At 40.1% G+C, this 288,358-nt stretch overlaps 1 protein-coding gene, 3 long non-coding RNA genes and 1 other non-coding gene across 19 annotated transcripts; 2 read left to right on the top strand and 3 right to left on the bottom strand.

The window, feature by feature from the left end:
* The first annotated feature begins 16,775 nt into the window (after positions 1-16,775).
* On the top strand, positions 16,776-29,757 carry LOC108582420. Its single transcript, XR_002517618.2, has 3 exons — positions 16,776-17,941; positions 24,577-24,663; positions 27,943-29,757. It is a non-coding gene; the product is annotated as an uncharacterized LOC108582420 (long non-coding RNA).
* A 16,019-nt stretch (positions 29,758-45,776) lies between these two features.
* Positions 45,777-52,495, bottom strand: LOC116270009. Of its 2 annotated transcripts, XR_004177852.1 has the most exons (4): positions 52,168-52,495; positions 50,014-50,148; positions 48,086-48,460; positions 45,777-46,599 (listed from the first exon to the last, which is right to left on the bottom strand). It is a non-coding gene; the product is annotated as an uncharacterized LOC116270009 (long non-coding RNA). The 2 variants fall into 2 exon arrangements; XR_004177851.1 differs by lacking the exon at positions 45,777-46,599 and having other exon boundaries at positions 47,875-48,460.
* Positions 50,158-232,371, top strand: SMARCA2 (SWI/SNF related, matrix associated, actin dependent regulator of chromatin, subfamily a, member 2). 14 transcript variants are annotated; one of them, XM_031654174.1, is made up of 35 exons: positions 50,158-51,284; positions 51,821-52,023; positions 65,514-65,774; positions 69,728-69,857; positions 76,592-77,011; positions 84,482-84,737; positions 91,859-91,985; positions 93,926-94,099; positions 95,552-95,725; positions 98,058-98,228; positions 107,423-107,476; positions 110,205-110,335; positions 110,560-110,617; positions 113,293-113,393; positions 114,706-114,853; positions 119,208-119,371; positions 120,679-120,745; positions 121,409-121,519; positions 124,148-124,390; positions 125,808-125,921; positions 135,043-135,150; positions 135,759-135,845; positions 139,946-139,992; positions 142,364-142,530; positions 148,600-148,763; positions 154,164-154,391; positions 157,861-157,938; positions 162,498-162,716; positions 200,704-200,921; positions 209,407-209,460; positions 220,634-220,739; positions 221,200-221,301; positions 224,744-224,876; positions 229,993-230,135; positions 231,454-232,371. In XM_031654174.1, exons 3-35 carry the CDS (start codon positions 65,550-65,552, stop codon positions 231,487-231,489), a joined length of 4,758 nt encoding a protein of 1,585 aa, XP_031510034.1. In that variant the 5' UTR covers positions 50,158-51,284; positions 51,821-52,023; positions 65,514-65,549; the 3' UTR covers positions 231,490-232,371. The 14 variants fall into 14 exon arrangements, with proteins under 14 accessions (XP_031510034.1, XP_031510041.1, XP_031510036.1 ...); XM_031654181.1 differs by lacking the exon at positions 229,993-230,135; XM_031654176.1 differs by lacking the exon at positions 51,821-52,023.
* LOC116270186 lies at positions 201,788-201,978 on the bottom strand. Its single transcript, XR_004178111.1, has one exon. It is a non-coding gene; the product is annotated as a U2 spliceosomal RNA (small nuclear RNA).
* On the bottom strand, positions 217,989-228,055 carry LOC116270010. The gene is made up of 4 exons (XR_004177853.1): positions 227,987-228,055; positions 227,410-227,551; positions 219,928-220,015; positions 217,989-218,446 (listed from the first exon to the last, which is right to left on the bottom strand). It is a non-coding gene; the product is annotated as an uncharacterized LOC116270010 (long non-coding RNA).
* Positions 232,372-288,358: the final 55,987 nt, after the last annotated feature.

Consider the following 288,358-nt stretch of genomic DNA (forward strand, 5'->3'; position numbering starts at 1 on the left):
ATATATCAATAATATATGTTAAACATAATCTTTGCTTCAAGTTTCTTCTCCTGACATTACTTACTCTCTGCAAACTGACAATGAACCAAATGAAAGCAAATGGCAAGTTGTGCATTGTATGTTGGACATTGTTGCTCACCTCCCCAAGGGCCATCCACCCCCTTCTGCCTCCCTTGTTAACAGCACCCAGATTTTATTCATATATCTGTATCTAGACTCACATCTTTACTCCCCATTTCAAGGATAACTATTGATTCATCAAAGCCAATCATTAACCTCATTCTTTGCCAGTGACCAACTAAGAGGTGGACACGTAACTCAGAACTATTGAATGCATAATGATAACACTTACTGAGCACTTACTATAGGCCAGGCACTTTTCCAAGTACTTTGCATGTATTAATGCTAATCTTAACGACAACCCTTTCAGGTAGGTTATATGACTATCTTAGTTATACAGTTGAGGAAATTAAGAGCTGGAGAGACAAAAATACTTACCCAAGGAAGGAATTGAGCCAGGATACAAACCTAGGCAGCATAGTTTCAGAGCCCATGGGTATTCCATACTGATGGGAAAATCTCCTTACGGTTTCTGGGAAAGGTCTCTTCACCGACAAAAAAGAGTTATACAGGAGATGGCCTGTTTCCTGCTGGATGTCTGAAGATTGCATGTGATGCCTGGAATAATGGCAGCCATCTTGTGATGAGGGGAGCTTAGCTCATACACTGAGGATAACTGAGTAGAAAGATAAAAAACATTGTGTTGAAACACTGAACTTGCAATCTCTGTAGCTTGCCTACTTCAGTACTTCTTCTTAAATGAAGTAATACATTTTTATCTGTGTTTAAACAATTTTGATTTGGAGGTTTCTATTACTTGCAGTCAATCCCATCCCAGCTGACCTAATACAGGCATGCAAAGAGGTATGGTTATGCTATATTCCACAGAATGATTGCCCTCCTTCTAAAGTAGCAATGTAGCATCACTAGAAATATGTCAGAGATGCTAAAAAGAAATTTCAACTTTGAGAGAGTAGATTAGACAAAATGATGCAAAATCGTTTCCAATTCTAGGTTGTCTACTTCAGTGAAATTCTGGTTTTCCCTATGGAGTAGGATAATTAAGATGGAAAGTATTAAAATACAATTGAACAACTTTTTGGAGGGAAATGTAAATATTTAGAAGATAAATGAAGAACAAGATAAATTCACAGAACTTTAGGCAAATCCTTTGGTTCAATCAAGGAACGGAGACTAAAAGTAAATTGGACATTAAGAATAAGCCAGCTGACTTTGGGAATTTTCTTCCTCAGTTCCATCCACAAAAATCAAGCAAACAAAATTCCTAGCCTCTATATTAACTGTCTACATAGTTCTTTTTTCCATTTACCTCCTTAGAAGAAAAGCTTTTAACTTTTCCCTGGGAGACATGCCTTTGCTTCTTCTTTGCCTTCCACCATAATTGTGAGCCCTCCCCAACCATGTGGAACTGTGAGTCTATTAAACCTCATTCCTTTATAAATTACAAAGTCTTGGGTAGTTCTTTATAGCAGCATGAGAACAGACTAATCCAGAAAATTGGTACCACAGAGAGTGAGGCACTGCTGTAAAGATACTGGAAAAGGTGGAAGTGAATTTGGAACTGGGTAACAGGCAGAGGTTGGAACCATCTGGAGGGCTCAGAACAAGATAGGAAAATGTGGGAAAGTCTGGAACTTCCTAGAGACTTACTGAATGGCTTTGACCAAAATGCTGATAGTGATATGGACAGTAAGGTTCAGTCTGAGGTGGTCTCAGATGGAGATGAGGAACTTGTTGGGAACTAGAAAAAAGATCACTCTTGCTATACAAAGAGACTGGCAGCGTTTTGCTCCTGCCCTAGAGATCTGTGAAACTTTGAACTTGATAGAGATGATTTAGGCTATCTGGTGAAGGAAATTTCTGAGCAGCAAAGCATTCAGGTGGAAGCAGAGCATAAAAGTTTGGAAAATTTGCAGTCTGACAATGCAATAGAAAAGAAAAAAACATTTTCTGGGGAGAAATTCAAGCCTGCTGCAGAAATTTGCATAAGTAACAAGGACCCCAGTGTTAATCACCAAGACAATGGGGAAAATGTCTCCAGGGTATGCCAGAGATCTTGTAGGCAGCCCCTCTCATCATGGGCCAGAGGCCTAGGAGGAAAAAAATGGTTTCATGGGCTGAGCATAGGGTAGGGCCCCCCTGCTATGTGCAGTCTAGGGACTTGGTGCTCTGCTCCCAGCTGTGCCAGCCATGGCTAAAAGGGGCCAAGGTACAGCTCAGGCCATGGCTTCAGAGCATGCAAGCCCCAAGCCTTGGCAGCTTCCACATACTCTTGAGTCTGTGTGTGCACAGAAGTCAAGAATTGAGGTTTGGGAACCTCCACCTAGATTTCAGAGGATGCATGGAAATGCCTGGATGTCCAGGCAGAAATTTGCTACAGAAGTGGGGCCTTCCTGGAGAACCTTTGTTAGGGCAGTGCAGAACGGAAATGTGGGGTCAGAGTCCCCATACAGAGTTCCCACCGAGGCACTGCCTAATAGAGCTATGAGAAGAGGGCCGCTGTCCTCCAGACCCTAGAATGGTAGATCCACTGACAGCTTGCACCATGTACCTGGAAAAGCCACAGACAACACAAGCCCATGAAAGCAGCTGGGAGGGGGACTGTACCCTGCAAAGCTATAGGGGAAGAGCTACCCAAGGCTGTGGGAATCCACCTCTTGCATCAGCATGATCTGAATGTGAGACATAGAGTCAAAGGAGATTATTTCAGAACTTTAAGGTTTAGCTACTGCCTTGTTGGATTTTGTACTTGCATGGGGCCTGCAGCTCCTTCATTTTGGCCAATTTCTCTCATTTGGAATAAGTGTATTTACCCAATGCCTGTACTCCCATTGTATTTAGGAAGTAACTAACTTGCTTTTGATTTTAAAGGCTCATAGGTGGAAGTGGCTTGCCTTGTTTCAGATGAGACTTTGGACTGTGGACTTTTAAGTTAATGCTGAAATGAGTTAAGACTGGGGAACTGTTGGGAAGGCATGATTGGTTTTGAAATATGAGGACATGAGATTTGGGAGGGGCCAGGGGCAGAATGATATGGTTTGGCTATGTTCCCACCCAAATCTCATCTTGAACTGTAGCTCCCATAATTCCCACATGATGTGAAAGGGACCGAGTGGGAGGTAATTAAATCATAGGGGCAGGTCTTTCCTATGCTGTTCTCATGAAAATGAACAAGTCTCATGAGATCTGATGGTTTTATAAAGGGGAGTTCCCCTGCCCACGCTCTCTTGCCTGCTGCCATGTAAAACATGCATTTGCTTCTCCTTTGCCTTCCACCATGGTTGTGACGCTTCCCCAGCCATGTATAACTGTGAGTCCATTAAACCTCTTTCCTTTATAAATTACCCAGTCTTGAGTATGTCTTTATTAGTAGTGTGAGAACAGACTAATACACATAACAGCAGGAAGATGTAATATTAGAGAAATATCAAAGCTTCTTCAAATAGTCCCTAAATTTAATTAAATCCAATCAATCTCAATGTATTTTTTTGAAACTTGTTGATGACCTAGGGTTCACATGAAATCAAAACAAAATGACAAAGAAAAAAGCAGAAAAGTTTGAGAGATTAGAGTAATGAGAGGGCCTTTTCATTAAGATACTAAAGTGTGCTACAAATCTATAATTATCAGAATAATATGGCACTGATGCCATCTTCTAAATGTGAATTATTTTTCTCTCCTTCTTTGCCTACCATAATCCTAACCTGCTGAAAAGTATCCTTTTCCAGGAGACTTTCTCATAGCTCCCAATCTGGAAGTCACTACCCATAATATGTTTGCTCTTCTTTCTGGCCATTAATTTCATACTCTTGGCTATATATAAAAAAAAAATCTACTTGCCTTTTCTGCCACAGAGTTTTAATTCCTTTGGTTTCATCATCTTTACTTGAATATGTTTATACCTACGAGATAACAACGGTTGTTTTCAATATCATCTGTGGCAGAGGACAGTATGAGATTTAATAACATAATGATGCCAAAGCATCAAAGTTAGGTCTGAGGACCACCAGCAGCAGCAGTACCTGGAAGCTTAGACATGCAGAATTGAGGGCCCCATCCCAGACACACTGAATCAGTAGGTGCATTTTAACATGATCTTCAGATGATTTGTATGCACATTAAATTTTGAGAGGCACTTCCCTAAAGAATTACATGGAATGAAAATATTTCGTAACTCTCCTAAAGCAATCAGACATAGTTGGATATCTTCCTGTGTTATAAGCAAATAGAATTATTCACATTTTATGTTTCCTTGATCGGCAAAAATTTAGTGACATTAAAAAAAGTGCACTAAAGAAATCTGGGTTCAGGCGATGGGATAAGTCTAATGAGAAAGGCAGATGGAGAGGGCATGTACAGGGGATTGTGAAGGCAGCAGTTTATAACTTGGGAATGATTTGATACTTGGTTTACTCCCTCTACAGGGCTTTCTAATTTATTTTCCCAACCTGATCTTTTTACTAAGATATTTTTCTTTTCCATCACCCACCTAATCTACATTTTAACCTGAGCTACTCTGATCTCACCTCCAACTCATTATCTTCTTGACAAAACCAGTCATTCCTCATGAGGTCCCCATTTCTACCATCCTAAGCCTCAGTCCCCAGATCATCCACTACAATGTAAGTTCCGTAAAAGCACACAGTGGCTGTCTGGTTCACTTGCTCTGTATCTGGAGAACAGAATAGCACCGGGTATATAGTAAGTGTTAAACAATAGAATTCAATGCATGAATCCAAGCATAACAATTTGGAAAACTTTTAATCCCCCGGACCCTTCCATTAATTTACAATCAATTCCCACATCTCCTGGGAACAGTGCTTATTTTGCCCTGAAAGTTCCTTTAAGTTTATTTTTATTGTATTGCCACCATCGCTATGACCACTTCATGCCTGGACTATCATAGTAAAATCTGAGACACTCTCTCTGTCTCCTTTCTCTGATTCTTTTCTAATTTATATCCAAGTAGCATGTTACAGTCCATTATTGCCAGACTCTTTACTCTGGCATTCAATTCTTCAGAGTCCAAATCCAAGTTTCCTTCCTGGTCTTGTTTTATGACTTCCCAAAGGGAACCTTTCTTTTTAACTAAGATGATGTACTCATGCATCTTTACTTTGCACTCCCTGATATAGTCTATTTCCTCAAAGTAAAATATTCCTCCCTATTACATTTTCCTATTAAATCCTACCCATTCCTTAAGACTTGGCTCTTCACACATTTTCAGCAAAACATAATACTTGACCACTCTAATCTGGCATGAGTTATCATTGACTCATTCCCAGGGATATCAAGTGATATCTCCTTGGAGCTCTCATGACAGGCATTATCTATAATGCCCAACACTTACTATGTATATTTCTTTGAACATATATCCTTCTGCATATGTATTGTACATATGGGTAAATGAAGAGGTCAAGTTAGGCAAACCTGGGATTAAAGTTTCTCTCTACCATGTAGTAATAATGTAATGTTTGGCATTGTACTACCCCTCTCTGGGTCTGTTTATTCTTTAAAAAAGTACCTAACTTATAGGATTTAGATAATTAAAATCAACTGCATTTTTTTTTTAGATGGAGTCTTGCTCTGTTGCCCAGGCTGGAGTGCAGTGGCACAATCTCAGTTTACTGCAACTTCCGCCTCCCAGGTTCAAGAGACTCTCCTGCCTCAGCTTCCCAAGTAGCGGGGATTACAGGTGCTGGCCACCATGCCTGGCTAATTTTCATATTTTTAATAGAGACGGGGTTTCACTATGTTGTCTAGGCTGGTCTTGAACTCCTGATCTCAGGTGATCAGCACCCCTTCTTGGCCTCCCAAAGCCCTGGAATTACAGGTGTAAGCCACCGTGCCTGGCCTCAACTGCATATTTTAAAAAGCTCTTAGCAAAGTGTCTGGCATACTCAACAATATTGGCATCTTTTCCCCAGAGCCCCTTCCTATGGTTGAAGCTACTGTTTATCCTTGTATATTTCAGCAGATCAAAATATTTACTTATTCACTGGTGAATTGATAAAGATTAATATTGGATATCAATATAGACTTTCCACTGAAGGATTTTGAAAGAAAAATTTTCTACTTTTTGGACAGCAGTAGACACTCTTCTCTTTGCTAAAGGTACTGGCAGGGGGAGTATGTAAAAGAGAGACAAAAGGTAGACACTGTATTAGAGTCCTATCTTAATTACTTACTATGTCTTTGATAGCATGTCTTATAAGAGGGTGTAGTTTTATCATTAAACTACCCTGAGAAATAGAATATGTTGCAGAGCAATTTCACTGTGTAATCTTAGACAAGCAGGTTAGCCTCTCTAAGACTATCTTCCCTATTTAACAATAAGATTACAGCAGGTGACCCCTAAAGTCCCCTTGGAATGCTACAAGGATATCGTTACTTTGCTGTGCAATACCAAGATTGCATTATCTCCTTTATCATTCATCTATGTAGCAGCCCTAAGAAATATTCTTTCTCTAACTAATGAATTATTATGAGACTCATTTCAGATTATAGAGTAATAATTCTAATGATTATAAGATACTAGGTTGTAATTCAATTATTATTAAACCCCAGCATTTTCACATTAACTCTGAAAAAAGTATGATGTCTTATAACAGTAAGTGATAACAATACTGAGTTTTACTTTACTTTGGAAAAAGGCAGATTATTACACAGAGGTTGAGCAACTCACTCAAAATTAACTACTAGCCTCTTGACCAAAATAAAGATAACCCATGGGTTTCCTAATTTCTACTTCTTAATTTTACTAAACACAACACATGTCTTTGAAGCATGAGAATCAGAATATTTTAATATGGTAATTGTCAAATATGCCAAAGTTCACATAAGATACTATTGCTTTTTATTCAGCAATACAAAAAAAAAAAAGATTTGCTGTTGGGTCTCATGCATGTCCTGACTTGACAGGTGATATTGTGTTTAAAATGCATGTATTTCTAGAAAATCAACATCCATGCTCTAGGTGACACAGATGAAGCGGCATGTCTACACTTGCCTTTTGACACAGATCTGTTGGAGTGAGTGTGTGTGTGTCTAAAACATTAAATTGATATTTTTTTCCCATCAACCTTATTTCAGTATTCTCTTTAAGGACTGATAAGGTCAGGCGTGGTGGTTCATGCCTGTAATCCCAGCACTTTGGGAGGCCGAGGCGGGCGGATCACCTGAGCTCGGCACTTTGAGACCAGCCTGACCAACATGGAGAAACCCTCTCTCTACTAAAATTACAAAATTAGCTGGGTGTGGTGGCGCATGCCTGCATAATCCCTGCTACTCAGGAGGCTAAGGCAGGAGAATAGCTTGAACCTGGGAGGCGGAGGTTGCGGTGAGCCGAGATCACACCATTGCACTCCAGCCTGGGCAACAATAGTGAAACTCTGTATCCAAAAAAAAAAAAAAAAAAAAAAAAAAGAACTGATAAAAGGCCAGTTTAAGGTCATTTTGTGTCGTGGCTGTGGCTGTGACTATTCACTCCGTGTCCCATGACCCCAGAAAATCTTCAGCAGCAGCCTGAGTCCTCAGGCTTCAGTAAGAGACTGCTGAACAAGCTGCATGAAATATGTGGGCCTTTAGACCAATCTGCAACCCCAAGTTCAGCAACAATGGATTTGGGAGCTGGGCAGTTCATTTCCTGTGAAACCCCAGTCACTATCTTTTCAGCAGAAGTTTGGCCTTTCCCATCTCATCTGTATCTGTATTGAAGCAGAGTCTAGATATGGCTTCCCCTGGGAGTTTGTGGAAGATATACTCTGCACATGCAGAACTTCCTGGGTCAGTATTCCTCCCATTGCAGACACACTGGGAGCTCCCTTACTTTACACAAGATTACAGTATCTGTATAACACAGGCACATAGGTGACCACCTGTGCCACAGAAACACAGGTCCACAGAAGATGCCCCTGTGAGAGGCCAGTGATCAGCCCTGGGGTTGATAACCACCAAAACTGAGGCTTCTTGAAAGCTCTTTGGATCTGGTTAAACAGGGTTCAGTATTTAATTGCTCAGCAATGGATGAGTCTCTGCTGGCAACAGCAACCTCAGAACAGCACTTTGACTGGCATTCATGGAGGACAAGTCATGACATCAGTTCTGTTTTCAATGACAACAAAGGCCCAAGCTGCCATCAGAAGCATCTCCCAGCTTCTTTGAGTGGTCTGAAGCTTTATTCTATAGATACAGGGTTTCATCTAAAAGTCAAGCCAGGTACCAACCAAGTAGCTTCTGCAGCAAGGAAGTGGAGGACAATCTCCTTCTTCATCTGCAGGACAAGGGCTCTTGATATTGTGATGATTTCCCTTTAAGTTTATTCAGGAATCAAGGACCACACCACACGAGCCCTTCAGGCAGTGTGGAAAGGCTTTGATTTGTTTTCGTTCACTTAACTTGTACAGTGCTCCCAGCAGGTTTGAGCGAAACCTGAGATTCTTACTGAGGTAGAGGACCAGACAAATCAGTTTGACCTTGGATCATGCACCCTTAGCTTTAATGGTAGAATCTGGTGATAGAGACTAGAAACACCATCACATTCATAAGACCCTATCAGGATTTAACTGTATCTTAGAACCAACCAGAAAAAATGTTTAATAGAGAATTCTTGCACTGTCCTTAGAGATCCTTGGACCAGAATGCAGAAAGGAGGGCACCATTCTGTGATTTTCCTCTGCAACTGGGGATCAGATCATGTATTTGCTGGAGGAAACAATAACTTGGCAAACTCTCTCTCCTCTCTTTCCATGTGCTAGGCAAGTGATGAAAGAGGAGTGAGGCTGACTTCAGCTCTGTCACAGATGTTGACTCACCACTGGTCTGCCTTCTCTCTCCCTTGCCACTCCCTTCTGCCAAAGTTAGCATGCTGGATCAGTAGGATGCAAAGCTGCGCATGACCCTTTTTGGGGCTGGACACTGTCATCTGGCCAGATAAACTAACAGGCTAGCAAATCCAGCTGGGGCTGGTTGTACTTTGCCCACGTCTGTTGCAGCATATGGTGCGTTCACTTGAAGTGACTGACAGAGCTATTTAACTTTGCAGTTTGTTTGTCTGATGCCCCTACCCAAATACCACACATACTGTCACATATTGGTGAACAGTCTTCAGTGTGGTTGCAATTCATGGCTATCATAAGGGGAATACTTTAAAATTGGATTTGAGCTCCATAGTTCCTAAGATGGCAGAGCTGGACAGAAACATTTGGAGACATACCCTTTAATTGGCCCCATACATTTATACAGAAAGAAATTGAAGCAGAAAGATTGAGTGACTCCCGCAAGGACTCACACAGCCAGTTAGTATTAGGACTAGAGCTAGAACCTTCGACCCTGACTTCCAACTCAGTGCTTTTTCCAGCTCAGGCTGTTCACATGTTGCCTTTCATTTTATTTTCAAAATTTGGCCCCTTGGAACCTTTCCTGGAATTGGACTTCTGAGCCTAAAGTGGCTTAATGCACACTTTTGGGAAAGGATAGCCAGGAGGCCTCTAAGTGGTTTTGATCAAGTTTGCCAGTATTTACACCCTAGGATGATCTGCATAAACTTCATAAATAATGTAAATTCCTACAAAGTGAGTTAACAGTGAGCTACATGGTCTTTTGAAAAATCCGTGTTATGCAATCACCCTGGCAAAGTTAACAACGCAATAGAGTACTGAAGGTAACCACTGATTGCAGTCACTGCTATTGACCATTTTAAGTGTGACTATTTTTAAAATACTGTATGCCTCATTAAGCTGGGCTCTGAAAATGAGGAATTTGCTTTAACTGCATTGTTTTGAATTGCTGAGAGAAGAATCTATCAACCACAAGGTGCCCTGCTGCTGAACTCAGCCAAAAAGCTGTTAATAACTCCAGCAGATGTTTCAGCTTTTTAGGCCAATAGACTCCCTCTCTCCCTGCCCTCCCCTTTCCAGAATCTGATGCCAATATGACTGAACTCCAGTTTTTGTGGTGGTTGTCGCCACCGCCGCCGCTGCTAGGGCCGGTGATACAATGCCGCTGAGGAATGATCCTTTAAACAACTGGTGGCCACAGAACCTCAGCCCTTTAAGGTCAGAATATTATTGCTTTTACCATCAGAAGTTTAAATCTTCAGGGGGGAAATGAAGGTAAGGGCACAAATTCAGTATCTTTGTTTTGTTGTCTGCCTTCATTGCTAGTCATTTTGTTTAGCTTTTTGTGGCTTCTCCCAATGCTAAAAGTCCATTTCTCAGACTCATCAGAGTGCTGGGCTTGCTAAGGTTAAGGGTCATTCATACACTGGAGGCTCCACTGATCCGGGAGAGAGGTTCTTGGGTTAGCAGCTTTACAAAGGGGGCCTCTGCGTGATGCACAGTTTTGTGTGGTTGTATGCCTGATACCGTGTGGCTCAGATGCCCTGACCTTAGCACTTCTGCAATATTAGATGTGTGTTTTATAAACACAGCTACATCCCTGTGAGATAGGTAGAGTATGAGGGCACACAGGGTCACCGCAGTCCCATACCAGGATTTATCAACATCTCTGAACTGGGATAAACCTGACATTGTCACCTGAAATTAAATCTACATTCCAATCTTTCCAAATGAGAAGACGTTAGAAATAAAGGCGGAGGAGAGATCCTGCCCCCTTCCCTGACACTTCCTGCCCTGCCTCCTACTCAATTATTTTGGAGAGGGTGCTTTAACACACCCTGGTGACAACAGGGTGACCAAGAAAACACAGGTGCACCGCATTATGAAATGCTGTGTTGGCTAGGAACACATCTGAACTGCACATCTATACACATCATCATGCAGAGAATTGCCATTTCAAGGGGGGAAAAAATGAGAGGCAGAATTAAGTTCATAAATATTTTGTTTCCTTATTTTGATGCAACACAAAGCCAGAATATCCAGGACTCTGTGGACCTCTATTGTCAGCTTCAACATTTGCCAACCATAGTAATTCAACCCCCAAATCTCTGCTGTATGCCATACCGGCTGTAAAAAGTAAGCGCCGAAATTTTCCCTGGTGTCACTGCCACCATACTGTTTGCATGCTGTCAGCCCTGTATCATTCTAATTCTCAAGAAAAGCTCAGGAATACAATGCAAGCCCTGCCGCCCCATCACTTTTTTAACCTGGATAAAGAAATAGATTACATTGTGACTTGGTCCACATTCTCTTAAGTACATGTGCAGAGAACTCATTAATGCTAATGGAATTTGCGCATATGCATTGAAGGGAGAATATAGTTGCCCATGCCTGTGTATTCTTTATTTTCTTACTGTACACTTGAGGGTTCTGTGGCACCTATAGCTTCTAATTCTGAAACATGAGTAATTCAGATTAAAAAGTATACCATTCATTTTGAAATATAGTGTTCCCACTAGCAAATGGGATGGACATTTCTGCTTAGATCACTATGATTCCAAGAAGCCAATACCAGATGATGATTCTTTAGTAAAATAAGCAACCAATGTTATAATAATAAAATACGGTTAAAAATAAAAACAGCAAAAACTCCCTACTGAATCAGTAGAAAATAAATTCTCATTATTTAAAAAATACCTACAAAATAACCCACATGCATGTCTAGGGGAGTAAAAACACAAGATGATGGGGCAAAAAAGAACTGAAAATAATCATAGGTAATCTGAGACTCCAAGCCTGCCAGCAGTGAATATTGGTGACAGGCATTAACAAACTATGTGGGGATGTCTGAGGCCCAACTAAATCCAGACCATGTACTTCATTAGGTCTTGAACTTTACCTGGAATCTTGTACTGCAAATGATGATTTCCAAACTGTTTTGTTCTTGATTATTTCCAGTCCAAGTAAAATGGACAATAAAGAAAAGATGCTTCCATGCTGTTTCCATGATGGATGTTCACAACCAAAATAACTTCACCATCTGATGTATTTCACAGTTTTAAGTTAAAACAGACATACTATAATATGCTTGTACATCTGGCTCAGGTGCTTCATTTGCCATATGTTTGTGAAATAATCCAAGGAGATGTTACAATTGTACGTTCCCCTTGGGACTTGAAGAAAATGTGCCCACAAAGAGTTACCTAATTATTCATTCCTGCCAACAACATCCTCTCCTAATAAGAAGGTGGTTCTTAAAATGAGACAATAGTGCTTTCAGTCTTGAGAGATGTCAGTACCACTTATTGTTTCAGAAACAGAAAATCTTATGCATTTTTTAAAATAAGAAAAAGATCTTTGGCCTTTAAAGCAAATAAAATACTCTGCAGGCGGTATATTTGGTATTCTTGTGGGGGCAAATTCTGCAGCGCTGATCAAGGCCTATTGTTTCCTGAAACTCACTGAATTAAAGCCCATGAAGCCACATAGAAACTAGTGACCCAAAGTTGATAGTCTCTAAGGAACGGCTGCTCTGGCAATACTATACATTTATGGAGAACTTTGTAATCGGCAAATTGCTTTCATATATGTTACCACATTTAATTCTTATAATAATTTTGTGAAGCAGGTAAAAAAGGGCATCCCTTGTTTAATCATGCCAGTTGTAGTACTGATTCTTCACAGCACTAATAAGCAAAATATGAACATCTTTTTTTTAAAAAATTGTAAATTACTTTGGTCTTTACTAATAAATACCACTTGCCATAGCACACATTTCTCTCTTTAAGAGTCATTGACAATCTGCTTTTTTCCCTCTTTTCCTGTTATTTGCATCCTTCTAAACTATGACTTTTTCTGATTCTATTTTAATTAAAAATTTGATTTTCTTTTGAGGATTAAAAAGTAGAGGGAGAATTCGTTTATTGGTTAAAATACAAGCTAACCATCAAAATTCAGATTTTAATGAGGCCCTAAGCCAGGACAGAAGTCAAATGAGTAAAGCATCTTCTAGGCCTAGCTTCATCCATTAATAAATCAATTTGGAAAAATGTGGCAATGATGAAATTATCAGCCAATAAACCTCCAATAGTGTGTTAATTGTATATTACTGAAGTAACAAATTACATGGGGGTTGAATTTTCACAGGGACTGGAATAAAAGACCCTAAGTAGGCAGATTAAGTTACAGTTTCTTTTCCCCCTGAAACACAAACCTCAGTGTCAAACAGGAAACAAAGGATGAGCGACAGAGGGTAAGAGATTTGCCTCAGGTTACCCAGCTTGCAAATGGGAGTCCATGCCAGATCATCTCCCTCCACAGCGCTGGGAAACAACAGCAACTATTAAATACAAACGATCTCTTAGCTTTTCTAGTAAATCCTAACATTTTCTCATTACTCAATGTATAATACTTCCAATTTGTGTATAATATTTCCATTGAGAGGGAGACAGAGTTACTATGAGGAAATAATTAATTTTGGTCTCTTGTTGGGGTGAGTGAAATTCAAGAGAAAGTTCAGAGAACAAGTGTAAAAAACATCTCTCTAAAAAAGAGAATGCCGCCGGTCTTCCCTGATCCTACACACAGGCCAGTGGTGACAGCTATAATCATGGAAAGGGGCTTGTGTATCTTCAGCCTCATCATCTGATGGACTCAGATGTCTGAAAAATCTGTGGGAGCTGAGGGGTCTATTGTTAGAAATACTGAAACTGGTCTCCTTGAAGAAGAGAGTCTCAGCAGAGTATTACACAGACCTCACCTAATCTCTTTTCCAATGTATACTGCAGCTAATTCATGGGGATCATTGGAGACTATTGGTCAAAAGCATGAAACACAATCACCACCATAATACAGAACTCTTAAAAGTGTGTGCATGTCCCAGTGGTGGAACACGTTCTTACTATGGCATAAATTGTAGTCAGGATACATCCCTAAGTGCGTCTCAAAAGTTATATGTGTAATCAAGTAGGCATTCTGATTTTAATTTTGGCAGGGCATGCTTTGAGATTCCCCAGGCAATGTTTTTTGCCAGTCATTGCAATTATGTACTTAAAAATACACATGCACACACACACATGCACACACACACACACAAACACACACATTTTCTTCATTCACTAAAAGTATACTACACGCCATGGATACAAAGTTAAGAAGGCAAGGACTTGCTCTCAAGTCATTTAAACAACCGGAGAATCAGACTTGCAAACATGAAAATACGAGAATTGGATGATCCACAAAGTTGAGTGGCAGATTAGGATAACATGTCTAAATCTGTCCTGGAAAACTTCCCAGAGGAAGAAGAAACTTGAATAGGTGTTTTCCAGGTAGACGAAAAGTTTTAAATTGTGTGCTGAGTTAGAAGATGCTAAAGATCAAAGCAGGGAGTAACATCAATTTTTGTCTTTGAGTCCTAGGGCCACAGGGAAAGGAGAACTGGAGAAGGAAATTCTTGGAGGCCAGGCAAATGTCATGCATTGTATTGCAGTAGTTAAGGAAGTCCACGGACTTCATCAAGTGACCTCATAACCCATAAAATGTAAGAGAGATGCAAGAAGAATAAATAGGGTATATTGTTTAGAAGGTGAGAAAGGAATCAAAGGTTCCCAAATGTTTGGCTTGGGAAACTGGGTAGAGGGTCGAAACCTTCACTAATATAAAGAGTATAAATATAATGTAAAAAGATGACATATGCCTGTAGTCCTAGTTACTCAGGAGGCTGAGGCATCAGAATCTCTTGAACCTGGGAGGCAGAGGTTACAGTGAGCTGAGATCATGCCACTACACTCCAGTCTGGGCAACAGAGCGAGACTCCATCTCAAAAAAATAAAATAAATAAATAAATAAATAAATAAATATAATGCAAAGAATACAGAAAGAAGAATAGATTTTGTAGAATAACTGGGAATAGACATGTAAGCAGAGATTAACGTGTTCAATTCTGGACATACTGAGTTTGCAACGCCTGTAGGATATCAAAATGGAACTATTCAGAAAACAGTTGGTATGGAAGGGACTAGAACTTAGGAAAGAGATTTATTTATTTTACTATACTCTGTTTTTTCTTCCTATTTTTTCTTTGTAATTTTAATTTTTGTGGGTATATAGTAGGTATATATATTTCTGGGGTATATAAAATAAAATATTTTGATATAGGTATATGATGCATAATAATCACATCATGGTCAATGGAGTATCCATCACCTCAAGCATTTATCCTTTGTGTTACAAACAATCCAATTATACTCTTTTAGTTATTTTTAAATGTACAATTCAATTAGTATTGACTATGGTCAATAGTGCTATCAAGTACTAGATCTTACTCTTTCTTCTACTTTTTCATACCCATCAACTATCCCACTCCCCCACTACCTTTCCCAGTCTCTAGTAAATCATCATTCTACTCTCTATCTCTGTAAATTGAATTATTTTAATTTTTAGCTCCCACAAATAAGTGAGAACATGTGATGTTTGTCTTTCTGTGCCTGGTTTATTTCACTTAACATAACGATCTCTGGTTCCATCCATGCTGTTGCAAATGACAATATTTCATTCTTTTTTATGGCTCAATAGTGCTCTATTGTGTATATGTACCACATTTTCTTTATCTATTTGCCTGTTGATGGACACTTAGGTTGCTTCTGAATTTTGGCTATTGTGAATAGTGCTGCTATACATGTGGGAATGCAGATATCCCTCCAATATACTGATTTATTTTCTTTTGGGGTATATACCTAGCAATGGGATTGCTGGATCATATGGTAGCTCTATTTTTAGATTTTTGAAGAACCTCCAAAACTGTTCTCCATAATGATTGTACTAATTTACATTTTCATCAACGGTATACAAGGGTTTGCCTTTCTCCACATCCTTACTAGCATTTCTTATTGTCTGACTTTTGGATAAAAGCCATTTGAACTGGAAGGAGATGATAGCTCACTGTAGTTTTGATTTGTTGTGGGTTGTCTCTTCACTTTGTTGGTTGTATCCTTTGCAGTGCAGAAGCTTTTTAACGTGATGTGATCCTATTTGTCCATTTTTGCTTTGGTTTCCTATGCCCATGAGGAGTTACTCAAGAAATCTTTGCCTAGACCAATGTCCAGGAGAGTTTCCCCAATGTTTTCTTTCATTAGATTCATAGTTTGAGGTCTCAGATTTAAGTCTTTAGTGGATTTTGATTTGATTTTTTAATATGGTAAGACATAGGGGTCTAGTTTTATTCTTCTGCTTATGGATATCCAGTTTTCCCAGCATCATTTATTGAAGAGACTGTCCTTTCCCCAATGTATGTTCTGCCACCTTTGTCAAAAAGAAGTTCCCTGTAGATATATGAATTTGTTTCTGAGTTCTCTAGTCTGTTCTACTGATCTAGGTGACTGTTTTCATGCCAGTGCCATGCTGTTTTGGTTACTATAGCTCTGTAGTGTAATTTGAAGTCAGGTAATGTTATTCCTCCAATCTTGCTCTTTTTGCTGAAGATAGCTTTGGCTATTCTGGGTCTTTTGTGCTTCCATATAAATTTTAAGATTGTTTTCTCTATTTCTGTGAAGAATGTCATGGGTATTTTGACAGGAATTGCATTGAATCTATAGATTCTTTGGACAGTATGGACATTTTGACAATATTGATTCTTCCAATTCATGAATATGGAGTATCTTTCCATTTTTTGTGTGTCCTCTTTAATTTCTTTCATTGGTGTTTTATAGTTTTCATTGTAGAGATCTTTCACTTCTTTGGTTAATTCCTAGGAATTCCAAGGAATTTAATTTTATTTGTAGCTATTGTAAATGCTAAAAATACTTTCTTGATTTACTTTTTCTTTCTTGATTTTTTTTCAGATTGTTTGCTGTTGGCATATAGAAATGTTACTGATTTTTGTATGCTGATTTTGTATACTGCAACTTTACTGAATTTATCAGCTCTAATATTTCTTCAATAGAATGTTTAGATTTTTCCAAATATAAGATCACATTATCTGCAAACAAAGATAATTTGACTTCTCCTTTAGGGTAGAGTTTTAGATGTCAAACAGTGGTAGGGACAAGATCCCCTGAAAAGTGAATAAAGACGGACAGTAAGACACTGACATTTAAAAGGAGGGCAAAGAAACAGAAACCAACCAAGGCACTGGATAAGGAGCACCCCGTACGGAAGGAGGTAAGCCAGGTGACAGAGAAAATAGACAAAGCCAGAGCTCCAAGAATGGAAGAAGAATCAGAATAATAATACTTATTCCATTGGGTTAGAGGGTGAAGCAAGACTATCTCTGCAGTGATATGGGTAGAGCCAGGTTAGAATGGATCAGAGTGAGTGGATGATGTGGAATCACACATAGTAAATTTAGGTTGCACTTTCTAAAAAAATAAGTTATCAAAGGAAGAGGCATGAGGGTGCTAAATAAATGGGTCACTAAAAGGATTTTGTCTGCTTTTTTTTTTTTTTTAATGAAAAGGATGATGAACAGATTCTTAGCTAATGGAGAATAACCAATGGGACATAGAAGTTAAGAAAAGAACACTGATAATGCAAATTTCCTAAGGAGACAAGGTAGAATAATTTCCATAGCACCAGTGAATGGCTGGTCTTTGATAGGAAAATTGTGTTTTGCTAGAAATGAGGACAAAGAAAAAGTGGATGCAGATATAGGTGGGCTTATGGGTGAATGGGCAGGGAAATGAAAGAAGCCGCTCCTGATAGCTGCTAGTCCCTAAATTAGAAGCAAGGTCATCCCAAAAAAGAGAAGATTGAGAGTTTTGAAGAGTGGAGAAAGTTTAGAACAGCAGCTGAGGGAAATGGGAGAGGCACATGTAATAGGACTGCTGAGTAACATTGACGGCACAACTGAGATTAGTTTCACTCCAGATTTATGATCTCCATTCTATATGGTTATGATTTTTCTTTTTCCTTCAGCAGAGCAGTGCTCAAGGAATGTTTACAGCTAAGGAGGCTCCATGGAGGATTGCCTGAAGGACATGAAGTCCATCCATCTCTCCAGATAGTTTAGATTATATCTCAAGATCAAGGTAAACCATCAAACTAAATACTTGAGCCATATTGTTTTGGCCCCTTTTACTATTACTCACTTTTACTGAATTGTATTTTGGCATGGGGCCTTGGCTTACATTGAGGGGCCCAACAAGAAACAGACATAGGCCTCTCAGCCTGGTTAGCATCGTGGAGGCTGTTCAAAAGGACAGGCACCAGCCTCGGTACCATTTATGTTCCATTCATGAGGCCACAGAGAGCCATTTTTTTTTTTCCTTTTTTCATTTTTTTTTTTTTTTTTTGAGACAGAGTCTTGCTCTGTCGTGCAGGCTGGAGTGCAGTGGTGGGCTCTCGGCTCGCTGCAACCTCTGCCTCCTGGGTTCAAGTGATTCTCCTGCCTCAGCCTCCTGAGTAGCTGGGACTACAGATGCGTGCCACCATGCCTGGCTAATTTTTTGTATTTTTAGTAAAGACGGGTTTTCACCACATTAGCCAGGATGGTCTCGATCTCCTGACCTCGTGATCCACCCTCCTTGGCCTCCCAAAGTGCTGGGATTAAGGTGTGAGCCACTGTGCCCGGCCCAGAGTCATTTATTTTAGACCCAAATGCCAGGAAACAATTGGTTTTTCATGAGTAATGGCAATGTGTTTCCATGTTTGTATGGTCTTGAAACCAGAATGCATGATTTCAAATTCAGAATCCATCATCTATTAGTTGGTTGATCTTGAGCCTATTAACTTCTCTATGCTTCAGTTTCTTCATCTATAAATTAGCAAAAATAACAGTACCTGCTCCATAGGGATGCAGTGAGAATTAAATGAGACAATCAATGTAAAAATGTTTAGCATATCTGGCAAATCATAAGTCCTTAATGCATATTAGTTATTATTATCATCTTACGACTGATATTTTTTGTTTTATTTGTGTGTTTTGCCTTCATCTTCAGTGTGGTGTGCCTTTGCATGCATTAGTTTCCCTCTGGTTTCCACTTAATATTATTTTCCATTTGTTCTTTAACTACACTTCACTTATTTTTCATCTGATATTCACTCAGCATGGTTTGGGAATGAGGCTGAATATAACAAAGTAAACAAAAGATCTTAAACCAGTCAATAACTATAAAGATTATTCTGTCTATTTTTCTCCTAGAAATAGTTTCAAAGATAGTAAAATGAACGTTCTTATACCACATTTGTATATGGAAATGAAAGTTTCCTTGAAGTCCATTTCACTTGATATTGACATTTCTTACAATCACTCTTGATCAGGCCCCTACAGGGACTTGGCCCTGACTCAGTATTTGCTCAAATACTTCTCACTGTGAATAAATAACATGTTATTTTAATTGCAGAGAGGGACAGATTATTGTAGCTTGAGAAGTAGCTAAATTTTGCAGTGGAATGAGGGCTGGATTTGAGGGTCAAAGAACCTAGGTGTAGACACCAACTCTGCCACCAGCTCTTTGCCATTGGAACTCACTGGCCTCATTTCTTTCATGTGCTAAGTAGGGTTAACAATCTTGATCTCACAGTGCGATTGTGAGAAATAAAGAAGAGGTTCTGCAAAAATTAGTTGAATCTTCATCCAGTGCGGGCAGTAGCATTCAAGCAATCATTCACACTTGTACTTGAAAAATAGGGCCAAATGACCAGGCATGGTGGCTCACGCCTGACGCCTGTAATCCCAGCAATTTGGGAGGCCAAGGCAGGCAGATCACAAGGTCAAGAGTTCGAGACCATCCTGGCCAACATGGTGAAAACCTGTCTCTACTAAAAATACAAAAATTAACTGGGCATGGTGGTGCGTGCCTGTAGTCCCAGCTACTTGGGAAGCTGAGGCAGGAGAACCACTTGGACCTGGGAGGTGGTGTCTACAGTAAGCTGAGATTGCGCTACTGCACTCCTGCCTGGGCGACAGAGCAAAACTCTGGCTCAAAAAAAAGAAAAAGAAAAAAGAAAGAAAAACAGGGCCAAATGATTCAGTCTTTTTAATTATGTTTAAAGGCAACTTGAACATTCTTATCTTATTGAACTATTTGAAATATAGATACCAGGCATTTAGGAATATTTAGTCAAAAGTCAATTTAAAAAAAAGCTTAAATTCCCTTTTAAGAATATTCAGGAAATTTCATCTTGGTATCAGATTATCAACTTAGCCTGCAATGTCACAGGAGAAACATGAAAAATATCCCAGATTGTGTTCTCTGCTTTTAACTAAATAAATAATTGGAAAAAGCCCTGATATACAAATAAGTCTGCTTTATTTCCTGGCAGACTTGTTTTGTTTTTCTTATTGTTATTGTTGCTGGTTTTGTTGCTGCATAAACCAGTAAGCACACGCAGATGAAAGGAAGCCTTTGTTTTGTTTTAACTGAAGGTACGTGGGCATGGGATGGCTTATCCCAGGAGTTAATAGCAAAAGGGTTTAGGCCAATTCTTCAAGGAAATAGAAGCACTTAGTTTCCTAAACCCCTCCCACCTTTCAGGACCAAAGTTGAAAACCAGAGAATGTTGTGTTGGTAGGCCACTCCCCACTGCCCCACAGAACACCCAGAGAAATCAGTGCTGGATAGCACAAAAAGAGCCCAGCTACAATGGTTGGTCTTCAAAGGGGTTCATTTATTATATTGCTCAGTGCCCCACAGAGTTGCTCCAAGCTCATAACTGCCACTGATTTCAAAGAGAGCTCTGAACTTGCATACGCTCCACAAGGCACAGCGCAGGATGAGAAATAGGCTGAGTGGCTTTAAGCCATGTTCAGACATTTTTTAATGTTCATAAATGTCTTTGGCACCATCACTTTCACATAGAAACCCACTTACCTCCTACTGCAAAGTGTGAAATAAAGCCATTTTCAAGCCTGGGTAGGGGATGGTCTGCAAATTGGGCTAAATCTTAAAACTGCATGAAGACTGAAAATAGGATTCACAAGCTAGAGCTCAGCTCTAACCAAACTGTTTCCAAGGTCGGGTCACTGTGACACTCTGCTCTGTTAGATACCATCAGTTCTATCCTGCAAGGGTTAACACAGTGAACCGTGGTCACCTCAGTAGCTTCCAAATGACCCTGGAGTTAAACTAAAGGCCCATAGCTCTAAGGCATCAAAAACAGGTGGTCTACTGAAGGAGGGAAGCACTGTCTCAATTGAGGCTTGATTGGGATTCACCTGACACAGCCCTGGGAAACCTTGAGTTAGGGACTGGCATTTTTTACCACACTTCTCTGCCTTTGGAGATGCGAAGTTTATTCAGGGTGTTCATGGGAGATAAGGACCCATCAGAGGTGCTCTCTCTCCCTGAATGCCTGCAGAAAGATTAGCCATCTTCCCCAATTTTATTCCCGTAGTTGCCTGGTCACCAAGACAAGAGAAAGAGAGATCCCTTAGACACTCAGCAGTCACTTTGTCTACTCCAGGAAGCTCTCTGGTAAGTAATTCTCCAGGGAGCCCCTGCATGCTTCCATGAGCACCTTGCTTTTGGAAGGGGCACAGAAAAAAAATGTGTCCTATTCACGTTCACTATTAAGTAAACATTAATTAAGTCTTGGGCAATATGTTATATTTGTTCCCATGTTTATTGAAAACAGAAAGTTATTTGGGAGAAAAGGAGTTAAGTAATGATTTCCAGAATTCCAGGGATGTGCTCTGGAAAAATGAAACCACACAGTCTCTTCTCTAAAGGTCATTAAGAAAATGTTGCTAAAGCATTTATCTACTATAAGTCCTATTTATTTATTCCCTTAACAAATATTTACTGAGCACCTGCTATGTGCAGATGCAGTTCCAATTGCTGGGATACAGTGGTGAACAGGGCAAAAAAAAAAAAAAAAAAAAATCCCTTCTCTCTGAGTTGGTGTCTAACTGGGGAAGACAGATGATAACAAAATAAGTAAGAAGACTCCAGAGTGTTTGATGAGTGCTAGGGAGACCATGAGCAGGAGTGAGGGCTCATGTCAGGACAGGGTGAGAGAGCGTGCACTTTGAGATTGGGTGATGCGGTGAGGGATCATTTGAATAAAGGATCCTGAGGGGAATTTACCTTTAAATGCTTGTCTTTTTTCAGTTAGTCCAAATTTCAGTAGAAAGTGACTGAGGATTACCTCTGAAGTCTTTTTAAAACTTAGAAGGTAAAGCCAGCTTGCCAAAAATGATGAGAAGACAGTGCAGCCCTGCTCTTGGGTCCTGGTACCACCTGGCTGTGCAGTGGCACAATCACAAAGTTGAGTTCCATGGAAAAAGGAAGTGTACTTGGTATCGTGTTGTGCACACAGTGAGTGCTCAATAAATGCTGTTCACTCATAGCTAAGATCCATGGTCTTGGATTCAGATCTCAAAGTAATGTTTTTGACAAAAATATTTTCTCCATGTTTTTGTATCTCTTCCAGCAACCTTTGAGTAGACATAGTATACCAGCAGTCCTCAACCTGTTTGACACCAGAGATCAACCAGTTTTGTGGAAGACAGTTTTTCCATGGACCAGGATGGCAGGGTGGGGATGGTTTCGGGATGAAACTGTTCTACTGGCCGGGCGCGGTGGCTCAAGCCTGTAATCCCAGCACTTTGGGAGGCCGAGACGGGAGGATCACGAGGTCAGGAGATCAAGACCATCCTGGCTAACACGGTGAAACCCCCTCTCTACTAAAAAAAATACAAAAAACTAGCCGGGCGAGGTGGCGGGCGCCTGTAGTCCCAGCTACTCGGGAGGCTGAGGCAGGAGAATGGCGTAAACCTGGGAGGCGGAGCTTGCAGTGAGCGGAGATCCGGCCACTGCACTCCAGCCTGGGCGACACAGCGAGACTCCATCTCAAAAAAAAAAAAAAAAAAAAGAAACTGTTCTACTTCAGATCATACAGCATTGGTTAGATTCTCATAAGGCGTGAACAACCTAGATCCCTCACATGCGCAGTTCACAACAGGGTTTGCACTCCTATGGGAATCGAATGCCGCTGCTGATCCTACAGGAGGTGGCGCTCAGGTGGTAATGCTCGCTCACCTGCAGCTCACCTCCTGATGCGTGGCCTGGTTCCTAACAGGCCACCCACCAGTACTTGTTGGTGACCTGGGGACCGGGGACCCCTGATATAGACAGATGAGACATCACAGATAGTTTCCGGAAATTTATCAAGCCATATCTATTCACAATACCATCCCTAAATTCCCCCATCATCAATGTAAATATCTTTAATCTGTCTTTACTTATGACTGCCCTCAAATATTCAATGTAATATGTTAATGGGCTGTCTTCATTTCTTCTATCACATTCCCTTTACTCTAAGAAGAGACATCAATGTGTACCATTAAACACCATGTATTTTTATCCTTTCACCCTTCCTCCTTCCCTTTATCCCTCCTTTTCTTCTTTCCAATATCTATGTTGTGCAAAGCATGGTATATTCCGTAGACCCCATCTTAACTACACTAAAAAAATTAATTATTGAACAGGTACTGCTAGAAGCACTGGAAAGAAGAGTGTGGAAAGTGACTCAAGGTGAAGGGAGGATATATCATTTTCTTCTGTCTTTTGTCACCAATGTTGAGATGGCAGCTACTGCCCATCATATTTCCTAAAGGGGAATAGTGACTCCCAAACTCCTCCTGGTTTTAAGGGTGAAGTTAAAGTAACTGGGATAAAGTGAAATAAATTAATTATTGAACAGGTACTGCTAGAAGCACTGAAAAGAAGAATAAAAGGATGTGAAAGTCAATAGCGTTATATATTAGAGAAAATACATATTAGAGAAAATATGTAACACTACTGACTTTCACATCCTTTCATTCTAAATTGAATACCGCATGTGAATACTGCTATTAATGACATTCCCTTCTACCTGTTGTGCCCAAGAGTCTACAAGTCCTTTTTACATGTATAATATCTCATACAATCCTCTAAACCTTTGCTTCTCAAATGTGGTCCTCAAACCAGCAGCACTGGCATCTCCTGGGAGTTACTGGAAATGCAGAATGTCAGGCTCCGCTGCAAGCCTCCTGAACCAGACTGCATTACAACAAGGTCTTTGGGTGCTTTGTGCACACATAGAAGTTTGAGAATCCCTGCTTCAAATCATCCTGAAAGGCAATTAAAAATTCCCTTTCGCATTTTACAGATTAAACACACACACACAAAACTCAGTTTCAGAGATGTTTAATTAGCAAGTAGGCAGCAGGACGTGCAAAGGCCAATATTCTTTCCACTACACTATGCCCCCTCTTTGGATGCTACTGGAAAAAAACTACCGCATACCTCTTTTGGGGTCTGACGTCACCAAGGCCAGTATTTCATAAGGAGCACTTACACAATAATTATAGCCTGATATTGTCCCCTGGTGGTAAGTAGGCCGATGCTAATCTCTTGCTGGATCATACATTCCTTATATAGGCTATTCTTCCCTCCTGTTGCCTAAAAGGCCTCAGGTTAATTACATGAAACAAGTTCATATTTAGAACGCTATCCAATTTTCTGTAATTACTTACCAAAGAACTGTTTCACTGGTTAACAATTTTTGAGGTTTCCATTGCAAATTTTCTTTCCAAAGCAGACTTTTAAGTGATATATCTGACCACCTTAAAATGAAAGGGAAAGGCAACTAACGTGTAGCAAGCATTTCCTTGTGTACCAAGCTTGGTGCTTTGTGTGTGTTATCTCTTGATCTTTACAGAGACTTATCCATTTTACAGATGTGGAAGTCGAGATTCAAAGATGACACAGGTAGCAATGCTGGGCATCAAGCTAAAGTGTCATACCGCGCTGGCCTCTTCCTAAAAGTAAGTCTTGCCTGAATTAGCATGGAAAATGACTCAAGGTGAAGGGAGGATATATCATTTCCTTCTGTCTTTTGTCACCATTGTTGAGATGGCAGCTACTACCCATCATATTTGCTAAAGAGGAAAAGTGACTTTTTAAAACCTCCTGGTTTTAAGGGTGAAGTTAAGTAACTGAAATAAAGTAAAAACAGAGAAGAATCAACTAGAAGGACACAAACTGAATATGCAGAATCACCCAAAAAAGATTAATCAGCAGAGGAATGTTGCTGGGTAATATACTTTGAAAATGCCATATCAACACCATATACATTGGCTAAAATCTAGACATATAATCTAAGCAAGACCCTCTAAACTGGTGAGTTTTAAATTCTTTATGTTTAACAGAGAAGCAGCAGGAGGCCGCCTTATTCTTTAAGAAAGAGGAGGAATGAATAGATTTCTCGCTGATAGAGCTGAGAAAGGCATCTCCTAGGCTCTTGCATCACTTGTGTTAATATGCAGGTCCTCAGAGCTGCAGCTTTCTCATGAACATTGTACTGGAACGTTCTCCTCTGTTACTCTCTGGGAATCTGCAGACAGTTCATGTGGAAGTCTCTCTCCCAGTCTGAAAGAATTAAATAGAATATTATAATTACTCAGAGTTTAATATATGCTACAACTGTTTTTGCTGGCTTGGCGTTTAAAGATGCAAATGTTCCAATCGCTTCTAGAAACATGACATTATAAAAGGGACTACTGTAATTAGGAATAAAACTGTTCAGTCCTCATTAACCAGAAAAGCAGTTTCTAAACCCAGGGAGGCTCTACTTTTATTCCAAGAAAAGTCAGGAAGATGGTGCCGCAAGAGCCTAATAAAGATTTTGGGTCAACTTGTGTTCACTGCAATTGACTAGGATCCATGTGAAATGATTTTTAAAAGGCAATGAACAACAAATACTTCTAACAGAAGAAAACTAATCAGAGAAAAGCCTGAAGAATCATCTTAAGCACACTCTTCTTTAAAGTTTCACTATTATTTTATTCTTGATTGCCCAGATTCATTCAGCCTTAATGCACTGTTAAAGAGTCTGTCTTATTAGACAAGGATGTTATGGTAACTGGTTGTAAGGCTACTGTTCTCCTGGTTACAACATGTGACTAGAAAAATGCTTTCTTAATTGAGGCTTAGAGTGATAAGTCCCTGGTGACTCAAAACGGTTAAGGAGTGTGTATAAAACTGAGCACAGGCTAACCTTGAAGATGATGGCAGCCTTTACTTTGGTTCTTTAATCTCCACATCCATTTCTGTCCTGCCGGAACTGTCTACACTGACGACTCACTGTGGCATTAGTCATGGTAAGAGCCAAATGTGTTCTAAGCCTGTGCCTTTTTATACCTGTCAAAGGGAATTTGGTCACTGAAATCACAAGTGAGCCATGTTATAAGGTGTTTAACTGTGAGGTAGTCTCCCACATAGGACGAAGGCAAGAACATTTGGAAGGAATGTGATTTATTTATGTTCTCTGCATAGGTACTTGCAACGTGTCTGCTTCTGAGAAAAGCAACGTCCATAGATTGCAGATAGCGCATTATCTAGCCCTCGTTCTTTCTTTTAGCTGAAGTTCTTATCACCCATGTTTCAAAACCTAATTAAGCGATGGTTCATTCATAACTAAAGGACACTGGACAGGAATTAGGCTCCAGTCTCTTCTTTGTCACTAACCAGCTCTGTGGCTCTCAGCAAATTAGCTCTCCAGTGGGACTCTGTTGCTTTGTCTTGTAATAATAACAGCTCTATTTATTAAACACTTTTTCTGCAGTAGGGCTTTAATAAGCACTTTAATTGGATTATTTCATTTAAACCTCATAATAACCCAATGGGTAGGTTCTATTTTAACCTACATTCTGCAGATGAGGGAGTTGAGGCATAGAAAGCCGAAGAGTTTGTCTAAGGTGACACAACTTCGATGTGAAAGAGCCAGGATTTGGTTACGTTTCTGCTGAACCTACAGACTACACCCAAGAATTGATGGAGCAGGGAGATTTTCCTGCTCCACAAATTCTTAATTGTACTTAGAAATGAGTTGGCTTAGGCCGGGCGCGGTGGCTCAAGCCTGTAATCCCAGCACTTTGGGAGGCCGAGACGGGCGGATCACGAGGTCAGGAGATCGAGACCATCCTGGCTAACATCCCATCTCTACTCAAAAATACAAAAAACTAGCCGGGTGAGGTGGCGGGCACCTGTAGTCCCAGCTACTCGGGAGGCTGAGGCAGGAGAACGGCATAAACCCGGGAGGTGGAGCTTGCAGTGAGCCGAGATCGGGCCACTGCACTCCAGCCTGGGCGATAGAGCAAGACTCCGTCTCAAAAAAAAAAAAAAAACAAAAAAGAAAAGAAAGAAATGGGTCGGCTTAACTCATGTAGCATGTCTGTGCTGCTATATGTAATTTGATTTTTTAATTTTTTAAATGTTTTCGTCTTGTTTTCCCAGCCAGAGTAAAATGTCCAGATGAGTTAGTGGAAAGACTGCTTTCTATAGGATAACGAGTGAGGTTATCTGCCCTTATAAATTCCTTCCTTTATTAATAGAGATAATAATGCCTGGCTTATAATGTTTCGATACTTTAAGTACAAAATGGCTATAAGGTGGATAGCAGCACTATATAAAGAGAATTCGTTTCTAGTATTTTAAAATATTAGCTCTCTCAGGAAAGACTCCTTCTTAAACAATGTATTTGCCAGGTCATGTCATGTTGTGAGATGCTAAAGTAGACGCATTGATCATTACTTTGTGGTTTTTTCGATTTAGAAAAGAATTCTTAAACACACTGTTATTTATCTTCGCACTATTAATTAACGTAACAGGGAGAAGAGTTTAATGGTGAATGTGAAACCTTTATTGAGTACCTGAATTTGTCCTAAATGTTATCTCACTGAATTCTCACCATTGCTCTATGAGAAAAATGTGAGAAAACCGAGACTCAGAGATGTTAGGTAACTTCCCTAGGACATACAGCCTTTTGTTGAGAACTGGCACTGAATCAGAGCTTTAGCTCTCTCCAGAGACCAGAGTTTCCACCATGTCATACTGAAGATATGAATATTCATTAAGATTTTTGTGCTTAAATATCTGTGTGTGTATTGTTCATGTACCATTTTATTAAAATATCCAACTGAATAGCCAACATTTTCATAATAAATATTATGGTGATAGAACATTACAACTTAAAATCATGAAAGTACATATTGGAAAAGACCTTAAAATCTGCAAGCTCAACAAGTGATTCATTGCTTTTCCAGCTGCTGCTTGAACATTGCCTGCAATGTGGAACTCACTGCCTCAAGGGCAAACAATTTCGTCTTTAATGTGTAGAAAGTGTTACCACTAGACTGTCCATCAGGCATCTCAAATTTAACATGTCCAATACTTAATTCATAAAGTTGTTTCATAATTTTGTTTATAGTCAATTGAGGAGCGGGGCTTACCAGAGAAGAGCGGGCACTAATGAGGATAACATTATTCCATCAATAATTAACCACAGATGATATGTTAAGCATTCATTTTTATTTTATTACTAAGGCCAAAGAAAGAGGTCAGTAAAAACTGTTACCTTATCTCCTTGGGATTTTCCAAGATCACCTTGTTAGAGCTTAATGCTCCATTTATGTTAGAAGACAATTGCGTCAGAGTTCCAAGCAAAAAGCAGCCGGTACATTCAAAAGGGTTTGAGGCATGTTAATGAAGGGACATTTACAAAGGTATAGGCAAAGTTCAAGGAAATCAACAGAGTAGTCCTTCACCACTGCAAGCATTTCAAGGATAGCAATAGTAAAGAACCATTCGCAGCTGTAGGCATGAAAGAGTGAGGAAGGAGCAGGTTTCACAGGGCAAGTGACGATACAAGATGACAACCCCTCCCCTACCTCCAGAGAAACTGTGGCCTCAGGTGGAGGCATGCTGCCTGGAAGCTCAACCAGGAGAACCGATACCCTGACCCCACTGTCTCTACCACCCGCAGAGCTCCTGTTGGTGGCTGAGTTCTCGCTCCTACTAATTGGAAGACAGAAGACAAGATTCCTTACTAACACGGCCCAGGACACAATATTACATGTCGTCCAATACATTACCTGAGTCTTTTCTCTTCCTACTCCTCTCTGGACACTTATCCTTACCATATTCTCCCATTTCTATCTCCTAAATCAGCAACAGGAAGGCCAACTAGTAGATCATGAAGGGAAATAATAATCCTATAGCTCTAGGAGGTTTTGCCATGTGACACTGTTAGCATGTATCTCTTGGATTGTACAAATTAATTCTAAAAGAAATTTTATGACCTCTCTTCCATATTTTTGTATCATAATTAGCAGACCAAACTGGCTGATAGGCATGTATAAATTTTATACGCATACCAATGTATATTTAGAGACTATTTAGTGTTCACATATCAAATAAACTTTTTTCTTTTGCTCTGATTCCTTTCTGAGACTTATCTAACTGTTCTTTGTTAAAGCCTTTATTAAGCTTTAGACACTGGTAATGTAAGTTCTAATCTCTGAATTACTATTCTAATTGCTTTAACCCTATCCCCAATATCTTCAAAGCCTTGCCTTTCGGGAATTATGTCTTAGCTAAAAGTTTTCTGAGACCAAAATTTTCTGAGCAAGCAGTCTCAGAACCAGATTTTCCAATGGGATCTGCTTACATCATTGAAGATAGGAGGTCTGATAAATATAATTTATATCAGACAAGCCAGGTACATTGCGAGAAAAAAGGCCATCCTTTATTTTATTGTAGAACTCTTGAGCTGGAGTTGACACACTTGAAAGACAAGTTCAAATAAACTTTTGGACCCATTTTTCTTGAATATTGATGTGACAGTCTCTTCATAGGTATTTTGAGCTTGAGATAGCTTTTTAAATTCATTTAAATCACATATTGGTTTACCCCACTGTGCACATTACAACAGATCTGACAGTGGAACATCAGTCAAAACCGACACATCTTGGTGATAAGAATGACAGATTTTTGGCTGGGCGCGGTGACTCATGCCTGTAATCCCAGCACTTTGAGAGGCTGAGGCAGGCGGATCACGAGGTCGGGGGATTGACACCATCCTCGCTAACACGGTGAAACCCCGTCTCTACTAAAAATACAAAAAAAAAAAAAAAATTAGCTGGGCATGGTGGCGGGCACTTATAGTCCCAGCTACTCAGGAGGCTGAGGCAGGAGAATGGCGAGAACCCGGGAGGCGGAGCTTGCAGTCAGCCGAGATCGTGCCACTGCACTCTAGCCTGTGCAACAGAGCAAGACTCCATCTCAAAAAAAAAAAAAAAAAAAAAAAAAAAAAGAATGACAGATTTTTATGCGCATGAGCAGAATGAGGGCAATATTTTGTCTTAAAAAATAGCTAAGACATCAGCAAGTTAGGCAGTGAGGTCTTCAGAGTTCCATAATTCTGTACCATGTGTTTATTTTTACCCCTTGATGTTAGTAGTGTGGCGGGTACACTGAGAAGTAAGCCTTTTAAAGTCATATACTTTATTCAAGTATTTATTGAACCTCTTCTTTGAGGTAAACATGGCAACAGAGGTGGGACATGAAATAAGAAATAAAACATCATCCCTCTCCTTAAAGAACTGGTAGTTTAGATGGGTGACAGTGTCACAACAAAATGAGGGGAACTTCTGGAAGCAGAATGTTGTCAGAGGCTCTGTTCCAAAGGTGTCTTTTCATTTGTTTAGTGCCATAGTCACTAAGCAGGCAAGTACCCATGAGACATTCGGTAAGAAGATACTGGGGTTATACATGTACCATGGGCTTAATAAATCACGACTATTGTGATTACCAATTGGTCCTGTCTCAAAAGTAGTATCACATGCATCTCATTCTCCCATCCTCATGACACTGTGTTGTCCAGATCCTCATTAGTTCTCAGGTTGAGCAGTTGCAACCGACCCCTATCCAGCTTCCTGGTTTAATAGTCAAGATTACTTTCTATTTACTCTTCTTAAATCTATTCTCTGCCACCTTTGTAAAATGTGAATCTGGTAGTTACATTTCCCTTCTTAAATGGCTTTACAATTTCCCACGTCCACGAAGATAAGGTCCAAACTTGCCAATGAGCTCCACGGTGATCTGATTCCTGTCGATTGCTCCAACACCTTCTCATGGCCTTTCCATGGATCCTGCTGTAGTGACCTAAGGGTTCGCCAAACTCAACTTCTGCTTCATGCTCTAATGCCTCCATGTCTCTGTGCATGGTGTTGGTTTGCCTGGGCCAGTCTTCCCCTTTCCTTTTTTAACTCTACTCCTGTTCTAGAGGTCTAGCTCAATTTCTCCCCATCTCTATCACCACCTCTCAAACACCATCATTTATTTCTGCAAAAGCTTCCTAACTTCTACTTCACTTCACAACCACTCTTGCCCCTTCCAGTCCATTCTTGACTGCTAGGATAAAGATAACCATTATCCATCCCTAATCCTATCATCCATAGGATAAAGAGCAATATTCTTATCAGGGCCTATGTAGGGGGCCCTACCAGGCCCTGCTTGTCTCTCCAGTCTCATCTCCTCTTTATGCAGCTTGCTCCAACCACAACTACCTTATTGCATGTGCTTGAATGCCGTTGAATGTCATGTTTCCTCTGCCATAGGCTTTGCACACGCTGGTCTCTCTTCTTAGATTGCTTGCCCACTTCTCCTACCCATTCCACAGATCTCAGCTCAAAAATTGCTCCGAGAAGCAAGCCTTCTCTGAACCTTAGTCTAGATTAAGTTTCTTTATTCTGCGTTTTCATAGAAAAGTGTTTCTTTACTTCATAGAATTCACCTCAGTCTGCAGTTGGGTGATGACTTGGTTAGTGTCTATCTCCATCCCAAAGTCAAGTTTCACGAAAGACGAATGGCATCTGTTTTTGTCTGTCATTGAATTCCTAGCCTAGCACAGTGCCAGTCACAAAAGGGGCACTCAAAAAAAATTTAAACAGTGAATCAATCAATCCACTAAGGCTCTTCCTCAGTTGCTTCATTTGAAAAGCCTTGATACCATCATCACCACTATTATCTTATATATCTTCTTTGGAAAATTGTCTATTCAATTTCTTTACATATTTTTTAAGTGGATTGTTTTTATCTTTTTGCTGTTGAGTAGTAAGAGTTCTTTTATATTCTGGATACTGGGCTCTTACCAGATAAATGATTTGCAAATATTATCTCCTATTCCATGGACTGTCTTTTCACTTTCTTGATAATATCCTTTGAAGCATAAAAATGTTTAATTTTGATGAAGTCCCACTTACTCCTTTTTTCTTTTCTTGCTTGTGTTTTTTGCGTCATATCTAAGAAACCATTGCCAAATTCAAGATCATGAAAATTTACCCCAATGTTTTTGATCCATAAAGTTCTTTTGACTTTTAAAATTCTATAAGATAAGTCATTGCTGGTCACCTATTACACACAAAGAACTATTGGGATTTCAGGGGAAACTGGATATTGGAGACTCAAGCATCAGAATGGATAAGGCATCATTTTAGTGTTAGAATTAGGTCCCAAGATTGAAACTTCAGAAGTGCCAGGATGTGACTGAGTTATATGTAGACAGCGATTTGGGATAGAAGTCTTTAAATATAGATTCCAAGGTAACTTAAGAGGACCTCTAATTAAAACAGTTAAAGCAACATTCCAAAATACATAAAGGCAAATAATAAGCTCTGAAGAAAACTGGAAAAAAATCTGACAAATTCCAAGCCTTGCTTGAACTAAAGAACACAATGCTATTTGTGTAGAGGGAAAATGTTAACAAATGCTACATAAAGTTGTGGCCTGAATATAGAAAAAGTCATCCTAGATAGTGCAGGAAAAGGAAAAAACTTAGTTTCTAATTTAGCTCTAAGCAAGATAAGAAAAAGACTTGTCTGATACATAGTAAATGCTAAGTAAAGAGTTTGTTGGATGTAAAATAAAATTGCTGAAAGAATAATGGAATATCCTGTGAAGAGGAAATGCTCAATAATGTATTTGTTGAATTAAAAAAACTACTCATAGAAAATAAGTGAATTTGATGTGACCAATATAAATGCTCTTCCACTGAGAAATGACATTTTAAAGTAAATTGTTAATCAAGAATAAGTAAATAATCACATTTCAGAGAGTAGCATCTCTGAAAAGAAACAAAAAGAAAGGAAGGAAGAAAGCAAGCAAGTAACTAATCTACAGACACGATATTAGCAAAAAAAAAAAAAAAAAAAAAAAGCCAAAAAAAAAACCTGTCTTGTGAAAGATAAATTATTCAGACCACAGGGATATAGCCATTTACTATAGAAGGAGGAAAAAACAAAATCATAATAATAGTCTAGTGTTATTCTTATTTAAATATGTTAACTTAAAATAAACATACTATTTCCTCCTCGCTTCCCTGCTCTCCTGTCCTCTCCTATGGGCTCCTCTCCACACCTTTTCTATCTCCCTTTTGTACTCTAAATAATCTTTTAGCAATAACAGGACAAGGATACAGATATGGGAGTGATATTGTTTATTACCTGTGAACAGTAGTTTATACTACTGTTAATAATAGTGTATATATACCAGGTTTCTGTTTTGTTGAAATTAATTAAGACAGAGAAGTCAAATAATAACCCCTTAAAACATTCTATACCATAACCATGGTGGTGGTTTCAATACTCCATACATTTGTCAGAACTCATCAAATTTTACACTTAAGTACATATTATACCTCAATAAAGCTGACAAAAAGGAAATAGAAAGGTCAACCATAAGCAGTTTAATTGTGCAGGGAGAAGTGGCCTACTGCCCTCCAGCTGGAGAAGTGTTACCAAGACTAGACGGTCCAGCAGGATGACATTTACCATGGAAAAAGTAGAGAGATGTTATTAATAAGCACATCACAGAATTCAAATAGATTTTATAGTCTCTGATTTGGTCTTGGAAACCAAGTCATGTGCCTTAGCACAAAAATGAAAATGGCAGTAACAACCAGAATTCAAGGGATTTTGAAAATTATGAGCATAGGATCAACATGGTAAATGATAGAAATTTGACATTTAGCTTTCTGCTTAAAAACATTCTGGTTTTTAACGAAGATCAGTAATATAAAAATGGTAGATGATACCATCTCATACCCAACAGAATGGCTACTATCAATTAAAAAAATAAAAACCAGAAACCAGAAAATAACAAGTGCTGAAAGGATGTGGAGAAATTGGAGGTAGGAATATATAGTGGTATGACCATTATGAAAAACAGTATGGCAGTTCCTCAAAACATTAAAAACAGAATTATGATACGATCCAGAGATTTCACTTCCAGGTTTACACCCAAAAGAATTGATAGCAGGAAGCAGAACAGATATCTGTATACCTATGTTCATAGCAGCAGTATTATGTGCAATTGCCAAAAAATAAAAGCAACCCAGTATTTATTAACAGATGAAGAGGTAAGCACAAGGGTATATACATAAAATGGAATGTTATTCAGCCTTAAAAAGGAAGAAAATCCTGTCATATGCTACAATATACAAGAAACTTGAAGGGATTATGCTCAAGGAAATAATCCACTCACAGAAAGACAAATACTCTATGATTCCACTTACATGACATACCTAGAGTCGTCAAAATCACAGAGACGTTAAATGGAAAGGTGATTGCCAGTGTTGCTGTAGGGGAGGGGGAGACATGGGAGGGAGAAGATTGGAAGAGACTTCTGTTTTCTCTAGAGAGGGAGGAGTCAAGCAGGTGGCTTGCATGGGATTGTAGACTCAACTTTTCAATGTCTCTTCCATTCCTCCAATGATAAAAGGAGGCGCTTGGTAATTAAAAGACTCCCTAGCTGTTGAACAGAAGTAACAAATAGCAACATGAGGAAAGGAACAATGAAGAAAGTGGCTGAGAACAGCAGAAGTTCACAAAAGCAAAGTTGCAAACGATTTTATAAGTGGGAGAAGGAAATGGTGAATTCAAAAGTTGTAAAACAAAGGAGTGACAAAACACCTGAGCAAGAAAGAGCAAGATCCTCTACAGAAATGTGCTAGGGTCTGGGGTGTTTAGCTGATGAGCAGAGCTATTGACTGGCCAACATTTGGTTGAAAAACACCATGTTTTCCATAGGTATCCAATGTTTATTGCCTAAGTGTTAGTTCTGAGGAAATACCCAGCAAATTATAATATTCATAAGCAGATATTTTATAAGTAGAAGTCATGGATATGCCCACAGAAATCAAAAAGCAGAAAGTCACACTGTTCAGATTAATATATTTTGAGATTCTTTTTAATGAAAATTCTTATTTATTTTGTGTCAGAAGAATACCAGGGAATAAAATTATTTTGAAAAGAGGCTAAGTGGAGTATAATTCATAGTCTCCCTCAAAATGGGGAAAAAAGTAATTGTATCCAAAAAAATTTGTATATCTAGTTATTTGAGGTGGTACTTAAGTCTTTCCTAAAATGATTATTCAGGGAAAATTACTCGGTTGGGATTATCCTTACTTTCTATAACTCCTTTTTTTTTTTTTTTTCCTGGTACGTGGCTTTAAGCCAGTCCTCTGATTCTTAGAATGCTCAAAAAAAAAAAAAAATGAATTAAGGAAAAGGAAAGAAAATTCAAATAAGTCAATGGGGCTGCTTGGCAGTAGTGAACATAAAGCATGTGATGAGGAAGGGGCTGAAATGAACTAAAAGCAAGGCAACTGCTTTTTTCAATAATACTATTTCTATCCTCCATTTCCATAGAAGAAAGCAAGCTAAAATGGTATAACAAAAATAGTGAATATTTATCAGACTGAGTGTATGGTGTGCCAAGGCCAGTCCTAAGTGCTTTGTATGTACAAACTCATGTAATATTCACAGCAACCCTGTAAGGAAGATATCAGTAAGAGCCGATTGTTACACTTTCAGGAATTTGGTGAGCCTGTTGGTAGCTTGAAATCAGCCATTGCGGCAATACTTACATCATGGAAATTAAAAATATGCTACAAATCAGAGACTTCAGGGTGAGAGCCGTTTGTTAAACATTTTCCAGAACAAAACCGCGACTGTCTTTGTTCACAGATGGGTAAACTGGGGCACAGAAAAATGGAGTGATTTGCCCATAATCACGCAACTAGTAGTTGGTAGAGTTGAAATTTTATCCCAGGCAACACCACCTGGGAGCCCAAGCTTTCAGTCATCATGTTATACTGCTTATGATTTGACTAAAATGCATTGGCTGGATTTACAAAGCCTGGGTCCCAATTTGGATTCGTCTGCTACTCACTGTTAAAGCTGTCTGAGTCTGAAGACATTTCATAATAGAATGCTTCACATTTATCTTTGCTATATCATAAATAAAATATATTATGTGAAAATGCAAAATAAGCCTTCTTTTCATTCTTTTCTTTCTTCCCTTTTCCTTTCTTCTTCTTTTTCCTTCCCTTCCCTTCTCTTTCTTTCCCTCCCTCCCTCTCTCCTACCCTCCCTCTTTTCTTTCCTTCTTTCCCTCTTTTCTTTCCTTTTCCCTCCCTCCTTCCCTCCTTCCCTCCCTCCCTTCCTTCCTTCCTTCCTTCCTTCCTTCCTTCCTTCCTTCCTTCCTTCCTTCCTTCCTTCCTCCCTCCCTCCCTCCCTCCCTCCCTCCCTTCCTCCATGGATTATGTCTAAGGTGTTGAGTAGGATGTATGTGAATCTTACGGGACTTTTGGCAGCATTTAAGGAGGACTGGAGTGTTTTTTCTCCCTAATGCTTTCTCATTATCATAGAAAGCAGAACAGCTGTGCTGACAATGGGCACCATCATCATCATTAATAAATATTTATTGAGCACTCCCTTTGTCCTGAACTCTGAGGACATATTAAGGTAGAAGATATGGTCTTGGAGCTTGTCAAATGAGTATCTCAGGTATTAAAACAAGTGGAAATTGTTCAAAAGAGAGAAGAGAGTAACCACAATGGGTGGGGCAGCTGGGGAAGCCTCGGGGAGTGTGAGGGGGAGGAATAGAACAGCACCTGTACTAAAAGAAGCATAAAAGGGGAAGTGGGCGTTATAGGTGGGAGGAATGGTTTGAAGGAAAGCACTAAGGCAATTAACATTTTGGTGTTTGGAATAAATCGGTAGTAGAGTTTGGCCTACATAGAAGAAGAGGCTAAAAAGAATGGATTCCTGTTTGAGGAGGTCCTTTGGTGCTTGACTAAGGAGCCGAGTCTTCATTTTCTGAGCAGTAAAGAATCACCCAAGGTTCTTGGCTGGGTGTGGTGGCTCATGCCTATAATGCCAGCACTTTGGGAGGCTGAGGTGGGTGGATCATTTGAGGTCATGAGTTTGAGACTAGCCTGGCCAACATGGTGAAACCCCATCTCTACTAAAAATACAAAAATTAACTGGGTGTGGTGGCACATGCCTGTAATCCCAGCTACTCAGGAGGCTGAGGTGGGAGGATTGCTTGAACTCGGGAGGCAAGGGCTGCAGTGAGCCAAGACTGTGCCACTGCACTCCAGCCTGGGTGACAGAGATGCCCCTGAAAAAAAAAAATCCCACAAGGTTCTTGAGTACATGAAAGATGCATAAAACAGTGCTGTGAATAAGATTAAAGTTAGTCAGACATGTAGATTGAACTGGGGGACAGAATTACTAGAAACAGAGAGAATAGTCATACAATAATCTATTATGAAGGCTTTAACAATGAAAATCCTTAGGGAATACTTAGAATTATAAGCAAGATACAATGGGAATTGTAAACTGTGATTATGGTACAAAAAATACATGATGAAAAAGATTGGAAAGAACTACAACTAAATTAGCACAGTGATTAGGTTGAGCCTGTGGAATTTAGGATGATTTTTTTCTTTAATCAAATATTTGGTAATATAATTTGTCAGTACCAAAAAATACATGCAAATAATAAGAGTTATTGACAACAAAAGAGATGCTTGCACAAGACACTAAATTTTAGGTAAAATGAGGAATTATGCCTTAGACGTGGTAAAATGAAGGAAAACCATTCAAACATGCATGGCTTCGGGCAGTTGGAGATATTGAACTAAAATTTGGGGGGAGTAGTGAAGATTTGACACCTTGTTTTCTGAGCATGGGAGTGACCAAGAGTTCTGAAAGGGCATTCAAAGGAAGATGGACTGAGCAACAAGGCCTAAAATGTAGGGATTTGGCCAAGAAGGTGCAGAAGGGCAAGTGTAAGTGAAGTCCATGGAAGGAACTGATCATAATTTACCTTAGAAAAAGGAGAAGTATTAAGTTAGGACAAAAAGACCAATGCAATTTAGTAGATTAAAAAGTAATTGACTTCTAAGAGTTAAAAAAAATTAGAACAGATAATAATCATTCTTTGTAACTTCTTAGACAGATGGAACTAAAAAAAAATAGTAGCTTGATTTACTGAGTGTTTCCCCGTGTTGGAAGCGTAATATGTGCATTAAATCTATTGTCTTATGGCCGGGCGCGGTGGCTCAAGCCTGTAATCCCAGCACTTTGGGAGGCCGAGACGGACGGATCACAAGGTCAGGAGATCGAGACCATCCTGGCTAACCCGGTGAAACCCCGTCTCTACTAAAAATACAAAAAACTAGCCGGGCGAGGTGGCGGGCGCCTGTAGTCCCAGCTACTCTGGAGGCTGAGGCAGGAGAATGGCGTAAACCCGGGAGGCAGAGCTTGCAGTGAGCTGAGATCTGGCCACTGCACCCCAGCCTGGGCGACAGAGCAAGACTCCGTCTCAAAAAAAAAAAATCAATTGTCTTTTATAATCCTCATAACAATGCATTGTGTTAGGTGCCATTATAATAACCCCCATCTTCAGATGAGGAAACTGAGACAGAGTTTAAGATAGCCAGGACCTTAGAAATGTTTTGGAGCACATTCTCTCATGTTATGAATGAAGATAAAAGGGTTCACAGGTGATCTGCCATGTCCAAGGTCGCTTGACTTGCCCAAGATGGAACTTCATTTGATGAAATGGAGTTCACATTCTCTTTTGTTGATGGCCAACCCATCTCCTAGTGTTGCTGAGCCCTGCCATCAATAAGCATGTTATGGATTATTTTCAAAATTGATATGGAAAGGACTTCAGCAGTATTTCCTCATACATACTTTCCACATTTTCTCAATATATACGTTGTCAAAGGTGCAAATTTTTTTTTTCTTTAATGAGCTTTTTGAAAACTATTTATTTAAGAGACAAGGCCTTGCTCTGTTGCCTAAGCTGGAGTGCAGTGGTGCAGTCGTAATCTAGACTGAAGCCTAGAACTCATGAACTCAAGCAATCTTCTTGTCTCAGCCTCCCAAAGTGTTAAGATTACAAGCGTGAGCCACTGCACCAGACTTAAATGTGCAAATGTTGATGCTTACATCACTCAGTGTTCTTTGGTTTTTCCAAGTAGCTTTCCTTTTTCATTATTGGCAACATTATTTCAGATGCCACATATGGCAACTCTTTTTAAGCCTAGCAGTGCATCCATCACTAAAGTGAATTTTCTTTTTTCCTGGAGAAAGGGCATGGTGGATGTTATTCAGGAAAGAGGAACAGTTGTGATGACTCAGAACACTGATTAAAAGTTTAATTAAGTCCTAGCTAATGCAATAAGACAAGAAAAAGAAGTAAAAGGTATACAGATTGAGAAGGAAGTAATAAAATGGTCTTTGTTCACAGATGACATAACCATCTATATAGAAAATCTGAAAGAATCACAAAAATCCTCATGGAACTAACAAGCAATTACAGCAAAGTTGCAGGATACAGGTTAATATACAAAAGTTAATTACTTTACTATATACCAGCAATGAATAAGTAAAATTTTAAATTAAAAAGACAATACCATTTACATTAACACACCCCAAAATGAAATACTTAAGTATAAATCTAACAAAATAGGTACAAAATATATGTGAAGAAAATTATAAAATTCTGATGAAAGAAATCAAAAAGGAATTAAATAAATGGAGATATATTCTATGTTCATAAATAGGATGACTCAATATTATCAAGATGTCAGTTCTTCTCAACTTGGTCTATGTATTTAATGTAATGCTAACAAAAAGCTCAGCAAGTTGTTTTGTAGGTAATGACAAACTGATTCTAAGGTTTATGTGAAGAAGCAAAAGACTCAGAATAGCCAACACAATATTGAAGGAGAAGAACACAGTTGGAAGACTGACACTACCTGACCTCAAGATTTACCATAAAGTTATGGTAATCAAGACAGTATGATATTAGTGCAACAGTAAACAAATAGATCAAAGGAACGCAATAAAGAGCCCAGAAGTGAATCCATATAAGTATAGACAACTGATCATAAAAAAAATAAATAAAAATAAAGGAATCTAGGCACAGAGCTTCACAAAAATTAACTCAAAATATACCATACACCTAAATGTAAAACACAAAACTATAAAACTCTTGAAAGATAACATAGGATAAAATCTAGATGATGTTGGGTTTGGCTCTTTAGATATAGAGGTACAATCCATAAAAGAAATAATTGATAAGCTGAATTTATTAAAATTGAAAACTTCTGGTCTGCGAAAAGACAATGTCAAGAGAATGAGAAGACAAGCCACAGACTGGGAGAAAAATTTGCAAAAGCCCTGATAAAGGAGTGTTATCCAAGATATACAGAGAACTCTTTTTTTTTTTTTTTTTTTTCCTGAGACGGAGTCTCGCTCTGTCGCCCAGGCTAGAGTGCAGTGGCCGGATCCCAGCTCACTGCAAGCTCTGCCTCCCAGGTTTACGCCATTCTCCTGCCTCAGCCTCCAGAGTAGCTGGGACTACAGGTGCCCGCCACCACGCCCGGCTAATTTTTTGTATTTTTAGTAGAGACGGGGTTTCACCATGTTAGCCAGGATGGTCTCGATCTCCTGACCTTGTGATCTGCCCGTCTCAGCCTCCCAAAGTCCTGGGATTACAAGGTTGAGCCACCGCGCCCGGCCTACAGAGAACTCTTAAAACTCAACAAGAAGACACAAACAACCCAATTTAAAAATGGCCCAAAGAACTTAACAGACACCTCACTAAAGAAGATATACAGATGACAAATAAACATATGAAAACATATGCCACATCATATGTCACAGGGAAATGCAAATTAAAACAACAGTGAGATACTGCTATATACCTATTAGAATGACCAGAATCCAGAACACTGACAGTAGCAAATGCTGGTGAAGCTGTGGAGCAATGGGAACACCCATTCACTGCTGGTGGAAATGCAAAATGTTACAGCCACTTTGAAACATAGTTGGTGATTTCTAGCAAAACCAAATATATTCTTACCATACAATCCAGCAATCACACTTCCTGGTATTTACTTAAAGGAGTTGAAAACTACTGTTCACACAAAAATGTGCACACCAGAAGTTTATTGGAAACTTATTCGTAACTGTCAAAACTTGGAAGCAACCAAGATGTCCTTCAGTAAGTGAAGGACATCTTGGACATACATAAACCATTGTCTGGATATACATAAACTATGGTATATCCAGACAGTGGAATATTATTCAGCACTAAAAATAAATGAGTTAGGAAGCCATGAAAAAACATGGAGGGAACTTAAATGCATATTACTTAGTAAAAGAAGCCAATCTGAAAAAGCTGCTTTATTTTTTCTGAAATACCTACTGTATTATTCCAACTATATGACATTCTGGAAAAGGCAAAATTATGAAGAAAATAAAAGATCACTGGTTACCAATGGTTGAGGCAAAGGGGATGAATATACAGAGCACAGAGGATTTTTAGGGCAGTGAAAATACTCTGTATGATACTATACTGGTAGATAAATGTAATTATACATTTGTCCAAACCCATAGAATGCATAGCACTAACTGTGAATATTAATTAAACTATGAACTTTGGATGATAATGATGTGTCAATGGAGGTTCATCAGTTGTAAAAAATGTACCACTTTGGTGTGGGATGTTAATAATGGGGGAAGCTAAGCATGTGTTGGGGAACAGACGGTATATAGGAAATCACTGTACCTTCCTTTCCTTTCAATTCCACTGTAAACCTAAAACTGCTCTGAAAAAGTCTTAAAAAGAGTGTCATTAATGTCATGAATTGACAATTCAACCCTACAAAAGAAGCTGTTTAGGTTATAAGTTGCCTAAGTGGTCTTACCTTTCAATGTTTATGCAATACTTTAAGTCTCAGATGGAGACAGTTTCTAGATAATTTTTCCTGGTTTTCAAAAATGCCCTGAATACTATATTGCAAATCAGCAAAGACTAGATACTGTACCTTTGACTATGACCAGAAACTAACAAATCCATCATGACACTACTAAAACATTAGGCCCTATAAGCGTTAAGAGCAAATTTCACAGTCGAAACTCTCATCAAGGTGGGGAATTTTATAAATTTTGCTGTTAGCATATGTGACATAAAAACGAAAATATAATTATTAACAAAAATTTTCACTGTCATTAATTTGAATTAGGTAAGTGTGTCCACTTTACTACATTTCCAAAAGTCTGAAATTATTGCATATGCAATTTTAGATATTCATTGTTAATTTGCTTTCAATTTTTGTTAAGTTGTTACATTTAATATATTTGCATAGTCGTGGGGGCATGTTCACATATGCTAATTGTGGTTTGTATATTACCAGTATCCTTGTAAAAATGACTTACAAAGAATGATTCTATTAGAAAGTCGTAACTACTATTGAATTATTCTGATATCCATGGATTCAAAATAGAAATAATTGATAGATATTCATAATATCTGGCTATTTGTCGATTGTGGAAAAAGAAGAACCAAGACTGACTTGTATGTTTTATTGTCATCCATCATTAACTGTTACTCATTTATCAAAAAAGATAGTTCAAATACAGGAACCCATTAGCAATTTTTATTTGAATAAGAATCATGGAATATAACCCATAAACTCCTGATCATAAGACCCGTGTTTTAATAACCTGCTCTAAAAGCAGAATATTTAGGTGAGGGCAAGAAGTTTCTAACCCGTGTATCCCCTGTTGGCTCAAAGAATGTTTTTTAACTCATTATGAGTTAAAAGCCATGGTGAGTTGTGTCCAACATTTTTTTAAAAAGAAGAAGAAATAGAATAGAAAATATTAACTTCAGAGGGCATTGTATTTAGTCAGGATAAGTACTGTTTTAGAAAACCTCATTTTAGTTACGGCGTGTTGGCTCTCAGATTCATACCTCATTTTTCCTTCGGCTCTGCTCTATAAGGCAGAGAGGGAGGGTAACCCTTGTGGGCTACACTTCCCATCTTCCTGTGTCAGCTGCAGTCAGGGCTGACTTCTAAGAGATGCTTACAAGCAAGAGACGGGACAGCTGGAACACAGGAAGAAGGCAGAAGGCGGAGTGTTCTCCTCTTCTCTTTCTGCCTCTAGCTGCATCTCTACCAACAGTTGTACCTCCATCCCTCTAACTCCGAGAATCATCATGGTTTCAGGTTTCACTAGGCTACTCCAGTCTCTGGGCTTCATTAATTATCTCTTGGTTTCTCAAAGCCTAGAGGGGATAACTGATTTCTTACTGTTGCTACTCAATTCTTTATTTAAGTTCTTAGCTCTTTCATCATCTATGTAACCAATTCCCTGAATTAAATTCCTTCTGTTTTCCTGGTCGACCCTGACTGATACAATTCACTGTGTGAGTATGTTGAGTATGTGTATAACAGGTCATGATACATAATACATTTCTTACTGCGAGCAGTTTTGCACGTTAGCATGCAATGGATGGTGCTGAGGTATTTCTTTAGTTGGTCACTGATGGTTATCACTGAGTTGCAGAACATGATCTTGGAGCATTTTTCCTCTTCTTTTAAGGGTAACTATTGTATAGTAGATGATCTACTGACTGGGAATGTGGACACCACCATTCTAATCTTAGTGGGTGATCCTGGGTAATCCATTCAAACATGTGTTCTAGTGTATTATGTTTACTTTATGCATGGAACCAGAGGTTCTGAGATTGATATGTATTTTTTAAACCAGTGGTTATTATAAGTTTCAATGGTACCATTTTAAGTAAGACTGATACATAGTCTGTCATAGCTTAAAGACCAGTGATGATAGCATTTGAAGACTGTTTAAAAGAATAGTCATTTCTTTAGAACATGAAATTATGCTTTCACTATTATTTTCCTCAATTAGTAAGTAGTTATTTATTATGTTAGCATTAGAAATAATAGCTCAACATTCTGGTCTTAAGTTCTTGGGAACATAATTGACATTGATATGGGCCAAGAGAACTGCAGACTATTAGGTAACTGTGGTTACAGGTAATGTCAGTTGATAAATCATACCATAAAATCCACCCCTGATAAGTGGATATATTTTTAAAGTATTTTAATAAAATATAGGTAAAGGGTGAGATCAACCTCTTTAAGATTCAAATATACCCTCAAACCCTAAGTCCTAAGTATTAACCACCAAACAGTTGTATATTGTGATGTTTTTAATCTGATCAGAGAATTCCTTGTTTTCCCCCATATTTAAGGAAAGTCTGCTATTGAAAGGTACCAAGTAGTCTTCTTACTAGTAAAATTCCAACAGGTATCACAATGTCTCTGGTAAGATGAGCAATTGAATATGCACAGTTCCAGATCAAATGTGAGCTTTTCCTTTAGGCCCAACACTCATGGAAGTCAGTGACTGTTCAGTTGAGTTTATCTGGAGGGGAGATAAAAGCTTCCTGCCCAGCATTAAACTTGCCCCATGCAGAATCCAGATGCTTGCAACTCTTTCCTGAAACTTCTTATATTTGTTTTATATATTCATCACTTTCTGGCTGGTAACACCATTGAAAACTAAAATAAAGTCATACCATTGTGGAATGTATTTTGTCCCTACCTGTGGAGAAACTAACTTTATTTTTCTCCAAAGCAGAATATTTATTTTGGGTTTCTAAAGAGTCATCTAATGTAATTTCAATAGTTGTATCCGCTTTGATATATTCCTGGCTTACTTTCTACTCATCTCTTGAATTTACATAGAACTTCAAGTGTAGAAAACAGGATTGAAAAAAGACAATAGTGAATTGTGCTTTTGTGTACTGAACTTGAAGTAAGAATCTGGTGAGTGACACAACATAAGCCAAGATGGAAAAGGGTCACACACCAACAAAAAGCAATGAATAGTAACCAAAAAGATAAGCCCAATAACAGCTGAAGGTAGTCAAAAAGTAAAATACTGTAATAAAATCTCATATAACAGCATGGGAGAGGAATACATGGATTTAGCTGACGGGCTTAGAGGTAAGCTACAGTGTTACATTGGTACCAAAGCACATTATCAATCAGAGAAGCACAGTACAGAACAAAGGGTAGCAGGTGCAATGGCTGGCCAAACAAAAGTGAAAATAGCTGAACAATTTACAACAGAAAATTTGAGAACCTGAATTCATGTTCTGATTTCCTCATGTACAACTGCCCCCAAAGATGTGTCAAAACCTCAAAGACATATTGATGACAACACAAAAAAATCTTTCTAGTCTAGTCAACAATATATAACGCAGTACTATTGAGAAAATGCTTTAGAATAAACTTATCCTCAGAAAGCCCATCTCTAGAGACAAATGGAGTCCTTCTTTGGGCAGTTAGAGTGCATTTGGTTTATCTAAAAACACTGAGTTAGGATTTTAAAGGGTAGATATGTTTGGATATATAAAATGTGCACACTTAGTTTCATAAAAGTTATGGAGAGGATTAATTTCTTATCAGAAAATTATCCTAGGTTATTGAGGCTGCTGATACCTCTGGGTCAGTGATTCTTACCCCTTTCGGGAAAGATCCCCTTGAGAATCTGATGAAATGTAGAGACTCTGTCTGCAGAAAGCGTACGTTAACATGATCCTAGAATTTTGAACACAGTTTCAGGGAATTCTTAGAAGCCCCAAAGATCATTTGTATTCCACCCCCATCAACCCTCCATCATGGATTAAGAACCCTGTACTGATGACAAATTTTGGGGCAGTTTTTACATGAGCAACACAGATTACTCTGAGTCTTGAGTTCTACCAAGCTTAGTTAAAAACTCTGATTTCATCATTTAGTCATCTCCAAGCTGTTTAATCACATCCCCCTTACAGTTAAAAAGCAAAAAAAAAAAAAAAAAAAAAAGATAGAGCATGATTTATGTATATTTATTCATAACACATGTATTCAATATTAATATATTATATACATTAAAAACGTATACAAAATAGAAATTATAAAAGAATAAGATGAATATAATAGAAAATTTTCAATTATCTTGCTAATCATGCTATCATACAATCAATAGTATCTCATGGAAAAATACATGCTTAGATCAGAATTCATCATTCATGAAAGTTAATATAAATCCAAATTTCAAATAGTCCTGGAAAATTGTGAATGTTTTTGACCTATTTCTTGTTAGATCTAATTAGGCTGTCATTGTTTTACTCCTCAACTTGACTGGAAAAGAGTTCTTAGAGGTTAAATTGGCAAATTTGATCCTGATTTTCACCTGTGCTTATATTACTGGTATTATCTCAATCTTCTATTTCTTCACAGAAATTGTTTTTTAAGCCACTTGCTCTCCAAATAAGAGAGTTGATTGGTTAAAACTAGATGATATAATCTTATGAATTTATTTAACGTGGAACCTGCAAACTTGAGGCAGTACCAATGCTTAAAAAGATGTCAATGACAATGAAAGAACCAGAAGGTGCCAGTATCACCCCTCTGCCTGTGGCGCTTTTTGTTTTTCAGTGCTCTTCAGCTGTACTACATGACACATGACCAGTTTACTTAGGGACCATGTAAAGACTCTAGGGTCAAGGGTCAATGAGTATAATAAATACACATAAAGCTCTTTTTTTTGTCCTGGCATCATTACTTTTTTTAATTATCAAAGAAAAAAAGAAACAATTTCTTCTGCTCTTCCTATATCACAATGAATTGTCTTGGTCACTCCACTTTGGAGATCGCTGCCTTAGGCAAATTACTTCCTGATTCTCAGTTTCCTCACCTGTAAAATGGAGATGAAGTCATAGATCTCATAGGGTTAAATGGATTAAACAACATATGTACAAGTCTCTGCACAACTTCAGGCATGTAATTTAAAACAGAAATGAAAAGGAGCTGCAATTATAATTATTATTACTGTATTAAACAATTGCCATGTATGCATTCATGTTACTCCTATCCTAATTTAAAAACAAACAAACAAAACCACTTGTCAGTGCTCTTTCTATGACTACAAGAGCTGTAGCTTCTCCTCATCTTCCCACATCAGCCCTCCCCAAAACAAAATAAAACAAAAACCAAAAACATTTTCCAAGCCTTTTCAAGCCTTGGCAGAGAATGTAAAGATTCGGAACACTTATTGATGTTGTTCATTAACATGATAATTACTAATAGTGAAGACCTGCTAAATTTTCTATGTCAGGTAATTTTATTATCTATCTCTCATCCTTTCCTTCAACAAAGTTTTTTTTTTTTTTTTTTTTTTAAATACGATGTGCTAGGTATCAGGCTAATTGCTGAGGTTTCAAAGATGAATCGAAACACCCTTCAGGCACTAACCATCTAGAGGACAACACCAAACGAATAATTGCATCCAAGTGATAAGTGCTATAATGGAGGTGCACACTGGTTGCTATGGGAGCAGAGTAGGACAAGCAGCTTCCTCTGCCTGGGGAGAACAGGGAAGACCACTAGAAGGATTCTGGGTCACAGTTGAGTCTTGAGGATGTGAGTTGAGGACCTGCACTTTAGTCAGAGGGGAAAATGTCCAATGTGGTCACTTAGGAACCAAACGGTAGACAGGTTTTCCCAGAGCCCAAGCATTTTGGCAGCGGGGTCTACAACGCTGGTAGAGACCTGTCCATGCACAGCCTAGGATAACATGCCAAGGAGTTTGAAACTTATCGTAAAATGGATTGGGAATAGACAAAGGATTTTAAGCTAAAGAACGATATAATCATAAAGAGAATTGGGGGTGGTATCTTAGGGGAATGATTGTGAAAAACATAATTTATTGAACATGCCCATTAGAAAAAAAGAGATAGTGGGGTGTGGTGGCTCACACCTGTAATCCTAGCACTTTGGGAGGCAGAGGCAGATAGATCACTTGAGGTCAGGAGTTCCAGATCAGCCTGGCCAACATGGTGAAACCCTGTCTCTACAAAAATTACAAAAATTAGCTGGGTGTGGTGGTGGGCACCTGTAATCCTAGCTAATTGGGAAGCTGAGGTTCGAGATTCCCTTGAACCTGAGAGGCGGAGGTTGCAGTGAGCCAAGATCCCCCCACTGCACTCCAGCCTGGGCAACAGAGCGAGACTCTGACTCAAAAAGAAAAAAAAGAAAAATGGAGAGAGAGGAGTGTTGATTTCTGTAATAAATTTACTTGCTAATTCTAAACTATTCTTTAAATTAAATGTCAGCTGATTCAATTTGTCAAAGCTTGGTTTCCATTACTGAAGATGAAATACTCACTGCCTAAATGGTCTTACCTGCTTGTGTTTGAAGCTAGGCAACATTTCAGGCAGCATTAGCAGTTTGTCTGTTGGGACTAGAAGCTTCCTAACGTTGTGCATGGAATTATTCTTTATGAGGGTGTTGTATCCAGATATCAAGTTTGAAATCCAATATCTCCTCTATACAGAATGCCAACCAAAGCAGACTTACATAACAAGTGAACATGGCCATACAGACATGAAAAAGTGACTTCTATCTTTTGATACCAAACTAGAAAGAGAAAAGCAAGTTCAGAGAACACATTATGACTCATCAAAGTCCAAAAAGAAAAGCTTCGTGTGAATGTAGCACTCTGTGCAGCCTCCTGGAGTCCTTTTACCCTCCAACCACATTTGCTTTTGTATGATTTTCTGCAAAACAAAACAAAAAACCCCATCATTTTCCTCCTTAACTTCAATTGTTAAATTTCGTTTTACCTCAGAGGTGAAACTCATGCTATATGTTCTACAATCTTCTTTTTGTACCAAGTGAATGATGCTGCCTTTTCATTTCTCCTGAGTTTAGGCCTTATTTTATAAAATTCCTAACTGCTGGGGTACAAACTATAAACAAGATGAATTTTTAGAGGAAAGACTTGAAGGGTGATGGGGGAAGGTGGTGCTTTCTTAGACTAATGTGAAGGGAGAGGGAGATGCAATATCTATATTTAATCTCTGTTCCCAATGATATATTTTATTTTCAATTCCCATAACTGTGCATATACAATACATGGACACCAACGCCTCCAAGGACAACATCAAAATTTTGTATGAGCTGAAGAATATACACATATAACAAAGGGAATGTTTTCTTCTTTACTTTCCCTCTGACAAAATGCCAGAAGGAATGGACAGTTTCTTTCTCCAGGGACTTACTAATTGATTGGGTTTTGTTTTTGTTTTTTGAGGATTTGCATGGCAAGTGGAGGTAGAATCTTAAGGGGATAAAGGGCATTTATTCACAAGGGAATGAAAGTGAAGTTATCAATTTCTGAAAATTGGCATGTGAGGTTGGCATGCCAGGGAAACAAATTAAGACCCTAAAAAATTAAAACCTAATACTCTCAATGTAATAAGCATTGCTATTAGGTTAAATCTCTTTATTAGAGACGGCTAGGTCATCCGGCTATATTATTAGTTGTGACTTATTAGGCAGTTAGAAGTTAGTATTTATGTTACACTTTTACTACACTACTAATCTTGCTTAAAATTTCTCACTATATATTTCTCAGTTAATAGTTACACCGGCATATCCTCAGGCAGAAAAGCAAGTTCTTACAATGGATCCTTCAGGGTGCACTATATTCTATTTCTCTTAGCCGTATTATCTTTTGTTGTCTTGAGGTTCACTTCAAGATAGACAGAAAATGATGAAGCTAAAGTTAACAAGCAAGTAATAAGACCTTAGAAAGCTATGGGGTGGGTGATCACCAACACTCCTAGCCATCATGAAAATGGTGCCCTGGTGGGCTCTCCTTCAGCCAGCAGTGGACTAGTGATATAAACAATTCTTGCTTCTTAATTACTACATGGCAGCATTTGGCGTTCTTTCCATTACTTCTTGTCTTCAACTTATCCAGCTTGAAGTTTTAAGCATCCTAGAACTGCATTTCAGACCCAGTTGCTCAAATGGAGTCAATTTTGCAACAGTAAAATGGTCTTAAAATAGGATTTTACTCTAGGGGGAAAAATCCTCAACCAGATAGTCACAGTGCACTTTGAATGACTAATTTAAGCCATTACATTACGAAATAAGGGATAAATCATACTTTTCATAACACTACTGCATAGGAACAGTTTTAATTTTAAGAGTCAAGCACCTACATTAATCTGAGTCTAAAATAATAGGGCCCTGATTTAAAATCTCCTAACATTCTTTCACACTTCATAAAACTAAAAATAAAATTGTCTCACCAAACACTGACCTACTGGTCCGGCCAAAGTACTGTATTTCAAGGAAAATTGGAGCAAAGAGGTCTCAAAACCGCGACTTGCCAGCAGATTACAATTTGTAGCCTTAATTGGTCTTAAATGCGGGGTGAGAGGGAAGAGACTACGGTCTGCAGAGAATAAGAGATTTATTCCTCTTTTTAAATCAAAACCAGATTCCATGCTTCAGCCACCCCCTAACCCGCCAGCCCCGCCCCCAGGGATTGTTTTTCCGTAATTTTGTAAATATTTTAGCGAAGATGGCAGGTGAGGGAAGGTTATAGTGCTGTGTCTAGTCCACGAGGTAAACAGAGAGGTTAGGGTGGGTTTACTTATTTATAAGGCGTTCAGCCTCTCAGCTGTTTCTCCCTCGTTGGCATTTGGAAGCTTGCAGTCCTTCAGGGAAGAGACAGATTTGGCAGGAATGTTCTTTGTGCCCGCCTCCTTTTTTTTTTTTTTTTTTTTTTTTTTTTTACGGGGAATAGGGGGCAGATTTATAATGACAGCCTTGGGGAAGGGGGAGAAAAAGTTTCAGCCGGCACGACAATGCCCGTTTTTTCCACAGTCAACACTGTGCCACAAACAGCTTTGGTGCCACTCGGAGCCCTCCCCCCCATCCCCTCCCTTTCTCTCTGCAGGCTCGCACTGGCAGGCGGAGGCACAGTTAAATTCCAGCACCTTCTCCACATACCCCCAAACTACTACGCGCTATTACTACGGCTGCCCTCCCTTTTTGCTTCGCCTCCTCCCCTTCCCCAGTCTCCCTGGAGGAGCCCCGCAGCGCCCGCAGAAGAGGACTCCCAGGGAAGGGATAGCGGGCGCCCAACTCCAGCAGGGCTGGGGGCTTTCTGCATCCTGCGCAGTTTCTCTGCTCCAGGCACAAACACCGCCCGAGAGCCGGCGCCTTGCAGGCACACACGGATCCACGCATACAGTAGAGCTGTCTCGATCCACATTCTTGCACACCGCCCCCTCCTCCCCCCGCGCTCCCGGAGTCGCTGAGCTGGGCGAGTGACAGGCGCGTCCCGCCAACCCGCGCCCGGGCGGGCAGGGAGGAGCGGCGCGCGGGGCCAACTGCGGCGCGTCTTCCGGCGCCCGCGGAGGAGGCGAGGGTGGGACGCTGGGCGGAGCCCGAGTTTAGGAAGAGGAGGGGACGGCTGTCATCAATGAAGTCATATTCATAATCTAGTCTTCTCTCCCTCTGTTTCTGTACTCTGGGTGACTCAGAGAGGGAAGAGATTCAGCCAGCACACTCCTCGCGAGCAAGGTAAATATAACTTACAACTCTTTTCTCCTCTTTCCCCTCCCTTCGGCCGCCCGGCTGCAGCCGCCGCGCAAACCCCTCCAGCACCGCGCCGCCTTCGCCCGGGATTATTCATTATTATCCTAATTATTATTTATTGTGCATGCAAGGAGACCAAAACAAACAGGCGGGCCAACCGCCACAACAAAAAAAGCCCGCCTCCTCCCCGCGGGCCTCAGGTGGAATGCTGTAACGACAGCTCCCAGGCGGCCGTGGAAGAAACGAGAAAGTTTCAACCGAACCTTGCTATTCTAATAATAACAGTAATAATTACTACTTCAAGGGGGCAAAGGAGGAAAAAAATCCCAACAAACCACAGCCTTGATCCTGAGTAGGCAGTCAGATGCGCTGCCAACTCAAGGTTGCAACACACACATTCGGCCAGGTTGCAATACCCCCCCATCCCCTTAAAAGCGAGGCGGGGGGAGGGGGGTGGCAGCTGGAGGGGGAAGGCCTGGGGTACAGGGGAGGAGGATGGAAACGCTTCTGTTCATCCCTAGGTACCCTCCCCGGAAGAGTTGGAAGGGGAACGGGAAAGGAGGGCGAGGAGCCCAGGCTGGCGGCGGGGCGCCAGCGAACACTGCTGCCACCCGCTTCCCAGGGACTTGTTTAAAGGGCTCCGGCTGCGGAGACGTGAGCGGATCGCAGCGGGAGAAGCCCGAGCTGACGCGCAGAGGAGGCGGCGGCCACTGCCGCGGGGCCGGTGCGTGCCTGATCGGAGGTGTCACCTCCACTTTCCGCGTTTCCTCCGGCGTGGATGGGGACGCTGATTGGTAGGCAGGCCTTTAGGCAAAGGGGCTGACAGGGGGCTGCGCCCCGGGCGCTGCGGACGTCCCTGCCCCTGTACCTGGCGGCAGCGCAGGCTCGGGTGTTGAAGTTCGGGATGTCCGGCCCGGGCCGCACTGCTGGAGGGGAGGGAGGATACCCCCAAGGAGGTCGGGCACGGAGGTGCTCGCCAGGCTCCGTTACCCTGCCCTTCCTCTCCCTGGGTCTGTGTTCTTTTGCTTCGCGTCTTCCCCTTGCTAGCGCCGCGGGAGCTGCGGGCGTGGGGCGCCTGCGATCGTCCGGGTGCTAGGGGCGCGCCGGGACCCGGGAGAGCCACGGCGGCTGCGGGCCGGGGAGGCCATGATCCGGATAATCTTCTCTGCCTGACTGTCACAAACAGGACCCGCGCACCATCGGGCAGCGGCGGTGTCATTCGCCCGGGAAGGGGAAGGGCTGCAGTGGGGAGGGAATAGGGGGGTGGCGAGGGCGGGAGGCGGGGAGACCGAGTAGGAGCCTCCTCTTAACGATGACACGCACTCCTTCCTTCTCGCTCCCTGCTCAGGAGTTTGCTTTATTCCCATCCCAATCTGGTTTACCCCTTCCTTTGCTCTCCCCCTCCACCCGGCCGTCCTCCCTCCTCCCGTTTGCGTTGCAAAACACGGCCATGCCATCTGCAAAGGTGTCGCGATGCACTTCCCTAAATAACCGGTCCGGCGCGCCAGCCCCTCGGCGCCCTCCGGTCGCAGGGCTCACACGGAGCACAGTGCTCTCAGTGCCCCGCACCAGGCCTCGCAGCCTGGGCGCAGTTACACCGCGCAGGGCGGGGCGCGGCAGTGCGGGCTCCAGGGGACACCCGCGCCTTGGCCGGGGCACTTGGGCCGGTTTCCGGTACACGCGGGGAAATCGCCTCCTGCCAGTGTCTGATCGCTCGCCTCCGCCTCCGCCGCCTGGATTGCATTATTATTTTTATCCGGGTTGCCGTTTGCTGCGGATGGTGGTGAGCGCGGGGCTGGCTGGGCTGCTTGGGGGGTGGGGTGGAGGGAAGTTGGACGTGGATCAGGCAGGAAAAAAAAAGTTTGGCAGGGCGGCTAAGTAGGGTGGAGGGGTGGGAGGGGGCGGCGAGCTCCCGCGGCTCGAGCCTCCGCGCCCTCCCGGCCGGCGCGAGTGTGTCTGCTCGTGAGTGTGAGTGCGAGTGTGAGTGTGTGTTGTGCGCGCAGGAGCCAGTGCGTCGGGAGCAGCGGCTCGGGCAGCTGCTCCTGCCCGCACCCTCCCCTGGAGCCCGGGAAGGACAAGGCGAGGTTTGGTGGCGAGGGCTGGTGGGGGTGGCGTGTGCGTGTGGTTGTGAATGTGTGTGTGTGCGCGCGCGAGCGGCAGAGAATCAGGAAGTCACAGCAACGAAGCGCACACAGCACACAGACATGTTTGATTGCCGTGACATGACGCGCGCGAGGGAGGAAGCGGCGGCGGCGGGGGCCGGGCCGCGGGCTGTGGCGCGGGCCTAGAGCTGCGGCTCGGAGACCGGTTCCTGTCCGCCGGCCGCGCCGCCACCCCAAGCTCCGCGAACCCCGCGCCCCTTTTTGTTCCGCGTTCTCCAGGTAAGGAGCCTGCGCAGCCCTGCCGCCGGCTGTGTGCGGAGCTTTCCAGTTTTTTCCCTGCCAGCCCCCTCCGGTCTCCCGGCTCGCCTTTCCTGCAAAGTCAGGCAGGCGGGGGAAATGGGCTCCTTGTCCTCGGATCGATTGCGTGGAAAACTTTCCAGCGGGAGGCACCATGAGGGGGAAGAAGGCCTTGCTGGCTGCTGTTGCATGTCAGTTCTTTCTCCTCCGGGTCCGGAGAGTGTGAGTCGCTGCGCCCCGGGGCTGTTGCACATTCAAACTTCGGGCCTAAACGTACCTCCAACTCTCGCAGGATTTACTCCAGCAATAAAATAAATATTCAAAGTCGTCCACTAGCTCTTGCCAGGCGTTTGGATTTTTTAAGGGAATGAGGAAGGCTTGGGAGCCGAGGGAGTGGGGGTGTTGTGCAGAATCCATTCCTTATTCAATGTCTGCACCGGGTGTTATGTAATTTTAGTAGCACATGGGTGTAAAGCCTAGACTGGGCTTCTCCCCTCCTTTGTTTATATAACTTTTGGGTGAGTTTTGCAAGGTTGTCTCTTTTTTTTTTTTCCTCCTCCCTAACCTGATGGAGGTTGGTGCTTTGGAAAAAGCAAAGCGACCTGGGCTAGTAATTTTTTGGAGAGGTGTCATCATTGTCTCCTTTCTGGTCGTCATGTAGGCATGTATGACTTTATATGTGTACTCTTAGAGCACAAGGAAGACATTAAGGATACACAGTTTGTTTACTGCATTGAGTGGTTATTTTTAACATTTCTGCCTTACCAATAGCGAGTTAAATTTCAAACTTCCATTTCAAAAGACTTAAAATTTACACCTGGTTCTGTGCCTTGCTTGTCTGAAGAGAGAATGCTTGCATAAATAATGAGATTGTTGCTTGGGTGTTGAGTAGCAGAAAATTTCTATCTAACCACCAAAGACTCAGAAACCATTGAGAACCCTAATAATAATTTAAAAAGCCATACCCAATGTTATGTATGTGTATACTTACATATTAACCTTCAAATATTTTCAGTAATATTCTCCATCTGCTATCTGGGGGGCCACTACCAGAAGCTTGTTGGCCAGCATTGGCATTTTAGGCTTCCAGGCTACCTCTAGCACATTGGTGAAGTGTTAAGAGGCGTGGCAGATTTGAATCCTAGTTGCTGCATTGTTATGCAAAATGAGACACACTTTTTCTTTTAGGAATCTAATTGCTCTTTTATTCTCCTGGCCTTGCTTTCTTTTTTTCCTCAAATGTTTCTTTACAATGCAAATGTTTGCTATTGTAAAGAGGGGATTTAGAGACACCTGTTAGGTCCAAAAGATACTTATTGCGGTAGACTGAGGGGAAAAAATAAAATAAAAACAACCCAGTAGATCAGAGGTCCATCTACCTTGGGGGCATCAGAGAGATGCCATTTTTGTAAAGAACATTTAAAATGAATGAGGAATGTGGGGTATCAGAACCCTTGAAGAGGGTGTGGGGAGGGAGGGCTTCCTTCAATGCAGCCTTTCTCTTATGACTTATATCAGTTACAGCCCAGCATCAGGACTAGCTGCACTGTGGTGTTTCACAGAAAATATTCACCACAAGAGCATGTTCAAAGCAGCCTTAGATCTTTTCTTTTGTTCGTTTGTAAAGTGGTTTTTGAGCATTTCTCGTCAAGTTTCTTGAAAAGTGCTTTGACCAACACCTGAGGCTTAGAATTGATAAAAAAAAAAAAAAAAAAAAGTGCCTCGGCTTGTATTATATTGTTAATGCTTGAATTCTGTTTAAAGTATTCCTGACATGGTATAACTAGAAAGTAACACTTTTGCAGATAAGTATTTAAAATTTTTTTCTTTGATTAAGTTTAAGATAAATCATTCTACAGGCCAGTATAAAAGCATATCACATCCTTTTCTAAAAGTTAATTGTGATGCTTCTTCTATTACTGTAATATTTTGACATTTATTATTATGCATTACAGCAAGAGCATAAAAAAAGAAGACTTTTATAAATTATAAAAGTGGTGCTGTCCTCCAGTGTTTTCTTGTTTTTTTTTTTCTCCTTTAGAAGTCTTCCTTTGTAAACAAGGCCTTTGTCAAACTCTCTTAGGTCAGCAGCTTTTTGATACCCCAGAGAAATAATAAATCACTATTTATGACATCTTGACATGCTGCCATGAGGGCAACCGAATTGTCACAAATGTAATACTAAGGACTATTTCCCAGCATTTGCAAGTGGAAGGAGTGTTGGTAGGACCTGATTTAACCACTTTAAGATTTGATTCTTATTGTTTCTGGTCAAGACGATTTTAAGGGACAATAGGGACAAATTCTTTGGTTAACATGAGTGACCTTAGAAAACTATATGAGTTACATTTCTCTTCTGCTGTATTTGTTGTGAGCAGATGAGAACATTTCCGTAGTATGAAAACAACATTTGGGGGCTATTTCTGATTTCTCCTTTTTAATGTAAAAGAATTATGTTCTAAATTGTTTTTTTCCCCTTAAATGTTGTGTTTTGGAGATGTTTTTGGCCAATAGAGGATGTGAATTTTCTGTCACTTTTGGAAGAGTTCTTATTAGGGGACTCTGACCTTTAGCCGGTTAATAAAGTCATGGGTCATTCCCTAAGTAGTTGTGGGTAGAAAATACACATGGTGGTAATTTATTTGATAGCATATTTAGGAAGGCCTGGAGTGATTATTTTTTCTATATAGAATCTTACGACTTTATACTTACAAGGGAGTATAGGAGTTTAAAACTATGTTCTGCCAGAGTCATTATGAAAGAGAGCATATTTATTTACATAAGATATTTATCATTAAGTTAAATGGGATCTTGCAACCTGGATTTGTACAACTGCAGCTTTCTTACTGTTTTATTATGACTTTATTATTACCCATGTTAATATAGCACTTTTTCTTGAAAGTGTAGGATATGTGAGAGAGAGAGCTTTTAAGTAGTAAAAGTTGTAAAGATATCGTTAAAGATGCTTGAATAATTATACCTCAGAAAAACATAGACTAGAGTCAGTGAAATTCAGGAACAAAATAGCTGGTCTTTTGAATGTTTGATACAACCACCTCATTAATTTACACATTTGGAATGATGCTTTAGATATGGAATACAAGATTTTGGCCTGAAACTCTGACATAATGTCCTTTTGGATTTCTGGGTTTGTAATACATTATTATATAATTGAAGCCTAGTATGAATTAGGATATTTTGTTAGATAGCTAAGACTTCCAGAATATTTGAACAATTATAATCTGGCTATATACCTGTAAGATTTAAAACATTTTTAAAAATCACAATATTCTATAGTATTTTTAGGTGGATTAGTATCAATTTAAGTATCAATCTTTTTTTTTTTTTTTTTTTTTTGAGACGGAGTCTGGCTCTGTCGCCCAGGCTGGAGTGCAGTGGCCGGATCTCAGCTCACTGCAAGCTCCGCCTCCCGGGTTCACGCCATTCTCCTGCCTCAGCCTCCCACGTAGCTGGGACTACAGGCGCCAGCCACCTGGCCCGGCTAGTTTTTTGTATTTTTAGTAGAGACGGGGTTTCACCGTGTTAGCCAGGATAGTCTTGATCTCCTGACCTCGTGATCCGCCCGCCTCGGCCTCCCAAAGAGCTGGGATTACAGGCTTGAGCCACTGCGCCAGGCCTTAAGTATCAATCTTTTGCCAGTATATCATCTACATCTATGCAAGCACTAATATTTTAGAAACTTTTTAGAAACCGGCCTAATTTAAATATGGGCTGGCCGTTTTGTAAGTTGATGAATGGGGCCCACAGAAGTTGAAATAATATTTAAAGTTTGAAAACCATTAAATATAATTGAAACTCCCTCCTTTAAAAAAAAAAAAACAAAAAAAAACGACTAAATTCAGAATTTGGAATTCAAAATTCTTTAAAAATGGTAAAAATCTCTAACCAAAAAGAAACATCATATATTGGCTTACAGGTTATCCAAGGGAAATTCTATATCAGTTTACACTTAAAATGCGTTTTTCTGGTTCAGGATGATTCTATATTTCTTTACCTACTTGATGTGGTATATTTCAGTTTTTACCATCCCACTGGGAGATGCGTTATCACACATGGAAACTGGATGTCCTGAAGGAAAGCCCTCTCCCATCTTCCCCCTCTGCTTTGTTGAACTGGGCGTGTAATAAATGGCTTCGCAAATATTCACAATTATTTTGTGGCTTGCTGTTGTGCTATACTAAAAGACCATTAAGCAAAGTCCAAAATTCTGTAAAAAACAGATGACCTGTAATTGATAATTTATGTGTTTTGAAGAATGTACCTGAACATTTAATATTGTATTTATAATAGCATATTGAATACAAATAACAAATGGTAAAGTGCATGGGCCATGTGATACACAGAGAGGGAGATCAGGATGAGCTTTCTTGAGTTGATGGGGTAGATAAGGTCTTTGAGATGGGATAAGGTTGCTGTAGGGGGAGGGCAGAGGTGGGGGTGGTGGCATCTGAGCATCCCAGATCAGAAGAAAGCCCTGAGATCACAAGAGACCCGGCCTGAAGGAACGTGGAAAGACCAATGTACCTGTTTTGACCTGGTTGCCTGGAGCAAGAAGTTCCAGTTGGGGAGAATTTTCAGAAGATAAAGTCGGAGATTGTGGAAAGACTTGACTTGCAGGCTAAAGCATGAATCTTTTACCCAATCTGTATTGGAGGCTTGTCTCAGAAGTTTTGAGCAAGGGAATACATGAACAAAGCAATATTTTAGATTAATCTGGCAAATTGTGGATTGAAGTCCGGAGTGGGAATTAAGCTGTTAGAAGGATCCTGGCAATAATGCGAGCATATGATAGCTCACAAGGTATCTTTATATCTCATATTTTATTTGATTCGTATCAAAATTGAAGTTGTAGTCAGCTACTATTATCTCTATTTTATAGGTAAGGAGGTTGAAACTCAAGTTAAATGAACTCATTTGTTGATTTTTTAAAAGGCATATTAACATCATTAATGGCTGTTACCTATTTTAACTGCAATGAACTTGGAGTTCATTGTTGAATTGTTGCTACTATGAAAGTCAGGGCCAGTTGACATTTAATGAGTGCCTATCATATAACTTTATTTCATTCAGCATATGATGGTTGAGTTTTACTCTTCAGTAAAAATGTGCCATTTCAACCAGAGGTTTTTAAAGTATGTGTTTCAGACTCTTCTTTTTATATGTTTAAAGTATAAATAAACTTATCTTGGCAGACAGAAAAGGAAGTGGCTATTGTTGATTCTTATCAACATCCAGAATGAGGTTGCTTTGCAAAAGGGCCTAACCTAGGAGAGAGAGGCATATGTGTAAACGTACATGACCTACTACCTTTCAGAGTGTCAGGATTTGAAACTAACTTTTTTTTTTTAGTTTGTTAGGTTTTGTTTTGACCAGTTTGCCCAGCAGTTTGGGTTCCACTGAATTTTAAAAGTGATAGTCATCTGTGATTACCTTTGTAACAACTAATGGACATGAGTCTTAGAGTAGAGGATGCTTTGCTAAAGGGTTTCTAACACTTTGAGTTTTCTCGTAAATTCCCTTTTTAAAACAATTCTTCCTTTGTGGGACCATTGTCAGTCCTCATGGAAAGACCATGAAATTGCATCACAGGTAGACTCTTTTGAGATGGCAACTCATGGTATCTATAGGGGTGGTAATGTTAAGAGGCAGGATCCTATTAAGGCAGTGTCTGAGGTTCATGGGGGACTAATTAGCTGCTGCCCGAGTTTGTTGTTATCTTCTGTTGTGCACAGAGCTGCCTCACAGCCTTTGCCAGGTCTGACTCTGGGCAAGGACGGTTCCCAAGGCAGTTTATTTAAAGTGAGGGCAGCAGCTCACACACATCCTAATTTGTTTCCCTGATTGAAAGATGAAGGAGAGTTCACAGAAGCCCAAGGAACAGAGGAAAGTTTTAATCCAACAGCTTTTAAAAAACATATTTGACTTTGAAACGAATGGGAAAGTGTCGTGAATAACCACAAGAATGCTGAAGAAATGTTTTCAATGATTTTCTAGGGTCTTGATGGAGCAACTTATAATGTTAACTTTAAAACCAAGTGTGATTTTTATCTGTGGTATAAATCACATTATGCATTGTTTAAAGTTGCACAGCTCAGACCAAGAAGCAGTGTGGGCCTTGGTAATGTTTCACTGCTTATCCCGACAACCTTGGCCTCTAAAAAAGAAACTTCGGGTAGATTTATTTCCTTTATCTGCATTGCTGTTCTCCTTACCCCCGCACTGCTTCCCCATTAAGAATAACAGTGCTTGAGGCCCAGTTCTAAAGATGCTGCTACTTCTTGTGGGTGAATTATCAATTCCTTTATAGAGAAAGCCACATAGAAAACAAGAGGCAGCCCTTCAGGTCAGGGGAGATGTTCTGAATCAGCAAACAGACATAAAAAGAACTCTTATCTTAACTATCTCCTGAACCTTGCAGTTCTCCTGTAACAGCCAGAACGCTAATAAGACTGGGATCTTCTTAGAGATGTGGACTGGGCCTAACTTTTATTTCTGATATTCCACCTTTAACCTGGACCTCAAAGTTTTTCTGTAAAGTGAGCAGTGAAAAAAGACAGGCTGGAGATCCAAGATTTCCTTGTGCTTTCTTATGAAGTTTGGTGAAGAGCAATTTAAGAGATATTGTCAGGGTGGCTGTGCTTCCCTAAACTCTGTGACTAGAAACCAAAAGTTTCTAGGGAACTTTTTTTTTTTAACGTAAAGGCCTTGCTGAAATGCTACCTTCTCCATTACACTTTACCTAATTCCTTTCTCTCCTCTACCCTCTGAGCTAAAAGTAGTGTCTCCCACTCTATGGCTGTGTTGGATAGTTTAGCTGTACCCCTCCGTGTCCTATAGGATCTTTCAATATTTTTCTCTTGTTGCTACTTATACACAAGTCTCATTTCCCTATCAGACTTCCAGAGTTGTGGGGTAAGCCGTCTCTTCATTTTTGTACCCCCTGCATGCCTTGTACCTGGTAGATACTCGGTATAGTAGGGAATAAGTAACTAAAGCATCGTCGACCTTTTCCGTTTATGACATTGTCTTCATTTCACATTTCAGGGCTTCTCTTTACTTCTCTAGCCTGTGATAAGTTAATATATGATCACAGCCAAAGCCTAGTCCTTGCAAGATATCCCTCCCATTGTTTCTGACATTTTTTTCTTTGTCTTCGACTTTCTAACCCTGCACATCGCTCTGGCCTGGTGAAAACTCTGGTGGAAACATTTCTTGCTTCATCCGTGTAGTAGCTCAGTGTTGGACTGGGAGTCAAGAGATAAAAGGTTCTGCCTGAGGTTTCTCTTCTGTTGCAGATGTTACTTTGGGGAAGCTATGTTTTCCCTTTCTGCCTTACTGCTCTCATCTTTTCAATGGGGGTGTGGCGAAATGTCTCTTCAAGTCACCAGAATTATTAGGAAACACACATAGGTGTGTTCAAATATTACTCTACATGTGGGGGTCTTTGGTGTTTCTGTTGATTACAATTAGACTGTAAGACACAAGTTTTGGAGTGGTGACCCTTAAAATTCCATGAAGTCGAACTTTTAATATGCGGATGGCTGTGCTGAGCCTTTCAGCTAAGGGCAGAGGATGGAGATTTGGCCGAGGGAGGATGACTGTGGTGTTTGGAGCTCTGGAAAGTTCCTCTGGGGCCTCTTCTTTTTAAAAACACACAGTCTCTAGTTGTGAATGTGGGAAAGTGGGAAGTAAGGATGAAATCAAGACAGAGTATACTGCTGAGAAATTCTTGCCTAAGAACATAGTGGTTTGGCCCTCGGGGAGTCCTGGTCTAGGGGAAGATGGGGACCAGCAATGCATGTGTATGGGGAGGTTGCTGTGTCCCCCTCTCCCCAGATACATTTTTGTCATTATGTTGTTAGCCACATACAGATACTTGTGGAGCAGGTTGTTCTTTTCTGTGACAATGTGAAACTCCCTCCTTCTCCCAACACAAAATAAAAATAGATTTTGTGTGTTATTATGTGAGCAGACCTACCACTGCCCTGTGAAGTCCATCTGGGCCCTCTCCTCCAGCCTACCCTACTATGCTTACTGCTCTCATCACCACCCTATCTCTATTGTCTCATTAGTGCTTTGGAGAAGAAAGGGGCAGAGAGTCCAGGGGATACCAGCAGGGCTGGTGAGGGAGAAGCGGAGTTGACCAATACTGGACTTTAAACCTTAATCATACTAACTTAGTAATGATGTGCTGCTTGAGACTAGCACCTCTTTCTAATTTATTTCCCCAGGTTTCTTCATACTGTGGGAAAGTTTAATTATATACCTGAACTGTAAAATAAAGTTGCCACCCGAAATGAAGAGGAAGAATAAGAGGCCAGGATTATAGAGCTCATCTTTGAGAGTCCTCCCCTTGGGTATACTTGGGTGATGGTAGCCACAGCAGATCCTAGGGCAGCCCTGATTTTGCCTTGGGAGTCCATTAATGGACTTTCCAACACACAGGTTTGGATGAAGTCTTCAAGATGCTCTGGAGGCAGCAGGCATCACGTCATGAATGGACAGCTGGAAGGGTCCTTTGAGATACTCCTATCCTGAGCCTGGAGGAAGTCAAGACCCCAGAGGAAAGGCACTTTTCCCAGGGACCCAGAGTTGGTGGTGACCCTGAGACCAGAACCCAGGTCTCTCAGCTCCCAGTGGGACATCAGTGAATATCACATCAAGTTCTATGAGAGTCCAGATCTCTGCCATTCATTAGTTATATGGCATAGGCTAAGTTTCTTCATTTGTTAAACTTTACTGTTAGTCTGAGCCACACACATTCATTGAAGTCCAGGCATCTGAGGTTCTCTTCTTACTAGTTTCCTATATAACATGTTCCTATATTAACATTCCAATTATATGCCCGTAATTTTCCACTTCCCTTGTAAGTTGTTTTCCCTCTAAGACATTTTTAATAGTTTCCTTCAACAAAAAAATGAGAAGCATTTTTATGGGACATATATGAGTAATTACAACATTCTCTGAGATTCCCAGGTGGAAATGATAATGCAAGCGGAAAGTAGCGTTATGGGCTAATATATATTAGAATTTCATATTTAATATGCATCAATTATATTAAAAGTAGGAATATCAGCCTAACTAACTTCAGTATTTGTATCTTCATTGTTCAAACTCGTGGTATATTACTGTAATACCTATTGAAGCTGATTTCAGTGTAAACCGTAACAGGAAGTAAGCAATTTCCTTTTATTCACTAAAAAATAAAAGGGTGTATTAGCGTGCTGATATACATGAAAGAACATTATATCTTGTAGTAGCACTGAATTGACGTCAGCTTCCTAAATTTAAAATGCTGACTGAACCTGTGTGAGGTGTGGAAAGAAAAAAAAAAAAAAAAAAAAAAAGTTACTTCCGTCTGCTTTGTTCATCACAAAGAATAAATAATAACATTGGGCTCTCTAGTGAATTCAAGGCTGTAATTCACTGTTGAGGCTCCTCTGTTGTTTAGAAGCCACTTGTACTGGGTTCCCTTCGTCCTGTTTTGATCCCCTGCTTGTGATCACTCTGAAGTAGCCTTTGACTGCTTTGCGTTTTAGCTCTAATTTATTTGTCAAAATGGTCTAAATTCTTGCCTACACTTTAAGGATATCTTTATGGGAACACAACTCAAACACTGACCGCTCTGTGGTTTTTATTTATAAAATTAACTGAAGCCGGCTGCAGTGGCTCACACCTGTAATCCCAGTGGTTTGGGAGGCCAAGGTGGGAGGATCACTTGAGGCCAGGAGTTCAAGACCAGCCTGGGCAATATAGTGAGAGTCTGTCTTTACAAAAGATAAAAAAAAAATTAGCTTGGCATGGTGGTGCCGCCTGTGGTCCTAGCTACTTGGGAGGCTGGTGGGGGAGGATCACTTGAACCTAGGAGTTTTGAGGCTGCAGTGAGCCATGAGCTCTCCACTGTCCTCCAGCCTGGGCAATAGAGAGAAGCCCTGTCTCTTAAAAATATGAAAAATTAAAGTTAAAATTAAAGAGTTGATTTTATTAATAGTTGGACCTTGAAATTTCCTCTGCAGTGGATTCATCAGATAATTTTTGAGCTATGACTATATGCTGGTTGAGGTGCTGGGAACGTGGAAGGGAAACCGAGCATGCCCTGCCTTCATGGCCCTCATACTCTAGAGATTCAGTGCAAGCGATGGGTCGCTAGGAATGGAAAGAATGTGTTTTTTGTACTGCCCTTCCAGTCCGTCATTCCCCTGTGGGTAAAGAGCCCTGCTATGGTGACTAGGCCACCACAGTCTCATTCCATCTCTGCCACTAAATAATGGGTAAGCAAATCACTTAGGGTATGTCAGTCTGTCCTTTGTAAGGTTGACAGCAAGAACTTTCTCCATGTACAGGTGTGTGCCTCCAAGGTAACATCATAATATAGAGCAATTGCTAAAACTGTTGCTAGTGGTATTCAGCTATCTTGCTGGCATCATTGATCTCTATCAGAATGTGAAAAACAGCTTATTTACTCATTCTGGCTCATATCCAAGATGCAGTTGTACCCACTCTATGAGGCATTTCCAATGGGGATGCCAAGAAGCCTTAGAGTGTGGGTGGTGGAATATAATTTTGCTGAAATTGTAGAACCAGAATTTCCACACCTTGTCTGTGGTGAGCTCTGATCCAGTAGTCATGGATGACTTCTCTCAAGATTCTTGACCAGGGCCAGGTCTGGGACAAATCCCTGTTTTTTTTTTTTTTGTTGTTGTTGTTTTGTTTTTGAAATGGAGTCTCACTCTGTTGCCCAGGCTGGAGTGCAGTGGTGTGATCTCAGCTCACTGCATTCTCGCCATTCTCCTGCCTCAGCCTCCCGAGTAACTGGGACTACAGGCGCCCGCCACCACTCCTGGCTAATTTTTTTATATTTTTAGTAGAGACGGGGTTTCACCATGTTAGCCAGGTTGATCTCGATCTCCTGACCTCGTGATCCACCTGCCTCAGCCTCCCAAAGTGCTGGGATTACAGGCGTGAGCCACTACACCCAGCCAAATCCCTGGTTTTAACTGTCCTAGGGGTCTCTGCTTCAATTAATTAGCTGGCAAGAGGATCACATCTTAAACTGTCCCTCCTGATCACTTCTGGTAGAGTGGAGTTGGTGGGGAAAGCAGTGCTAAGTAAGGGTGGCCATTTGTTGTGGTGAGACTACAGCTGGGTTTTTCACACGTGTCATTGCATTGAAATATCAAAAGAAGAACCATTAAATAAAGTAGCTAGTAGTTACATATATGAGTATTTGAACCCATATTTGTCTGATTCCTGTAGCTTTTGCTTTTTTCATGATTGGGACTTCTCTTTCATTCTCAGATTAGAAGATTGTATTTTTCCCCGTTTAACTATCTTGAAGTTTTGAATGCCCACTCACTTATGAAAATGAGTCTTGGTTGGATACTTTTGAGAGGGTTCTGTATTTTAAAGGGTTTGTGGGGGTTAATGACTTGTAAGTTGTCCAAGGCAGTAAGTAATGGAGAGCATCTGTTGACTTAAGTAATAAATTTCAAACTTGTTTAGAATTCTGCTTATGTGTTAAATTTGAGTTTCTCCAGTGAGTCTTTTTGTATCTTAGATGATTTATATTTTTCTGGGGAATCATTTAGTGTGTGTGTTTTTTTAAACAAGTGGTCTTCATAAAGACTAGGGCAGATGGATGTATATCACACTCACTCAAACATCTGGAATAGACAGGGCAGCTCTGTTTGATGTTTGTTACAGAAATGGCACCATCAAATGCTAACAACTGTTTTATTCTGATCTTAACATCATGTTTAAAACATGCCTTCCTTTTTTCTGCTTTTCAACTTAGCATTACTCTACTGACTGGCAGAGACAGGAGAAGTAGATGTCCACGCCCACAGACCCTGGTGCGATGCCCCACCCAGGGCCTTCGCCAGGGCCTGGGCCTTCCCCTGGGCCAATTCTTGGGCCCAGTCCAGGACCCGGCCCTTCCCCAGGTTCCGTCCACAGCATGATGGGGCCAAGTCCTGGACCTCCGAGTGTCTCCCATCCTATGCCGACAATGGGGTCCACAGACTTCCCACAGGAAAGCATGCATCAAATGCATAAGGTAAGAGTTTGTTCTTCCATTCAAACTCGACTTCTGATAAGTGGATGGCTAATATTTCTGATAACCCCATCCCCCTTTCTACTGTTGTTGACAAGAAAATCAAGCAAGATCTTTTTCTTATGTATCTCATATATTATTAAAAACGCATATTGTGAGGTACTTTTGTTGCTACAGATGTTGCACCAGTTACGAAGATCAGATGTTGACTTTTTAAAATACTGAGATAGACTATGCAGTTCTGACAAGTAGATCCTGTGATTTGTGGGTTGAAGGTATTTTTGTCTTGGCGAATTAGTGTATTAGTCTATAAGTCTTATTTTTTCCTATCTGTGTTAAGTAACTTATCCACTAATGAACATACTGAAAATTATTCTTTCCTAAAAAGGTTGACATTTATTAACAAAAATTAGATCCCAAAGAGTAAAAGGAAAAAGTCTTTATCTAAAGGATTTTTGGAAAAGGACTTTATTGAAATTAAATAGTTTCTAGGGAATCCTTAAAATGCACATTGCTGTCTCTCTGGGAAGCAGTTTTATTCTGGTTTTGGAAGAAGGTTCTGATTTTTGCAGAGCTCACGTCCAGCTGTTTGTTTCTGGACTAAGGTTATAATTATCCTTTATTTATGAGGCTTGGATTGTTGCTGTGGGGATGATCATATCTGTACCATTTGGCATTATGCCTTCACAGGAGATGCAAAGAAGAGAGAACAGCCTTTTGAGAAAGTAAACAAGATCCTCTGTGACAGTTTGCTTTGAAAGTAAGCAATAGCCAGGAAAAATCTATGAGGACATTACATACTACCTGAACGTTTTGCCTAATGAGACACATAGAGGTTTTACACTCCTTGGGATGATATCACAGGTGGATAGGGTGGCAGGGCTGCTTCTTGACATTAAGTAGGTGTATTCATTAGGATTCTCCAGAGAAACAGAACCAATAGGAGATAGAGATAAATGTAACAAGAGACTTATTATGAGGAATTGGCTTACACAATTATGGAAGCCGAGAGTCTATTATCTGCAGTCACCAAGCTGGAGACCCAGCAGAACCTGTGGTATAGTTCCAGTCTGAGTGTGCAGGCCTAAGAACCAGGAGAACTGATGATGTGCATTCCAGTCTGAGTCCAAAGAGCCCGAAGAGTCAACGTCGTAAGTTCAAGTCTGAGGGCAGGAGAAGACCCAGCTTAAGCAGTCAGGCAGAGAGAAAGCTTCTCCTTTCCTCTAGCTTTTATTTATTTATTTATTTTTCCTATTCAGGCCCTCCATGGATTTTGGATGAGGCCCACGACATTGCTGGAGGCAATCTGATTTATTCAGTCTAAGAATTCAAATGATAATCTCATCCAGGAATACCCTGACAGACATACCCAGAAATAATGTTTAATCGAATATCTAGGCACCTGAGGCCCCGTCAAGTTGACACATAAAATGAACCATTACAGTAGACAAGCTGTGGAAGATCCTGGCTTAAAAGAAAAAGATTACCACAGAAAAGAGCAAGTCTTTCCTCTAGTTACGTAGGACTTCAGGTCAGTTTTAGGGTAGGGCATCAGAGCCCAAAAGGGAAGATCCTTTTGTTAAATATGTTGTAATTTGATGATTTTTCAAATCAGGAGAGTAATATATGATTATTTTGAAAAGGAAAACAATACTGACATAAACAGATAATCCTACCTTTACTCCAAGTAACAGCTTGTTGTACATGCTTTTTCTATCTTACTTTTCTGTATGTTCATTAAAAATACTGTATAAGCACAGATATGTATATATTGGTGTAATTTTTTTGTTACTTTTACTATTATAGAATCATATTGTCAATGTTACTTACTCTGAAACTTCCTTTTTGTCATTTAACAATGTATTATGGGTATCCCTATAACATTCCCTAGTTTCTGCCTCCTTTTTTAACAGATAAATTTGTTAGCTCGTCAGAGCTCTAGAGAAATAAAGCTGCTTGTTTTCCGTGTCATATTTTTCAGGGAACCTATTGAACGTATTGACATATGCAAGTCCTGAAATTGTTTTGTGTTGAGATTAAATTAATTTGGGAGCTATATTCTAGATCTGATCAATGACTTGTAAACCTTCCTCTAAGTGGCTTACGTAATTTCAGAATAATTTGAAGATATCTCACCTTCAAAATGAAAGATAAAATGTGAGGGAAATACTTAGCTAAACTTTATTGTTCTTTAGCACTTAAAAATTCATTGTGTGAGTGTTGGGTCAGTTTTGTGTTTTTCTCCTGGATCGTTTGTATTTATTTATTTATTTATTTATTTTTGAGATGGAGTCTTGCTCTGTCTCCCAGGCTGGAGTGCAGTGGAGTGATCTCAGCTCACTGCACGCTCCGCCTCCCGGGTTCACGCCATTCTCCTGCCTCAGCCTCCGGAGGAGCTGGGACTACAGGTGCCCGCCACAGCACCCGGCTAATTTTTTGTATTTTTAGTAGAGATGGGGTTTCACCATATTAGCCCGGATGGTCTCGATCTCCTGACCTCGTGATCCGCCGGCCTCGGCCTCCCAAAGTGCTGGGATTACAGGCGTGAGCCACCGCGCCCAGCCTCTCCTGGATCGTTTTTATTGTTATCTCTTTTGATCCCTTCATTTTATGTCCTAGCATTTTTATTACACTTTCTCATATTCTCTCTACCCTCTTAAATACTCCTTTTTTTGTATTGCTTTGCTCGCATTCTGTGAGGTTTGCATTTTTTGCCATCCTGCTTCTTAGCCCCAGCCCCTCAGATAGTTCCCTGCATGAGGATCTGGGTGAGGGTTTAGAGCTCACACCTGCTGACCAGATGCCTTCACTTTTTTCCATTCTTTTTATAGGCAGCTTTATTTCTTGTCTTATTCTTCCTTCTCCCTCTGAGGCTTCAGCTTTTTGCTTTTCAACATTACTGGAAATAAATAAACAAGTGGCCTAAATACATCTGCTGTGTTGCTTTGATTTCCTCTCTATTATTACTATTTAACAGACTCAGTGACACTCTTTATACTAGATTCTTCCCATTTTTCTTCTGAACATCCTCTTTATGATACATTTTTCTTCTTTTCAAGTGCATACTTTTGACTCTGCAGAAATTAACTTTCTTTTCTCCAAAACTGCAAACTCTCATACTTTCTTGCTTGAAGTCATTTGGTTTCTATAAACTCCTGGAAATATTTCTTTCAGGCTGTTTTGAAAATTGCTATTACAGTTTGGGGAGGAATAGACTTTTCCCTTTTCAAACACATGCTCCATTGCCCAATTCTGGATTGGATTAATGTCGATTCAATAGCTGTTTATTGCATGTCTGTCACATATTATGCCTCAAGTTTTGGGTCCAGCCCCTGTGTTCATTATTTATTTCTAAACCGTGCCTTTAACCTTTTCCATTCCTCTTCCCTCTGTAGTATAGCTTTATCTGTTGCACACTCTTTCCCTTTCAGTATTCACCCCCATTCACGGCTCTGTCCTGTCTGTTCCTCTCTTTCCAACTGCCATGGAACTCTGTGGTTTCAACTTTTTAAACTTTCCATCATTCCTTTCCTTCCAATGGAGAAAAATTACCAAAAACTGGATCATCACAGATGTGTCCAACAGCCGTCCTTCAGACTTCAGACTAACTTCAACATATAACAGGTTTCAAGATTACTTACCAGGGTATGGAAAAATAGCCTATATTTGTCTACCTTGTGACCAGGGCTTCATTTTCATTGCCCGTTTCGATATTACCAAAAAAAAAAAAAAAAAAAAAAAAAAAAAGAGAAAAAATCCTCTGTTTAAAGACTTAACATTTGACTTACAGATAGTTTGCTGATCATTTTGGTCTAGTCTCCTTTTTTTTTAACTCTAGAACGGGTAGTAAATGATTGTGCCACACTTTTGAAGAACTTAGGAAGGGGTCTGAAAACTCCAAATAGAAATGTTTTCCCTTATAGAGGTGTCTAACTGATGTCCTTTAAATGTTTCAGCCCATCGATGGGATACATGACAAGGGGATTGTAGAAGACATCCATTGTGGATCCATGAAGGGCACTGGTATGCGACCACCTCACCCAGGCATGGGCCCTCCCCAGAGTCCAATGGATCAACACAGCCAAGGTTTGTGTCAGCTACACACCTGATACTGGTTCCCCAGCATAGTCTTTCAGTCTTTCCTGTTGGATGTTTTAATTATGACTTCCAAAGAATGTATCTAAGGAAGATCAAATCCAGCAGGGTTTCTTTTCCTTATAGAAATCTACCTCCATCCTCACCAATACAATCTGATGATTTGTATGGGAAATTTTATTTCTGAAGTCCTAGTAATTTTACTAGCCATCATGTGTGCAAGCAGTCTGCAGAGTGCTCTGTGTACTTTATCCAGAATCTTTATCGTAATCTTTTAAGGTGAATTATGTTATCCCAGTTTTATAGATGGAGAAGATAAAGCTGGACAATTTACTTTGTTTTGCTAAGTTTACATGTCCAATCGGTGAGAGGGCCAGAAAGAGAATCTAGGCCTGCTTCCCAGCAACAGTGTAGATGTGAAGGTAAGGTGAACTACCTGTGTCCCTTAAATTGCATGCTTATCCATCGTCTATAAGGCAGCTTTATCTGGCAGTGAAATTACATGTCATTTCTGGTGGGTGGCTAGGCCTGTCATAGCAAATTACCACAAACAGAAATGTATTTTCTTATATAATTCTGGAGGCTAAGTCTGAAATCAAAGCATCAGCAGGGCCATGCTCTCTCTGAAGGCTTTGGAGAAGAATCCTTCCTTGCTTCTTCCTGGTTTCTGGTGGTTGCCAACAATCCTTGGCATTCCTGGACTTGCAGATGCATCACTGCAGTCTCTGCCTTAGTATCCACATGATTTTTTTTCCTGTCTGTCTGTCTGTGTCCAGATTTTCTTCTTTTTTTTGAGCCGGAGTCTTGCTCTGTCGCCCGGGCTGGAGTACAGTGGCGCATCTCTGCTCACTGCAAGCTCCGCCTCCTGGGTTCACACCATTCTCCTGCCTCAACCTCCCATGTAGCTGGGACTACTGGCGCCCGCCACCATGCTCGGCTTCTCCTGCCTCAGCCCTCCCATGTAGCTGGGACTACAGGCGCCCGCCACCATGCTTGGGTAATTTTTTGTATTTTTTTTAGTAGAGATGGGGTTTCACCATGTTAGCCAGGATGGTCTTGATCTCCTGACCTCTTCATCTGCCTGCCTCGGCCTCCCAAAGTGCTGGGATTATAGGTGTGAACCACCGTGCCCAACCCAGATTTTCTTCTTTTTATGGGGACTATTCATTGGATTAGGGCCTTCCCTAATGCAGTATGGCCTCATCTTAACATGATTACAGCTACAAAAATACTGTTTCAGGCCGGGCCTGGTGGCTCAAGCTTGTAATCCCAGCGCTTTAGGGGGCTGAGGTGGGCAGATCATGAGATCAAGAGATGGAGACCATCCTAGTCAACATGGTAAAACCCTGTCTCTACTAAACATACAAAAATTAGCTGGGCATGGTGGCGCATGCCTGTAGTCTCAGCTACTCAGGAGGCTCAGGCACGAGAATCGCTTAAACCCGGGGGCAGAGGTTGCAGTGAGCCGATGTTGCACCATTGCGCTCCAGCCTGGCGACAGAGCAAGACTCCGTCTCAAAAAAAAAAAAAAAAAGAAATAAAATACTCTTTCAAAGTAAGGCACATTCCCAGGTACTAGGGGTTAGGACTTCAACATATTTGGAACACAATTCAATTCAACTCACAACAATGGCTAAAAGAAATACGGCATATTTCTTTTCTTCTTCATACGTAACAAGTCCTCTTTCTTTTCCTCACTGTTGAAAACTATTCAGGTACCTCAAAGCCTTTTAATATAATGTAGCCTAATTTCAGAGTCATTATGTGGTCATTTCAACATGTGACGGGCATGAGTTAATCTAGCACTAATTGACATTAATATGTAGATATTCTAATTCAAGGTTTATGGTTTATGTGTTGCTATATATAATCTTGTGTAATTAATGTGTGTGTTTCCTCCATCCATGATCAGATATCCATCTACCCGAGGGAAGACTTTTGGCTGTGAGGATTTAGAGAAGTCTAAGCACAGTTGTTTCCTTTTGAAATATAAATAAGCAAGTCGTGGAGGCATAGGAGTGCCTCCCCACTAATATTTGAACAGGCTTTTGAACATCCCAGACTCTTATCTGAATTTTAGTGGCAGGCAGGCATAATTGTTGCAGATAACTCATAGAATCTTGACCATGTCAGAAGAGCAGCCTAAAGCTCTGGGACTTTTTGCTGTACAAGAAGAAAAAATTTGACTCGTTCACTGTTATGAGTGAAGTAAGACAGTATTTCCAGGCTTATCATTTAAATTTGGAGGGGCCAAGTATATTCATGGAGCTAATTTAAACCTATATATATATATATATATATATATATGTATTTTTTTTTTTTTTTTTTTTTTAGGCACAGTCTCCCTCTGTTGCCCAGGCTGCAGTGCAGTGGCGTGATCTCAGCTCACTGCAACCTCTGCCTCCCAGGTTCAAGCGATTCTTCTGCCTCAGCCTCCTGAGTAGCTGGGACTACAGGCGTGTGCCACCACACCCAGCTAATTTTTGTATTTTTAATAGAGACAGGGTTTCACCATGTTGCCCAGGCTGGTCTTGAACTCCTGACCTCAGGTGATCCACCCTCCTCAGCCTCCCAAAGTGCTGGGATTACAAGCATGAGCCACTATGCCTGGACTTAAACCTTTATTTTTAATACCTGGGAGGTATAGATGAGTGATATTTAGTGATTCTTAAAGCCAGGTGCTTACTTTTTCTGCTCCAGTCATTGCAGTAACTCTAATAGTGGAGTCCTAGGAAAATCTGAAAACTAAAACCACTTCAAATGCACAAATCGTAATTGAGAGCATTTTTACTTTTATTTCTGTGATCACTTGGCTCCTCTCTTCAACGTAAGAATGATGTCTTATTTATCTTGGAATCCACAACACTTGACATGATATCTAGCAATTGGCTATATAGATATTAGTAAATTTTGTTCAATTAGGTGTGGAAGTTTGTGTATTAAAGAGTCAACAGTTTAAAATGATCTCAACTTTTATGTAATTTCAATGAAGTATAATAACTTTAAATGCAAAGGTCTGCATTAAAGGGAATCAGAATTAACATGTAATATTCTCTAAAATAGTAAAGTGCATTGTAGGCTGAGGAATGAGTTATTTTAGGGTGTATTTTTGAATAAAGCAGTATTAGTATAATGCAGTCCTATTTTATATAATGATCTAAAAAGAATTTAGACTTGGTAATAGCACGTGTCTTTAAAAAACTCATTGTGAAAAGCCATTTATTAATATAAAAACACAGGAACAGAGAGATGTGGTATTGATTGGAAGGCTGCGAGCTTTAACTACCTAGCAACCTATTAGGTTATTTTAGGGTGTTGGTCAAGAAGCAAAGCCATTTCCTTCAATAAATACCGAATTGTGTACCTTATGGTCCCAACGATAACATTGTTTATTTTTAGTCCATTGGATAGAAACCCTTCAAAGGCAGGTATATATTTAAGTTTTGTGTGTGTGTGTGTGTGTGTGTGTGTGTGTGTGTGTGTGTGTGTAGAGAAAATTCATATAATATTGGCACTTAGAAGTTCCAGATCGTTAATAGGAGAAAGGTTATTGCATCTCTCTGAGGCAAGGTGAAACTCGGGAGATAATAGCCCTTGAAAACTAGGGAAAGAAAACTGCCACTTTTGACTTCTTTCGAACGAGCAAATCATACAGGATTCCAAAAAGAGCAGAATCTGCATCAACACTGTCATCCTACTGACAAATGTATATTCACTCTCGGGCAATTTCTTCACTCTGTTTTCTCAACTAAAGATAATTACCAAAATATGTGATGTTGTTGTATCACTTAGATTCTGTTTTTCTTCAAGTTTTATGGGATGCTATTCCTGTAGAAATAAAAATCTCTATTTTTAATAACATACTGTGACAGAATGATTCTATTCACATCCCCTACAAATTCTGGGAAATAATTCTCACTTCCGTTTTCTTCTGATCAAATTTGAGGTGAAATTTTGTTGTACTGACTAACTCAAAAATGATTTTTATTTCACTCTCAATTTTTTGGATCAAATTTGAGGTAAGTTTTTTTTTGGTATTGATTTGCCAGTGACCAGGTTCTTTTTTTCAGAGTTTAAATTGTTATGCTTAATGTAACTGTCTCACCTTCATAATGTTGCCTTGTTCATAATTTCAAAGAGTGATGTAAGACATAGTGTTACACATGAATTTAGACTAGATTGCCTAATATTTTGGTTCATTGTATTAGGCATCTTATGATTTGCCATGAGTGAGATTCTAATTGATGACCCTAGGAAATAGGAAAGACCGGAAATCAGGAAATGTATGACTAATTTTAAGCCCTGGTCATGTCTCTTCTACTGTGAAAATGGTAGCAGGTTTGGTGGGAAGATTTTCCTCCTGTGGTAAACTCAGGGCTGGCCAGAAAGACGTCATAATGAATAGACTACCAGTTTGTACTAGAATTACAATTAAGGGGCTAATGTAAGCCTTCTTAAAGAAGCATGTTAATGCTGAAGTTAAGTGTCTGTTATTGATATTCTCTAAGTGTTTATTGTTGTAATAACAACATGTTGGGATTTAAATTTCTGCTAGTCTTGCAGGCTTTCAAGGGAATTTTCTTGGCTATTTTATATAACCAACTCAAACCCTAAACTGCATGGTGTGTGTGCTTCCTCACGGAGTAGGGATTTGTGGAATGAAATTTAGCAATTCTTCTATTTACCTTTAGGGCAGGATTTCCCTGAATAGAGTTCTACTTCTCATCAAATGGTGGAGTAAAACCCATTCTTGGTTTAGGGGATCACGCTAAATTTGCCTCCCTCTCCAAATGACAGTTGGAGATAAAAGTAACTGAATATTTTATTTTCTTTGGGCTTGTGAATTATGAGGGTGAATCCCCAGTTGTGGGCAGTCATATATTCTCGGGCCTCTGTGATTCTGCAGATGCACAGAGCTCTTTCAGTTCAAACTTTTCTTAGGTTTGAGCATGCAGCAGGAATTTAATAAACACTTATGTGATGACCTTTGTGAGAACTGTGACACGATTACATTTATTAAAGGGCAGAGACTTTTCATCCATCTGTGTATGTAATGCTGTGTTCTGGGACACCTTTGACTTGATTAATTGGCACTTTGTTTCAGCTCAAGGACACCTTTTGGATTGCTTTAGGCCACTTTGTTCTCTCCTTCATCTTGGATCTCCCTCCAGCAATGTTCAGTCATGCTTTTCTAGGAATTCTATGGCTAAGCTATGCAGATCATCTCCTGAAATAAGTCCCTTGAGGTTTTTTTGTGCATTTTGATTTTTCTTCCCCAGAAAAGTGTTCTTAAATTTCCCATTTAGATCTCTTAGAAACCAAACAGTTTACTCTCATTTTTATGTTATATCACAAGTGGTTCTAGAAGGTTTTTGAAACTTTCAAGTCCCTGACTTATTTTCATATAACCAAATTTATATGAATCATGGAAAGGGCATACCTTGGTTTAAATCTTGAAGCTGCCAAGAGTTAATTGTGTGACTTTGGGTAACTGGTTTACTCTCTGAGCCTCATTTTCCTCATTTTAAAAAATGTGGTAACAGTATATATCTTTTAGGGTTGTTGTAAGGGTTGAAGAAATAATGTATGCTCTACCCATATCTTCTTGATTCCCATTACCATTTCTACACCCCCACCAGCCTGATTTCCTGTGCCCAGAATCACTGTCTTGGTTCACTTCCATCTACCTTTCCCACATATGGCAAAGTCCCTGGAGAACAATAATCTTTAGAGCATTAGTCATAACCAGTGACTTAACCAGTGACTGCTGATTGCAGGAGTGTAAATACCTCAGCTTCTTTACCCCTTTCCTGGAATAATTTGGAGGCAAGTTATTTACCATATATTCTAAAGTTTCTGCACTGAATTAATCTTCAGATACCCACTGCAGCAGCTGGTTTGATAATACCCCCCCCTTATTGGCTGCCTTCCCTTCCTTATATTACCTTTTCATACCCCTATTAGTGTCCACGCACCTTCCCAGTAAATTGCCAGTACTCAATCCTTAAATAAGGCTCTGCTACTAGGGAGAACCCAACTGTGATAGTTGAGTGCAAGTCAACTCCTTGCATAGTACCCACAACATGTAGGCACTCAATAATTGCAAGTTATTCATAACATGCATAACAATAAACCAAGTGTTCGCTCTCCACCTGAGACATTCTTTATTCCCCATTGAGATATATCAGGTGCCATCAGGTTTTGTTCTCGCAGTTGGAGCTACTTTTACCATTCAGTACTGTCCCTTGGTGCCTTTCCTTTAGGTGAACAACAACCACTAACAGTTTACCTTCTAGGACTATTGATGTGGCTATTGATCACTTGAAGTGTGGTTAGTTCAAATTGAGATGTGCTTTAAGTGTAAAATATTTAGCAGATTTCAAAGTCTTAGTATGAAAAAAAAGAACGTAGAATATCTCACTAACAATTTTTATGTTTTAAAATGATGTTTTGGATATGTTGGTTTAAATAAAATACATTTAAATTAACTTCACCTGCTTTTTTTTTAACATTTTAAAAGTGGCTACCAGAAAATTTTAAATTTTACATATATATAAAGCACATATTACTATATTAAAATCTTAAACTACATGTAATTAATAAATGATATGTCATTTAAATTTCTATCAGACAGTTGCTGCAGACAATTATTAGAGTATTCAGGGATATCTCTCTTTCAGGGTTGTCAGGGGCAGCCTGTGATTTTCTTTTGTGCTTTCTTTTAGGTTATATGTCACCGCACCCATCTCCATTAGGAGCCCCAGAGCACGTCTCCAGCCCTATGTCTGGAGGAGGCCCAACTCCACCTCAGATGCCACCAAGCCAGCCAGGGGCCCTCATCCCAGGTGATCCGCAGGCCATGAGCCAGCCCAACAGAGGTCCCTCACCTTTCAGTCCCGTCCAGCTGCATCAGCTTCGAGCTCAGATTTTAGCTTATAAAATGCTGGCCCGGGGCCAGCCCCTCCCTGAAACGCTGCAGCTTGCAGTCCAGGGGAAAAGGACGTTGCCTGGCATGCAGCAACAACAGCAGCAGCAACAGCAGCCGCAGCAGCAGCAGCAGCAACAGCAGCCGCAGCAGCAGCCACCGCAACCACAGACGCAGCAACAACAGCAGCCGGCCCTTGTTAACTACAACAGACCATCTGGTAGGTTAATACGCAACCAAATGAGTAATGCCATGGTCCAACTCGGATAAGAAAGACTGCTCACACACCAAAACACTGGGTTGGTACAAGCCCAGGGCTGACATAGCCTTTTGTTATACCCCACTGGCTCTCTATCCTTGCTCCACTCAGACGGCCAAGATTCTTGGTCTTCCTCTGCTGTTGAGACCTAGGGCAGTGTTTCTTAACCTTAAGAGGTGCTTGTGCAAGCTGGAGACCCGGGGAAAAAGCACCCGTGATTTTGCATTCTCTTTCAAGAGGTTCAAGGTTTCTTGGAAGCGCATCCACACACCCAAGGTTAAGAACCTCTGGACTTAGTGCCTTTCATCCCCAAAACTCACTGCTCAAATCAGTCCCACTAGAGCCATTTTATAATTTGTTGATTTGTTTATTTCTATCCCTTTTTGTTATGAAGAACATCTGGAGAGGCTTACAAGAAGCATGCCTGTTGTAAAATAATTATGAGTAGAAAAATCAGAAACAAGGGAAAATAGAAAAAAAAGTAAGAAATGGAGGTAAGCAAGTAGGGCTGTAAAAGCTCTCATAGTTGCTGTGTTTGCTTCAAAGATGACTTGAGTTTCTTGACAATCGGAGCCAAAAGGAGACAAAGTCCTGTATCTAAGTCTCGCCATTTCGAAGGAAGTTCTTACCAATTTCTCAGAAAAGGCCATTTTTAGCATGAGAGTATAGAGTTGATTTCCCACATGGGATTATTTTTTAAATTATTATCATAATCATTATTGTAAGAGGCACTGCATGATAGAAACATCAATAGCATTTGTTCATAACAGACTAACAGATTCAACATGGCCTATTTCTTATACACCTTGGGATGAAATCTGAAGCTATGACATTATACAATGGGTAGAAATGATATAATCCTTTGCATGGCCTCTTGGTCCTCAGTCTTGATCCCATTGATAGACTTCAGAGGTGCAGGGGACTGTGGACTGTGGAGTAATCTTCCATGAAGGTTGTTTTCTCTAGGAAGCGTTTTGTTAAAGAACTGGAAAAGCAGAGAGTTTATGGGTCGATTCTAATGAAAGCTTTGGATTCTAGGGAATGAGGTACTTCCTTGACATCGATACCATTTCCTCTGAGTGGTTTCCATTCATTTAGGCAAGTTCTGACACGCAGGTTGTTGCAAACAATTAGTTTGGGATATTGGTACTCTTCCTGGGTTTTGGGCCTTATACCGTGGGAGAGAGTTCAGATTAGTATTTTTTTTAATTAATATTCTGCCTATTGAGTTTGTATATGTTTATTTTCTGGTAGAGGCAGCTCCAAGAGTAGGCTTACCTAAGAGATATACTCATCTTATTAATTGTTATAGCTTTAAGAATGGATGTCTTAGTAAGTCTGAGCTACTGTAATGAAAGGTCATCAACTGGGTGGCTTATAAACAGTGAATTTGTTTCTCACAGTTCTGAATGCTGGGAATTCCAACTTCAAAACACCAGCAGATTCAGTGTCTGGTGAGGGCCTGCTTCCTGATTTATAGATGGCTTCCTTCTCACTGTGTCCTCACATGGCAGAAGAGACAAGGCAGCTCTCTGGAGCCTCTTTTATAAGGGCACGAATCCCAATTATGAGGACTCTTCCCTCATCAAGTACTCACCTCCCAAAGGCCTCACCTTCTAATATCATCTCCCTGGGAATTAGGATTTTAACATATGAATTTTGAGGGGACCATAAACTTTCAGACCATGGCAGTGGGTTTTAAAAGGGCAAGAAAATATTTCATCTCCAGATTTCTGTGTGGCTACCATGGAGGCATTTGGTAGGTGGAGGATCATAGAGGACTGAGCTTTGGGAACTGGAAAAGTTATACAGGAAATTGCAGAAAAGGGCAGTTTGAACCCTAAAAGTATTTAGAGGTTTTAAAACTGCAAAACTCCAGCTCTTGAGAATGCAGCCAGATAGAAGAAAAAAGCACATATGTATATGTGTGTGTGTGGCTTATCCTCACTGAGTGCCTGCTGGCCTACTCGTGCCATTCTCAGTGATAAGTCCTTTGCATGTGTCACACAACTAATGATGGAGAGTCGGGATTCAGACCCCAGCAATTTGACTTGAGAACTAATGTTCTTAACCACTTTCCCATATTGGCTCCTTCGTGGCAAAAAGGCTCATGACAAGGGAAAAAACCTATCACAAAGTCTGGGTACCAAGATGCAAGCATTTTACTTCTGTGTGTAAAGAGACAGTATCTGTACACCTTACTTCGAGCCTGTGAGCCTTTTCCCTCTTACTCTGGGACACAGTATCAACAAAATTTGTAATCTTTTACCGGCCCAAGCACTGGTATTTTAAAGAATGATCTAGACTCAGTAGTAAAAGATTCCAAGATACCATTTAAGAATGTAGGAAGCAGGCCGGAAACAGTGGCTCCTGCCTGTAATCCCAGCACTTTGGGAGGCTGAGGTGGGCGGATCCCGAGGTCAGGAGATCGAGACCATCCTGGCTAACATGGTGAAACCCCATTTCTACTAAAAATACAAAAAAATTAGCCGGGCGTGGTGGCGGATGCCTGTAGTCCCAGCTACTCGGGAGGCTGAGGCAGGAGAATGGTGTGAACCTGGGAGGTGGAACTTGCAGTGAGCCGAGATCTTGCCACTGCACTCCAGCCTGAGTGACAGAGCAAGACTCTGTCTCAAAAAAAAAAAAAAAAAAAAGAATATAGGAAGCAGAATGATTTGTTTGAGAAACTTTTTAAATCCAAGGTTAAAATAATATGACCGAACAAAGTAGTAAAATTTAAAGGATGAAGTTCCATTTATCTGGATACTTATACACAATAAACGCTTCGCGTCCTAATAAACCCAATCCTGAGTTCATTTTCTGGCTCATTTTCAGAAGAGAGGGCTCTATTCCTTTTTTTTTTTTTTTTTTTTTAAACCTGGCTCCAGAACCTACGTCTTCCGTCATCAGGTGCCTGTCATTAAAGGGAATTCATTTTATTACTCACTGCTCATGTCTTTTTAAATTGTCAACAGTCGGGGCTTCGTTAGAAATGACAATATTTGGGCAGGTAGGGTTTTATGGAAGAGTGGAAAGGAGACATGAATGAAGGAGGAAAGAAGATATCTCCTTCAAATAGAATGAGCCCATTCTGTCACTGAGAGGGCACCTCCATTTGACAGCATTGCTGAACTTGTCCCCACATCACAGGTTTCATGAGGGAAACAGATAACCTTACTTGCAAAAAATAATTGTTTTTTTAGATTGGCTTTTAGAAAAGTAAAAATAAGGCATGACTTTCTTTTTAAAGTTAATATTAGTCTATTTATTGTTTATCTCCTTTTTATAAAATAATTACTTTTAAACACCCCTGCTAATATTTCAGGATGTTATTCACTTATGTAGAGGTAGTTGTGTTCCCATTTTGCTTCTGTTCCATTTCCTAGTGTTATTCATGTGTGAAGAGAATCTTTTTGGCCGGGGTGGTCTGCCTCAAATCTACTCCAAAGTTATAATTCACCAAAAGTGACATCATCCTAGCCAACACCAAAGAATTATGGTTGGAGTTGAGGCATTGCACATGGAACACATAACTCTGCAGTGGTTTCTCCTACGAAATGTCAGCCACTCTTATGATGGAATGTGCCCTTGCCTGCTGTGGGCACCACTCAAATCTAACCCATCATTTTTCTTTTCATTTTGATTCACTTTTCCTTTCAGAGATTCAAGTGAAAAGAAAAATGGGAACTGAAAAAATTTGGTGTTTTTGAGGGGTGAGGGAGAGACCTTCTGGTAGAAAATAAAGTGTTTTGTTTTGATATCTGAAATTTTATATGCTCAATTTAAATATGTTTTATTGCATTTGTTTTTTCCAACCTGTGGAAACCACTTAAATTCCTATTGAATGCATAGATCTTTTATTTGCATGAATGTCCTGTATGCTGGAAACCAAGTGGGAGCTCTGAATGCTTAGAAGTTCTGTGCCTGTGAGACTTGGGTATTTTAATACATTTGTTGCCCTATTGCTTCAAATCAGGCATAGGAATGCATTCAGTAAAGACTGTCTCCCTCCCTGCTTAGCTGCCCTGGGACTCCCTTCTGGAGGGCCAGAGTTTCTACTTTGTTTCTACTTTGACTCCTAAAGTGAGGACTGAAGGGAAAGCAGATGGCATTTTGTACTTCTGACAATGAAGCCTAAATTGTTTATGTTGGAGAGGGAGCAAGAGATAAACCAAAGAATGTGATTTGTCTTCCATTTGAAGATACCAGGGAAAAGTCTTGTCAAGTAGCAGACCACCAGTGTCTGGTGTAGAGGAGATAATTTCTGTGGATAGAGAGCAAAGCCAGCCAGGCAAACGAACCCGTAAGCCGCCTGAGGGACAGACAGGCATACAACCTAATGAATAGGTAGTTAGACTTTGGGCAAGGCTAATTGCAGCAAGCTGTGTTAGTTCCCCGGCCTCTGTAAGTAGTCGTTTTTATACAATCTGTCAGAGGGAGGAGAAAATAGACCCACACAGTAAATGGACTTGTGGTGTTTAGCTAGGAAGTGGAGTTTGCTCTAAGTCGCTCTGGTAGCAGACTCCAGGAGCACATGGCAGGCGGACTCATCTGAGTATCTGTGCTGAGGAGTTGTATTAAACTGTTGCAACACTTTGAAATTGCTTTAGAAAAAGAGTACTCCCAAAGTTGCCAGCTAATATGGTATCGAATTTCCTGAAAGACCTTTCTTTTGCCGTGTGGTTTTTCTATAAAGCTGAGTCAATTAGGCTTCTTTACCTCCTTATCCTTGGTGGCAATAAAACGACAAGAGCTGAGGATTGAGGGTTGAGCATGTAGACGCTATTATCTCATTGGATGTTTACCACTGCCCTATGAGGTGGCTGTTGTTACTCTCCGCATTCTATAGATGAGCACACTGAGCCACAGATTGGTTGAGTAACTTGCTCAGGCTCACACAACCAGCAGGTGATACAGCTGAGGTGAAAGAGCATTTTTTCTGGAAAGATTCAGGGTGTTTAAATGTACCTGTTTAGTGCACAGCAAGTTGTAGTACTTTTAAATTGGAGACTGGAATATATAAGTAGATGTTTGAATCTCTCTGTGTCTCTCAGAGTTACGGGTGAATCAACAAAATTAGAATGTTTTTTCTATTTAGTGACTGAAGAAGGCTGTCCATGCATGTATCAGGTCTAGTTTGGAGTCACAGACTAGATTCTGAACCAGAGAAGACACATAAGCTTTGGTTACCTTTCTTTGATTAAATGTAGTTTTAAAAATAATGACTTGACTATATTTCAGGGAGTCTTCATAGTCTTCTGCATGGGTATTTCTAGACAATAATGCTAAAGAGGAGAGTGCCAGTACAAGTGAAATTACAACATGATTGCAGTGTTATGGCTTTTGTTGATGAATTATTTGAACTGGGAAGAAAAACACTTTGAGAACTAAATTTAAAGTAATTCTTCCGATATTATCAGTAAGACCTAAAGGTAGTTGCTTTTAGAGGACCTAAATGTATTAAATTCCTGATTTAGCATGCTTGTACCAAGTCTTCAAATATGTTACATTCTATCAGCTTCTTGAGCTTCTTAAGGAGAGTCATAGAATCATAGGGAATTAAAATAAATGTTAGAAATCTGTATCTATTCTTACTTGACTGGATCACATCTAGAGCAACCCAAATGAAAATGTGCCCTGTTTTAAAGATCTCCAGGGAAAAATATTCTAAAACTTCCCCCAATAATTTATTCCAATGCATAGTAACCCTGAGACTTAATATTTAGAAATTGGTTTCTTATATATGGATGAAAGGAACTCTAAGAAGGTATACATTACATAAAAGACCTTTTATACAGGAAAAAAAAAACTACTTAGATGAAAAAACTTCTTAATTATGGAGGTACAATACCTAAAATTAAAAATAAAACGAAGTGCATTTTCCACCTAAGATTTTTTCATCAACCCCTAGAACCACTGCTGGAAATTACCTCATGAAGAAATCTTACCTAGCTCTGTATCTTTTGGAAGTGTTTTACCTAATTTTAGAAAGAGGGGAAAAGAACAGTAACATCACATACACACACACACACACACACACACGATACGAACACAGACACACACTGTAGTTTCCTAAGCAGTTTGTTCTAATTCTTCACATTCCCCCTGTCAAAATGTTTGCTTATAACTTTCTTTGTATTGTCATTTAAGCCCATTTCTAATTGGTGATTGTTGGAAATTGAATAAATGTGTTCAATTTTTCATAATGTATGTCGTTGTATGGTTAATTATTAAATCGCTCTGAAGTATATAGACTATTATTTTTGTTACCATTTAATAGCTATTTTTTCTTAGAAAGGATATAGAAAAAATTGGAAGAATGCTCTGGACTTTAACATCTGCTTACTGAGATTCTTTTAAAAAAATTTACTAACTCATCTGGTATCATCACTAAAATTATTTATAATAATAAGGCAACTGAAAATTCATCTAGGAGGAGAGGTGGAACATTGAAAAATTTAAGTCTGTACCTAGTAATTAACTTAAACTCCTGAAGTTCAATGTGGAAAATTATTTTAAATTAACTTATTCAATGCACTTTGACAAGCTTGCAGATTACATACTATTTTATTCTGATAACATGGGATAATGATCCCTTGAATCCTAATATTTGCTCATTTTTATGAGGTGGAATGAGCAGATTTTTTTTTTTTTTTGGCTAACAATGAATGTTTTAAGAAATGTTTTCTAATATGTAGTAAGAAAAAATTTAAGTTCCCAAAATTCACTGATTAAACCTGAAATATGCTTTATAGGCCTTAAAAGAAAAAGTGTGTGCAGATTGTAGTTCATATCAGAAGACTGATAAACTCGTTGCTCTGTTTGTAAAGCATAGGTTCTAACAGCAGGGCTATTCCAGACTGGGATAGAGGTCTGTCCTAAAAGGGCTTGAGGTGCAATTTGCAAGATGTGATTTTAGGACCATACCGAAATTGCATCTGACTGTTGGGTGACTCCCTTTCTTTTTTGAACTCTGCATGCACCTGTAATTAAAAAAAGAAAGAAAGGAAAAGAAGGAAAGAAAGAAAGAAAAAAAAGAGAAAGCAAGCAACCCATTGTAGAGTTACATTGAAAGCTGGCGGTAGTTTCCTTAATCAATTGTATTAAGTCGCAGTCATTTTCGGATCATTTGCACCCATGTTCGTTAGTGAATGCCATTTCCCTATGGGGATAGATGCCAGATTCTTTTTTCTTTCTGTGTCTTTTTCCTTCTCCGTTTTCTTTTTCCTTTTACCCCATTCCCTGCCTTGCCCTCCTCTCCCTCCCTCCTCCTCCTCCTCCTTGCCCTCCTTTTTTTTTTCTTCTCTTCCCTTAGGTGTTTAAGACACTTAATGGTCCCCAGCACTGGGCCCCGGGGGGCGGCGGGCAGGCCGGGTGTGGCCCGCGGGGCGCCGTCCCGCCCGAGCTGCCCATGTCGCTCTTGTCCCGCAGGCCCGGGGCCGGAGCTGAGCGGCCCGAGCACCCCGCAGAAGCTGCCGGTGCCCGCGCCCAGCGGCCGGCCCTCGCCCGCGCCCCCCGCAGCCGCGCAGCCGCCCGCGGCCGCAGTGCCCGGGCCCTCGGTGCCGCAGCCGGCCCCGGGGCAGCCCTCGCCCATCCTTCAGCTGCAGCAGAAGCAGAGCCGTATCAGCCCCATCCAGAAACCGCAAGGCCTGGACCCCGTGGAAATTCTGCAGGAGCGGGAATACAGGTAATGCACCCCACCAGAAAGGGGCTCACCGGCTGTGTGTTCTAGCAAGTGCCACCAAGCCTAGGGAGGTGAGGTGCCTGCCCATTGGTTGGCCAAACTGTGATTTTCACCCATTCAGTCAGAAAACTTTTATCCACCCCTGTGGCCTGCCAGGTGCCGAGGTAGGCACTGGGGTTTTGAAGATCAAAAGCCGCCGGGGACTTCCTGTAGACCCAAGAAAGTGATCATCTCACACTTCGATTATGGAATACATTGTCATTGTTTGTACTTGTGTCGTTGAATAATGACTGAGGTGGTGGGATGTTGAGTGTGTTGTGCTGGCCTGACTTGCATGTTAGTTGTACATTTCTACTCAAGCATGCTTTGGTAGCTTTGTATAAACTTTGTTTTAATTCACGTGTGTCTATGGTGTGATCCAGCCTTATGGGTATACCCTGTGCAAGTGTCTCTATACAAGGTCCTTATTTAAATTGTTAGTCCAGGAACTTAATTTTTACCTGATTCAGCCCATTTATCAGAATCAGGGGCTGGCAAACCCTTTCTGTAAAGAGCCAGATAGTCAATATTTTATGCATTGTGGGGCCATATGATCTCTGTCACAACTCACCTCTACCCTTGTAGTGCGAAAACAGGAAAACAGCCGTGGACAATAATGGGCTGGCTGCCTTTCAGTAAACTTTACAAAAACAGGCTGGAGGCAGGATTTGGCCTGCAGGCTGTAGTTAGAAGACCCCTGATGTAAGTGGTTAATGTCAACCCAAAAGGGAGTCCAGCAAGTATTAAGTCAAGATAAAATAAAGCTAAGATTGTGGATTCTGGAGTCTGCCAGAAAGCATACTTGTCATTAGTAACTTCTTACCATGGTCAAGTTATGTCTCTTTTCTGTGACTCAGTTTCCTCCTAGGCTAAAAGAAGGTACCTCTCATAGTGTTGGGAAGATAAAATGATACTGAAACATTCAATAAATAATAGCTATTATTATTTCCCAAATACTTCTTAATTTTAAGGAAAATTAGAGTTTAAAAATTATAGAGAATGTTGGTAAACCATGTCTAGGCTCCCTTTTAAAACATTACCTTAATCTTTATTGAAAAGCACATCACTCATTTGTTGTTAGACTAAAATACTAAGTTACCAGCTTTGAGAGGTACTCTGAAAGAAATCAGGATTACTTGCCATTAGATGTGTTTATTTTTTTGGATGAAGAGTGTAACTTTACTCTCATTACTATTAATAATCATCTGTTAAGATATTTTATCTTGCTATTTCCAACATTTCATGTATTCCCAGAGAACTAGATACTCATTGTCAATTGATATTTCAGTGCTGATAGGCAGATTCTGCTGGGTGAATAATTGCGGTGTGTTATAAAGTCAAATGCTAGCATATTCCTCTGTTCATGTGCAGTAGACTAATGTGCAGTACATTATGTTGCTGAAGTTGAATTTTTAAAAAACTAAAAGTATTGGAAAAAATCAGTAATAGAATGGAGAAATACAATGTGGATGCTCTAAAATTCTGACTTCCTAAGAGCTAATATTTTTTTTCCTACCCTAGTAAAGGAAAAAGCTCTGTACAAGCTCCCTAGTTAAAACATTTAAAACATTTTTTTCCCATTTGAATTACCAGTACCTTTGTTAAACTATGTGAACTACCCTTAGAAGAGAGATGCTTTCTATAGCTAGAAATTTTTACATATGTCTAGACTTTTTGCCTTTTTCAGCCTGGTATGTGTGTGTGCACAAGTGTGTTTTAACTTTTTTTTTGCTAGCTCCTAAATGTTCTTGATCATTTTTTTCTGGAATTTTCATTGCAGGACTTTCTTGTAATAAGTTTATTTTAGAAACTTTTTTTGGAGATTACCTTAATGAATGGTCTTCCAAAGTACACAGTATTAAGTAGTACTATTTCCAATGTATAAAAAGATTTTGTTCTGCACTCCTATGTCAATAAAAAATGCTGTCAGTATCTTTTAACTTATGTGCATTGCAAAATGTGGAGAATGGCTGTTTTTCATAGTATTATTATTGCTTTATAAATGCCTACTCCTTTGTAAAGCCTTGTGGCTTTTGAAATGACTGATCTGGACAACCCTAAATCCGGAAAGGTTGTGGGTCCTTTGGCCTGAATTTTCCCATGGCCACCTGGAGAAGAAGCATCGTTTTGTAGTGACAACATTATGGGGCATGTTTTGTATTCTTTGGTTACAGAGCAGTAACTTGTCTTCTGCCTATATGAAGATAAGTTGTTCAACTGCAGAGATTACATTTATCCCTTAAAAGGGTTAAATTAGGTCCCTTAGGCACTTGCAAAGGACAACAAATAAACTATTTTTTTTTCTTCTTTTGACCCTTTGTGATAGAATGGCTTACCAGCCTTTAGCATTGATAACTGTTAGGATCCAGTGCATCTTTATCATCTGATCAAAGATTAGAGAAAGGTCTAAAAAACCTCTTTTACAATTTGATAAACTTAGTTTGAGCAAAAATCATGTGTCAAATTCTTGAACAGATGTTAATTTCTTTGGGTCTTGTAATATCATTTACCTTGTCTATGAAATTTGACAGGAAATTTTCAGAATCTTAAATTTTTTTAACATTTACGTCAGTTGGCTGCTTTTCCTTGTTCATCATAAAAGCAGAACGTTGACAAATTGACCTTCCTTTTCATTCATAGCATAAATAGATGTCTGCCTATGAGCACTTTGCTGCAGCTTTGTACGAACTCTCTAGTTGAAACATTTTTCCCGCTTAAATTGGATCCTTTCTTTTTGACCATCTTTCTCTTGTAATGGAACTTTATTACTTCCATAGTAAGTGTCAGAGAGATATTTCCCTGGACTGCTTTTTTTTCTTTTTTTCTTTTTGGCACACTTTTGTTGGCTTCTCATTGTGCCTAACTTCACTTTCTTCTATTTAGAATTAGATGTCTGGTCAAAAGTACCTCAGGAATCATCACATTGGCATGTAAACTAATTCCGCAGATGTTTGCATGGAAGATGTATTTCACACTTGAAGGAGTTTATTTGGGAAGAACATCTCTGAATTACATCAGCCCTCTTCGGAATAAAGTCAGAATTTAGTATGAAAAGAGCGGTATATCCTGCTTGTGTCAGGAAGCAGACATAGGCTGCTTACCTGTGATTTTTTTTTTTTTTTTGTCCTGCCCTTGTCGCCATTGCAATCCTGAAAATTCCTTCTCAAAAATTACGAATAGCTGCTTTACTTGCAGAGTTACAAAAAGTCACACACACTCTCTTTTTAAAGTGTCACTCAGTTCCTTGAAGGAACAAAATGTACCAGTGTCATTTTCTGTTCAAATAACTCTCCTACAGGAATCATAAACTTCTCCTCTGGACCTGAACAAATATCTGTTGCCTTTAATGGAACTCTTTTTCTTGCCAGAACAGTAACCCCTCTTGATTTACTGTTCAATCTGTATGAAAAACCTGTGTGACCTAATTCTGCATCAATTTTCTGTACTCGTGAGGACACTAAATGAGTCTCCTGCAGTTATGCAGTATTACATCTTGTTGTTGTTTCGGGAAGTTTAGAATCCTGAATCTCTTTATCGGACTACCTGCTGAATCTCACTGATGGGGAGATGAAATTGTCTGGAGAGGAGCATTATTTAAAATGAAGATTTCTATTAACAACAACAACAACAACAAAGATACAATCTTCTGTGTTAAAGAAGCCCCTCCTATACCTTTGCTACTCACCCCCCCCATGTGCTGAATCAAATGCACATAATTTTACTATGGAATCTCCCTTTCCTCTTCTCCTAGAGTTTGCACTTTGTACTTCTTGCCTCCTTTCCATGGAAGAGGGATTCTTTTGTGCCAGGGAATCAGATTCACTGACAAATACTAGGCTCCTTGGAGAAGTAGTCATTTCAGGGAGAAGTGCAGCCCCCTTGCTCCTACCCTGTCTCTCCAGTGCCTTAGTCACACAGTGCCCCATCTACCCCGGGTTCCCACTGCCCACCTCCTCATTTTCCCTACACTTCCCTACTTTCCACCGTCCAGTTCAGTGTGATGTAATCTCTACCCTATCAACCCAGTTGTCCTACGATTATTTATTTAGTCCTAGTTCCATGGTTGTTTGGAAGATTAAGTAGGAATTCCTCTAATTTAGCATCTGACCCACTTTGTCAAAGAGAGTAAATCAGAATACCAAGGGATAGTTTGAGTTCTAGGATATTCAAATAAGAAAGATCTGCAAGGAATCTAGAACCAAGGAACTGGAATAACCAAATCATTGGCCATGATCTCACGCCACTATAATATTTAAGTTTCCTTTGGTATGACCTTAACCTGTAAAAGCAAAGTTGTCTCAGTTTTATTTTTTCCCTTTAAATTCTATATTTCAAAAAAATCAGTAGTGGATTTTTTTCTTTACATCTTAATTGTTAAGATGCAACATCTGTTGCTGTATCCAGATATTTGGGGGCTATGTAGATGTTTTAGAAAATGAGTAAATGAAGTAGATGTCTGTTTCATATAGTGAAAAGTAATAATCTCATGCGTATCACTAGTAAAAGGAATGTGGAAGAAAGTTGGGAGAATTTGAACAATTTTGCCAAAATAGTAAAATGATGAATTTATTATTGTGCATGAAATATAAAGCTTTCAGTCTTTTGAATGATTAAACCATTTTAAAATGCTGTTGTTTGTGTTGGTATGCACAGTTAAAACAACAGCATGGGCCAGGCATGGTGGCTCACACCTGTAATCCCAGCACTTTGGGAGGCTGATGCCTGCGGATCACCTGAGGTGAGGAATTTGAGACCAGCCTGGCCAACATGGCGAAACCCCATCTCTACTAAAAATACAAAAAGTAGCCAGGCGTGGTGGCATGTGCCTGTAGCCCCAGCTACATGGGAGGCTGAGGCAGGAGAATTGCTTGAACCCAGGAGGCGGAGATTGCAGTGAGCCGAGGTAGTGCCACCGCACTCCAGCCTGGCCGACAGAGTGAGACTCCCTCTCAAACAAACAAATAAACAAAAAATAACAACAGCATGGTAGCAGTGATAATATTAACACATTATGATGACAAATCATTTAATAAATTAGAATGAATAACATGTATCTAGCAAATAAAATAAGAATCAGTCGTAGATATTATTTTTAGTGAAGTCCCTGAAAAATAGTTTTCCTTACCACCATTTTAAAATTTTTAAAAATGATGACATTTTATTTCCCTTCCAAACTAAGCAACTGTAGGTTTTTAAAAAAAATCACTCATTTTGATATTTGGCTATATGAAGTATTAGATCTTCTACAGCATTTAGGTCCAGGAGGTTTTACGTTTTCTTGTTAATGAAAATGATGCCTGTCATCGTCAGCATCGTGGCAAGGAAGACGAATGGCCTGGTTGCCTTAGGACAGAACTAGAAGTTAGAAAGAAAAAAAGTCTGTCCTCTCAGCTCTGTAGTCTGGCAACACCATCATGTTTGGAAAAAACTGTAATATTCATTTTTTAAGATAATTTCGACTTTTATTTGAGATTCAGGGGATGTATGAATAGGTTTCTTAACATGGGTATATTGCATGATGCTGAGGTTTGGGGTGCAATGGATCCCATCATTCAGCTAATGAGCATAGTACCTAAAAGTTTTTCAACCCTTGCTGCCCTCCCTCCCTCCCCCATTTAGTAGTCGCCAGTGTGTATTGTTGCCATCTTTATGTCCATGAATACCCAATGTTTAGCTGCCACTTAAAAGTGAGAACATGCGGTATTTGGTTTTCTGTTCCTGCATTAATTTGCTTAGGATAATGGCCTCCAGCTGCATCCATGTTGCTGCAAAGGACATGATTTGGTTGTTTTTTTTTTTTTTAATGGCTGTGCATAATTTTAAACAGAATTCTTAATTTTCAACTTTTATAGTTGAGATCCAGGAAGGTTCTCAGAAAGTATATTTTAATTATCTACCGTTTCATTGCAGTGGTTTTGGTATCAGGCAAATTGAGGTTCCAGTCTTGGCCCCCTTCTTTACTAGCTCTGTGGTATCTCCAGGTGTCTTCAGTTTTCCTCATCAGTAACATGGGACCATTATAACATTTACCTTATAGAGAGAGGCGTGTCTGTGTGTGTAAGAGAGAGACAATTAAATAAAATTATGCATTAAAGGCACTTAGTGCTGTTAATATTAACCTAGTTTAACTTATTACTCATTTTATCATTATTCTTTCTTTGTTGAAATCTAGTTCAGTACAGTTTGCCTCAAATTTAGGGGATGTAGTTCTAAAAACAGGCTTAAATGGCATATAATTATTTGTCAGAATAGGATTCAGGTGAACTCTAAAACCAGCAGTTTATATATCTAACAGTAATAGTATCCCAAGTGAATGGCTAAAGTGAGAGGTCTTTTATTTTCTACTCTGCCTTTATTATGCGGAAGTACATGCAGTTATATTTTTGATGGTGTGTAAAACGAGAATCCTCAACATCCTTTTCTAGAAACTCTTGGTTTTTGAGTACTATTTACTGCTGGCCCTGATTTTTTAAAAACAGCCTCATTTGTATTTTCTTTTCTCAAGCAAGCTCTGCTCACGGAGGAAGTGGCTGTGGCTGGCAGAGCGCTTTCTGAATGTTTAGGGTTGGCTGATTTCTGTGGCATCAGCACCTAAAACCGTTCTTGCTCTCTCCGCTTTAATGGCTGTTTGTCATCGGCATCTTGGCATAGAAGACAAATGGTCCGGTTGCCTTAGGACAGAACTAGAAGTTAGAAAAAAGTGTGTCCTCTCAGCTCTGCATTCTGTCCGGCTGGGAGTTAGGAAGCGAGTCAATTGTTTCTGTCTCTCATTTCTCTCTCTAAGAGCGAGCAAGGACATTTGACTTCCCCACTAGATACAGGGTGAACCTTCTTTCCCTGGTGTTAGATAGGGGTTATGGAGGAAGCCACATTGTTAAGTTAACATATACCTGTCTGCATTAATACAAAGGTAGCTTTTCTCTGCTTAACATCAAAAATTCTAGTTGGGTGTCAGAAATCAACTATCAGTATCTGGAATATGTTTTGCCCTGAACTTAAACCTGATGTCATTGTTTATCATGTAACATTAAATTGTAATGTGTTTTTCCACTGCCCCCTTTTCCCCGTTTTATTGTTTCCTTCAGACTTCAGGCCCGCATAGCTCATAGGATACAAGAACTGGAAAATCTGCCTGGCTCTTTGCCACCAGATTTACGAACCAAAGCAACCGTGGAACTAAAAGCACTTCGGTTACTCAATTTCCAGCGTCAGGTAATACCTTTTCCCCAGTGAATCTGAGATGTAGGAAATAAATGTAATTGTTCCTAAAGTGTTATCTGTGTTGCCTTTAGTCTATTCGATATTGTTATAAAGATATAAAGATAGAAACATAGTAAAATAGTGAATCTTTTAGACCAACAGCTTACAACTAAAAATAATGAAGATGAACTGCTTATTATTCTGGTTTTCTCTTCTGTATATGGGAAAGAGTTTTTCCTCCTGTACTATGGTTTACAAAGTCAAGAGTTATGGCATTTTGTTACCATGGATGAAAAACCCTGGGAACAAGTGGGGTAGCTCATGTTTGCCTTTATGACTCCAAGGAAAAACCAGAAGGTAGTAGATTGGAGCTTCTTTGTAAGCACAGATGTTAAGTGCTAGCCACGACTGTGAAAAGAATTTTAACAAATATGATAGCCACTCTACTGAATTAGTTCATCATTTATAGAAATACATAAAACAGTGTCTTATGGCTTATTTATTCACCAATATCTAAGTTTGGAGTGTTTGATCACATCAGGCTCATACAGTGACTAATCTGTAAATTATCTTGTCATTACAGTAGTTATTAAAAGCCAGTATAATGACCTATTTTCTGATTTCTAAATTAGTAAGAGACTAGTGGAATGAGTTAGAGCTACTTTTCACTTTGGTGAGTTTTGCCTTGTGGACTCAGAATGTTCAAGTTTGCTAGTCCACAGATTGCCTCACTAAGCCAAAGGGGATAAGGAGCCTTTCATTGTTAGTCAGATGGGTTTGTTTTGTTAAAGCCTGGAACATGCAAAATGAATGATTAATGAGTAAAAGTAGTTTGGAAGTATTGACTTAGTCTGTTGGAGGATGCGAGTAAAATCACAGGCCACTCCCCTTGCTATTGTAGGAATTTGGGTGTATATTTGCCTTACTGGCTATAATATCACAGATGGACATTAGTGGTGAGTAGGTGCTACTTGGCCCTTGGTTTGTGAGAGTAGATTTCAGCTTAAATTTTAAAAAGAAGAGGGAAAATTCTCTGAGTTCTGTTTACTTCTTTCTTATTGGTGACCTCACAAGATGAATTAATAAAGTGCTGGATAAAATCTCACTAAATGAATATTAACCAAGTATATTTTCAGGAATAAGTTTATGTTCAAATTAGCATTGCTGTGCTGGATTCTTATTGGTTTCTGATTTTTGTTTGATATTATTTTAAAAATCTGTTGTTTATGAAGCTTCCCAATTAAATTAACTGTAACTAATGATGATTTCAGATTCAGTGGAATGATTATTTAATGTGTATTCTCCAGTCCCTACCCCCTACCACCACATAGCATGCAATACAGATAAAAGTATTACATTTGTGATGATCTAAAATAAGTTCATGATATGATACAAAATGTAGCTCTCTTGGAAAGAATATTATTATTGGAGTGGGAAGAAGCCAAAACTCATATTTCCCATCCTTTGTATGAGACTATGAATTAACGTTGGTGGAGTACCTGCTGCTACCATACGTGAAAGTAATTCTTTTATTCTTTTTTTGGAGCATCATTAAAATTAATCTTTAAACACAAAAAGAATGTTAACATGACATTTAAAACAAAGTGAAAAATTTAAAAAGCTTATTAGCTAATTAGTATCATTAGAATAATTAGATAAAATGAAGTTATTTAAAAGGCAAGACAACATCTTTTCTTTCTTTTACTGTTACAGTACTATAATTGCTTTTGATTTGAATTATTTGGGGGAAAAAATCTTGTACCATCCTTGAAAATATTGCATACATTTGGCGTGATTTCAGTTCCTTCATTTAATACAAACCAAAGATGATTGAGAAGCTTGTAGAGATTCCCTGCCCCACTCTGTTCCATTAAGTGCAACCTAGAGAAGGCCAGGGTTCGGGAACCTAGCTTCTGTTTGGGAAGGCTCTCTAACTGCTCTCCTCTTGACAGCTGAGACAGGAGGTGGTGGCCTGCATGCGCAGGGACACAACCCTGGAGACGGCTCTCAACTCCAAAGCATACAAACGGAGCAAGCGCCAGACTCTGAGAGAAGCTCGCATGACTGAGAAGCTGGAGAAGCAGCAGAAGATTGAGCAGGAGAGGAAACGCCGTCAGAAACACCAGGTTCTTAGACCCTGGGCTTTGCTCACCCTCACTTTGACAGAGCTGTCCAATGAAGTCATTGAATGGGGTCAGAATGACTGAAAAATGGACCCTTGTAGGTGGTAGGGACATCACAGAACAGAACGGTTCCTTGACATTTACATAATCCAGCCACATCATTTTATAGGCAAGGACGCTTAGGCCAGGACATATAAATGACCTGCTCAAGGTCATACAATTGCTCAGCAGCAGAATGAGGTTTATTACTGTCTTAGTCTGTTTGGGCTGCTATAAAAAAAAATAGCATAAACTGGATGGTTGATGAGCAACAGAAATTTATTTTTCACCGTTCTGGAGCCTGGAAGCCCAAGATCAGGGAACTAGCATGGCCAGGGTCTGGTGAGGGTCTTCTGCTGGGTTGCAAACTGCTAACTTCTTGTTTTCTTATGTAGTGGAAGCAGACCAAGAAAGTTCTCTGGGGTTCCTTTATAAGGGGACTAATCCCATTCATAAGGGCTCCACCCTCATGACCTTATCACCTCCCAAAGGCCCCACCTCCTAATACCATTACATTGGAAGTTAGTATTTCAAGATATACATTTTGGGAGGACACAAACATTCAGTCCATAACAGGTGTCATGTTCATAATCCCATGGAAAGTTTTTGAATGGGTGGGCATAGGTGGGTTTCCTAGTGCAAAATTCTGGGAGCAGGAACTTGGAAAAGGAAAGTAGAGAGCAAAAAGTTATTTTCATAACAAATATAATAGTATCCTGGCCTCTTTGAAGGGACTAGTTGAATATTTCACAGAGGCAAATATTTAAAAACATTCCTTTCTGGGGGTTTGGAAATATTTTGATGTAGGATTTGATTTCCTGTCATAGTCCTATAAATTGTATTTGTTTTCCTGTGCTTAATTTAGTGCTTAGCTTAGTTTCCTTTTGAAAAAAATGTGGGATTTTAGTGTAAATAGAGATATATTTAAAAAGTGGATACAAATTCTGCATGGCAATTTTAACTTTGTATCAGCTTACTTTGGGTCATAATCTAGGGTAGTTAAATTAGAGCAGAAAAACATTACTTTTATGACATACTTTTTGCTGGAACTGCCCATGTTCCTCAGGTTTATTTTGGAGTGAATGAGTGGTTTGCTGCACATTTTATCATTGCCATTTTGTAGGTCTCTTTCAGTCTTTGATCTTTCCCTTCTCATGTGGCCACACCCTCAAGGCTGAGGAGGCTTCTCTGGCAAAAGCTTGCAACAAAAGGAACCTAAAGAGGCCATCTTTCCCACCAGCCCCATGGCCCACACGTCAACTGCAGAGACATACTAGGGCACCTATCCCCAAACAGATTCTAGTCTTCCCATGCTGTTAAACACACACTAAGAGTTTTCTTGGACACATTGATAGCTCAGAGGACATTGGGCAATGGATTTTAAGTATCCTTTTCTTCCCGTTTTGGATCCTCTAGGAATACCTGAACAGTATTTTGCAACATGCAAAAGATTTTAAGGAATATCATCGGTCTGTGGCCGGAAAGATCCAGAAGCTGTCCAAAGCAGTGGCAACTTGGCATGCCAACACTGAAAGAGAGCAGAAGAAGGAGACAGAGCGGATTGAAAAGGAGAGAATGCGGCGACTGATGGTAAAGAACTCCCTGCAGGAGCCCGGGAAACCACTCAACCCACATCTGTCTGCCATGAGACCATTAAATATGGTGGTAGTAGAAGGAAAAAGTGAAAACTGCTTATCAAAAATTTTAATAAATTTATTTGAACCTTAGGCAGATGAAGTAAAAACTTTTTCTCTTTCCTGGACAGCATATGCCAAAAATCTAGGGGGATGACTGATGAGTATAGTATTTCTGTGTCCTGGGGTGGCATTGCAGTACAGATTACAGCTTCTCTCATAAAAGCAGGTACTATATTTTGCATGAGTTTGATAACCAAATCTGGATGGATGGCAAATGCAGTTCTTTAAAAAATATGGCCTCTTTGAGATGAATGACCATGTTTTTTGGAATGAATAACACATTAAGTCGTGTCTTCAAATCTAAGAAGGTCTGTATTTTGAAGCCTCTGGTGCTTATCTTTCTTTTTTAATGGGAGAAATTATTCTGTAACAGTGTAATAAGTGATTTTTAAGTTGATTTTGAAATGTTGCCTTTTTTGTGATAGCCATGTTATGGTCAAAGGCTATTCATGGATCATTACATTTGCACTATTATTTTTTAATGGGTATATAAATATAAGCACGGAAGAGATAGGTTTATATCATTGGCCTGAGTATTTGTTTTTATTGACCATTTATTTTTGGAATTGGACCTCAGAGCACACAGTGGATTTTAGAAAAACATGTGTTGATGTTATAATTATAGGAGACCTGCAGGTTCTATCTAGGACATAATGCCTGCGTAGATGAAGATAAGGTCATTAGTCTTAGCCCATAATTATGTTCCTGAAAAATTCTAAGTGACACTGTCTTCCTTGCTGGTATTGCAGTTTGCATTTTTTTTTATTTTTTGAATTCCAGAGAGTAAACACCATGTTTTAAAAGCCTCTGTGTCCAGGTACTACCACATCTTACTACCCTATCCTGCCTCCCTCTCCATGCTGGGGAGAGAGGGGACTGTCCAAGAGGTTTCTGACTAGACCATTTTTATAGTAATTTGATCACTAAGCAGTCAAATTTGTCTGACTCAACTGAAGTGAAACTATATTAGAACTTCAGTAACAGATTGGTTTGACACTAATGATTAGGCATTTGCAAATCATTAATTTTTGCAATTAAATGATGGAATATACAGATAATAGAGAAACTGAAGTTTTTTATCACTCTTTCTTCAAGTGAGTTCAACCATAACCAAAAGCAATTAGAGTTATAATAGCATTTGAGGCTCTTGCTCATCCACAGGGCAGACGGCAGCTAGACTGAGCGATGAAGCTGCTGTCACTCAGGCAGATGCTAGAGTGACATCCCTGGACAGAAGATCCCAAGTTTTTGTTTTTGTTTTTGCAATGGGGTTGCCGCTTAAAGATTTTGCAGCTTGTTCCTTTTATCGTGGCATTACATGATAAAAATAATTTGGAGTGTCCTTTTATTGGGATACACAAAGACATTTCTCTCAGAATGGCTCAGAGTGCATCAGAATTTTATTCCGTTTAACCTCATCATGTTGCTTAATGGGAGGTGGAAGTGGAAATTACTGTATCTATTTTATTGCTCAGCAGTACCAGACTTCAGGTGCTAAGTGACTTGTCTCCAGTCACCTGGGCCCATTACCCAGTGCAGATCTGTGGGGGAAAAAAAAAAATCCCCCAAATTTGATCTTTCCTATCAACCACAAAGTTTGTAAGGCCAAAAAGAAAGACTTTTTTAAATATAAGACATTATTTGTTAAAAGCCCATTTGATTCATTGCCTTTAGTAGTACTTATTGAAATATTTATGAATGAAAGGATATTATGTCTGGAATTTGCTTCAAGACAATTCAGTTTGGGTTTAGGGGAAGAGTAGCAATGAAACAGGAATCACCACAAGTTACTTTTTGTTGTTTGGAGTTGGTTATAGGAGAAATTATACCATTCTCTCTGCTTTTGATTATATTTGAAAATTTCTGAAATGTAGAGTTAAAGATAAACTTTAGATCATGAGTCATCAAATTCTAAAATCGTTTTGTACAGTTAAAGCAACACAGAAAACAAAGAGCTGGCTCAGAGTGCTTAATCACACCACACGAACAGCGTGGCTTTGTGCCCGGACTTTGCTGTAAACTCCAGTGTCCTGGGATGTAGGCGTCACACTTCTGTGTGTTTGCCCTGCTTCAAACTCTGTGCAATGGCTTGAACAGCCCAACTCATCCAGTTTGCTACACTCCTACCAGTCAAAGTGCAGACAGTCAAGGGGAGGACAGAGTGGAGAGTGGAGTTGTCTGCATGCTTATTTTATGCTCTCATCGTACTCTTCTTTCCTTAATAGGCTGAAGATGAGGAAGGCTATAGAAAACTGATTGATCAAAAGAAAGACAGGCGTTTAGCTTACCTTTTGCAGCAGACTGATGAGTATGTAGCCAATCTGACCAACCTGGTTTGGGAGCACAAGCAAGCCCAAGCAGCCAAAGAGAAGAAGAAGAGAAGGAGGAGGAAGAAGGTGCGTATCCTAGTGGTGGCAACTGAGTCCAGGGTGTATGGGCAGGGATAAGTTTAAGGCGAGTATTGCTCTTTAAGTACTACTTCTTAAACTGGTGAAAGTTTAGATGATTGAATTGTGAAAATTGCGTCAATGGGTATGGCATGAAAGTGTTGATTAGGTATACTAGACAACTATTGGAGGTAAGGGCGTAATAATAGGATGTACTAAACTAAAACAGTGTTCATAAATCATTGTTTAATAGATTTTAAATTAAGTACATACAGTTAATTGGGAAAGGAAAAACAGATACAAATAAGTGTTTGCTTAAGTTTAATGCTAGTATGACAGGGGATTACTCAATTATGAAAGAAATTTAAGAAGAAAATGCAGTGTACAGGTTGGAAGAAGCCAGAGGAAGACATAGGCGACAGTTACTTGGACAGATGGCAGTGCCAAAGTTCTTCATTCAGTTCTGTCCCTGTGTCGCAGTGAGGTGAGTGTGCACATTGGGGTTTTAGGTAATCACATAAAAGAAGAGTCCCTATGTGAAATATTTCCTAATTATCATGAGAAATGAAGGGTAAGATTTAGAATATCTACAGATACTGTATCTCAATTCAAGAGTAACCTGCTGAGGACAGGCCTGTGAATATGATCCTCTTTGAAGCCTAAATCGTCCAGTCATCTAGTTCTTGGTTGATACTGTGTTTTCATGATAAATTCTGTTTAGGCCAGGTACAAACATCAACAGGAAGTCACAATTGTAAAGGTTGAGGATTGGTAGCATTTAATCATTCATTCTGTACACTGAATAACTGAACAAATTGCTTTTCAAAAAATAATTAATTTCATGGCCCCTGAATCCTCATACCTGAGGAAAAATTATGTTTCATAATTAAGGAGGAGGAATAAGTGATTAAGAAGGTGCCTTCTTGCACTGATTTCTTTAGTATAAGATAGCTTACCTCATTGTGAAGATGAACGAGAGATGACTCAGGGCTTGTGTTTAGACATTTTGTTGGTGAGGAATACCTCATTTTCTTGTCAATGTAGCATTATAGACTGTGCAAAACTCCAGCTCCAATTCCTACCTTAAAAAGATGTTTTCAGAATTAGTGAGGAACATATAGGTAAGGGGGAGGGAAGGATGATGGGGAAAGAAATCATATAAATGTAGTTATTACCACCGAACTATAGATTGAAGAATGATAAAGATGGTAAATTTTTTATGTCTATTTGACTTCCATAAAAAATGTTTAAAAATTAAAAAGAAATTACTGACATATTGATAGCAGAGAAAGATGGAATTCTGGAATATTCTGGAAGTGGATCCCATTAAATGGCAGTTTTTAGTTTTTCCTAATTCAGCCGTGTGTTCTGCAGAGGTTATCACTGTTAGCGTTTCTAGTATTAAAATTTGTGTTTTACATTTCTTTATGATTAAAAGCTAATGACCCAGATTTGAGATTATGGCTTACAATTAATAGATTTCTGCCATGGTGTTAGATAGCTGCATCATCATAGGCAGAGAAAGATACACAATTGAGTGTTGATGATTATGCCTATATTTGTGTGTCCATCTGTACAGAACAGGGACCTGTCACAATTATTTTTCAGGTGTTACTCTGCATGATCTGTAAGTTGGCACGCCCCTTTCAAACCCTTGCCTTCAATTTGGTAATAGCACTTATTCTTTGTGTCTTACGCTTTCACTCAACATATGCTAACTGAACACTTACTATGAGCTAGGTCATGTGCTAGAATGCTGGGAGAAGGGGGGTACAATGATGAGGAAAACATCCTGCCTTCTCTCACAATTTAATCAGAGAGAGAAAAAGAGAGGCTAGACAGATACTAATCAGAGAGAGAAAGAGAGGCTAGACAGGTATTAATCCAACATGCACCCAAATATACAATTACAAGCTGGGATGAATGTTGTGGAGGGAAACTGTTTCCAGTTGGAAGTGGGGCCTGATTTCTTGGCAAATGAGTAATAGATGTCAAAGCAACTATTGTCTACCTTACAGATATCTTTGAGTATCTCCCATTGATTATCTCACATGATCAATGTGCAGAATTTTTACTTTATGGTCAGCCATCTGCCCTTCCTTGCATGCTCTTGGGTGCCTAGCATTTGAGCACTCCCTGCCCTCAGCAGGGCTAAGTTGGAGGGGCTCTGTTTCCTTCCAGGGTATCTTACTGGGAGAAGTGGGACAAAGAAAGGGGGGGGAAAAAAAGAAAAGAAACTGAGGCCCTTAGCCCTTCCTGGTACCTGTCTCTTTTGCGGGGCTTTAAGACTTCATTCAGAGTGAATTATCCAGTTCCAGATGCACCTTTATTCAAGTGCAAAGGAAGGGGATACTTTGAAAAGCTGATTTGACATTTTGGATTATCTATAGTTCTTCTTCCCTCCATTAGAGTGAATGATTGGGAGTTGCTTATTCTAGCTTCTCTGTGGTGGAGGAAAACTTCTATGTCCATGAGCATAAAAATCTCTGCTATCCTTTTTAGCACTTTTCTATGGTATTAAATATTATGCTGTACCTATCAATATTTTTTAAATTAACAAATACTTCAATAAACCTTTGTTTTGAGAAAACGTACTTTACTCAGTGAGCTAATAGCTAATAGCACTAAGTTTGAAGGACAACTAAGCTACAGATAACTCTAAGAAATGTGCTATTAAACATGAATATGGTTGACTTTTTCACTTAATTTAATCTGAAAAGGATTACCTTTTATTTTCAGCATTAAACTAGTGTACAATTTTTTTTTTTTTAATTTCGTAGAAGAACAGAGGCCTCAGTCTTTCTTTGGGAGTTTATTGTGTTTACTTGTTGCTCGTGAATAATAGGGTAGGTTTCCTTTAACCCGTTATGACCTTGTTTAATTTTCTCATCATTACAGACATTTTTTGAAGTACACATTTATGCATCATTTTGAAACTTCTCATTCTCAGCCTGGTCTTCCATTAAAGCCCTTGAAATGGAAGAAAAAGAAGTGAACGACATGTATCTCCTTAAGTGTCAGAGGAGGAATAATTTTTAAAGTATTGAAAACCTAGTTATATGAAACTAATTTCTTTGGTGTTCAAGATGAATGTGCTATAATGTGCGTTTTGCATGACCTTGAGGTTTCCTACAGGGTACAAAAGAGAATGGGGCTAGATAAAGGCACCAGGACATGTAAAACTAGGCGTGAACATGGCTAAATTAGTGAATTGAGTCGTGTTAGCAGGTAATCTTTTAAAATCAAAACTACATAAGAAAATATATATACTAATTTGCTGTTATTCTCTTGTAGGCTGTTTCATTAAAAGCTCTATTACCATAGTGCTTCCGTCCCATGATCTGTAAGAAGGCAACAGGAACATTATCTACCCCATAGATATGTAGTGAGGATTACATGGGAAAGTTTATCTAAAGCATGTAGAATATACCCTAACATATAGTAAGTGCTCAGTAAACATTATTTCATCAAGCAATTCTATGATACGAAAGTGGAATCATAATTATAATGTGGTTATGTTTTTCTGAAAATAAATCTTTTTTTAAACCTTTACTGCATATTCTTTGTGGTGTTGAATCAGTAATAATTGGTCACCACTTCTTGTCTAGTTGGAAATCAGTTGAATATTAGTGTGTAGGTTATCTTTGAGGACAATGGCAGATTCTTCAAATATTGAGGCATGCAGAAGAGAAATGAGGATTTATCACAGGTGATAACTTCTGCCTACCACCCTGTTCCCCCAACTCCTACAAAGAGAATTTTCTAATTACATGGCCTCTAATTTACAAGGGTTCCTGGTGATTATGAGGCATCTCTCACAGTACTTTAGGGTACATTTTTCCTTAAGCTGTGGTTAGGAGCCCATACCAGGAGCACCCCTGCCTGTTGCTTAAAAGTCTAGCCATCGGCCAGGTGCGGTGGCTCACGCCTGTAATCCCAGCAGTTTGGGAGGCTGGGGTGGGTGGATCATGAGGTCAGGAGATCGAGACCATCCTGGCTAACACGGTGAAACCCTGTCTCTATTAAAAAATACAAAAAAATTAGCTGGGCATGGTGGCGGGCACATGTAGTCCCATCTACTCAGGAGGCTGAGGTAGGAGAATGGTGTGAACCCGAGAGGCAGAGCTTTCAGTGAGCCGAGATGGCACCACTGCACTCTAGCCTGGGCGACAGAGCGAGACTCTTGTCTCAAAAAAAAAAAAAAAAAAAAAAAAAAAGTCTAGCTATTTCGGGGGTTCAGTTTCCAGAGCTGTTGACATCAGCCAAAACTAAATATTTAATTCTCCCTTCCACATCTTTCAGTGGGATGTATACCAGCAGAACTATTCTTGTGTTATTTATTTGTGACGTTTTTTGGAAACATATGATACTAATGGGCACATACTCAGAATCTCTGAGGCAACACTAGGCCAGATATAGTCTACATTGGAGGGTTCGATTTTCTTTCTAAAAGTTCTTTTATCCTGTCTCTCTCTCTCTCTCTCTTTTTCCTTACCAAACACTTATTATAAGTAAACCTCAGGACTGTGATATTTTGTAGGTCGAACCTTCCTGGCATAATGTATTGGCCAATATAGTGGTAGGAAATGTGTTTTTATCCTGTTTAGATACCAGAATGTCAGAATAGCCTGCTGTTGGCACAATTTTCAGTAAAAAGAGCTTGAAAAGCAAAGCAGTAATATTATTGAGACATTTATTTTAAATTCAAGCTACTCCCTGATTCTTCTCAGTTTTTTTTTATCTCTTATAGTTTCCCCAAAGATTATATACTTTATTACAGCTTTCCTCTACAAGATTTTCATAGATGAAAGAAAGGTTCTAATGTAATTCTGGACATTCAAGTGTAGGAACTATTGTAAGGATAAGAGAACACAATGCCACAGTGATTAGATTTATTTGATTAGTTCAGTGTCAAAATGGGTGAGACTAGAAGTTTAGAGCAAAGTCCTGTTTAACTGGATTGACCAGTTACTTGAGTCAAAATGTTCGAATTAATTTTCTCTGTAAGAAACAACCCAAGTAATTTGCAAATGCCTGTTAATTTGATATTCCTGGGCATTTTTAAAAATTACCCGATTACCTATCTTAAGGTCCGCTTAAATGACAGTAAAAATAACTCAAGTGGTTTTGGAAAGCTTAGGTTTCCAGCGAAACAGAATGAGTCCTTCAGATACCAGCACATTTGAATGTTGTTTCAGTATATTATAATAACACCCACTGGGGGATAAAGTACATTCATTTTATAATAGAGATTGTAAAATATTTGATTTAAAACTGTTTCTTTATGTAATGAGGCTGTTTATAGCCTATGTTATAGTAATCTAAATAAAATGGCCTACTGAAGTCTTCTATTGAGTTCAGCTTACACGGGATTTTCATGTTTAGAGATTTCTTTCCTTCCTCAGCCCTGTTGTTGATTACTTTTTATACCTTCTGCAAGGAAGATGGGTAGCCGTGCACATACCTTTGTTTGTGAACATTGCTAAATGGAAGATACGAATTGACATTGGCCTTGGAAATTGGGAACACACACTGTCTTTAGTTTGAGTAATTTTTAGTTATGAGTAATCTTTAGTTATGAATAATTCCTATCATGTCCCCTTACGTGATTAGGTTAATTATACTCCTCCCTTCCTACATAAGCATAATTAGTTCTAAACTCTTTTTGCATGTAGGAAGAAGCCGGTACAAAGTTTCTTGTTCAGTGTTTTGTTTTGTTTTCAATCAATGGAAATAAGTGCTGGCATCAACCGTTAATATTGATAGCATGCGTTTGCAATTACACGATGCAGATAACTACATATGAAAATTTCTCAGGTGGCAGAAGACACAGTAGCAGCTGCTGCATCCACACCAGGACATTTCCTCAGGTGCTTAGAGACCGTCCGAAGTCAGCTCAAACAGTAGACCGATCACAAGCTTTTGGGTGTTAATTTTGAACCAAAAAAAGGGACAGTTGTGTTTGTTTTGCTTTGTTTTTTCAAGTTTTGAGGCACAGCATGAGGTTGATGTGAGTACATGGGCTTATGAAAGCGCACCAACCAGGAATGTCATCAAACTGAAGAAATCCAAAGTATGATGGGAGAAATTGACATCTTTTGCCATAGAGTAGACTGCCACCTGGCCTCTATCTCTTAGAATAACATGGCAGAATTGGGTTCAAGGACAGGGCATGCTTGCGAGGGAAGTCACACAGAGCACCAATTCAATGGCTGATTGTGTACGTGCTCTTAACTATTTTATGACTCGCAAATGTTTTGGCACCTATTTATGATAATAATAATTTAATGAGCATATGCTAAGTGGAAAGCATTGCTCTTTGTGCTTTCATTCATTCCTTCAATCACCAAATATTTATTTAGTGCCTTTTAAATGCCCTTGTAGGTGTGGGAATGCAACAGTGAACGAAACAGACAAAAATCCCTGACCTCGTAGGCTTATGAAGCAGTTTTCAGGAAATGCTACAGCCAGTCTTAATTATAGACATAAAAGAATAGTCCTTGGACTATCGTTGACCCTTGTACAATGTGGAGATTGAGGCTGGCAGCATATATATTAATTGTGACACTGGATTGTACATGTTGAAACAGTGACCAGTCCTGCAGAAGCCCTAGGATATAGGTACTGTTTGTTACCATTCCTGTTTTATGCAAGAGGGAACTAAGGCACAAAGAGAAAATGATTTGCTCAAGATCATACAACTAAGGTCTCTTGCACTTAATTACGGAGAGCTAAGATTCAAACACAGTTTGTCTAATTCCAGAACTCAACTGTCTTAAATCTAATATTACTCCGTCTCTCAGATTCGATACCTAATAGAATTTTAAAAAATAGTTTGGGGGATTTTAAGTAATGGAAGGGCCTGACTATGAGACAGTTTTTAGATAACAATCTGGCTAGTCTATAGTATATTCATAGGAAAGTATCCTTTAGAATAGTTTTGATTATATTAATATATGATGCTTCAAGCTTTTTAATGTACTATTCATTGAAATGGTGATCCAATTCCACTTGCTAGATATTTGAAATTGGCTTATTCATTGTCTCATTTGATTTTCTTTGTTGGCCAAATTTGTAGCATATTTCTGATTTGTATGGAAAGAATGGTGGGATTAATTGACTTTCCCCCATTAATTAAAATAGTCCCCTGAGTATAGATTCTGAGAATTCCAAAAATGGAACCTTCAGTGACTGGTAGCAGGGATGGTTTCTTTTCTGAATACAGGGGTTCTGTTATTGTTCTCTGTGTCACTAGCATAGATGTAGAGCCTGATGCTCTTCGAAGCTGATCATTTCTTTTGAGCTTATAAGTATTTTCGCTCTGGGGTGACAAAAATAGAAATTTAATTTCTTGGAAAATCATAACCAAAGGGAGTATTTTATTTCCTACTGTTTGGTAGAAGCTGCATTTTTTTAATGCCTTGTGCTTTGGCATACATACATACATGTATTTTTGGTAAGAAAATTGCATTGTAAAAGAACTTCAGAAATTTCAAATGCTGATGGAACTGCCTTTCTTCACTATGAATAAAAGTGGATTTTAAACTTTAAGTGTTTTCTTAAAAGCTATTTTGTCAAAAGACAGTTGAGTTATTTTCTAGAAGGCAAAAACGTATTATATAATCGATATCTTAAGTAAACAAAGTTGAGTTCATATTGATTGTGTATCATCATTTTTTATTTTTAATTAACTAAAGAGCCCAAGGGAGGAAAGCTCATTTTCTCAAGCATCTTGGCAAAGGAAATGACTAAAGTTTTTTTTTTTCTCATTATACTATGCAGAAATAGTACAGCTTTCCAGCAGTAACTTTAAAATAGGGATTCTATAGAGGTGATTTTAAAGATTTCACTTATCACAGAGGTTATCATAAGTGGAAGAAATTTTACATTATTTTACGTATATTACAGATGAGACTTGCTTGGATATGTACAAGATATGACATAATCTTTTTTTTTTCCTTTTTTTTTTTTTTTTTTTTTTTGAGACGGAGTCTCACTATGTCACCCAGACTGGAGTGCAGTGGGAGTGCAGTGGTGCGGTCTTGGCTCACTGCAAGCTCTGCCTCCTGGGTTCATGCTATTCTCCTGCCTCAGCCTCCTGAGTAGCTGGGACTACAGGCGCCCGCCACCACGCCCGGCTAATTTTTTGTATTTTAAGTAGAGATGGGGTTTCACTGTGTTAACCAGGATGGTCTCGATCTCCTGACCTTGTGATCCGCCCACCTTGGCCTCCCAAAGTGCTGGGATTACAGGCATGAGCCACCGTACCTGGCTGATATGACATATTCTTAACTTTTCATTTAGGTTGTTTTTGAGGCACATAGAAGTTAATGGACTAAGATATTGGGATATGTAAGAAATGGTAGATAACAGAATTCTTCATGAGACAACAGTATCTGCATCAAATTTTCCCATATACACATGGTAGAAATACTATATATTATGAAAGAAATTTAGGTGGAATTAAAAACATCCAGGGAACTCATAAGGTTTTATATTATGTTTTTATGCCCATGGAGTGGTTCATAGCTTATTCTTTTTATTGAGAATCCTATTTTATTTTATTTTTATTATTTCAACTTTTATTTTAGATTCAGGGGATACATGTGCAAGTTTATTACCTGGGTATATTGCGTGATGCTGAGGTTTGTGTTACAGTTGATCCTGTCACCCAGGTAGAGATCATCGTACCCAATAATTAGTTTTTCAACTCTTGCCCCACTCCCTCCTTCCCCCCTCTAGCAGTCCCCAGTGTCTATTGTTGCTATCAGAGCTTATTCTTGATGGACAGTTTTAGAATGTTGTTCTTCATTGCTGAAGAAAACTTGCTTAGGGGATAGGAAAGTTGAGCTAATTATGTCAGGATTTGTCTTCACACTCCCAAACATGAGAAGAACATTTCAGATTCTGACCACTGTCTTGATGCTGCCCTATCTTAAGCTCTTTGGGTCCCTGAAGACACAATCTACAAATGTCTAGTGTGCTGGTCTCAGATCATATCTGGCTTTAAGTGACTCTCTACAAGTTGCTCATAAAATACATGTTTTGCCTCAGCAAAGAGAAATGAACATAAAAGGCATTAACACTTAAGCTCTGTTAGATAATAATGGGTAACAATGAAATTCTATTACATACCAGAGAGTTACCAGGAAGTCCTGTACCCCATCGTCTTGGTTACATATAACATTTTTGTTGTTTTGCAGAAGGCTGAAGAGAATGCAGAGGGTGGGGAGTCTGCCCTGGGACCGGATGGAGAGGTAAGGGATTGTCATCCTTTCCATTGTGTTCTGCTGAACAGAGTCCGTGCCAGATACATACTATTTTTTCTTACTCTGCTATTTATTTTAAGTAAAAATAGTAATACATTAGCATAGTAGAACATTAGAATGATACAAAAGGGATACAGTGAAAAATAATCTACTTGCATGTCAGACTGTCAATCAACTGATATTAAATATATTGCATACTGTTTCAGAATTTTTTGTGCACATATAATCATATATTTACAAATATATAGGGTGTGTAAGAATCTTAAATGATTCTCTAATTATCTTGCCCAGTAAATGATACAGAAGCATAACATAGGACCCAGTTTCTCTAGTTTATTATTAGTTTGAAATCATAAAAATACATAAACTAAAGAAGTCACGTATTTGGTTAACTTATTTTTGACATTTTTAATAGGCTTACCGTATAGCTTCTATATGTATATTCATCAGCCTAGTCCTAAAATTCATTTCCTAGTAGTTCTAGTATTCTCCTGAATTATGAGGATACCATTTATTTATTGGATTTTTTTTCTGAAGAATTTAAGGTTCCCTGCCAGCGATTCACAGTGAGGAGGCACACTCCCCGAGCAGGATGGGAAGGGAGTTTGTTTCAAATGATCTTCATTTTGTCTCATAAATTCTGATAAACCTACTTGGCAGATCGGAGTGGGTGGGAGGTTGCCACTTCCCATTCTGGTATCGCTCTGCACACAGTTGTATTGTGAACTCAAACAGCAGAGATGCAGAAAAAAAGATTGAACCACTATTCTATGCAGAAACCTCTTGAACAATAAATGTTACTTAACCACTATAATCCATCACAAGGAAAGAAAGAATCAGGATAAATGTCTGATATGTAAGAAACTCCGTGGGCTGTTATGGGAAAAGAATACTGTATATTAGAGCACTTAGAAACAACTCTAATTTGCAAAAGCCCAGCCTTACCTAAGTATGCCTCCCATTGGTCTACAATTAAGCACACAGGGAGAGATGTAACATGTTAGCTTAGTAGTGTTCTTACATCTTACTGTCTGTTGGGAAAATTAGCTACTGATCTTGGGCTTGTGACATACATCTTTTTTTCTTTTAGTCTTAACACATGTGTCCTGTTTGCTAAGGCTTGCAACGTGGACATCTTGCTCTGTTTTGAAATAATGTTCTTATTATTATGCTCTTCTGTTCTCATTCAGTGCTTTTGCCAAGGTTCTAATTCTATCTACAGCGATTTCCAATTTTCTTAGAGGCATGACATTAGCACAAAAACAAGCTATATTATAATGGTTCATGATAACAGAATATGATTTTTCCAAGGGAAATGATAGCAAATTGTAGATTTTCTTCTTTATCTCTTGAGTATATAGATGACCTTTTACATTAATGAGGAAGAAGTGTCATGTTGGCATGCAAAGTAATGATGTTCAAAACCATTGCTTTAGCACACACAAAAGAGAAAAACGACAACCTAGAGTAAGCCTTTTCTCTTTTTAAGGTTATTTTTGTGGATAATTGCTAATATATTGTTTCTTATGCTGACAGTGCTTTGTTGAGGGTGTAAGGGGGAAGAACCTTTGGCTATGTGTTTTTTGTTTTGTTTTGTTTTTTGGTCATTTCCTATAAGATATGGAAGATAAACTATAGCATACTGTAGGTTATCCTATCATTTCTGCTTAATTCCAATTGAAAGGAATTTAGGAAAAATTTTGGAATTCTTGAATTGTCTAAAAATTCAATTTTATTACTTTTCAGGAGATAGATAACTTGAACCACTCACAAATCAAACATTTCCAAATAAACATTTTACTTAGGGATCTGCTTCTAGAAGTACAGGTCACCCTGTAATCAGGAGCAGTCATTCGCTACTGATTATGTTCAAGTGTGATTCTTGTGTTCCTTAGATATAGTAGTCTAGTAATGAACTTTAGCTTAATCTTGGTCAATTTGCCAGATTTCAGAGGAGCAGAGATTTTTTCTTTGTCACACTCAAAGATACCAATAGTTGGGTTAGATACCTGGGGGGTTAGTTTTGGAAAAAGGACACTGGTTCTGCAGAGACCAAACCAGCCACTCATGAGATGACATGGGTTATAATACCTTTTCTGTTTTTCATTCTCTGTGAAACCATGACTTTGCAGTAGTTGTTATCTGGAAAGTATTAGTTGAGGAATCGGGGGTTGTTAGTTACAAATGACCGAAATCAACTCTGCCTGATTTAAATAAAAAGGGAATATATTGATAGGATACCGGGCAACTCATCAGATCTCCAGGGTTTCTGAAGAACCTGACTCAGGGCTATCCCCAATATTATGCTCTACAACTGGTCCAGTGAGGACAGGCTGTGGTTGGGAGCAGGCAGAAGCTTGACAGAGCCATTACCACTTTCCTGGCATTGTTGCTACTGTGGTCTGCCCTGCACCAGTGTACCTGTTGGTTTCCACACCCTGGCACTTCTAGCTCCTAACTCACAGCCTTGGTGATGTATCTGGTTGCTGGAGCTGAGGTTTGTGCCTGTATCTTAGCTGCCAGGGAGGCAGCATTTTCAGTTTTTTTAGTGGGAGGTAGCCTCTCGCCTCCCACCAAAACTCATTAGGTAGTGAAATTTCCAAACACAGAATAAGGTTTCAGATGCTGGGCAGCAAAAAATGCTGAGAAACATCCAGTAAAGAACTGGGAGAAGGTCTTAACATCAAGCCATGACATGATTTTCTCTCCTTTGTAGCCCATAGATGAGAGCAGCCAGATGAGTGACCTCCCTGTCAAAGTGACTCACACAGAAACCGGCAAGGTTCTGTTCGGACCAGAAGCACCCAAAGCAAGTCAGCTGGACGCCTGGCTGGAAATGAATCCTGGGTAAGGCATGAAAGCAGCATTCGTGGTGTTCTTTTAGCTTTTTAGATTTTGGTAATCTGGTACAATCTCAAAACTAAAACTACACAGCCTTTGCTGAGATGGTTGAAGGTTGTTATTTGGATTTTTCTTTTACACATGGATTGTGCTATTAAGTCATGTGTGTCTTTATTGTTTGAGAATTTAAAAAACTAAGCCCCCTCCTCTTCCTCACTCTTTTTCCTTAGTTATGAAGTTGCCCCTAGATCCGACAGTGAAGAGAGTGATTCTGATTACGAGGAGGAGGTATGTATGTATCTCTGTTTGGGGTTTATTGGTTTGAAAGTTGTCAGAGGAAGAAACTTCTTCCTGCATGTAAGCCCGGGCCTTGTGTCGTTCTATCGATTCTTCCTCCTGGATTGGCCTTTGGGTGACAGCTGGGGCTAAGGATTTACAAATGCTTTGATGGTGTATGCCTAGAGGTACAGTGATCTCTTGGGAGGCCCCGGCTAATGGGGAAACTTGGCACGTTCTAAATTCACTTGTAACCAGGAAAAGAGAAGCTGGCTTTAACTTGGAATGGTGAAGTGGTCTTTTGGGGGAGAATTGGAGATGGATTACTTTGGGAAAGACCATGCCATATCTCTAAGTGGTTCACACTGAGAATTAGCTGCCAAAAAGTTCTGAAGTCCTTCAGACCTTAGAGTCTATTTGCAATTCTGAGTCTGGAAACTTGGACAAAAAAGGGCAACATGGACTTGGTTTAATGAGTTTATTGATCCTCTTGATTTCTCTCCAAATGTGATTCTTGTTTGAATTCCTTAAATATACTTGTTACCCAAAGAGAAGCGCTCAGTCTCTTGGAAGGAATACTTAGTATAACTAGAACCTAAAATGGGAATCTTGGGTACTTTTAATAGAAATTGAGAAATAATAAAATATTCTTTAAGTCAGCTACAAAATGTTTAATGTAATAATTAAAAATAGAAGTATTAAAAGAAGTTTTGATCTCCTTTATTAGGGCATTGTTAATATATATTAGTTAATATATAATAAGTCATTAGATCTGATATTTTTGAGAGTGCCGTAGTATAGGTGCCAAGGACCAGGTAAAGCATCCTTACCTGTAAAAGCTGACCAGGATCTCAAGACTATGGCTGTTTTCCTTCTATTTGTAGACTTGTGTTTTCCCAAATTAGTCTTCCATGAGCACTTAATGCTTTTGTAAAAAGGAAGAATAATAAAAGTTACATTATATTCATATATAATATATACGATGCATATATATTCATATATATATATTATTCATATATAATGTATGATCATTAAAAAGCAAACACAATTGGGCATGGTGACTCATGCCTGTAATCCCAGCATTTTGGGAAGCTGAGGTGGGAGAATTGCTTGAGTCCAGGAGTTCGAGACCAGCTTGGGCAACATAGTGAAACCCTGTTTCTACAAAAAATACAAAAATCAGCAGGGTGTGGTGATGCATGCCTGCAGTTTCAGCTACTCAGGAGGCTGAGGTAGGAGGATGGCTTGAGCCCTGGGCAGAGGCTGCAGTGAGCTGAGGTCACGCAACTGCACTCCAGCCTGGGTGACAGAGCAAGATCCTGTTTTTTTTTTTTTTTAAAAAAAGCAAATACTTTTTGGGGGATGCTATTTTTTCCCCCAGCTACTCTATCTCTAAGATATTTAAAGGTGGTTTGTTTACTTGGATGAATGGGCTTATAAATGACCTACTGAAAGAAACTTCTCTTCGAGTTAAGAGAGCCAGAGAGGGCAGAGATAAGATAAAGTAGGCCACCTAGCCAGCAGGTGTCAACCTGAGAATGACGGGCACAGACAGCCCTTGTCCCTGGGCCCATTGCATGGGTCTGCTGCAGGTGAGCCTGAGTGACATGTGGAGAGTCATGTCCCCTCTCAGCATTTTATTTCCTGGCCTGGAAGATGAAGGAGTTGTGCCAATGCATTAGCTTACTCCCTGCTTCTAAACTGCTATCGTAAGGTTTGATTTTTCTCCTTGGTAGTATGTCAGTTCATACTTTGTCATTTAAGATTTATGGAAAAGCATGGTTCTCTTTAAACCTGCTTTTCAAGGAAATTCTACTGGATTGTTTGGAAAGATTTAGCCTTCTACACCAGGTTAGTAGTGGACAGAATGGACATTTATTTAGTGATGCTTTCAAATGGGTCAGCTGGATGTAGTACTCAGTTGAGAAGGGAGAGGTATTGAATCCTTTGCCAAGTTATTGAGAGTTTTTAATCTCAGTACTCTGTGATGTGTGATGTGAATCAGTCACAGAAAGCAGTGTGCTTGCAAGAACCAGGTCCTCTACAGTGGACATGTATGGGGGCCATCCAAGTCCCATGGGCATTATCAGAGAGAGTGGATTTTTTTGTTTTGTTTTATGTTTTGTTTTGTTTGGAGACAGAGTTTCACTCTTGTTGCCCAGGCTGGAGTGCAGTGGCGTGATCTTGGCTCACTGCAACCTCTGCCTCCTGGGTTCAAGCGATTCTCCTGCCTCAGCCTCCCGAGTAGCTGGGATTACAGGCATGAGCCACTGCGCCCAGCCATCAGTGAGAGTGTTTGTATGAGAAGGACGATCCTAATATCTCTACAATATGGCTTTAGAGAGAATGCTACTGAGTGAGAGCAGACATGCTCTACAGGACTCTGATAACCAAATAATGATAAATATTTATGTTTCTGGTATGATGTTTACATACTCATTCTTGGGGGCAAGGGTTCTAGGGGATTCTCAGATAGTTTCCTTCATTCTCTCATTCATGATTTCAACAGCAATGGAATGGGGGTATTGCCTCACTTAAGTAGATGTTAAATTTACTTCCTCCCTGAATTTTATGATCTTACTTCATTTGTGAAGTTGAATACTAGTTCATGTCTTTTCAGAAAATGTCAATCATAGAGATTTCCTTGTTAAAATATAATTTCCTCCCAATCTTTGTTCCTTCTCCAGGATGAGGAAGAAGAGTCCAGTAGGCAGGAAACCGAAGAGAAAATACTCCTGGATCCAAATAGCGAAGAAGTTTCTGAGAAGGATGCTAAGCAGATCATTGAGTGTGTATTGAGTTTTTCCCTTGGAAATGCATTGCCTGAGGATGATGCTTGATGAATTTTCTTTTAGGAAATTTTGTTTAAGGAAGGCAACTAACTTCACGCCTACACTCTGCTTGAAACTGCTCTTAGAGGTCACCACTGAGTTCTGGGTTCCCAGGTCTTGGGGTTTCATGTTGATTCTCCCTCCTTCCCTCCCTTCCTCCCTTCCTTCCTTCCCTTTCTTCCTCACTTCCTTCCTCTTCTCTCTCCTTAATCCCCTCCTCCAGCTCAGGCTCACTCCTGAGCGTCACACCTGTCGTCTGCACTTCAATCCGAGACTGAACTAATGAGACTTACCTGCCTAACTGGCTGCTTCGCTCCCTTTCCTGCCACCCTTAATGACATCAGCACTCTCCCTGAAACCCAAGTGAGAGACACCATTCCTGTCTTCCTCCTGCTGCCATTGCCAAGTTGACCACCAACTCCCACCCAGTCCCTGAACGCTCTCCAACCTTCCGAGTGTCCTGGCTCTATGTCTCATCCATTTCTGTGGGCCCTCTACGTCAAGGGTTTGCACATTTCTTTGCTTGTATAGCTCGACTATTAAAAGAAAACTGTTGTGAAACAATATACAAAAGAGAAAATTTTAAAAGATGAGATATTTTAAATACCAGAAATAGACATCCTCATACTCCTCCCTTTTATTCGCTGGCTGTGTGCCCTACTTCAGGGACCCTTCCTCTTACCAGTCTGCCCTCATCATTCACTGAAGGTGTTAAGAATCCCCCTCAGTGGTTCCTCATTGCCTGTAGAATAACAGACTAGCTCATGAACAAGGCACAGAAGATAGAAGCCTGCCTTTCCTCCTTCCTACCCCTTTAATGTTGGGTTGCCCTCTCCCCCTGCCCTCCCAGCTTTAGCCACTGTTCTGTGAACAGGATTTATCTTTGTATTTAACAGTCTAGGACGGCTTCGTCAGCAAAATGTTCAACTGCAGGTGTAGGTTTCTGGCTCCTATCTGTCTTTTGGGTCAAGGGGACCTGCATTTGAATCCTGGTTTCACTACCTTTTATGGGATTCAAACAAATGAAGTAACCTCTGTAAGCCTCAGGTTCTCCACCTGCATAAAATGGTGATGATCATCATCATGCCTTTTATGCTTGCTGTTTGTGAGGATTACAGATAGTGTATATTAACTGCATGGCAAGTAGTGGTTGATAAATAAAACACATTTATTGCAGCTATTTTAGGTTCTCAAATCATTTTTGAGTGAAGTAAAACAACACATGCACACACATGTCTGTGTGTGATTCTCCACTTTTTCCTTTCCCAGGACAGCTAAGCAAGACGTGGATGATGAATACAGCATGCAGTACAGTGCCAGGGGCTCCCAGTCCTACTACACCGTGGCTCATGCCATCTCGGAGAGGGTGGAGAAACAGTCCGCCCTCCTCATTAATGGAACCCTAAAGCATTACCAGGTAATTGGCGTGGTTTGTGTTTCCTTGGCAAGTTGTAACCATTTGCCTAATTTTGATTGAAGTATGTCACGCACATGTTAACTAAGGGCTTTTGATGACGAGACATTTTAGGCCACATCACTTACAATACTGAGATTCCTTTCATTGTGCCTATAATTCTTCTTTTAGAGTACTCCATGGTACTATCTTTACTAGGGCATGCCATACCCATTTTCTCTTTTATGCTTTTGGGATGTATTTTAAGTGATCTCTGCAAAATGGGAAACCCAGCCACATTCTATTAAACTGGAGAACATCCACGCCTCATCTTGAAGCAGATGAAGTATTTCTTTAAAATCTGTAGGTGTGGCTGTGGTTTTATGCCATGGATTCAACCCGCCTAGGAGTAGCTGTCTACTACATTTATGATTTTTCTTAAGACACAATAGGCCAGGCGAGGTGGCTCATTCCTGTAATCCCCATCACCTTGGGAGGCTGAGGTGGGTGGATCACTTGAGGTCAGGAGTTCGAGACTAGCCTGGCCAACATGGTGAAACCCTGTCTCTACTAAAAATACAAAAATTAGCCGGGTATGATGGCACACGTCAGTAATCCCGGCTACTCCGGAGGCTGAGGCCGGAGAATCGCTTGAGCCTGGGAGGCGGAGGTTGCAGTGAGCCAAGATCATGCCACCGCACTCCAGCCTGAGTGACAAAGTGGAATTCATCTAAAAAAAGAAAAAAAAAAAAAAGATACAATAAAATTGTGAACATCTGTGCTTTGATTAAAAATTAGGCCAATGTTTTATTTGACCTGTAATTGAGGCTAATTCCTGTGTTCTACCTTCTACCACTTTGTGATGTTTCCCAAAGTGTGTTCCATGAGACATTTGTTCTATGAATTGCTCCTTAAAAATTAAAAAAAAAGAGACCAGGCGTGGTAGCTCACATCTGTAATCCTAGCACTTTGGGAGGCTGAAGCAGGCGGAGTATGAGGTCAGGAGATGGAGACCACCCTGGCTAACACGGTGAAACCCCGTCTCTACTAAAAACAAAAAAAAATTAGCCAGGCGTGGTGGTGGGCGCCTGTAGTCCCAGCTACTCAGCCTCAGCCTCAGGAAGCTGAGGCAGGAGAATGGCATGAGCCTGGGAGCGCAGCTTGCAGTGAGCCAAGATAGCGCCACTGCACTCCAGCCTGGGTGACAGTGAGACTCTGTCTCAAAAAAAAAAAAAAAATTAAAAAAAGAAGTTTATGGCCAAATATTGTAACTAAGATTAACATATAAATTACTATTTCTAAATTGAATACTTGTGAATGAGTCGATAGTCTCATTATTGATAATAGGCATAACCCTGGACTGTCCCTTGACAACAACCAGATATGGTCACTCTGGCAGTGACACCTCCTGTTAATTCACGTGCCCATCAGCACACTTAGGACTCTGTGGAAATCAACGTGTAACCATAATGCACATTAGCATCCTGCAGGAAAATCACTTATTTAACATTGTTTAACTTTGTATTTCCCAAACTTCTTTGACTACCAAGCCCTATTTTTATATCACCAATTAACATCATGTAAGACTAGCATCTTCTAGAATATACTTTAGGAAGTGTACTTGTTGGTATCAGGTCCTCTCCACTCTTAACACTTGGCATTGGCCGGGCGCGGTGGCTCAAGCCTGTAATCCCAGCACTTTGGGAGGCCGAGACGGGCGGATCACGAGGTCAGGAGATCAAGACCATCCTGGCTAACACGGTGAGACCCCGTCTCTACTGAAAAATACAAAAAACTAGCAGGGCGAGGTGGCGGGCGCCTGTAGTCCCAGCTACTCGGGAGGCTGAGGCAGGAGAATGGCGTGAACCCAGGAGGCAGAGCTTGCAGTGAGCTGAGATGGCGCCACTGCACTCCAGCCTGGGTGACAGAGCGAGACTCCGTCTCAAAAAAAAAAAAAAAAAAAAAAAAAAACACTTGGCACTGTGTCCGCTGCCCTTGCATAGGAGTGCAGAATACAATGACTGCAAGTACAGTACTGCCTTGATTTGGGCTAAAGCACTAGCAGTTTTTACCTACCATTGCTTTTACATCATCAGTGCAGATGTCAACACAGTAAAAATGACAAGTGATGCCTTAGTATTGTCATTCAAATCATTTTGACCTTGTAGATCTCCTGCCAAGGTCTTGGGGGCCCCCTGAGAATCCCTGGAGCACATTCTGAGGACCACTGCTCTGGCCTTAGTAAGGTCGTGTGTTCTCCAAAGACCATGTCATAGTCATGAGATCCAAAGCAGGTTTCATCTTATTTGGCCTACCTGACATAGATGTTAACTCACAGCATGCTCTAATAAAACTTTTGTGTATCTGTATATGGGAGATCCATCTTTTGAATTATTTGTAAATAACTTTTAATGCCACATGGATTTTCTTCTGTCATCCAACACCTTTCTAAGCACTCTTCATCACTCTCTTTTCAAAGCCAGCTTCTACTTCCATATGTGAGTTTTATGCCTCTGTGTTGCTGAGCTACTATACATTCCCTGAACATGCCTTGCAGTGTCTCTTTATACCTCATAAAGTGCCTTCTTCCTGGAATCTTGACTAGCCATATCTGCCTGATGAGATCTCACAAACCAGTTCAAGTTGTGGCTCAAAGCCTTCCCTGATCATTCTCTCCATAAGTAAGCTTTCTACCTCCTTGCTTCTTGACAGGTTTTTGTGTCATTAATATTTATTTAACCTTGACATGGCTGAGGTCTTCCTGCTACTCCTAGAGAGCCACATAAGCTTGGTTTAACATGTGATCCTCCCCCTGGCCAATTCTGCCAGTTTCCAGCCTGAGAAAACCTAAATTACTTCCCACAATTTTTGTGAATTTCTGGTCTCCTCTGTTGCTAGTTTCTGCTTCTGTTTTGTATTGAATTAGCGCAAATGCAAAATTCAGCCCTTTATCAATTTTCACTTAAAAAAAAAATTCATCCTACAGAGTATCCAAAATGTTTCTGGTATTTAGTTGACTTTTCTAAAGGTCTAGTGGTTTCAGGGACACATTGCAGGCAGACAGCTTCTCCTGTCTACCACTGTTTGTTTTACAATAATTTCCACTGTTTCCCTCTATCTTTTGCCCATTCTCTTGGAGGTTCTTCCTGTTTCTCTACTTACCTCTTGGTGTTGCTGTATTTCTGCAGAAACCTTTAGGATGACTTTGGAATCTTGCATGGTACAAAGTATCTCAAGTGCCTTATGGAAGTATTGCTTCAAACCAATGTAGTGTCTCCCTAAGAAAAATTCTTGTCAATACAGTTTTATATGTATACATATACATTGGCACTGTCAGCCACTTTTTGGTATATGTGTATATGTGCCTCATTCATTGTTTTCTCTTTGATTTGAGCTTCCGAAGGGAGGCATGCATCTTACAGACCTTCGTATCTATCTGCTACAGCTCCTTGCATGGCCCCTTGCACAGAATAGTTATTTAATAAATATTTTAAATAAACTAATTACTTGCTTTGTTCTTACATAAAAAATTAACATTTCCCTAAGCATAACATCATTAGCAAGCTGAATTGACTTTAGCAAATATATATATAATTGATCCTATCATTTAAATCCAGCATCTGTGGTATGATGGTGGAAGGGATTGTTGATTGGGGGATGGAGGTTTAACAACTTTTTATTTTCACCCAACTTTACTTGTGTACTTAACGTGGGGAATCTCTGGTGCAGTGTTTTTTTACTTCAGAAATACGTCGAGCGTGTTTCCAGTCACCAGCTTCATGTGCAGCCTTTGGGGCGTACTCACATTGCAAAGTTTGCATGTGCTGCCTGGGAGCTTTCTCCCTGCCAGGAAGAGAAATGTCCTCCTGTGGTCCCAGCAGAGTGTTCCTGGCTTCCTGGTCACTCCGCCTTCTCACTGAGGGGACCTCACCCTGGGGGTAGCCTTTTTATTACCAAAAAGGCTGTTTCTAATAATCTGTGATCTGTGTGCCAAATCTACCTTCACATTGGCTTTTTATTCTTGGACTGGTTGGATTAGATTTTGGTTTGGGCTTTTTTCATTTATAGTAATTCTAGAATGTCATATACTGTGAAATACTAAGTATGGATGAGCGGCAAAGCTGCTTTAAAACTCACCAGTATGCTACAGCCCATCATTTCTAAATCTGATTAACACTCAGCACCTGCCAAGCAGCGGGAATGATTACAGGCTCATATTTTACATTCTTTTTGCATTGGTGCTTCCCCCATTTTCCTACTGTGGGAGACCCAACATATAGCACTGAGGAGTTAAGAAGTCACAGCCTCGCTTGAGTTGTATTAGTATTAATTACCTGTGCAGATCTTGGATAATTGAAGCAATTACTCTTCATTTCAGCTCCAGGGCCTGGAATGGATGGTTTCCCTGTATAATAACAATTTGAACGGAATCTTAGCTGATGAAATGGGGCTAGGAAAGACCATACAGACCATTGCACTCATCACTTATCTGATGGAGCACAAAAGACTCAATGGCCCCTATCTCATCATTGTTCCCCTTTCGTAAGTAAAGTCATTTATTCCACAGTCATCGTTCTGTATGTTGATTAGTAGCTTATCCTTGTTTTTTACTTAAGACAGAATTGTAGCATGTAGTCACCTAAATCCAGATTACCAAGAGCATGTAATCTGGATTTAGGTTTTAATTTCCCACCCCTCCCCATCCTAGCCTGTTTGATTGGCCTTTTAAGCAGGGGACCAAGTGATTTTATCAGCCATTAGCATTACAGGTCTATACAGCCTGAACACTGCATAGTGAGTCTTGCTCATCATTATTCCTTAAGTGGCTCACAAAGGGGAAAGTTTGTGTGGGTGTGTGAGGTTTCTTTGATTTTTTCCTTATTCCATTTCCAAAAGATTATATATTCTTAAATCTTCCTTTTAAAGCGGAATATAAATCAAAAGCACAACTATGAATTTTGCATTAAAATAACCTTAGTATGTGCACTGAGGTTATGTTTCAATGAGTTTGCTCCTTAGTAAGGACAGGCCTTTGCTGTTCACCATTACGTTCCCAGTGCCTCACCCACTGGGTATTTCTTAGAAGGTCCTAAGTGGACACTACTGAGTGAGGGCATAATGATTCACACGCACCCTCCCTGGGAGTTCAGTGTGTCTGCCTGTGGGTGTTAGGTTGCAGCTTTATTCACCGAGCTCTTGTTATAGATCTCAATGCTGATAGGAACTTGGACCTTCAGTAAGAAGAAGGATTCTATTAATATTATTGTGTTTTCTTTGAATTTTTTCTAATGAAGACTATTTGCAGTCCTTTTTGTATGAGTTACCTGTATCTATAATATTTAGGCATCTTTTGCATTTAATCTATATTTTGCACGTTCTGAATCATATATACAGTGACACTTTCAGGACTTTAAAAAAAAGTCATTCAATATTTCTTCCCCTGTTCCCTCTTGACAGATTTATTTTATGTTTTCATGTGGTTTTGTAATTTCTTTTTCCTGACTCAACTTTTTTCTGAACTTATATGACTGTTTATGAAGACTCCTAAAATTATTCTGGCAATTGCTCTTTTTAAATATCATATTACAGTTTAGTTTTTTGCTCTCTATATATTCTCTGGTTTTTTTCTTACAAGATTTTTTTTATGAACCACAAACTTGTCATGTTTTGTGACAGTTTATTTTGAACTTATCTCTTATTTCCACACCTTTAAAATATGTTGTTGAGATATGTTATATTCTGTAGCCCCTTTCAAGGTGAGGCCTGAAAATGAATAAGAACATCTTTTTAACCATTGATTTTTATACAAATGTCTTTTTTCTGTGTATTTTTTTTTTGTTGTTCCATAGGACTCTATCTAACTGGACATATGAATTTGACAAATGGGCTCCTTCTGTGGTGAAAATTTCTTACAAGGTTTGGAATGCTGTATTTATATATAAATGTGGAAAAGCAAAAAATAGACCGTATTTTCTTCATTCCATATGCACATCTGTGAACTGTATTTGGTTGTAAAGTTTTGTCATGTACATCATGTACCAAACCGTGAGAGTTAATCATCCCAAGAAGATTACTGTAATAAACCATAATTACTTTCAGATAGTGAAATCCAGAAGAAAATTGTTAATTATCATATTGCAAGGTTTCTGATGAGAGTAATACAAATGACAAATATCACACATTCTGCGTGCTGCTGACTGGCTCGCTGTGGGCTGCTACTGTGCCGACTGTTCCTGCAAAGTCAGGCAGTTACCCGGGTGCCCGGGCTGCCTGCTGTACTTTCTCAAAAGAACTGGAGCCTTTCAGCAGAGCAGTGGGTTCTCTACTACCACAAAGTCACTGTCATTTCTCTTTGCCCTCCCACTGTCTTTGGTGAGAAAACCTTTCTAAAAAAGATCTGAAAAGGGTCAAGACGTGTAATTTAGCCAAAACTTCCTCGTGTATAATAGATCAGTCTATGAGAATGTGTGTCTGTGCATTCTTCAGTCACATGTCTGGGCATCATTAAGCTATGAATAGTGAGAAGTAAACACATATACGTCCATAGGATCATGCATGTACTTTTTTCTTTCCATTCAGGGTACTCCTGCCATGCGTCGCTCCCTTGTCCCCCAGCTACGGAGTGGCAAATTCAACGTCCTCTTGACTACTTATGAGTATATTATAAAAGACAAGCACATTCTTGCAAAGGTATGTTTCTAAAAAATTATTTTCTCTCTAATTATGGACCATCGCACTGGAATGTGAAGTATTGCCCAAATCAATAGTATAATTAGATCCTTAGATGGCTTGTCCCTTTCTTTATTTTTTAAAAATTTTGTCAGAGTTTGATGTATTTAGGTCATGGATTTGATTTCATGCATGCTATTTGTGTGTATGTGTGTGTGTGTGTGTGTGTGTGTGTGTATGGTTGATCCTGGTGTGGCTCTTGACTGTCCTCTCAGAGTTGATGAGTTTACATCTCTTAAAAAAATTCACCTGGTTGCTTCTGCAACTCTTTTCTCTCCAACAGCTTTGAACATTCTCGGGAGAGAAATAATTGTTTTTGTTGCCCTGAGATATTGTCAGTGTAACTTCATTCCTCTTGTGCCTTTGTTTCTCCAAAGATGAGCCAGACACCTCTGCATATGGTCTCCGCCATATGAACGTTTATCCAAGCATTGGCTTTTGTAGTAGTCTTGTTTCAGGTTTTTCCTGGTGAAATAATAGACTATCATTGTTGGAATTACTCAAGGCTGTTTCTGTGACTGTTTATTTGAAACTGAGAAAGAGGTGTTTCTGTGACTTACGTGTCTCCTAATTTGTGTGTCCTAAGTTGTTCCTCAGCCACAAAGTAGAAGTTTTTACCCCCATTTATATCATCTTGTCTTCTAGTACATTCATGTAGAAAGATGGAAGTACTCTCTCTCATGGAACAAATAATGAAAACTCATTTTTTTTCTCTTTAGTAATTTTTTTTTTACCCCATGATGTTTTGAAAGCACTATAATCTGAAACTAAGTTATGTCCAAAATTGAATAGAACCTCTATTTCTGGGGTCTATTCTATCTCTGCATTAAACTCTTGCTCTGGGAACTGAGAGTTCCCTTCATGGCATCATAGGAAATAACAAAAAGGAAATGTGTTCCCAGAGGAGGTTTAATAATTGAGATGGCACTGGCAACAATGTTGTGTTCCACCTCCTCACACTCAGAGATGAATTTGGCAGTGTCAAAAATGATATGTTTTCAATATTACTATGGGAATGTATTTGTACATTTGAGATCCTTTTAAAAAAATTCATATTGTGTCATCTGCATATGTATTTCAAGATTCATTGGAGATGCCTGGTAATGAGATGCATTGCTTTTATTTGTTACTGGAGAAATGGAGCTATAGAAAGGGGTAGTAATTTTGTCCAAGTAGAAGACCTAATTAGTAGTAGACCCAATAGCAAAATCAAAGGCCTCTGATTCTTTATTACTTCATAAGCTAAATTAGGCAAGAAAGTAGATTTAGGATATTTATTTAAATATATTTTTATCTGCTTGCCTCTTTTCATGCTATTGGTAAGTTTGAGGCAGTTGATTGTACAGTTTTAATTATCCTTTAAGCACTTTCCTTAGAGGTGGTGGAGGAAGGAAGAAAAATTGAGGTAGGTTTTTTGTTTGTTTGTTTGTTTACCTATACATCCCAGCCTGACTGATAATTTTATTCCTTTTCCCCCGGCATGTCTGATGCTTCTAATGAGGAAGGCAAGGACTGTATAGAATACTTCCCTCATCTCCCTTCTGTCTCTAGGAGCTTTGCAGCAGGATCTGGGGACATCTGAGCACCAGATGTTTTTCTTGGCCATAGCCACTGTTTTGTAGAGAATGGATAGGCTTAGTGGAACATTCCTCATTGTTCTCACTTTAAGAAACTGAACAGTGCTCTTAAGAGGATTGAAGGGCAAGGCATGAGAGAGGAAAGGGACTGTGTAGACAGGATAGAGGACTGGGCCATTTAAGCATTCTGGACGTTTTACGCAATAGTCATGTTGGGGAAGTATGCTGTATTTAATTCTGCAGTTTTGGCATAAATAGAGGAATGATATTTTTGCACTGCCCTTTCTGCCAGTGAGTATATACTTTTATTTTAGATAAAACAGGGGTCCTAGATCTGGCAGGTAAGGAATGTGCGTGTATTGAGGGAGCTTGGTTGTCAGACCTAATTTTTGAAGAGCTGTATGTACAAATTTAATGTGAAATGGTCCAACTTTTAAATGTTAGCAACCAGTCCAAACAAAACAAAACACACTTCCCAGCCAAGCCCTAAAGGTAGTAACCAGCCAGGCTAATAGAAAAGAAGGTATGGAGCCAGGAATATCTCAGCTGTAGAACCTGCTAGGGCCATCTTGGAAAAATCAGTCATTAACCTCTGCTTCAGGTGGGTACCTATATTCTGCGCCTGTCATGAGCCGAAATAGCATGACAGTTAAATCTGGGATAGCTGTCATGATACAGTATTACTAGAAGGGGCACTGGATGGGGAGATACAGGATCCACATGTAGGAACAACCATGTCATTCTGGACCCAACTTTCTTTCTTTGTAAAAAGTTGATTTGGAATTACGAGGTCTGTAAGGAACATTGTTGCTTTAACATTCTATTATTACAGGATGTCTTATGTGGCCTATCAGGCATGAGACATTGTTGAGATTCTCTTGTCTCAAAGGTAATCACAGCATATCATATACCAAGGATGGGTTCTTTGGTTTCCCGCACCACTACTTGCTTGTTGGAAATAGTTGTATTTTCCCTTGCTTACTACATGTCCGTCCTTCCTCTTATGTTATAGATTCGGTGGAAATACATGATAGTGGATGAAGGCCACCGAATGAAGAATCACCACTGCAAGCTGACTCAGGTCTTGAACACTCACTATGTGGCCCCCAGAAGGATCCTCTTGACTGGGACCCCGCTGCAGAATAAGCTCCCTGAACTCTGGGCCCTCCTCAACTTCCTCCTCCCCACAATTTTTAAGAGCTGCAGCACATTTGAACAATGGTTCAATGCTCCATTTGCCATGACTGGTGAAAGGGTACTGGTCTGACTTTTGTTTTTTCTACTGCATGACAATGACATGAAATGAAAGGCCCTAAAGCTGGGAACATTACTGCCACAGAACACCCGCAGGGTGGTTTACAATGTTGTTTATTTTATGAAACCCGTTGGTGGGTGGACATGGTCTCGTGGTGGGGTTATTTTGCCCTCCTAGGAAAATGGATCTAGTGGTATACGGGGCATCTAACCCCTTTGTCTTTTGCCAGCATGTTTACCAGGCTACCAGAAAAGGGTCCCTACTGGTGGAACCAGTGGGCCACAGGGAGGATGAACATGGAGATATTTTGCTGAATTAATTTAGCCAGACCAAATTAACAACTAAATACAAGCTTTAAACAAATCTTTCCTTCTTATAAACTTGGAGTTCCCTTTGAAATATTTCCACATGAAGAGTTTGTGTGTAAAACAGAACTAGTTTTCACTAATTTTCTGCACACTTTTTTTTTTTTTTCTCTTTAGGTTTTAATGTGAGTTTCAGTTTTGTGTGTACATAAATTGTCTTCCTGGAGTAGCCATTTATTTTCCAGTTTCTTACTGTTCCTTCCACTGTCTTCTCTTAAGACCTCATTTATGAAAGGAAGACAATGGGCCGTTGCAAGAAAAGAAATGGGCACATGTCATTTTCATAGTGGTTCCTCATTCATAGGAATGAAAAGCCACTAAAAATGCTTTAGTAAAATTTCAGTTTGAATTATTTGGCCCTTTGATTTTGAGGCACATGGGCCCCTCCTCAGTGGTTAACTCACTGGCTTGCCCATTTGTAGAAAGTAGTGTCAATCAACTCTGCCCCCTAGAGGTTAATAGGAGAAGGTGAAAGAGAAAGCCGGGAAATTTGTAAGTTTGGCTAAATTTCAACTAGATAGGGCTGAGAAAAGGAAAGGAGTGAAGTTAGAGGGACTTAGAGGTCCACCAGCATAAACTGGATCGACTCTTGTTCCTCTTCTTTATATGTGCAAGCCCCTGTTCCTTTAGTATGTTTCTGTGTCTGAGACAACCAAGACGAAGGGCCTAACTTAAGGCTGCCACTTTAAATAGGGAACATATTAACTATTGCCCCTCTTCTCCCATGCTATCTCAATCTTCAGTCCGTCTTCATTGACAGTCATATTCCATACAATTTGGGGCTGTTGACACTACTGATAAAAACTGGTGGCTTCTGGACTCTTTTCCATAGAACTCAGCATTAAGACAAAGATCTATTTAGAGGTCATTTTGTTACCGCTTGGTAGGCAGGTGGGAAGATAATTCAGAGGTAGATATGATAAGCTTAAACCTGGCTTTAATGCATGTAAAATGTTAATCATGTATTGAACCATATAAGTGTAACATAAAGCTTTATTGTATGAAACATCCTTTTCTTTAAAACATCAAATTCATATAAGCCTCTCTTACAGGTGGATTTAAATGAAGAAGAAACTATATTGATCATCAGACGTCTACATAAGGTGTTAAGACCATTTTTACTAAGGAGACTGAAGAAAGAAGTTGAATCCCAGCTTCCAGAAAAAGTATGTCGCACAGTCAAAAGTTGTGGGGTTTTTTTTCCTCCAGCAAATATATTTGAAGTACCTGCCTCTGAGATCGTGTTTCTGAAACAGCAGACTCATATTGTAGTTATAAGTATCTTGAAAATATCTTAAAGTGCTTTTTTGTTTCATAGGGCTAGAGAGAGAAGGGAAATTATAGCATTTGCAGCCTGTTTTCCAAAAGCGTTCGAGCGGATTTTATAAAATTATCAAATTCATTGAGTCTCATTTACATTTTAATTTTAGATTTTTTTTTTTTTTAAGTGGCCTCATTGAGTTCACTGTTGCAGGCACTGTAGATTTGTTCTGCTTATAAGTGAATGGAATATTTGACTTTGGGGACTTGTGTCGTCATTGAAGGGGATGGGAAACATTTGCAGGTTTTCTAGAAATGTATTTAGTATTTGATGTTTGTGATGTCACCATTCTGACAGTAAGTGAAAAAACAAGAGTTTCTGCAAATTACACACACACCATCTAATTATTTGGGGACATTATTTTTGTTCCGTGCCATAAAAATTAAGTTCCTGTGACCATGTTAAGCCAGTATTTTTCAGACTAACTTTTGGAAACTTAGTTTGTGGTGCTTTAGAACAGCTTCTGAGCCCTTCGCTCTATGTTTTGGGGTTGGATTTGAGTATTAGTTTACTATGTTTCTGATCGTATTTTGGAACCATGCATATTTGAATTCTAAGTTTCATTCTCTTAAAGATAGTTTAGCATTGTATACTATTTGTTGCATGAGGTATTTTGATTGGAGTTTTTTCTTTAGAAGAGCCAATTCTGAGATGTTTTATTTTTTGCATGATTGTGGTTTTTCTGGCTAACGACTCTATTTTTGGACAGATCGGTTCCTCCTGTTCATTTTTAAGTGGGAGTTGTCAAGATGGTGTACAAAGTTGATCACTTTGTTAAGAGAGAATTTTACTCCCTAATCCTTTATGCATTGATAGTCTGAAAAAAAATTAAAAATGATTTTTATACCATGCATGTCTCAGTGAAAGTCTAAGTATTTAAGTATTTTATTCTGCTGGTGAATGCATCTTGGGTGTAGAATGCTGTTGATACTCCCTTGGACTTCCTGTGGTCTTGGCCTCTGGGTAGCACCCTTTCTGTTCAAGATGGAGTTTAGTTACTGAGTAGATAAATTGGTAAATGGGTATAGTGGCCATGTGGGTGCCTTGAATTACTTCCTAGCATACAGTTACAGTGATTCTGCAAGTGATCGAGATGGAATGTTAATTATTTTAATTTATCACATAATTTCTTTTCTTTTCTTTAGAAGAGGTATAAAATAAAAGGCAATTAACTGAAGCCTTTCATTTATTCATTCCATAAAACTTCTTAATCTTGTTCATTCATTTCTAAGACTGGCTAATACAGATAGATTTTTAAAAATATATTGCAGGTTGAAAGTATGTTATGTTTTAAGAAAATCCACTAGAGAAAAATTGAAATTTTTGCAGCTTAAGAATTATGAGGTGATTAATTATATCACAGAGGAATTCTTTGCTTTACAAAAATATTTATTTTATGGTTCTTTCTATAAGAGAAGTTCCTGAGTATACTTGAAGGATGATAAAATTTTTTAAAACTGTGTTTACCCTCAAATTGTCAAGAGTATGTCTCCTGCGTAAAGTATACATGTACTCTTTAGCACCCAGAGTATTATATTTGAGATACGTAAAATAGTGTGTGGTATTATATATGGCCACCTTTAGAGGTATCTGTATCTTTAAAGGCAGCCATGTTATCTTTTCCTGGAGGAACTTGGTGGAGTAGAAATCATGGGCTCTGCTTGTCCGAGTAGGCATGGGTTTCACCACATTCTCCATCTCTTACTATGTGAACTTGGGCAAGTCATCTAAACTAAACGAGTCTTAGTGTTCTTATCAGTGATCTGGAAGATAAATGACTCTACCTTATGGAGTTCTGAGGATTAAAGGGATGTAGGGCTCCTAATACCATGCCAGGCACATGGTAGGCACCCAACCAGTGACAGCTGCTTCGGCGTATTCCTTATTTTCTACTCATGTTGCTGTCTCTGTTATTAACAGGACTTCCATTTTCCTATTCTTCAAGCTCTTTCTCACTGTTTTCTTGTCTTTGCTATCCTTCCAGTAGCCCCCCTGCATCTCTCTCTGTAAACTTTTCAAGTGCTTTGTGTTTGTATGTGGTTGTTGTTGATATGGCTGGGCTGATGTTCATTTTCTACTTTTTCAGCCTTGTTAGGGTTTTTTTTTTTTTTTTAACCTGGGGAAAGTTGGAAATCTCATTGCCATCTTAGGGGGTAAAGAAGTTTCTTTTACCACCACTGCTTACAGCCACAAACAACATGTATGTCTTACTTAGCCTGAATAAAGAATCCAGAAAGGAACTATGGCAGATGGAGGAAAAGGCTAAATACTTTCACAGGAGTAATTCTCAAATGTTTTTATGAAAAAAGAACCATATAGGAAAGAGGCTTTTACTTTGATTTTTTAATTTATGTGTAGTAAAATTTGCTTCTTTTGGTGTATAGTTTTATGAGTTTTTACAAATGAAGAGTTGTGTTAACCATGCCCACAACAAAAATTCAAAATAATGTAATCATCCACCCCTTCAAAAAAAATTCCCTGGTATTCCCCAGTGCTGCTTCTTTTCAGTCAAACCCTCCCTCGGCTCTTAGCCTCATGCAGCCACTAATCTGTTCTCCATCCCTGTCTATAGCTTTGTCTTTTCCAAAATGTCATATGAGTAGAATAAGACAACATATAACCTTTTGCATCTGTTTCTTTTTTTATTTGGCAAAATGTGTTTCAGATTCATCCATGTTGTTGGCATGTATCAATAGTTGGTTCGTTTTTATTGTTGAATAATATCCCATTATATGGATGCAGTGCAGTTTGTTTGACATTTGGGTCATTTCTAGTTTTTGACAATTATGAATAGAGCTGCTATATACCTTCATGTGCAGGTTGTTGTGTGAACATAGGTTTTCATTTCACTTGAGTAAACGCCTTAGGTATATGACTGCTTGATCGAATGGTCAGTGTATACACAGATTTATAAGAAACTTCTGCATTGTTTCTTAGACTGTCTGAACCACTGGGTAGTCCCACCAGAAATATATGACCATTCTGCTTCCTCCACATTCTCATTAGTGCTTGGCATTGTCAGTTTTTCAAGATTTCTAGCCATTCAATAGGTGCATAGTGGCGTCTTGTAACTTTAATTCGCATTCTCTAATGTCTAATATTGTTGAGCATCTTTTCATGTGCTTTCTCAGGTGAAACTAAAGCAGGTATATAAAGGCCACAATTTTGTAAATGCAGGTCAACCACATAGGAAAATTAGCTTTAATATTAGTCTAATGAAACACTTAATGAGCAAGGGAATATACCCACCCCCAAACCACCAACACTGCCCAGCCGTTGGCATAAAATCCATTTCTTATGCGCGGGAAAGAATGCCAAATAGAAAGGGGATTATATAAGAACAACTTAAGCTAAATAAAAATTGATTTTTCTATTTAGCTTCCATTTAAGGTTATCTGTGCTGACTCTTTTGTTAATTCATATTATCAAGAACCAACTATACTTGCAATTGGCTGGGTATTTCTTTATGTCTAAAAATGCTAAAATATGTATTTAATGTCTGAGGTTAACTAGAGGTTGACCTACCTGAAGTCAGTCCTGATTCTGATATAGTTTGTGTAAAACACCAACAAAGCTTTGCTTACATTGGCAATTTGTGTATTCATTATATCAAATTTTGGAATGCTTAGCATAAATAATCATTACTTTGTTCCTCTCTCATGCCATAGAGTTTAGAACTTGAGACTTTCATAAATTGAATCATATTGTTTAAAAATCTCAGTTCACAAAGCAGTGATATATCACATGTAGTTTAGGTTTATTATTCCTATAATACATCCTTTAGGGAGGGGAATTATAAATGAAGAATAGTATTCAGGCAGTAGCTATGAACAAAGTTCAAATACTTCTACAGGGGTATATAAGAAGAAATGCTGGGCCAATATAGTGACCTGACTTGCCTACTTTTAGGGACCATTTAGGCCATCTACTAACATAAGAATGCTTAGGAGATAAGTACCAAATACATGAGGTCAGCACCTCAGTTTTACGTATGATTTAAACGAAAATAGCTCCAGTGGCTCTCACAAGTCTTAACTTACTGGGAGAATCACCCCCGTGAAGAAGTCACAAGTTTCATTTGCTATAGCACCAGTATATTTTGAGGAGCTTTCACATGCATGCTCTAAACAGATGCCATCACATTTTTTTGGGGGGCGAACTCAGACTCAACCGAGTTGGAGTTGGCACGATTATTATAAAAACTTCTTGCGTCACTGTGATTCAGTGTGGTGGCTTTAGAATTGTTCAGCCCATCCCTTTTCTTGATACATACCTGTTGATTGCCTGCTCTGTACATTGTGCTGCACTCAGGCCAGGTAGGAGGCATAATACACCAGAAATGGGAGGCATGATGTGAGAAGTCAACAGACTTGGCTGTGGAGGTGAGGGCTACTCACACTGAATAATGGCGTGGCAATGCAAAGCAACATCATCCCACCAATCAGAATGAATGACTCAGGAATTCAGGTGGTTTAGGACAGGGGTACGCAGTATGTACACATGGGTGTATGTGTTGGGGAATGCTTATTAGTAATCCACTGGGTGGAGAAAGATGTTAGAACAATCATATATATTGATCTTTCTCTTAAAAAAATCTTTACTAATATTTAACATGCAAATTGACACTGGTACCTTTGTGGTACGTGTGTATGTGTGTCTGAAAGCCAGTCATGTGCTGGGAGTACACTGTGTAGGTTATCCCAGGGGAAGTGTGAGAGTGGGTCTCCCCCACCGGGAGCATCTGATAGTCCATTCATCTTTGTTGCCTGGTTCATTTACTTTCTGCCGATGGTAAGGCATTATGGGTCTCCCTGCGCCCAGATAAGGAGATTTAGTATGATCTGAGTTTAACTAAACTACCACCACTGGTCCCCAGAAGGGTTTAAAAGGATTCTGCAAAGGAGTGCAGGTTGAAATCACATAAGCATAGATGAACAACGGGAAAAAGGCCATCCTGTCTCTTCTCCCATTCCTAGTGTTGGTGTTCAACAGCCACATCATGGTACTTGGGCTGGAGTTGACGAAAAATGTTAGATATCATCAAACTGGCAGCTTTAAATAGGGATATAAATCAACTTCCTTTAACATTGACCCATACCCTGAAAGTAACTCATGCCTTGAGACATTAATATTAGTGCATGCATATAGTAATTCATAAATAAATATGTAGATGTGTATTGGGAAAATGAGCTTTAGCATGTCTTCTTGTTTTTCTTCTCCATTATCAAAAAAGCTTACTGACAAACTTCTTTGAGAGAAATGAAAGGGAAATTGGCTTTGGCTGATAGTGTGATTGGGAAAGATCTTAAAAAGGGTCCTCAGGGTAGAGTAGAGTTAGAAAGGAGCCTTAAGACTAAGTAAGGACATCCCAGGCCTGGGAAAAAGTACAAAAACAAACCAAGTGGCATGGAGTTGTTTGAGAAGGCTCTGGGAGCAAACATAAAATACAGTTGTGAAGCTTACGTGATTTTGATCATGTGTATTAAATCCCCTAATTGTGTGAGGAAAGAGACTCTGGCTTCCAAGAGCAGCCATCAGGTCCTGGAGAGCAGCTTGCCTCTCTGCGGACTTGATCTCTTTGAGGATGCTTGCATCCCTGTCTCCATGGCATCACCATGCGTGCCTCCTGCTTTCCAAACTCCTTCACCTCCAGCCCTTAGCAGTGGCTGACTGATAGGAAGGTGCTTGAGTGTTCTTTCCTGAATTCTGGATCTGCCTTCCCCAAATGCATAAGCATCAGCCGTGCCTTCTACATTCAGGAAGGTTTGATCAAGCCAGGAGGGAGGTGCAGGTGAAGGTGAACCTCAGGCAGAGCTAGGAAGCCTGAAAATCTCCTTCGTCATCCTAACATGGAGCTTAAAAGAGTGGATTCTATTTCAAATCCTAACTGTGCCATTGAATAGCTATATCTTTGGGCCTGTAGCTAAACGTCTGTGGTGCTCAGATTCCTAATCTATAAAATGAGAAGGCTAAATGTAGCTATCTCAGTAGAGCTCTTTTGTGTGTTAAATGAGGGAAGGCACAGAAAGCGCTTTGCACTTTGCACAGGGCCTTTTCTATGGAAAGAGCCCAGTAATATTAGTCCTTGATGTCATTTTACCATTATACTTGTTAAAGTCTAACATTGTTCAACATTTTTCTTTACCATTATCAAATGTCATTGTGAGTTAACAGCTCTTGAAAAAGTAGAAGGCTGGCGTAATCACTTCACAATGTATGTGTATATCAAAATATCACAGACATACCTTAAATATATGTAATTTGTGTTTCTATATATTATACCTTTTAAAAATATTATACCTTGATACAATTATACCTCAGTAAAGCTGAAAAAATTAGAATTTTTTTTTATTATACTTTAAGTTCTAGGGTACATGTGCACAGTGTGCAGGTTTGTTACTTATGTATACATGTGCCATGTTGGTGTGCTGCACCCAGTAACTCGTCATTTACATTAGGTATATCTCCTAATGCTATCCCTCCCCGCTCCCCCTACCCCATGACAGGCCCTGGTGTGTGATGTTCCCCACGCTGTGTCCAAGTGTTGTCATTGTTCAATTCCCACCTGTGAGTGAGAACGTGTAGTGTTTGGTTTTCTGTCCTTGCGACAGTTTGTTCAAAATGATGGTTTCCAGCTTCATCCATGTCCCTACAAAAGACATGAACTCATCCTTTTTTATGGCTGCATAGTATTCCACAGTGTATATGTGCCACATTTTCTTAATCCAGTCTATCATTGATGGACATTTGGGTTGGTTCCAAGTCTTTGCTATTGTGAATAGTGCTGCAATAAACATACGTGTGCATGTGTCTTTATAGCAGCATGATTTCTAATCCTTTGGGTATATACCCAGTAATGGGATGGCTGGGTCAAATGGTATTTCTAGTTCTAGATCCTTGAGGAATTACCACACTGTCTTCCACAATGGTTGAACTAGTTTACAGTCCCACCAACAGTGTAAAAGTGTTCCTGTTTCTCCACATCCTCTCCAGCACCTGTTGTTTCCTGACTTTTTTATGATCGCCATTCTAACTGGTGTGAGATGGTATCTCATTGTGGTTTTGATTTGCATTTCTCTGATGGCTAGTGATGATGAGCATTTTTTCATGTGTCTGTTGTCTGCATAAATGTCTTCTTTTGAGAAGTGTCTGTTCATATCCTTCACCCACTTTTTGATGGTGTTGTTTGATTTTTTCTTGTAAATTTTTTTAAGTTATTTTTAGATTCTGGATATTAGCCCTTTGTCAGATGAGTAGATTGCAAAAATTTTCTCCCATCCTGTAGGTTGCCTGTTCACTCTGATGGTAGTTTCTTTTGCTGTGCAGAAGCTCTTTAGTTTGATTAGGTCCCATTTGTCAATTTTGGCTTTTGTTGGCATTGCTTTTGGTGTTTTAGACATGAAGTCCTTGCCCACGCCTATGTCCTGAATGAGTGTCACTCTGTCACTCCAGTGCAGTGGCACGATCTCGGCTCATTGCAACCTCTGCCTCTTGGGTTCCAGTGATTCTCCTGCCTCAGCCTCCTGAATAGCTGGGATTATAGGCACACACCATCACGCCTGGCTAATTTTTGTATTTTTAGTAGAGATGGGGTTTCATCATGTTGGTCAGGCTGGTCTGGAACTCCTGACCTCATGATCTGCCCACCTCGGCCTCCCAAAGTGCTGGGACTGCAGGCATGAGTCACCACACCTGGCCAAATTATAGAAATTTTTTATATTAAAAAAAAAGACAAGTACTTTAAACATATAACATGATCAGTTTTCTAAAACACAAAGCCTGTATTAAATGCATACTTATTTATTAATCTTGGAGATTTTTCTTTCACCTGGCCAAAAAGGTCATTAAAAACTGAAGCATGTTTTTGGAGGGTTACTTACACTTCTCCACTTTTCTGTAAAAGAGCGAGCTTTTCGCTAATCTCCTTTGATGCATCAAAATGTGTGGCCAAAAACTATTAATTGTGGTTCCATTTGGTCTGACAGGTTCCTTCTAAAGCAACAATTGAATGAATATTCAAGTTCTTTGTGACCTGTTCTCCCTGGCCTTCAGAGCTGCAAATAATGTGATCATTTTAAATCAGTTTATTAAACATTAGCTTGCTGATTTGCTTTTAATCACATTCTGCATATTTCTAGGCATTAATCTGATGTTTATTATGAAAATTGCACATTTGTATTCTTGGGATTCTTTTTTAAATAAAGAAAAACAATGCTAGGAAATAAGGCAGATTTTATGTATTAGGAGTATGATAAAGTATGCAGGTGTGTGATAAACCATGAGCATGTGAATTCCCCTTAACTTTGTAAAATTGGATTTTGATGGTATTTCAACTGGAAGCACAGGAGGCCTTGTCCTCCTTTCGATGGCCATAAAGTAGTGTCCAATTGTGGATTAATTTCTCTCTTCCACCTGTTCTCACTAGGTTGCATCCTGCCATTTCTCAAGAGTAGAAGTTAATGGTAGTCACCCTAGGGATGTTATAAATCTCACTTTTAGACTAGTATTAGAGATACCACATGTGACCCTTTAAAAATGTTTCATGAAGAAAATCACAGGATATTTGTCAGTCACTGCTTTTCCTAAAACCGTTCTGTTCATAGGAAAGGAAGTATAATTGGGAAGTGAAGGAAATACTAAAAATACCCCATATTGAACATTTTTGAATTTGAACAGTTTGTAAGCCATTCTCTCTCTCAAATTTAGAACCAAGTCCAGAAATTTCAGAAAACATGACCCCAGCATCAATTACATATAACCTTTGGAAGCCCCCACCATCATAATGGTACCTTTAACAATGATGACTCTGGTCCCTTCTAACACCCCCATCTCACCCCACACTCCATGAATCCAAGAAAGAGAGAGACACCTTTGTGCTTCCAGGAGTGACACTGATTCAGCAGTCTTCTTAGAACAGGCGCCTTCTCCTTCCTGCTCTTGCCTACTTACTGTTCTCTTTTCCGCAGGTGGAATATGTGATCAAGTGTGACATGTCAGCTCTGCAGAAGATTCTGTATCGCCATATGCAGGCTAAGGGGATCCTTCTCACAGATGGTTCTGAGAAAGATAAGAAGGTATGTTGCGGAAGATGATGCAACTCAAGGTGCTGTGATATGTCTTCTCATGGCTGTGACATTGAATATTCACAGGAAGCATCCCTGCTAATGCTGATTTGTTAAAGTAAATCACTGGACCTCCTTTGAGCTATTATAGCTGCCAAAGATAATCTCTTCACCTCTTAGCTGCATTGGGGCAGGAAGAAAGAAGGAATATGTTCACATTACCAAAATAGTTAGCTCTGCTTATGTCAATTTTGCAGCAAATATATTCTGCCTAAATGTGGGGTGGCATTTCAGAAGGTTTTAAAATCCAGTTTCACTCCCTGGGCATCTGTTCTGTGCTTCTGTGTTCTGGAGTCCTACGGAATAGACAGTCATGTCACAAAGCCATTGACTAGACATAATTCTTCAAGGTTCACTTTTTTGGTAGGATAAGTTAATCACAAGAAAGACATTATATCTATCTCAGGAACGGCTATATAATTAAAGAAGCTTTGAACCACAAGGTGTGTAGGTGACTGAGAAAACCTTTGGTCCTTCGTATAAGAAGCCCAGTTTAAAAGATCTGAAATGTCTGACCAGTGAATAATTAGTTTTATTTTTCTCTTTCCACTGATTCTTAGGGGAAAGGAGGTGCTAAGACACTTATGAACACTATCATGCAGTTGAGAAAAATCTGCAACCACCCATACATGTTTCAGCACATTGAGGTAAGTCTGTATTGTGTGTGTAGAGCCTGATTGTGCTAATATACTAATGCTAGTTGTTAAAACGAACAAACAAAACAAAAACAAAAATAGGTTTAAAACATGTTGGTGGAAGTTGAGATGACATGATCTGATAGCTCGACAAGCAGAATTAACAAACACGAGTATTCTGGTTATGGGTTCTCATTGGCACCAAGCATTTGAGCATCTGGAATTTTATAACCAAGAGTTTAAAGTGGAGAGAAAATGTTGTAAGCAGTGGCTCACTTGTGTGGGTTTAGGTAAGTACTGTGAATTACCTTGTTATAGTAGGAGCTCTGAAATTGAAGATAATGATAAATACATTCAGCTTCCTCGGAAGAATGCTGTGAAAAATATTAAAATAACATATTTATGACTGCTAAAGAGAAAGATTTTCTTTAAATATTTTCTTTGTAAAAGACACTGGCTTTAGTCTGTTACTTTGATTTATATTTTTCCTTTCTTGTTTCTGTCGTGATGATGTAAATCCGTGCTTTCATCCTGATGCTCAGGTCTCTAGAAAGCTATTTTGCAGGGAGAGGACATTTTCTGCCATGTTCACTCCATGTGAATAAGTTTCCTAAATTGACAGTGTTTCACCCCAGTCAGAGCAATTGACTGGAGCAGGAATGAAAAGGAGCCACAATTGTATTCCCCATTTGTCATTGCTGCTGCTGAGGCAAATGGTCCTGGTGGCAATTATTTGCCAGGGTAGTGCCTACTTTCTCCTGCAAAATGGGCAGGAGACATAGAGAACATCACTGCAGGGCTCCAGTGTCTGCATCAATTTATTTAAAAAAATCCATAGAAACTTCTGGAGAGTTAAAACTTAATCACGGTATAAAAATTGAGTTGGAGCACTCTTCTTTTCGAATATTCTTTTTTCTCCCTTATTTTTGGCAGTTGTACCTGTCAGGTCAGAGTATTCATTGCACACCATATCCGCATGCCAGAATTCTTTTCTAGCTGTGCTGGATAATTGGAAAGATTTCTGACACTGCTATTGCCTTCACGTCCATAGGAGAAAGTATCCATAGACACTGGGGAGAGTACCCACAGCCATAGGAGAGAGTGTATGGCCGTAGAGGAGAATATCCATAGACATAGGGGAAAGTATCTACACATCGAAGTAAAACGACAACAACAACAACACTTAAAGAATCTCAGGGCTGGGTGCGGTGGCTCACTCCTGTAATCCCAGCACTTTGGTAGGCCGAGGCAGGCAGATCACCTGAGGTCAGGAGTTCGAGACCGGCCTGGCCAACATGGTAAAACCCTGTCTAAAACTACAAAATTACAAAACTACAGAATTGTAAAACTATAAAAATTAGCTGGGCGTCATGTCAGGCGCCTGTAATCCCAGCTACACAGGAGGCTGAGGAAACAGAATTGCTTGAACCTGGGAGGTGGAGGTTGCAGTGAGCCAAGATCATGCCATTGCACTCCAGCCTGAGTGACAAGAGCGAAAGTCGGTCTCAAAAAAAAAAAAAAGTCTCACTAGTAAGTCATAATTATTTACATGTGTTATTGAAGGGGAATGCAATGGCCAATAATGAGTTCATATCCACCAGGTCACTTTGTAACTGTGAACTGGGGTAAGTCACTCAGATTCTCCATGCTATAATGTGCTTGATTTGTAAACAGGGGTAATAATAGATTATAGGACTGGCAGGAGGACCAGCTTTTAAACAATAACATGCGAAGCATCTTGTAAACTGATGTCGTGTTATATCAGATGTAAGGTACCAATGAATTGGTAGTGGGTGTAGGTTGGGTTGAAAGGAGCTGGGAAAAAAGTCTAATGATGAAACTGCCTGGGGTTTTGTTAGTCTAACCTGTTGCCCACCGTCCCATTTTTTTCTGAAAACAATTTTAAGATATGTATGGTAATCTGTGAGGGCCTTGGGGGACTTAGGAATTTTGAAGATTAAGCAGCAATCTTACTTCGTTTTGGTTATTATAAAAGAAATGATCCCTTCAGCCGTGCTGGGCTAAGTAGGGAAGGAAGGGAGATGATGCCTTCTGTCCTCCAGCTTCAGTCTGGAGGGTGGGAAAGGATAGAGGAGGAGTGGGATCATGAAGGAAGCGAAGTTTAAGGTGCATGCCCTTCGGTACCTACATATTGACATCTTAAGTAGCAGTTGGTAGAAAGGCAGACTTTGATTTGCAATTTTTTTCTTTAACAGAAAAACACTCAGGAGTCTATTCCTAGAAACGAGATCCACAGTTATGGCAAATCTAGTGACAACTATGAAACAGAGGTGGTGTGTGAATTTGCCTTTGTTGTATTTCGTTTGCCACACACCCTTTGTTCATACTAAATCCTGCCAGATGCTCAGCCTCAAAATGGGTCTCACTGCCTCCCTGGGGACCTTCAAACTCAAGAAATGAAAACAATATTTTTAACATGATGCTGTTACCTAATCTCCAACAGCATCCATTGACACTCTCTCTTTGGTTTTCACAATCCTGCTTGGACAAGACAGGGATGGGGCCTAATGGAGACTATGGGCTTGGTTCTAGGGGATGGAGGTGAGGTACTGGCTACAGTCTATCCTGTTAATTTTGCCACAGGACTAGAGCTTACCATAGATGATGAGCATATTTGAGAGTACTGTTGAGCCCAGAGGGAAAGATCTGGTGCCATTGGAGGAAACGCTGCAGGGATCCAGGGAGGAGGGAAGGCAGAAAAGGGAGACAGCGGTGGCTGATGTGAAGGTGTAACCTGCTCTCCATTCCCACCAATGGTTGCCATTCCCATAAAGTCAGAATAGAGAAATGCATGGAGAACAGTCATGTATTTCTTCCTGTGAATCAGAAAGGAGGGAGTTAGAGTTATGTGATTACACTTTGTATTCTGAAAACAGAAGCCAGACACCTGAGGGATGCTGTACATCTAGGACTTTATTTGTAACAGAGGAAAGCACAGTATAGAAGAGATGTTAGGATTTCACCAAACTGACCAGGCATGGTGGCTTATGCCAGTAAGCCTAGCACTTTGGGAGGCCAAGGCAGTCAGGTCACTTGCAGTAAGGAGTTCAAGACCAGCATGGCCAATGTGGTGAAACCCTGTCTGTACTAAAAATACAGAAAATTAACCAGGTATAGTGGCACATGCTGCAGTCCCAACTACTCAGGAGTCTGAGGCAGGAGAATTGCTTGAACCTGGGAGGCGGAGGTTTGCAATGAGCTGAGACCGCACCACTGCACTCCAGCCTGGGCAACAGAGTGAGACTCTGTCTCAAAAAAAAAAAAAGAAAAGATTTCACCAAACTAAGAATTAGAATATGTAATCACCATTATTTTTATTGCTAAATTTTTCCACAATGCATATTGTATTAGTCCGTTTTCATGCTGCTGATAAAGGCATACCTGAGACTGGGCAATTTGGAAAGAAAAAAGGTTTAATGAACTCACATATTTCACATGGTTGGGGAGGCCTCACAATCATGGCAGAAGGCGAAAGGAACATCTTACATGGTGGCAGGCAAGAGAGAGTGAGAGCCAAGTGAAAAGGCCACCAGATCTCGTGAGACTTACAACCACGAGAACAGCTTGGGGGAAACCTTCCTGATGATTCAGTTGATTCCCCCAGGGTCCCTCCCACAACACACGGGAATTACGGGAGCTACAATTCAAGATGAGATTTCAGTGGGGACACAGCCAAGCCCTATCACATGTATTTATATATACATAGTAATTCTGATTTGCTTGTATTGTGCTGTTATAGTCTAGACTCTGAACTCCTTGAGTTCAGATCCACCCTAGAGGGTGGATCTCCAAAAACAACTATTGGCTCAGCTATGGGCCAGTGGGTGCTCAGTGACTGTGTGATGGGTAAACTAACTCTGTTATCTGAGAGTCTAGCAACTAGAAGAAACTCACAGGATACATTTCTGGTGGAACAAAAGTCTGCATGCAATATACTGAATTTCTCGTTCATTATATATGTAAGTTTTTTTGCTTATTCCTTAATTATTTTGTTTTAACTATAGAAATAGGTAGGATAACATCACTAAAGGAGTAATCATTAAGTTAATAATTACATTTTTTTAAATCATTTTTTTCTCTCTCTTTTAAAGGAATCCTTTGCTGAACACCTAGGCTATTCAAATGGGGTCATCAATGGGTAAATCTCAAATTTTTTTTTCTTTTAAAAAAAATGTTGTTGGCCTTACATCAACTCCTCCTCTCTACAGTGTTTCCTCTTGTGCAAATACATACTTCCAGCCCTCTAAGTGCTCTTCAGTGGAGAAGTTAACCAAAACGATATCAGCATTCTCTTTTACTTTACTGGCATAAATTATTACTTGCCTTAAGCAAGTGGCTATTCAAAGGACATAGATCTTATTTAATAGACTTAATAGTATCCTAGTGTTCAAAAAATGTTGTTGAAGTTTCAAAGGTTTGTTATTTATAACCAAAAGTATAGCCTGGGCTTGAAGAGAATTTATCTTATTAAATTTCACATTGACATTTGATATTAATGTACATGAGAAGAAATTTCTCATCTGCTGTAAATGTTTACAGTTTTATAGTCATTTGTTAGAGTATGGTCTGTGTAAGAAATGTTTTTCATTAGCAATGGATGTTAAAGAGAATCTTGACTTGCAACAACAAAAATGAACACTGCCTTAACAGAAAGTCTGTGTGTGTGTGTATGTGTGTGTTGCAAATTTGAAAAATTTATTATTAGGATGTAGTCATCATTCTTGGATCCCAAGGGCAGACAGTTTTACTGGGCTAAGAACCAGGAACTATAACCTATCCAGAAGCAGTGCTGCTAAGCTTTCCCTGCCTCTTCTTGCCACTCTTTTCTCTGTGTTCTGTGGTTACTCCTGCTCCCATCAGCTTGGCCAGGGTTGCATGGTGAAAACACGGCTATGGGGTATTTGGAGAACAGTTCTCAGAGTGGGGAATGGACATCAGGAAGACATACATTTGAAAAATGTGTTAGAAATAACATATCCTGTGTCATAAAATCAACTACCAGATGATACATTCCAGTACTATAGTTTACATGTGCACTGGCAAGTTTTCTAAACAGTATCGCCTAGAATTCAGTTTTAATTGTATAACACAGCCCTGTTGATAAAAGAAAAATAAGGATGAACTATAGAGGGAAAAGGCCCTACTTTAGCCTTTCTTCATATCACAGCGTCTTCTCCATCTCATACTCCCATCGTGTTTTTGACTTGTACTTCTACAGTAATCCAAGACTCTTGTCCTCCCCCAGTCCATTCTTACACGATGTCCATAGTGATCTTATAAAAAGGTATGCCAGACCTCATCACTCCCCTGTTTAAAACCCATTGATGGCTTTTCATTGCACTGAAAATGAAAATGTTCAGTGTAGCTCATAGAGCCCTACAGAGTCTATTCCTAATCTCATCCTCCACCTCTCTGTCTTCATCTCCCAGTATTCTGTCCTCACTTCTGTTTAAGCCATGCTTACCGGTTTTTTTGTTTGTTTGTTTGTTTTTCAATTTCTCAAATCCTTCTGTCTCCTTTACCCCTCAGGACCTTTATGCATGCTCTTTCCTCGCCGTGGAATCTCCTCCTCTCCACCCCAGTGCCCCCATTCTTCACCTGGATGCCTTTTTACTCATTATTTCAGGTTTTAGCTAAAATGTTATCTCTTCAGGGAGGTCACCTCCGACACTGTAAACCAGTGGTTGGCAAACTTTTTCTGTAAAGAGCCAGATTGTAAATATTTTCAGTTTTGTGGGCCATAAAGTGTCTGCCACACCTGCTCAGCACAGCCTCTGTAGTGTGAAAGCAGCCAGAAAACAGAGATGAGTGAGTGTGGCTGTGTCTGTTTTTATTTATAAAATAAAAACAGACAGCAGACTGGGGCCAAAGGTTGCCAAACTGCTCTGATCTAAAGAAGGCATCACATGTTGCTGTGGGTTTTCTCATTGGAACTTGTTATTTTTATCGTATTTATTACAATTTGTAATTATCCATTTAGTAAAATGAGACTGTATTTTGCTTATTATTATATACATGGCTAGCACTGTGCTTGGTACATAGTAGGTGATCAATAAGTATTTAGATGAATCTCAAGTGCCCTGAATTAACAATTTAAAAATGTGTATAATTATAAGGAGGGATTTACAGAAACATGGCATATATTCACGCACATGCATGTGTGTGTGAGAGAGAGAGAGAAAGAGAGAGGGCAAGGAGAAAGAGTAAGTTGAGAGAAAGACTGTGAAAGTATTAAGAACATGAAAGTGGTTCCTTTTCTTTCTAGAACCTGTAATCATACCTAGTATATGCAATGCACTTTTGATGGGTTTTATATGAATATATTTTCCTTTTCTGCTAAATATTCTCATTGCTTTGGAGTTCATATTCATTCATTCATTCATTCATTTCACAGTCACTTATTGAATGTTTACTGTGTACAAAGGATTATATGAAAAACAAAGCAATGCTGGATTTTTCAAGAAGACAGAAGTAATACTGTCTTCTTGTTTTGCATTTTTTGGGTTCAGGGCTGAACTGTATCGGGCCTCAGGAAAGTTTGAGCTACTTGATCGTATTCTGCCGAAATTGAGAGCGACTAATCACCGAGTGCTGCTTTTCTGCCAGATGACATCTCTCATGACCATCATGGAGGATTATTTTGCTTTTCGGAACTTCCTTTACCTACGCCTTGATGGTAAGTGCATAAGGCATTAGGCTCAGAAGCCATACTACTGAAAATGAAGGGATAATGGGCACTTAGATCCATTCTCAGCCAAAAAGAAGGGGTAAAATTGAAGAATTGACTAGCAGCATCGGGTGCAGTTTTTCTAGATAGCAGTTTTTTGCATCCTTAAGCTTTAAATAAGCTGACCTCATTTGTGCAGCTGCATAGCCCACATATAAACCAACACAAATGAGTTTAGAGTCACTTATGAGTATCTAAAATAAAATCAAACTAAACTAAAATTTTGAAATCTTCCTTGCTCTTAAAATTGATTATTACCTATGTGCCAAACATATAGAATACGTTGACACACCTTTAACTTTTTCAGTTAAAGGCATATTTTAAGGGGATAAAGGCTATGTCACTTTTCTTTGTAACAATACAATCATTCAGTTAAGATTATATTTACCATTAAAGCACCTCTCTTTCTAAATAAGACATATCCACATATTATGTTATTAAGAGACATGATTTCATTGTTTCCTGGATTTTGCAAGCTATGTAAAATACTTGCCTGGTTTTAAGAGTGAAATTTAAATACCATGTCCTAAAAATTAGTAAGAAAAAATATTAGTGGAAGAAAATATGATGTTAGGGATAATCCCTAAATTATTTTACGATTTGGATATCAGCCATAATATATTAGAGGTTGAAAGTATCAGCATTTATACACAATGGCAGGGCATAAATATGGCATTCAAAGAGTGGTAAGTAGGAATAGAAGTTAATTTACAGTCAGGATGCTATTTAATCCCTGGGTAGAAAAGAGGATACTACTAATACCGGTATTTATCTAATGCAGTATTACTGTTGTTAAATGGGAAATTTAAGGTTTATGTTTCATTAAAAGACTTTATTTTCAATCCAACATTTTGTTTCCCTTTTGCCCTTAATTGAATGTAATTGGATATAAACCAAACTTAGACTTGCTGTATGTTCTCTGACTTAAGGTTTTAGATGAATTCTCTTTATGGTCTGCCTCTTAGGGTATTATTAATTAATTTTCAAATTAATTATACCATTTGACAAACTTGATTATTTTTATTTTATTTTATTTTATTGTTTTTATTGAGACAGAGTCTCACTCTGTCACCCAGGCTGGAATCCAGTAGCATGATCTCAGCTTACTGCAACCTCTGCCACCCGGGTTCAGGTGATTCTCCTGCCTCAGCCTCCTGAGTAGCTGGGATTACAGGCATGTGCCACCATGCCCGGCTAATTTTTTTGTGTGTATTGTTAGTAGAGATGGAGTTTCACCATGTTGCCCAGGCTGGTCTCGAACTCCTGACCTCAAGTGATCCACCTGCCTTGGCCTCCCAAAGTGCTGGGATTACAGGTGTGAAAATTGATTATTTAAACCCCTTTACCTCTCCCCTCCAAATTACTTAACCAATGAATGGTTAAGTAAATGTGAATTCTGAGTTCACAAATACAGTCCTATTAGGCACAGTTTTTCTCTGTTGGCAAATTTCCTTTATTGTCTCTTCTTCTTTGACTGAATCCCTGCCTCTGGAAAGAGGGGAAAATTCAGCACTCTTCCTTCAAGAGATAAACTGTCCTTTACCTGCTGCTCAAGTGAGGGGCTGTGGGGCTCTATTTTCCCCTGAACTGACAGCCCCACACAGGTGTCCTGCATAACTATCACTTGCTACTTTGTGGCATTTCATTTCCAATCTCAGGTCTCTGAGGACTGCTCCTTTGGAATATTTGCATCTATCAGACTGGTAAGAGTGAATTCCTGGAAACAAATTGCTTTCGTGTTTTCTTGTCAGCCTGAGAGGTTCTCTTTAATCATTTGTTGGCTGCTGTCCTTTTGTTATTAATAATAATAGTCACAACAGTTAACATGTATGGAACACCTACTCTGTGTGGGACTCTGGGCCAAGCATTTCATGTGCGTTATTAATTTGATTTTCTCAATAAATAAGCTACTATTATCCCTGTCAACCAGTGTGCCATTATGATGCCCATTTAATAGATGAGAAAACAAAGGTATATGGTGAGACCAGGTTCTAACTTGGATCTCTTTGATTCCAGATTAGCTCAGTTTTAGCAGATCCAGAGAGGTGTACCCCATCTCTGAAAATACAGGCTGCTTCTCTAGCTACAACATTTTAAGAATGATTTTGAACTTATTTAAAATTTTCAGTTGAGTAATTGCAAACCACCATGCACTAGATATACAGGATGGATGAACTATTCACTGTTCCTGCTCTCAGATTCCTTAGCATTAGGTGGAAGGAGACAGACAAGCAAATTGCCTAACATGTTACAGATGGAATTGAAAAGGCATATTTCCGTAAGAAAGAGCAGCCATTCCTTTTAAGGGTGGACAGAACTAATGGACAAACAATCAGTATACACACAGATAAGTTAGTACACACACTTCCAGCTGAACTCCCTTCTGTCCCCCATCCCACCACCCAATTATTAAAATGACTTCAGATTTTCACTGCTGAATTTGATGTCTCAGATTTTGACTTTAGGGGAAAAAAAGTCACTTGACAAGAGCTAAGCAGAAATTTTCTGCAAAGATTATGGTTGCATGAATAGATTTAGCTAATACTCCATTATAGTTTTTGTTTTTACTGGAAATGATTTTTGAGTGAGAGCAAGTGGTGCTCTCACTTGTTTTATCCCAGAAGACAATACTTTCTAAAAGTCACTGAAACTAAGTTAAAATTAGTCATCATGAAAGTCTGACAGTGTGTTCCTTCTGGTAAATTCTGTAATTTTCAACACACTTGCCCTATTAATTGTATTCTTATAATTGGTTATGTATCAAAGTCTGAAAGACCATGAAACTGATGTTAGTTTTGAGCACGTTAAATCTTGTGCCACTTGCAAAGAGTGTCTGCCTTTAGATAGACTCTTACATGGTCGTTTGAATCTCCCTGAACAATATTAAAAAGATTGCTCATGATCAGCAAAGATCTTGACTTGGAAATCTTTGACGGAAGTGGTTTTCTAGCAAATTCCAAACCTTGTGATGAGAAATGCCATTGTTTTGTATGAAAAATGACTTAATCTTTTTTATTGTTTTTTGTAATTTGTCAAGTTCCCAGCTATTTATACAGTCTATTCTATTCTATTCTATTCTATTCTATTCTATTCTATTCTATTCTATTCTATTCTATTTTGTTGAGACGAAGTCTCACTCTGTCACCCAGGCTGGAGTGCATCTCAGCTCACTGCAACCTCCACTTCCTGGGTTCAAGCGATTCTTGTGCCCCACCCTCCCGAGTAGCTGGGATTACAGATATGTGCCACCATGCCCAGCTAATTTTTGTATTTTTAGTAGGGACGGGATTTTATCATATTGGCCAGGCTGGTCTTGAACTCCTGACCTCAGGTAATCCACCCACCTTGGCTTCCCAAACTGCTGGGATTACAGGCATGAGCCACCGTGCCGGGCCTATACAGTTTAAATACACACCAGATACATGGTTGGCCTATTTGCTTGAGGTATCTGGTATAGGGTCTGAAAACTCCTTTGACCAAATAATTTTATTTGGATATTCCTTTTGTTTTTCAGTGCTTTATTTTGCATGTAAGGTTATTTCATCCCAGTAGGCATTGGTTGTATTTATATCTTATGTTACTGACGAGATCCACGTCTGTTCTGCCCACGTGCAGTAAATCAATCAGTGTGACACAGGTTTTGCAAAGGAGAAAAGATTTATTCACAAGGGAACCAAGCAAAAAGATGGAAGAACAGCCCTCAACTCTACGTCCCTGAAGATAAGGCTTAGGGATATTTACGGGGTAAGGAAGTGGGGTGGTGTAAGGCACAGGGAAAGGTGATTGGCAGTGGGGAAAAATGAAGTCACAGGTTAATTCTGCACAAGCATAGCCAGGGTTCATGGCGTTTCCGAGGACATACATGCAGAAAATGACAGTGTTAGCGTGATATGATGGTGGAGTTCTTGGCTCTCCGACATCAAAAGGCCATCTCTTGGGCACTTGCGCTCAGGCCTAGTTTAAGGGTCAGTGGTGTCAACCAGTTTGAAGTGGACAGAGCTGGCTAAAGTTCCTGAAAAGCAACTGAAGTAACAACCATTGCCATGGTGACATATGCATGTTATCTGTAAAGCAGCCAGTGAAGGTCAAGTTTGAGCATTCAGCATCAAGACCTTCAGCTACCGCAGCCTTCAGCTTCACAGAAAAAGAGAAAACAAAAATAACAAAAAGCAAGAAACCAAAAGCATGCAGGGCAGGCAGACCTGATGAGATTAACTGTTTGGTTTCATTAATCCATGTGATTATCAGCTGGTTCATTTTCAGTTAATCAAAAACAGTTGAACTTCTATCCTGAGAGTATAGATGTGTAGTTTTTGTACCCAGTTGTCAGAAACAAAGATGCCATGATCTCTTCTTTCCCCATTTTAGAAGGAATTTTTGGTTTCTGTGGCTTTTCATTCAGTTTAAGGCAGAGGAGAAATATGTGAACCATTAATCCATGTGAGTAATTTTAAAAAAAATTCTTGCAGCTGGAAAGATGATAGAGGTTTCATGGCAGAACAGATCTTCCATTAGCATCGTGAACAGATAGTTCACCATGATCTCAGAAAGCCAATTCTGAAAATAGAAGAAAAAAGAGCCCCACACTTGAAAGCTCACTCATCAAAGCATGTTTAGTGCTCCTCCTCCAAAATCTAAACTCAGACAACTGATTGTGTCGGACCTCACCAGTTCACTAAACTCGAAACCTAACGTAGAAAGTAAATTGGGTCTAAAGAATATGACTCCATTAAATGAGGAAAGCCCCCAAACCCCTCATTCCTAATCCTTGTTTGCTGTATGCAGGGAAGTGATTTGTCTTCTCCCTCCTCAGGAGGGCATTTGTTATTTTTATTAAATGTGAAAAACAGATTGTCCCCAATTTTGAGAACTTGGCCCTCATAGTAACTTGATTCATTAGCTGTAGTCACTTAAATGTTTTAATCCTCTGAAATAAATTGCTGGTATGTTTTCATCCTTAAAAAAAGAACAGCATGTAAGAATAATATTTGAATAGCAGCCGGTCAGGGACTATCATGTAACATGCATACATATTTCCCAACAACCTAAAGCCTTTTTTCAAAATCCAGCGTCTAAGTGTTTCTGTTGAAATATGTTCAGATGGAATACTGGTGTTTTTTTTCTTTTTCTCCCCTTCCACAATGCACTTCATGAAATGGCTGGGTAAATACATTACACATACATAATATGTAATCGAGTGGCTCATCCAAAATGCAAGAATGCCCCAAAAGTGAGCACCAGACTCTAAGGTTTGGTCCTCTCCGCTTATTCACTCTTTTGGAGCCTCCTCAGACCTCATGGGGCAAACCACACCCAGGTGTTTAACATGCTGCTCTGTTTAGTTGGTTTTGATTTAGCATGCTGTGAACGCAACAGAGCGGGATGTTAACGTGAGAAACAGACTAAGAGATTTCTTGTTTTTTGTTGGGGGGGATTATTGTGGCTTTAAGTCTTGCTAAAAAGGATAAAATTATTCCATTTGCAAAAAAAAAAAATTTCATTCATAATTTATGTTTTTACCAAACGGACCATACTTCAATCGAAATGGTAAAGCAGTAGAAAAGAACTTTCCTTTTTTTTCTATTTTCTTGGCATAAAAAAGTCCTTGCTTTAATGCCTATTGGCAAAGTTTCTTTAAGCCATTATTACAGTTTTAAGTGCACGTGTGTGTGTGAGAGAGCGAGAGGGAGAGAGAGGAAGTGTGTGTGTTCTTAAAATTATTTGTTATAAATCACAGAAATAAATCCAAAAAATGTTTTCATTGTTTTAGGTGGAAGTAAGGATTTTGTAAAATGTGTAAAGTTACAAAGATGCCTCGTCAGAAATAAGCTCTATCTTTTTTTTGTAATTGCAAAATGTTCAAAGTTTTTTCCCAGAAGTACAAAGCCCTGGAAATTACCTCATCAGTGTTAGGAGGAGTCTGGGTATATTTCTCGAAGGAAGCAAGCTTTTTTGTCTCGTTCTGTGCCATTTTCAGACAAGAGTTAATTGGCAAATTAATTTTTCTGATCCCCTTAGGCACCACCAAGTCTGAAGATCGTGCTGCTTTGCTGAAGAAATTCAATGAACCTGGATCCCAGTATTTCATTTTCTTGCTGAGCACCAGAGCTGGTGGCCTGGGCTTAAATCTTCAGGCAGCTGATACAGTGGTCATCTTTGACAGCGACTGGAATCCTCATCAGGTCTGTATGTCCCACTCAGGTGTCCAGACCTCCCTCTGGAGAGCAGCTAAAAGATGATCAGTTTCATTATTCACATTTACAGGACAGAGCAAATATCTAGACGAGTGGGCCGCTGCTTTCTTGGAGCCAATTCTGGCTGTTTTCTCACCTCCCTTAGAGCATAGATACGAGGTCCCACATATGCCTTTGAAGAGCTGAAGTTTGAGGTAGAAAAACTTAGTTTCTGCTTAGTTTTAATCCCATCTCTTGGGATTGCCATTGAACAAAGTATATTTAATGAAGGATAAATCAAAAATGTTGTAAAATCATAGCAATAAGAACAATAGCAACCATCATTTATGAGTCCCTGAATCTGTGTCAGCCTCTTGGGCATTTTTTCATTCAGTTTCACAACAACCCTGTCAGACAGTTAATATGATTTGAGTCTTTGCAGTCAAGGAAACTGAATCCTAGGCAGGGTGGGGGTAAGTAACTTCCCCAAGTCCAGTTAGTATTATGGTAGTTAACCTTTTATTTTGTGTTTTGTTTCAAGTCATCATCAAAACATATTCTAATGAGCATTTATTGTTGTAAAGCTCTTTTAGCCAGGTAAGTTCAAGGCTATCCTATTAAAGCAGTACTTTGATTTTTTTTTTTTTTTTCAATTGAGTGGGTCTCTTATGGCACTGGTTTTCTAAATTACTCTGGGAGGTGAGGCATCTGCCTGTAGGATATTGGGTAGGATGATATTGGTCAAGTTTTGATTCATACTGGAGCAAATGTTAAATTCAAAACAGTAAAAATGAAGACCAGGTGAGGTGGCTCACGCCTGTAATCCCAGGACTTTGGGAGGTCGAGGCAGGAGGATTGCTTCAGTCCAGGAATTTGAGACCAGCCTGGGCAACATGGTGAAACCCTGTCTCTACAAAAAAATACAAAAATTAGCTGGGCACAGTGGCACTTATACCTGTAGTCCCAAGTTCCTCAGGAGGTGGGAGGATTGCTTGATCCTGGGAGGCAGAGGCTGTAGTGAGCTGTAATCGGACCACTGCCCTCCAGCCTGGGCGACAAAGCAAGACCGTGTCTCAGAAAAAAGCAGAAAGAAAATGGCAACTCTCACACAGGAGTATGAATTCTACATCAGCTTTTCCTAGGCTCCTCACTGAGCCCTGGTTTTCTCAACAGTCACACTATCTCACTGGGTTGCGAAGATTGAGTGGCAATGCCATATAGCGTCACTTTTGGCAGGAAATAGAGTTCAGGGGTACATTAGGATTCTAAGGGAGCTTTTAAAATATATACATGCCTGCTTTCTGTTCCCTCCCACCCCACCCTAGTTTTCTTATTCAGTGGAGCTAGCTGCTTCCTTTGAGCGCTCCCAGGAGATTCTGAAATAGATTCTCATACAGATGAGAACCACTGATTTAAAGACTCAACTGTGGGTCCAAAGCACCACCACTGGGCCACTGCGTGTACTTACCATTCTCTGTAGGTGAATAAATTAAGGCGACTATTAAAATGTTCTTATCTTGAAAAGGATTGGGAACCACCAGCACAGAATATATTAGTTCTAAGTCTTCAGGAAATATGGTTACATATTTTTATAAATATATAAAAGTGTTTCATTCCAACGCTCAGGTAGAATTTATATTGATGTGAGAGATCTGCAGTTTTCCTTTTTGGCATTTTGGATTCAGTATTTCTTCCATAAACATTTATTGAGTGTCTGTTATGCAGCAGGCACTGAGCTAGGCTGGGTATCTAAGAGGGAGGAAGGAAGATGTGATGTGACTCTTTGACTCCTCTCCTCCTGGTGTGCTCAATGTGATTGGATGTTTAGATTATCCTTCTTGCTGGTACCTAAGTATTGAGGACCATCTATAGGTGAATGGAGAGTTTGCTTGTATTCTGTCTTCAGAGGTAAGCATTTCCACTGACTCTTAGATGTTTACCTTCACTGGCACAGTATAAATTCTAAAAGCCACTGTTCCAGGAAATGCTGATTTAACCTGGAAAATAACTCTGGAACATCTTTATGATGTTCTACCCCACCCCAACTCTCATTTTTTTTTTTCTTTCTTTCTCTCTAGCTCTGTTAAAAACTTTGAGTTCTAGAATCAAATTACAGTAACACGAAATAGTTCCCTCTTAACTACACGTGAACTAAAGCTTCGGCAGCAAAACACAGGATCCCAGATTTTCTCTGGTTGAATTTATCACAGGTCCCTCACACTGGGCCTCTGCAAGTATTTCTAGCTGCCACAGGTAGATTTGCTTCCACCTGATTGAATAAACTGAGCTGACCAGATTTTTCATCTGTCGCTGAACATGACCATTAGTTTGGTCAAATTTTTCTTTTTCAGGAATCAGTGATTTTAGAATGATAAAGATCCATCTGAGTTTTCATTTAAAAGGTACAGAACTCTACTAAATATTGTTAGGCACTTTGCATACCTCACCTCAAGTAATCCTCAGAATATCTTATACATAAGGAAACCAGTCAATGTCAGCTTGCTCATGAGCGCCCCATCAGGATCATTCACACCCATGTCTGTTTAGGTTTCAGTTTGAATCCTGGGTTTGAGCTCTTTCTACCTTGCACCCTTGCATATAGATTGCATAGCCCCCAAAATGAAAACTGTTAATTTATCAGGTTAATTTCGGCATGCATTGAAGAAAATTTTCTGTAAGTATGCATTATCATATTGAATCAAAATTAAGGCACATTGGTGAAAATAGGGGATTAATTTGACATAGGTTGACAGACAGAGGCCTTAATGTTGCTAATTGAGGACCCTACCTAGAAGCAAAAATAGAACTCAGGATTGTGGAATTAACGAAAAAATCACTACAGGTTGCCAAGACTCTCATTTCCAAACTGTTGATTAGAAACATGGGTTGGTGCTTGTGTTTTTTACCCGTGGAGCTGCAACTCTGTTGCTATTACGGAATGGTCAATCACATTTAGCTTGCAGACCCTCTTCTCAGATCAGGCTCTTAGCTTCGAGTATTATCAGACCTAAGTCAGTGTGATGAAGTTTCAGACCACCTAATTGAGATTTCAGAAATATTGAGTAATCCATCCAATAATTACAGCGCTTCTTTGTCACAATATTTCCCCCCACACGTCAGCTTAGAGACTCACAAGCTCACATTGCATTACACTTCTCCACCTAGAAATATTAGCTTTCGTGACCTTCCAATTAGATGGGTGATTTGAAACACACAAACACACATCACTGCCACCACCACCAAACAAAACTAATTGCAGCAAATTCCCAAGGATTCTGTAATGTCTTACTTTGTTCGTATGTTGTCTATGTGCTCTGCTTCCTCATCTACTCTATTCATATTCTGCTGCCCCCTGCAATTAGTATTTTTGTGGTTTTGTCAGCATCTTCTTGGACAAGGGTCAGCCATCTACTCCTCACGGGCTCAGTCTGACCTGCCACTTGTTTTTGCACCCCTGCAGGTGAAGAATGGTCTTCACTTTTTAAAGTATAAATTAGAAAATGGTGGGAAAAAAGAATATCAGCCTTCTGGTAAGAACAGTTGTTCAATTTTTGCTTCTGGGCCAGACAGCCTAGAATGTTTACTAGTGCGCCCATTTTAGAGACTGTTTGTTGGCCTCTGTTCCAGGAGATAGTGAAAAGCCTGATGACCCAGAACTTGTCATCTTGACTGCTGTTAGCAGTTCTGGTGAAGATAGGTTGAGAGGGACGGTTGAACTAAAAGCTTAAAAAGGAACTTTAGGGTGTTTTAGAGTTTTTTGTCCCCTTTGGATTTGAATGATCCATCTCACATTCTTCTCTTTAGAAAATAATCTAATATAGATGGGTCCCAGCTGTTTTCATGGCTTAGCACTATGATATTGATATTAACTTATTCAGATATCTGCCGAGGAAAAGCTTTTGCCTAATTGGCTACTTAATTTTAAAGGTCCCTGCAGCAAAAACGAATCTCCAGGGCAACCTTTTGCCTGCTGCCTTCTTGTGCTACAATAGGTGACCAGGAGACTTGTCTAGTCAAGAAGACGGGTTTACAGCTGTTGAGCATCAGCTCTGTACAAACTATGGTGCCAGGGCTGTGGGATACAGAAAACAGACCTTTGCCCTAAAAATCTATACAGTCTAATGGGAGACATGTGTAAACAACTAATTAGCATCGGCCCAGATAACATCACCTGGACCACAATGAATAAAAGCCATATGCCAAGAAGTTTTTATTATGTAGCTGTAAAATTAGGTAACTCTGCTTCATGGACTCATGAAAGTTTTTATTTAAAGATTTCATTAAAGCTTTTTTCTTATTATTAATATATGAGTAACATTTAAAGCAGAAAAAAACAAAATGTAAGCAAAGTGAAGAAAATGAAATAACACCTATAATCTTATCACCTGGAGATTTATGTTGTTGGCATGTTGGTGTTTGTCCTCCTACCTTTTTCTTGATATAGATAAATTTGCACATGTAAGATCAGAATGCACACGGTTCTTTTTAACTTGTTTTCACTTACTATAGCTTTGTGTCATTAAATCTCCTACAATATAATTTTTATGATACTTTGTTGATACGTACATATAGTAGGATCCTATAATTTATTTAACCAATTCATTATTGTTGAATGTTTAATTCTTTTTTTAAAAAAAAAAACATTAGAGATAACAAATTATTCTGAGAAGGTACATCCTTATTTCTAAATCTTTGTGCATATCTATGATTAGTTGTTTAGGATACATTTCCAGAAGTGATACTTCTGAGTCAGAGACGTAGACAGTTTTAACACTTCTAATAGGTAGTGACAAATTTCTGTCCCCAAAAGTTCACCAGTTGACTACCCAACTAGCAATCCTTTTCATTTCCCAAATTGAAGACTGAGTCTTTGATAAGGTTAGGTTCTAGGAAATTGACTACCTGAGCAATCACTGTGTGTGTATGTGTGTGTGTGTAGTAAGATGTATGTATGTATAATACCTGAATGTACAACAACTCTGATATTTTTAAAATAATCTTCAACACATCACACCAAAGAAAAGGCGTTTCTTACAACTTAAGGTTAGTTGTAGGTGATATGTAAGTCATAATTCTGACATTGGACACTGGTGTCTTGTTTTTTGTTTTAGATAGGGACTAAATCTGATGGGGAACCTAGAGACAGATAAAAACAATATGATAACCTGGATTTCAAAACCTGAGATTTATTTCAGTTGGCTTGGTTAATTTAAACCCAGGTTTCTTCAACTAGGAGTGACATTGAATTTTTCCAAACGTAGCTTGCGTATTTTTAAAATATAAGCAAAATCTTGCTTTAGTAAAGGTGAAATACATAACCCTTCCATATTTCCCTCTGGGGTGGGGTCTGGTTTGGGATTCCTATGCCAGGCATCTCAGTCCTCATAGCATATTGTTCCCCCGAAACAGGATCTGCAGGCCCAAGACCGAGCTCACCGCATCGGGCAGCAGAACGAGGTCCGGGTGCTGAGGCTCTGTACCGTGAACAGCGTGGAGGAAAAGATCCTCGCGGCTGCAAAATACAAGCTGAACGTGGATCAGAAAGTAATCCAGGCAGGCATGTTTGACCAAAAGTCTTCAAGCCACGAGCGGAGGGCATTCTTGCAGGCCATCTTGGAGCATGAAGAGGAAAATGAGGTATTACAGAAAGCCCCAAGTTTATGAAATCAAACAGTGGCCTTTTGTCTCTGAAGGACTAAGAATAATCCCTTTGTTTAAAGAACTTCCTGGGCTAGTGTTAATGAAAATGAATAAATAAACTGCTGTTTTAGATCCCAACCACAGAAAGCCTCTGAAAGTTATCCAAAGTGAGTGTCTTAAGAGCTATTGCTGGAGGAACCTCAAGGCTTGGCCTGTGGGTGCTCCCTCCTTTTTTCCAGGGTGGGAAACCCAGCTGCTTTATTGTACCATCAGTGCTGCCTTCTGTAGGACAGATGCAGAACTGCAGAGAGGATACTTTAGGGACAAAATCAGCCGGACGAGACAAGACATAAATGGAAGGGGCCCTCTTTCTCCCATCCTCCAGAGCCCTCTGTCTCTTTCACCTTTTGATCAGGGATCGCAGAGCTTCAACGTGTTTGTAGGACAAACCTTCACAGCCATCTTCTGCCCATTTAGCTATACTTGCTCTTGGAAAGCATGACCTTAACCTATACTTCAAATTTTTCTTTAAGAGCTATCTGAAGGTTGGGAAAAATACTGGTTAAACAGTCTTTATTTGTCAGGGTTGTATGAAGAATGCATTGATTAGGTTTTTATTAGGGGAATGTTGGGTTGTCATTTGTATTATTTTTAGATTGCCAGCGTTAGTAATTTTATAATATTCATTCCAAAACGGATTTGAAATAGATTTTTAAACATATGTATATAATGTAGCAAACTACAGAATATCAGCAGCAGTCCTTATTATAAAACTGACTGGGGATGAACATATTTTTTTGTGTGTGCCCATACTTATAAATTGAAGAGTAAGTTTACCTTACATATTCATGTGGAATACTGTTTTAATTGCATATATTAGATATAATTTGATTTTTGCCTTAAACAGGGTATGTGTTTTTTGAGTCTTCTGTAAATTATGAACCTGAGTCTTTTAAAAGTCTTATAAACAAATACTCCTCAACTTACAATAGTGTTATATCCCGACAAACCCATCATAATTTGAAAATATCAGAACATGGCCCCATCTTAAGTCTAGTGGAGTACTGAATGTGCATCCCTTCTGCACCATCATAAAGTTGAAAAATCCTAAGTCCAACCATTGTTAAGCCAGAGACTGACTGCATATATATATATATATATATATATATATATATATATATATTCTGAAATGAATCTAAATGTGAAGTAGAGCTTGATATTTAAAGGAATCCTGAAATGAACCCATTTGCAAATTGAAGAGCACTTTTGTATTATGCCTCCTAATTTGTCGGTCTTATATTTTTGATTAGCTATCCACTGAGTTTCATGAAAATGATGAAAAATACATATGCACATGCACTCACAATCCACACACATTTGAAAAATTTTTATCTCAATTTATAATTTCTGATTCTAGAAATTGAATATTTGATACAGATATGGAGTCAGATTGTCAGGTGATTTTTTTTGTTGTTGTTTATACACTTGGACATTTCCAAAAGAACAATATGGCGAATGATCTATACTGTGACCAAGCAGATGTGAGCAGAGCTGACACTCAGCCCGTCGTCTCCACTACATTTTTGCTTATTTGTTTTGTGTAGGCCTTGTGAAAATAGTACCTGATCTGGTTGAGAATCAAGGAAGCCTGGAGTTTTCCAGCCTTCCTAAGCTGCAGGGAGATGCTGATCTCTCCTGGGCCCGAGGGCTGCCAAGTGGGGCCTGAAGTGCACTCCCCTCCCAGTTGTCCTGCCAGCAAGGCTAGCTGTGAGCAGCCTTGCTGAGGCTCCCTGTCCCTTCTTGGCTACCAGTGTGTCAGAAAAATGTTACCATTTTCAGGGGGGCCCGTGTCCTGATGTAAAGATGTTTGAAAACACTGAGAGACTGCCGTCAAAGGCTCTGGTCCTGAAAGATCAGGACAACGTAGGCTGGCATCACCATGGTTGACGTGACCATGAAGTGCTGGGGCACAAAGAACCCAGGAAGATGCATTGTGTACTTCCAGCCATTTGGTTTTCCATGAAGGTCATAAACGGGCAGGCTTCTTGCCACTTTACAAGAGAATCTTTTCATCTTGGGCATGCGGTCATCTAAGCCCCTCATTGTACAGGTGATGAGAGGGTAATGTGTGGTTCTAGGAAGAAAGTAGGCAAAGTGGGACATCTGTTCACCAGAAGAGACATTACCAGATATTTTGTACTGTGAAGTCTGAACCCAGCTAGTCTGTGTCCTTGTCAGATGAAATGTAATATTTAGACAAATTGACTGTACTCAATCTGGAGGTGAACTAGAATAAGTTTTTCAGAAATAATGATTATCTTGAATTGTAGATTTTTTACTTTAGTGGATTGCATTCATTTCTAACACTTATTAAGTTCCTGCAGTGCGAAAGGCGTTACCTTGGGAGCCGACATAGTCATCTCATTTGAGCCGCTAGTACACTCATACTCTTTCTCTAAAACAAGTTGCTTCTTTTTGAACATACAGTTTGTGAAATTGGATGTTTGAAGTTCTGTGTTTTCCCCTTTCTTCCCTCAGCTGATACACTGAAATTCCCCGTTTGATTTTTAACAAGCCCACTCAGCATATTATAAAAATAATTTGGGAAGATAAGTCCTATAGCATATGCCCAACTTTTAGAATCATTTTTTGAAAGTGTGGAAGTCATGCCATAACATTGCTGAAAATCCTGAGAACTGTTGGTTTCTTAGGAATTAGCAGAGAGATAATGTATCTTTGTTTGACATAATATAAAATGAAAGTTTTAACCCATATGTAATTGTTTTCTCTGCTTCATTTAAATTATTTTAATTAAGTATAATTTTGAGGGTTTTTTTTTGCTACTGATACCTTTTTAGTTATCCCATCCATAGCTCCAATCATCAACAATAATAATGCCCAAAGAAATATATTAAACACACTTCGAAGGCTATATATTTGGCACATATATGTGGTTTTTATCGTCTTAGTGCCTAGTAACAAGGTTTCCCATACTTACATTTTTTGTAAGGATTTGAAAATAAGCATTTATATTTGGCATAAGGTAAATGGAGTTAAAAGAATTAATGTCAGGTACTTTTTCATATGGATTTCCTTATTAAAATCTTACATCCCCCTGTGAAGTAGATGTCATACCCATATGACCAATGAGGTCACTGAAGCGGGGAGACATGAAGTAACTTGTTTTAAAAGTAACAGAATCAAGATACACACCCAGGAGAACTCATATTTCTTATAGTGCACCACATTTCCAGCCTGAACAGATTTTGCTCTGGGAAGATGGTTTTAATAGCTCGTAAAATAATAATGGCAAGTACTAAATCCAGCAACCCCTTCCCTTTTCTTTCTGGCTTGAGAAATGGGACCCCTCTGGTCTGGAGGACAGATCACTTACTTGTTTGTACCTTGCCCCAGCTGTCCAGGCTCTCTCCTAAAACCTGTTAAATCACTCTGTTTTTAACCCCAGGAAGAAGATGAAGTACCGGACGATGAGACTCTGAACCAAATGATTGCTCGACGAGAAGAAGAATTTGACCTTTTTATGGTAATGTTACAGAAACTCATGAAAACAAATGCTTTATTCCTCTGCCCTTTTTTCTGTTAAGTAGAATGTTTGGAGCCTGCGTGCCTGGCAGAACTTCATTCGTAAAGCCTATGCCTTTCCTTCAGTTCAGAGGCTGCAAACTGGCTGGAGTTAGCCCGCAGACATATTTTGTTTGGCCCATGCAGCGTTTTTTAAAATTTCCCATTCATTGCCAACATAAAAAAGAATCCTGATTTCTGGCTTCTCTTGAAAAATGAGATCGGGCAGTACCAGGCCCACATCTTTGTGTGGAAACAGTTGGCCAGGGCTGAGTAGCAGCTGCACTCTCTGGACAGGCCTTGTGGTCTACAGCTTACCACAAACCCCCTCCTGCTCCCAGTTCGTTTCTAATCCCAGGCCAATGTCATTCAGGAAGCGTATCTGGCTCCTATAGGCATTGGAACTTACCATGTCCTTATAGGATCAAAGCAAACATGCTCCTTAGGGAGATAGGTGGACAACAACAGCTAAAACAGCACAGGTGTGCCTCTTCAAATTGTTGACGAGAGCCTGCTTAAATGAATGGGAACCTTCAAGGTGTGCATAAAGGTGTAGCCTTCATTTAAGGATCAAAACCAGTTGGATTTCCCTCCAGTATCTTCAATCATTTTTATCTTCACCAAAGACTGATTACAGAGGGAGTAAATAGAAACCATAACTTTGGTGGATGAATGCTGCAGAACCCTAAAGTTAGAGGCCCCAAATTTGAGTCCCATCAGATCTTACATGAGTAATTTGCATGTGTGAAGCAAGTGGGCAGAGGTAGGTGTACTGGAGATGCTTTGTCTATGGGAGCACAGAGCTGCAAGGTAGAAATGTGAGACCTGTGTCGCCAGAAATGACAAATTTTCAAGGGGAGCTGGAAGTATCGTCTTTTATATGTGATCTCTAGATTTTAAAACATTGCAACGAAATTCAACTTTTTAAGTCATTATATAACACTGCATGCCAAACAAAACACAACTGTGGGCCAAATATGATCCACAGGGTTTGCAATCTCCACCTTTTTAGCCAAGACAGAATGGAACTCTAGCTGTTTGGAGAGGCTTATGTTATTTTGGGGTTTTGTGTGTGTGGCTTTTTTTCTGGGAACATTGATTGTATATAATGATCCACAATAAAAAAAATACGTAATTCTTTCTCAGAAAAAGGCAGGTAGCTGTGGGAGTAACTCCTAAACCGGAATATGCACTTCCCTTTCTCCGTCCATCCCCGAAATGAACCACCCTTCCCAAGTAAAGCCATTTCAGAGAGGAATGGCAGTAAGAGAAAGACTTAACAGCATGGTCAATGTAGGGCATTCATAAAATCTAAATTTCTTAACTCACACTGGTCACCATAATCAAAGATGACAAGATTCTCTATTTAGGGAGGTTAAGGATACACATCAGAAATAGACATCCTTTCTCTCCTTGAAGAACTAATTAAAAGGCAGGTTACTGGGGAACACCCAAGCAAGAGGCCCTCAGGTGATCACTCTTAGGCAATAATTCAGCACTGCTAACACCTCAGATACTCTCAAGACACTGGAGAGGACAAGCTGCTTGCCATTATACAAATTAGATTAGGCCCAGAAATGGAGAATTCCATCAGCACCCCTGAAGTAAGGGGGTAAGTGTACTTTTCTGCCTTACTTTGGGCTATTTGTAGAAAGTGAAGACCTCAGAAACAATCTGAATGTCTCGGAAGGCACAGCCTTCTTTTAACTTGGAACTGTTTTACCACTCAAAGAACAGGCTTGTAACACAGGTGAGGCTGGCTAGGGAACACTTTTTGTAGGCACTTTGATTTTGTGAATTTTCTGCTTGTTTCTTAAAGGCTGGCTTCTATTTTGAGGATTAGATAGATTTTAGGTTTGGTTTAGTTTCTTCTAATCCACTGGCCTCCTTTGGCCAATTCACTATTCCTTAGCATCTCTACCTGGGGGCAGGAAATAAAATTTGAATCTGTATCAGCTGCAGATGAAAAAGTTTGGTGAGAAACAAGAATGGAATGTGAGCTAGGATAAATCTATGGATTTTAAATATTTAAACTCTTTATCCTTTATTAGAAAAGAATGAGTTCTCTGTAAAATTAATGCAAACTTATTTGGTTTTATATCATAGATGCTGTGGTTTACGCTTGATAAGCAGACAGTTTCTTTAAAATAAAACCTTTTTTAAAAAGCATGTCTTGCTTTCTCCTTCTCAAAATGTAACTTCAGAAAAAGTTATCTTTTATACCAATTACTTAGGAATTTTACCAAAAAGATCTTTGGCAGCTCAAGATATGTATCTGAAACATTTTGCTAACATACAAACATTAAGCTTGTAGATGCTATGTTCTCTACAAAGGGAAAAAGCACTTTTAAAACTAATTGTACTTGTAAGTATAAGGTTAATAATCAGATCTCAAGCCCAATTATTCACAAAGTAACTACATAGTAAGTTTGACTTTTGCCTTAATGTTGACTTAAGATTCTATATTGGTATTTTGTGGGTAGAAATCTCTAGGGAGAGATGCAGTTATTAAGACTTTAAGCTTATCTTATTTAATCGAATCTACCTTTCCTAAAAGAAAAAAGAAACAAGTGCATAATTTCCTTTTCTGTCAGAAAAGATTTATTTTCTCAATTGTGGACAAATATATTAGTAATAATAATGCCTATAGAAATATATTGATTAAACATACCTCAAAGGCTATTTTTGGGCATAGATAGTAGTAGCAGTAAAACCAAAGACTGAAATGGCAATATTTTGTCATCTCAGTATAGGACATTAACAAAAAAGTTTTTTTCTTACTAGCTATCTAATAACTATTAGGAGGTTGCCCCATGAAGCCCCTCTCTAGATACTGCTGTAAACAAGGCAACCTCTGTGTGCCAATTAGGAAGGTTTGGTGGATCCCATTTCTGATACCAAAGCATTAGAAGACAGGATTAAGCATCGTGAGCTAATTATAGCACATGACAGAGCAGGGTGCCCACATTTATCAACCAATGGGACTTCACCCGTCTCCCAAGCCTACCAGATTCTGGAAATGTAATGACTTCCAAAAATGTGGAAGAAGCATAGTTTAAAGGGCTTTGACCACTAATTTTAAAACAGGTTCTAAGGCTGGGCGCTGTGGCTCAAGCCTGTAATCCCAGCACTTTGGGAGGCCGAGATGGGCGGATCACGAGGTCAGGAGATCGAGACCATCCTGGCTAACATGGTGAAACCCCATCTCTACGAAAAAATACAAAAAAAAAACAAAAACAAAACCAAAAAAAAACCAACTAGTCGGGCGAGGTGGCAGGTGCCTGTAGTCCCAGCTACTCGGGAGGCTGAGGCAGGAGAATGGCGTAAACCCAGGAGGCGGAGTTTGCAGTGAGCCGAGATCGCGCCACTGCACTCCAGCCTGGGTGACAGAGCGAGACTCTGTCTCAAAAAAATAAAAAAATAAATAAAAATAAAATAGGTTCTAGAGGTCATATTTGGGTATGCATAGATATTTATTTACATTTTATCAGTTTTAGCTTTTAAGAAAACATTATATTGAATCCCGATTTCAGTACGGTAGAACCAAAGGAAGAGGGAAAAGGTAAATAGCAATGATTGATGGTCCATTTCATTGTGGAAATGACACATCTAGCTAGTGTTTATACAGAACTAATGTCGATGGAAATGTAGTGGCAGATTATTTTTGTAAAATCCATTGTATTGTTTAGTTATAGATTAAAGCCAAGTGTGTGGCCCTAAGTTTATTTACAAGTGAACTGGATTATTAAAAAGAGAGAAGGTGGGGAAGTAGGCATTTTGAAGGCTCTGAAAGGAAGCCATTTCGCTTACAACTAGACCAGTTGGAACGCGGTTACCTCTGAGCTCTGTCTCTCTGTGGTATAATACTTTTGTAAGAGCACAAAGTTTAAAATGTAAAGAATTCAAGAGCATTCCTCCCATGAGCAGTGCCCACAAGGTATTGAAAATTTAGTATATTCATGGCCAATGGACTAGTGAAACCATTTATGTCTCTTCCACATGTCCAGCTGTGGTTAGCTATTCTGTACTGATACCTTGGGTCACCGTTTTTTTTTATTCCTGATTGTTCAATTCAAAGCACAACCCCTACTGAATAAAAGGAAACTTTCTTAAAGATCTTTCTTTTCCATACTCAAAGAATAAGTTTCTTCCAGGGAAGCAATGAGGTGTATAGCCAAGAGGTCATATTTTTAAAATGCATTCCCAATTTGAGTTTTTCCACTATTACTTGAAAGGGGAAGCTTTGTACACACACAGACTAAGAAAAGGAAATTCTGAAAGAGTACTTTTTAAATGTGTGAATAAGTTTCAAAAGATGGGTACAGAGGAAGGGAAGGGATTTTCCTTAGTGGAATCTCTCCCTAGATATTTAGGGATGAGCTAGAACAAGTCAACCAGGATGAGAGAGGTTGAAAGGGACCCTGCAGCCATAGGGAATGACTTGGGGAAGTTGTATGTACTGTAAAGTCTGTACCATACAGAAGCCCTGACTTTCGGTGACCCTCTTATTAATGTCTTCAGCGGATGGACATGGACCGGCGGAGGGAAGATGCCCGGAACCCGAAACGCAAGCCCCGCTTAATGGAGGAAGATGAGCTGCCCTCCTGGATCATTAAGGATGACGCCGAAGTAGAAAGGCTCACCTGTGAAGAAGAGGAGGAGAAAATATTTGGGAGGGGGTCTCGCCAGCGCCGTGACGTGGACTACAGTGACGCCCTCACAGAGAAGCAGTGGCTAAGGGTGAGTGTGGCTTTTCTAACCTGTTCTCACTAGCTGGAGTGTTTTTGGTGGCTTGGAGAAACTAGGGGCCTAGAGCTGGAATTTTCTGAGGAGGATGAGTTTGCAATCAAATCGAATTTTCTGAGGAGGATGAGTTCGCAATCAAAGGGAAGGAGCTTTTGAACACAGAAGATAAAGTCATTCTACTGTTGCATGAAAAGATAAAGTCATTCTGCATTCCAAGGCAGTGCTTGGAAAAAATACGCAGAATTTTTTTGCTAGGGCAGAACTGGCCATTGGAAGCACAGGATTATGAGAGCTATGAGACCTACTAATGTTTTATGATCAATTGCCTGGTCATGCCTCACTCTCCAACTGAGAATCAAAATGTGGAAGGGCACCTTAGAGATCTTTTTAATTGTTCCCCCTCACTTCATGGTCTTTAATCGAGGTTTTACTTCTGCAGGGTCTGCACAGATCTTTCAGGGATAGCAGAGTTTTTGCTAACTGTGTTGTTATTGTGTAGACGCATAGTACTTTTAGAGCTGGAAGGTGCCTTTGTACTTGCTTGGTTTGATGAAGAAATTGAGGCCCAGAGAGGTGACATGGCTATGCAGGACACACAGATGGTTAGAAAGCACAGAATCGATTCGGTGGGTGCTTATGTATCTGCATGCTTCATTTAGGTTTGATCTGATCTGTCCCTCACAAACACAGACTAGAGCCTGGGACTTGGGTCACCGATGCTTGGAAATGTTATTTGGGAGTTTGGTTATGTTGTTTCCCCTTTGGAAGATGGTGATTTCTCATTTTGACTGAGGACTGAAATCTCAGAATGTTCCCTGGGCAGCACAGAAATATCAAAATGCTCTTAGGAGTCGCATGTGTGAACGCTGAGGCCCGGGTGACTGTTCCGTTTGAAGGGTTAGCTCTACTTCCCATTTTTGGGAGTAGACTTAGTACCTAGAAAGGCACAGCAACCTGGGACATGCAGTCCAGACACAGCCAGTAAATGCATGCTGGAAATAGTAAGTGCAGTTGGGTAAACACCAAACAAAACAAAAGCTTCGGGGAGTTGTTCGTTTTATCCAAAGGGAATACAGTTCCCAAGCTTTGTGAAACATGGATTTTAGGACCCAGGTTTTAAGTAGGTAGGTGGGTAGAAAGGCAGTGGGCAGAATTTTGAGATTATATGTCGATGGTGAACAGGTCTTGTCACCGCTTGAGATGTGATTTACTCAGGATGTTGTTTGATGAGAGGGATGTGACCTGAATTTTGAAAAGATGGGGGAGCCTGTGATTCTGAATAGCACTGCTCATTATTTGTGGTTGAACAATTGTGTATAAAACATAACATTTGTGTGATTAGTTTATTGTCATATCCAGTCAAATATTCCAGTGACCTCAGAATATGATTTTATGAATTTTGTTTCACTATTGAGATTATAGTTATGTAATTAGGATTCATTCTATAATATGAAGAGTTTTTTGGTTCATATATATTTCTGAGCTTGGGAAAACTTTTATTTAAGCAATAAATTGAGTACCTGGAGTATTATTACAGCAGATGGGACAATAATGATCTGGGCCACCTTTTTTTTTTTTTTTTTAAGACAGAGTCTCTCTCTGTCACCCAGGCTATAGTGCAATGGTGCGGTCTCAGCTCACTGCAACCTCTGCTTCCCGGGTTCAAGTGATTCTCCTGCTTCAGCCTCCCCAGTAGCTGAGACTACAGGAGCACGTTACCATGGCTGGCTAATTTTTATATTTTTAGTAGAGATGGGGTTTCACCATGTTGGTCAGGCTGGTCTCAAACTCCTGAGCTCAGGTGATCCACCTGCCTCAGCCTCCCAAAGTGCTGGGATTACAGGCGTGAGCCACCGTGCCTGGCTGGGCAAAATTTTTAAAGCTAAGCTTTGATATGTTTACTCTCCAGACATTAAAAGCAAAATAACCTTGTTTATTGGGCAAGAATGTAGCTGAACTTACTTTTTTAAAATAATCATTGGGAATTGCCCTTAAGAAAAACCACATTATGAATCTCAGAAAGTTTTCCAGTTTAAGACATCTGTTTCTTTTTTTTCTCTTTTTCATTCAGTTTCTACCCCTGATGATTAACACAGTGCCTAGCATAGAGACTCAGTGAGTGTTTGTGAAAATGAAAGTACAAACTTAAGAGGAAAGGGAAAGTGACTAACTTATCAGCAGTGTTAGGAGAGCATTTCTCTTTTTAGTGCATCTAGTAGACTTCTTTTATCTACAGCACACACATTTAAAAATGGAAAATTAGTTTGTTTTACAAAACTACACTGTGAAAATTGGTTTTTATAATTGTAATTCTACAATGCCTTGCAACATACTAAGTCATCCAAGAAGGATGAAACTATTCTCAAAACAGCTTTATTGTAACATATCTTTTTGAATCTAATCCTTTGAAAACTGCATGCCCATATTTGGTATGAAACTGGCAACTTGTTATTAACTAGGACATGCAATGGATGCAACATGCCCCATGGCCTAAACATGCAAAGTAGATGCTTCCTGTCATTGGTGTTCACCAGCAGCAATCCTATTTGATATTAGCCTGTTAAGCTTTTTTGATGATAAAATGATATTGAAGGGGTTCTCATGGGCCTGGATGTGAAGAGATGTTCTCTACTGGCTTATGATTTAACACATTGCGTGAACCTAGCCAACATGGCCTTGAAAGGGAGTTTGGCACGGACCATTGTGTAAGAAATGCTGTAACAGGGCTAAAATAATTCTTCTTTTTCCTGGCAATGTTTTACAAAGCCTGCTTGGCAGAGACATCGAAGATACATAGCATCGCAGAGCTGCAAGGCAGTTGAATGGAACAGCTTCCCATCCCTTGCTTAAATCACATTCTCTGCAATCTCTGTGCCAGGAGGCTGGCCATCCCTAAAAGGAAAAACTACCTTTTTTTTCTGTGTAGCCCTTCCAGTTCATGGTCAGCTCTGATTAATAGTTCTTCCTCCCTTTGCATAGAATCTTCTTTCCTTGTAGCTTCTCCTTACAGGCCTTGATTCTTTTCCCTGGGGTGAACAGAACAATATTTTTTTCTGTCTTTAGCATCACAGCCCCATGGATAAAATGTTTGCAAACTCATGGTACGTCTGGATTGAACTTTTCTACCTTCCTCTTTCTCTTGAACTTTCCTCCTCCTTCAAGGCCCAGTTCAATTGCTACCCACTCTGTGGCGCCTTCACAGATAAATATTCATTGCACTTTTAATTGTCCTCTTAACATTTCTTTGCTTGTCCTTCAGTTACAGTTTCCTAGTATTCTCGGTAGTTGCCAACCTGCCTGCTTTCCTGACTAGTTGATAAGCTGGCTCTGTATCTTGTTAGAATTTAGGACTTCAGTGTACAAATACTAAGTGCCCATCAATTGCCAAATTGAAATAGCGCTGGAGTGACAGATAAGGGTATAGATAGATGTGGGTAATGTTCACTGCCGCAACAGATGGACCTCAACATGCCCTGTCCATGGACCTATCCAGAAAAATAAATAAAAGTTGATTTGTCACTTCCATGAAAGTCCATAGTAGGTGTTCTTGATTGGTGAGGACACCTGTTCTCCATAGGGTCATTCAGGGATCCAGGCTGACAGAGCCTCTGCCAACTTGGTCATCTCCATCCACTTGAGCTGGAAGTGGGGAAAACAACATGAAGTAGTGAGTATGGAAGTCTAATGGGCCCTGCCTAAATGGTTATAATTCCATTGGCCAGAACTTGGTTATGTGGCCACTCCAGCTGCAAAAGAGACGGAAATGTGGTCTGGCTGTGAGCCCAGGAAAACAAACTTTTGGTGAATATTTAGCTATCCCTGCCTCAGCACACTTAGGTTAAATTTAAGTGTTATGGTCACTTTCTTTGCAAATGGTGTTATGGTTTCATTGTAAACAGGTTTTATTTTGTAATCATGGCATGCTAAAAATTCCTACAGTGTCCTTTAGAGAATCTGTTTAGTTGGTGGAATTTAAAATTTTTTCTGCATTCATAATGTTGTTTTTAATCAGGAGGATCACAATTTCAAACACAGTTCAGTTTTTTTTTTTTTTAAGGTATTTTATGTTGTTTTGAAATTCATATTTCCACTGAGGAAACTTAAATGTCTTTAGTGTTAGCTGGTCTCGAGTTAGCGTCATCTTTTTGTGGTAGTCAGTTCAACATTCACTTACACTCTGGGCTGTTTCTCTCTTCCCCTTGGGGCTCCCATCCCATCTTCGTCTCCAAGGTGGCATCTGGATAAAGATGTGGTGTTTTAAGTATGGCATTGGGGGCGAGCATCCTGGTTCTTCTGCTCCCCATGGGTCTCCACTGACCTCAGCATACAGCTGCTGGTCTGCTCCTGTCCTGGGAGGTCTTTACATGCAGCTGGTTTCATCTCATTGTTTTAGAGACCTTGATGACATGTGCTATTGAAATCGGGAGCCTGGCCACAGGCACTAGTTAGAAGCTGTCCTCCATTCTCACATCTCATAAGACCTCTGGCCTCTTTGGCCTCATAGTGCTCTTAGCTCTTTTGTGTTCTGTTTGGAAGTCTGCAAACCCTCCTTGACTGATTTCTCCACACTGTGCCAGAACATGCAAGGTGCAGTGAAACTGGCCCCTTCCTCAACAGTTGCTAAGTCACCATCAGGGGTTGTCAAACCTGAAGCTTCTAGAATCTGATGGTTGGGTGGGTCCTAGAGCTTTTTAAAGAAAGCAATTCAAAAATGCTTTAAGTTTGCAAATTGTATAAAAGTATGTAACTGTATTTGGGATCACATAGTGAGGGGTCCTCCCAGAGCTTTGGAAGGAGCTTGTGAGTGAGAGGCCTAAAGCCCAAGCTTCATTAGCTTTCCAATAAATCCACCTTTAGCAGTTTTAGTGCCTCATTCTCTTCCTCTCCACTCAACCTCTGCCTCCAAACACCCCAGGCTTGGATTCTGAAGGGGGAATATTGCATTTCAACCCAGCTGCAATTCAGTGCTGGCACAAACTAGCCAGACTTAGCACAGACTCCATAAGTTGAAGGGCACAGTCCCCAACAAGACTTCCCTGACTTCAGACACCAGCCACACTTTGGGGGTCCCGAGGCCCCCCACCCTTTTGACTATAAATCCAGGGGCTCATGAACCCTTTGGGTTTGATAATTTGCTAGAATAACTCACAGAACTCAGGAAAGTGCCATTAGCAACCGATTCAGATTCTTTATGAAGTATACAAATCAAGAGAACTAGGCCAGACACTGTGGCTCATGCCTGTAATCCCAGCACTTTGGGAGGGCGAGGCAGGTGGATCATGAGGTCAGGAGATTGAGACCATCGTGGCTAACATGGCGAAACCCCATCTCTACTAAAAATACAAAAAATTAACCAGGCATGGTGGCACGTGCTTGTAATCCCAGCTACTCGGGAGGCTGAGGCAGGGGAATCGCTTGAACCCAGGAGGTGGAGGTTGCAATGACCCGAGATGGCGCCATTGCACTCCAGCCTGGGCGACAGAGCTAGACTCTATCTCGAAAAAAGAGGACTAGCCAAATGAATGGAGGCACAAGATGCAGTCTGGGAGGAAACCTGGACTCCTCTGTCTGATCCTCGTGGAGTCAGCGTCCATCAGTCTTCCAGCTCATCAGTGTGTTCACTAACCAGGGAGTGCTACTGGGCCTTGATGTCCAGAGTTTTCAGTGGGGTTTCATAATGTATAGGCATGATTGATTAGATCATTGACCACATGCTTGAACTCATTCCCCAGCCTCTCTGCCCTCCCTGGAGGTCAGACTAGCTCAAAACCCCAAGCCTCTAGTCATGTGGTTGGTCTTTCTGGTGACCAGTGCCCATCCAGAGCCATTTAGGGGCCTATCACACAGGACAGCTCATTATTTGAACAAAGTTATTCCTATCACTACGGAGATGTCAAACATTGTAGAAACTCCATGCCAGGAACCCAGGACAAAGACCAGACAAATTCTTAGTTTTGAGGCAGGATCTCTGTTATCTAGGCCGGAGTGTAGTGGTGTAATCTTGGCTCACAGCAGCCTTGACCTCCCAGGCTCCAGCAATCCTCCTACCTCAGCCTCCTGAGTACCTAGGACTATAGGTGCACGCCACCATGCCCAGCTAATTTTTGTATTTTTTGTAGAGTCGGGGTTTTGCCCCGTTTGCCAGGCTAGTCCCAAACTCCTAAGCTCCAGTGATCCACCTGCCTTCATCTCCCAAAGTGTTGAGATTACAGGCATAAGCCACCACGCCTGGCCTGACAGAGTCTATTATGTAATAGGTAGTTAGTAATATCTTCAGTCCTGACCGTACTTCTCTTCCTCTTGACTCCTGTTTCCTCCATGGAAGAAGGCTCTCCTCCTTGCCTTCCTGTCATGTTCTCGAGTGATAGCACCATGTGCTGTGGCTTCTGGTGCCATTCTGAGACTCCCGGTCCACCAGGTTTGCCTCTTGATTGTAAAGGTGGTGAAGGGAATTCACTACCCTATTTTGGAAGTCAAAGGTGTTGTCATTTTTGTCTTTGCATACCAACTTTATCCTAATTCTGCTCAAGGCAATGAGTAACTCTTCCGAACAAGGGATGGCTCTTTTAGAAAGTGTGAAAGAGAATATTAACATGGTTAACAAATATTACATCCATTACAATTTTGTAACTTACCCATGGTGTGCCCAAAGTGATAACAGTGCTATATTACAGATTACAGATATATGTGTGTGTGTATATATATGTACATGTGTGTGTGTATATATATGTGTGTGTGTGTGTAATTGCACATGCACAAGAAATGACCCATCTTGGTTATGTCTTGGAAACATATATTTGCTTCTTTATGTGTGAGAGCAGGCATTCCATCTACCTAAATTCTGACAAGCCCAGTGGGCTGGGGTTTTCTGGTTTAATGTCAGCCCTGTGTACACTGGCTGTGCTGTTTCTAGCACCATAAGGCAGTCATCATTATTGAGCCAGGGGCTCTGCAAAATTGGGGTGATTACAGAGCCAAAAAGCGGGCTGGAGGGTGGTGGTGGTTTCTGGAATTTATGTTTTACTATTCTTCCTGTTCCTTTGCTCTTTCTGCCAACTTCAGAATCCTTCCCTTCCTTAAAACATTTAGTGATATCCCTGAATTTATTTAATTGCTGCATGAGTGAGTTTTGCCCCACAGCACTTGAAGATAATTGGAATGCATTCTAGCTCATGTGCTCTGGATAATATGCAATTGCCAGCCAGCTGGAGAGTAGTATGCCTTTGTCTCACAATGTCTTAAGACCGTAATTTTAAAAAGTTTCTCCTATTTGCTGGTATCTCTTGTTACCTTTCTTACGGCATCATATATCTACTATGGGGTCCTTTTGTCCGAATGTGTAGACACTTCTTGTGGTATACTGAATAAGCTCCTGGTGATGAGGGAAGACGCCGCTTTGTTTTGTGATGTCCTGTGCAGTTGGGCCCTAATAAATGCTTTGTAAATGATGGTAATGAGACTGACTTCTTTAGATCTTTAAACGTGGCAATAGATAACAGCAAGTTTTAGAAGCCATAGAATTTCAAGAGGAACCTTGCAGAAAGACAGAACACCCTCCTCTTCCTTGACCAGTCTGTGTCACCAGGTGAGAGCCTGAGCTTCCCATGGTGAACGTGCCTAAATGGGGCTCCCATCATCATGTCTGCTGACTACTAAAATGATTTTGGGTTTTTCTTCTGCCCAAAGTCTAATAAAGTAGAAAAAACAAAATGAGGCTGGGTGCAGTGGCTCACGCCTATAATCCCAGCACTTTGAGAGGTCGAGGCGGGCAGGTCACCTGAGGCCAAGAGTTCAAGACCAGCCTAGCCAACATGGCGAAACCCTGTCTCTACTAAAAATGCAAAAATTAGCTGGATGTGGTGGTGGGTGCCTGTAATCCCAGCTACTCAGGAGGCTGAGGCGGGAGAATCACTTGAACCAGGAGGTGGAGGCTGCAGTGAGCCAAGATCACACCACTGCACTCCAGCCTGGCGACAGAGCAAAACTCCATCAAAGAAATAAAAATAAAAAAAGAAACAAAATGAGAGATTCTTAACATTTATAATATTAGGGGCTAATCAGTAGAGTAAAATGTGATACATCTCAAGAGAATTTACTTTAGTGTCTTTAAAAAGCTATATAATACCAAGCTGCAAATATAGGATAAGCTCTCTGAGTTGGCCTCTCATCACAGGAAGCCCAACTGCTAAACTCTACACAGGAAAAGGCAGACAAATCCATGGTGAATTAGTCACAAACAACTGGGGAAAATATGAAGAAAGGTTAAAGAACAAGATATTTGAAATTCTATGGAAATACACAATGAGAAATAAAATATTTCCTCACATGTATGAAGAGGTGGGCTGTGGATTTTTCTCTCCCTAGAAATCTTTCAAACAAGCTAATGCCTCCTCTGGGCTGGATTAAGTATGATCCAGCCTGAAATCATAGACAGGGGCTGGAATCACCCGGCTCTATTTCAGCTGAGAGCATTAGTGATTCTCGTAGATGTACTTTCCCCCTAAAATATTTTATTTTATACTGGCAAAATTTTTTTGTGGCGGGGGGAGGATCCTTTTTCTAAAGCATAATGTGCATCATCTTTGTAATATTTGGCTGCTTTTGTTTTGTCATTTAAAATCTTTTCTTGCTTTTTCTGTAAGATGTGAGAAGCTTTGTAAACGTGGACCTTTTTTTCTTTTATCAAATGGCATTTTAGCTTTCAAAATTGGGTCATCAGATTTACTGGGGCAAAATTTTCTAGCAAGCTGCATTTCCGTTTTTATACACAAGGGAGAGCTAAGGACCTAGAAAATAGATTTGGATTTTGCCAAATTCCAGGTTCTTCAATACTTCAGGGTGGAAGTAATGAACTAATTAAGAGCGGTAACAGTTTTGAATTGTTTGGAAAAATACTTGATACTAATAAAATAATTTTAACAACTTTGTATAATTTTTATTTTTTTCTGAAATCCAGTGACTAGATTGCTTTAACAGCCCATTGGACTTAATGTTTCCCATTTTATATAATTTGGGAGAATAAATTTAATAGGATAGTCCTCAGAGGTGCAACTGAAATACACTAAAATAAATATTAAAGATTGAGGAGCGAGAGGGAATTGTTTTGATTTTAAAACTTTGATGCTTGGAATTTCTGGTCTTGAGTTTTGTCCTTTGAAATCAGGGTTCAGCTCTGAAATCAAACTCAGTCATTGAAAGGAACCATGGGAAACTGAATTTGGCCTACAGATACTAAGGAGCCCCAATAATTTCACATTATCTTTTAATGGAGCAAACTATTACAGAGAAATCAGAGAAATAATATTTTAGGAATTTGTACTATATTTTAGAAACAATCTTTTAGAAATATGTCCATTTGAATCAAGCTTTGGTTTTTGTTGTTTTTTGCATTTTTACTTTTATTTAAGAAACAGGGTCTCACTCTGTCACCCAGGCTCACTGCAGCCTTGAACTCCTGGGCTCAAGCAATCTTCCCGCCTCAGCCTTTTGAGTAGCTGAGACTACAGGCACGCACTGCCACACCCAGCTAATTTTTGTATTTTTTTTTTTTTTTTGTACAGGCAGGATGTCACTCTATTGCCTAGGCTGGTCTTGAACTCCTGCCCTTAAGTGATCCTCCTGCCTCAGCCCTGCAAAGTGTTGGGATTACAGGAATGAGCCACCACACCCGGCCAGTTTTTGTTTTGTTTTGTTTTTAATCAATAAGGCTACATGTTTCAGTCAGTGTCAGAATTTAAAAAAAAAAAAAAAAAAGGCTACATGAAGAGAATTTTCGTTAAGGGGTGGAGGTGGGAAGAGTACAGTTTAGGAAGTAGAGACAGGGCAAGGTGGCTTCATCATCACTATGCCTCAGGGTTCCGGTAAGCATCAGAAAAGTAACTGTGACTTTTGATGGCTCTCTATATGGAGAATTTAGGATAGTGATTTAAGAGCACATGCCTTGAAATCTGATGAACCAAGAGATTCAGATTCCAGCTCTACCTAATTAGCTCTGTGACCTTGGGGACCTTGTGTCACCTCTCATAGCTTTGCTTTCCTCTTAGGGAAAATCATAGAACCTACTCGATAGGGTATTCTGAGGATTAAATGTGAGTAACATAGAATCCAGCATATAAGAAGGATTCAAAAATACATATTAGCTATTAAGAAAAAGTTTCAAATTATTTCAAAGAAGATCTAATGGATAATAGAAAAAGAAGAAATTACGTTCTCTTTTGTGTATTGATGACAAGGCTTGGGGTGACAAGAGAAAGGTAAAACTGGGAATCAAGAAGCTCCTTTCACTTACTCACTAATGGAATTAAAAGAGAACACAATGTTTACTTGCTGAATATGTTACAGGACCACAGGTTTATTCATCTCAAGCACTCCAGCTTATACTCACTCGGCCATTAACTCTCTTTACCCTGGTTTTCTACCTAGCTATACACCAACCTATGCTCCCTCAGTTATTAACTCTCTTTACCCTGACTTTCTACCTAGCTGCCTGCCAACCTATACTCACAAGGCTATTAACTGTCTTTACTCTGGTTTTCTCTGTAACCCTGCATGCCTGCAGGAAGAACACTGGGGCTAGCACTCAGGAGCCTGGAATGTGGGTTCTGGCACTGCTACCAGATAAGTATGTGATCTTGGACAGGTCTCCTGGCCTTCCTTGGTTGTTGTGGACTGATGTTTATGTCCTGCATGATGCATATGTTGAAATCCTAACCCCCAATGTGATAGTAGGAGGTGGGCCCTTTGGAAGGTTATTATAGCATGAAAGCCTTCATGAATGGAATTAGTGCTCTTATAAAGGGGACCCTAGAGAGCCCCCTAGCTCTTTCTACACCAGGAAGTCAGCAATCTGCAAGCTGTAAGAGGACTCTCACAGACTCCAACCATGCTCTACCCTATCCTCAGACTTCCAGCCTCCGAAACTGAGAAATGTATGTTATTTATAAGCTGCATTAGGGTTATCCATAGAAACAGAACCAATGGGATATGTGGAGACGTGTATAAGAGGAGACATATTATGGGCCTTGACTCATGCAAGAAATCCCATGACATGCCACCTGCAAGCTGGAGACCCAGGAAAGCCAATGGTATAATTCAGTCCAAATCTGAAAGCCTGAGAACCAGAGCAGGGACCACCACTGGTATCAATCCTGGATTACAAAATCCTGAGAATTAGGAGCTCCAGTGTCTGAGGGCAGGAGAAGATGGATGTCACAGCTCAAGAAAAAGAATTCACCTTTCCTTTGCCTTTTTGTTTCAGTCCAGCCCTCAATGGAGTGGATGATTCCTACCTATGTGTGTGAGGGTGAATCTTCTTTACTCAGTATGTAGATTAAAATGCTAATCTCTTCCAGAAACAACCTCACAGATACATTCCCCAAATAATATTTTACCAACTATCTGGGCATCTCTTAGCCCAGTCAAGTTGACCACAACATTAACCGTCACATCAGTCACCCAGTCAATAGTGTTTTGTTATGGCAGCCTGAACTAAGACATGGGTTGAGTTATATTATCTTTAATTTGCAAGTTCCCTTCCACCTATCTAACAATAACCTCTAAAATCACCTGAAGCAGCTATTATGGAGTGCAGTGATACAATCTTGGCTCACTGCAACCGCTGCCTCCTGGGTTCAAGCAGTTAATCCTACTTCAGCCTCCCAAGTAGCTAGGATTAAAGGTGTGTGCCACCATGCCTGGCTATTTTTTTTGTATTTTTAGTAGAGATGGGGTTTCACCATGTTGGTCAGCCTGGTGTTGAACTCCTGACCTCAGGTGATCTGCCTGCCTTGGCATCCCAAAGTGCTGGGATTGCAGGTGTGAGCCACCACGCCCAGCAACTTTTACTTTTTTTTTTTTTTTTTTTGAGATGGAGTCCCTCTCTGTCTCCCAGCCTGGAGTGCAATGGCATAATCTTGGCTCATTGCAACCTCTGCCACCTGGGTTCAAGCGATCCTTCTGCCTCAGTCTCCCAAATAGCTGGGACTATAGGCGAGTGCCACCATGCCCAGCTAATTTTTGTATTTTTAGTAGAGATGGGGTTTCACCATATTGGCCAGGCTGGTCTCAAACTCCTGACCTTGTGATCCACCCACCTCAGCCTCCCAGAGTACGGGATTACAAGCATGAGCCACAGCACCTGGCAACTTTTACTTTTTACTGTGGTTTGTAATAATAATTATCCCCTGCTTTTAAGATACAGTTTCAATCTGTTGCCCCGGCTGGAGTGCAGCGGCATGATCTCGGCTCACTGCAACCTCTGCTTCTCAGGTTCAAACAGTTCTTGCGCCTCAGCCTCCTGAGTAGCTGGGATTATGGGCACGTGCCACCACCCCTGGCTAATTTTTGTATTATTAGTAGAGACGGGGTTTTGCCATTTTGGTCAATCTGGTATCGAACTCCTGACCTCAAGTGATATGCCCACCTCTGCCTCCCAAAGTGCTGGGATTACAGGCATGAACCACTGTGCCTGGCCTGTTCCCTGCTTTCTTATCAGTGAGTCCATTTATGGAGACTGTTTAAAAGCAAGTTCAGTTCAACATCCATTTGTCGAACATTGATTAGGTTGAGCAACACACTGTGCTTGGCCTTGGGAAAGCAGTATTGTTTGGATTCCTTACAGCATGGCAGGCCCACCTTATTAGTGCAATTAGGAGCCAGGTTTGAGAGAGACTATTATTAGAGGTAATATTGCACAGTTAGCCACCTTTAAGAGCTTGTTAAGAACAGGTCTCCAAGTAGACACAGATGGAAATTAATCGAGATTAAAATAAACCATGAGATGCTGACTTGTAGGGTTTTAAACTGTTCAGGAAATCAGTTTAAACAAATATTTTACTTAATGCTAGAGTGTTAGTGTCATTTCTTTGGATGTTATTTACAATTTTCCCTTCCACCATCCTCGAACACCCAGAGGAGGAAAGGGCCACTGTCTCTGGCCAAACAGTCTGGCCTCCAGACACAGCAGGCAACTGGGTTTATCTTCCTGGCTACTGCTAGGAGACTCAAACCTTCTTAATAACACCACCAGTGCTCGTGTGGTTTCTACCAACCCTACTTGGCCCAAAATGAAAAATATATACAGCACGGCCCATTCATTCACCTTTGAGAAAAGAAAGATTCAGGGTTTTAGATGCCAAAGTAATAAGCATCTGGAGTGTGTAACATTTGCAGATTTTTGGCATTTTGGAGGATAGCTTTCTTCTTTGTTTACAACAGTTCAGGTGGCTACCCAGAGAGGTCAGTGGGAACTTACCAGAAATCAGCCCTGATGACCACTCCTGCATCGGGTTCTCCAGTGGCCTTCCATTGTAAGTGTAATTAAATCCAAACACTTGAACATGGTCTGTAAGGCCACGATCACCAGGCCTCTGCCTGGCACCGGATTCCCACCTCCTTGCCTTCATCTCTGGATGGCTGCTCCACTGAATTCTCCTTCTAGTCCTTCTAGAAGTCTTTCTCCCGGGTCTTCATGTGACTGTCTCCTCCTTGTCCCAATGATCTCCTTCCAGAGAGACCCTTCCTGGCCAACCTAGCTGAAAAAGATAGCCCCTGGCAGCAAGTCACATAACCTATGTTAACTTGCTTCATGGCATTTTCCGCTATCTAAAAGCTATGTCACCACTGTTCCTCTCCACTGGTATTAAGCTCCAAGAAAGCCAGGGCCTTTGCCTGTCTTCTTCACTGCTATGTCCTGGTACCTGCAGCAGGACTTTACTCATGGTAAGCACTCTTTAAATAGGTGTGAATAAGTGAATATGCTAGGTAGAAACGAGGGCTAGGAGAGATTTGGTTGCAACCCCATATCCTTTTGGCAAAGTCAGTAGAATCATGTTTTTGTAATTAAGGTGAGTCAAGGTAGAAATTGTCGTTCTCTCCTGTTAGATTCCAGTGATCTGTATCTTCTTGTAAAGATTTCTTAAAATAATTCTAAAGGCACACATGTTTGATATAACAGTGCTTTCAAGCTTTAAGAATTTGAGACTTCCATTCTAATTTCAGAACATATTAATGAAGATTTAAATATGCATTAAAAAGTACAAGCATTGCTTTAACCCAGCTATTTCTCAGAAATTCTCATTGATTTTATAACATCTGTCTTCTAGCTTGAGTCTTCTAATTTCTTCAGCAAAAAAACAGATTAATACATCTAACTTAAAATTAAGACAAAAAGAATTAATTGGATTTTCAGTTTTGTGTGTTTTCCATATTTAAATTGTGATGCCACATGCCTTTTAGATGGCTTCCCTTCTTATTTTCTGTTAAAGAATTAATTGTCAGAATCATAGAAAATTGTAGATGACCCTTTCCTTGAGGCAAAACTTGATTCTTGTTCTGCCACTCCTATTTCAATACTATTGAAATATAGTATTTAAGGTCACTATGCTCATAGGAAAGCATATTCCTAATATACTATGCTGTTTTGAAGAATATCTTTCCCTTGGACCTTTGTAGAACCTTTTTCCAAAGATTATTTTAAATATCATCCTCAAAAGTTGAGCTTTATCAAGACTGCCTGTGGTCTGTTCTTTTCCACAGCTGCCTCTGATAACTTATGAAAGATAGGCTCCTGGATAAATCACTTTACCTCCCAGAGCTTCAGTTTCCATCTCTACATTGGAGTCATGAAATGGGGAAAGGGGTGGGGAAGAAAGCACCATCTCTCTTGCCCTGTCATTCTCCAGCTTTGCCTTTGGTGGCCCTCGAAAGAACAATGTCGGTTTGCTCTGGTCTGGCTCCAGCTCTGAGAACTCAGCTCTTAGGAACTGAAACTCAGAGGGGTGTGGGTGGGAGATTTTTCTCCCTGTCCTTAGCCGAAGTTTCTTTCAAAAATGCAGGCTTGACAACAAAGGGTTCCCTAGCGTATCTGTAGCTTAGTAACTGGTCAAATGTGTAGAGCTTTTGGGGACTCACCTGTAGCATCTGAAGAGTTGAGATGATTCTTGTGTGCTGGCAGGATGTGATGGACAGGACACTAGTGTGGTGGAGTCAGTAAAGGGAGCACCTACCTGCCACAGGGGGCTCCTGTAATCACCCGACAGGTTCTTCTTTCTGGCTGCACAGACAAAGCCAGTCCACTGAGACCGTGGCATTAAAGAGTTTAATTGATGTGAGGCCAGCCACACCATGTGGGAGATGGAGTTATTACTCAAATCAATCTCCCCTAAGACTGTAGGTTTGGGTTTTTCAAGGATTGTTTGGTGGGCAGGGGGCCAGAGAATGGGGAATGCTGATTGGTTGGGGATGCCGTCACAGAAGTGTGGAAAATGGTCCTCATGTGTGCTAAGTTAGCCTTTGGGTTGGGGAGCCGCAAGACTGGTTGAGTCACCAACACTGGTGTGATATTTTGAAGTCCAGTAGACTAGAGTGACAACATTCCAGGAAGATCACTAAAATGAACATTTGTTCTGCAAGATAATGAATAAGTCCAGCATAGGGGTTGCTGGTATATATTTTTATTTGCTGCCATTTTATCTGATGGTTGTCTGTTTTGTTCTATTTTTCTACATTTTTATAATCACTACCCCCAATATAATCGCTACTGCTGGTGGAGTCAGCTGGTCATCAGAAATGCAGAAGTTTGAAAAGACATCTCAAGACACCAACCTTAGGTTCTACGATAGTAATATTGTCTACAGGAGTAAATGGGGAAGTCACAAATCTTGTGACATCGGGGAATATACCTGGTTATTGTTTAATTACACCTACATACATCTTAGCAGAATTCAGGCCCCTCTCATAATCCTAACCTGTGGGCTTTCATTAGTTTTACAAAGCTGGTTTAGTTTTGGGAAGGGATATGATCATCCTTGCATGAAGGTTAAACTACAAACTAAACTTCTCCCAAAGTTAACTTGACCTATACCCGGGAATGACTAAGGACAGCTTGGCAGGCAGAAGCAAGATGGAGTCAACTATGTCAGATTTCTCTTACTGTCGTAATTTGCAAAGGCAGTTTTGCTGCTTTCCTTACAAGTTAGTTGGGGACTTCAGCCATTCTGCGTAGACCAAGACCAAGAGTTTTCTTGTACTCTCATTAGGAAGTCACCTACTCTGGTCCCATTTTAAATCCCCTGCATACTACCTAGCAGAATATATAACAGATGCTAATTGGATCCATTTTGTTCATTGAAATATATCAAGTTCTCTCCAGATTTTCAAGACCATATTCATTTGCATTTAATTTTAAAATATCAATACACTGATGTCATGGTATATCATTTGAAGGTACAGGGAAGGATATTGTGAAGTCCAGCAGACTACTGTGTCAATATTCCAGGGAGATCACCAAAATGAACATTTGTTCTCAAAGAGAATTAATAAGCCCAGCATAGGGGTTCACTGGTATATATTTTTATTTGCCATCATTTTATCTGATGATTGACTGTTCTGTTCTATCTTTCTGTATTTTTATAATCACAACCCCCAAACACCTGAAGCTTTGGGTTTTTGTGTAAAGTGTAAAGTAGAATTTATTTGGAGACACTTCCCTGTCATAAAAGCATAATGAAAAATACAGAGGAATGAAGAAAGAAACCAGAATCACCTATAATCTCTTTGACCTTCATGTATCCCGGATTGGAGAAGGAGCCAAGAAAAATCATGGACAGAGGTTATTTTGGTGCCATTACATTCAAAATTATTTTTAACCTGTTGTGAGGCTCAGCTCTTTTGTAGTAGCTTCAGTAAGTCCTAACCCATGATGCACACCTAGCCCCTGCCTGTTAGTGGTAATGTGCGTGTCTTTCCATTTGGTCTTGAGGACACCTTGCTGTATTGGGCACTTGGTACCAGAGAACTTTTTTTTTAAAGGACCATTAAGGGATACATGGAGACCTGCCTTCTCACACTGGCGCAGTGATTTTTGCTTCCTCTCTGAACAGGCCTTTGGTATTTCACAGGCTGAACCCTTCTCTTTTAAAGTGACCTGTCACCTCTCATGTAGTCAATGCTTTTTTACTGCCACCAAGTTGGCAAGCGTCATGCCATTCTCCTCCCCAGGAGGGAGAATTCTTAATCCAAATTTATTCCCATAGGATTTTCAGACTTTTCCTGAGCCAAATTAGACCCTTTCTCTCAGTATATCTACTATCTCCTCCTTTCCCTGTATTGGCCAGTGCTAGACTGGAAGCTATGAATATACAGCACCTTTTAATCCCCTGAAAGACTTGGAGTAGGTATTATTTCTCCCATTCCACAGGTGAGGAACTAAGCCTCACAGGTAGGGAGTATGGTTTTTGGATTTAGCATTTAGTTCATGGCAGGTGTATTTGTTTAGTGAATGTTGAACGTAGAGTTTTATCTTCTTTCATGTATTGAAGATGCACATCTATGCAAGTCTGTGCATAATATCATGGCACAATGTAATGGCACCAATGGCCTCCTATAAATTTTATTTAGTAGCCTGTAGAATTGAACGTCTTCAAGCCGTTTAACTCTCAAAGCTAAAATAAGAAGATTGTATAATTACTAGTTAAAATAAAGGCAGTTTAAAGAGGTGGGGCTGGAGTAGGGCGAACTGAGAGCAAAGGTCTTCATTTTGCCGCATTTCTCTGGCCTAGTTTTATTCACCGTGTAGTTGTGTGGGCCTCCCTTGAGCAGTAACCATCCAAGCCGTCCATACAAGTCTGTGCATAGATGTGCATCTTCAATATGTAAAAACACTGTGGGACTATGGGAGTTTGGTGAAAGTTAATCACATCTTGGTTTACAGCCCCTTTGCCCACTGAGCTGACCTCCTGGCTTGTGAATTCTGGCCTCTTCTTGAAAAGGTGCAGGAGTGCGTCAGATCAGCAACAGGTGGTCTAGCTGGCCCTGGGAAGACTTATGCAGAATTGAAGACAGCCTTCTAGGGGGAGGTGCTGAGACCTGCCCGTGGAGGCTGTTAACCTGGCTGCTCCTACAGTAGGGGTCCCCTTAGTGGACTTCCTTCTGCCAAGCAGTTAGGACCTACAGGTTAGTTTCCCTTCCCTTGGTTGTCTCTGTTTCTCGAGAAGGTAGGGACCTTATCTCCATCAGTCAAGTTGCAGATACTGCTCCACCTTTGAGATAATGTGTGTTGGTCTTCATTGCTCCTCGTCTCAGGGGTGACATTGGACAATCTTTTTTACTTCGTCAAAAGACAAAATGACATCAAATTTAAAGTTTTTAATTGGCTTTTGCCGTTCTAGAATCAGACAACCTCAAGCAAAGGAGGTTGGCTTAATAGGGTAGAGGAAAGCAGAAATAGAACAAAAAGCATATTGGTTGTTTCAAAGTTAATTTTCCTTTTAAAGGTTAAAGCAGAGACTTCCTTATGCTTACTCAGACTGGCCTGTTTGGGGATTTGGTATTCTCTCTCTCCCCTGATTTCTCAGGTCAGATAAACAGCTTGGTTTTAGTGGTATGTAACTTCAGCAACGGTGATTCCATTTGGGCTTGGCCTGTTGAGTCTAGAGCAGGAGCTCAGTCCAAACCAGTGGCGTCCTATAAATTTTATTTAATTTAATAGCCTGTAGAGTTGAACGTCTTCAAGCCGTTTAACTCTCAAAGCCAAAATAAGAAGATTGTATAGTTACCAGTTAAAATAAAGGCAGTTTAAAGAGGTGGGGCTGGAGTAGGGCGAACTGAGAACAAAGGTCTTCATTTTGCTCCATTTCTCTGGCCTATTTTTATTCACCGTGTACTTGTGTGGCCCTCCCTTGAGCAGTAACCATCCAAGCCAGTTGTTAGAACGTGCTTCCCTAGCATGCCCTGTCATCCTGAGAAGGCAGAGGGGTAAACAATAAAGACTTAATTGTATCTCACCAACATTTTTGGGTCCCATTGGTGAGTAAGGCATCAATTTAAGTGCCTTTGTAAGCAATTTTGATTAAAATGATTTTTTTTTTTTAAGTTCCTAAACAGATTTCGGGATGATAGGAGATTGGGACATATTTAAAAAAAAAAAAAAAAAAAAAACCAACTTATACAAGCAGAATTAAACAACCTGAATAAAAGTACCTGTAATGTATTATGCTAGTACAGGGGAAGGAGGGAATGCGGTAGGATGTTACAAAAGAAATGGTATTTTAGCCTGTTCTTAAAAGATGAGGGTGCTTTGGGTAGGACAGGGGGAATTAGGAGAGTTCCAGGCCAAGGGAAGCATACGAAGGCTTGGAAATACGTGACCCCTGCTTACTGTGACCGTGTGTTTGGGGCAGAGTTTTTACAGGAATAGACGTGGGGAGGAAAAGTCAGGCTAGGGCCGGACCCTGGAGGCTATGCATGACCAAAGAATCTGGGCTTTATTCTATTTCATAGAAAGAGTTCAAAGCCTGAGCATATTTGAAATGAGAGAATGAATGATGTGTCCTGTTTAAGCAGAGAGAAGATACCATTTGTATTGAAAAAATATTAATTGAAAAGGCCAAAGAGAGGGCAGGGAAAACCCACAAGGGAGGCCATTTAAATGTGACCCTGTGAGAGAGGAGACCCGTCTGAGAGCAGGGAGACCAGGGGGAAATGATTGCTTATGAACTATTTCAGAGGTAAACTATGTGATGACAAATAGGACTGCAGGGATGTGATAAGGGAAACTGATCATTTTGAAGATTTCCAGCAGAGATAATTGGGAAATGATGCTACCTTTAGATGAGACAGGATCCAGAAAGAGAAGTATTTGCTTGGTTGAAGGAAAAGTAATAAACTTGATTTGTGATGTTTGGTAGGATAGTGGAATTCCCAATTGGTGACTCCAAAAAGCAGCACAGGTTAGAGAGGTTAGAGAGAATTTTTGAAGCCGTATGCATTGAGGTGGTAGGGGCCAAGGGAGAACTTCCCCCTTTCCCCTCTGAAGGTGCGTTGAGAATCAGCTGACAAAGGCAGGTTAATAGGAGAAGAGACATACAAAATGTTAATAGGCATAGCACGGGGAACTCACAGGAGGATGATTGCCCAATAACCTAGTGCAATATAGAATCGTACATACCCTTCTCATAGGGGCGTGGGGAGATGGAGGTGTGTAGGCAGTTCTTTTGAGGGGGCAGTCAATCATTAGAGGAAATGAATGGACAAATCAACTTGGAAATGATTTTTTTTTTTGAAATATGAGCCCAAGAGGCAGGTATTATCTTGTGAAGGAGTCTTTTCAGATGTGGCTGCATTCCTCAGCCTTCTTTTCTGAGATAATTAAATTTCAGGGAGGAGAGGAAGGCAGTTGTGTTTCTGTTGGTGACTCCTGCGTACTGTGACTGTGAAACTTTCTTGGCCAGAGGAGGAAATTCCAGAGCAAGTCCCTGCTTGTGTCCTGCGCTGGGTGGGGGTGGGACAAGACCAGGTTAGAAGGACCTTGATTCTGAGGCAGCTTCTAAGGCCTCTAAGCACGTCAAGGCACCAATCTTTGGGGTATCACTTTCTGAGTCCCAACAAGGTCATATTTGAAGCCATAGAGGCAGGTAGGATCCCCGTAGCACATTTTACACCCAGGAGGAGGGCTTAGATTCCTCTCAGGTACCTCCCATCAGTAGTTAGGGGCTGCTGAGAAAGCACTCACCATATTGAGGATTGGAGTCTATGATCCAGGCTGCTCAGCAGGAGTCCACAAAAGAGCTCCCTCTCTAGGAACGGTAAAGGTAACAGCTTTCCTGAATTATGCCTTATGTCCCCTCTAGGGGGTCAGTAGTGAAGTTCTCTAGCAGTGAGGCCTCCGGGGATCCTTAAGAGACTCACCTGTTGCTCATCACAACTCATCTCGCCTGTTGCTGCTGAGGACATCCAGACTTAGTGGTGCCTGGTGTGTACTCAGGGTAATTGCCCACATTTGGCTGCGTATTCACAATCTGTGAATGAAAAACACAAAAGAAAAGTTGGGGAATCTACATTTAAGGAGTGAAAAATGTGGTTAGCAAAGGTAGGGAAACCCGCTGGGCACGGTGGCTCACACCTGTAATCCCAGCATTTTGGGAGGCCTAGGTGGGCAGATCACTTGAGGTCAGGAGTTTGAAAACAGCCTGGCCAACATGGTGAAACCCATCTCTACTAATAATACAAAAATTAGCCGGGCATAGTGGTGCATGTCTATAGTCTCTCTCAACTACTTGGGAGGCTGAGGCAAGAGAATCATCCAAACTCAGGAGGCGGAGGTTGCAGTGAGCCGAGACTATGACACTGCACTCCAGCTTGGGTGACAAAGTGAAGACTCTGTCTCAAAAAAAAAAAACAAAAAAAACAAAAAACTAAGCACTATAGGAAGGAGAGATAATTTTAAGTAAGAAGCTATGGAGGAGAAAGTAAATAAAATAGAGTTTGGACAAGGCTAAGATGTGGGAATTAGAAAGCTTTTGGCAACTTTTTTAAAAGTATTAATGTCCTTCTGGGTGCTAAAGAATTTTATTGTGTGGTCAGGTGGTAGAATCATCAGTAAAGGTGACCCTTGAAGCTTGACAATAAAGGGGAGGTGAGTAATGGGTGATGTAAGGAAGATGCAGAGAGTTTGATGCTAGAGTTTATCCTTTAGTACTTGAAGATTGACATTAAAATATCTAGAACAAATACATTTGGACTTCGTGTTCCATAAATGGGTATATACCTAAGAGCAGTTTTCCCAGGGGACCCTATCTAATAGTTGAATTTGTACTCAACTGTTTTTACAGTATCTAGTTTCCCTCCCTCATTATTGTGCTATGTACTCTAGGGGAATTGAGAAAAATGAAGGTATTGTTTCTGTAAGAAGAAAAAGTCAAAATGATCTGGCACACCTGGAGGGGTGGTGGAATGGGAGTTGATCAGTGAACATATATACAATGTGCATAGGTACAGGGGTTTGGGAAGGATACCCTAGGTGAGAAGTAAGAGTAATCACAAAGGTGGGAATAAATATGGCATGCTACGGTGTGGCATGGGGTTTGTGTTCCTATTATTTGCAGAATGTTCGCATAGCTGGTGTCTTTAGTCTGGGGTGCAATACCAAAATACCATAGACTGGTTTATAAGCAGAAATTTATTTCTCACTGTTCTAGAGGCAGGGAAGTCCAAGATCAAGCCCCAGCAGATTCCATGTCTGGTGATTCTGCTTCCTAGTTCTTAGACAGTGTCTTCTTGCTGTGTCCTCACATGGTAGAAGGGACATGGGAGCTCTCTGGGGTCTTTTTTAATAAGGGCACTCATCCCTATCGTGACCTAATCACCTCCCAAAGGCCCCACCTCCTAATACCATCACCTTGTGGGCTAGGATTTCAACACACGAATTCTAGGGGGACACACTCATTTAGTCCATAGCAATAAGAAATATGGGAAATAAGAGTGGGTAGGATCAAAATCATAGGTTTATCTAGATTCTGTTACCAGATCCCACTACTTACTCAGTCTTTGGATCGGGGGTTTCCTCAGTATTGTGCCTTTGTGGTCAACAGAAAGATGTTGCTGAAAGGGGGTCGTGATCCAGACCCTAAGAGAGGGTTCTTGGATATCGCACAAGAAAGAATTTGAGGAAAATCCATACAGTAAAGTGAAAGCAAGTTTATTAGGAAAGTAAAGGAACAAAGAATGGCTACTCCATAGGCAGAGCAGCTTCGAGGGCTGCTGCTTGCCCATTTTTGTGGTTATTTTTTGATGATATGCTAAATAAAGGGTGGATTTTTCATGCCTCCCCTTTTTAGACCACATGGGGTAACTTCCTGATGTTGCCAAGGCATTTGTAAACTGTCATGGCATTGGCGGGAGTGTAGCAGTGAGGGCCACCAGAGGTCACTCTCATCACCATCTTGGTTTTGGTGGGTTTTGGCCAGCTTCTTTACTGCAACCTGTTTTATCAGCAAGGTCTTTATCACCTGTATCTTGTGCTGACCTCCCATCTCATCCTGTGACTGAGAATGCCTTAACTGTCTGAGAATGCAGCTCAGTAGGTTTCAGCTTTATTTTACCCAGCCCCTATTCAAGATGGAGTTACTCTGGTTCAAACACCTCTGACAGTTCCATACAGGCAGGCTTGGAATTGATATACTGAGGATAATTTAGGAAACTGAGTTGTGCAGTAGTCTCATGACAGAAGTGTTTAAGATCTGAGCAGTAGGGTACAGCTCGTAACTATTTAGAAAAAAGTACAGAATTGAGCTATTAAGTATTATTACAGGGAAAACATGGACTGAGTGACAAAAAAAAAAAAATGACCAAGCAAGGTACTATGACCTTCTTTATGACCCCCATTCCAAAAAGATGGAAGAGCAGATGCCTTCTTAAATAATCAGAACCAGTGGTGCATTGGTCAATGGAAACATTAATTAAGGTGAGAAAATAATGTCACTTATATGTTGATATAATTTTTAATTAAAAGCATATATCTGTTTGCCACATCTTTCATTGTAAGGCTGAGATTGCCTTTTTGAGTAAACTGGCTAGAACACATAAATGACACATAATCTTTCTCACAGAAATAACACCTATAATGTTTCACTTAAGATTTCCAGTTTTGGTGTTCTTAGAGGGAATCTTTTTTTTTTTTTTTTTTTTTTTTAAAAAAAGAAACAGGGCCTCTGCTGGGCGCAGTGGCTCATGCCTGTAATCCCAGCACTTTGGGGGGCCAAGGCAGGAGTATCAACTGAGGTCAGGAGTTCGAGACCAGCCTGACCAACATGGCAAAACTCGGTCTCCACTAAAAATACAAAACTTAGCTGGGCGTGGTGACGGGCGCTTGTAATCCCAGCTACTCGGGGGGCTGAGGCAGGGAAAATTGCTTGAACCCGGGAGGCAGAGGTTGCAGTAAGCCGAGATCACACCATTGCACTCTAGGCTGGGCGACAGAGCCAGACTCCGTCTCAAAAAAAAAAAAAAAGTAGGGCCTCACCCGGGCTGTAGTGCAGTGGCATGATCACAGCTCACTGCAGCCTCCCTCAAACTCCTGGTCTCAAGGGATTCTCGCACCTCAGCCTCCCGAAGTGCTGGGATTACAGGTGTGAGCCACCATACCCAGCCGTGAATGAGAATCCTAATATTAACAAAGCATGCTGTGAGTGTACACTTGCCTCCAAGTTATAACAGTCTAGCCCTCACCAAATACAACAGCATTTTTGTTGCTGCTGCTGTTTTTAAAGAAACTCACCCTTTTGGAGTCTTGTATTGTTCATGCAGTTCGTAGAACTAAGAACCCAATTTCTTTTCACAGTTACATTATATTCATTTATGTAATTAATAGCCAATTGAATTAATGTAGCTCCAGTAATAAGTATAACTAGCATCAATATATTTGGGAATACAGCTGATCATTGGTATTTGAACCAAATGGCAAGAGCAGAGTGGCCCAGACAAGGAGGGTCTCTGCAGTGGGCAGAGTCATAGGTAGAGGTCAGTTGAGTGAGTCTCTTACTTTCCTTCAGATTTATTGACTGTCAGTTGTGTACCCTCTAAAATTTTCTCTAGATACTCCATTTCTGGAACACATTTTAGAGATGTTTTCTTTCTTTTTCTTTTTTCTGAGACACAAGCACATGCCACCATACCCAACTAATTTTTTGATTTTCTGTAGAGACAAGAGTTTTGCCATGTTGCCCAGGCTGGTCTCTAACTCATGGCCTCTAGTAATCCTCCCACCTCAGCCTCCCAAAGCACTGAGATTACAAGCGTAAGCCACTGTGCCCAGCTTGTTTTCTATATATCTTGCCATTGCCCATTAGAGCAGTTCGTGTTTGTCTCTTCTGAGCAAATCCTTGGCTGTGCTTCAGTTAACCTGGTCTCCTGGTGTCTCCTTCTCTGCCACTGACTCTGTTCATGTTGATTTCAGCCATGTATTACCAGCAAAAGAGCTAGTCCTGGCTTGGAATACCAAAAAGCTATGGAAGCCATGCAAGGTCAGAATACAACTTAGTGTGTTTATTAGTAAAACCTGTCTGTATTAGTCCATTTTCATGCTGCTGATACATACCTACCTGAGACTGGGAAGAAAAGGAGGTTTAGTTGGACTTACAGTTCCACATAGCTGGGGAGTCCTCAGAATCATGGTGGGAGGCAAAAGGCACTTCTTACATGGTGGCGGCAAGAGAAAATGAGACAGATGCAAAAGTGGAAACCCCTGGCCGGGCATGGTGACTCACATCTGTAATCCCAGCACTTTGGGATTGGGAGGCTGAGGAGGGCAGATCACCTGAGGTCGGGAGTTCAAGACCAGCCTGGCCAACATGGTGAAACCCTATCTCTACAAAAATACAAAAAAATTAGCTGGGCATGATGGTGGGTGCCTGTAATCCCAGCTACTCGGGAGGCTGAGGCAGGAGAATTGCTTGAACCTGGGAAGCGGAGGTTGCAGTGAGCCGAGAACACGCCATTGCACTCCAGCCTGGGTGACAGAGCGAGACTCGGTCTCAAAAAAACAAACAAACAAAAAAATGAAGACCTCCGGCCAGGTGCCGTGGCTCACGCCTGTAATCCTAGCACTTTGGGAGGCCGAGGTGGTGGATCACAAGGGCAGGAGATCAAGACCAGCCTGGCTAACACAGTGAAACCCCATCTCTACTAAAACTACAAAAAAAATTAGCCAGGAGTGATGGTGGGCACCTGTAGTCCCAGCTACTCAGGAGGCTGAGGCAGGAGAATGGCGTGAACCCAGGAGGTGGAGCTTGTAGTGAGCCGAGATCCTGCCACTGCACTCCAGCCTGGGTGACAGAGCGAGACTCCTCCTCCAAAAAAAAAAGAAACCCCTTATAAAACTATCAGATCTCGTAAGACTTATTCACTACCACGAGAACAGTATGAGGGAAACCACTCCCATGATTCAAATTATCTCCCACCGAGTCCCTCCCACAACATGCAGGAGTTATGGCAGTACAATTCAAGATGAGATTTGGGTGGGAACATAGCCAAACCATATCACTGGCCATATTCACCTTTGTTCTTAATGTTTTGTGCTTTAAAGTTAGAGATTCATTTTAGAGTTTATTGTATAGCAAATTGTGTTTGCCACATATATGTAGCTCTTAGCTAACCAAAACTCAAAATTTTGTTTTGCATTTCAGCTTTATTAAATAAAGTGGGATAGACATACTTGACAAATAACCTTTTATATATTTAGCAACAGCATACAGACTAGATCTGAAATTATTGTACGTTTCCAAGTTGGCATCTCAAATTTAACTACACCTGGACAGCTCTCTACTGGCACTCTAATAATATGTGTATGTGCATCTATATTTATGTGTACGTACATGTATGTGAGTACATGTGTATGTCTCTATAGCCTAACCAAATACTTGTGTGTGAGTACAAGGAATTAGAACCTCCCTGGGCTGAGCTAGTCTTCTCCTTCACACAGTATACTTTTTGCATATCTCCTGTTGGCCTCTGCTTATTCATGGCTGCTACTCATAACATCCCTGGCATAATGCTACCTCATGACCTTTACTCAACTTCTGCCATACCAACTGGACATGTTCTTTCACACTGCAACTCAAATTCTTAATAGAAGTGAACTGACTGGCTCAGCCAATCACTCTGACTGTGCTTGTGCAGAGACCCTCATGCCAGGCCCCACACAAGCTTAGAGACGGGGTACTCGGAGAACGGGGGACCATTCCCATCTCCATCAGGTGATATTAAGACAGGTAGCAGCTGCCTGATACAGAACATAGCAGTGCAGGCAGCAGATGCCGTGGGTAGAGCAGTTTCTCTTAGATTATAGGATGGCAGGAAAGAGAAAGGCTGCCATTGTTTACTCCAAGGGGTGTGTTATAAGTGCATACAAGCAGCCTTGCTTTGCACCATTTCGTATGTACACATTCCCATCACTGGATATAGTTCAACATAAATCCCTCAATGACAAATTTTAGTTACCCTATGTAATAGTTTGCTAGGACTGCCATTACAAAATACCACAGTTTGGTGGCTTAAACAACAGAGATTTATTATCTCATGGTGTGGAGGCTGGAAGTCTGAGATCAAGGTGTCAGCAGGTTTGGTTTCTTCTGAGGCTTCTCGCCTTGGCATGTAATTGGCTACCTCCTCGGCATGTGTATACGGGGTTGTTCCTCTATGTGCATCTGTGTCTTAACTGCCTTTTCTTAGAAAGACAGCAGTCATATAGGCCTAGGGCCCTTTCAACTCTTTAAAGGCCCTATCTCAAAATACAGTCACAATCTAAAGTCTTGGGTTTTAGGACCTCAATGTATGAATTTTAGAGGGATGCAGTTCAGCCCATAACACTATAGTATAGCCATTGTGAGTCACTGCACATAAAACAGACTTTGGGGCTAACTCTTCACAAATCATTGTGTACATAACACATGTACATTTTGATCAGTAACTATCACTTCTCTCAGAGTCTGGTGGTGATTTGTCAGTGAGTGTCTTGTTCAGTTCATGCACAGACAGCAAAGCATGTAGTTGTGTTGCCGCCTTCTTAGTGAAAACATGACATTAAAAAAAATAGTTCATTAGGAGAGGGAATTGGCCACCAAAGATGAAAGTGCCGCAAAGAAACAAATAGTAATAATGAAGGAAGTGAAATTTGTTGTGATTAGATGTGAAAATGGCAATAGGAAAATGAAGATAGCACAAGACCCAGGCCTGCATGAAGCTACAGTACAAACCAGATTGAGACTGGGCACAGTGGCTCATGCCTATAATCCCAACACTTTGGGAGGATGAGGCGGTTGGATCACTTGAGGTCACGAATTTGAGACCAGCCCGGTCAACACAGTGAAACCCCGTCTTTACTAAAAATACAAAAAATTGGCTGGGCACAGTGGTGCTGCATACCTGTAATCCCAGCTATTGGTAGGCTGAGACATGAGAATCTCTTGAACCCAGGAGGTGGAGGTTGCAGTGAGCCAAGATTGTACCACTGCATTCCAGCCTGGGTGACAGAGCGAGACTTTGTCTCAAAAATTAAAAAATAAATGATTTAAAAGATATATAAACCACACTGAAAATGTACAATGAATATAAAAAAGTCAAGGTAAAGTCATCTCAATATATTTTAGCTTAAATTGCACTAGGAACAAATAACCACTTACGATTGAAATTGAGTATTTTTTTTTTTTTAGACGGAGTTTCGCTCTTGTTGCCCAGGCTGGAGTGCAGTGGTGCGATCTCCGCTCACCGCAACCTCTGCCTCCCGGATTTACACCTTTCTCCTGCCTCAGCCTCCCAAGCAGCTGGGACTACAGGCGTCTGCCACCATGCCCAGCTAATTTTTTGTATTTTTTTAGTAGAGACGGGGTTTCACCATGTTAGGCAGGATGGTCTCAATCTCCTGACCTCGTGATCCACCCACCTCGGCCTCCTAAAGTGCTAGAATTATAGGCATGAGCCACTGCGCCCAGCAACCATAATAATTTTTAAAATCCTGCTTAGTTTGACTAGTATTCAGGCCAAAGTGTTGAAGTTAGTTTCTATATTAAAAGAAAATGGTAATTACATGGAGACTATAGGAGGACTTCTGACTGCCAGTAAAGCTGGTTTCATTGTCTCATAAATCAGCATGAACTGGTGAATGTTACATGGTCTGATGACACCACTAGTGTAAATAAGGATGCCGCTGTGAAATTTCACCCCGAATCCCAAGATGGAGGCAGGTTTATGATGATCCTGGAATATTTCATGCTGATGAGATAGATCTTTTGGAAGACAACTGTATCAAGCGCTTAAGTGAAGAAAGGCTGGGTGCCACTGCTCATACCTGTAATCCCAGCACTTTGGGAGGCTGGGGCAGGTGGATCACCTGAGGTCAAGAGTTCGAGACCAGCCTGGTCAACATGGTGAAACCCCATCTTTACTAAAAATACAAGATTAGCCAGGTGTGGTGGCTCGTGCCTGTAATCCCAGCTACTTGGAAGGCTGAGGCAGGAGAATCGCTTGAACCTGGGAGGCGGAGGTTGCAGTGAGCTGAGATTGTACCACTGCACTCCAGCCTGGGCAACAGAGCGACACTCCATCTCAAAAATAAAAAATAAAAATAAAGAAATAAGGTCGGGTACATTGGCTTACACCTGTAATCCCAGCACTTTGGGAGGCTGAGGAGGGCAGATCATCTGAGGTCAGGAGTTCGAGACCAGCCTGGCCAACATGGCAAAACCCCATCTGTACTAAAAATATAAAAATTAGCCGGGCGTGGTGGCGCACGCCTATAGTCCCAGCTGCTTGAGCGTCTGAGGCAGGAGAATTGCTTGAACCTGGGAGGCGGAGGTTGCAGTGAGCCAAGATCACGCCACTGCACTCCAGCCTGGGCAGCAGAGCTAGTGAGACTCTGTCTCAAAAAATAAAAATAAATAAAAGAATTTATAAAAAATAAAAAGAATTTATGTGAAGAAAGATGTAGGATCACAAAGTGGCCATACAGGAGAGATTCTAGACATTCAGGGAACATGGTGAAGGTGAACTTACGCACATAAATGAGGGATGTGGTTATCAAGAAAAGGATGAAGATGACCCAGAGGAAGTGATACTGGCAAAAACAAACAAGAAAACAAAGTCACACTGAAGGAACTCAGCTATTTCTCGACATCGAAATGGCAAAGGAGGAAATGTTGGAAGCCAATCCAAATTTAGGAGTATGGCAGTTTTCCAAGGCATAGAAAAGATGTTTATATCATAAGTTATTTGACAAGGAGAAGACAAGCACTGTTCAAAATGCCCTGGATAGGCCAGGCGTGATCTCTCGCTCCTGTAATCCCAACACTTTGGGAGGCCAAAGCAGGAAGATCACTTGAGCCCAGGAGTTCAAGACCAGTGTAAGCAACATTGTCTAACCCGGTGTCTACAAAAAAGAAAATAGCCAGGTGTGGTGGTGTGCACCTATAGTCCCAGCTCTCAGGAGGGTGAGGTGGGAGGATTGCTTGAGCCCACGGTGTTGAGGCTGTAGTGAGCTGTGATTGATTACACCATGGCACTCCAGCCTGGGCAACAAAATGAGGCCCTGTCTCAAACAAAGCAAAGCAAAATGCTCCGGATAGTTTTTTTTTTTTTTTTAAACAGAGAAATGAAACATTTTAATGCTCCATGTTTCTAATATTTTAAATTAGTGTACTAAGCAAATATTTTACTATTTTTTTCCTTTCCCTCTACAAGTATAAGAGTTTTTAATGTTTTGACATAAATTTTTTAAAGTTGTGGAACAATAATTTCCCATTGGCTATTAAAATAAGTGTGTACTTTGATGGTTACTTTTATGGTTCCACACTTCTATGCAAAGGAGTGTGTATAAGAGAGAGATCTTTGCTGGCAGTGTGTATATCTGTGTGTGATCTTTGCTGAAAGTCTTCCTAAGATGTATCATGTTATGTTTTTACTTGAATTATTCACCTAAGCCTGACAAGTATGAGTTAGCGTTTTCCTGATGGTATAGTTGTCATTAATAATGTTATTGTTTTCTGCTATAACGTAGAATAGTTTGGTAGTTAAGGGCGTGGTTTATGCAGCCAGACTTCGAGTTCAAATACTGAGTCGTCTTCTTTTATATATGATCTGGAAGAAGGTGTTATAGCTCTCTGTGCCTCAGTTTCCTCATCTGCAAAATGCAGAGTGTAAGAGTGCCTACCTTTTTAGGGTTGTTGTGAGGTTTAAATGACTAAATGTGCTCAAAGCACGGAGTGGCTGGCAACACAGTGAACACTATGTGTTAGCCAATGTTGCTGCTGCTGCTGGCAGGGACAATGGTGGTAGTAGTAGTAGCTGCATCAGTAGTAGTAGAAGTATTAATGATTCTGTGTGTCTGAAGATTTATTAAAAGTTGGGGCTATTTTTTTTTCTATATTAGAGAACCTCAAACTACTGTGCTTTTGATTTCTTCTGTTGCTTTATTTACATGTTTTCCTCTCTCATTATTGGGCTATTAATGGACATTCTTTGCATTGGCTTCAAGCAGAACAACTACCTCATTCTCATCAGTATCTGATTGATTTGCTGTTCTTAATCACTATGGGTGTAATGACCAGAAAGTCTGACTTCTTGCAGTATCATGGAACCCTGGATCGTGGCTCAGTTCCTCATGGACAGCCTGTCACAGGGAAGCCCAGAAAAGAACCATTTATTTTGCTCAGGCCTCACATTCATGAAGGTGCCTCTAAGTTGCCATTTGACACTATCTCCAAATGAGGTTATGCTCTTAATAGTTGTATTTTATCTGTCTTGAAAGCATTAAGTTATTCTTTGTGAGCATTAAAACTGTATTAGTTTGTTACCCTCTTTTGGCATTTCATTTTTAATATGCTGAGAACCTTGAAGTACAGAAGTGGCCCAGGCCCTTCTGAGGAGCCCTGCTCAACAGACAAGCGGGTGGAGTTCCTGACTCTGTTAAGAGTAGATAGTAACTTGATTGATGATCTCAGGATAGGAAAGCCGAACTGTATTTGTTGCAGTTCTCCATTGTTTCTCTAAGTCTCTTGCAGGCTCTCAAATTCTCTCAGGTTTTTTGATTCTACCCAAGGAAGCTGAACATAGCATGTACCTAACTTGTAAGAACAAAGGTGTCAATATTTCACATTTATAGTTTGGTAGGGTCCTCAGGGCCAGATGTTTTGTGGGCCAACCTCTACTAAATCTTAAAATCATTCTCCAAATAGAGTATATTGTGTTTGATACTGCTTAAAAGGTATCAGTCACATGGGTTCTTAGTTGAACTCATGGCTAAAATAATTTTTAAACTCATTTTTCTTTTTGTTTTTTTGAGACTGAGTCTGGCTCTGTTGCCCAGGCTAGAGTGCAGTGGGATGATCTTGGTTCACTGCAACCTCCGCCTCTCAGGTTCAAGCAATTCTACTGCCTCAGCCTCCCGAGTAGCTGGGACTATAGGCACGTGCCACCACACCTGGATAATGTTTGTATTTTTAGTAGAGACAGAGTTTCACCATATTGGCCAGGCTGGGCTTGAACTCCTGACCTTGTGATCTGCCCACCTCGGCCTCCCAAAGTGCTGGGATTACAGGCGTGAGCCACTGCGCCCAGCCATTTTCCTTAGCCCAACCACATTGCTTTTAACTAAAATAGTGTGTTAATTGACCTTGTCTCAGATGTGTAAGCCATAGCTCCCCTTTTCCCTTCCTCACCCACCTCCGTGTGCTTATGGCATATGGGAAAAGAGAAAACCCTTTTTTTTTTTTTTTTTTTTTGCAAAAGTGATCTGAGGTTATTGATCAGTAAACTGGAAAACCCACTGTACCAGAAATTCAAGTAAACTGTGGCTCAATTTTCTTCCCCTTTATGGTAAGCTTGGTACATTTCAGTCCCAACTCAGGGAGAGCCGGGAGTGCAGTTGGCATCCAAGTTGCCTGACAGATGAATGAAATAAGAAACAGAGTCCGTTGAGTTAATGTCATCAGTTTATTGCACCATGGGGTGGGGGGGCAGGGTGGAATCTATATCCAAACAAGTTCTTACCCTTCAGACCAACTCATCTCTTGAATATGGGAAGCATTTGTTAACAAAAGTATAAGGTTTGTGAATAGTTATGTCCTATATACATTTATTTTCTTACATCATGGATATTTCCTTAATAACCTTTGAAAGAATAAATGGGGATTTTTGAAAAGCTCTAGCCATTGGCCAGGGCAAGACTGAACGTGTTATCTATTGAAATGTTAAAAGGGTTGAATTCTGAAGGAAAGCTAGCAAGATTTCGCTAGTATTATGTGCTATGTGTTGAGGTGGTAAGAACACGTATGAACCTGCAGTTGTTGGGGTTTAATTGGGGTTAAGTTGTTCCTTAGTTTAGAGAATTTGATTTCTTTTCAGGGACTTTTTTCCTGTGGCAAAATACACATAAAATTTACTGTTTTTGCCTTTTTTGTTTCTCTCTCTCTCTCTTTTTTTTTGAGACAGAGTTTTGCTCTTGTTGCCCAGGCTAGAGTGCAATGGCACAATCTTGGCTAATTGCAACCTCTGCCTCCCAGGTTCAAGCAATTCTCCTGCCTCAGCCTCCTGAGTAGCTGGGATTACAGGGCATGCACCACCATGCCCAGCTAATTTTGTATTTTTAGTAGAGATGGGGCTTCTCCATGTTGGTTAGGCTGGTCTCAAACTCCCAAACTCAGGTGTGATCCACCTGCCTTGGCCTCCCAAAGTGCTGGGATTACAGGCATGAGCCACCACACCCGGCCCATGTTAGCCGTTTTAAGTGTACATTTCAGTAACATTAAGTACATTTAAAATGCTGTGCAACTGTCACCAACATCCCATCTTCAGAACTTTTCCATTATCTCAAACTGAAATTTTGACCTCATTAAGCATTAACTCCCCAGCCCTTTTCCCTTAGCCCCTGGTAAACACTGTTCTCTTTTCTCATCTCTGAAATCATACAGTATTTGCCCATTTGTGTCTAGATTATTTCACTTTAGGGAATTTGATTTTATGCCAGTTTTTCTAACAGGTTGCTTTTGGAGACAGTAATAATCAAAAACTTACTGTCCAAAGCCCTGAGTCTGAAATTCTGCATCCAAAAGTGCTACAGTGTGCATTAAACTGATTAAAATAATGTGGCATCTTTGACGATGAGCTCTATGTTCAACTTTGTTGTTGTTTAAGATTTATATTGTAAGAAAATCTCATACATGAAAATGTAAATGTAAAATTCCACTATTTTGTTGGCATTGCTTTTCTTGTTTGGGGGATCTTTACCTGTATTATTGGCTTCCAGGGTCTCAGCAGGGCACAAGGGATATTTAGCCTGTCTGAATTTTGGAATCAAGTTTGGTGATATGTGAGCTGTCCCAAGAAAGCACTAGTATAATGTAATGGTCTTAACCTGCATTCTTTAATGCTTAGCCCTGGGCTCTGTAACCCCACCCCCATGCCCAGCAGCATCCCAGGGTCCTCTTCTGGAATCCAACTAGAGTTCCTAAGGGAGGAGGATCCCCAGAGGGAGAAAGAGAAAGTGTCAGCGGACAGAAATATGATACTGAAATAGCAGAGTTAGTGTTTGAGTACTGACTTTCCCGTTTCGCATGGAAGAAATTTCCATGCCTTGTCTGGATATCTTTAGAATTGCTCCTTTCAGTGTTAAGATGGTTTGTTCCACTGTAAGGGCTGTGCCACATGGCTTGGTGGACTTGGAGAGGCGGAGGTGGAAACAATGCGCAGGAGTTGGCCTGGGGCTTTTTGTTTGCGTGTCCCTCTTTACCTATTCATAATCATGGATCCCCTCTGCTTTGTGATATTGTGAACCACGCATAACAGCGCCTCTTTACACCACCGGGTTGAGAAGAAGGCGCCTGAGGCTGACTTTCTGGACCTTCCGTCACGCAGTAAAAGATGTGGTTGGTGTGTGTCAGGATGAGAGGGCCACAACTGGACCCACGTGTGGCCGCTTCCCGGGTCTGCCATGTGCTTTGCTAGCTGCAAAGTGTTTCCTCTGAAACAGCTAATCCTGCATGACTGTCTCCTGCATTTTGTTGTCAGAACGTGCACGCTGCTTTCATAAGAACTAATTGAAGAGGGAGCTAGTTTGCATCTCGTTCTTGCATACCCTGAGTCATGAAAAACATTTTCTCTTAAGCAAAATTGAAAGAAAGAAAAGAGAGAAAGAGGGCCAAAAAAAAAAAAAAAAAGAAAGAAAGAAAGAAAAAAAAAAGGTTGCCATCCAGTGGAGGAAGGAGTAATTCCCAGCTTCATTCAGGAAAAACGCAGGCTGAAATATGCTTAACTGTTTTAACTTGACTGGGGATTTTTACCACCATATGGGTTTTTTTTCGTGACATCCGGAGCCAAATGGGTGCAGTATGCCTTTAAGAAAAGAGGTGCCTCACTAAACTTCGCTGTAGTTGTGTTTCACCGTTTCGGTAGGGAAGGAAAGTGTTAATTTCTTATTTGTACACTTTTTTTCCCCGACTTCCTTCCTATTCACTTCATTAAATCTAGAGGCAGTTCAGCATGGGAGCCGTCTGTATGTTGAATTAGGGCTCGCACTCTTGCGCAACACGTCACCAGTCGGAAACTGGGGGTTTGCTTCTGTGATTTATTTCATTATTGTGCTGGTAAAAGGTTTGGAAGGGAATTCTTTTTGGGGGTAGTACTTTAGCATTGTGTAGCAAGTTTTTGGGTTTTTTTTTTGTGTGCCCCCCAACCCCCAGCGCTGAGTTTGAGTCAGTTGAGCCAGTTTAATAAATAATTTTTTAAAATAAAAGAACAGTTTAAAATCTCCATGAATAATTTTACTTACATGCAGGAGTAATCTTACTCTACTCTTTATGTGCGAAAAGCATTGGGAAGTATTTAGTGAATTGATTTCCATTAGAAAAAGACCCTTAGAAATCACAGAACATAAAGCACTGCATATGGATGTGTTTGGGGTCTTTGGGGAGGAGGGAAGATGTTTTGTAGCTCTCTGCATTCCTGCATAAAACCTTAGTTTAAGGGGAATAATGGTCAGTACTTTGTGTGTTTCCTTGTAATTCCAGAACCTAAATTTAATAAGAATCTGCACGTATTAGCAATTGTAATAAAAATTGTTTCAGTTGTTCTGTTTGCAATTTAATTTGTTTTCGCTTCTTAGCTACTCACAGATTTAGAGATTTAAAACTCCAAATATCACAAGCTTATGCTTTTTCCCTCTTTTCAAAATTGAGGGGGGTGAGAGTAGAAATATCCTTTTTACAACTCCCCCCAACTTCATTTATCCCACTGAGAAGAAAAACAATGAAAAATTTTACAGCATGAAACTGAAAGTGAAGTGTTACAGTTGTTCTGGATTTTCTTTAAAGAGCAGAATTACATATTATATTAAAATATTTGAACCTTAGAACATGCACATTGCTTTTATTTACATGCATTTAATTTTTTTAAAAATTGTCTTCTATTTTAAAAATCATTTCGACTGCTCCAAACCATGCTGCTATTTTTTTAAAAATAAGGTATAAAATGCCAAAAAAGCATACCTTGTTTTAATTGTTTAAAATAAATTTGAATATTAATTTGTTTTCTTACTGGCTTAATTGTTAAAATGTGAGCAAGAATCAGAAACCACCTGAGCTAAAATCTCTAATTCTGCTGCCTGGAATAATAAGGGAAAAAAATATGATAAGTAGTTGTCAATATTAAAACAGGCTGAAGGAGGAAGCCTTCGGGCCTTGTAGTAGGTAGAATGAAACAGCAGATTTGAGTATCCACAATCCTTTCAGTATTAAATTTTCAGTAAAATAAAATTACTTGTATATGAAAACATAGCCTTTCCCCAGCTCTCTTTTTTTTCCTGATCAGCTGATGAAGAGACTAGCAGCTCGCTGCTTTGCTGGCTTGTTAATTTTATCCCCACTAACTGTGATTTCCGATAGCCGGCCTGCTGATAGTGGTAAGGTAAATATCCTTTTTCGTTGCCGTCTTGAAGATTCAGTAGAACTACATCCCAGGCATGTGTAGGTGTGTAACACATCAAAAGCCGGTGTTCTCCGTATTTCTGTGTGCAACTGGGTGCTTGAGGAGAGCAATACCATTAACTGTTGACAGCCTTGCATGCTGTATTTATTATTAGCATGTTCAGCCTCCAAGATATGCGGGACAATTTCCTTTTCTTAATCTTCGCTTAGCTGCAGTGTGTTTAGCTGTATAGTGGGTGTCCTGCTTTTTAGGCAAATGAATATTAATGCAATAATGTGAAGCTTTTTTTTTTTTCTTTTCCTTTTTCCTCATAACTCATCAGATCTCGCCTCCTTCATAGTGGTTATCTGAACACTGTAGGATCGTGATGGAAATTGTCTTTTGATTATTAAGGCCTAGGCTCAGACTGTCCCTTAGGAATCTGTCTGTGTGCATGTTGCTTCTATGGATTTGCACATTGGAGGATGCATAGAAAACATATTTTTTTAAAAATCCCACTGGCATTTTTAACATGCCAGGTTGTTTTGTGTTCTGCACCAGGTTTTCTTCACAAAACCTTTCTTTTTCAGGAAGCATTGTACATAAGTGAAAGAAATTATGTCTGAGCTGTAATCACTCTTTATATTGATTGTTATACTCACATGATCATAAATATTAGCCATGTTTGGTGCTGTGGAGAAATGAAGGTAATTGCCTTATGATTAGAGCTCTTTCAGCTACGAGAAAGGATTGATTATCATTTGCATACTGGAGGCAATATTGAGAGGCAGGAGGAACAAATAACAACATTAGTTATTTTGTGTGAGAGAGCAATCTCAAAATATAATTTAAAGATTTTTTTTAGAACATTTCTATGTTCAAATTTTATGTTCTTTTTTTTTTTTCCTTTGCAGTATTTTTCCTCTATTTTTCTTTTGAGTTTTGAGATTTACCAGGAAAAAAAAAAAGTTTAAACTTCTGGGTCTGTCACATGGATCTTTTAGCCCTTTATGAACAGGTTTCTTTTATACCTGGTTGTTTTTATAGCTATTTTATTGTCTCTCTGCATTAGTGCTGCTGGCTCTGGTTTAAAGCAAGCGTTTGCAGGTAATTGGAAAAAAGTGTTTATTGTTTGTGAGTGTGTGTGTTCTTTATCGAATGATTTAAGTGCGTTTACCAAGGAATGTGGCTTTGTACTTTCCCGTTTCCTTGTTTACTAATTGCCACGTTAGAACAAAAATCTAGATGGAATTTTGATTTATATTGTTAATCATGAACAAATTGATGCAAAACCTCAAGAAAAGGTCAAAGCTTATATGCTCGTGTGGATGTATTCTTAGGGATTTTTTTTTCATAACCCACCCCTCGTTTTGTTTACCTTTTCCTTCCCTTACAGTATTGAGAAAATTAGGGTCATGTTCTTAAACTGAGCTAAAATTTCATCTGGATTCAGTTATCATCAAATACTTGAATTTATAGATCTTTTAATATTTGTCATATTCTTCTTTACTGTGAGTGTTTTGGGCCTTCAGTGTGTTTTGCTCATGAAACAGACTTGAGTTAAAGATGCATTTATCCAATATGGTAGCATTCCTTTTTTCTTCTTCCTCCACTGATTACTGTTAAATTTTACTTCTTTTTTTTTGGTTAATTTTTCATTGTATTCTAATTGTTGAAGCTATATATAAATATACACATACTTTTTTTGTCTTGGTTATTTTCTTGTCTTGAATTTTTCTCCTTTGTTTTCAATGAACAGGCCATTGAAGACGGCAATTTGGAGGAAATGGAAGAGGAAGTACGGCTTAAGAAGCGAAAAAGACGAAGAAATGTGGATAAAGATCCTGCGAAAGAAGATGTGGAAAAAGCTAAGAAGAGAAGAGGCCGCCCTCCTGCTGAGAAACTGTCACCAAATCCCCCCAAACTGACAAAGCAGATGAACGCTATCATCGATACTGTGATAAACTACAAAGATAGGTGAGTGTTTGGTTCCTTCACCTTGATCATCTCTCACCAAGATGCCGAATGGTGCTACCTAAGGAGGGAGCAGTTGTTAAGTTATGCACTTAGGTTTTATTAAGGTTCTTTCTAGTTTGTGTTTTATAGCTTGCTTTCTTTGTACCTGTTTAAAATGGCCACTATTGCTATTTTGTGTGATGTTTCATAATGTATCATTTAAGATAGTTGAAAATTTAGTTTAGATTACAAAATTTAAAAAAAAAATCTAAATTAGAAAAGGATTCTTAAGGACCTCTGAAATACCATCTGAAAATGAAGATATTTCAGATGAAAGGGATTGGAATGATGGAGTAAAATTATTTTTTTGAATTGAATTGTTAGAGAAAGAAGAATCCTAATATATTCAAGGTAAATATCTCATGTGAAGACTGTTTAAAGCAAAATAGATGCTTCCTAGTAAATACAGTTTCTTCTTTCCTTCCAACACTTGACTTTCTGAGCTCTTGTTTGAGTTATCTCTTTCTTCCTAATACCACATAGTCAGCATGGTCTTTCAGCAAACTTACCTTTTTCATGGGATTTTTGGATACTGACTTTGAGAAAGCTGTGTTGGACACTCCTCCCAGGCCATTTTAAACAATGAATAATTATTTGAAAACCAAAGACACTGTAGGGTGTCAGTCAGACGCATACAGTAGATGAACTAGTTAGGCTACACTTTGGTTAGTTAACTTGGTTTCCACTTTATTATCACGTGGTAATGTTTGCATTTGAAGATGGCTTCTAGTTTCAGTTGATAATTTGACGGGAAACAGGCATTTTCACGCAGTTGCATAGTGGTATTAATCGGTTTTTAATTACCAGTTGAAAAAATTTTTTTCTCAAGGGGGTGCATCATTCCTGGAGTTACTGCAGTACCAGGTCGATGTGTGGAGTTGGTGGAGCAAGCTCCTGTTCTAGCTCCCTGCTTCCGAAATCCACTTAACGTGTTGTCCTCGGATAGAGGAGGAATCAGATATTAAGCATGTAACAACAGATACTACACTTGATCTTAGCCAAAAGGCTGAGAAGCAGTTAGTTACCAGAAATGTTTGACATTAACTAGTGTTGCTCTGTACCCCTGTGTTTAACATGAATAACTACGTTGTGTTTTTAGTTTTTCATTATGGGTTTGCTGAATACATCATAGCAGGAAGGAAAAATTAGTATAAAAATTAAGTAGTATAAAAAGCAAGAAACTTTCCACTGTGGGGTTTTGCTGTTAAGCCTTTCTTATCTATAAGGAGTTTTCAGAAATGGGAAAAGAGGAGTAGGTGGAGATGTTTGTGAAAAGGCCAGAATTTCTTGCTCCATTTTGCCCACCAGGTCTGTCAGATTTTGTGCTTACTATTTTCCTTTTTTCAAAAAATAAATAAATAATTGCATCCCCTTTGAGGCTTCTGAAGTGGCCACAAAAGGCAACCCCATTCTCTTGGGTTTGGACCAGCTGTTCATTAATGAAGGGGAATGACAGCAATCCAGGAAGGAAATTTTGACCACAAATCCATGCTTTGTCCAGACTGAACATGAAAACTTCCTTGTAAACCATGAATCAGTAACTCTCAGGTTTCTATTCACCCCCCAGCTCCCCTTGTATATTTGCCATAGAAAGGGACGGTATTCTAGAAGCCAGCTTGGATTATGATGCCTTATTTTCTCAGTCCCTGGTTTAAAGCAAAATATTACTAAGTAGAGAGCATCACCCTGCATATACATCAAACTTTTTTGCCTTTGTCTCAGGAGAGTGTAACATCTGTTTCTCTGACCAGATGTGCTGTGATGTGTGACAGGCATTTTGTTCATTACTCGCTGAGTGAGTCGAGGGCTGTTGCAACACTGAGAAGGGCCAGGAAAGTCCTTGGAGGTTGAGAACCTAGGCCTTTCGTTCTAAGGTGATGGCTGTGTCTTTCTCTAGTGACATAAAAGAAGTCACCAACAGGTGGACTACATACTGCCAGCAGATTTATTTGGTTTTATGTTGTTCTTTGGAGGAGTGGGGGTCAGCAATACATAAACCTGGAGAGATTTCTTGCAAAAATTTCCCTCCCACCCCCCACCCTTTTGAAAAACCTGAAACTCTGGTGGCACTTTGCCCAGCTCTCCCTAAGGTAGCAATCAGTAGGCACGAAGAAGTGGCCATCCTTTCATTGGCAGCATCATGCTCTAGGTTGCCGCAGTCCCCATCACTCCCTATCATCTCTTCAATATGGAGTGGGTTACCATTTACCATCATGCTTTTTATGCCTGGCTCACTTCATTCATTTGTATTACCTGCAGGCTCCATAGCTTTTGAGTTTATGACTTCCTGGTGTATGTGGCTTATGGGCTGACCACTTTCCTAGAAACCATCCAAAAATACAGAGTGATAGGAGATTCTATGCCTTAAACCTCAGCTAATCATTGCATAGTGGTTTAGAGTACAGACTCTTGTCTTGATTTAACCGCCTGCATTTGAATCCTGACTCTGGCATTCACTAGCTTGGGGACAGTTGAGTAATTTACTTAATCTCCCTGAGCCTCAGTTTGCCCATCCAAAAAAATGGGATTCATTACTATGCCTGCCTCTAGAGTCCTTATGAGTCATCAAGGAGTTAATGTAACTCAGGCTCTTTGAACAGTTTCGTTATTAATAATCAGCCTTTCAGACTTTGAGGCTGATCAGGTAGGTGAATGGACCTCTGAGCACCGGAAAGAAAGTGTCCTTGTTGATGCTGGTTTCTGTGGTTTTATTTCTAGAAACAGAAAATGCAGTTTCAATGGTACTGCTTATTGAGTTGTACTGTAGGTAAAGGGTATTTAAATATTTCAGCATGCAGATATTGAGTAGTTTTTTCTTTTTCACTTTTCCTTGTTTTATTTGCTTACTTACTTTTCCTTAAAAAGTGTCCTGGTAAGACACGTTCTATTAGCTCCCACATTTAGATGCTTTCTGGGGAGTATGTACTAAATTTCCCACCACTGAATGTTTCATATACATTTCATGTTGGTAATCCTCTAGAAAAAGCACTAACTATTTATATTTTGTATTTCTCTTTAACTTGGTACTCAAGTAGGAGGCACTCAAATTAGGAGAGCCTTAATTAGATACAGTATCATATTTTTGGTTGGTTTTAGAAAATGCTGCTGGGAGATGTACATTTCACTGTGTTGAGATTTTTGCACCATTAAAGTCAGTTACTTAAATAGTAACTCAACCCACCTGTGAAAGAAATACCACCTGTGCTAACCTCCTTCCCATCACTTTGGTCAAATGTTAGGGCTCTGACGTTCATGTAGATTAACAGCATATTAAATAAGAACTGCCATTTATATTTAACTGATATATAAGAAGAATTAATTAGCTCTCATGAGACAGTTGTTTAAAGTTCATGCATGATTCTGGGGCAGATGTATCTTGATATTTTCATAAAGAACTAAGATCATTTATGTGTGTATTTATTGCTTTTTAGTCAGTGATAGGACTTGTTTTTTAAAAGGAGGGTACTTTCTAAAAATCTGACCCTGAAGAGCCAGATATTGTGTGATTCATAAATGTAAAATCTTTCTGCAGTAACTGCTATTCAGAGGTAGTACTGGTCTGCTGCTACTGGCCCCCATCATTTTATTTGCACAAATAGAAAACTTTATATCAAGTAGTATTAGAAGGCTTTGTTTTGACCTGTTAAGCATGCTTTGTTTTCTGCTTATTTAGAAGCTTTTAGAAACTCATATTCTCAATTTATGTAATATTTAGCCCAAAACTGTTCTTTGAGAAGGGATTCATCCTGTTTGCATTTGTACCTTTGAAGATTGCCCCTGGGATGAGACGTAGAATTAGATGGTGAAGAGTAGAGTCTATGGAGCTGTTCCAACTCTAGAGGCTTTTAGTTACTTGGATAAAGAAGAGAGAGAGAGATTCCTAGAGACATTCTTAAAGTTGGAAGGGACATTTAGCTCTGCCTGGCCCAACTTCCCACAACACAAGTAAGTCCCCCTGTACCACCTCTGGCATGTGGTCATCCACGTCCACGTGGACCCTCCAGTGTGAGCTCCCTGCTTCAGAGCAGTTCTTGGCACCGAAAGACAGTTGTAAACACATCGCCATTTCCTACATTAAAAGGGATGCAGCCCTCTGACCCCTAGCTATTTGTTCTACTTGAAACCTCGGAGAATAAATCTGCTGTCATTCTGAGAAATATCCTTTAAAATGTATCAACAAGCATATCTACGTCAGGACATTCTTCTTCAGGTTGGAACACTTCACTTTGCTCTCTGAGTGATGCCTAGACATTGGCCACATTCCAGTCTCCTAGTGTCCCATTTAAAACATGGCACCCAGAACTCCAATGGCGTATTCTGATCATTAATTGCAGGGTAGTTAGCTTCCTTATTCTGGACACCAGAATTCTGTTAGCATAACTGAAGAGTATGTTTACTTTTTCCAGCAACCTTGACAGAGTTAACTCATTGAATATGTGACTTGTTGAAATAAACCCCACTCCCCACCCCAAAACACACATACACAACTCTGATTTCATATGAATACTGCCAAGGTTAGCTTTCAACTAAGCCTGATGTTTTTGAACCTATACCCGCTGACTGTGTCCTCATTCCTGTGTAGTTCCAGCCTTACTACTTTTCGTCCCATCATCCTTGCATGTTGCTGTACCCCTAAATTTTTATTTTTGTAAAAATTGCATTTACGTATCTTAAGTTTTTGTCATCCAAAGATTTGATATGAGCTATTGCTTAGAAACTTAGACAAAGGACAGGTCTCTGTGACATACCCCTGAAAATCACTTCAGGTTGACATGAATATATTAACCAGTAATCCTTAAGGTTGGTTACCCATCAATGAACTCATATAGCCATGCTCTCATGTCACCCACATTTATCCTTTCTCAGCATTATCAAGAAAGGCTAAAACCATGATACACCATGGCTATAGCCTTTCCAATCTATCAACCTAGAAACCCTGCCGAAGAAGTGAAATGAGGTTAGCTTGCCATGGCTTTTTCTAAGAGACCTCCTGCTGTCACTTAATGATGTTATTTATCTTTTCTAAATAGCCCTGTGGCATCTGAATGATTTCTTCTAAATTTTTACTAAGGGTCAACATCAAGCGTAACAGTCTCAAGTTTTCTTTCTCATATTAAAATTGGGACATGTGCTTATCTCTAGTCTTCTGATTCCATTTTTATGCTCTTGTGATTTCCTAAATGTTATTAGCAGAAGCAATCTACATGCTTTTCCAGGATGTAATTAGTTTGCAACTGGACACTTGAACTTACTTGAAGTGGCTTGATATGCTCTTTCTATCAACTCTCCTATCAGGAGCTTTTGTTCACCATTTATTGTGCCTTGCTTTTCAAATATGAGCATTGTTCTCATTCCTGAAGAATCTGGAGACAGAAAGTGAGTAGGGTGTCATCACCTCCTCCCTCTCTATCGATTGTTTGAAGACAATTCTTTCAGAAGCAGTCCGCAGGAAGACTAGCCCTGCTGTCTTTAAAAGGGTTTGGACATCAGGTCTAGCCTTGAAGATGGATGCAGTAAAGCGGTGGAGGAGGCAGCAGATACCTGCCTGGTCAGAACCTGGTCAGTCCAATTGGTGACCACAGCCCCAGTGCACAGTGGAGTGGCAGCCACATGGCTCCTGCCTCCCTCTTTAGTCTCTGCTGTCTTCCCCCAGCTGGGAATACGTTCTTCTTGCCCCTAAATTTAATAAGCCTTTGTGGTATCTCTGGGAATTGTGGTAAGACTCAGCTTGTCCTGAATTTTTAGTTCACATTGGAGAAAAATCATTCCTTCTTTCTAGAAATATTACCATCATTTTTTTCTTATTTCCAGCACCATACTGTTGAATATAATTATAAGGTGAAAATTCCAAGTACTTACCCCCACTAGCTCATCATGCAGTGGAAGAGAGAGCTTTCCTGTGGGATATTACTGAAGAGGTAGCTGGCCTGGGGAATTCAGGGAAGTAGGGGTCACATGGGCCCCATTATCTGAGGATACAATGACATTACCTGGTGCTTATAATGAGTTTAGGACGTTATAATAACATTTACCTGGAAAAATGAGCTTTTTTTTTTTGAGATGGAGTTTCACTCTTGTTGCCCAGGCTGGAGTGCAACTGCACAATCTCAGCTCACTGCAACCTCCGCCTCCCGGGTTCAAGCAATTCTCCTGCCTTAGCCTCCGGAGTTGCTGGGAGTACAGGCGTGCACCACCATGCCTGGCTAATTTTGTATTTTTAGTAGAGACAGGGTTTCACCATGTTGGTCAGGCTGGTCTCGAACTCCTCACCTCAGGTGATCTGCCTTTCTCAGCCTCCCAAAGTGCTGGGATTATAGGCATGAGCCACCATGCCCGGCAAGTGATCTGATATGTTATTACATTATAGCACCTTTCTAAGAATTTGATAAACTACAAACTGTGGACTAATTGTACTTAATTCCTGTACGTACTGAAAAGTAATTTGCAGCATTTTTCTTATTTTGAGAAGGACTGAAACTCTGTTGAAGGCCCACATGTAATCAGCCCATTCTCCAGAAGGGCAGGGCTCTTATTTAAAAATGTTGCCTTGTTCCAAGGCTTTCTCTGCCTCGGAAGTTCTTTATTTGAAGTGTGTTAGGTATTTACTGTGTCAAAGGCTTTCCCACACTGATTATCATCTCAAGGCTTCATCAAACCAATGGATCTTTACACTGGCATTCATACTGTCTTTCTAAAATAAGTTTTAGTAAACCAAATCCATGTCATTGTGTAGTATTATTTTTTGTTGCTTTGTTTTAGGGTTTTAAAAATTTGTATTTTTTTCCCCCAAGCCAATCAGATGGCTGACCTGCATGGACTTCTTATCAGAATGATTTGAAATTATTCTACTGGGATCTTTGGTTGTTCAGAACCATTGAGTTGTCATATCTGTCAGTCTTAGATGACAGAGCCACGCCTAGCTCTCTGAATTATTGACAGTCTACTCTGTAGAGTGTCTAAGGTAGTACTTGTTGTTTTCAGGTTTTCCTCCCATCACTTTTGCATATTCGGCGATGACATGATCTACTTAAGCTTCTGTGTCTCCTTGGTCAGCACCATCATTTGCCCAAGGTCCTAAATGTGAAATAATAAACACTTTCCCAATTCTCTGCCTTACTGCTGACACTCAAATACAGAGTGCCCTCAACATGCTTCTAATTGTCCCTGCAAGACACCCGTTCATCTGCCTCCTCACACCCTGTCTGCCTGAGGCCCTTGTGCTGCTGGCCTGGCCTGGGAAGCTGCAGGGTGGACTGTGTGCCCTGCCTCCAGTCTCTTCCTCCTGGCTTCTTTCTGAGGCACCTAACTGGTCATTTCCTATTGTAACTTTAGAACTCTTCACAGCGGCCTCTTGTCTACCCGATGATGACCAGACTTCTTAGCATGGGAGAACTGTTATCTTCCACAGTCTGAACCTTCAGATCTTCCCAACTCTGTTTTCCAGTGCACCCCTCCCAGCTCTCCTTATATTTCAGACATTCCAAATATTTCTGTATATTTTGAAGACAGCACATGCACTTCCACCCCTCTGTTGATTGGTTTATGGGTTTATGCTTTTCCCTCTCTGCAACGCCCTGACTCTCAGCTGACTCTAAAGCAGAATGTGGCATTGACTCTGAGAAGGGATTTATACGTGGACAGGCATAGGCTGTGAATGCCAAAGGGTGCTGTCTACACCTAGGGAGATCTAGAGGGTATGGAGGTCTTCCCAGGGTCTGTGAACCCTGGCAGCTGCTTCCCTGCCACCACACAAAGGGACACCAACATAGCAGTTTCAAAAATCCTCAACTGAAGAGGCTTTTCTAGAGGCTTGTAGAAGTGCCCGAGACCCCAGGTAGTGGTTTATTTTCACTTCCCACAGAAGATCATGAATTCAGCGATCTATTGAAAGGGAATAGAGCTCTTGGAAGCAGAGCTGACTAGTTAGATGGTGTTCAGACCCAAACTGGCTGACGCTTGAAATACCTTCTATGTGCGGGCTACTGTAACAGAGCGCTTTATCCTATTTGATTTTTATACCTTTCTGAGGTAAGTATTTTCCCCATTTTACAAATGAGGGGCTAAACTCAGATAGACTAGCACTACCTTCCCAAGATCACACACACCTCTAGCCAGCGGCTGCCTGTCTTCCACCTTCTGGAACAGTGAATGGAACATGTATAGAGGGAACAGGGTAACAGGAATTTCTGTGTGTGACAGAAGTAGGAAAATCCCAGAAAGGTTAGGAAATCTACTTTCCCCCGATTTTTGGAGAACTGTGTTATTCTTCCGAATGAGGTTCCAAACATAACCCCGTGTAATCTTCTTAACAAGGCAGGTTGGTGAGGAGACTGAGGCTTGGAGAGTAAAATGACTTAGGCCAGGTCGCCCAGCCTAGGAAGAAGGAGCCGGGCGGGGACGAGAACCCAGGTCTTCTGACTCTAGTGTTCTTTCTACTCTACCGCAGGTGTAACGTGGAGAAGGTGCCCAGTAATTCTCAGTTGGAAATAGAAGGAAACAGGTCAGGATCTGTCTTGTATTCCCCTATCTCTAAATACAGGTATTCCCTCGGTACATGAAACAGATTGAATCCTAGAATCGGCCTTTGGAAGCAAATGTCTTCGGTCACCTCCTGATCACCCCTACTTGGAGTGCGGGATAGAGGCACAGATACTCTTGAACACCTGTCATGGCTTCTGAAGTTGTTGTGCTGTATTTTAATCTGGCTGTGTCCATTCTACACATGTACTTCTTACAAGGGTATTGGGAGCTCCTGGAAAGCCCGCCCTAACTGCAGCATCTTGGAGATGGGTTTCTGTTGCTTCCCCCTCCCTTCCAGCACAGCTTCTGCTGTATGTTCCTTGGGCTTCTTTAACTCTGTGCTGTCTTGGTTTAGAAGCTTAATGCAAAGCACCTGTAGTGACTTGATCTCCTGTGAGACATGAAGAAGCGTGCATGTTCACGCTGTGCCTGCATTCCGGAGTTGATCATGGCATGCAGAGGGCAGTTGCTGAGTTGTCTCTTGTTTGTGTGATGGGTTGGGTTTCAGGGTGTGACTCCTGGGCCTACCTGTTGTGTGTAGTCCCAAGCATCTGAAGCCAGTCTCTTTCAAGCTCTGTGTGCCTTTGCTTCTGTTGGGTAGAAAGCAGAAATGCTTTTCTCCTAGAGATAGCGTGAACGTTAGATGACATTGGTTGAGCTGGAGAGATGGATGTGCATGATACGCCAAGGCTAGGAGCTCTTACTCTTGTAAGAGAGATAACATTTCTTTCTTCCTTTCAGTCAACCTGTACTTAAAAAAAATGTTGATACAGTGCTTTACCATCCATATTTCAATTTTTTCAGCTGACCCAATAACATCCTTTACAACATTTTTTCCACCAGCATAGGATCCAATCTAGGACTGGAGAGAGAGAATTGAGGATGTATCCTGTATTTCAGAATGAACACAGATCACTGGTTGTGGCATTCTTCTTTATATAAGGAAATTAAAAACTAGGGGTGATTTATACTTACCCATTTTTGTGTGGAGATGAAACTGTTGGGCAAGATTGTCAATTTTTGATATTTCTTGTTGCAGTTCAGTAAACAATGACTAATCCTGGGAACCAGGCACATAAACTATAGTGTCCACTGAGAAACATCAGGAATTTTGTTCTGTATTTGTCATTATGAGAAAGAACTCAGCCTGGATTCTGACTTGGAGATTGAAACAACAAATAGTTGACTTTATAAGTTTGGGCAGTTTAAATAAAGGAGGCCTTATGGCGAAATGGCATGATGTAAGCTAAATGCCCCGCCCAGGAAACAGGGACAGGCAGGAGCTCCTTTCCCTCTTTCCCCTCTTCTGTCAAGATGGTCATGTGACCATGAAAAGTAGATCAGTAACTGTAAAGGCTATTTATTGCAAGTCCCCGGTGCCATACCCGGGCTTTTTGAGGGGAGATGATATTATGGTATATGGTTAGGAACTAGATAAATTCATTTTCACTAAAGATACATTTAAACTAATTTCCAGAGGCATAGCAAGGGGCTTGGTGTTTGCTTCCTCAAGGCTCTCTGGAGTCTGTCTTGCCCCTTGCGGTCTGTCACACACACTTCCTTTTCTGTAAGCCCGAGCTGACAGCATGGTGTTTGGAGATTGTATTACGATGAATTTACTCTTTCTTCAGAAGACTTTTTAAAAAATTCTTTCTTCAGTGGTCGAAAGAGGCTCTTTGTAAGTATTGAAAATGGGGGGAAAAAATGAATTAAATGGAGATATTTAAAGCACAATTGGAAAGAGCTATGTCAACAAATAATGCAAGTACCTGGTATGAATGACACATACACACAGGGTGGGATGGGAAGGGATGGGGCAGGAGTGGAGAGCGCTTCTAACTGGCTGTGAGCAGAGTGGGAATTTCTCAAACAGATGGGTGAAGGGAGGATGGGTGAGAGAGGCAGAGTTTGTGGTGGTGTGTGCGGGAATGGGGATGTAGCCATGGAGGCATGGAAAGCAGGCCCCCTCTAGAGACTACACCAGTGTGACCAGCTCATTAGAGACAAGGGAAGACCAGGACAGCCCGGGTGAGGCTGGAGAAGCCTCAGCTCAGATCCCGGAAGGTCTTGAACACCAAGCTGAGGAGGAATTTTGATGTACTCTTCTAGGAGTGGGGTCTTGAGGGCAGTCTGTAGTCATCGCAGTGACTGTTAGGAGCACTGTTTCAAGGAGACCAGTGGAGAGCACACCTGAGTTCTGGGCGTGAGCGTGCAGGGACCAGCGTGTAATGTCTGTCATGTGGGAGAGGGGAGGCGACACCCAGGGAGCCGAGATCAGCCCTGCAGTGGAAAGTAAAGAGCCAAGAGAGGATCATGGGGATACAGTGAGATTTGTGTTCGGAAATGTCACTGATAGTTGTGAAGGATGGATCGAAGGAGGCATACATTAGGAGAATGTTGTCAGGTAGTGGAGGAAGATAGTCCTTAAAATAAGGAAGTGGCAGTAGGTAGGAAGACAAGGGAATAAATACCCAGAGTGAGGATTGACAAGACTTAGGGGCAGTCTGGATGTGTGAGGAGGAGAGGAGGAAGAGGAGGAGGAGGAAGAGAACTCACATAGCTCTTGGATCTCTGCCCTGAGTGATCGGTGAACGGCGGTGCCATTTACAGAAATGCAGGTGGCAGGAAAGTTGGTGTGCGTGAAGGCACTTATATGTATGTGTGTGTGCACATGTGCATGTATGTAGTTACCTGGCCCTGCATACACTATCACAGGACAGCTGAATTCTCTACTTGGCCATTAGCAGCCCTTGACGTTGTGATTATGTTGTTAGTATTGACCGCTCTTTCAGGACCAGCCAACAGGCTCTTTTAGGCAAAATTTATTTTTAGTACCAGACATCTTGTATTGCTTTAAATGAGGGTGAGAGGCTGTAATGATAGCTCTCAAGCCCAAGCACCTCTGCATTTTAGTGGCTCTAATTTCATGATAGAGAATTACCATGAAATAGCACTGTGACCAAGTAGATGCACTTTTAGGAAATTTTAGGTGTAGGTGAAGCACCTTCATTCATTCATTCTCTGTTTCTGATAGTTTGGACCCAGAATCAAGCTTGACAGTTTATCTTGTAGAGTAGCAGCCTCCTGAGGTCAGAGCCTCATGCATTGTCTGGTGCATGAGCATTTCATGATGCTTCCCAGAGTGAGGTCTTCCAACTCTAGCCTTTCTACTCCTTGGAGATTCCCAGTATAGCCGGAGGCCCTGGGAGGTCTTGCTATAAAGTCAGCTGTTTAACTGCTTAACCCAGCATCTCCCAAACTTATTTGACCAAAGAATCCCCTTTTCACAGGACACTGTTACTCATCCATTAAGCTAGTGTTCTGTGGAGCACACTTTGAGAAATGCTGAATTAGAGCCCAAATATTACATTTAGTGCAGAGAGAATCTGCTCAGGGAGATGTGGACTCCAGTGCTTTATTTTGCCCTCATTACAAATATTGATACTTTAAACGTTTACTGAAACAGGCTGCTTTGACTCCTGGTGACTCGATCTTATTTATGGTGCTCAACCACTTATGCCCACATACAGCAGGTGGGCAGCCCACAAATAAACTTAGTCCGTCTGTTTTCCAAGACACAGAGTGCTCCCCCTTATCTTCCAGCATTAGCCTGGCCCTGAAGCCCCTCTTTCCAGGGTCTCTGCCTCTCAAGCTCCAGGCCAACACCAGTATAAAGGACCCCTCTCTGAAGGAAGGGAAGGAGGCTCAGCTGGAAATAACAAAATGGATTTTCTTACAGGGCTGACACACTGTTTTCCAAACCACTCTATAAACGTTTTGATTAAAAATGGATTGCTCTGAGAGAGAGCAGTTATTTGGATATATATATGTCCTTGTATATTCATGGGGGAAAAAAACTGTCTCATTCCTTTAGAATCACACCTAATGTCTTCCTTGAGAATTTATTAGAACAGCCATTGTAGGAAAAAGCAGCACTCCGGTGCCTGCCACGACCCACCCGTTTAACAAAGCAACGTGTGGGACTTGGGCACAGATGGAGAGGCATTTGATTTTGTCTGCAGAAGCTTTGTGCTTTTTAATTTGGTCACAATTCAGCCAAAAGCTTTGAAGCATTTTACCATTAAGAAATGGGGAGGCAAAGACCGGGCACAGTGGCTCACACCTGTAATTCCCAGCAGTTTGGGAGGCCGAGGCAAGCAGATTGCTTCAGCTCAGGAGTTTGAGACCACCCTAGGCAAGATGGCAAAACCCTGTCTCTACAAAAATGCAAAAAGTAGCTGGGTGTAGTGGCATACTCCAGTAGTCCTGGCTACTTAGGGGGCTGAGATGGGAGGATTGCTTGAGCCTGGGAGGTCGAGGCTACGGTGAGCCCTGATCGTGCCACTGCAGTCCAGCCTGGGGGACAGAGTGAGACCCTCTCTCAAAAAAAAAAAAAGAAAAGGAAAGAAAGAAATGGGGAGGCAGGAAAGGATCAGAGGACAGAATATACAGTGGAAGGGAACGTGGGTTCTTACATTTTGAAAGACAGGCATGCTTTGAGTCATGAACAGGTGTAACATCTACAAGGTGGGGTGGCAAAAACTGTAGAAAGACTTCCCAGGGCCTCTGGCTGTACTGGGAATCTTCAGGAAGCAGTAGGAAGGCTAGAGTTGGAAGACCTCACTCTAGGAAGCATCATGAAATGCTCATGCACCAGACAATGCATGAGGCTCTGACCTCAGGAGGCTGCTACTCTACAAGATAAACTGGCTAAGGAAGCTGCAGGTCATCCAGTGTCTGTCTATCATCACGTTTAGTCAGATAGGCAGTGGAGTTCTGTACCTGCACCCACTATTATGAAATGTCAAGTGAGAAAAAGAGGGTAGAAAAGTAGCCATCCTAAGTCAGTGTTTCCAAAAGCCAAGTGATAACTGACACATCTACTCAAAAACATTTTTTCAAAATGCTTGTCCCCCCCACTGTACACAAACAAAAACACTCTGGATCTTATGTCCTGTTTCAAGCACCTTTGCTTTGTAGTAATAAATGCAATGGAAGAATCCTGAAGAAATGCATAGAAACTGAACAGAAGATGCTGATGGTTGCGACATATCACATATTAAAACTTTAATGTAATAATTCTGTTTATTTGTTTGGCTTTATGTGATAGTTAAAAAAGTGCCAATTGGTAAAACGTGCTGTTTGTGGTGATATAAATAAAAGTTGGTCATATGATCCTTAAACATCATTTCTTTGGAACAATAAAATTAGATATTTGACTTACAGCATGTTTTCAATGAAAGTAACCCAATTAGGGTGTTTGTTGGGACCTACTTTATTTATGGATAAAATGGTTCTAAATTACATTCAATCATAAATCTTCATTTTGGTGAATAAGAGTACATTCTTATTTTTCATTATGCTTTGGCATACCTCCTGGGCCTTTTTCAGTGCCTTTTTTAAAACCCTGTTGAAGTTAAAGTTGTACTGCACTTACAATTTGATATCCTTTTTTAAAAATTATTTATTTATTTTTTGAGACGGGGTTTCACTCTTGTTGCCCAAGCTGGAGTGCAAATGGCACAATCTTGGCTCACTGCAACCTCCGTCTCCTGGGTTCAAGCGATTCTCCTGCCTCAGACTCCTGAGTAGCTGGGATTACAGGTGTGTGCCACCATGCCTGGCTATTTTTTATTTTTTTATTTTTAGTAAAGACGAGGTTTCTCCCTGTTGGTCAGGCTGGTCTCAAACTCCTGACCTCAGGTGATCCACCCACCTCGGCCTCCTAAAGTGCTGGGATTACAGGCATGAGCCACGGCGCCCGGCCTGTTTTTTTTTTTTTTTTAAATAATGACGTAACAAGCATTTTTTTTTCTTTAAAATACATAATTTTAGACTCTCTTGCATTCTATTACTTGTTCTTTCCACAACTGTTAAACATTTTGGCTGCTTTGAATTATTTATTTTAAGTAATCCTGTCATGAACATCTTGATGATTATCTGTTTCAGCCCAGAGCAGATTAGCAAATGTAAAATCATGCATCAGAGTGTGATTGTTTTTAAGACTCTGGACAAAGTCTTGGTGCCTTTCTTACTGAGCTGAGTGAAACCTTTTCAGTCTCCTAACCAGGGAACTTTGTCTTGGTAACTCAGGAACATTATTTATCTATAGTCCTTTATGACTATTGGGGTGATTTTTTTTGGTGTTGTTGAGAGAAAGTCGACTGTATTGACCAGGCTGGACTACAGTGGCATGATCTCAGCTTGCTGCAACCTCCACCTCCTGGGCTCAAGCGATCCTCCCACCTCAGCCTCCCAAGTAGCTTGGGACTACAGGCATACACCACCATGCCTGGCTAAGTTTTGTATTTTTTTGTAGAGATGGGGTTTCTCCATGTTGCCTAAATTCCCAAGCTCAAGTGATCAGCCTGCCTCAGCCTCCCACAGTGTGGGGATTGCAGATGTGAGCCACTGTGCCCCACCATTGGGGTGATGTTAACATCTACTAATTCCATGACCAAAAACAAGTCTACTCCCATCCCACCCTGTTTTGCTCTTGCTTCAAGGGTCTGGGCGATTATATTTCCAAACTGGTTAGGAATTACCAGCAATCAATACTCAATAAGGCTGAGATGAGAGATCTCAGTAGCAAATACGGAGTGCAGATGCTTGTAACACCTGCTTCATGACTGGCTCAGGTTTCTGCAGGCTCTCTTGATAAGTAGGGGCACTACTGTGGTCTAGTAAAGTCTTCAATGACATATATTAAACTTCATAGGAACCTGAACCTGAAAAGGAGCAGCATTTTTCACCTACTGCCCTGCAATGTTGACCCAGTTTTTAAAGTTTTCTTCCCAAATGATTTTGCTATGTTTGATTCCTTTAGGATTGTGATAGCTTTTCGGTAAAATCCTTCCAACCTCAAGTGAGTATTCTAAATCATGACATCATTTTCTTATTGAGGCAAGATAGTCACATTTTTACCTTTATTAATATAAACAGAATTTATTTCAGCTATGGTTAAGATTTCTTTCTCAGCAGTATCCATTTAGGTATTCTGGTCAACAGATCAGCTTGAGCAGGTGAAAAAGAAAAACCATAAAACAAAAGACCCTCACTAAATACAATTTTCGTCTGGTCGTGGGAAAAAAAAAATCATTAAAAGACATAACCCGTATTCTAGAAGTAGATTTCTTTTTTCTTTTCTTTTCTTCTTCTTCTTTTTTTTTTTTGAGACCGAGTTTCGCTCTTGTTGCCTAGGCTGGAGTGCAGTGGTGTGATCTCAGCTCACCACAGCCTCTGCCTCCCAGGTTCAAGCAATTCTCCTGCCTTAGCCTTCCTGAGTAGCTGGAATTACAGGCATGCGCCACCACGCCCAGCTCATTTTGTATTTTTAGTAGAGAAGGGGTTTCTCCGTGTTGGTCAGGCTGGTCTCGAACTCCCGACCTCAGATAATCCACCCGCCTCCGCCTCCCAAAGTGCTGGGATTACAGGCGTGAGCCACCGCGCCCGGCCAGAAGTAGATTTCTTAACTAGCATATCAGCCTTCAGCATGTCTCTAAGCTTAAAATATAATCAAAATTAAGCTGACATTTATGTAAAGTTTATAATGTATGCAGTCACCAGTTCAGAGTCATAGTATAGATGTGGAATTATAGTTTTGGTTTGTGGAAGTCATGAGAAAAATGCCTTTTGGTTTGTGGAGGTAATGAGAAAAAAACCGGTTGCCAGATGAAGCATAACGAATTAAATCTCAGTAGCGTGTGTATAATAAACCATGCATACAGGAGTTCAAACTACCACTTGCTGCACAGTGGTATGTGGCGCTTTTCCATCTCGTGCTCTATGGTATCATGGCCATGTCGCTGTGTCTGTTCACTTCCATGGAGAGGAGAGGTACTTGTCCACAAGCACCTGTGAAATATAAGACCAGTGAGTGCCTTTAAACTTGTATTTCAGGTTGTACCTCTCCCGCACGTACCCCATGTCTTATCAGAGCCATACTTGCTGGTCTGAGGTAGATCATTATGTAAAATCCATCTGATGTCACAGGCCATCAGTGGTCTTGGGGAGGGGGTCTCATTTTTGTCTGGGAAGTAGTGCACTTTCCAAGTAGCAATTTATATTTAGGCCTTAAATTGTGTAAAATGACATAATGGAAAACACCTTGGGATAGGATACACATTTTAACAGAAACAGAACACCTTCTGTAAACACCATGGTACAATTAGACCATTGTTCTGTACTTAAAAAGGAAACAAGCAACTTTCTGGCCGAGGGTGGGAGGGTGCATAGAAAACTACCACATTTGAAAAGGTATATTAAAAAAGCCCTTGCTCAGCTCAAATTAGAGAAAGAAATGACAAGAATTCAAAACTATCAGGCTGCTTCAGTTCCTTTTTTGTTTGTTTACTTTTGTTTAACCTGTAATTTAGGAAAAAATAAATTAGCAAGTGTTCGTGCTACCCCAATACATTCTGTAGGTGACGTGGAAGCTAGGTACTGCCCAGGACCTCCTGGCTTTGTCTGCCAAAGCTGGCCGTCCAAGCCCTTGCTCTGGGAGGGAGGGGGATGAGTTCGATGTCTGTAAGCAATCCCCACCCTGTGGGGAGGAGAGAAACAGTAGCACACATGGAAGAATTAGGTTCTGAGCAATGAGGGGACTTGAGAGTAAGTGGAGTTGATACTTAGGAGAATGTCCTCCATTTTTATGGACAATGGGTTCTTGATCCCGGATGGATAAGGAAATATTTGAAGAAGAGAAAAAACCACAGAGAGAAGAGAGAGGTCAGGCCTAGAGACCTGGAATGGGTCATAAAGAGGGGATTGGCCATGAAAGTTGGGGGTACACAGGAGAGACTCTCCTGACTAGAAGGTTGGTGGTACCAGCTGGGTTTTTAGAGAATGAGGACATATCCTGGAGGGCTTTGGAAGCCAGACTCTGAGATATTTCAATGATGATGGAAACAACATAGTCCCAAGAAGCCTTCCATAGATAACTTCTGGGTCCTCCTTTGTCCTTTATTCTGTGGAAGAGAAAAGAAAGTGGAATAGGTGTATTAAGTCCAGTGAGCCTTTATTTTTTAAACAGAATAAATGTGTTTATTCCTCATTGTACAGTATTGACCCCAAGTCTGAGAGCATTCAGCTCTCTTTATGAGCATAGAGAACTCGGGACTTGTCTCCTTATGGGGTTTAGAATTTTCAGGGCCTTACTGAAGACGGAGATGTAACACCAAGATTGTTTTAGCCATTTTACCCCTTAGAGCTTTGTTGCACTACTGGTCCAAACTGCTTATTTCTTATTTCACCAGTAACACAGTTGAAATTAAGAGTATGTCCATCACAGGTGTACAAAGATGTGCCTGTAATCCATCAATAGACAAATGACACCATCTGTTGGCAATGTAGAAGATGACACCATGAAGATGTCATTGAGGGAGGGTCAGGTGTTAAATCCGCGATTACAAAGAGATCTGACTTTTGGGTTGCTGCTAGGTTATAGAGAATGCTAATTTGCTCATAGAAACTGAACAATTCATATCTACAAATTACTGTCATTGCATTTCATATGCACCTTTTCAAACAGGTAAAATGTTTGGGTGTATAAATCTCACAATGGTAGAAAAAGAACAGACCAGAAATTGTGGCCCTGTGTTGAAGGTGATGGTAAATAAAATAGTTTTTGCCATATACTATTTGGCATAAGTTAGGGAAGTATGAATGCATTTCTCAACCTGGAAGAGATCCTGGAAGAGATGCGAGGGGTAGAGGTGGTTGAGAGGGTGAGAGAACACCTTGGTTCTTGCCACAGTGACCCAAAAATCCAATTCCTGAGTAAAATGCAATCTTCTTAAACCTCTTGTGTTCACCCCTGATTTTCATATTTATGAGGCCCATATGTGTATTAAAAAAATAAAACAACAGTGACCCAGTGTAGCAGAAAAACTAGCCCATCTCTTTGACAGAGGATTTTCGGTTAATTTATGCAGGCCCCTTTGCACTTCAGCATTTTTCCTGCTGGTTGCTAAGCAACCATTTGAGTTACTGCGCATGCCTTTTTTATGATAACTGTCATTATGATTACTTTTTAATTATACAACTGGGACTATGGATTAAAACAGCATATTGTCACTGATGCTTTGCCACTGCCTTCTAGTATTCTCACAAGCTCCTAGAATCACCTTCTGAAATTTTCATGGCAGGGATTTATGATTATTTTTTGATATTTCTGGCTTCACAAAGGAAGTAGAGATGGCATCATAAGGGGGGTGAGATTTTTGTGAAAAATGACTGTATCACACACCGCAAGCTGTTATTGATCTGGGTAGGCCAAATCAGATATTAGGATCTTGAACCTAAATTGTGAATTTCTTTGTGCCTTTAACCACGTCTGCTTCCAACAGTAAGTGATGTTAAAAGCTCATATTGCTTTGTAGCCTGTGTTTGAAAATTACAAAAATGCTAAGCATTGGTTGCTGTTAAACCTGCTTTCAAATAAACCTACCATGAATTTGGGGGGGAGGGTATAGCACTAATCCCAGAAACGTGAAGCATCCACACTTGCGAAACATGTTCTTCTTTCACCTAAATTGCTGCACACACATAGAAGGGCAGTTAGGCAAGATGAAGGGGTTCCTCTGGCAAAAAATAATAAAGGTATGTGTGGTTTACAGTATGTAAAATACCCTAAAAGGAATAAGACCAAGAAGATGGTCAGTCACTAGGTACATACAAAAGCCTTTCACTTGAATCTCCAGAGTATATTCTAACATATTTTGAGTTACTTTCTAAATACTATGTGAATTTGAAAACAAAGGAGTCTGGAAATAAAGTGTTTATATATATATACACACACACATATATATTTACCAATTCATTCAGAAATGAAATTTTTAGCTAACAAGGATATTTTAAATATTTCTATCAAAATAAAGAGATATATTTGCTCTGAAAGGGAAATCCACAGTAGATTTCCCATATCGTATGTGTGACAGAAGTGGGGACCAAATTGTGTTTTACTGTGATTTTGAAATTAGCACAAGGGACATTAATCTGCAGTACAGTTGTGGGATTTTTCCTGACTTAAAAAGCTCCATATCTATATGCATGGAATATAATTTGCTTTGTTGACATTTTCTGAAAGAAAAATAAAACCTGTCCTCAGTAGTGTTTGATGTGGCTTGTTTTTGTTTGTTTCACCCATCCTACAGTTCAGGGCGACAGCTCAGTGAAGTCTTCATTCAGTTACCTTCAAGGAAAGAATTACCAGAATACTATGAATTAATTAGGAAGCCAGTGGATTTCAAAAAAATAAAGGTAGATATTTTGTTTACCAACTTTATTCTTCAAGTAAATTAAAGGAGCAGTGTAAATTCATTGAAATGGTTGTAGTTGGAGCTGACCACCAGTGATGCCCACCCAGGCCTCGCCACAGGAAAGGTTGGGATGTCCTTGTGCTTTTCTGTGAATGTTACTTAATCACGTTGAGAGCTCATGTTATATTGCATTTTACTGAAGACCTTTCAGGCTCCCTGCTCCCCCCGCCCACATTATTGCTCTTCTTATTTCCCGTCATATGCTCCTCTTTGGCAAAAGGAATGACAGTGGGAGGGTGGACTTGGTGAATGGCGCCCCCTGGGGTTGTGCAGTCCCACAGCCCTGGCAGGGCTTTATGCTGTGAAGACAAAGGGAAAATCAGGCTTTGGTAACTGAGTAATGATTGCTGAATTTTCCTCTCCCTCTTTTTTTTCTCCATCTTCTCTAAAATTTCCATTAGGAAAGGATTCGTAATCATAAGTACCGGAGCCTGGGCGACCTGGAGAAGGATGTCATGCTTCTCTGTCACAACGCTCAGACATTCAACCTGGAAGGATCCCAGGTCTGTCTTCATTGTCTAAAAGTTCTTAACTGTAAATGTGCCCATGTTCTTTTTAAGTAAAATAATTCATTTTCTACCTTGTGAATCATTGCTAGTGGCAGAAGAAAAATAACTAAAAACCTATGTTCCTTGCCACCTATGTAAGAAAATAGAGGCTTTGACATCTTCAAATTACCTTTGTACCACAGCTGTGCTAGTGCCTACTCACACTTCTCTTCAAAGCCTATATTCTTTTTTTTTTTTTCTTTCCTTTTTTGAGGCAGAATTTCACTCTGTCTCCCAGGCTGGAGTACAGTGGTGCCTTCTCGGCTCATTGCAACCTCCGCCTCCCGGGTTCAAGCCGTTCTTCTGCTCTCGGCCTCCCAAGTACCTGGGATTACAGGCACCCACCACCATGCCTGGCTGATTTTTGTATTTTTAGTAGAGATGGCATTTCACCATGTTGGCCAGGCTGGTCTCGAACTCCTGACCTCAGGTGATCTCCTGACCTCAGGTGATCTGCCCACCTCAGCCTCCCAAAGTGCTGGGATTACAGGTGTGCACCACTGTGCTGGGCCTCAAAGCTTATATTCTAATTAGAGGAGGGATTCAAGTAAATCATTGAAGGTAATGCTGAAAGGCTGGCAGTACCATTTTTGCTTTTTTGGAGATTGTATATTTGATTATATTTACATTTAATTTTTCCGATTGTACTCTTGCATCAGGAGCTGAAACTACTAGAATGTAAGACAAAACAAACTATAGGAAAAAAATAAACACTGCCTCTAATTGCTTTTTAATCTTTTTTATCAGCCCAATTGCAATTCTCTTTACTCCCCTTCTTCATAGTTAACAAGTCTAAGAGTATATAAATGATCTGAATTTATTAAAATAACCAAGGGGAGGGCACTTTAATAACACCTCAATTACTGTCACATTTTGTAGGAATTTTTTCCTGTCTGTATGTCTGGCCTGGTGCCTTCAGACCCATGAAGAAGAAAGAAAAAGACAAAGATGTACCCCTCAACCAATGCAATATCAAACCACCTTTAAATTCCTTAAGCCTGCACATCAATTTCAGTCATCAAACAGGAGAATATAGAAATCTTCAGAATGTGCCTTGAACAGACTTAAACAATTTCTAAGTTAATAGCAGTAGTATCTTGACCAAAACAGGAGGTCTTGAAAGCAAGGCTTCTGTTACTCAAGGCATTCTCCAAGGAAAGTTAAGCTGGAAGCCAGGACATAGAAAGTAGAAGAATCAACAAAGAAGGTTTTGTGAATGACAGTTTATTTTAGTCTCTGGATAGATATTTGGATTCTTTATGTCAATATGGCATTATTATGATATGCATCCAGTCCTTTTTTCTACAACCTTCCTATCTGTTTTCACTCTCACTGTCACAACTGAAATGAGGTGTTAAGTGGCCTCTTGACTGGTTTCTCCCCCGGGCCATCTGGACACTAGTTTGTCTTTCTCCAGCCACCTTCCTATCCTATTCATTTACTGCCCCTTTCCCAAGCTTTGAGGTTCCCCAAAGAACGAATTTATCTCTGTAGACTGCTTGCAGAAGTCTAATATAAGTCTTTGGCTTCATCTGCTACTCCTCAACCTAAACAGCCCATAGTCCATTCAGACTGATACCATAATCACCTGCTTCTCCAGTTACGTTTCTTTTAGTCTTTAAGATCAGAGAGATTCTGTGTACCTTTTACTTCTCAAGATGGAAACATCTTGCAAAACATAGGACAATATTTTTTTTTGGAGATGGAGTCTCACTCTGTTGCCCAGGCTGGAATGCAGTGGTGCCATCTTGACTCACTGCAGCCTCCTCCTCTCAGATTCAAGTGATTCTCCTGCCTCAGCCTCCCGAGAAGCTGGGATTAAGGCATGCACTACCATGTCTGGCTAATTTTTGTATTTTCTTTTAGTAGAGATGGGCTTTCACCATGTTGGCCAGGCTGGTCTTGAACTCCTGACCTCGTGATCAGCCCACCTCAGCCTCCTAAAGTGCTGGGATTACAGGCGTTGAGTACCACACTTGGCCCAGGACAATATCTTAACCAGGAAATTGACATCAATACAACCCCAGATGCATCTCTTGTATTCTTGCCTCCTCGTCTTTCTCATTTGTTTTCCTTTTCTGAAAAGCCCCTCTCCTTTCTCACTGCTGAAGGAATTCTTCTCACCTTTAAGATCCAGCTCAACTCTGATGCCTCTGGCAAATTCTGCCCTGATGGTCCCATCCTGTGTCTCTCTCGTGGGTCTTTTGTTCTGCCATAGTCATACTCACTGCCTATATTGTTCATTTGGTGCATACCACAATTTGCCCGGTCACTCTTTTGAACGTGCAGGTCTTCTTTACAATAAAAGGAATATGTTCCTAAAGAGCAGGGCTTGTTTTATTTTCCTTTTAAATTTTTTAAAAATTGTGATTAAAAGACATAAAATTTATCATAATCAACAAATCTTTAGAACTTTGTTGTCTTGCAACTCTGAAACGGTGTGCCTATTAATAACTCTTATCTCCTCCTTCCCCCAGCCCCTGGCAACCACCGTGGCACTGTCTGTTTCTATGAATTTGCCTATTTTAGATACTTCATATAAGTAGAATCATAGAGTACTTGTCTTTTTGTGACTGGCTTATGCACTTATGGACTTAGCATTATATTCTCCAGTGTAATCCATGTTACAGGATTTCCTTCCTTTTAAAGACTGAATAGTATTCCATTAAATGCATAGCCCACAGCTGCTTATCCACGTACTTGTCGGTGGGCCTGTGGGTTGCCTCCACCTCTTGGCTATTGTGAATGCTGCTGCTAGGAACATGGGTGTGCTAATGTCTTTTCAAGACCCTTCTTGTGATTCTTTATATACCCAGAAGTGGGGCTTATGGATCATAGGGTAATTCTATTTTCAATTTTTTTTTAGGAAAAGGACCATTTTTGAACTTTTATCTTTCAGCACCTACCCAGGGCCATGCTCAGATAGGTGTATCCATTAAAAATAAAGTGTTAATTGGATGAGTATTGGCTGCTAATGATAAACTCAGTAATAAGGAATAGCCCCCACTTGCTAGGGGCTTTGCATTTTAAAGAAGATTGCTTTACCACTGTCTTACCACAGTATTTGGTAGAACAATCCAAATAAGAAATGTGGTTTTTAAAAATACCGTTTTTGTTGTCCGATATGAGGATATTTTATCTACTCTTCTCCTCTAAGCATCCATGCACTTTTAAATAATTTCAACTGCATTTGGACTTTGTATATGAATTTGTATGTCTGTATTTGGGCGTGGCATTTTGCTATTGGGTTTTCATGTGGGCATAAAAGCTAACGGTGACATTTCTACTAAGATTCATGTAAAGTAAGCTTGTGTGTTGCATAAGGAGGGGTTCACTGCCATTTTAAATCTTAGGCCCTCAGCTTGCAGTTTTAACTGATACCCCTTTGACTATTTAGATCTATGAAGACTCCATCGTTTTACAGTCAGTGTTTAAGAGTGCCCGGCAGAAAATTGCCAAAGAGGAAGAGAGTGAGGATGAAAGCAATGAAGAGGAGGAGGAGGAAGAGGAGGAAGAGTCAGAGTCGGAGGGTAAGCCCAGACATTCGGGTGCTCTGCATCTTTGCTGCTCCTCACTTGCATAGCTGTCTCCGCAAATGCTCGCAGAAGAGACTTGAGAGTGGGGCAGATCTGGATGGGAGCCCTTAGTCCACTTTGTCCTTGCTGGGCAACCAGGGGCCATGTACTTAACCCTGCTCATGCTCAGTTTTCTCATCTGTAAAACTGAGGTCCTAAAAATGACCTCCAAGCATGTAAAATGTTTAGCATAGGCCAGGCTCTGTAGCAAACACCGTTTGCTTGCTTAGTTTTTTGAGACAGGGTCTTACTCTGTCACCGAGGCTGAAATGCAGTGGCATGATCTTAGGTGACTGCAACCTCCACCTCCCGGGTTGAAGTGATTCTCCTGCCTCAGCCTCCTGAGTAGCTGGGACTACAGGCATGTGCCATGACATCTGGTTAATTTTTATATTTTTAGTAGAGATGGGGTGTCACCATGTTGGCCAGGCTGGTCTCAAGTGATCCACCCACCTTGGCCTCCCAAAGTGCTGGGATTACAGGCGCAAGCCACCACACCTGACCTGCAAACACTTTCTGAATGTTGCCTTTGAATACTGCTGTTAATGCCACCTATCTTCTATTCTTTACCATAGTGGTTTTAAAACCTGGAGGGCTTGAAGAGTATGTCAGTGTTTGATCCAGTAGCCTGTGGTGGGGCCTGAGAGTGCACATTTCTGGCAAATTCCCAGGGGAACTGACAATGTTGGGCCAAGGACCACACTTTGAGAATCACAGCTTTAGAAAATAATTGTCAAACAAACTGAGTTGGAACTGTGAATTTTGCATAGAATTTTTTTTTTTTTTTTTTGCCAGGGGAAGAGGGATGATGACAGGGTACTGTCTTTATTTAAAATGTTGATATTTTGTGTATCATGGATTTGGGGGGGGCATTAATTTGGGTTTTTAAAATATCACCTTTTAGGATATTAGTTGATTACTGGGGTTTGGTGCTCCCTTCAATTTTACATCCAAGGTGAGTGCCTCCGTTGTTTTACCCTAGTTCCAGCCCTGACTGATAACCCAAATATTCCAAAGGTTAAGGGTGCTGTCAGAAGTTGAAAATTTCTTATTAGGGCATAGTGGCTCACAACTATAATCCAGCACTTTGGGAGGCTGAGGTAGAAGGATAGCTTGAGGCTAGGAGTTCAAGACCAACCTGGATAACATAGTAAGACCCTATCTCTACAAAAATTTTTATAAAAAGAAATAGCCAAGTGTGGTGGCACATGTCTATAGTCCCAGCTACTCAGGAGGCTGAGACAGCAGGATCGCTTAGTCTAGGAGTTCAAGGCTGCAGTGAGCAATGATCACACCACTGCCCTCCAGCCTGGGCAACAGAGCAAAACCCTACCAAAAAAACACAAATATTTAAAAACTATAAAATTTCTTCTTTCCTATGTGTGTCTTCACCCTGTACTACTCAAAGTAATAAAACCTAGTAGTTATGGACTACTATGTAAAACAGCATAAGCCAGGCCTGGTGTCTCACGCCTGTAATCCCAGCACTTCGGGAGGCTGAGGCGGATGGATCACTTGAAGTCAGGAGTTTGAGACCAGCCTGATCAACATGGTAAAACTTCATCTTTACTAAAAATACAAAAATTAGCAAGGTGTGGTGGCGGGCACCTGTAGTCCCAGCTACTTGGGAGACCGAGGCAGGACAATCGCTTGAACCCAGAAAGCAGAGGTTGGAATGAGCTGAGATCATGTCACTGTGCTCCAGCCTGGGCCACAGAGTGAGACTCTGTCTCCAAAAAAAAAAAAAAAAAGTATAGACATGCTTTTAAAAAATTATTAGGTTTCTAATTACATATTAATACAGATGACTTGGAAAATAGATTTTCAAAGGTAAAAAATGTGTAATTCTGTATCTCAACATACATGTAATACTTTGAGAAGTTAGCTTCAGTTTTTTTCTATACATAAATTTGTTTATAAAAACGTAGCACACTGTTTTGTGCCATGATTTTTGTACTTATTATGAACACTTTCCATGGCAATGAGGGTTTTTTTTACAGCAACATATATTAACATGTATATTATATATTAACATTAAGGAATGTACTAAAACGTGTTAATTATACTCTGTTCATCAGGCTGTTTCCCAATAATGCTGTCCTGAGCATTTTACCCATATAGATTATTGAAAAGATGTAAAATGTATGTGATGCATACACATTGCCACAGAGAATGGAGTTTCCATTCTTGCCCTCAACATCCATAAGTGACTCTTTCCCAACATCCTTTTCTGGTCTCTCAATATCTAGTTAGTGATTCTGCCTTTTATGAATTTAAACTTCCCCAAATTCATGTAGTTATTCCTTTGTTCTAGCATTTGAATACATCTGCATCATCTATCTTAGCTATATTTCTAATCTCTTCAAAGAGCTGCTCTCTTACCCCATCTATCAATTTCATTTCTCAAGCCTTGGTATATTTATTTTCTCTTGCTGCTATAACAAATTACCACAAACTTAGTGGCTTTAATACAACACACACTTATTACCTCATGGTTCTGTGGGTCACAGATTCAGCATGAGTCTCCCTGGACTAAGATCAGTATGTCAGCATCCTGCGTTCCTTTCTGGATGCTCTAGATGGGCATCCCATTTCCTTGTTCATCCTGGTTCTTAGCAGAGTTCAATTTCCTGTGTTTTTAAAATAAAGTTCCCACTTGCTTGCTGGCTGCCAGTGGAAGGCTGTTCCCAACAGTGTTCTTTAGCTCATTGCCCGCCCCCCCACCTCCACCCCTTGCTTCAACTTTAAAGCCAGCAATGACAGGTACAGTCCTTCTCATGTTGTGTCTCCATGAATCTCTCTTCCACTTTTAAGGATGCAGGTGATTAGATCGGGCCCACCTCGATACTCGATAATCCACAATAATTTCCCCATCTCAAAGTCAGACAATTAACAACCTATAATCCCTTTTGCCATGTAATATAACATATTCAAAGGTTCTGGGATTAGGATATGGACATCTTGTGAGGAGACAATATTCTACCCACCACACTTGGTAGCTAGAACTTTTCATAGGTGCATATGGTTGTATCATAAAACCTTAGGAAGCTGTTTACAGGGCTCACCTAATGGTCCAGTGTATTAACCTGCTTGTCCATAGTCTGTCAGGTGGGTTTTTTGGAGAAACATATCCACTGACGCATGCCTGACAGCATTAGAGTGCACCACACTCCAAAGCGCATTTAGATTATGCTCCCAAGGATACATTTTCTTACCCCTGTTGCCCGTCTTCTACCTGTTCATTTTCCATACTCCTGTGTCAGGGAGAGCCCACACCTGGATAAATGGACATACTTCACTTTGCCTTTCCACATTGTTTAGAAATGCCCATTATGGCTGGCTTCTGGCATCTATTTCTTTAGATATCCCACATCTTTCCATTTGCATTAACAGATAGGCTTTTTCATCTCCAGTCTCTTCTTCTTGTCCTAAGTTACCCCACCCAAAGCAAAGGGCCCCACCTCATCGCTTGTTAAGCAGCAGACATTGGGTATAATAGAGAGAAGGCTTGGCTAGGAGTACTATTTTGTGTACTAGGATTTGCCAGCCTTTGGCCCGTTTGGGATGGAGGAAAGGCAAATGCTACCACCACACTTGAGTACAAAACAGCACAGCTCTCATCTCTTCTGTTAGCTTATGTTTCTGTGGGAGATTTTAGTTTTGGAAATATTTTGTGGGTCCCTCTACTTCACAAAAGAAGTCTGGAACATTCTCCTCTCCAAGATTCCTTCTGGAACTAGGATTCCCTCTATGACAACATCTATTTCTAGATGCCTTGAGACCCACCAGACATGGTAGAGTCTAGCAAAGCTGGCTTGAATGAGAGACCCACATTTTCAGTGCCTTCATCATCAAATACCAAAAATGGTATTCTATGGATATCTATCCCAAATAGCTACCGTGGAGCAGATTGTCTTTGATGGTCTTTGTTCCTTGGGAGAGGTACCTATATTTATGATATTGTACCTTGAACTCTTCCAAGTGTTTTCACTTGTATCCCCAGAATAGTCTTGTGAAGGTGGAAATGGGTGCGATCTTTCTGAAGGCTAATCTGGCAGAGCACTGTTAGAAATTTACCATATGGACATGTCCACCATACCTCCCTCAAATTCTGCCAAGATACATTGAAATAGGTTCACAGCAGCTTTGTTTATACTGGCAAAAAAAAAAGGAAACTTCAGCCCTCGTCATATGAGACTGATTAAGTAAATTATAGTATACCATACGATGGAAAATTTTCAGGTATTTAGAAGAATTAGACAGGTATGTATGAGCCTTTACCTATAAATATCCCGCATATGTGAGTAAACAGTAAGTGTAGAATATGGATGTGTATAAAGATCCCTTTGAGATAACTATTTAAAGAATTCAAGTACATATGTGTATATATACACATACTTGAATTCTTTATATTCTATAAAGACTTTTATAGAATATGTAGAATTATACATAGAGACAGAGAAGAATGGATGTACTTGCAGGTATGGACATAAACATTTGTTTTCCTGGAAATAATTACCAGAAAGAGAGTTGTAGGGAGAGAAATTAGGAATGGGGGAAAGGAGGCATTCAAAAGTGTTTTCTTTTTACTTTCCATTTTGTACCTTTATGTTAAAAATGTTATTGAACTATTTGAATTTTCTTTTTAAGTCAACTGGAGTTATCTACGTAGTAAAATTATTGGCCTTTAAAAAACTCTTTATATTTTTAATGTAAAAGTTCTATTAAATGATTGCCCAAACACCTCCACAAAATAGGAAACACTTCCCCTCATTATCCTTGGTCAGCCATTGGGAGACAGGTAAAGGACCCAGCCCCGCTGTCCTCCGTGGGACCTCGGTCCCTCTTGTTGCCTGTGACTATATCATTTACCTTCCAAAGGGGGAGACAGGTTGGCAAGTGGAAGGGATCGCTGACTAGACAGAACCACACAGAACAGGCATAATCCAGGAATGTTCTGGGCACTCCGGGATGTTTGTGTTGTCTGTAGGTTGGTGATAGTCTTATCACCTATACAAATATCTCCCTTGTGATTACTCATTGCTATCTATTTCATTTGCTTTGGTTTTAGCAAAATCAGTCAAGGTGAAAATTAAGCTCAATAAAAAAGATGAGAAAGGCCGGGACAAAGGAAAAGGCAAGAAAAGGCCAAATCGAGGAAAAGCCAAACCTGTAGTGAGCGATTTTGACAGCGATGAGGAGCAGGATGAACGTGTAAGTGTAGCTGACTGGCACTGAAGGCGGAGGCGCCCTCTCCACTGCTCGCTGGCCTCTTGCATTTCCATGGCCCTTCAGCCTTTTCACTTTATTACCTAGGAGTGGAAATGTCAGGATTTAGTGAGATTTCATTATTGAGGGATGTGAATGGAGCTGTATGATTTAGAACAAAGAATTGGGGGCTTTGTTTATTGCTTTTTTAATAGTCTTCAAAAATGAAAAACTACTAAATCAAACTCTTTTCCCCCTTTTTAATCTTCCCACAGGCTTGCTTATAAATATGGTTTTCCCCATAGCCAGTTAATATTTTATATCCATCACACCCAGCATAGCGCCTGGTACATAGCAGTAGATTAGATGGAAGAATGAGAAAAAGTGATATGACGTCAGAGTTACTGGCTCGAGTTGCTACTTAAGGGACCGTGTAAAAACTCAAATGACTTTTTTAAGTACCTAGGGGTGTTATTTTTAATACTTGAAAAATGCAGTGAGCATCTATTGAGCCAGGCCTTATAATATAGGTACCTCACTGTGTGGTAGCATATTAAATACTGATGTCAGCATCATGAGATAGATGTCACTCTCAAAAAACATGTTACAGAAATGGTTAGGTTACGTGTGTTTTGCTACAGATCACGTAGCAGAGGTGGGATGCGGACCCAAGTAGAATAACTCAGTCTAGTGTGCTATGCCTGACTGGGCAGCAAGGTAGAAGAGTGGGCAGAAGCTCCTAATACCTTGCCTTTTGAAATACCCTTCATTTCATCCATTCACTTTCCAGAAGATGGCTTCCTGGCACCCACATTCTTTTCTTTCTGGAAAGATAAATTTCCCTTTTTGTGCATGTGCTAGTTTGATTTTCCTTCAACACATTACCATTTTGGTAAAATTTCAGAATTATGATCTCACCCCAGCCTTAACCCTTGATGCAAACATTTTCAAATACATTTAAAATACTGTATTTTCTTTAGGAGATATCAAATGCAGGGTATTTTTTTTCTCCCATGAATTTTCTAAAACCTAGGACTGAAAAAGAGAAAGTATTAGCCATAAACCTTTCAAGCCAAAGTGAAAGGGCACAAACACCAGCTTAGAGGGTGGGCTTTGCTTTGGGGTTTTCAGTAAGAAAAACTTCTCAACTTCGAGGCTGTCGATGCCTCTTTAATGTGTTTCTGTCCTTCCACAGAAAGAGATTTGGCGGGTTGTTTCCAAAATGTCATTTTTTTCCTAATGGCCTCTTGATGGTTTGTTTTGTTTTATGTATTCTTTTTCTTGCATGTGATGTTACTTCATTTTATCTTATTTTTACTTTTAGGAACAGTCAGAAGGAAGTGGGACGGATGATGAGTGATCAATATGGACATTTTTCCTTGGTAGAACTGAATTCCTTCCTCCCCTGTCTCATTTCTACCCAGTGAGTTCATTTTGTCATATAGGCACTGGGTTGTTTCTATATCATCATCATCTATAAACTAGCTTTAGGATAGTGCCAGACAAACATATGATATCATGGTGTAAAAAAAAAAAACACACATACACAAATATTTGTAACATATTGTGACCAAATGGGCCTCAAAGATTGAAACAAACAAAAAAGCTTTTGATGGAAAATATGTGGGTGGATAGTATATTTCTATGGGTGGGTCTAATTTGGTAACGGTTTGATTGTGCCTGGTTTTATCACCTGTTCAGATGAGAAGATTTTTGTCTTTTGTAGCACTGATAACCAGGAGAAGCCATTAAAAGCCACTGGTTATTTTATTTTTCATCAGGCAATTTTCAAGGTTTTTATTTGTTCGGTATTGTTTTTTTTACACTGTGGTACATATAAGCAACTTTAATAGGTGATAAATGTACAGTAGTTAGATTTCACCTGCATATACATTTTTCCATTTTATGCTCTATGATCTGAACAAAAGCTTTTTGAATTGTATAAGATTTATGTCTACTGTAAACATTGCTTAATTTTTTTGCTCTTGATTTTTAAAAAAGTTTTGTTGAAAGCGCTATTGAATATTGCAATCTATATAGTGTATTGGATGGCTTCTTTTGTCACCCTGATCTCCTATGTTACCAATGTGTATCGTCTCCTTCTCCCTAAAGTGTACTTAATCTTTGCTTTCTTTGCACAATGTCTTTGGTTGCAAGTCATAAGCCTGAGGCAAATAAAATTCCAGTAATTTCGAAGAATGTGGTGTTGGTGCTTTCCTAATAAAGAGATAATTTAGCTCGACAAATGCAGCCTGTTTCTTTGAATTCTAGAGGATTGAAACCCTTGTGCCTGAAGTGGCAGTTTTCTGTAGAGGGCTGGGCAGCCTCTTGCTACAGAACACTTGATAGGGAAAATGAGAGAGCCAGTCTCCTTGGTGTGGTCCAGCTGTGTCACCAGGGGCACCTGTTGCACCTATGACTTTATTAAACAGCAGAAGAGATGCTGCCATGGGCCAAGCCATACGAAGTCCCTGCTCAGCCTTAAATTCTGTTTCTTAGTTGGAAAATCTATATTGCTATTTATGTCTTTTGATTTTGAAAGATTTCAAAAATATTCCATTGAAAGACTGGTTCAGTGAACACCTATATACCCTCCACCTGAGATTCAACAATAATATTTCATCCTTACCCTGTTTTATTTTAATAAACCATTGGAAAATAAGTTGCCATCATTATGATACTTTGCACCTAATATTTCAGCACAAATCTAAGAATAAGGGTATCTCATAGCCAACCACAATCCTATAGCATACCAAAAGGAATAAACAATAGTTCCCTGATATCTAAGAGACAAGCCATAGTCGCATTTTCCCAGATGTCCTAACATTATCTTCTATTTGTTTGGTTTTAGCCAGGATCTTTCCAAGGCTCACACTTTGTGTTTGATTGTAACATTTCTCAATATCTTTTTTAAAGTTCTCAAAAAAAAAAAAAGTAGCACAAAGATGGGCACATTCTTTAAGAAGCTGGTGATGATAGGATCAAAATGGGAGTGTTTTCCTTCAACACTACTGGATTGATGAAAGCTTCCTTTTTTAGAATTATCTAAGGAGAACTCCAGGATCTTTGCTTTTATATATATTTGCCAATGCTGTATCCTGCTTTGAATCTTGAAGGAAATTTGATCCACACAGAGTACAGTCCTCCTGAGAAACCTCTTTGTCTCTCTAAATAGCAATTCATGTATTAATTTCCAGTTAGTCCGAGCATTCAGGAGGAGGAGTTTCCCTTCTTGGTTGGTGTCTCGGACTTGCTAACCACAATAGGATTGGAGACCTCCACAGAAGAGTATACCCATATTAGTTTCTCATACTGAGATGATTTGGTATCAGTTCAAAGAAAACATTCGTCTTTCCCTGCTTCTATTTCTATATTTTCTATATTTTTGTGCTCTTTGCAATCTCTCCTTGGCTTCAGAAGCATTGCTATTGCTAAAGCCCTCAAAACCACTGTATTCGTGGTTCAGGATTTCTGTTGTGTGAAGAATGTTCTCTGATCCTTCTGTTGCTGTGTTTGGTGTAGTATTCTCCTTGGCTATAACGGAAATGAGAGCCAGGGATGATCGTTGAGAACAGGATTCTCTTCTCCTTCGGCGGCAGGGGACTGGTGGTGAACAGTTCAGCTGATGATCTTCCCCGTGTGAGGTGGCAGCAGAGTGAGCATGCAGTAACAAGAAGGCGGGCCATCCCGAGCATGTGCATATGCGGACCTGTTTACCACGTCGTGGCAGCCATCTTGTTCAGCTCTAGTTGCTGAGCCCATCAGCCTAGTTCTTTCCAAGGTCAAAGGTTTTTTAGGAACAGAGGAAGGAAGCTAAGAGTATCAGGCTATGTACTGATTGCATTATTGTATTCAATTACAAGAACCATGTGAGGAAGGCGTAGTTCTTGTTCCCATTTTACAAATAAAGATAACGCAAAGAAGAGATTGAAGAGCAAAGAGCTGTGCACCAAAAGTTGAATTTCTTTGACTCCAGACCCCATATTCCTTGGAGCTTCCCCACCTCCCCTCAGTGAGTGAGGTCGGGAACTGATCTGTTGCTAAGCTTCAGGCACCCATTTACCTGGCACGTGCTGACACAATTGGGCTTACAGACAAATCCTGGCTCAAGTTGCTAGTTCCCGTGGCTGAGCCTTTCCACTGAGACCCAGTTTTCTTGGCTGGGCCCTGCTACTCTGGCTCTTCCTTCACAGTCCTCTGCAAGGGCCAGAACAGGGCCCTTAGGTCCCAGCTACTCATGTTTCCTAAAGGCTACTGACTTAGATATCACTGCTACCATCAGATATAATGCCATACGTATACGTAGTGACCAAGTTCATGTTTGCCCCACGCATTGATAAGACCAAGAGTTTTCTGAGAAAGAGGTTTTTACACCTCATCATCTCTGTAGGTGCTGGACAGAGTATGCTTAGCGTGCCATTTTATCTTCAAGTCCTCCAGTTCCATATCCAACCAGACTGGCATTCCTAAGCACTTCCCATGTGGAGAGGGTAGAGCCATCACCAGTGCCACCTGAAGGAACAGACTCCTGACTGCCCGCTATCCCAGCCTGACCTCTTAGCTCTAGTGTCAGTCTGCTATGTGGACCAGAGTTGGCACACATCACAGCTGGGTCTGCCTGAGTTATGCCACCAGAAACATGATTCTCAGACTATTTTCATAGGTCACACCCTTAAAATGGGGTGTTTTAAATATGAACCTCTTAATTTCCCATTAGAGATATTATATAGGCAGAATATACTGGAACCAGATATACTGTAGCAGGAATGTAAAGGGTTTAAAAGACGTTTATCCCTCTAAGGCCGCTTATTTAACTTTAAGTATAATTATTCAGATGAGAAATTAGGATCATGGCCCTGAATTGGGAGTCAAATGTGTGGGTTATTCTGGATTTTGCCGCAGCCTTATTTGAGTTTTGATTTCCTCTATAAAACGTGAAGAATAAGTGAGTCGTCCTGTAATTGCAAGCTATGTGGTTGAGACATACTGTTGTGTTGTCAAAGGTTTGCATTATGTTAGAAAAAATGACTTGTAAATTAAATGTCATTAAAACATCCAGAAAGATTCTCAAAGTCAAGAAATAGACTGGAGATGGCTTTTAAGGGCCCTTCAAGCATTGACAGTTTTGAAATCAGTGTTTCTCAAAGTGTGGTCTCCAAACTAGCAGCATCAGCACGGCTTGCAAACGGAAATGCAAATTCTCATGCCTCATCCCAGACCTACTGAATCAGAAACTCTGAGGGTGGGACCCCCTAATAGAACATGTCCTCCAGGTGATTCTGATACATGCTCAAGTTTGAGAACCACTAGTCTATCAGGCTTTTAATCATCTCTATTATTTCATACCTGAGGAACAATATGAAGCCATACTGGTCTTGATTCAGATCATTGGTTCAGGCATATATACCCAGCACACAACTGTCATTCTTGTAAAAAGAAAGTCAACATCAATGGGAATAACAGGAAAGGCTGAATATTTTTTTTCTCTCTCTGAAATGGCTTTTCTGTCACCTACATTACAAGGCAGCAATCTTCATTTGTGCTTGACTTAACCTTCATTGAGAGTGATGTGGTGTAATGCTTGGGGGAAATATCATTGGGTTACTTAGCAGAAAGGTAGAGACGTACTCTCCCTTTATGAATAAATGTTTTTCCCACAAGAATTTTATATTGGGAGTCAATCTTACTCTTAAAGAAATGGGCAAATCTAATCCTTTTCTTAAAATGTACTGAGTAAGAGCCTGCATCAAACTAGATAAAATAGAATTTCTGTTCTTATTTGTATACACTGTCATATAGTGTGTGAATCTGTTTTGCTTGGGGAAGAGTAATGAAAAATGATAGAGCAAAGGGTGAGGAATAATGACTGATAGGGCTAGAATTGCTAAACCTTGGTCCAGGTGAACTGTATTCATCCCTGGTGTTGTTTTAGGATACTGAGCTTCATGGAAGGCAAGTGACGTGTTCCAACTGCCTGAGCCCCTTTATACAAGAAGGTGTTTGTGTTCTGCATCAGTTTCCGTAAGGGCTAAGTTGAATAATACAGGCAGCTAAGTCTGGCGACTACAGGGAAGCAAGTTTTCTGTTTTTAAACACTGATTTTGTTACACACAAGAACGAGGCCTCTTTGTGAACCCAAATGCAGTTATGAAGCAAGGCTCACTGTGGGATTATAAACCTCAAAGCGAACAGACTCATAGTCCCTCAAGCAAATACATGTATTTCTTAATTCTCTTGTAAAAATTTTAATTAAATTCCTCTTCTAGGATTATAAAATGGACATGTATCCACCACAACTAGCGAAATAATACAAAGAAAATTAATTTAGCATTCACCACGCCTACCAGGCAGTCAGCTTTAATAGTCTGATGTGGTTACTTCTATACCTTTCTTCTTGCACACATTAACACATACAAGCCTAGAGGCTGTCAAATGCCACTTCCCCAATTGTCTCAATACAGCCTGAGACTGGTGCAGTGGATCATGCCGGTAATCCCAGCATTTTGGGAGGCCAAGGCAGGTGGATCACTTGAGGTAAAGAGTTAAAGACCAGCCTGGCCAGCATGGTGAAACCCCCTTCTCTCCTAAAAATACAAAAATTAGCCAGGCATGTTGGTACACGCCTGTAATCCCAGCTACTTGAGAGGCTGAGGCACAAGAATTGCTCGAACCCAGGATGCAGAGGTTGCAGTGAGCTGAGATCACACCACTGCACTCCAGCCTTGGCAACACAGTGAGACTCCATCTCAACAACAACAAAAAAACAATAACATATAACCTGATAATAAGATTAAGTTGAATTTATTGTTTGCTGTGGTAAGGGAGGCCACCACCTTGAAGGAGTCTGGTAGTTTCTTTGAAGGAGGTCAAGATCAGATTTTATTGAAATTTAAAGTGTGTCAATACAGGAATTTGGCTAGGGCAGGTCATTATATAGTTTAAAATTTGTGGAAATAGCAAGGTGAGAATTTTGAGAACTTGCCTAAGTAAGAGTCTCCTGGAATAGTATAAAAATAAAGACAATGGAATAGGAAAGTAATTTTAATGTAGCCAGTAAACTTTGTGAGGGTAGATGGCTTTAGCTCTCAGCTCTACTTTAAGGATGTTTCATGGTTTTATTCTTTTTTTTTAAGTGCTATACTATTCTCTGCAACTTGCCTTTCCCGCTTAACAGTACATTGAATATTTTCCTCCAAGTCAACAGTTAGAGATTGAACTCACTGTTTTTTTTTCTTTCTCTATTATAAAGAACACTTTAACTTTTTAATTGTAAAATGGATTATAGAAAAGATGGAAAGTAAGAAAAGTACAAAGAAAAAAATTTACTCATAATATTACCACTCAGAATCACTCATATTACTACTCAGAGAGAAAAGATTGAAAGAAAAGTACAAAGGAAAAAAATATTACCACTCAGAATCACTGGGGACTTCCAGTTTTGGGTACAGCTTGTATGGAACTTGGAAGTTATCTCTCACATACAACAAGTACAACAAGAAAAAAAGCTGAATGAACTGAAAATTAACAACTCTTGTGAGATTTATCAAAGAACTGAGTTCACAGGGCAAACCACTGCCCCCAAAGCAGAAGAGACAGTCAGGCAGTATATTAGTCCATTCCTGCAGTGCTCTGAAGAACCACCTGGAATGGGGTAATTTATAAAGAAAAGGGGCTGAAATTGGCTCACCATTTCACAGGCTGTACAGGAAGCATGACTGAGAAGGCCTCAGGAAACGTATAATCATGGTGGACGGTGAAGGGGAAACAGGCACATCTTACATGGCAGAAACAGGAGGAAGAGAGCAAAGGGGAAGGTGCTACCTTCCCATACTCTTTTAAACAACCAGATCCAGTGAGAACTCACTATCATGAGAACAGCAAGGGGGAAATCTGCCCCCATGATTCAATCACCTCCCACCAGAGTTCTCCTCCAAAATTGGGAATTATAATTTGACATGAGATTTGGGCAGGGAAACAAATCCAAACCATATAAATCCACCCCCAACCCCTCCCAAATCTCATGTCCTCCTCACATTGCAAAATATAATCCTCATTTCTCAAAAGTCCCTCAAAGTCTTTTTTTTTTTTTTTTTGAGATGGAGTCTTGCTGTGTCGCCCGGGCTGGAGTGCAGTGGCCGGATCTCAGCTCACTGCAAGCTCCGCCTCCTGGGTTTACGCCATTCTCCTGCCTCAGCCTCCCGAGTAGCTGGGACTACAGGCGCCCGCCACCTCGCCCGGCTAGTTTTTTGTATTTTTAGTAGAGACGGGGTTTCACCGTGTTAGCCAGGATGGTCTCGATCTCCTGACCTCGTGATCCGCCCATCTCGGCCTCCCAAAGTGCTGGGATTACAGGCTTGAGCCACCGCGCCCGGCTGTCCCTCAAAGTCTTAATTCATTTCAGCATTAACTCAAAAGTCCACAGTCCAAAGTCTCTCTAAGACAAGTAAAATAAAAAACAAGTTAGTTACTTCCAAGATACAGTGGAGGTACAGCCATTGGCTTAATACTCCCATTCCAAATAGGAGAAATTAGCCAAAACAAAGGGGTTACAGGACCCATGCAAATCCAAAACCCAGCAGAATAGTCATTAAATCTTAAGCTCCAAAATAATTTCCTTTGACTTCATGTCTATATCCAGGCCACACCAATGCAAGGGATGGGCTCTTAAGGCCTTGGGCAGCCCCGACCCTGTGGCTTTGCACTACTCAGCTCCCATGGCTGCTCTCAGGTGCTGCCATTGAGTACCTGTGGCTTTTCCAGGTGCACAGTTCAAGCTGTCTGTGGGTCTACCATTCTGGGGTCTGGAGAACGGTTGCTCTCTTCTCACAGCCCCACTAGGCAGTGCCCCAGTGGGGACTCTAAGTGGGGGTTCCAACCCCCCATTTCCCCTCTGCACTGCCCTAGTAGAGGTTGTCCATAAGGGCTCTACTCCTGCAGCAAACTTCTGCCTGAACATCCAGACATTTTCATATATCCTCTGAAATCTAGGCAGAGGCTCCCAAGCCTCAACTCTTGTCCTCTGTGTACCTGCAGGCTTAACACCACATGAAAGCCACCAAGGCTTATGGCTTGCACCCTCTGGAGCACCAGACTGAGACATATCTGGGGCCCTTTTAGCCATGGCTGGAGCTGGAGCAGCTGGGATGTAGGCAGCAGTGTCCTGAGGTGGGGCAGGGTAACAGGGCCCTGGGCCTGACCCATGAAATCATTCTTCCCTTCTAGGCCTCTTGGCCTGTGATGGGAGGGGCTGCCACAAAGATCTCTGAAATGCCTTCAAGCATTTTCTCCATTGTCTTGGCTGTTAACATTCAGCTCCTCTTTACTTATGCAGATTTCTGCAGCTGGCTTGAATTCCTCCCCAGAAAATGGGTTTTTCTTTTCTACCACATGGTCCGGCTGAAGCAGAAGAGACAGTTTAGAAAAAAACTTTTATGCTCTGCTTCCCTTTTAAGTTCCAGTTTCAGATCATCTCTTTGTATACACATATGCACATGTGCTGTTAGAAGCAGCCAAGCTACTTCTTGAATGCCTTGCTGCTTAGAAACGTCTTCTGCCAGATACCCTAAATCATCTGTCTCAAGTTCAAAGTTCCACAAATCCCCAGATCAGGGGCACAGTGCCACTAGTCTTTTGCTACAGCGTAGCAAGAGTGACCTTTACTTCAGTTCCCAGTATGTTCCTCATCTTCATTGGAGACAACCTCAGCCTGGACTTCATTGTCCATATCACTATTAGCATTTTTGTTTCAACAATTTAACAAGTCTCTAGGAAGTTCCATACTTTTTTTTAATCTTCCTGTCTCCTTCTGAGCCCTCTGAGCTGTTCCAACATCTGCCCATTACCCAGTTCCAAGGTCGCTTGCACATTTTCATGTATCTTTATATTAATACCCCACTCTCCGTACCAATTTTCTGTATTAGTTTGTTCTCACACTGCTATTGAGAACTATCTAAGACTGGGTTATTTATAAAGAAAAGGGGTTTAATTGGCTCATGATTCCACAGGCTGTACAGGAAGCATGGCTGAGGAAGCCTCAGGAAACTTACAATTATGGCAGGTGGTGAAGGGGAAGCAAGCATGTCTCACATGGCAGAAGCAGGAGCAAGAGAGTGAGTGGGATGGTGCTACACACTTTCAAACATCCAAATCTTGTGAGAACTCACTCACTATCATGAGAACTCCAAGGGGGAAATCCACTCACAAGATCCAGCCACCTCCCACCAGGCCCCTTCTCCAACATTGGAGATTACAATTTGACATGAGATTTGGACACAAACCCAAACCATATCAGGTGGATACATAGAATCATGACCTACAGGAGCAGAAGTCCAAGAATAGCAAACTCACCAATGCCAGAGGAGGAAAACTTAATCTATAACTAATGAATTGCTGGAGGTTCTGTGTGGACAGTTTGAGAGTAAAAAACTCCAGGGGATCCATCCTTTGTGAGCTTTACCCCCAGGAGCCTTATTAGATTCTCATAGAAGATTAGAACAGTATCACTTTGTATTTCCAGCAGTGGGAAGGGAAAAGCAAACATTTAAACATACACCAGAATATTCTGTTCTTCTTAACAGGCCTGCCTTCAAGAGAAACTATCGTACCAGAGCCTAACCCATGTGGAGGAAGGGAAATCCCAACTAGAGTATTATCTAGCCTTCCTGTCTCTCTTACAGGGGCAAAACAAAAAAACAAAACTGAGAAGCACTCATGAAGGTCACAACCCAGGCGCACAGGCTCACTAAGAGACTGAGACCTAATTATAAGACAATCAAATGCTTTTTCTCCTCCCAACGCCTCATCACCACATCAATAGGGCTCCTGTATAATAACAGGGCAATACAATGGAAAGGACTATACACCGCAGGTGATATTTTTAAAATCTCTAAAGAAACTCAAAAGCAACAAGAAAGACAAAAACAAGGACACCAGAGGAAAGTTTAACTTCAGATACTTATAGCTACAGCAACCAGTAAAAACAGCCTAACCCCCAGCCAGATAAACATAAAACCTCACACTAAGGCCTATTTATCTCAGTTCTTTCTACCCTGTACATCCTGTGTGGCTTGAAACAAAAAATTACACTAAAAAAAAAAAAAGAAAAAAACCCATATTTTGAAGAGACAGAGCAAGCATCAGAACCAGACTCAGGTATGGCAGAGATGTTAACCATAAATTTAAAACAACTATAATTAATATGCTAAGTGTTCTAATGAAAAGATAAACAACATCATGAAAGAACAGATGGGTAATGCAAACAGGTGAATGAAGACTCGAAGAATCAAAAGGAAATGCTAGAAATCAAAATTACTGTAACAAAAATAAAGACTGTCTCTGCTGAGCTCATTAGTAGGCTGGACACAGCCAAGGAAAGAATTAGGAACTCCCAAAACTGAAATCCAAAAAAAAAAAAAAAGAAATCCCAAAAAGCCAAAACAAAGAACAGACCATCCAAGAACAGTAGAACAAGTATAAAAGGGATAACATATGCATAATGGATATACCAGAAGGAGAAAGAAAAAGGAACAGAATATTTGAATCACTAGTGTGATTTCCCATACTAATGATAAATACCAAACTACAGATCCACAAAGCTCAGAGGACACCAAGATTAAAATATATATATATATATATATATATATATGTGTGTGTGTGTGTGTGTGTATATATGTGTGTGTGTGTGTGTGTATATATATATATATATTCTACATCTAGGCATATCATAATTAAACTGCAGAAAATCAAAGAAATAGAAAAAATATTGAAGGAAGCCAAAGCAGGGAAAATGCCTTACCTACAGAGGAGCAAGTGTAAGAATTACATTAGACTTCTCTTCAGAAACCATGCAAGCAAGAAGAGAGTGGAATAAAACACTTAGTGTTGAAAGAATCACCAACCAAGAATTCTATACCCAGAGAAGTTATCCTTCAAAAGTGAAGGAAAAATAAAAACTTTCTCAAACAAAAACTGAGGGAATTTATCACCAGTAAACCTGCCTTGCAAGAAATGTTAAGTTTCCTTTAGAAAACAGGAAAATGCTATAGGTCAGAAACTTGGATCTAGGAAAAGAAAGAAAGTATTAGAGAAGAAATACAGTAAAATAAAACCATTTATTTCTCTTATTCCTAAGAGACAGGTAACAGTTTGTTCAAAATAATAATAGCAATAATGTATTCCATGATGTTAGCTTATGGATAAATGAATGACAACAGTGTTATAAGGGATGGACAGTGGCAGATGGGAACACTTTATTATAAGGTACTTAAACTGCCCATGTAGTTGTCTAGTATTATTTGAAAGTGAAATTGAAATAGTTGTAAATGTATATTGAAAACTCTAGAGCAACCACGAAAAAAGCAATAATAAAAAATGTGTAATTCACATGCTAAGACAGGAGAAAAATAGAATCATACAAAATAGTCAAAACCAGAGGAGGCAGAAAAAGTAGAAGACAAAAAAAGAAAAAACAAGGGCAACAACTGGAAAACAGTAACAAATATGGTAGGTATTAATCCAACTCTATCAATAATCATTGAAACAACACTTTTATTTATTTTTTTATTTACTTAATTTTTTGAGGCAGGGTCTCACTCTCTCACCCAGGTTGGGGTAAAATGGTGCAATCATGGCTCACTGTAGCCTTGACCTCCTGGGCTCAAGTGATCCTCCCACCTCAGCCTCCTGAGTAGCTGGGACTGCAGGCATGTGCCACCACACTGAGATAATTTTTAAAACCTTTTGTGGAGACAAAGTCTCATTTTGTTTCCCAGGCTGCTCTTGAATTCCTGGGCTCAAGCAATCCACTGGCCTCAAGCTTCCCAAAGTGCTGGGATTACAGGGATGAGCCACTGCACTGCCCTAAAACATTACTTTAAATATACCAAATTAAAAGACACAAACTGTCAAAGTATACCAAAAAACAGGACTTAGCTCTGTGTTGACTATAAGAAACTCACCTTAAATATAAAGACATGTACAGATTAAAAGCAAAAGGATGGTGAATGATCTACCATGCTAACATTAATCAAAAGAAAGCTGGAGTAACTGTATTAATATCAGACAAACCAGACTTCAGAACAAAGAAAATTATCAGGAAGAGGTGCATTACATAATGCAAAAAGAGTTAATTCTCCAGAAAGAATCACTCTTTAATATTTAATTTACTTCCTTCCCATTCTCTTCTTGTTATGTATCTTTGCCCCAGGTTGATTAAGATAAAATTCCCAAACAATAAAATGTGTTTATTGTAAAAGTAGAGTTATGGTACTGTGTACAGTAACATAAGATATAGAGCATTTCAACACCCTAAAAGGTATACTCATACCCCTTTGCAGTCAGGCTCTTTCCCTCACCCCCAACCTCAGGCAATCACTGATCTGCTTTCTGTCACTGTAGTTTTACTTTTTCTAGGACCTCATATACATGGAATCACACATTATGTAGTCTTTTGTGTCTGATTTCTTTCAATTAACATAAAGTTTTTGAAATTCATTTCTGTTACGGTATTTTTGTGCCTTTTCTAAATGTTGTTTCCAGCTCTTGGCTATTAAAAATAAGGCTGCTGTGAACATTGACACACAAATCTTTGTGTGAACATGTTTTCAATCCTCTTAGGTGAATACTGAGAAACGAGATTTCTATATATGGTGAGGATTTAGCTTTATATGATGATAGCAACTGAATATCTATATGGGAATAAAAATGAACCTCAACCTTTACCTCATACAATGCACAAAAGCTAACTTAAAATGAATAAAAATGGATCATAAAATTAAGAGATAAAAGATTACATTTCTAGAAAAAATATAGGAGAAAATTTTTGTGGTATTGAATTAGATAAAGATTTCTTAAACAGGACACAAAAACATGAACCATTAAAGAAAATGTTGATAAAATATACTTCTTCAAGATTAAAAATCTTTGCTCTTTGAAGGAGATGGTTAAGAAAATGACAAGGCAAGCCAAAGACTAGGAAAATATATTCACAGCATATATCTGAAAAAGGGCTTGTCCCTTGAATTTTTATATGTAATGATCTCTTACAATTCAACAAACAAACAAGCTATGCAATAAAACTATGGGCAAAAGATTTGAACAGACACTTTACAAAGGAAGATGTATGAATGGCCAATAAGCACATGTAAAGATGTTCAACATCTCTCATCAGAGAAAAGCAAGATAAAGCCACAATGAAATACCACAACATAGCTACTAGAATGGCTACAGTTAAAAAAGATTGACAGTAGAGAGCGTTAACAAGAATGGAGCAACTGGAATTTATACATTGCTGGTGGGCATGCAAAGAGGTATAATCACTTTGAAACTCATTCTTTTTAATAGCTGTATGATATTCCAATGTGTAAGTGTGTCATGATTTAGATAACCTTTGCTCTTCTTACAGAGATTTGGGGTGACACCAATTGGGGTTCTTCCCTTCCATTATAAATAATTCTCACAAATAATTGAAACCCATTCTTGCTACAATTTTTGTCTCTATTTTTTTTAAACAATAAGCCAATTTTCTTTGTTTCTTTCTTTCTTTTTTTTTTTTTTTTGGAGGCAGAGTCTCAGTGTTGCCCAGGCTGGAGTTCAATGTCAGGATCTTGGTTCACTGCATCCTCCACCTCCTGGGTACAAGTGATTCTCATGCCACAGCCTCCCAAGTAGCTGGGTTTACAGTCATGCACCATCATGCCAGGCTACATTTTGTATCTTTAGTAGAGTTAGGGTTTCACCATGTTGGCCAGGCTGCTCTCAAACGCCTGGCCTCAAGTGATCCGCCTGCCTCAGCCTCCCAAAGTGTTGGGATTACAGCCATAAGCCACCCCATCTGGCCCCAATTTACCTTTATATCATTACTGGAAACATTGTATTTCCAATTACAGTGGATTAAAAAAAAAAACAAAAAAACAAAAACAAACAAAAACAAAAACAAACAAACAAAAAAAACTAACAATGATTACTTTTTTCCTCAATCATGTTTATGCTTGGTTAAAGCTTCCGGATACTTATTTTCTTAAAAAGTCCATCTTCCTCTTCTTTTACAGAGGACCTGGAAATTTATGTTCCTTGTGTTCTTTTCCTTTAAGCCCCTGATTTGTTAAAGGAGATACTGAGTTTTCTCTCAGCTGCTTCTGCTCCTTAATTTCCTTGCACATAGAAAGGGTTTCTTCAGAAAGCAAGGAACCTGTATTTTCCCTACCATTCAACTTTGTAAAATGGTCAGTGTGCTCCTGGAAAGCAACGTTTTCAAATAGCAGGGCCTTGAGCCTAGTTCTTTGCCAGCATCTACCATGCTAACATGAATCAAAAGAAAGCTGGAGTAGCTGTATTAATATCAGACGAACCAGACTTCAGAGCAAAGAAAATTATCAGGAAGAAAGAGGTGCATTACATAATGCAAAAAGAGTTCTCCAGAAAGAATCGCTCTTTAATATTTAATTTACTTCCTTTCCATTTTCTCCTGGTTATGTACCTTTGCCCCAGGTTAAGATATAATTCCCAAACAATAACATTTGTTTATTGTAAAAGTAGAGTTACGGTACTTGTGTACAGTAACATAAGATATAGAGCAGACAGGAAGAATCTTAAGAAAAAATACAGGCTTTTTCTTCACCCCTAGGCCTCTGGAGAAATTTTCTTAGGCTGGTAGTGTTTGGAAAAACTGGCCCATAAAGGTGATAACAGTTTAAATTACCGCTCTGTGGTGAGGATACTAGTTTGCTGTTTGCTAAGGTTTCATAGAAATACCATTATTTCACTCATTTTGAGTAGGTTTGGCATGTGGAATATTTGGAGTAAGTGTGACTGCAAGTGAATATGTCTCTGGAGAGGGACAGCCTGATAGTAATAATGTACATTTAAATCAGTCCAGATAATTTACACTCATTATAACATTTTTAAGCTGGTTGATTTGGAGATGTAGGCTCTATTTAAGAGCATTCAACATTACACAGATTCAAGCATGAGCCCCACATATAAATAACTGCTACTTCCAGGAAAGGACCACCCTAATGGACTGTCAGAAAACACAATGCAGTTTCTTAGTCCTAAAAGAGCATTAGAAAGGGATTGCACCATATTTGCAGGCCACAATGTATTCCAGGTATGTAATTCTGAACACACTTTCATCAGTGGGCATTTGAATCAGCCAACCCAGCAGCATTTCTTCTTCTTTAAAAAAAAAAACAAAAACAGAGTTTTGCTCTGTTGCCCAGGCTGGAGTACAATAGTGTGATCTTGGCTCACTGCAACCTCTGCATCCTGGGTTCAAGCGATTCTCTTGCCTCACCCTCCAAAGTAACGGGATTACAGGTGTGCAACACCACGTGGGCTAATTTGTGTATTTTTAATAGAGACGGGATTTCACCATGTTGCCCAGCCTGGTTTTGAACTCCTGACCTCAGGTGATCCACGCACCTTGACTTCCCAAAGTACTGGGATTACAGGCATGAGCCACTGCACCTGACCAACCTAGCAGAATCTCTACAGACTTACTGGAAACATCACCGGGAGTCCGGGTTCTTAATAAATACCAAAATAGGGACAGTTTCCCTACGGTCAAATATCAGTTTCCATTGCTTTCAAAGTCTGTTCCCAACTTTCAGCCTGTTTCTCTCCTTTAATGATCTTCCTTTTAAAAACATATTGAGGGTACCCCATGCCATGTCCTTTGCTCAAAACTGGGGAAAAAACCAAGGCTAGTAAACTCAGTAGCTGCATCTCCTGAGAATCACAAAGAACCCCCCCCTGCCCATTCCAGTACACTCCTCTCCAAAGCCAAAGCCAACTTTTTTTTTTTTTTGAGATGGGGTCTCACTCTGTCACCCAGAGTGGAGTGCAGTGTTGCAATCATGGCTCACTGCAATCTTGACCTCCCTGGGCCAAAAAGGTGATCCCCCACTTCAGCCTCCCATGTAGCTGGGACTACAGGAGCATGCCACCACTCTTGGCTAATATTTTTTGTATTTTTGTAGAGGATGGGGTCTCACTATGTTGCCCAGGTTGGTCTTGAACTCCTAGGCTCAAGCAATCTGCCTGCCCTGACCTCCCAAAGTGCTGGGATTACAGGCATGAGCCACCGCGCCTGGTCTCAACATTCTTATTGAAAGGAAAATCTGATGTGGTAACTACCTAGCTTAAGACCGTTGCAGTGGTGTCTCATCACCCAATGAGTACCAAACTCTTTTACCTGCTTTATAAAGCTGAGCAAGTGTAAACCACAGCATCTGGCCTTCATTACAAAATGGATGATAATCACAACTTGGATTTGGTTCAAAGTTGTTTCACTTCTGTTAACTTCCAAGCAAGCAAGCAAGCAGTCTAAAGGTTGTACACCAGATAAGGATACTAGTACATCAGCACCCCAGGCAAAGATACCAGTATGTGACACACTACTCTGCAGCCTCCCGTCAGCAGCTTACAGAGGGATATTTATAGTCAGCACAGCCCACACAGAATAAGAAGCCCACTGGGTCAGAGCAGCTCAGTCCCCAAAAGATCTTATAGGATGTGAGAACTGCCGACATACCATATAAGCCAGTATAAATACACTAAACCCACATATTTTCACATCTTTGAAAAACATCAATGCCTTTCAATCTATGATGTCATAATTTTAATTGGCAACAATGGTTCCTTTCTTAGTAATAAAATAAAAACACGTTTATAATTTATGGTGCCTTAGATTGTGGTTTTCTTTTCCTTTTTAAACACAGATTTTATGTAGCATAATATACGCACTTTCCTGCACCTTACTTTTTTCACATAATTTACCTTATTGAACGTTCATATCAGTGCATAAAGAGCTGGCTCATTCTTCCTCACCACCGCATGTATTTCATTGTATTGACAGTTCCACATTGATGGGACAGTCTGGTCATTTGTAGTATGTTTATTTATTGCTGCTGAAAAGGATGAATGCTATATGGAAGTGAGAGCCAAGTGCAATGAGGACAGAGAGACTAGGGGTGAGGACTTGAAGGTTTTGTTGTAGATGTAAAATCAGGTTTGAGACTAGAGGGAGCGGGAGACATGAGACAGGACAAACTGTTCTTGAAATTTCCATCTTGGTAGGCCATCAGAAAGTAACTCACCATCTGTCTTTGAAAAAGTGGGCTTAGAATGTGCAGCTTTCAAACAATTCGCATGAAATGTCTGCTCAAAGCTTCTCTTATCTGCTCAAAGCCCATTCGGCAATCATGGAAGATGAATCCTTATCTCCCTATCTTCAGATGGTATTGGAAATGGTCATTACTCATTTCCTTCATCAGGCTGACAAAGGACACGTGGCAATAGATCTGAAAGGGGAAATAGTGAAGGGCTTTATTTGATGATGATGATGATGATGATTTGAACAAGACTGAGAAACTTGTGGTGGGCTCTTGGACAGAAGTGAAAGCATGAGTGCTGAAGAATGCAGGTTGGGGTAAAATAAACTGACAAAATGAAAAAACTTAAAGTGACCCCAGCCTGAAGAAACTCTAGCCATCCTGTTCTTGTTCATTCCGATTCAGGAATAGCAGCGTTTTAAAACACCACACAACACCAGCAGAGTAAAGGCTGGCCAATTCCTTAACTTCGCTCCTTCTTCCTACTCTAGTTCCACTTGGATTGTGATAAAAATGGCAACACACACACACACACACGCACACACTTATTTAAGTCTTTGCAATAGATTTATGAGGTAGACACTATTATTATTTCTCTTCTACAGACAAGAAAGTGGAGGCTTAGAGAAGTTAAGTCATTTGCCCAGGGTCACTCAGCTAGTAAATAATCGAGCTGGGATACAAACTCCAGGCAGACCAGCTCCAGGGTCCTTGCTCCTAACTAATACTTCAATTAGAACTCCAAGCTGCCTCTAAGGGTTTTCTGTACTAGACTATACACTCCTTTGAGGACACAGACTATGTTATTCCTGTTTGGGTGAACCTTTCCCCTTCACCCAGCTAAGTAATATGCACTGAATAAATACATTAATTGAATATACAGAACATCAACGCCAGTCCAGCATCTTCCCGCTGGATTATTCCATCTGGTTTCAGTATGTGTAATCTGGCACCCCTTCATTGTATGAGACATACTCCAGTCAGTGTTTGTCTAAAACATCAATCTGATCTGACTTGTCATCCTACTTAGATCATTTTGAGGGTTTTTTTTTTTTTTTTTTTCCTTGCTCTCAAGATAAAGCATAGGTCTTTAAGATGACCTACAAAGTCTTGTAAGGCTTGTTGTTCACTGCCTCACAAAATATACTCTAGACTAGCACTCGGCAATGGAAATAAAACACATGTAATTTTGAGTTTTCTAGTAGACAAATTTTTAAAAATAAAAAGAAACAGATGAAATCAATTTTAGTTATATATTTTACTTAACCCAATACATTCAAAATATAATTTCAGCATATAATCAATATAAAAATATTATTGAGATAGTTTACATTTTGTTCATACAAAATCTTTGAAAACCAGTATGTATTTCACATGTGGTGCATGTCTCAGTGTGGAGAAGCAACATTTCAGGTATTTAATGGCCCATGTGGCTACCATATTGAATAGCACAGCTTCAAGCCTATGGGTCTCAAACTTTAGCGGCATCAGAATCACTGGGAGGGCTGATTAAATCACAGATTGCTGGGCCACCCACAGCATTTTTGATTCATTAGGTGTGAGGTAGACAGTGAGGATCTGCATTTCTGAGAAGCTCACAGGTGATACTGGTGCTGGTCTCTGAACCCCACTTGGAGAATCATTGCTCTAGATCAGAGATTATCAACTAATAGCCATAGGTTGGATCCAGCTGGCAGACCATGTTATTGGACCACACTGTGTTTAAAAAGTTTCCTAATAACCAACATTTAAAAATTGGCCAATTTCTTATAAAAATCCAGACTCCAAGTTTCTGTTGGAAAATTTGTAAATATAATAATATAGGGCTATCCTTCTGCCTGGCAGTAAGCAGCAGGAGCCAACTTGCAGGCGCCCTTTCTTGAAAGGTCATGAAGGCCCACTTTACTTATTCACATTACTGAGGCCCCTGTTGTAACTGAGCCTCCATTCCAAACCCTAGACCTTCTGGGCTCCTTTCACTTCCTAAATACATCAAGCTCTCTCTCTTGCCTCTGGGACTTTGCACATGTGGTTTTCTCTATCCTGGCTAACTCAGCCCCCTGGCTTCAGAACAGATACCGCTCTCCAGAAAGCCTTCCCTGCTGTCTTCATGATTGAGTGTAAATGCTTCTTCTGTGCGTTTGCACAGAAGCCCTGAGTTGCTCCCATCAAAGCCATCACACCTTACTATAATGTCTCAGTGACTTACCTGCCCTCCCCATCATTCTGAGGTTTGCCATCATTATGAGTTTTCTGAAGGAAGGGAACCACTTCTTTCTTATCCACCACTGTATATTCACAGTACCTAGTCCAGTAACAGACTGACACATGGCAGGTGTTCAATAAAGACATTTTGACCAAATGGATGAAGATATAAAACAGCTAGAAGAGGTCTTTAAATAACACTGCCCAACCTTTGACTTTCTCCTAGGTGGCTGCAATGGAATCTCAGTTTTAATCCTAATTCTAGAAGCAACAATAACAAAAAGCAAATTGCAAATTTTAATTAAATTACTCTTAAAACTGAAGCGCAAGAAGAAAAATGAATTTAAACTCCTTAATTACTTAAAATATTCCACAAGTTTGAGCTTGAGCTTTATTTCACCCTGCTTGGATTTACTTGAAGCCAAAAATAAAGAAATGAAGTATAATACCATTACATGATCAAGTTGCAGACTCCTCCTGCATATCAGCTGCACTGCCCCATCATCTTACCAGTTTAAAATTAACAGAAAACTATTTCCTCAGAATAGAAGCGTTAATATTATTTTAGAGACTTGGAAAAAGTTTAGAGGGGCAGGGGAGAAGAAATAAGGGAAAGAAATCGAGATTCTATGTCTGCACTAATATAGTCAGTGTAATAAGCACTTAGGGAATTGGAAAGATATGAAAGAAATTCTCCTCTTAAGGAGCTCATTGTCTACTAGAGGTGGGAAGACATGGACCCAAGTAAATGTAATATAAGATGGGAAGAGGCAAGTGTTATGTGATAGGTGAAGAATGTCTTATGGGAATTCAGAGAGAAAGGCTCTTCCTGCCTGGGGAGAGAGTTGGAAATTTTGCCTGGTGTATGTCACATTTGACCTGGTCTTGCAATAAAATTTAAAATACACATGTCCTTCAGGAAATTAGATTTCTTGTCAAGTACATTCAAACATATTTTTTTCAAAATGTAAAGTGTATGAGAAAGTAGCTTAGCTTAAGTAAAAAGAACACCGTACAGAGGCCCTGGGAAGTGAGATTTTAGACCCAGATCTTTCTAGGCCTGAGTTTTCTCATCTGTAAGTTGAGCTGATAAATTATCTCTAAAGTCCGTTCTGGTGCTGTCATTCAGTGAGTGTCTATGTTCTATTGTTTATGCTGATCAGACTTTTGTGGTTAAATGCAATTAGTTTTGCTATGTGCTTCACAGTAAATCCAGGTTTTTGGAATCCTTCATTATGCACAGAGGCAGTCGTGTCTTATTGCTTAGCAGAAAAATGAATTGTCAACTTTATTCTGAAGAAAATGATTAGAGATTATGTGTCTGGAGGGGAAAAGCAATTCTTATTCAAAAGTGAAATAATAACTTCAGATCTTGCAAAAATACTGAATGTTTGGAGTCAGATAATTAAAGAAAAAAGATTGCATGCTTAAGTTCCCACGTGCAATGGAAATAGGCAATGCATATGTCATTAAATACATGGTATTTTATTAGTCTTGACTAGGTAAGGAGAGCAAAGGAAAAAAGAACTTGCTGATATATTTTGTCCAGTTTATTAAATCCTGAAAAATTGCACTCAGTCTATTGCAAGAAAAGCCTTTGCTAATGAGCATGACCAGAATTTGCATACTTTCTTGTTTACATAACACTTATTCTTTACTAGTGGCCATATTTGCTTATAAGCTCTTAAGCAGGGTATTGAAAGGCCTCTATGCAACTTCACTTACCAGTGATATTTTGCTTAACCTAACTACATGCCAGGTATATAGTTCAGTGACACTTAAGGACAAAGGTGGAGTCACTCCCCAAACTTAACATCAAAACAGCTCTCTAAGAAGCAAGGCTGTGGACATAAGAAACCTCAAATTGATTTGTTATTTTGAAAAGTCACTTGCTTCACTGAAATTTAGGAACACAGGGAAGATTCCCCAACTATGGGATGCCTAAAGCAATACTGAAGCAGCATCTTTCCTTTGGAGCCACAGTAAAAATATAGTCTTCTCTCCGACCCATGGAATGAAAACAAGTCAAAGGCAAGAGGAAGTATACACAGCTCAGGGCACACCCAGGGGCCTGGGCTCCCTGTTCGTCCCAGCTCAGGCACTAGTTTAGCTGCTTCACAATGGATTTGGCAGTTGAAGCACCATGGCCAACAGGGTCCAGAGTTAGGGAGAAACAGGACCGAGATAGGGAGAAACCGAACCGGGACACTGAAGGGCATGAGTATCTGGAGCTAATCTTAGATGAGTCTGTCCCACGAGAAAAGAAAAGAGAACTAAGGTGGAAAACAGGAAGAGATAGAGGGCCAGAGAGGTCACTCAAGGTCACAATGACCGGGCAGACTCAAATCCACAGTCATGCCTTCTTACACTTCTTACACAGTTTACTGGATAAAGTTGGGCAGGAATTTTGTTTTATTTGGGAGAGAGAGTGGGACAGCAAGATTTGGACTGTGCAGATCTGGATTGAATGCCATGAAAACTGTGTGAGTTAATAAGGCAATTTCCATAAAGTGCCTGGCATGTAGATGACCCTCAACAAGGGCTGGTTTTCTTCTTTTGCCCCCTCACCCCCATCTATCTGTGTAATGGCAAACCTTACTCATATGTATTTTCCATTTTTACTACAAGGTTTAAGAATTATCTTTCTTAACAATATGCAAGCACGTGGAAAAAGCAGTTGATGTTTACTAGCGATTGATGTATTATTTTTAGGCTTTTCATATACTTCTTACTAAATGACGATAATACTTGCTAACTTTATGGTGACTTACTATGTGCTAAGCACAGGTCTAGGTGCTGTTCTAGAAATAATCCTCAAAATGAGTTTGCAAGGCTGAGTATTATGATTTCTATTTTACAAATGAGGATAGCAGGCATGGAGGGTTAAACAACTTGTCCAAGGTCACTCAGTAAGTGGCAGTGCCAGGACTCAAGTAGACAGTGTGGTGCCAGAGCCCCTCCTTGTTTTTATTCCCTCTGTCAGGCTGCCTCCCAATGCGTACGTGTCATTCTTTATTAAGTGCATAGCATCTAGATCTAAGACAATCAGACTAGAATCAACAGAAACACGAGAAACGTCTAAGCTGATTCATTATCAACCTTAGAGACAAAATTTATCCTTGGGAAACAGGATTTCAGAGTGATTACAAATCTTTAACAATGCAATGAATTAATTGACCTGTAGCTGTCAGCACCTCCCTTCTTCCTGCATATTGCTAAGTGTCCCCAGTTGAGCCTCAAGGGAAGCCAGAATTTAGCAAACCACTTTGTCCTACAAAATATCATCAATTCACCCCACAAAAGTTATTTAACTTCTAATATGAACAGAGTACATTTGACCTTTGAACAATGCAAAGCTTAGAGGTGCCAACCCCCACACAGTTGAAAATCCATATATAGCTTTTGACTCTCCAAAAACTTTGCTTATAGCCTACTGTTGACTGAAGCTTTACTAGTGACAAAAATGGTCAATTAATACATATTTTTTGTTATATTTGTTACATACTCTATTCTTACAATGACGTAAGGCCAGAGAAAAAAATGTTACTAAGAAAATCATGTGGCTGGGCACAGTGACTGATTCCTATAATCCCAGCACTTTGAAAGACCAAGGTGGGAGGATCACCTGAAGTCAGGAGTTTGAGACCAGTCTGGCCAACATGGTGAAACCCCGTCTCTACTAAAAATACAAAAAATTAGCCAGGTGTGGTGACACGTGTCTGTAATCCCAGTTACTTGGGAGGGTGAAGCAGGAGAATCACTTGAACACAGGAGGTGGAGGTTGCAGTGAGCCGAGATCCAGTCACTGCACTCCAGCCTGGGTGACCAAGTGAGACTCCATCTCATAAAAAATAAAAAAATAAAAATAATGAGAAAGAGAAAATACATTTACAGTACTGTACCGTATTTACTAATACTGTAAATTTATGTTATCTGTTTACAAGATGAATTGCCTCTCTGACACAGTGGGCAACCACAGCTGCAGACCTCAATCTATGGTACATATCAAGCAGTTCAACTTTTTCTTATAGAGTCATGACTTTTCTCTGCTTCTTGGAAGCACTCTCAGCATCAATAGTAGCACTTTGTATGGGTTCCATAGTGTTATTCAAGGTTTATGGTATTGCTAAAAACACGATGGAAAATACCCAAGAACTTCAAGAGATCGCGTTTTACTGCAATATGCGATTTACTGAAAAAACGAATGTTCACGCAGAGATAATTAGCATCAGGGCATTTTAAGCAGATAGTCACAACACTTGAGCTCACTGCAATAGCAACAGGAGGCGGCTACAAAATCACTACAGTAGTACAGTATGTAGTGCAGTTAATTTTATGCAGTTATGATTTAATAATGCATCTATCTCTGTTTGCATTTCTTTCTGCAGGGAATGGTGTCGTGTATGGTAAGTGTGCAAGTTTTGATGCATCTTAACTTTTTATAATAGCTATGATAGTAAACGATAAAATAAACTAGTATCTACATAAATATTATGCATTTATGACATATCTATTTTTTAAATTTTTTTGATATTTCTAGGCTGTGTGGTTCATCTGTAGGTTTTTTGAATTATCACAAATCTCCAAAATATTTTCCAATATGTTTATTGAAAAAAATCCATGTACAAGGGGACCCATGCAGTTCAAACCCTGCTGTTCAAGGGTCAACAGTATTGTATAAGACATGCTAAGACATTGTTAAACTAAATAGCAAAAGGCCACTGGCCTAAGGCTATCTCTGTACTTTGAGTTTCTACCTAACAAACTGCAACCCAGCTTAGTACATAAACAAACCAGAACATAACTAGGAGTGGATTTTTTTTGATAACAAATAGCCAGGTTTCAGCCAGTCACGAATAGCCCATCTTCACCCAACCAAAGGCAGCCAGCTCATCACACCATGCACAAAGAAGGCAGAAGCTTACCTGAAGCCAATCGGGTGATTTCCCTGCTTTGCTTCCATGTTTGTCCTATAAAAGCCCACTGCTCACATTGTTGAGTGGAGTGATCTAAACCTCTTCTGGTTTCCATTTTCACTATACAATTTAATAATTGTCTTTTCAACAATATGCAAGTACATGGAAAAGACAGTCTACATTTACAAGATAGCATTGTATTATTTTTTAGGTTTTTCACCTACCTTTTACTAAATGATGATAATACTTTGCTAATATTATGGTAACTCGTGTGAGTGTTGCCCAATTCATGAATTGTTCTTTGCCTGAATAAACTGTGTTAAATGTAGTGGCTCTAAACTTTTTCTTTTAATAACATGTAGGAGAAGAAAATAAACAGGAAATAAGATCATCTCTTGTAGTCTTTCAGTACTTTCATTACAGTATTAATTGGGTTCTTCCAGAAGTAGACCTGAAACAAGGTTTTCAGGGAAAGTAGTTTGTTTGAGAGGTGGTCCCAGGGAACACTGGCAGAAGAGTGGGAAATTGAAACAAGGAAGGAAAGAAAGCCAATGTAATGTGTGTGGATAAGAAGGTTACTGCTGTGGGCCACTGGGGTACAATCTCACTGGGGGCCTCTCCAACATGCCTCAGAGTTGTCCCATAAGAGCAGTGAGGAGCTGAGTTATTTATCCACCAACTTCTGCCTTCCATTGTTTGAGGCTCCTCTGCAGGGATAGATAACTTCCCAACACTTCTGTCCTAGCCAGCATAGACCTCACATGCTCCTACAGCCAGAGATAGTTCTTAAGTGGACCTTCACTAAGAAGCCATCGGCATGTAAGAATCAGGAATGCTGAGGAAGTATGCATGGGACACTGAGAGCATTTGCTATCCTCATGCATGTCCCTTTACTTAAGCCAGAGTGAGTCTCTCTTGGCAACCAAGCCATCTCTTACGAGAACAGTTCCACTGGAAAAGCCCTTGGTAGCAGAGTTCAATTCATGACATTTCTTAATATATCTTCACTTCAAAAAACATGTTTTTTATTCGTACTGACTGGTTCCCCTCCAACCCCTTCAAGCCTCTACAGTCTGAATTAGTGTTATTTTATTGCATTACTGAAAGTTGATTCTACGTTGTAAAAATTTCAATAAAAAGTCACAAGAAGGGAACTGAAATTGGACTTCAATCTAACAGGCCTGACAGTTTTCTTCACTAGAAAAGTCCGTGTTCATTAATTATTTATGCAGCTAGTGACAATCTAGATGGGAATGGCTACAGGCTGTCATCTTTTTAAACTAACACCTAATGACAAAGCAAGACCAGAACAGAGATAGGCTAGAACACAATCTCATGGTAAATCTCATACAATGTTTACTATTAAAAAAGCGGGATAGAAGTCAATGAGGAAAAAAGTTGATTTTCCTTTACTGAAAAATGGGGAAGTATTCAAAAACACAAGACTTTAGAAAGTATTGATAATTTTAATTACACTTCAGCATTACTCTTGCTACTAGAATGCAAGCTGTCACTTAACACTACTATGTATTATTAAAGAAGCATGTTAACTCCACTATTAAATCAAGGGATGGACTTTATAAGTCATAGAATAATGATATGATTCAAGAATATGCACGGGGAAGGCTAGGATTTACCACTGAGTAGGAGAAAGAGTTGACTATCCATTTCTTCTGACCCTGGGTTACTCTCTCTACTAGTTAGTAACAGGGTTTAAACCAAGCACCTCCAAGTGACCTGGAAGAAAACCTTCCACATTCTATCTTCAAGGGTCTCTTCATAAAAGAAACACCCAGTCTCTCCTTTAATGTCAGATTTAGAGTACTTCATCCTCTAGGTTCTAAGCTTAGTAGACCTTGTTTATGTGGCACCTCATTCTGTCCTAGGGTCTGGCCTAGTGTTTGGAACTAAGGGCACAATGATGTGTTTGTTGACTGACTGAATGAATGACAAGTGTTAGCCTTCCAATTTAGGGAAATTTCAGTTGTAGCAAAGATAAACAATGAATAAATAAAATAAATAAAATAAAATAATAATAAAAAAATGAAGAGGCTTCCATTACATCTTTTGGAAACTGATGTTATACTATTTTAATTCAATTATCTAGAGTCCTCAAGCATCAGAGGATTGACAAGGACCTCAGAGTGCAGAGGTAGGAAAAATCGGAGGATAAATGCTAGGCAGAATTTCAGGGTCTCGGGGTTCTAGAATAAACTTTGTTTCTAATTATATGGGTAATCATAGATGCATCACTTCCTCTCTCTGTTGTGCTAGTTGAGCCCTGTTGATCCTTCCAGTTTTATTTACACCAAGCTGTGTGTCATCCTGTCTGTTCTTCCCCATCATTCTAGGTTAGAAGAGTCAAACGTAATGAATTGAGGTATGGAGAGTCAGTGCTCAAAAGTTTATCACTAACTACTAAACTGCTGAACTGAAGGATGTTCCCTCTGGTTCTTCCCAAGACAGATGGGGACTGAAGAGCCATCTTGGTGGCTCTGTCTTCCTTCAAAGAGAATTATTGAAGAGAGAAGTTTCTGGAGGCTTAGGCCTCCATTCAGCTTGCTTCTAATCACTGCTCCCAAATGGGGGAAAATGATACTCTAGTTAAGTCAGTAAAACACATTTTGAATAACTTGAAAACTAAAAGTGGTGAGAAACAGCCACTTTCAAACTTTAAGCAGGTTATCTCTTTTTCCTGATAGCTGAGTTTTGGGTTCACCTTTGTGAGCCTGCAGGGACTTTGGTGGGAAAATGGAAGGAGTGGGAAGATCATGTTTTGGGTCTTTCAGTCTTACAAAGTAAAGACCATTATCACGGCATGGTTTGAGAATGAGAAAAGGTAAGTGTTCTCTAGGTATCACAGTGGAACATTTTTATTCTAGGTTCAGGGGAACATGTATATATAGGTTTGTTGTGTAGGTAGATAAATTACGTGTTGTGGGGGTTTGGTGTACAGATTATTTTGTCACCCAGGTAATAAGAATGGTACCTGATAAGTAGTTTTTTGATCCTCACCCTCCTCCCTCAAGTAGGCCCTGATGTCTGTTGTTCCCTTCTTTGTGTCCATATATACTCAAAGCTTAGCTTCTATTTACAGGTGAGAACATGTGGCATTTGGTTTTCTGTTCCATAGTAGAAAATTTTATCTATGGGCAGAGCTGCAGCTCTGAAATTTACTTCGTTTACTTTTTATTTTTAAATAAACTTTATCTTTTAAAGGAGTTTTAGGTTCACAACAAAATTGAGAGGATGGTACAGAGATTTCCCATCTACTCCCTACACCCCCTACATACATAACCTCCCTCATTATCAACATCTTCCATCAGAGTGGTGTATTTGTCATAGTTTATGAACCTACATTGACACATCATTATCACTCAAAGTCCATAGCTTTCAGTAGGGTTCATTCTTGTTGTGATAGTTTTGACAAACATATAATGACATATATCCACCATTATAATATCATACAGAATAATGTCAGGGGACTTCCACCCTGGAAGTCCTCTATGCCTTGTTTATTAATCCCTCTTTCCCTCATAACCCCAGGTAACCACTGATCTTTCTACTTTCTTCATAGTTTGCATTTTCCAGAGTGTCATACAGTTGGAATCATATAGTATGTAGCCTTTTTAGACTGGCTTCTTACACTTAATAATACACACTAAGTTTCATGCATGTCTTTTCTTGGCTTGATAGCTCATTTCTTTTAGCACCAAGTATCCCATTGTTTAGATGTACCATGATTTATTTATCCATACACCTATTGAAAGACATCTTGGTTGCTTCCAGGTTATGACAATTATAAATAAAGCTGCTATAAACACCCACGTGCATGTTTTTGTGTGGACACAATTTTCCACTTCTTTGGGTAAATCCAAGGGGCACAGTTGCCAGGTTTTATGATAAGAATATGTTTACTTTTGTAAGTAACTGCAAACTGTCTTCCAAAGCAGCTATACCGTTTTATATTTCCACCAACAATGAATGGGAATTCCTGTTGTTCCACATCCTTGTCAGCATTTGGGGTTGTCAGTGTTCTAGAGTTTGGCCACTCTAATAGTTGGATAGTGGTATCTCAATGTTATTTTAATTTGCATTCCCCTGATGTTACAGGATATGGAGCATCTTATCATGTGCTTATTTGCCATCTGTATATCTTCTGTAGTGAGATGTCAAGGTCTTTGGCTCATATTATTTTTATCAAATTGGTTTCTTATTGTTGAGTTTTAATAGTTCTTTTTGTGTTTTAGATAACAGTTCTTTATCAGATATGTCTTTTGCAAATATTTTCTCCCTGTCAGTGGCTTGTCTTCTCATTCTTTTGACAGTCATTCACAGAGCAGAAGCTTTTAATTTTAATGAAGTTCAGTTTGTCAATTATTTTTTTCATATGTTGTGTCTTTAGTGTTATATCTAAAAGGTCATCTCCAAATCCAAGGTCATGTTGATTTTCTCTTACGTTATCTTCTAGGAGTTTCATTGTTTTGTTTTACATTTAAGCTTATGATCTTTTTTTTTTTAGATGGAGTTTTGTTCTTGTTGACCAGGCTGGAGTACAATTGTACTATCTCGGCTCACTGCAACCTCTGCCTCCCAGGTTCAAGTAATTCTCCTGCCTCAGCCTCCTGAGTAGCTGGGATTAGGGATTACAGGCATGTGCCACCACACCCAACTAATTTCGCATTTTTAGTAGAGACGGGGTTTCTCCATGTTGGTCAGGCTGGTTTTGAAGTCCTGAACTCAGGAGATCTGCCTGCCTCAGCCTCCCAAAGTGCTGGGATTACAGGCATGAGCCACCACACCCTGGCCCTATAATCCATTGTGAGTTAACTTTTGGGATGGGTATAAGGAGTCTGTATCTAGGTGCATTTTTTTTTTTTTTTTTGCATGTAGTTGTCCAGTTGTTCCAGTACCATTAATTGAAGACTATTCTTCTCCATTGTATTGCTTTTGCTCCTTTGTCAAAGATTAGTTGACTATATTATGTGGGCCCATTTCTGGACTTCCTGTTTTGTTCCACTGATCTATTTGCTTATTCTTTCACCTGTACCACACTGTCTTAGTTACTGCAACTGTATAGTAAGTCTTGAAGTCAGGTAGTGTTTGTGTTTTCACCTTTGTTTTTCTGTGCTAACACTATGTTGGCTATTCTGAGTCTTTTATCTATCCATATACTTTAGAATTCCTTTGTTGATATCAACAAAGTAACTTTCTTGGATTTTGATTGGGATCACATTGAATATATAGATGAAGTTGGGAAAAACTGAAATGTTGGTAATATTGAGTCTTCCTGTCGTGAACATGGAACATCTCTCCATTTATTTAGTTCTTTGATTTCTTTCATCAGGGTTTTGTAGTTTTCCTCATATAGATCTTATATGTATTTTTTTAGATTTACATCTAAGCATTTTACTTTTAGGAGTGCTAATGTAAATGGTTTTCAGGTTTAAATTTCAAATTATCCTTCATTATTTTTGTTATATAGAAAAACGATTGACTTTTGTATGTTAATCTTGTATCCTGAAAACTTGCTATGATCACTTGTTAGTGCCAGGAATTTTTGTTGTTGTAGTTGTTGATTCTTTTGTCTTTTGGATTTTCTTTTTTTTTTGAGATGGAGTCTTGCTCTGTTGTCCAGGCTGGAGTGCAGTGGTGCGATCTCGGCTCACTGCAAGCTCCACCTCCCGTGTTCATGCCATTCTCCTGCCTCAGCCTCCTGAGTAACTGGGACCACAGGCGCCTGCCACCATACCCAGCTAATTTTATTGTCTTTTTAGCAGACACAGGGTTTTACCACGTTGGCCAGGATGGTTTCAATCTCCTGACCTCGTGATCCGCCCGCCTTGGCCTCCCAAAGTGCTGGGATTACAGGTGTGAGCCACTGCGCCCGGCCAATTCTTTTGGATTTTCTCATAGACCATATGTCATCTATGAACAAAGACAGTTTTGTTTCTTCCTTCTCAATCTATAACTCTTTTATTTTCTGATCTTACTGCATTATCTAGGACTTCCAGTACAATTTGAAAAGCAGTGACGACAGGGCACATCCTTGCCTTGTTTCTGATCTTAGTGGGCAAACTTTGAGTTTCTCATCAATAGTATAATGTTTTAGTTTTTTTGGTTGATATTATTTTTCAAGTTGAGGAAGTCCCCCTTTATTCCTAGTTGTATTAGGCCATTCTCATATTGCTGTAAAGAAACACCTGAGCTGGGTAATTTATAAAGAAGGGAGGTTTAATTGGCTCATGGTTTTGCAGGCTGTGCAGGAAGCATGATGCTGGCATCTGTTTGGCTTCTGGGGAGGCCTCAGGAAGCTTACAATCATGATGGAAGGCAAAGGGGAAACAGGCATTTCACATGGCCAGAGCAGGAGTGAGAAAAAGAGATGGGGGAGATGCCACACACTTTTGAACAACCAGATCTTGTGAGAACTCACTATTGTGAGGACAGTAGCTAAGGGATGGTACCAATAACTATTCATGAGAAACCCACCCCCATGATCCAATCACCTTCCACCAGGCCCCACATCCAACACTGGGAATTACATTTTAATATGAGATTTGAGTGGGGACACATGTCCAAACTGTATCACTGTTTACTGAGAGGTTTTTTTTAAATTTATAAGTCATGAATGAATATTGATTTTGTCTAATTTTTTTTCTGTGTCTGTTGATATTTTCATGTAATTTAAAAAATGTAGCCTGTGATGTGATGGATTGCATTAATTGATTTTCAAATGTTGAGCCAGCCTTGCATACCTGGAATAAATCCCACTGGTTATGATGTATAATTATTTTTATACATTGTTGGATTCAATTTGCCAAGATTTTATTGAGCATTTTTGCATCTGTATTTAAGAGAGATATTTTCTTGTAATATCATTGTCTAGTTTTGGTATTAGAGTAATGCTGGCCTCATAGAATAAGTTAGAAAATATTCCCTTTGTTTCTATCTTCTAAAAGAGATTGCATTAAATTGGTATAGTTTCCTTAAATGTTTAATAGAATTCACCAGTGAACCCTGATGGGCCTGCTGCTTTCTGTTTTGGAAAGTTATTAATTATTGATTCAATTTATGTAACAGATACAGAACTATTAAAGTTGTCTTTATCTTCCTGTATGAGTTTTGGCATATTGTATCTTTGAAATAATTGGTCTACTATATCTAATTCATCACATCTGTGGACACAGAGTTATTTGTAGTACCCCTTTATTTTCCTGGTAATGGCCACTGAATCTGTAGTGATGGCCCCTCTTTTATTTCTGGTATTAGTAATCCTTATTGCCTTTTTTCCTAGTTAGTTTGGCTAGAGGCTTATTGATTTCATTGATCCTTTCATTCAAACAACCAGCTTTTTGTTTTGTTGATTTTTCCTATTGACTTCTTATTTTTAATTGTATTGATTTCTGCTCTAATTTTTATTATTTCTTTTCTTCTGCTTACTTTGAATTTAATTTTTTTTTTGAGACAGGCTCTAACCCAGGCTGGAGCACAGTGGCATCATCATGACTCACTGCAGCCTCAAACTCCCAGGCTCAAGCAATCCTCTTGCCTCAGCCTCCCGAGTAACAGTGACTACATGCCCATGCCACCACACCCGGCTAATTTTTTATTTTTTGTAGAGATGGGGCTTCACCATGTTACCTAGGCTGGTCTTGAACTCCTGGGCTTGAGCTATCCTCCTGCCTTGGTCTCCCAAAGTGCTGTGATTACAGGTGTGAGGCACCGCTACTTTGAATTTAATTTGCTTTTCTTGTTTCTAGTTGCTAAGGTGGAAACATTGATTATTGATTTTAGATCTTTCTTCTTTTCTAGTATGTGCATTCAATGCTGTACATTTTCCCCTAAACACTGCTTTTATTGCATCTCACAAATTTTGGAAAGTTGTATTTTAATTTCCTTTTATTCAAAAATTTTTAAAATTTCTCTTGAGATATTTTTGACCTACGTGTTTTTCAGAAATGTTTTATTAATCTCCAAATATTTCAAAACTTGTGTGCTATTTTTCTCTAATTGATTTATAGTTTATTTTCACTGGGGTCCAAGTGGAGACATTGCATGATTTGTATTATTTACAATTTGTTAAGATGTACTTTATGGTCCAGAATATGGCCTATTTTGGTGACTGTTTTACGTGAGCTTGAAAAGAATGTGTATTCTGCTTATGTTAGAGGAAACGGTCAATAATGTCAATTATATCCAGTTGATTGATAGTGCTATTGGGATCAGCTCTGTCCTTACTGATTTTCTGCCTCCAGGATCTGGTCATTTCTAGTAGAGCGGTGTTGAAACCTCCAACTATAAAAGCGGATTCATTTATTTCTCCTTACATTTCTATCAGTTTATGCCTCATATAATTAATATTTTCACACTCTTGTTAGGAGCACACACATTAAATATTATAATATTAAGTTTTCTTAGAAAATGAGCCCCTTTATCATGATATAATGTTCATCTTTATCTCTAATAACTTTCCTTGCTCTGAAGTCTGCTGTCTGAAATTAATGTAGGTGCTTCTGCTTTTCTTGATTAGTGACGGCCATGACATACCTTTCTCCATGCATTTACATTTAATTTCATTTAATTTATATGTGTATATATAATATATAATATATAATATAATTTATATACACATATTATATACACATTATTGTTATAATATATAACATATTATAATATATGTGTATACTATAAATATATATGTATATATTATATATATTATATAATTTATATATATTATATATTATATAATTTATATATTATATAATTATAAATTATAATTTATATATATAATTTATTTTTATATATTTTTCTCATCCATTTTAAATATATATAATATATATTATATATAAATATAACATATATATAATATATATAATATATATAATTTATGTTATATATAAATATAACATATTTATATATATTATATATTTATATACACATTATATATTATATATAATTTATATACACATACAAATTTTATATATTATATATTATTTTATATATTATAAAGTAGATTTATATACCACTTTATACATTATAAAGTGGGTTTCTTGCAGACCACATGTAGTTGGGTTTGATCCATTCCAATAAGTTTTGTCTTTCAATTGGTGTATGAAGTCCATTGCCATTCAAAGGCTTTATTGATATAGTTGGATTGTTATCTACCACATTTGTTAATATTTCCTATTCATTGCCTTTCTTCTTTGCTTCTATTTTGTCTTCCACTTTTTGTCTGCCTTTTGTAGTTTTAATTGAGCATTTTAAATAATTCAATTTTCTCTCCTTTTAAAAAACATTTAAATTATACTTTTTATACATTTTTAGTGATTTTATACTTCTTTTTACATTTTATAAAATATTTATAACTAATCCAAGTTCATACTGAAACAAAATTATACCACTTCATAAGTAGTATACATGAAGTGAGTATACTATACTAAATAACAAATAATATAATTAAAGTTATAATAAAAATACTAATAGAAAAAATACCATCTGAATATAATTTGGTTAAATTTATGGAAATGTAACACATACAGAAAAGTCATACTTGAAAATTTAGCCCCATAAATTTTCACCCAATGAACACACCCAATGCTCAAATCAAAACTCCCCCACCCCTTTCCCTTTCCAATGACTATACTACCTCCCAAAGGGAATGGCCACTCTTTTGATTTCTAACACATAAGTGCATTTTTATTTTTAAAAACTCCTGCAATTCACTTAAAGCATGATTCCCCAGTCTCCTTTCCACAATGAGTTTGGTGTGTTTTTTCTCATCCATTTTTAAAATACGTGTACATACAACGTAAGTTATCTACCTGTGGAAATGTATAGTTTTGCTTTCTCAATACATTGTAATTTTTACATTTATTTACGTACAATTTGGTTTCCTGCCTCTGCCACTAAACTATAATCACCACAAGGAGCAAGCCAATGGCAATACCTGCACCTCATTTTCTCCCCGGCAGCCATACATGTTCCGTAAATGTGGTAAATAAACGAATGAGTCTGCCAGGTGCTGGGGCTATAGAAGTGTACAACACAAACATGTTCACTGCCCCCACCCTCTTCTGTTATAGAGTATGATCGACCAGAAATTTGTCCTAAAACCTCTCCGAATGCCCTAAAGTAATGTCCTGAAGCCACAATCTTCATCCTTCCCAGTGACGTCCCATACCTCAGCAAGCTCCTCCTTGCTGACTGACTCCCTTCCTGGGCTAATAAAGGGGCCCCAGGTCAACTTCCCCATGCTTCCCACCCACCTTCACTGATCTCAGCCCCTCTGTGTATAAATATTGTCCTTCTACCTTCATTCTACAAAGCTCAGCATGTCTCCTAGAACTAGCTAATAAGACAAATGTGGTGAATAGGATTTTGTGCTTGAGAGTTAGAAGACACGGGTACAAGTCCTAAAGCTTTCACTCTCTGGGTGACCCTGGGCAAATCACTCCATAAGTTTTTATGTCTATCAAATGAAGTGATGCACTGAAAAGCTCTAGGGCTCCTTGTAGCTCTAATATTCTATGATTTTTATGATGAAAGGTATCAACACTTAAGTGCAGACAGCTCATTTTTCTACTGATAGCCTAAGTCCCAGTGATCATTTATTTCCCCTAGGGGAGGCTTAACACTTCTGAATCTCTGTTCAGCTTCTTCATTACACAGGTCTGTCTCACCCCAGCCCTCTACTTTGATAAGGCATACTGCAAGTGGCAATAGTAGAAAGTAGACAAACAGTTCTTCAGGAAGGTTGACATGGATGATCAATACTATCCTTGTGAAAATGCCAGCAAGTTTGAACACTTCTTTAAAACACATCTTCCTTTAGAAAACTGTCTTTTGAAACACCATGACCTAATTTTCAGGGAAGAACTGATTACAAAGCCTGGGGTTTCTTACTAAGGCAGTGAGTTTTTGACTCCCACTCGATGATTAAAGACTAAGGGAAAAGCAAAACAACAAGGGCCTCACATCCCTACTGATTGCATGGTGCTAGTTTGAGATCCATGGAAGCTGAACTGCTATCTAGAGAAGAGGCTAGCCAATCAGCATGCACGTGGGATCAGCTGACCATGGGGACCCCAATTTCATACAAACAACACTTGGCACCTGGCAACACAAGTGCCCCCTGTTCTGAGCCATCGCAGTGTGTCTGGGTCTGCTAGTTCTGGGTATGAGGAATAACTCTCTAGGAGTGGGACTGGCTTAGTCTCAACTCTATTTACTGGCTGAGACAACAAGGACCCTCCAGACTTTGGAGACTGAAAACATGGGTCATATGAGCTTCTCCGGGCCATTTTGAAGTTCATCTCTAAATCACTGTCTAATTTTATTCTAACAAAAGCAAATTAGCCATTATTGGCCCCATTTTACAGATGAGGAAATTTAAGCCACTTGTCTAATGTCACTGGACTAGGGCAGAGCAGAATGAGTTTTCATTTCACACCTTAGGATTCTTAGCCTCAAGTTACCCTAAAGAAAGCTTCCAGGGACTGCAGTCTCCCCTTCCCCTGACCCCTAAATATTAGAAAAGTTTAGGGTACATGTCATTCAGGCTGGCCTCCATGGGCCCCTCAGTTCCCCTTATCTATTAGTGAGCAGGGATGAGGCCCATTGGGTACCCCTGGGGGGCGCCAAACCATCAGGTCCTGTGGGCTTTGCCCAAGGCATAAAACACATGGTAAAAGCACTTCCTCTGACCCTTCTTCAAAACAAAGGAAGTGATCAAGTTGGAAAGACTTGACTTTGAGTGGCTGTGACCATGAGGCAGAAGCACACCTCGAAGAGGTTTCTGGGGAAGGAGTTCAGGGAAGAAGAAAGAGTGGAGAGTGAATTTTTGTGTGTGTGTCAGGGGACATCATTTTGTTCCAGAGTCTAGCACTGGTCTAGTGCGTAGTAAGGAGAATGGGATAAATCAATAGATTAATGTACAAACACATGTACTGATACCATGGTACAAGTACCTTGAAAGACACTGTCGGTTTCTCCTCATCCTCAACATGGCTCTATCATTTACTAATATGTTCAAGCACCCTTACCCTCAGACACACACTACAAATTCTTCACTCAACATTGCAATCACCTGGAGCTACATTTCTCTTCACCATTAAACTTTTGGAAAAGAGTAGTTTACATCTCTAGTTTCTCAGCATCACCCACTTCCTCTTTAACCTTATGAAGTATTGTTTACTCTATTAGAACAGCACTGAGTCTTATCATTTTTCCATTCCCGGCACTTGGCACATATCTGATGATAGGGAGGGTTGGTTTGTTTGGAGACAGGGTCTTGCTCTGTCTCCCAGGCTGGAGTGCAATGGCACAATCCTGGCTCACTGCAACCTTGACCTCCTAAGCTTAAGTGATTCCCCTGCCTCAGCTTCCTGAGAAGCTGGGACTACAGACATGCACCAGCATGCCTGGCTAAATTTTGTATTTTTAGTGGAAACAGGGTTTTTCCATATTGTAGGTTGGTCTCAAACTCCTAGGCTCAAGCAATCCACCTGACTTGGCCTCCCAAATGCTGGGATTACAGGCATAAGCCACCTCACCCAGCCGAGAGAGAGTTCTTGCTTTGACAGTTCCTACATTCTCTAAGTGTGTTCCTCCTGCCCCACACAGGAACTAGACATCCCTTTGTTATTTCCTCTATGTTGTTGCATTCAAATAGGCCTAGAAAGCATTTTCTTTTTCACATGAAGCCAGCTGTCTCCCTGCCCCATTCCTCCACTTGAACTAATTTGTTAGCTTCTGGGAGAGGCATTATCACAGGTATTAGGGAAATGCTAGCTAGAAAAACTGGAAGGTCTACTAAGGACTGACATTGTGACCAAAGTGCTATTTTAAGCCACTGGAGTACGATGGTGGTATCTGTAGGAACTGAAACAATTTGCTCAACGGGAAAAAGCATTTAGTGACTGTTGTATTTATATGTTCTATGGCTTGTGAACATTAAACCAAACAAAACAGGGTTAAGGAACACTGTTGCCCTGCTAGACATCCTCTGCCTTGCTTAGACCACCAAATTTTAAAAACCGCACACACTTTGTATTCATTCTTGACCCCTCCACAGTTTGTGTCGAAGGTTCTCAGCGAATCAAATCCAAAGCAATAGCCAATCAATTATTTACTAAGTGATAGCTTTTTCCAGAGAATCCTATTTTCTATCCCGAGGCCTAGCAAGGCAAAGGAAGCATGACCTTCCTAAGAGGGAGATTTGAAATTCCTCTCAAAGGAAAAACCTGCTGATTAAAATAAAGTCCAAAATCTTATTCCAGTGGAAAAGCATTTAGCTAAATGACTTAGATCCAGGGCTGAAGCGTGAGTACTTTCTTTGTCATATATGGATTCATTGTCACCCTCTACGTGGCTTATCTGGAGGGTGAGATGACCTCCACAATTCAGGAAGGGCAAAATTCTTCAATATCAGACCAAACCCAATACAGGTTTCCCGAAAGCAGGAGTTTCTTCTTTTCCCACACCTCTGAAACAATGAATCATATCTGGAGACACCAAGGGGTAGCTTCTGGGAGAGGCATTATAACAATTTCTGTTAACCCCCAGCCTCTAAAATCTGCTCTGAATAAGCATATAAGCCAAATATAGCACGCTGGCCATGTAATTGTAGTTTCGAGTTTCCTGTTTTTATCTAACAAACGAGTTGCCACTTCTAAAACTCTCTTACACAGAAATTCCAGGGGTCTCACTGCTTTAGCGGTAGTAAAAAAAATCATTTCAAAAAATCCATAGTGTTGTAGAATAGATCCAAAAGAAATTTTAGAGATCACTGATGTTAGCCCCTACTTTTATTGGTGATGATTCTAACCTAGAACCTATTTGGTTCACTAACCTGGAGAGGGCACCAAAAGGAAGTTGATCATTTGTCTTACCTTCTGCCAGTTTTGTTTCATAAGTAGTACTGTGTAGTCTTAAGTGAACAATCTCTGTGTTAGATTGCCAGGATTTGAAGCTCCTCCCTTCTGCTAATTATGTAACCCTTGTAATAGAGTGAAATAATAAACTGAGTTAATTGTTTAAGCACACTTTTGAGTGCTTAAAAATGTCTGGTATACAGTGAATGCTCATAGGCTACTAGCTAATTGATCCCTCAAAGGGTTGTTTCTAGGATTATGAGATGACACTTATTAAAGTTTTAGCATAGTACCTGGCATATCATGCTCAATGAATGTGTCCTTACAGCCTTACAGCAAGGGTGGGAGATAGCTTTCTTGAGCTCAGGCCATTTATTGGTTAGAGAGGCTGTAGTACTGAAGACTTTTATTTCAAAGTCTGACCAACTTGGAGAAACCCCATCTCTACTAAAAATACAAAATTAGCAGAGCATGGTGGTGGGTGGCTATAATCCCAGCTACTTGGGAGGCTGAGGCAGGAGAATAGCTTGAACCTGGGAGGTGGAGGTTGCGATGAGCCGAGATTGTGCCATTGCACTCCAGCCTGGACAACAAGAGTGAAACTCCATGTCAAAAAAAAAAAAAAAAAAAAAGACTGTGTAAGCTTGAGCAGATTACTTAATCTCTCTGTCCCTTAGTTGCAAAATTGGGTATATTTAGAATATGCCTCATGGAGTTATTGTAGAGATTAAAATAAAGGAGGTTATGCATAAGTGAAAGATTTAGCATAGTGCTTGGCACAGGTAAACTCAATCAATGCTATGTAACACTTTAAGTTTAGGTCCAGGATGCCCCTGCACACTCCACAGCTGAACATCATTTAACAAGGTGTACTAGCATCCATTCCTGATTATTAACAGCTTCTCAGTTAGGAATGTCCTGTTCTTCTGCTCTCTGACAGTTGTGTTTTCCCAAGGTATCTGGGTATGTTCTGGGGTCAAATGTGTTTGTAAAACACTGGGTAAATGGATGTTTTCTTTACTGTAGGACATTTTAGAGTCTTTATGGTAATTCGAATCAAGAAATCTCCAAAAGGGCTATTTGGTATTTGGTGGTTCCCAAACCTAGTGGACCATGGAACCCTTTTTGTACACATATTAACATTTTTTGACATTCTGTATGCAAAATGCAGCCTTGGAAACTCTGCCCTGGAGCAAAACTCTATCCAAAAGGCTCCAGTATGCTGATGAACAGGCATATTCAGAGATGTCCTACGGGTCCTGTGAATCAACACTGTGAACATGGTGATAAGTAATACGTCATGTTTAGCTGGGTAGTAGTTGCCATACATTGTAATGGATGAGGATGGAGGATAAAAGCTATATTTTGGCAATAATTTAGAAAATCATTTTCAACTAGAAGAGATAAACGTTTTGAAATTGAGGTGCTCTGTTCCAGTCTCTGCTCTGTTGTGATTCAAGGAGAATGTTAGGAGTTGGGGAAGTGGTGTGTGAATGTCCTGTTCTCAGTAAAAGGAGAGCATGGAAGAGTGTTAGTGGGAACAGGTAACATTTTATGTAAGAGTAGGGGAGGGTGGCAGTGCCTCAGACGGGCTTGGGCTCAGGTAACAGCTCTCATTGCTGATACCTGTTGTGGGTACTTGCAGCATTACCAGGAGGTTTTTATGTCCTAAAAAATAATTTTAGAGTGTTCTAGGTCAATAACCAACCTTAAGTGCGGTGAAGATTATATCAAATTTATCTGTTATAAAAATGTGATACTGATGATTAAATCAGGAGAGAAAGTGGTTGCCCTTTTTAGAATAGCGCCTAATGCAAGTGAGATCTCTGAAAAATGCAATATAGCTGATGCTTGGGCCAGTTACTCTAATTTGAAGAGTCTCTAAGTTCAGTGAAGCTGCTGTGTCAGCATACTTTCGTGAGATTATATGTGATTTGCTGAACTCTCTCAAGAATACAAAACAAATTAAATTAAAACTGTGATACCACCATCACAACTTTTTGTTCCATACTTCATAGGTCTGGCTGTCTTACATAATTAGGAGGAGCTGAACTTTAAGGAGGCCTTGAGTATAGAAAACAGGTTGCTGGTGTTGAGGTGCTCATCATTAAAAAATAAACACATTGGCCTTACTGCTAGCAGCAAGACTGTGACTCCCCCGCCTCTCCCTGCTTCTCAGGCTCCAACTCAAACCAGCTGGCCTGTGTCATCTCTCTATTAGTGCAGGGCTTGAAAAGTTCCACCACAGATGGACTCAAGATTGGGGGATCTGCCACTTACATTTGCTGAAATGCATTACGCACGTTTTTGAGAGTGTGGCACACGAGGTTGCAGACTTTTAATTGCAAGGAGTGGAAAGGGTTTTTAAGGCAGCTGGCATGTCTCATGGGAGCCCCTGCCAAGGGAGCCTCCTACAGCAAACTTCATTTACCCCAAGGCTGAGGCGACTCATGTGGCTCCTTATTAAGTCATTCTTTCAGCTGCCCCCTTCTCTCTGTGTCTGGCTTTCCTTTCTCAGACTCCTAGATGTGCTCAAAAGCCTGCCAATGCTAAACTCGGCCTGGGCATAGACTGACTTTCCTCCCCTCTGTAGCAGGGGCTGTTGGTAACTGGATCAGTGTGGTAGGTTGTCCTCACAGCTGGGAAAAATCTTCGGCTCTCCTGCACCCAGTGTGCTGACAGCAGGTTCAGCTCATTGCATTCTCATTTCATTTCTGTGTGTCACTAAATGAGAGTCTTAAAAGCCGCTGCCATGGGGCTTGTAGAAGGAGGGGTGAGGGCAGGAGAGCATAGAAATACCGGGATGGCCGGGCGTGGTGGCTCAAGCCTGTAATCCCAGCACTTTGGGAGGCCGAGACGGGTGGATCACGAGGTCAGGAGATCGAGACCATCCTGGCTAACACGGTGAAACCCCGTCTCTACGAAAAAATACAAAAAACTAGCCGGGCGAGGTGGCGGGCGCCAGTAGTCCCAGCTACTCCGGAGGCTGAGGCAGGAGAATGGCGTAAAATCCGGGAGGCGGAGCTTGCAGTGAGCTGAGATCCGGCCACTGCACTCCAGCCTGGGCAACAGAGCGAGACTCCGTCTCAAAAAAAAAAAAAAAAAAAAAGAAATACTAGGATGTTGGGGAGAAAAGCAGCAGCCCTGCTCTTGTGTATTATGGCAGGATTTGCCAGAGACAAACCAGAGAAAAGGTGGGAACTCGCCATTTCAGATGAGGGCTTAAGGTGACAGAGTTGGTTAAGAATGACATTGGCATGAAGAAGACCCTGGATCTGACGAGTGGTCTGCCTTCCTCACTGGTCAATACCCATGTTCAGCTCCTCTTCCCACCAGCTTGCATGTAATTGGAATCAGGAATCTGCGAGCTCAGTGGCCCACTGAGGAGGCCACGGGTCCTGCCCTCAAAGGGTTTACTCTTAATAAAGAACCCAGCACTGACCAATTGGTATCAGTGGACAAATGCACAGAGCACAACTGTGACATTGTTGGGATACAGCGGCAGCGCTGTGGTTATACCACCGCGTTATACTAATGCTATACCGTAGCACTGAAGATGCATTGGTGATTCCTAAACCAAAAAGACAGCGCTGAACTGCAACTGCCTATTTTATACAATACTCACTGGGTCTGAATATTTGTTACTTGATCCCCATCTCTAAGCTTGTCTACCTCTTCTCCTTTCTGGGGACAAGAATCTACATGTAGTGGAAACCACCAATAAGATGTATTGGCAGGAAGGCTGTCCGTGGGATCTCAATGAGACCAGAATAAGTGTCTTACTCATCTTTGGGCTCCATGTGTTAAGGGTAGCAACTGGATTCTAGGGGACTAAAAAATATTTGTTAAGTGGCATCAGATCACCATTATCTTTCATCTGTGTAGCACCTTTCTACTTTTATAAATCAGCTTTGTTGTTGTTGTTGTTTGTTGTTAGAGATAGGATCTTGCTCAGTTGCCCCAGGCTGGAGTGCAGTGGCACCATCATAGCTCACCACAGCCTACAACTCCTGGGCCCAAGTGATCTTCCCAGCCTCCAGAGTAGCTTGGACTACAGGCACACACCACCATGGCTGGTTAATTTAAAAATTTATTTTTGTAGAGATGAGAGCCTTACTACGTTGCCCAGGCTGGTCCCAGTCTCAAACTTCTGGACTCAAATGATTCTCCCACCTTGGCCTCCCAAAGTGCTGGGATTACAGGCATGAACCACTGTGCCCACCCAAAGAAACAGCTTTATATGCTTCTTCTTACCGGAAGCCTTTGTGGTAGCACAGATATTTTTCAGTTTTTCACATGTGACGACACCAAGGCACAGATGGGTTAAGCGACTTGCCCGGGATGACAGAGCAAGTGTGCATCAGGGTTGGCACTCAAGCCAGCTATCAAGGCCGGCTAGGGGGACACTTTGGGAAATGGAACAGAATCACCTACATCTGTGTCCTTACCTTATTTATAAGTCTTTAATCTGACATAATTGATAAAATATTGAGTTTTTTTCCATTGTAAAGTAAAAGTGAAAATACATATTGAGGCCGGGTGTGGTGGCTCATGCCTGTAATCACAGCACTTTGGGAGGCCGAGGAGGGCAGATCACTTGAGGTCAGGAGTTCGAGACCAGCCTGTCCAACATGGTGAAAACCTGTCTCTACTAAAAATACAAAAATTAGCTGGGTGTGCTGATGTGTGCTTATAATCCCAGCTACTTGGGAGGCAGAGGCATGAAAATCGCTTGAACCTGGGAGGCTGAGGTTGTAGTGAGCTGAGATCATGCCACTGCATTCCATCCCGGGCAACAGAGCAAGACTCCATCTCAAAAACATAAAAAATAAAAGTAAATAAATAAAATACATAATGATAAGGATCCCTGTAGCTTATGGATGAATAGATATCTGCTTCTAGGTTAACACTCATGCTAAGAGTTTTTTTCTTTAAGCTGGTGAGTAATAGTAAAGTATCAGACACCACCATAAAGCACAAAGCTCCATCAGAAAAAAAAAATCAATTTTGTTAATCATAAAAAATAAAAATAATGGCTGAGTAATTGGGGATTATTTACCATAGAAGCAGTTTCTTTTGCTAGGAATGTAAACATTTTCACTTCTTAGTACTTATCTACCAGCAGGGGACCATCACATCAGATAGCACCCGGTTCAATTAACAGCTTCCCTTAATTATTTCTAACATCTATTAACAACATAATCGAGTGAATCCGTGGCCACAGTGCTTAATTTTGTACCTCCACTGCTATGCTTACAGTCGCAGTTTTGCTTTCAAAGAGTAAAGTATTAACACCCGAATCTCAAACTGTACCAAGTATTATTTTTGTTACTATAAATCATTCTCTAAAAGCTATTTCTTGTTCTCTAGATCATGGATTCTCAACAGGGCCAGTATTGCTTTCAAGCGGGTGAAAATTGGTCAAGGGCTGTGAGATGAGGGAACTGACAAAATTTTACCCTTTTTGTGTATAAAGTACAGATATACATATAGCACATAAATACATACACAGTATATCTGTGGTATTAAAATTTCATGGGGTGGCAATTGGGAAAAAATATATCTTAAAAGGATCCTGGAAAGGCTGTGGTGATGAGGGTGTGGCAATAATGAAAATGGGTTTAAGTAACACTGCCCTAACACCTATGCATCTCAAATCTGGCCTCATTGGAATCACCTTGAGGGTTTTGAAAAAATACGGATAACTGGGCCACTCCCAGAGTTTCTGATGTAGTTGGTTTGGGTGGTGCCTGGACTTGGTATATGTAAAAGCGCCCCAGATGAGTCCCCTTTGGGGCAGCCAAATTTGAGAACCACCACTCTAGATTGCAGATGACAGAACTATTCACCCACACCGCAGCAGATGTGACTAAACTGTCATGACAGTCTTTCCTAAACCCAGGTGTGACTTTGCAATTTTTTTCCATACATCATTGCAAATTGGAATTGACATGTGAAATGAAACCAATTTGCCATTCCTGTTCTAGATGGTCCCCTGGGCTAGAACAGAATCCAAAACCATACCCTAATGTTTTAGCACCTAGAAGGTTCTCATTAAGTGTCATTATGCCTGACATTTCCTCATTATTCTTCTATTGATCAAGGAGGAGAACACAGAACAAAAATTGGTGGCGAGTGAGCAGAGAGTAAGAAGTTTGCTAAATGCACAAATATAGTGGTACAAAGGTGTGTTTGGTCACACGTGGGTAGGGCTGGCTGATATTCTGTTTTCATTATATGTTCATTAGACATGAACAGACAAATCTACCAGGCAAAAACAAAAAACATAAAACCATAAAAGTTTTCATTTCATGACAGGCCCTTTTTGAAGGATATTTGTTCACCTTTATGCTAGCATCTACCGTTAAGATGTATCTCACTCAATAGGTATGAAGCAAATAGTTATTTTCTAAGAGCAGAGATTAATGTCAAGTTTTAGGCAGATCTTCAAGTGGAAAGTCAAATGAAATAGTTTCAAGAGTAAGAGTTCCTATTTAGCACCCAAAGTTTTAAGAAATGATACCTGCTGAGGTAAATATAGATTAAACAACAAATATATTTTGTAAGAAAATTTGAACACAATTTTCCTTGAATTTAGTGGTTGAATAAAACATGAAATTTGATCTATTTATTTTGATAATTTAAGGTAAACTGTTAATATACACATGTGTATGTGTGTTTGTGTGTGTGTGTGTGTGTGTGAGAGAGAGAGAGAGAAAGAGAAAGAAATAGTAATTTGTTTATGGAAACAAAATGGCCAATACAAATATGGAAAGCTGCATACCTCATCAGTTACCTGGTAATCATCATAACAACAAAGTCACCAGATGGGCAAAAGCTAAAAAGATGAAAATAGCAAGTTTGGAGAGGAGGTAGAATAACAGAATCTCTCATACTCTCTGTTAGGGCAAGTGGGGCTGTAGATTGGATCAACTACTTTGGAAAAATAGTTTGACATTATCTAGCAAAGGTAAAGATGTACATAACCCTATACCCCAGCAATTGTACTCCTAGAGATTTCCCCTGGAGAAATGTGATTTCATGTATCAAGAGACATAAACAAAAATGCTTATAGCAGCACTGTTTGTAATAGTCCCAGTGGAAACAATGCAAATGCTTGTCAGGTATGGAATGAATAAATAACTGTGATATGTTTACAAGTGGACTATCATACAGCAATAACATGGATAACCTACTTCTACACATAATAACATGGATGACTCTCACAAATGTAATGTTGAGTAAAGACAAAATCCTCCTTCCTTTCACACAAATGTTAAAACAGATGAAACTAAGCACATGTGTAGGGATACATACCTCAGTGATAAAACTGTAAAGTAAAGCAAGGAAATAATGATCAAGAATGTCAGCAGAGTAGTTAGGGAAAAGCAAGTTGGTTTTATCATTAAGGAGAGGCATGCAGTGGGTTAGAGAAGGCACCTAGGCTACTGATAAAATTCATTTCCCAACCCAGGTAGTAAACACATATGTAACATTCAGTTTATAGTTGTTCGTAATACACTTTAGTGAAGTTTTCTGGATGTATATTTCACAAAAAAATAATTTTTTTCTAAACTTGCTATTTTCTGTATGACTTGTGTATTAATATGTTAATTGAAGTTAAACAAGAACAAAAAATGTTTTTTGAAGCCCATAAAATGGAGAGAAATACTCAAGAATAGGTTTTGGAAGGTACCAGCAACAGGGCGGTTCCAGGGTTCACAACCCTTAGGAACCCTATCCTTAGGGTGTAGTTACGGGATAATTTGTTCAACCTCTTATATCCTGGGTCTCTCTATTGAAAATCCCAGTTCCTGGAAGAGAGGATAGGATTGGCCTGGTCATATTCCGTGTTGGTCACATGTCCTGATTTACCCGAGCCACGTGGAGTCAGAGAGGGGTCATTCTTCAAAGATCAGGGAGTGAGAGGGAAAGAAGCCTGCATGGATGAAAATAACCTACAATCTGGACACAGTCAAAGCCAACAAACAGAAAACACCAAGATCCAAGAAGGCATGCAGGTAAGAATCACTGACAAAGTCAAGACTGTTCCTGAAGAATTCATCCCACAGAAGGGCGGCAGTTAACTTGTTGCATTCTGTTGACCTTTGCATTCTAGGACTGGAGTACATAACTAATGTAAAAGAGTGAACAATGACATATGGATGACATTCTTCCCATGGTGCCTTAACTCGCCATATTCCCTGTCTGGGAAATGTGTGCCAACCCCAAATGGTCACTCTGATCACCTCTCCCGTTCAGAAAACAAGACTTCAACCATCCTTTATGATCTCTTCTCTTGTGAACTTTATGGTGGTCAGAGTCACAGCAAAGAGCTGAAAGTGGATTAAGAAAGGCCAAGAATCAGTCCTCCTGTTTGCTGGGACCAGGAGGCAGAGGACTAGCCTGTCATTCACAGGTCTTCAACTTCTTCCTAGCTTCATTTGTAAATTGGGGAAGTGGGTGGGGTGGTGGGAAGAAGGCAATATTGCCAGGCCAGCAGGAATCCTGACTCTCTTGGTTACTTATCGTGTACCAAGATAATTTTTGAAAGTACAGACTTGTGTGTGGAAACGTATCCTTCCCATAGCTCAACTTCAGCTTTGAAATGGTTTTCAGCAGAAAGACGGGAAACACACAGGTAAACAGTACCTTTCTGAAGCACAATGAGTGGCCTCTGCTACAGAGACCAATTTGGAAACAGCCACATAATTCAATTTAAATTAAGCATGATTATCTTTTTTTTTTTTTTTTGAGACAGATTCTTGCTCTGTCACCCAGGCTGGAGTGCAGTGGCACGATCTCAGCTCACTGCAACCTCCACCTTCCTGGTTCAAGCGATTCTCCTGTTTCAGCCTCCCAAGTAGCTGGGACTACAGGCATGTGCCACCACGACCGGCTAATTTTTGTATTTTTAGTAGAGAATTACAGGCGTGAGCCACCGCACCTGGCCACATGAATATCTTTATTCATGAGCCTGGATCCCTAAGAATGAGGGTGCCTGTGACTACTCTTATTTCGTTCAGCAATCACACATTCATCACACAACACTCAAAGACATATTTGGTGCGCAGTTCACACCTATTCCTCTGGAGCTTTGAGCAGTTAATAAACATTAGCTCGTTAGCATTAATTAAAAAGCATCTTATTACAGCAGGATCCAGAGTTACCACCTAGCCACTCTAAAAACCAGAGATCGGCTTGACTTTTAGCAAAGCCTCTTCTATTGATGGCTTCTGTGGGTGTAGCTAACATCTGCCATCCCCCATCTGATCTCATTATTTCAGATCCTTGCATGCTGGCTGGCTTTGCCTTCTCTCTCTCCTGGATCCTCCCTTTACATAAGTGCGATTGTTTCGTTGCTTCCTTCCTCGGAGACCGGGTTTTGTCCCGGCTTGGCTCGGCTTGCGTGTTTAAGTAGGAACGCCTAGGCCTCTGGGCAAGGGTCTAGAGCTCCCGCAGCCCTTCATCGGGTGACCTCCTCCTGTCGGGGCCATTTGTCTTGAGGGCCTGTCTTGGAGGCTCTGAACAGGACGCTCCAAGTGGGGCCCTAGCGCTTGGCAGACAAGCCCCTGGATTGTTGCTAAAGACCCCCAGGTCGCTTTGGGGCGGAGCGCGCCTTTCATGAATCCGGGAGCCTGGGATGCGCATGGCGAGGAGGGGGGAAACGTGCTGGGGAGAAGGCAGGCCTTGATGTATGTCCCGGTGGACAAAAGCTGCTAGTGTCAGCTTGATTTGCAAGATCAACATTCATGAGTTTCACCGCTTAGAAAGGGGGATTATCTGCAAACCGGAGACTGAATGGAAGCCATAAATAAGTGATTTCACACTACCAAGCAGGAATAATATTCTCCCTCCTAAATTATTCTGAACAGCATGTTCGGCCCCTTCCAGGTTCCCACCGCTAGCTAGCCCTCGGGGGTGGTGTGCGCAAACGGTGGACCTTTCGGCGCCTAAGAGACCGGGTGCTGAGCCCGGGAGCAGCGCCCGCTTTGCTTCCGAAGATCCATTCCGGGTTTTGCCTAGCACTGCTCCGGGAACCCATTCCAGACGCAGGTAACGCCAGGCAACGTTTTCCTTCTCACCCGCCCACGGCCAGCCCCTAGCCGCCGGCGTTCCCAGGCCCAACACAGCACAGATGCACGTTTCAAAATGTGTTCGAATATGCAGCCTGTATCAAAGACATTGGGAGGGTCTTTCATCCTTCCAGCTGCTTAAGTAGGGACATGCTCCTAGCTACCCTCATTTGTGGCTGGGTTTATTCTGGAATGAAAATGTACCTCTGGATGCAAAAAGGAAGGGTGGAAGGTTTTTTTCCCTACTCCTTGCACCCGATTTCTCATTTTGCCTCGCCCTCATCCTCATCCTTTGTTTACGCCAGGCTGTGTTAACCCTATGAGGACCCCCGTGGCTTGCTCTTTTCTTTCTTCCTTACGGTTGTCATCCGGTTTGTAGCCTGACTTCTTCGGGCTGTCACGTACCCCTTCCTTTTCCTGGAAGTGGTTTTGTTGTAGGACAGCCACAGGTGGACCTTACCAAGCTTTGAAGTGCGGGGACGGGGGAAGGCAAAACCCGGGAAGGGCTCTGGCTGTTGCCAGAGGACGGGGCGGAGCAACCACAGTCACTGTGGTTATTATGTCCAGCCTCCTGGGACCTCCACTTAGCTTGGCTGGCACCCTGCCCCCGCCCGCACCTCCCCAGCTGCCGATGTCGGGAGGCAGCCCTCCCTGAAGGGCTGAGGGCAGGACCCTGGCGAGCGGAAGTGAAGGGTTTAAGAGCCATCCCGCTACTAGAATGGTGCCCTGATGTTTAATGGCAAATTACCCAGCAAGCACCTATTTTTAAAACTTTCACACCTTTTCCTTGGGAGCACCCCCCCCCTACCCACTGTTTTGGAAAATTTAAGCCTTTCAAGAAAACACGTGTGTGTTTGCGTGCGCATGAGAAAGAGAGAGAGAAGAGATAGTTGCTGAGGTAAGGTGAGAGATGGAGGGGAGGGGAAGGAGTTGAGCATCATGAAGTAGTATAGGAGGAAGCTTTGTTCCTGGAGGATTGATTTTGTGAGGGAAGGCAGAACCAGACAACAAGGAGAATTTAGATAATATGTCTGTACTCCGAAAAGGTTAGGGTCTACAACAGTCATCTAAGGCAGTGACAGACAAGGGTCTGCACATTGAAACCACAGGGTGTCAACACGGCACAGAAAAGAGTGCAATGTAGAGCGCTGCCTTTTGGCTGGGCAAGGCATGAAGCATTCCTGAGAAAGGTCTATACTATGAAGCCAGCTCACTGTAGGCTTGGGACTCACTGATCAGCTTTGGCTCTCCGTGGAGACTCAGGTGTTGCTGAATGAACCTAAGATACTGTGGAGAAGGCTGCTAGTCTCCAAAGCTCATGGAAAGTGTTTCTTTCTGACCAACTGCAAAAGAGTAGATACATACTGTGCTAACCTTTGTGATGAAAAGGAAAAATGGGAGAAATACATGTACCTGCATATCTTTCAAAAAAAGAGAAATATAGGAGGAATAAACCAGTAAAGAATGAAGTGAGATGAAGCAGGTCACCTAACAAGAAGGTGGGAAACAGGGTGGAAGGAATATGAGAGGGAGAAAGAAACACTTCTATGGTATAGCTCTTTGTATTATTTTTAATTTGGGGAAGTTTATTAATGTTCTATTTATTTAAAAGATTAAACCGACAAGGATGGGAAGGGAGAAAAAACTAAAAACCAAACTGAAAAAAATAAACCCAATTGTATTTCAAATGAATAACCACACTGAAAGGGGGGAAAAAGAAATCTAAGTAGTTTATGAATGCAGGTTAGACCATATTCCATTAGACTTAGGTAGCGTGGGAGTTGGGGAGGACTTAAAGAAACACAAAACTCTTTTTACTGGGTTTGTTTTTGTTGTAGCATGGACAAAGAAGGATTCTGAAATGATTTTAGGTATTTCATAGTATTGAGCAAATCAGTGAATACATTGATGTTGACAGCCAGGGTTGTCACTGTGGAGAAGAAAGTTACAAATATAGAAAGAGAAGAGCTGGATGTAACAAGAATGGATTGCAATTGGAGGTATTGCTGTGGACTCATAATTTCTGAAATGTGTATATATGCATGTGTATGCATTAATGTGATATATATATCTATATATATTTAGATAGATAGATAGATAGATATCTCCTGGCTTTGCCCACTGAAGCAGAAATCTTGGTAGCAGCCATCCCTAACAGCCACACCTTGCTTTTGAACATAGTATTCTAACTAAGAGGAACAAGGGATCCTTAGAGAAAAAATGTTTCCAGGGCAGAGGCAGGAAATATGCAAGATAAGCCTGGAACTTTTTTTTTAATCGAGATGAAACTCACATAACAAAATCAATCATGTTAAAGTGTATAATCCCGTGGCATTTAGTACATTCCCAGGGTTGTGCAACCACCTCCTCTATTTAGTGAGAGCCTGAAATATCTTGTTATTCCAAGATGTAAGGAAGTGTACAAAACATACTAGGGGCATATTATGAGGACAGAGGAACCAGGCTGGAGCAGCTTCCCCTGCCCATGTCTGGGACAGTTTGAACACCAAATTATTAGTAGTAACAAATTATAAACCATTGAAAAAGAAAAGTATATAGAATCCATTCTATATACTCATAAGCATAGAAATAAATAAGTAAATGTATGAGAAGGATGGCTCTTTTTATAGTAGAATACTGTTATAAACAGAATCGTGTCCTCCTAAAATGCATATGTTAAATCTATAACCCCTAATGTGACTGTATTTGGAGAGAGGGCCTTTAAGGAGGTAAGTAGGGTTAAATGGGGTCAATAGGGTGGGGCCCACATCCAATAAAACTAGTATCCTCAAAGGAAGAGGAAGAGACACCTGGGGCATGTACAGAGAAAGACCAGTGAGGGCACAGCAAGAAAGATGTCATTTACAAACTAAAGAGAGAGGTTCAAGAAAAACCTACTGGGCTGGCACCTTGATCTTGGATGTCCAGCCTCTGAACTGTGAGAAATAAATGTCTGATGCTGAAGCCACCCAGTATGTGGTATTTTGTTATGGCAGCCTGAGCAGGCTAATACAAATACCTAGTGTCAACTGGTAGATGTGGCAGGAGAGCTGGAGCTGGGGAAAAAAATTATTTTACCACCATTGTGTACCTAAGATTGTTTGTGACAAGAGTCACCCGATGTTCAATCTAGATAAAATTTTGGTGATGAATGAACAATTTACATGTTCTTAAAGTGTCTCCCCATTGATTGCCTTTTGGTTGCAAGTGAAAAAAATAGTAATTATACAGTAGAGAAATCAGATACCCCTTTGACTAGTGATTGAAACAAACATCACCAATAAAGGACAGACAGACATCATGTGCTTCTGGATATGATGGCCTAAAGAGGAGATACTACTACTTTTGTACTATTTAACTGGAAATGCATAGCCTGAATTTAATAATGAGGAAGCATTATAGAAACCCCAAACAAGGAACATTCCATCTTACAAACAGGAACTGTTTTTTTAAATGTCAGTATCATAAAGAAGAAAAAAAATCTAAAGAGATATGTTAACTATGATATATGATTTTAGACTGAATCCTGTACTGAAAAAAATTACTGGGTCTGGTAGGCAGCCACTAAAATGGTCCCACTTCCTGATATTTGCCCCTTTGTATAATCATTTCTCTTCAATGTGGGCTGAACTAACGACTTACTGACTTGCTTTTAATGAATAGAAGATAGCAGAAGTAATAGAATGTCACTTCAGATATAAGGTTACAGAGAATTGCTGGAAGTTTCCATTTGTGGGGCTTGTTCCCTCACTTATTCTAAGGTACTAGTTGCCATGCTGTGAGCAGCCGTAAAGAAAGGACCATGGGGTGAACAGATGAGAGAAACTCCTGGTCAACAGCCAGTGAAGCACTGAATCCTGCCAACAACCACATAAGTGAGCAGGAAAGTGGATCCTCCCCACATTGAGCCTTCAGATGAGACCACAGCCGTAGCCTACACATTGATTATAACCTGGTCAAAGGACCCAGCCAGGCCACACGCAGATACCTGACATACAGAAACTGAGATCATAAATGTTTGCCATTTTCAACTGCTAAGTTTTGGAGTAATTTGTTATGCAGCTATAGATAACTAACATACCATGTTCCTTGACAAAATTGGAAGCTGGATAGTAGATTATATTAAAGTATTATATCAATGTTAAATTTCCTGAAGTTGGTAATCTTACTCTGGATATGTAACACTGTAAGATGGTATTCTTATTCTTAGGAAATATACACTGCACATTGATAAATTAGGTACAGGGACATAATATTTCCAACTTTCAAATATGTATTATCTGTCTCAAATGTTATATACTGAGATAGATAGATATTTGAGATATATACAAATATAAATACATTTATATATATACATAGAGAAGAGAGAAAGGGGAGAAGAAAGAGAAAGGGGATGGAAAGAAGGGAGGAAGGGATAAGAAAGGAAGAGAGACAGCACAAGCACCAATGATAAAGTACAGCACAGTGTATAGATGAGTGTTCTCTGTACTATTCTTATACCTTTTCTTTATATTTGAAATTATTTCTAAATACTTTTTTTTTTTTTTTTTTGAGACGGAGTTTTGCTCTTGTTGTCCAGGCTGGAGTGCAATGGTGCAATCTAAGCTCACTGCAACTTCCGCCTCCCAGGTTCAAGTGATTCTCCTGCCTCAGCCTCCCAAGTAACTGGGATTACAGGCATGTGCCACCACGCCCAGCTAATTTTGTATTTTTAGTAGAGACGAGGTTTCTCTATGTTGGTCATGCTGGTCTCGAACTCCTGACCTCAGGCGATCTGCCCATTTCGGCCGCCCAATGTGCTGGGATTACAGGCGTGAGCCACCACGCCCGGCTCTAAATAAGTTTTTTTTTTTAAGGATCAGACTTTGATATATCTTTAACAAGACATTTACAAATAATAATTCCATGCCTTTAAGTTATCAATGTAAAATGACACGTAACACTCCATTTTCACCCTTATTTCAGGTGTATCTTATAGGATTTGTTTTTAATTCTTTACACAACATTAAGAGAAACAAAACTCCAGACAGAATCTTGTTTCTATGAATCTCCTATATTTTGCCCATTTATTTTCTTCATTTCTCAGGTGTCTGTTTTGTAATTGTACTCTTAGGAGCTAGCATTCTTAGCAACTTTGAGAGAGCTATTCATTCTAGGCTTTTTCTTTAACAACTTTATTAAGATACAATTAATGTACCATAAAATTTATCTTTTTAAATAGATACATACTGTGTACAATTTAAAGTGTACAATTCAGTGATTTTTTTTTTTTTTTTTAGTATATTCACCAAGTTGTACAACCATCACCACTCTCTAATTTTGGAACATTTTTATCACTCTACCAAAAAACCTCATCTGAACCTGTTAAGCAGTCACTCCCTGTTCTCTGCTCTCTCCAACCCCTGGGGATCACTAGTCTGTTTTCTGTTTGTACGGATTTGTCCATTCTGAATATTTTATATGAACAGAGTCATGTAATATGTCATCTTTTGAGTATGACTTCTTTCACTTAGCATAATGTTTTCAGACTTCATCTGTGTAGAGTATGTGTCAGTAGATAATTCCTTTTCCTTGTTCAGTAACATTACCTTGTATGGATATAACAATTTGTTCATTCATCAAGTGATAGACATTTAAATTGTTCCCACTTTTTGGCTATTGTGAGTAATGCCACTATAAGCACTCATGTACAAGTTTTTGGGAGGACATATGTTTTCAGTTATTTTCAGTATATACATGTGAGTGAAATTTCTGGGTCACATAGTAACTTTATCTTCAATATTTTTAAATTCTTGCCAGGGTTTAATATACTTTTAAGTTATGTTATTTTTTCTAGCAGTGCCTTGGCCCATTTTATAGCATTGCTGTCCTATGTATATATGTTTGCCTAAATTTCTCTTTATGGATTTATGGTAAGTATACTTCATTGTGAATTAAAATGGTTTACAAACAAAGACCCCACAGGTACTAGCACGTCCTTCCTCATCAATGAATCCCATTGCAGCCCACCCTTGTTTTCTCTTCTAACAAATGACTGTTTAGACTCTGCAAACCATTCAGGCGCTTATATTTCCTGCCTAGGAATATTTAAACATTTTAAATATTTCAAGTGCATGTCTTTTATTTCCCACAAAACCATGAGGTCTTAGAAAGTCAGGTCCATGTATTATCTTTCTTTCATGTCTTTCACCACCCTTAGTCAAATATGTAAGTTAATTAGATGCTGAATGCTAAGTAGGGACTATCTGTTATACTTATTTAATGTCCTTCATAGCACTTAGCTGAGGAATGGTATCTAGAAGGTGTTTATTTAATTCTAAATAAATGGATTTTAAGTTCCTAAGACTTTACCCTAAAATTATTTTTATTTTTGGGTTTCTTAGCATGACTCCCATTTGACAAATATAGGTATGGCAACCAGCACGTTCCCTCCCCCGGTACCCAGAAAAGATGTTCATTTCTCTACAAAGACTCTGCCAACACATTAAATACCAATCTTCTAGTATGTTTGGAGGGGAAAAGAGAGAGAAATGGGCAAGGCACTTCCCTCTTTTCTCCTGCTCCATAGCAACTTCTCTGAGGCGGATCTGCCCCCTCTTTTCTCAACTTTTTCTCATGGTACCATTTCTCAGCAAGATTTTCACCATTTTGCTGGGAACCAAGAAAGAGAAGAGGGAAAATACTAAATAAAAGTGGTATTCTGGAGACCTAAAAACATGGACTTCAGCTCTAACACTACCATGACAAATGAGCTCTCATATATCCCCTTTCCTTTTCCCACCTGTTTCAAACCAAGACATCTTGTCTTGCTATCTAGAAAAAAAAAATTGCTTGAAAAATTATTTGTTGTGGTATATCCTAGTTAATGATTATTCAGGTTACTCAAGCCTTACCCACATACACAATACCTGGGCTCATCGTTTTTAAAGAACTAGAATACATAACATACTCAATACCACAGCTATCCTGACATAATTTAAGCCCATTTTGATGATTCAAAGTATTTTAGGATTTCCATGACATTTAATTATTTCAGTGCATATGTGCAAGAGTGCCAAAGAACAGAGCCTTGTGGGGAGAGGAATTCCAGATCACAGAAGAATTCCCATATTCAAACATGATGTCCATCGTACATTCCTTGCTCATCATGAAGAATAGAACAATGACAAGGACCAAGCGAAATCAGAAGGTGGGAATGGGACAGCTCTGACAATCGCCATCTTTTTTTTTTTTTTTTGACAGAGTCTTGCTCGTGTCGCCCAGGCTGGAGTGCGGTGGCATGATCTCGGCTCACAGCAACCTCCGCCTCCCGGGTTCAAGTGATTCTCCTGCCTCAGGCTCCCAAGTAGCTGGGTTTACAGGCACGCGCCACCACACCTGGCTAATTTTGCATTTTTAATAGAGACGGGGTTTCGCCATGTTGACCATGGCTGGTGTTGAACCCCTGACGTCAGGTGATCCACCCGCCTCTGCCTCCCAAAGTGCTGAGATTACAAGCGTGAGCCACCGCGCCCAGCCCACAGTCACCATATTTAAAAGTCGTACCTTTCTTATCATGGAGTTCCCAGTTCTCCCTGTAATGAGATTTCTTTCTGTTCAAAAATAAAATAAAATAAAATAAATTAGTGAAACTTGGTTTGTTTGTTGAAACAAAATACAGTGAAATAGCATAAGACAGTTTTCTCTGGGTTTTGCGATTTATATTCAAAAAGTTATTCTTCACATTTACCTTTGCGAAGATCCTTCTATTTGAATCACTCACCTATCTTTAGAATTGTGCCATAGCTTGTCAAGCTTCAACTGCACATTCCTCAGTCTAACAAAGGGGTGATTTGTTTCAAGGGTTCCTCCCCTAGTGGAATGATTATTTAGACAGAAGTTGTACCCCTGAGTGTCTCAAGAAATTTGAAACATAAAGACTATTACAAGGTTGAACTTTGTCTTCAATCGGCTATAAACGTTCTTTGTTCCTCTTCCACATGCAAACTGTTTACATGTCAGTAATTTTTTTATTTTTATTTTTAAAGGGACTATGAGAATGTATCTATGTGTTAAGACTGGATTTGAATTCCTTACTCATTAAAAAACCTTTTTTTTTAAGTAATCTACCATTCAATAAATTGAACAGCCACATTCTTGAATGCATTTGGCTACTGAAGTCATTAGACAATGGAAACATTTAGGCCAGGTTTGCAAACCTTATCTGCATGGTTCACTCTCTTGCTGCATTCAGATCTCTGTTGAGATGTCACGTGCTTTGAGAAGCCTCCCTTGATCATCCTCTCTAAACTAATTATCCTCACCACACTTTATTTTCTTATTCCGCTTGTTCTTTCTAGTGCTTATCGCTATCTAATATAATAGCATATACGCAGCCTGAACAACAAAGCAAGACCCCAGCTCCACAAAAAAATAGAAAAAACTAGCCAAGTATGGTGGTGCATGCCTGTAGTCCCAGATACTTGGGAGGCTGAGATGGGAGGATGCTTGAGTCCAGGAGGTGAAGGCTGCAGTGAATCATGATCACACCATGTACTCCATCCTGAACAACAGAGTGAGACCCTGCCTCAAAAAAAAAAGGTATGTTTTATTTGTCATCTTTATCTTCCAGAATGGAAACTTCCTAAAAATAGAAATTTATTTTGCTTGTTGCCGATCCCTGGAGCCTAGCACTTAGTAGATGCTCAATTAATTTTTTTTTTTTTTTTTTTTTTTTTTGAGACAGAGTCTCGCTCTGTTGCCCAGGTTGGAGTACAGTGGCACAATCTTGGCTCACTGCAACCACTGCCTCTCGAGTTCAAGTGATTCTCCTGCCTCAGCCTCCTGAGTAGCTGGGATTACAGGCATGTGCCACCATGCCTGACTGATTTTTGTATTTTTAGTAGAGACAGGGTTTCACCATGTTGGCCAGGCTGGTCTCAAACTCCTGACCTCAAATGATCTGCCCACCTCGACCTCCCAAAGTGCTGGGATTACAGGAATGAGCCACTGCGCCCAGCCAATAAACATTTGTTGAATGAATGAATAATTATTTCAGTCTTATTAATT

Source organism: Papio anubis, chromosome 13, assembly GCF_008728515.1.
Source record: "Papio anubis isolate 15944 chromosome 13, Panubis1.0, whole genome shotgun sequence".
NCBI lineage: Eukaryota > Metazoa > Chordata > Mammalia > Primates > Cercopithecidae > Papio > Papio anubis.

What these genes read in the sequence shown, in the direction of transcription:
- SMARCA2 (XM_031654174.1), top strand. Translation starts at nt 65,550, where the DNA reads ATGTCCACGCCCACAGACCCTGGTGCGATGCCCCACCCAGGGCCTTCG. An exon ending in TGGCTGGAAATGAATCCTGG is followed by an intron (nt 110,336 to 110,559) that starts GTAAGGCATGAA and finishes CTTTTTCCTTAG; the next exon opens with TTATGAAGTTGCCCCTAGAT. An exon ending in GAACCCTAAAGCATTACCAG is followed by an intron (nt 114,854 to 119,207) that starts GTAATTGGCGTG and finishes TCTTCATTTCAG; the next exon opens with CTCCAGGGCCTGGAATGGAT.